This window comes from Dermochelys coriacea, chromosome 9 (assembly GCF_009764565.3).
Source record: "Dermochelys coriacea isolate rDerCor1 chromosome 9, rDerCor1.pri.v4, whole genome shotgun sequence".
Classification (NCBI taxonomy): Eukaryota; Metazoa; Chordata; order Testudines; family Dermochelyidae; genus Dermochelys; species Dermochelys coriacea.
The window spans coordinates 87166511-87393838 of NC_050076.1; the positions used below are offsets into that span (position 1 = coordinate 87166511).

At 42.4% G+C, this 227328-nt stretch overlaps 2 protein-coding genes and 1 long non-coding RNA gene across 8 annotated transcripts; 2 read left to right on the top strand and 1 right to left on the bottom strand.

Moving 5' to 3' along the window:
• Positions 1-677: 677 nt before the first annotated feature.
• GAB3 (GRB2 associated binding protein 3) lies at positions 678-121951 on the bottom strand. Of its 4 annotated transcripts, none has more exons than XM_038415238.2 (11): positions 121705-121951; positions 121207-121402; positions 39988-40291; positions 23190-23406; positions 20156-20631; positions 16671-16726; positions 15038-15293; positions 12408-12489; positions 10420-10522; positions 9028-9141; positions 678-7931 (listed from the first exon to the last, which is right to left on the bottom strand). In XM_038415238.2, exons 2-11 carry the CDS (start codon positions 121276-121278, stop codon positions 7815-7817), a joined length of 1797 nt encoding a protein of 598 aa, XP_038271166.1. In that variant the 5' UTR covers positions 121279-121402; positions 121705-121951; the 3' UTR covers positions 678-7814. The 4 variants fall into 4 exon arrangements, with proteins under 4 accessions (XP_038271166.1, XP_043348514.1, XP_043348513.1 ...); XM_043492579.1 differs by lacking the exon at positions 121705-121951 and adding an exon at positions 41009-41117 and having other exon boundaries at positions 121207-121223; XM_043492578.1 differs by lacking the exons at positions 121207-121402; positions 121705-121951 and adding an exon at positions 49314-49389.
• Positions 121952-151738: 29787 nt separating this feature from the next.
• SMARCA1 (SWI/SNF related, matrix associated, actin dependent regulator of chromatin, subfamily a, member 1) lies at positions 151739-227069 on the top strand. 3 transcript variants are annotated; one of them, XM_038415658.2, is made up of 24 exons: positions 151739-152057; positions 161171-161257; positions 166199-166365; positions 167085-167185; positions 167300-167400; positions 168837-169016; positions 181735-181890; positions 182173-182304; positions 186293-186361; positions 192487-192596; positions 193536-193762; positions 194787-194908; positions 195516-195668; positions 197608-197740; positions 198299-198447; positions 199300-199419; positions 201428-201538; positions 201693-201806; positions 206531-206653; positions 210268-210400; positions 212184-212302; positions 213797-214009; positions 225455-225565; positions 226372-227069. In XM_038415658.2, the coding sequence occupies exons 1-24, from the start codon at positions 151977-151979 to the stop codon at positions 226441-226443; spliced, it is 3084 nt and encodes a 1027-aa protein (XP_038271586.1). In that variant the 5' UTR covers positions 151739-151976; the 3' UTR covers positions 226444-227069. The 3 variants fall into 3 exon arrangements, with proteins under 3 accessions (XP_038271586.1, XP_038271587.1, XP_043347870.1); XM_038415659.2 differs by lacking the exons at positions 151739-152057; positions 161171-161257 and adding an exon at positions 163251-163270; XM_043491935.1 differs by lacking the exons at positions 151739-152057; positions 161171-161257; positions 166199-166365; positions 167085-167185; positions 167300-167400 and adding an exon at positions 171900-172041 and having other exon boundaries at positions 168881-169016.
• LOC122455684 lies at positions 217840-222969 on the top strand. Its single transcript, XR_006274082.1, has 2 exons — positions 217840-222194; positions 222299-222969. It is a non-coding gene; the product is annotated as an uncharacterized LOC122455684 (long non-coding RNA).
• Positions 227070-227328: the final 259 nt, after the last annotated feature.

Genomic DNA, 227328 nt, shown 5'->3' on the forward strand with positions numbered 1-227328 from the left:
TTTTGTGTGTGGAAATCCCATTAAAATCAAACAGGAGTGCTGAGCGTCTATCGATTGCAAGATCAGCCCAAATAATAACCAAATAATAACTTTCTATTTAGGCTGGGATCCAGCAAAGCACATGCTTCACTTTAACTTCAAAGCATTTACAAGCGATTAATTTGTGTGCGCAACACCCCTGTTTGGTCAGTATTATTCACATGTTAAAGGTGCAGAAACTGAGGCTGAGAGGCTATGGCCCAGAGCCTCAAAGGTATTTGGGCACCTAACTCCCACTGAAATCAATAGGAATTAAAGGTGTTTAAGTGCTTAACTCCCACTGATTTCAGTGGGAGTTAGCTGCCTAAATAATGTTGAGAATCTGGGCCAAAGTGACTTACCCACGGTCACCAAGAGAAGTCAGTGCTGGAGCCAGGATTAGACCTAGGACCTACCCACCACCACTTCTGCCTCTCTCTCTCTCCCAACTGACACATCCCAAACCACCCGCAAATGATATTTCTGATCAGTTGTTGCACAAAATCAGTTTGTAGACAGAAGATGCATAAATGGAATTTACCATGAACCTTTCACATGCTAACAGGAAGAAAGAGTGTTTAAGAGAATGAATAGAAAAAGTGGAAGGGGGATATTTCTGTGAGCAGTCTAGATAATCAAAATCACTAAAGATCAAGATTAATTTTATCTTAGTTTATTAGAAAAAAAGGAACACAGTTTAATGTGCAAATATATACAACAAACATCACAATGAAACAGCAGGAAGACAGAGTCGCTCTCCTCTGTTTAATGACTTTTAATCCTTCATACCAGAGATGACTGTTTTAATGCTTTTCCAAAGATTTACATGTACAAAGTGTAATGCTTTGTTTGCACAAGACTTCACTTATTTATTTATTTTTATTTGAACAACAAATACTCTGGCTTTGAAATTGAAAAATGTCTGTTATTTTGGTGACTTTTTTTTTTTAACCTGAGGAATTCTGCAGAACAGGGGAACAAAGAAAAGGCATTGCCCTGCACTTCATTCTGATCACAGCATCTGATGGTCTTTTAATTCCTAAGCCACTGAATTATTTAAAATGAATGCAGTTCCCAAACCCACATCTATTACAGCACTAGCAACAATGAAGAGAGGGAGCTCTACCCCTGGCTGAAGTGAACTGATTGAAAACACTGCTCTTGAGTTAGAAACATGTTGAGATTTTTCAGTTATAATGCAATCATTTCTGCCTCTAATGTAATTAATGCTGTTGCATGTGATGGTGGCCTTAGAAATAAGTGAAAAATATATTTTATCCTTCTGAGCAAAAGAGTCCTGGGGTCCTGCAAATCCTTGCTCAAATAATATAGACTGCAGAATATGGCTTAAGCCCCACACAGGAAAGAATTTAAGCATGTGCTTAATTTTAAGCAAGTACTTAAATCCCTCCCTGCTCAGCAAGGGCCTTAAGCATGTGATTAAGCAGGGGCTCAAGTGCTTTGTTGAATTAGCACCGTATTGTATTGTAGCATACAGGGGATGTCTATGCTGCAGCTGGGAGGTGTGATTCCCAGCAAAGGCAGAATGACTTGTGCTAGCTCAGCTTGAGCCAGCACTCTAAAAATAGCAGCGTGGATGTTGCGGCATGGGCAGCACCTCAGGCTAGCTGCCCAAGTCCAAGCCCATTTGCCCCGGGGTTCTGAGTTCAGATGACTAGCCGGAGCCGCTGTCAGTTTCACACTGCTATTTTAACAAGCTAGCGTGAGTCTGTCTGCCCACACTAATAATCCCACCTCCCAGCTGCAGTGCAGACATACTCACAGAAATTGAGAAACAATAGTTCAAATCTGCAGTCTCTACTGAGGTCAGTGGAAGTTCTGCCTAAGTAAAAACAGCGGGGTTTGGCCCAAATACCTGAATTAAAGAGTTAGAATTGTATGGTCCAGCCTGCTATTCACAGAGGCAGATCAGCTCACGCTAACAAAGATTTACAAATAGGATGGCAGATTCTTCAGAGCACCATGTGGCTGATTAGAAGGGATCCTGCCTCTTTAAGGGATAGCACTCTTAGGCAAAGGAAGTCACCAGGGGAAACAGTTTTCCTTTTTCCGATGAGTAGACATTAATGCTCTCGCTCATAAATCTGCTGTGTCCAATTGCTTGGAAAAATACAACTGATCAACATAACATTCCAACCACGTGGATCTCTCATGAGAAGCACATGGACTAAAACCACTTTGCTTGTTTACTTTTCACTTTGCCATGCTACTGAATTTCATCTGAATGCTCTGTTGAACCAAGCTACATTTATAATTAAACAAAAGTATTGGGGTTGTCTAATGCTCCCCTCTGGCTTAAATAAAAAAAAATACAGTGGTTGGATAAGGCACTGCTGAAGGACATGTGCTGGACCATGCCTTCAGCAGATTCCCCCCAAAAGATAATTTAAAAAGAAACTACAGCCCCAGCTGCTGTTAGCTAGATTGCCCCTCCGAGGGCCACACCTCCCTCTTCATCTGTATTCTTTATTTTTTTAAAATAAATAAATAAAAATAACAAAATAATAAAGAATTAGCCCTCACTTAAGGAAGGATACATTCTGTGCTTCAGTAAGCTGCGGTTTGGCTGATTCCATAACTAGTACTAAAGAAGGATTCTCAGACTAGGTAATGTTTTCAGATGTGTCACTGTTAAAAGCTAAATCCATTTCCAGGTGCTTTTCATTTCCCCCTCTTCTTTGGCTGAGGGTCAGTGATGAGTGTGTTAAAGTAAATATGGGTTCCTGCTTTCACTGTAATATACTTTTTCTCCTGCTGTTAGGTCATAGTGATGCCAAGAGTTCTGATGCCACAATAACACACTGTAATGCCATAGTAATTACAACTACCTAACAGGTGGAATAGCTGATCTACAAGGGGGCGCAGTTGTATTCAGATTGAAACTTTGAACAATAACAGGTTAATACACAAGTGTACTGGAAAATAACGCTGTTATTTGTCACATTGTGGAATTCTCCGTTTGAGTAAGAAGGAAAAACCCAGTTGTTTGCAAAAACACGTTTCATTGTGATCAAGGTGCGGTCAGCATTGCTTTTAACTTTCACCAAAACCCAAACTCAGTTGCTTGCATTTCCCCACATTATACCCACATGTTAATGCCGATGAGAGTTACCAGATATATCAGAGGGAAATGGATTGCTACACTGGATCATGGGGGAAAAAGTTAGTTTCTGGATAAAAAGTGAAGGTTAAAAGCAGCATGGCCTTCAGGGTCAGTGATGCCAGTGGCAGGCAGGAGATACTAGATATAGACACTAGATATAGACCCACACTCAGGGATATTCAGATCCAGGTTTATGGTTGGGGCCCATCTCTCAGAAACACTGACGGAAAAAAGAACAGGAGTACCTGTGGCACCTTAGAGGCTAACTAATTTATTAGAGCATAAGCTTTCATGGGCTTCAGCCCACTTCATCGGATGTATAGAATGGAACATACAGTAAGAAGATACTGTATATATACAAATACAGAGGTGGAAGTTGCCATACAAACTGTAACAGGCTAATTAATTAAGATGAGCTATTATCAGCAGGAGAAAAAAACTTTTGTAGCGATAATCAAGATGGCCCATTTCAACAGTTGACAAGAAGGTGTGAGGATACTTAACATGGGGAAACAGATTCAATATGTGTAATGACCCAGCCACTCCCAGTCTCTATTCAAAAAGTTAATGGTATCTAATTTGCATATTAATTCAAGCTCAGCAGTTTCTTGTTGGAGTCTGTTTTTGAAGCTTTTCTGTTGCAAAATTGCCACCCTTAAGTCTTTTACTGAGTGGCTAGAGAGGTTGAAGTGTTCTCCTACCAGTTTTTGAATGTTATGATTCCTGATGTCAGATTTGTGTCCATTTATTCTTTTGCATAGAGACTGTCCGATTTGGCCAATGTACATGGCAGAGGGGCATTGTTGGCACATGATGGCATATATCACATTGATAGATGTGCAGGTGAACGAGCCCCTGATGGCGTGGCTAATGTGATTAGGTCCTATGATGGTGTCACTTGAATAAATATGTGGACAGAGTTTGCATCGGGCTTTTTTGCAAGGATAGGTTCCTGGGTTAGTGTTTTTGTTGTGTGGTGTGTGGTTGCTGGAGAGTATTTGCTTCAGGTTGGGGGGCTGTTTGTAAGTGAGGACTGGTCTGTCTCTCAAGATCTGTGAGAGTGAGGGATCATTTTTCAGGATAGGTTGTAGATCTTTGATGATGCGTTGGAGAGGTTTTAGTTGCGGGCTGAAGGTGACAGCTAGTGGCGTTCTGTTATTTTCTTTGTTGGGCCTGTCCTGTAGTAGGTGACTTCTGGGTACTCTTGGCTTTGTCAATCTGTTTCTTCACTTCAGCAGGTGGGTATTGTAGTTGTAAGAACGCTTGATAGAGATCTTGTAAGTGTTTGTCTCTGTCTGAGGGATTGGAGCAAATGAGGTTGTATCTTAGAGCTTGGCTGTAGACAATGGATAATGTAGGTGTGGTCTGGATGAAAGCTAGAGGCATGTAGGTAAGTATAGCGGTCAGTAGGTTTCCAGTATAGGGTGGTGTTTATGTGACCATCACTTATTAGCATAGTAGTGTCCAGGAAATGGACTGCTTCTGTGGATTGGTCTAGGCTGAAGTTGATGGTGGGATGGAAGTTTTTTTCTCCTGCTGATAATAGCTCATATTAATTAATGAGCCTCTTACAGTTTGTATAGCAACTTCCACTTTCTCTGTATGTGTATATATCTTCTTACTATATGTTCCATTCTATGCATCTGATGAAGTGAGCTGTAGCCACGAAAGCTTATGCTCTAATAAATTTGTTAGTCTCTAAGGTGCCACAAGTACTCCTGTTCTTTTTTCAGATACAATCTAAGACAGCTGCTACTCTGAAAATTGACAGAGAAGACACTTTCTAGACTCCTCAATGACCCTTCAGTGCATCTGCCAAAGTTTAAATATTTCAAAGAAGTAAGAATAGTGGGGGAAAACATCCCCCTCTATTTTTCTTTAAAACTTTTGACTTTGTATTTTTCTGCTCCAGAGTATTTTTTTACATCATGGAAGAACATATTCCAGTAAAACACAGAATGTTTTTTATTAAAGTTTTACTTTAAAATGACTGAGAAGCTATCTTGCTATCACTAAGCATTTGGGGGCCAGGACAGTGTAATGTAATTTCATTCCCACTTCCAGGGTAGCACCTGGTTTGATTTGTACCTCTCACTGCTCCTAAGCGTGCTGTTCTTTTGCTGTAAAGCTCACCTTGTCTTGTATTTCCTTGTCAGTACTTCAGTATGCACAAAGCACATTCAGCGACTGACCATTTGGATAGCCCAGCGTTTCCCAAGGGATGTACCGTCCGCTGCTTCCCGCAGCCCCCATTGTCCTGAAGTGGCGAACCGCGGCCAGTGGGAGCCGCGATCGGCTGAACCTGCAGAGGCGGCAGGTAAACAAACCAGCCCTGCCCGCTAGGGGCTTTCCCTGAACAAGCGGTGTCCCAAGTTTGGGAAACACTGGCATAGCCCAATAGACACAGGCTGATATCTTGCCTACCTCATCAAAATAAAGGGAATGCTTTTGGGCAGGAAGGCAAACCTCTTTGTCGGGGTGGTACTTCGGATCTGTGCCAGCCTCCACAGAGGTGTGCTCTGTACCACTGAGCACAGGCAGGCTCCCTGAATACTGCCTCTCATGCAGAAAAACTGCATGCAGGATAAAGATGGTTGAAGATTTCCCTCTTTCTAACTTGTTTATCAACAGAAAATTGGTTTTTCAACAAAATTAAAATTTTCACTAGAAGCGTGCTTTCTGCAGAAAATATTGAGCTTTCGTCTATATCTTTCTGGCCAAAATTGGCATTTTTCAGCCAATTTTTTTTGGGGGGGGGGAACAAAAAGTCAACCTTTTCTGCAAAAGGCAGAAACACCCTATTGTCCAATCAGCTCTAATCCATGACACTCGGTGCCTGCAGACCAGGGTGTGTGATTTGCCTCTGAGTCAATAAATGCAGAGGTAAACCCTGTCTTTCTCACTAGCAAAACTGAGCAAACATTCATCACAGAGTCACAAATGTGTTTTGCTCTGATGAAGCAGCAAGAACTGCAAACACTTCAGCTATCTTGAGGTAGGAGAAAATGATGTTTCCATCAACTAAGCTGCCCTCTACTAGCGGTACAGTGAGAATCAGGTAGTCATCGCTTTCAACCTTCCTATGGGCCCAAATGTGTGACAATAATACAAAAGGAGGGATGCATGAAACATAAGACAGAAGCTTGAAAGGACATCAGAGTCATTTCTTTGACATAAACAACATTTTTTTCTAATCCCAGTTTGGTAATTCAGCATTTTTTGGATGTCAATAATTTACAGTAACATAGTGTGATATCAGCAGGTATGAGGAGGAATGTGAGTTTGGATCCAGCATGAAGGAAAATCCTTCATAAAGCTCCTGATTCTGAGGTCCTTGCTCACAGAGTGGTCCCAGTAAAACCAGTGGGATCTCTTGCATAAGTAAAGACTTGAAGACTGAACTCAATGAGATAACTGAAGGGTGCTGCATTTTCTTGATTTGAACTTCCTGTGCACATCTTGAACTAAGGATTTTTAGCAAACTAATAAAGTTAAATACATTATAAAACATACATTTATCTGATCCTGAGATTGTCCCCATAAGAAATACTAAAGGAAATAAGCTTCCTGAATACAGGTCTTCACATCGCTGAAGTGCATTAAGTGGCTGTTTTACAAGGCAGAGTTGCTCGCCTAACAATGCTCCTTCCCTCATTATTACCTGAGTGCCCAACTAATACTGTGTTTCCTAATTACCTATTTTGCTAGGATGAGGCTAACAAAACGCTCGGGTCAATCACCGTTATCAGGAATTTTGTTTGCATTTCTTCTTTTGCAGTTCAGACAAAAACATGCTTGATATTTTGCCAACCTTTCCAAGGCTTGTAGAAACAGGCTCACGCACAGCTTCCTTTTTTTATTTTTTGGCCAGCGAAGAATTGTGTGTCAACAGCTTCCTGTCAGAGGAGCTGCCGTGTTGTGCTGAAGAAAGTCCTCACACCAGAGAGAAAACATCAGGAGCAATTGGACGGAAAAGGTGATGACGTGAACCGCAACAGAAAGAAGAAATTCAATATGATGAACGTCAGTCGGGGTGCTGACTACCACGCATTCCAGTTCCATCAGTGCAAAGACCTATTTATAGTCTCTAACAGTGTCACTCAAAGTCAGACATTATATCTGGGGGAAAAATATTCTCCAAAATTCTGTTTGCTTAAGCACTCTCTCTCTCTCTCTCTCTCTCTCTTAAAAAGTTCTGCTTTTTATTATTTCAGTATTTTAGCCCTTGGTCGATTAGTCATCAACACCTATCGGATACCAGCAGCTATAAGCAGCCTTAGCACCTGCAGTATTTGTAGAATATCAAAAAACAGCCTTAGCAACAAGGAGTTACATAATACAGGGAGAAGGCGGGGTTAAATAGATAAATGCAACATGTAGTGGCATTTGTTACCATTAAATGTATGGCTCCCGCAATCAGGCCATAAAACTGTACCATGTAACTTGCTTGCAAGGGGTGGCAAAGAAGATTAATGTGTTACTTTAATAATCCTATAAACCACTCATTCAACATACTATTTCCAGCTGAACTTGAAGGTTTTCCCTTAAAAATGTGATTCCTCTAGACACCACCAGGTTCTTACACTCTGTCTGCCTTTGAACTCTGCTGTTACAGCTGTTTGGTTAACAATGTTGTTCCAGTGCAAAAAACCAAACCCCAATCCTTCCTCCTTTAAACTTTAGATTGCCTCACATCTGTCCATTCCTGTTTAGTGTTCTGTAGGGCTTGAGTCTTCTGTTCATCTACCTGGACATAGTCTACTCTCTGCTCTTCCGAGAGAAAAGGTTTCTGTAGGACAGAGGAAGAACAATTGTTTTATATTAGAGAGAACATGGATGCTAGTAAAACTGGTTTTGTTTTCTATTCCTCCTTTTCTTTCTTTCCTGGTTATTTCATTTCAGCTTGAAGTTACAGTGACATCAGCTGACAAGAGCATTGCTTTGCCATTTGCTTTACATAGAATTATCCATCTGTCACCTTGTCACTCTGCCCAGCATAGTGAGATATGGAAACGCGCTGTATGGGCTAACTCCATCCCAGAGCAAGGATAAGTATTCTCTTGCCTTTAGTAAGATCCTGCTACACTGATGACCTGCATGAATTTTAACCATAAGAGGGTTTAAATTAAAGGAGGCCTAGAAACCTCAAGTCAATCCCCCCAAATGAATATTAACAAAACTGATGATTGAAATGATGTAAAACAAAAACTCAGCAAACTATCAAGTCTATACACTTTATAGTAAATTTATTTGCTTTTCATTGTATTCTTTCTTTTTCCATCATTGTCTACTTAATTTGTTATTTCTTTGGAGCAGGGATCTTATCTTCAGACTGTGTCTAAAGAATCTAAGACACTTCTGCAATGACATAGATAATATTAATAAATATTTTTGCCTTGTTACAAGATCTCATATCATGTCTTCCTGTGACCCTGCTCATACTCACGTCACAGAAAGTTACTTTGTCATACTCACATCACAGAAAATTACTGCAGATGGGATTTGTGGGAAAATTGGCAGGAAAGTTTTGTGGGAAACTGTCTCTTTTGAGAATGAAAAAAGAGCTTGCAGAATTCCTTCAAGCACCTACAAATTTGCCCATATGTTCTTACTCCTGTACATTCCAGTGGAGCCATTATGCCTAATGTGAATGGAATCACATTAAGGCATGATACTGGTACCACTGTCATAACTTTAATTGTGGTTTTATCACGTTACCAGTATGTTCATGTTGAGCTTGTTATGAATGCAATCAGCTGGAAAAGCATGATGGATTTCATTGTACTGAGGATACTCAGAAGCGAGAATCTCTGTCTGTTTGCCTCCATCAGAGAGACACACCAGGATGTACAAAAAAGGGTGGTATTTGCATAAATGATTCTTACCTTCTGTACAGGGGATGGGGAAGCGGAATTAAAATCCAATGCTAAGTAATCAAGATTGGACTTCCTTGACCATGGGAAAGCACCACTGCATGGAGATGTTGCCTGGCTGTGCTCCTGTTGTGGAATAAGAGAAACTTTTAATGAGTAATTCAAAACCCTTAAATCATGATCCTAAAAGGAAAAAGACCAGACTGTTTAGTATTATTCCTAATCCAGCAGTAAGCAAAGAAAGAGAGCTCTGGCCCCCATCATTTGTATAGTATGTCAAGGGTTGCATGCTTCAACTAATTGCAAGATCCTAACTATGTCTAATTATGTGATTGTACAAAGAAATTCAGGAACTCTGATTTGGGGTAATTACATTAATATGGGCAAAATGGGGCGGGGGTGATTTTCATTCAGGTTTAGCAAAACATCAATAAGGATTTTGTTTTGCAAAACCAAAACCTGGGATAGTTTAACATCTGGATCCCATTTCATCTAAGCCATCAAAGTTCTGGGGGTATGGATAAATGGTTCTGGTTCTGGTTCATCTCTGGCAATTGCGTATCAAAATGGAGAGTCACAGACGATCACAAACATGTTAAAGGTTTTAGCTTTTTGAACAATACAATTGGAGTGTGATTAGGACTAGAGCTGATCTGAGTAGCTATTGTGTAGGTTTAGATCAGCTTCAAGTTTATTCTGGAGCGAGGGGGTAAGATTTCTGTTTGGAGCGGCCAACTGTGTAAACTCTTTGTGCAATCATTCCCAAACTGGAAGTGGAAAGCTGGTCCCTTCGGACTTTAGATTTGGAACCAAATCTGACAGAGCTGGCTCAGATCTAGGCATCCTAGATCAATCCCCATCTGAAATTCGAAGGGGATTAGGTTCTGGCCTATTTCTAGATATGGCCAAAGAATTAATGAAGAAAAGGAAGCCACAATGTTTTTGTTTTATGTAATGGGAAGTAGGGTTAATGCAACTAAGACTTTAATAGGAGTTCTCTTTCTATACAACATTGTGTGAGTTCCTTTAGGAAGTGCACTGAAGATTGTCTGTCATTTCCCAGGAGATTCTGCAGGGGGCCCTTGCAAAAGGTGAAAGGACTTAGTTGTCCTTTGCCTTTAATGAGCTCTCATGTAAATATGCCTGATCCCAGTGATCTCTTGGAACTGCTCGGCAACATTTGTGGGGGGAACAGCTGAGATCTGCACAGCAGAAAAAAGGCTTCCCTTATCTCTTTGTAAATCAGACCCAGTGTCTTTAGTTTAAAACAATTTGATTTTTTTAAAAAAGAGGGCAAAGGACAAACCTGCTGAACATTTTTCTTAGAAAATGAACTTGGGAATTCTCAGGGCATGTGACAGAGCAGAAAAGAGCAAAGGATAGCTGTGTGAAAATGAAGATTACCATTTGAATGTAACTTTCTTCCTCTTCTCCGGAAACGGAATTGGCAAATATTCTTGCTGAATTAATACCGTCTCTATCTGGAGAGATAAAGCTCGTTCGATTGCTAGGAAGAAAAACACAGGAGAGGTTAGTGAAGCATCTAACAGATGCTCTGAAAAGAAGCCAAAGTCTGACATGGCCCATATGGCGAATAAACTCACCCCAATTCTGAAGCCTTAATGGAGTGGCTATCCAAAAATGTTTTTTAGCTATAAAGCATGTTACAGTTACATCAATAACATCTCTGGTGGATTTTCTGGGATTTATCCTGACACTGTAAAAGTTAGCCAGCTATGGCATGACAGAAAGCAGGAGATATCAGAGCAATTCTCCAGCAAGGAACGCAAATGAAGGCAGACATTCATCTGTGTAATATGTGCTGATGGAGCAGTTACTTTGTTGTATGGGTACCATCATTTCTGAGATTGAAATGAATTAATCAGCTACTGTAGCTGCCTGCAAAGCAACTTGGCTGGCTTTGAATGCAATACAAACACGTTATCTGTGCTTTGGAGTTGTCTGCAACTCAGTTCTTTTAAAAGAAAAATTTAGCTGCTAATCTAACTGTCAGAAGCAGTCTGTATAATGTAATTCAAACCTACTGCAAATCATCACTAAATTACTGCATCTTGGCCAATACGGCTAGTTAACCAGAGATTAGCTGTGTACTTCACACAGCATAAACAATTTAATCCAAACAGTTATCCCTTTGGGTTTCACTTTATTTGTTCTGAGCACATTTGGTCATTTAAACTAGTTTGGTTTGTTTAGTATCACAAAACTTGATATTTAGTTCACAATGAATGAACTCCTCAATGCTCCTCTTCCCTGTAGACTTTGTACAGCAGTTGAATGTGTCAGAGTTCATTAACCATGGCATGCTAGCAGGGAAGTTCATGCGGCAGCACTGAATTTGTGGGATTGTCGAATATGCCAAGTACAAAGCACCTCAGGGGTTAGCCAGATTTTAACTGCTAACCTGGAAGCCTGGGGAAGATTCTGATTGCTGGCACCAGATTACCTGGCCCTGACAGACTGTGTCAGCTTCTCCCAGATAGCAAGCCCTTCCTCTGAGTACCTGCCATGTTAGCTAAAAAGGCAGTGTTTGGCATGCCACTGTTAAAGTGCCAGGCACTAAAAGGATCCACACAGGAAGGCTTGTGAGAATTCTCAGCTCACTCAGGTATTTTCAAGGGGAAACTGGCAAAGCCCTTCAAACTTTCCCCATCAGCTCTGAGAACTTACTGTCACCATTCCCCATGCCAGCATGCTTCATCCCACATCACTGCTTTGATCCAGCTAAGAATTCCTGGCTGTGACTCGCTTTGAGGCCCACTGATACTTTGTCATTATTTGGGGAGAGTCATCCGAGGCATTCCCTCCACCCCACAACTGGTTTGCAGTGACACTAAATGAGGAGCAGGAATCAAGTCTCCATTTTGTCATGGCACCACAGAACGTTAGCCCCAGATCATCAGGCCAGCCAGGCCTTTAAATTGGGTTCGTTTTCCCTTTGCCATATTAATCTTCTAGAACAAAGGTGTCTGCTCTCCTCTGGAAAAATATTAGAAGTCATGAGGCCTAACATTATGGCAGCTGTACCAGAGAACAGAGTAGCTCCAGCCTTCTAAAAAGTTACATAAGAATGCTTCACAAGAAACAATTTAGGCTTTGAGATAGTGCTAATTTGCAAGAGATCCAAACCACAGAATTTCTCACAGCACAGTCTGAAGGGAGTGCACTGTGTCTGTCTTTAAAAGGAGCCCTTTTTTTATGGCAGGAAAAGCCTGTAAAATTCTGGAAGGAGTCCCATGGAATTTGCATAGCATGTTTGTTTATAGACTTTACCAACAAACTATTTCTTGCGGAATGTGATAAGTTATTTATAACTCCATTTCACAATGCTTATGCTTCAGGAGGTTTCAATATCGGGTTTCTCATCCACTTACTAAGGCACAGTCCACATCCTGGTCAAGGTAGCGTGTTCCCGGATGGTGGAGAGGTTTCTCAGATCCAGCGGAGGGGGTCGTGCTGCAAATGGGTACAACAGGAATTGTAAAAGCAGGATTTCTTAATGGCTCTAATAATATAAATAAATGGGAGACACCTCCCTCAACTCTGGGGGGGGGGGCAGAAGCCAGGTGGTGGCTCCCCTCCCGCCAGTGTGGCCTTAGTGAAAAAACTGCAGAGAGGAACCAGACAGAAACTTCAGCTGGTAGGGGCTGAAGCAGCCAAAGCAGAAACCTTCAGATGCTCAGAGAACTTTCCACATTTCTGACTGGACCTGCTCTGCCTTGTGCTGAATGGCTGTTTGCTCCAGCTCCCTCAGTCTCTTCACCTCAGCTTCACTCCAGACCTGCCCTTCTTACCCTCTTCTGCCCTGTCCGGTTCCCCTCATCTCACTTCCTTTCCTAGTTAGCTGGTCGCCTCCTAACTAAACTCTCCATTCCACCCGCCAAAAAGTCCTGGAACTAACATACCGTTTGCTGCCATCACATTGTTCACTTTGCTTGTGTGCTCTACCCCTTCACCACCTTGCATCTGTGTTGTGTGGTTAGACAGTAAGCTCTTCAAGCAGTGACAGTCTACTCCTGTGTTTGTACAGTGCTTAGCACAATGAGGCCCTATTCTTGGCTGGCACCTAGGCACTATCGTAACAAATGAGGTTATACAGCCTAGCATTTGTGCGAGATTATATGCAGGAAATCTTGTGGAATAAATAGACCATTTAAATCTGCCCTAAAGTCCTCTGTGGATCCTAAAACGAGCAGCTAAACATGATGGGCAGCTGGAGAGCAGTCTTTCCAGAATGACCATGAACACCGCCTGAACCCTGGTCTGCAAGTGATGCCTCCATAGGGGAGGGGCTACTTCAGTCTCCAGGTCCAGCCAGCCCTTGGCCTGTCTTCTGAGATGGTTGCTGCCCATTGGGGTGCCAAGTGTGGTGGTGCTTTGTGTGATGTGAACATCTCTCCATGGGGAAATGCATTGATGCCAAGTATTTCGTAACACTCCCGCACACTGAGGGAGAGATGGAAGAGTTCCCCATTGGAATTTAGTTTATCCACGGGTGCTAACTCAGGAAGGAGTATAAAATACTTCAGTCCACTCCAGAACATCACACAAATCCTGTGATGTTCCAACAAGGAGGTATAAGACTCGAGTGTGTGCATATTAAACATCTTAATTCAGCTGCGTGAAATAAAAATATCACATATTTTGGAACCCTGTGGCATAGACTGAGGAAGGCTGTGGGAACAGAAATGGATTTTTCCTCTTCTCTTGTCTACTCATGGGCCAAATCCTGCTCATCCTATCATGAAAGCAGGCCCATAAGGATACTCGTGTGAATAAGGCAAGCAGGATTTTGCCCAATACATAAACCACTTGTAGTCTAAGGAGCTTAGGCCCCCAAACTCCCCTCTGGTTCTAACAGGGGATGTGAGCTTGCACTTGCTGATCCAAGGTTGTGGGAATGTGGAAATGGGAAATGCCACTTCCACAGTATGCTCCTCCCTCCACCTCACCCAGTGGAAGCCCCTCTCTATGGGTTCTCTGTTGGTGTTCTGCTCCATTTGTGGGAAGAGGGAGTGAGCCTGTTGGTCTCCACCAGATTCTCCTTCCTCCCCAGCCCACACGGCAAAGGAGTGCAATGCTTTCCCATCAGTGCTGTAGAACTCTCTCCTCCCCAGCCAAGGGTCATTCCAGGGGCAGCTTAATTCCTCCAGGAGCCCCCAGGGAGGTAGAAGGTCCATGGGGCTGTGCAGAGACAGAGGGCTTCTGCGAAGATGGATCTTGTCTCCAGGTGGATCCTCCAGATGTGTGTGAATCACAGAGGATTTGGACGTGGCATGGGGAAAAAACTCTCCCTTTCACCAAACCATTGGAAGGAAATTACTTCTGTCTGCCTCCCCACCTCACCCCGGGAAACTGCGGTCAGGATCCGGAGTTGGGAGTGGGGCTATGAGAGGCCAGGTCCAGGGCTGTGGTTGGGACTGGGGCTGGAGCTATGGTTGGGCCAGGAGCCAGGGGCTGAGGCCAGGTCCCGGAGCAGAGCTGCGGCCAGCCTGGGAGCCAGGAGCCAAGGCCGAGGCCACAGCTGGGGGTGGGGCTGGACCTGGAGTAGAGCTGGGGACAGAGTGAGTCCTGCCGTGTCCCCTTCCTTCCCCCAAAGTGGGGGCACACTCCACAGTTTGGGGGCCACTGGATTAAAGCATATCATTCAGGATGCCCTAAATTTAACACAGCCAACACATAGCAGGTTATTGCACTAGGATCTTTCTCCTAGGATCTTCAGCATCCCAGCAGAGTGAATACCACCTTGGTTCTTTTAAATTCCATGGCACTTTTAATGAGATAAGAGGTTTGCCCAAGTGATCTTGGTCAAAAAAGTTTTCCCCTCAAGGCCATTTTTCCCTCAAGTTCCACCTTCCACCTTCCATCCATGGCTGCATCTGTAATGTGTGAAGTGCCTTGTGATGCCCTGGGATGGTATGTGCCATAGAAACGGAAGTTAGTGGTCAGTGATAGCAATGTACCTTAGCTTTGAATTGCTTACTACGTTGGTATAATTCCTTACATTTCCTACGGGGCTTGAGATCTCGATTCACTGGAGGTGGTTCCAGGTCTGTGGGAAGTTCCGGCAGTGGACCGGAGAGTTTGTCATTGTTGACTACAGGAAAGGTAAAGGTCGCTGAGCTTGGGCTCATGGGAGTGTAGCCATCGGGTGAGCAATCTGATCCTGGGATGGGCGGAGAGGTGCTGGGGTGCATAGGTACGTAACTGTCCTCCGTATTGTCTGATGCTGAAGAGTAGAGTGGGGTGAATCGACACGGCTTCCGAAAGGAGAAGGAAAAGAAAGAGCATTCCAGTCAGCTGAACAACTCCAATAATCAAGCAAGACTGTACACTACTACAAATTAGTCTGAACTAAACCCCACGCTTGAACCCCCCCATCTGAACTTTTGGGGTGGCCTATTTCTGGAATGGCAGGAGTTAAAACTACCAAGACAGACATCCATGCCAACTTTGGAAAAGTTCAGATCTGAACTTGGCAGCTCAGGCCCATGATTGCTGGAAACATGGGCATACATGAATTGTTGGCATAAGCAGGTTCAAATCTACCAACTTCCAAGGAAGAGCACTTGCCTACACCAGCAGCAAATCTGAGCCACAAAATGAAAGGAGGCTTATAATGTAAGGAGCACTTTCACGTGTCCGTCATCTAACGGATAACACCTGGTGAGTTACTCCTTCGCAAAGGTGAAAGCTCTCAGCACAGAGACATATGCACAGGGATTACATTTGATAGCTGAGGATTAACCCCGGCGATTCGTGTCATGCAGGTTAATGCTGGTTGCATATCAAGAGGCATTGACTACACACTGGGTAAGATCAATTTCAAATGTGAGAAAAACATGGTGTCTGTCAAAGACAACGGAACCTGCATCTGGCCTAGCAGCCTAAAGGCAGCAGAGGGCCTTCCCATTTGGGAGAACCCAGTTCTGGCTCTCAGGCTCCCCGGATTGGTGAGGCAGAGGCAGCATGCTCAGCCCTTGGAGGCAGGGAACACCTGGTGGGAACGTCACTGCCTAATGTGTTTTCACAGGAACATTGACCAGCATCAGCTAATTCTCCGCAGTCAAAAACTGAACCACACATTATAGGCCATTTTGAGGGTTGGGACAGTTAACGGGCCCCCAAAAGGAGGTAACCCACATGCCTCCAAAGTGACACAGAAACTTTCAACACATGGGCTCCATTCTCGATTGTGACCTTTCCTTAAAATGGAAATGGACCCTAGGAAACACCCCTTCGTGCAAGGGCCTCTGTGAAGAGCTGACCTTCATGTTCTGCTCTGCTCTGTCTCCAGGCCTGCAGCATAGGGGATGTATGATCGGAGAGAAGAGGTATTCTAGGAGTGTCAGGAGGGGGACTGCCCAGCGTGCTAAGAGGGACCTCGTAAGGGGCTATGAAAAACCTTAGTACCAGGGTACCTGTGAGGCTTCTCTAACTTATAGCAGGGGCTGGACAAGCCTCCACACACTCCAGATTTCGGAGGTGCAAATGTGATATAAAGCCACCTGTGCCCTCCTCTTCCATTCCTGTGCTGAGCACCCGAGAGGAGTAACAGAGCATCAGGTCACAAGACAACTAATGTGATTTAGTCTGTTTTGTGCCAGTGTTTAAATATATGCAAATAGAGTACTTACCAAATTCAAACTAAGCCTCTTATCTCGACTTCTGAGAGAGCTTCCTTCCATGTTGGCTGAAAAAAAATGATTAACCAGTGATTAACAATGTAATAAGCAAAAGGGGAATGGAAGCTGAAGGATACAATTCTGGAGCAAGGCATATGGCATTAAAATAATTATGACTTTCTAAAGCTCATGAAATATCTTGTTAGTCTTCCTGAAATGGGAAAACCTGATGAAATACGAGATCAAAAGTAACTCTCTATAATTCTATGAGTGGGCAACTTATAGTGCTATATTAGTTTTAAGCACATTGAAAAGAAGAAACAGTCAGCACACACCTATAAACCTATTCTGAGTTTTCTCTAATCACATCTAGATAAAGAGTAAGATCCTTGTCTATGGGAAAAGAAGTCAGGAGATTTGAGATTTAATTCCTGTTCTGTCAGCAACTTGTTGTATAACCTTTGGACTTCTCAATATCTCAACTTCCCCATCTGTAAAATGGGGACAATTATACCACAAAGAGGTGCTGGGAAGCTTAATTCATTATTGCTTGTAAAGTGCTCTGAGATCCTCAGACCTAAGGCACTAGGGAAGTACAAATTATTTATAGATGGAATCCATAATAGAATGCACTATGAGAGGAGAAGTATGTGTATGTGTGTTAATGATGAATGATCATAACACACAAGTGGTTTAGAATAAATCCACCTCCCCAACAAGTGAAAAGGTCTCTGTCACAATGCCTGCTAGTGCAAATTTGGCTTATGACACTTACTGTGTTTTCTTTTTTGGTTCTTAATATGTTTTCTTTTCAAAACAGATGTAAAAGAGGTTGTAAAATGTATTCAGTGTTGATCAGCAGCTGGACAGAACTCATGTGATTGTTTCCAGTGCATGGTGGACAGAGGTTGTGTACCTGTGGAGCAGCAGCAGGACTGTGTGGCAGACTCTGTTAGCTTGGTAAGATTTTGCTCTAAATCTATGGCTGTATATTGCCATTTGCTTTTGGGAGTTTGTTCACAGAAAAAAAAGGTAACTCGGAGAGTGGGAGGGCAAATGGCTGCCTCTTTCCACTCAAACCCTTATTTTTCTTCCTATGCTTAAACTGTCCATCCTTTTCCCTTTATAGAAAATATCTATAAATGGAGAAATGGGCCATTTCCCTACTGAGATTTTGTAGAGCTTTTCTCTGGAATATCATAAAAAAATTCCATGAGGGTAAATAGTATGTAATGGAGTATGACACAATCTGCTTGAAGTAGAGTTCTATCCTGTAGTGGAAGTGTTTTTTTTTTTGTAGTGATAACAGTGTAATAGACAATATAAAGATGACAAGATTGAAAGAAACTATCATTGGTACCCAAAATAAACAGCTTTCTAGACAGCTGTTATTAGCTACTTGTACTTTCTTAGTTACACACAGATTTTGTACTTGTATAACTGTGTTGATCAGGGGAGTGATTTTTTACCAAAATAGTTACACTGCTACAAGCTCTAGTGTGCATACCATTTTAGCACTATAAAAGTGCCTTAGACCAGCATAGATTAGTTCCCTGCTCATAAGCTACACCGATATAAAGCATCTTTATACTTGTACAACTGAGTTCACACTGGGGGGTTGTACTGCTTTACCTATATACTGGGATAGTTAAAGCAGTACAGCTTGTATGTGTAGATAAAGCCTTCGAACAGACAACTCACCAGGGGTGTGCTCACCTCACCATCTCAACTGGTGAGAAGCATGTCTCAATTTTGATTCACACTTTTTATATTTTAAAGTCAGAAATAGCTTCAGCTGCAGTTGGGGTACAAAAATAAGAAGCAATGCTTATTAATTCATTGCTGCCCCCTGTCAGGCAAAGATAACCTTGCAGCACGTTCACAGAATATGACATTTTGGCACTTAATCCTCTGAAATGCTCTTCAGTGTAAATTAGAACGGAGAAATATTAACTATCTCCAGCCAGATTGTGTATGTGTGTGAGACACACACCCACACACCCATAAGTACCTAGAACATTTCACAGGCAGCTTTCAGTAATAACTGATTATTAAGAATACTCTTTCCAGCTATGGGTGTTTCTTCTAAAAGCTTCCAAGAATTGCTTGAACACTGATAAACAGGCTGGGCAAAACTCTCCATGCTTTGGCTCTAATAAGAGCTAAATACCCTGGCTCTGCAAAATGCACGAGTGACAGTTTAAACTGCAGAATAAAGGAAGCCAATCAATAATGCTGAATATAAATACCTGTTGTTGCCTCCACTTAGAAAGTTATGGCTCCTGTACAATACATTTGAGTTTCCAACTAGACATTTTATCTGCTTATTCTGTTCTAAGATGCTGCAGAATACAACTGTATTTGTGTCACACTGTACCATGGCTCACACTTTCTTTCTTGTTTTTTTTTCCTTTTCTTTTTAAACAATGTCTTAAGAGCGGGTGAAATTGTCCCGCTCAGCTCCAATGCAGCATAGCATCCTGCTTTATCCCCAGTTTTCCAGGTAGGCTTTATTGAGATGCAGGGACATCAACTGATTCGCTTAATATCACACTGGGCGTCACTGGTTCATCTGGGATTATGTCCCATCGCCAGCTTCTTCCTGTCTTCCAGTCCTTTGCTCTCTACGTGCTAAGAAACATCCTTCTTCCATGGGGCGTACTGCCTGCAGCAGCAGCACCAGCAGAGATACTGCACTTAAAGGGGCACTTAACTCGAGAAAGCCTGAATTTTGACTCATCTAAGGATGAAAAAAATTCCAAGAGCCATGTTAAGTGGAAGTTTGAGCTTGGAATTGACTGACATGTAGGCCTAGTGTGTGTGTGTGTGTGTGTGTGTGTGTGTGTGTGTGTGTGTGTGTGTGTGTGTGTGTGTGTGTGTGTGTGTGTGTGTGTGTGTGTTAAAAATTAACAACAACACACAAACTCACAAATTGTCACATTCGGGGAGATCACAGCTGTCTGTTGACTGGTACTTACCCTGTTAATTCCACATACAGGTGCTGCTGTATGTAGCTGAGGGATACCATTTCTGACCCCATGTTACAATGATACGTGGCATTTATAAATCAGCTGTCAGTAACTGACTGAGCTGCACAGTGGCCCTAGAAGTTGGGGATACTAAGGCATAGAAAAGCCCGAGTTTCAAAAGTTCTCAGCTCCTATTTAGGTACCTGAAGGCAATGGCAAGATTTTCGAAAGAGCTTAGCACCCAGGTCTCAAGCGGAGCTGAAAATCTGGCCACTGCATTCAGGGCTCACCCAGGGTGACTCAGGAGCTCACAGAACCAGGAGGAGAACACATAAGTTTTGCCTCCCACTCCTTCACTCTCATTGGGCAGCACAACCTCTAACCACTGCCACTCAGATCCCACTTCATGCAGAGCAGGACCCTGTGCACACTCACAAAGGTGTTAGCTTGGCTTTAGACACAAGAACCTCTTTAGAGGTGATCGCACTGTCATGGCACAGTAGCTCAGTAGGGGAAGGGAAGAGTTACCTTTCCAGTGCCGCACGTTATCCAAACTGGACAAGGAGATTCTTCTTGGCACCAAGGCAATCTGAGCCCCGCAGATCCCGCCGTGTCCATTCTGAAGAGCCCCATTGGATGGCTCCTCCCCGCTCCGGTCTGAGAAATGGGTTGGTTTGGGTGGCCGGGGTGGTGGCGTGTTAGATAAAATATCCAGTTCGGTTACGCCATAGGGCAGCGCGGCTTGGCTTTTATCAATCTGAAAGGTTGGTGTTAAAGGAGGCCCTGAGAGCGGAGAGGAGGAGGAGACGTCACTGAATGGCCCGCTAGCGTCTATGCTTCTGGGCAGAATCCCATGATTCACTGGCTGGCCCCCATCCTGGTGCACGATGCCATTGCCAGATGGCTGTACGTGAAGGGAGGGTTGAGACTGCAAGGCATCAACAAAAACGTCATCTGATGAGGTCTGCTCCAGGGATCTGTCGGAATTTGACCAGCTGTCACATCTGGATAGAAGACAAAGACCAAATTCTATATCTTCGTTCTACCACTGTTGCAAGTGAACTAGTATGTACTCCAATGAGTTCACACTATATGAGAGGTATACATACATACCCACTGGTCCACCATAACACAACCAACCCAAGGCTTCAACTGCTTCATAAAATTTTCTTTTCTGTGTTTTTAAATTCAAAATCCAGTCTCACCAGATTTAAGTCAGTTCTTGAGACCAGCCTCATGCTTTTCTATCCCACTTTTGAAAATGCATATTGATCATTTAATTTCATTCACCCATTGTAAGCACCCACCATGGAAGTGCTGTGTGTGTTTATCTTTACTCATTATTTCAGAAGCTGTTTTCCACAAAGGGTCCAATCCATCGAGTGGCAGATTCAGCCCAATTCTCTTTTTACAAAGGATGTGGTGCTGTGCAGAGAGGGGGCATTGGACGTAAGGGGGCCATGCAGCGGGCTCACACACTGTGTGGTGTAGAAACCTGATCTGATTGAACTCAGCGTGTGGCAGCATGTTGGGGAAACCAGGGTGGAAACAGAAGATCCATTGCTGTGAGGAATCTCCCTTCCACCTTTATCAGGATAGGGGAGATTGCATGAGGCATTTTGTATAGTCTACCCCAGACATCTTCCTGGCACCTGGACTGGGGTTCTGGGCTTTGGATGTATGCCGAAAGTCTTAAATGATGTTATGTACATGCTCATCAAGGGGACAGAATGCACTTTGGGGGTACAGCTCAGAGTAACCTATGTCATTCACTTTTCCTTCCTATTTATTAAATCCTTGTCCAGCCAGATAACAGTCTATAGTAGCAGCCATGATGCCAGCTAGGGTCTGATCCTGTTCCCACTGAAGTCAATGGGAGTTTTGACCTTTCTGTCAAAGTGACGGGTAGTGTACATGAAAAGGGAAGACAATTCTTGGGTCACATTGCTACTGGAGTTTCAACCTCAACATTGTAGCCAAAGAGGATCTATGCACCCAGACTACAGATAAGTGGCCTCCACAGCATTATTTCAATAAATCAAGCAGCATTTCTTGTTGCAGATGCTCCAACCCAAACCGTGGGAGCTTTCAGGACAGCAAGGGAAGGATTGAGAATATGGTCTTTGGCTAAGGCCTGTGCCACCTTTCACTGCATAGTGGATGCTGATGGCAGAATGATGCTACCTGCCCAAAAGCTCATTATGGGCTAAATCCTGCCCTCTCCTCCATGGGTATGGAAAGGGTCCCCCTGCCAAGAACAGAGGAGGTTCCACTTGGAAGATATGGGGGGCAGGATTAGGGGACTCAGCACAGTGATAATTCTGCAGGGGCTCCTTGCACCCCAGCACACAGAGAGGGTTGGGAGCAGGCTGTGGGCAGCCAATGGATCCCCAGATACAGGGGTCCACCAGGCTTTTAGCATGTGAAGGAGTAACATGCCAGACAACACCACTACTGCTGCCACTCTGAGGCCTGGGGTAGGAGGCCTTCTCCTCCACGGCCCCCAAGGAGAAGCACAGCCGTTAGCGCTTCCTGCAGGACTGGAGATTGGGTATCTATATTTGACATACTATACATAGGAATGATGTCACCCACCTCTGAAGAGCAACCATTTCCAGGGAGACATGCAGTGAGTGTTTAACACCACAAAGCAACAGTGCCCAGCAGTTAGGACCATGTCAATCACAGAGGCAAGTTAGGGGGAAGGAATGTTCTTACCTCACCTGTAGTGTGTCCTGGACGCTGAGGTTAACAACCGAACTCCAGAAAAGTGCCCAGCCCTTTAAAAGCCATTGACCATCAGAACCCCAGTTTTACATCCTGTCTGAGAGATGGCACCTCTAGGAACACCTGGTCCTCTAGCTGCACCCCCCTGGGCCTTGCTTCAGTACAGGCTCCCAGGGGACAGCAAACCCACAGTACCATTTCCTGAAGCCCAGCCCTCCCTAATGCCATGCTGTGGTGTTGGATCCAGAAGGGGCAGAACAAGCTGAGCTTTTCTTGGTTCTTTAAGATTTCACTCAACCATTTAGAGGAAGGTGACAAAGGGACTAAGGACAAGCGTATAGGGGGACTGTCAATTTGCTGGGAATACAAACCCTGGAGCATATTTCTGGATGTGCAGCAGTCCCTGCATGCTGCTCTGAGGATGTAAAAGGGCTGTAACCAGCCCCAAGGGAATTTCTTTGGTGCAACAGAGCACCCGGGGGGTGCAGAGCCAGTGCTAAAGCCCCACTCCTCACTCTCTTGCAGCGCACAAGGGGGATGTTGGGAGGAAAGGGTCATGGCTGGAATATGCTGCACTCCAGCTAGTCTCACCTGCAGAAAGGCCCCTATACAGCTGTGGTAGCCCAGTGTAAGTTAAATCAGCCTCAGGGCTGCTCTAACCTGTGCTTGGGGCTGCACAGGGCCATGGCAACATGAATACGGAAGGCACAAAGGTGGAATAAAGCCCCTTTGCCCCCATCTCTGCCAGTGTCCAGTGCAGGAATGGAGGATGTGGCTCATTGGCAGAGGGACATATCAACTGCAAAATGGCTTTAGAGCACAGCATGCGGTTTACCTGATATGACTGAACTTGCCCGTCTCGCAGTTTGATAGGAAGAGGTAATCAGGGAGGAAGACTGACTCCGACTCACTCCTGGTCTCTTCAGAAGCAGAGGCATCAGTGGTGGCACTGCCTACAGAGGAGGAGGGGTCTGCGACCCTTGAGGTATGGGTGGAGACGGCTGGCGAGGGCTGGAGGGACGAGGTGGTGTGAGACAGGCTCTCCACAGAATCTGCAATGTAATAGGATTGCACCTTGTGATGGGTTTGCACAGCCCTCCTCCCCCGAGCACCCTGTGCACCCACCCATTCCTTAAGAGCACTGGGCAGTCACAGATCACACCAGGTGTTGATACAGACTGGGAACGCTGCTTCCCTACCCCATAAACGGTGTCTGGGGAAGGAGGCCAAGACATTAACTCATGCAAGGTTCTAAGACATGCAGTATTTACTCAGTAAGAGACATTAGGGTCCCAAAAATCAGCAGCCAAAACACTCTTCCCAGAAACACTCTGCATGGACATTCACTAGAAAGAGTGAACAGGACTAGTGAGCAGGGGATTCCAGGCCAGGGCACAGACCCCAACATCTGCGCTGAAAGGCAGCCTTAAAACACATGCATGTTTGTGCCCGTAACAAACGGAATTCAGCAGGTGCCTGCGGCATTTGGAAATCCCCGAGAAAAATGCCATGTCTCTGCTGCTTGGCAGCCTCACTATCATTACCACAGAGGTTCCTGAGCTTGGACCCGGTGCTCCCTGCACAGACCGTACAGAGGAGGAGAGCACTCACGTTCTAACTGTACTGTACATTACAGGTAAGTCACCCCACCCTAATGAGAGATCCTAACAGCCATTTCACAGAATCCATGTGAACGCAGCCAGTCCCTGAAGATCCTTTTTGTTCCAGGGAAGCATTGTCTTAAACTAGAGATTAGATCTGAGGTTTTGTTTTAGGCTAAACTACCCCTGAAACCCTGGGGAGATTTGGATCCAGACTTTCTGGCTTCCCTTCACTCTGAATGGCCTGAACCAGAACCCTAGATCAAAACCTTGCAGAATTACAGAACACAAGGGATCCATCCAAATCTTGTGCCTTGGAGCCATCTCTCCTTGAAATCCTTGAATGCTCCCTTTCTAATAGTCTCAGTTGCTGCACTCCTCTCTCAGGTCAGGAAGAAAACAAATCACTTCCTCTGAGGAAAGCACCTAGATGGAGGAGTTGGTTTTATCAAGTACGTTTTTGAACTTCTCTAGCACAAATAAAGAAGCATGAGACCCATTTGAAATTAATGGAGACAAGAGGAGGTTTTCTTCCCGCTCGCCAAACTCTGAGGATGAAACTAATCTTTACTTTCTGCTTGCAGAATATCCAGATTTGTTGCACTACAGAATTTGTTTGCGGTCTTCTTGTGTCTCTTAATGTTGGACAAAGCCTACATGAGCCAGAGATGTATTGCAATATGATCAATACAGTTAGTGGCTCAGCAACGTAGTCTACTGACACAGCGGAGATATGCTCTTTTTTCCCTGAGCCTCAGGTATTTAGGAAGTGGGGATTACCAGCACAAAACCCGACACTTGCATGTGGCAGTCACCTGAACGTACAACGTGCCCAACGCTCTTTAAAATTTTGTATGGGAAAAATCCTAGGCTCCAAAGGGTTAAAGCCAAGTCTAAATCACTCAGAAATGATAGCTAGAAGTAAATAAAAAAAAGTCACCCTCTACTTTATGAGGACCTACAATTCCCCTAAGACCCTGATAGGGCAGTATTTGCAGTGCAGCACCCCTAGGAAAATGAAAACCTGGCACCCCTACTATGATGATGACTTCTCTTTTCATTGGGTGCTGTGACTTTTTCAGTCTGCCCATGTGATGTGCTTGTGGGCTCCCTGACTGCTCCTCTTATAGAGCCTGATCCTGCACCCATTGAACCCAATAACAAAGCTTGCGTTGGGGTCAATTCTCCCTGTGCTTGAGCTGTACCTGGGGCAGGGGCAGGGACATCAGGGAGACCCTTAGTGGGTGCCCCCTGGCCCCAGCATTAGTTAGGGACTCTTGAGAGACTGGGTGCCACAGGTTGACAAATGCCACACCCCCAATGGCAGGGTTGGTGCGGAAGCAGCTTCCACAAACTTTATACCAGCACTGGATTTCCATCCACCAGGAAAATTTTCAGCATGCTGATTATGGCCAGGATCTGGCCACTTTGTGCAGCACCAAACAGTCAGAACAGAAAGTGTGGCCCTTTGATTTCAAAGGGGCAGGATCAGGGCTAGAGTCTCTCCTTCACACACAGTGTCCTTTGTGTTTTAACCCTTTGGGTACATTTGAAATGGAAGTAAATAGCTTAGTGATCGAAGAAGAATGGAGAACAACATAAAGCCGGGTGTGAACCACAACCTAGATACGGCCCCCATCCTCCCCAAACTTTGGGGGAGTTTCGATCTGAATCTGACTCCCCCAATTTGCAGTTTGGCCCATTTGTAGCTGAGCAGCTTTGGAACAGTCACTGTGAGTTCCCTGTGGAATCTGAACACAATTCCCTAGAGGTTCTGGCATAATTCCTCCTCCCCATCCCAACAGGCTGCTCTAGAAGATCAGATACATGGGAACTGCTGAAAGTATCTGAGAAAAAGCCTGAGAGAAACTACAAAAGCCGCCAAAGAGAGAATTATCCTTTTCCCTATCGGGTTTTGAATGTAATCCAGAAATAAGATTTCATCTGAGTAACTGGTGAGCAATGGAAATCCAAAATTAATTCCGATGATACTGCACTACCCCATTACGGCCACCAGATGGTGTGTATCTTGTTCCACGACCAATTGTTTTCCCTATTAGTGTTACTCTGATGTTATCAGCAGGTATTTACCATCCAGGACAAAGCACGTCTCAAAAAACTTACACATTTCATAAATCAAAGCAGCTGTATTCCACCAAAAACCAAGCAATTGATAAATACAGAACGCCACAAGTATGCTTTCAAGGTCCTAAGTATTGCTACATCAAGAGTCAGTGGTAGCAAGCTTGTCAATTTCTTCAAAGTCCCAATTTCAGGGGCTGCCTGTTAGAAATCCTGAAGACATCTCATTGTCAACAGGCATTAAAAGGTGGGCCAGCTCTTACTTTGTGGGCTAGATCCTGAGGTCCTCACTCAGATTTTACTCAGTCCTTCGCCGGACACAATTCCAACTGACATCAATATTCTTAAAAAGAAAAGGAGTACTTGTTGCACCTTAGAGACTAACAAATTTATTAGAGCATAAGCTTTCGTGAGCTACAGCTCACTTCATCGGATGCATTCCGATGGATGCATGCATCCGATGAAGTGAGCTGTAGCTCACGAAAGCTTATGCTCTAATAAATTTGTTAGTCTCTAAGGTGCCACAAGTACTCCTTTTCTTTTTGCGAATACAGACTAACACGGCTGCTACTATGAAACCTATCAATATTCTTGTGACATATTTGATTAACGCGTAAAACTTTTAATTTTGCATGCGCCTGGAAAGTTGTTGATAGATGCAATGTATAAGTGTAAACAAATCAATAAGTACAGGATAAGGATTTGGCCCTGTATACCTTGATGTTCGATTACCTCCACCCTCCCCTTCACCTCCCCAAACAAACAAACAAAACCCCTGCCATATAACGAGCACAGAAGTACGCTCCCCCCGTGGCAGACTCTGGACCAGTTCCTCAACTGACATAAATGCAGCATAGCTCCACTGACTATCTAGTCTAAGAGTACAAAAACCCATTTAGAGCTGCATTTTGCCAGCCTAATGTGGAGTAATACCATACTCTTGAATTCAGTGAAACTAAGGAAGTGAGGTAATACTCATACTCAATATAAGTAATGCCAGCAAAATCTGGCCCAGAGCAATCAAACAACTACTTATCAATGGCCCCAGTACTGGTACCTTTATATAAAGTTCAGCAACAGAGTTACTGGGGATTTGTGTTTTTCTTTTCAATATTGTGTCTGACAACTATTTCTTCTTGCTGTATTAGGGCCCAATACTATGCACAATTAGGCCCAGATTCAGCAAAGCATTTAAGCATCTGCTTAAATCTATGCCTTTCACATTCACTTGAAATTTAGACACATGCTTAAGTGCTTTCCTGAATTTTGCATCGAATGATTTCACAGCACTGAGGATTACATCTGAAAGTAAGTGTTTCCAGGATCAGGCTCTTAAAGCATATTACATCTGCTGGGTGGTGTTGATGGCCCAAAGCATTACAAACAAGCTAAAGAACTTTTCCAGAAGTTCTACCACCAAGACTCTCTCTAAAGGCTCAAATGGTGAACTGAGCTATTCAGACTTTGAATTCTTAGAGCTATATCCTAAACTATGGCAACTCAAATATATACTGAGCTAATTCTGTGGGAATCTCAGGAAAACGTGTTCATGTCACCATCGGACTGCATCTAAAAACTGCACAACCAGGAGAACAGTGGCTCTCTGGATTATTAATACAAACACAGAATTGACAGGCACTAATTCCATCTGCAATTCACTACCTTCAGCATCAGAGTTATCCCACTGGTAAAGACTCTTAGGTCTGGAGTACACATGGCTGTGCCCTTTCGTAACCTTCGGGCTGTTCTGACATCTGTAGTGAGCTCCCAAGAGACGAGGTCAGCTTTGCGGGCTTTGCTGGTAATAGAATTGGTGTGCATTAAAGTTATACTGCAGCAGCCAGGGAGAATAAATTACGCATGGCCATTTTCTACAGAGAGAATGCAGAGAATAAGCTTTATGCCGTTTTGCCTCTTCCCACCCCACCCCAACAAGACAGCAAGCTGACTCTGCTGCCAAAGTAATTGCTTCATTTAGTGCTAATTGCCCCAAGGGAGAGCTGGGGAGTGGGCAGCGGCATGGTTATGTGTTTTGAATGTAGCACCATCCCGTTTGGATTTGGGCTCTGTATATTAGTAAGAGGTAACAGAGCAGCACCGTTTTGCAGAGGAGTTCATTTGCAACTTAAGTGATGGCAAGGAGTAAAAACCCAACCTCTGCTGTGCAGTAGATCCTGGAGGACTGATCTCTCTGTTGCACCCTTAGTTGGGTGATCGCCCTTCAACGTACATGCATAACTCACCTCAGTGGAGGTTCTTTGTCCTTCATTTGCTGGTTCAAATCCTGTCCAGAGACTGAAAGTCATTACCACCTGATGGCTGTTTGGGGATGAAGGTGAAATGACTTCAGCGTTTCAGGCAGGTGTCCCATCACAGCATTCACCCAGCCGGGTTCCATGTTGACCGTATCAGCAGAAAAGTCAAGGAGATGAAAATACCCTCCCACATCTTGTGGCAATGGACCAGACCATGACATTAAAGAGGCCCTGGGTCATGCTGCCCCAAGGTGAGCTCAGGGAGGGATTAGTCCCTTGGGGCGGGAGTAAGTAAGCACTGCGACAATTCCCCTCGTGCCCACACAAGGACCAGAGCCATCTAGTCCGACGGGGGTAAGCTGGTTGTGCTGCTGCCTATACCATCCCATGCTGGTTGGCGGGGGAAGGGGAGGGCTGTTCTGTGGGGCACCCATTTTGCATGAGCACTAAATTCACATGGAGAAAAAGAAAAAAAAAAGAAAAATAAGGACCACTCCCCCAGAGATGAAACCTACCCCTGCCCTGACACACACACAAAGGGGAGAACAGCCCCTTTGGGGAGGTGTCTTCAACAACAAGGTGTTAGGCTGGAGCCTGAGAGGTTCTGTGTAACCCACTCTTCTTTGTCAATGGAGGTCGTAGGTTCTCAGCCCCACTCAGGAACTGCCCCTGCCTGACTATTCTTTGTTTTAACCAGAGAGAAGCGACTGCTACCACAACAGCTGCATTGCCAAGGCACTTGTCAGAGTTACAAGAACAAACCACACCAGATACAGCGTGAAGCTGAACACCAGACAGATTTATATTTTTCAAGGAAAGGATGGAAGTTCCCAGGCTGAGTCTGCAGTCAAAGCAAGAGCGGGTGGGGCCAGAGGACAGAAGAATCCCATTAGAAATCCACTCATTAACTGTGCACGTTCCCAGCATGGTTCCCCCACTGAGGAGGCTCCTGGTTTGCACCGCTCTCACCGACATCCGCTCAGTGCTTTGCATCTGATGAACTTTGCTTTCCCTCTTGTGCGCTGCCTGTGTCCATTAAGATGCCAGCGCTCACCTCTCTTTCGGCGTTTTGCCTTCCATTTGCCCCTCATTCCAAAGCACAGGCTAGGGGTGTGTTTATTTGTCACCTGTGCTCTTTCCTACTTCCAAGCCCTGAAACAAAAGGGGAATCAAAGAGCAATCATGACAGTACTGACCTTCAGAGGCACTAATTAGCCAGTCCTCATCACACCCTAACGAGTATCATTTCTGCTGCACAGAGGGGAACCTGAGGCAGAGAGGTTACTTGCCCAAGCATTCAGATACTCACAGTCAGAGTTCCTGGCTCCCAGGCCTCTGCTCTCACTGCTCACTTCTCAAGTAGGACTCACTCATTTCACATTTTTCTAGTTACCTGCCACAAATGTCATGTCTCAGCAGCACCCACAATGGAAATGTAGCATACGCTTTATTAGCTGGAATAAAATAATTCCTCCTAATATCCTGATGATCAATCGCTAGCTAAAGGGAGCTGAGGACAAATATAGTTATTCATTAGAAGTCACTTATTCAGCTTGGCCAGCATGATTTCAGAAATCAAAATGTGACATCAGGGATCCCTCAGGGGTCGCTCTCTTATGGAAGCAAGGGGCTTCTTCCTGGATGGCCCATATGGAGGACCTGGGTATCAGCCCTTTGCCCTTGGAAAGGACGATATTAATCCAGCAGATATTTCTGACTGTGGTAGTGCATTTGTTCTGGCTGGCTTTCCACTAGCATTAAGCCTTTTTGTTCAAGCAAAAATGTTCATGCACTTCCATTTCCAGATTGACTCTCTTCTGTGTACTTGGGCTACCCCTCTTTCCCCTATTTGCAGATAATTTACTGTACAATTTCCCCAATAAATTCTAAGCATGACTTCAAAAAGATAGAAAGACTATATCCCCAGACACTTTCCAATAATGGCCCCTTGAGTCATTATTAATTGGCTGTTTTTTTGAAGGAATTGCAGCAGGTCTAAAAGAGGAGTGCATAGCACCTTATGGATCACTTCATGGAGGGTGTTCCATGCATGGAGGGGTGGCCTGGAAGGAGGCACAGAAATGTCTTTATGAGGAGCTAAGAAGGGGGCTGATGAGGCTGGCATCACCTGCATACCAGAGGAGGTGGGGGCAGGGCAATAAGACACAGGAGCACACAAATAGGGAGGTAAAAGTTATGAAGGATAAAATTACACACAAAAAATTTGAATTGTTTTTTTCAGGGGGTCACGGTGGCTTGTCAGCTGGACATGAGTTAATGCAATCCTTGGATGTATAACAGGGAATGTAGAGTAGGAGTACAGAGGTTATTTTACCTCTCTATTTGGCACTAGTGAGATGGTGGCTGGAATACTGTGTCCAGTTCTGGTGCCCACAATTCAAGAAGGATGCTGATAAACTGGAGAAGGTTCAGAGAGACAAACCCCAAGAATGGTCAAAGGATTAGAAAACATGCCTTACAGTGAGAGACTCAAAGAGCTCAGACTATTCAGCTTAGTGAAGAGAAGGTTATGGGGTGACTTGATTACAGTCTGTAAGCACCTGCATGGAGAAATATTTTGAAATACTTTGAGCTGACCTATGCAAGGCAGCAAACCCAGGGATTTCACTTATGGGGTGGGGAGTAACACAGCGATTGCCAGGTGATTGCTTTTGTAAGTAAGGAGCAGAACAATCACACTCAATGTGAAATGTTACCGGGGGCACATGGAGGAATTTGAAGAGAGAATTCAAGATGAAAGGTCTCTCCTGGGCCGAGGAGCTCCCTGCCAAGATGCAGCCTGGAGGCGCTTTTATTGCAGAGTTATAATCTTTGAAAGTACGGCTTGGTAATGGGAAAGCCTAACAACCTTAACCTTAACCTTCCAATATAATGTTAGATTATATTGCAGACAGCTGCAGCGGCACAGGAGCTAGCAAACAGAGCTCTAAACAGGGGAGTTTGAGTGGGAGTTCTGTTGGAGGAGAAGGTAGTTGTACTTGGTTTTGTATTTTTAGTATTTCTGTGTGTGTAGGGGCTTTGTGCTGGGAGAGCAGCTGAGCCCTGATTAGGGGGTGGGGCTTTGTGCTGGGAGAGCAGCTGAGCCCTGATTAGGGGGTGGGGCTTCTGACTAGAGGTCCTATAAAGGTAGCCAGGCAGCGGCACAGACAGCTGCAGTGGCACAGGAGCTAGCAAACAGAGCTCTCAACAGGGGAGTTTGAATTGTGGTGCTTGTTTGGGGTTTGCTTTTGCTGGGGGGGGGGGGGTCTTTTTGGTGTGACTTGGTTAGGTGGGAAGGCGATGACAGATACGGAGGCAGCTGTGGGAGTGACTCCTGTAGTGAAAGACACATTGAGGATGACTGGATGTGGAAGCTGTGGTATGTACATGATCCTGGAGGGGGGAACCGGTAAGAAATTTTCTGCATGAAATGCCATCTGATAGAGCTGATGGAGGAAAAGATACGAGGTTTGGAGATGCAGGTGGAAAGTCTTGTTGAGTTTAGGAAGGGGTTTGAGCAGATGATGGAGCAAAGACATGAGGTATCTGAAGGGAAAAGCTCAGACTCACGGATGGAAGCAGGGCTGGGGAATTTTGAGGGGAGACTGGGTGAGGAAAGTGGTCAGTGGAAACATGTGACTAAAAGAACCAGGCAGAAGAAAAGACGGGCTAGTGAAGGAGAAACAGAGCTTAGGAATAGGTTTGCAGAGTTGGAAAATGAAGAAGGGGCTCAGCAGGTACTTGTTGAAGGTGGAAGGGTAAGGAAGAAGAGAAGAGAGGCTAGTCCTACAGGAAAAGCGGAAGAGTCAAGGGAGACTACACCAAATATGAGCCCCAGGAGGATACAGGATGGGTTGAAGAGGATTATAAGGGAAAATAGGAATGGAAAGAACTTGCAGCCAGAGGGAACAGGGGAGAGACTGGAGAATAGCACTGTCACAAAGAAAAGGCAGGTCTATGTGATAGGGGACTCTTTATTGAGAAGAATAGACAGGCCTGTAACTAGAGCTGATCCAGAGAATAGAAGGGTGTGCTGTCTTCCGGGTGCTAAGATACGGGATGTAGACCTGAGGTTGAAAAGGATCCTAAAGGGAGTGGGAAAGAATCCCCTAATTATCCTTCATGTGGGAACAAATGATACGGCTAGATTCTCGCTGGAAAATATTAAGGGAGACTATGCTAGGCTGGGGAAGACGTTTAAGGAAATTGAGGCTCAGGTGATCTTTAGCGGGATCCTTCATCTTCCTAGAAAAGGGCAACAAAGGTATGACAAGATTATGACTGTCAACAGATGGCTTAGGCAGTGGTGCTATAAGGAGGGCTTTGAGATGTATGGCCACTGGGAGGCATTCACGGACAGAGGACAGTTCTCTAGGGATGGACTTCATCTGAGTAGGGAAGGAAATAGACTTCTAGGATCGAGGCTGGCACAACTGATTAAGAGAGCTTTAAACTAGGAATTAGGGGGAGATGGATGGGAGATGTCCAGGAAATCTCCACGCCAGATTTTAGCATTGAGAGGGAAGAAGACGAAGTAAGAAAGGATACAGCCATGGGTAGGAGAATGTATATAAGGAGCGAGGGCGGTGTGGATACTAGTCTAATAGGTTATGCTGGCTGTAGAATGATTGTGCCTAATAGGGTACAAAATGTGAGCGAGGCCAAACAGCAAAAATTAAAATGTTTGTACACCAATGCGAGGAGCCTAGGTAACAAAATGGAGGAACTAGAGCTACTGGTGCAGGAAGTGAAACCAGATATTATAGGGATAACAGAAACATGGTGGAATAGTAGTCATGACTGGACTACAGGTATTGAAGGGTATGTGCTGTTCAGGAAAGACAGAAACAAAGGTAAAGGTGGTGGAGTAGCATTGTATATCAATGATGAGGTAGAATGTAAAGAAATAAGAAGCGATGCAATGGATAAGACAGAGTCCGTCTGGGCAAAAATTACACTGGGGAAGAAAACTAGTAAAGCCTCTCCTACGATAGTGCTTGGGGTGTGCTATAGACCTCCGGGATCTAATTTGGATATGGATAGAGCCCATTTTAATGTCTTTAATAAAGTAAATACTAATGGAAACTGCGTGATCATGGGAGACTTTAACTTCCCAGATATAGACTGGAGGACCAGTGCTAGTAATAATAATAGGGCTCAGATTTTCCTAGATGCGATAGCTGATGGATTCCTTCATCAAGTAGTTGCTGAACCGACTAGAGGGGATGCCATTTTAGATTTAATTTTGGTGAGTAGCGAGGACCTCATAGAAGAAATGGTTGTAGGGGACAATCTTGGCTCAAGTGATCATGAGCTAATTCAGTTCAAACTAAATGGAAGGATTAACAAAAAATCTGCAACTAGGGTTTTTGATTTCAAAAGGGCTGACTTTCAAAAATTAAGGAAATTAGTTAGGGAAGTGGATTGGACTGAAGAATTTATGGATCTAAAGGTAGAGGAGGCCTGGGATTACTTTAAATCAAAGCTGCAGAAGCTATCGGAAGCCTGTATCCCAAGAAAGGGGAAAAAATTCATAGGCAGGAGTTGTAGACCAAGCTGGATGAGCAAGCATCTTAGAGAGGTGATTAAGAAGAAGCAGAAAGCATACAGGGAGTGGAAGATGGGAGGGATCAGCAAGGAAAGCTACCTAATTGAGGTCAGAACATGTAGGGATAAAGTGAGACAGGCTAAAAGTCGAGTAGAGTTGGACCTTGCAAAGGGAATTAAAACCAATAGTAAAAGGTTCTATAGCCATATAAATGAGAAGAAAACTAAGAAAGAAGAAGTGGGGCCGCTAAACACTGAGGATGGAGTGGAGTTTAAAGATAATCTAGGCATGGCCCAATATCTAAACAAATACTTTGTCTCAGTCTTTAATAAGGCTAAAGAGGATCTTAGGGATAATGGTAGCATGACAAATGGGAATGAGGATATGGAGGCAGATATTACCATATCTGAGGTAGAAGCGAAACTCAAAACAGCTTAATGGGACTAAATCGGGGGGCCCAGATAATCTTCATCCAATAATATTAAAGGAATTGGCACCTGAAATTGCAAGCCCATTAGCAAGAATTTTTAATGAATCTGTAAACTCAGGAGTAGTACCGAATGATTGGAGAATTGCTAATATAGTTCCTATTTTTAAGAAAGGAAAAAAAAGTGATCCGGGTAACTACAGGCCAGTTAGTTTGACATCTGTAGTATGCAAGGTCCTGGAAAAAATTTTGAAGAAGAAATTAGTTAAGGACATTGAAGTCAATGGTAAATGGGACAAAATACAACGTGGTTTTACAAAAGGTAGATCGTGCCAAACCAACCTAATCTCCTTTTTTGAAAAGGTAACAGATTTTTTAGATAAAGGAAATGTAGTGGATCTAATTTACCTAGATTTCAGTAAGGCATTTGATACCGTGCCACATGGGGAATTATTGGTTAAATTGGAGAAGATGGGGATCAATATGAACATCAAAAGGTGGATAAGGAATTGGTTAAAGGGGAGACTGCAACGGGTCCTACTGAAAGGCGAACTGTCAGGTTGGAGGGAGGTTACCAGTGGAGTTCCTCAGGGATTGGTTTTGGGACCAATCTTATTTAATCTTTTTATTCCTGACCTTGGCACAAAAAGTGGGAGTGTGCTAATAAAGTTTGCAGATGATACAAAGCTGGGAGGTATTGCCAATTCGGAGAAGGATCGGGATATTATACAGGAGGATCTGGATGACCTTGTAAACTGGAGTAATAGTAATAGGATGAAATTTAATAGTGAGAAGTGTAAGGTTATGCATTTAGGGATTAATAACAAGAATTTTAGTTATAAGTTGGGGACGCATCAATTAGAAGTAACGGAAAAGGAGAAGGACCTTGGCGTATTGGTTGATCATAGGATGACTATGAGCTGCCAATGTGATATGGCTGTGAAAAAAGCTAATGCGGTTTTGGGATGCATCAGGAGAGGCATTTCCAGTAGGGATAAGGAGGCTTTAGTACCATTATACAAGGCACTGGTGAGACCTCACCTAGAATACTGTGTGCAGTTCTGGTCTCCCATGTTTAAAAAGGATGAATTCAAACTGGAGCAGGTACAGAGAAGGGCTACTAGGATGATCCGAGGAATGGAAAACTTGTCTTATGAAAGGAGACTCAAGGAGCTTGGCTTGTTTAGCCTAACTAAAAGAAGGTTGAGGGGAGATATGATTGCTCTCTATAAATATATCAGAGGGAGAGGAATTATTTAAGCTCAGCACCAATGTGGACACAAGAACAAATGGGTATAAACTGGCCACCAGGAAGTTTGGACTTGAAATCAGACGAAGGTTTTTAACCATCAGAGGAGTGAAGTTTTGGAATAGCCTTCTAAGGGAAGCAGTGGGGGCAAAAGATCTATCTGGTTTTAAGATTCTACTTGATAAGTTTATGGAGGAGATGGTATGATGGGATAATGGGATTTTGGTAAGTAATTGATCTTTAAATATTCAGGGTAAATAGGACTAATCCCCTGAGATGGGATATTAGATGGATGGGATCTGAGTTACCCAGGAAAGAATTTTCTGTAGTATCTGGCTGGTGCATCTTGCCCATATGCTCAGGGTTTAGCTGATCGCCATATTTGGGGTCGGGAAGGAATTTTCCTCCAGGGCAGATTGGAGAGGCCCTGGAGGTTTTTCACCTTCTTCTGTAGCATGGGGCATGGTTGACTTGAGGGAGGCTTCTCTGCTCCTTGAAGTCTTTAAACCATGATTTAAGGACTTCAATAGCTCAGACATGGGTGAGGTTTTTCACAGGAGTGGGTGGGTGAGATTCTGTGGCCTGCGCCGTGCAGGAGGTCAGACTAGATGATCAGAATGGTCCCTTCTGACCTTAGTATCTATGAATCTATATTGCTCCAGTTAACCATCCTTTCAGCATGCATGCCGTATGGGGCGTGTTGTGCTTCTCTGCTGCCTGGTCCCCTCTTCCTCCTCTCTTCTTGCATTGGCTTTTCTGCTCCTTGGTTCCCTTCTTTCCTGGACATGCTGCCCAGCCACGTGGTCCTTTACTCCTCTTGCTTCCCTGGATGTCTTCCTTGTGTAAGCAGCAAGGCTGGCTCCTGCTTGTTTCCATTTGATTTTGCAGTTCTTCTTTGCCTGGCAGCCTGTAAAAGCTGCTGGCAACAAAGATGAGAGCCAGCACCACATGGCCAACCAGCAGTGAATCTATGGGTCAACAGCATGTGCTTTGTGGACCACAGTTTGCAAACACCCGCTGTACAGCAGCAAGTTGGGAATGGATCCTGCCCTTCATGGTGATGGGACTTGATGACCGGATAGGTTTTCTCTGTTCCTATACACTGGTACTAGTGTGCCCTATCCATGTTGTACCAGCACAGGCATCTGTGGCCTATGATAGGGAAACAAGGCTTGTATAATCTGTCTGTTTAGGTTTTTATTCTGTGCCCACCACTGTGGTAATGTCTTAATTATTTCCCTGGCCAACTGTAGGCAGTATAGGCGGAAGTGCTTCCAAGGGAGTTCTGTCCTGTGCTTCTCAGCTATGCCGGGGTGGGAGCAGGCTGTTAAAGAGAGGGAGTAGGGAAATACTGGTGTGGAGTCTTGCATCTCCAGCTGGATTCTGCTAGAGCAGAAAAGGGTGCAAAGCAGAAACACATGGAGGATTGCACAGTTCCTTCTCTAGCTGCCATTTCCTAGTGTAACCAGTAAGTGGCATGGTTTCTTGGGTTACTCAAATGTTGCAGCCTGAACACCCTTGCCTGGTAAAACCTTCCCGACAGCTATGCACACAGGTGCTTCCTGACATCTATTTGGAACTTGCATTTCTCTTCGCTTACTCTTTGCTGTCCCTCTCTGTGTTGACCAAAAACAGCTACTTGTGGTGGGCAGTATAGACCCTATGTAGGGCTCTCAAACTGCAATTCGTTTCTGTCCCGCCTTGGCTGTAGAAATGCCAGATTAGTGGCTCTATAATCGTATGAGCCTGGCTATTAACCCCAACTTTTCTCCATTTGAAGGGGCTAATTCGAAGCACAACAGCGCTGGGCATATGGCTCAGTCACTGAGTAAACCTGCCACTACCCTTTTGCACCCATAATGCACAAAGAATCTGAAATTAGATTTTGGCCTGAGAGTCACAAACAAATGAAAAAGGTACATGGATTAAGAATGATCAGTTAGCTACATAATATTGGCTTGGATATTAATTTTTAATGCACTGAAAAGCTTATTAAAATTTCCCGCAATTGACTTATCTTTGATATGATGATTCACTCCTGGGAATATTTTTACATACAAGACTTCAAGTCATAAAAGCACATGGCATTTCACAGCTCTGTTCTCTTCTTATATTCATGTTTAATGGTAATTGGTTGAAATTTACAGACACTTTGGGGATTTAGGTGCTTCTAGTAAACATGAGTAATCAGAGGCTGTTTAAAAGTTGATGTACAGCCTATGCAACTTATAGACTTGGTGGTAAACTGGACCAGAATATGACCCTGAATCCACCCCTTCCCCAATCTTCATCAGACCACCAGGTGTTTCACAGTAAACCAGGTATGGTCCTAATGACTCTGGAGATAATGACTGCTCTTAAAAGTCTGAATAAGGGGGAAGACTCCGGGCTTGTCTATATTAGAGAAAAGTGCACAGGGGTAACTACAGATTCAGTTATTGAATTAAACAATATGGATGTTTTGAGGCTTTTTTAAACCAATTTAAGAGTGCTCACACAAAGAAGCTGAACCAAATTAATCAGTTTCTAAAGCAATTTAGGCCTTGCATACAAGTATATTGGCATAGTTAGACTAGCAAAACGATCTAGTGAGGACACAGTATTAGTATCAAAGTGCTTATACGGGTTCCCTTGCCATAAATTATATCAGCGTCTAAGGCTAGGTCTACACTACACTTCTGCTGGCATAGCTGTGTCATTCAGGGTTGTGAAGAGACGTTATCTCTGACCAACACAGTCACGCTGGCAGAAGTCCCTAGTGCAGGCGCTAGTTATGTCAATAAAACTTCCAAGGGTACACAAAGCCTTAGACTGGAGCACAAACTGTGAGAAGATAAGGCCTGAACATTGCTTGAGCACTAGCTCTGAAGGTATCCTGACTTCAGGCAAACACTTATACTGCCTTTTTAAAAGGATCACTTCAAATCCCATTGGAGAGGTCCTTTGAGCGAAATACAGCCCAGACCTAGTCAACTGGGCCTCACTGAAACGAACCTTCATCTATCCTGTTCTTTGGTTTTTCATGACTTTACTACTTTGTCTCACAGTAGAAGGATACTTTTTCTCTTTAGCTTCACAGGGACAGCCTTAGCCTCATTTTAGACATTTTGATGAAATTATACATAAAGTAATTACAATAATGCAGTAATTACAACAATTTCAGCAAGGTTAAGAGTTTGTGTCTGAACCATCCTCATATTTCATTCAAGCTCAGGTGAGCGAGTGATTCCAGCCCTCTCAAGGCTCCTAGCTCATGCTGCCTGTGTCTAAGTCCCACTTTGCTACTTGGAGTTATGGCTATACACTGGCACATACCAAACATGACACCAAGTTTCCCTGATGGATTCTAAACTGAATGTGAAAATGACAGCTATCGGGGTTAAAATGGGAACTCTGCCAAAATCTCACTATTCCCTCTCTGAGCATACTAATGAAGAGAAGATTAAACAATGCATGAACTGTAATAGAGGAAATTAAAGCATCCCAGCATGGTCTTCTGTCTCCTTTCAAATATATAAGATTAAAAGTGCTATTATCCCTTTTAATGAGACAAATCTTTCAGTGAGTTCCCCCAGCACCATCTACTTCTGTTGTCGCAATGGCCTTCTTCATGACCATCAGACTGATTTATTTTCTCTGCTTCTTTCAAATCACTGCTGTATCTGCTCCTTGGGAATGTTGGGGAAAATACAGTTTGCATTTATCTGAGGCTGAATGGCTCATTTTAAAAATCAAGTTAATGATACAGGTTCCTGTCTTAATTAATGGCCAGATTCAACCTGTAGTGGCTAATTCTAGGAGCAGCTCCAACAAATTCACTGTAATTAACTATCTTATAGGATCTTCCTATATATGGGTGGAGGCCTTGACAAAATACTTTGTCTTCGTTTTCACCGGCAGGAATATCTTGGATCTAGACACATTCCTACCACACTCCTGGAGCATTTGATTCTCTGCCTCTTTTTTCTGCCTTTTCTTCTCTTTACAAGAGTAAGAGGGCTTTACAGCTTTAGCATTAAGATTTATAGATCACATCTTATAATGCTTGAGACAATGTGAACTTTCTAGGACACTTTCTCTCTCTCTCTCTCTCTGAGATGGGTGACTGATGTTAAGTCAAACTAAATAAATACGGAGCATGTAATGAAATATAAAGTCCCACTGAATAATGTTCAATCAGTATTGTACATAAACAGTATTTTCTTTTATTAAAAAAAAATCTGTTGGTTTATTCAAAAAGGAGTTAGTTCACAGAAATGAGACCAAAACCAATTGGCTATTATATATACCCAGCAGAACTGATATCTTTCATAGTTTTAAACAATCTTTCTAAAATCAAACCAATTACCACAGGTACTATGATGTTTCCCAGCGGAATAAGTCTCCACTCCCCTCTGGCCACTGTGCTGCCTGAGGGAGATTCCAGCTCCAGATTATTTCCACAAAGCTTGAGCCATGATTCCATTCCTACCTGTGCCATCTTCTAAGTGTCCGAAGTTACAGATCTGGCTGATGTTGTGCACCCATAACTGCATTTCCTCCTCCGTTTTGGCCACCAAATAAAAGGAGCGGTAGGTAGTTTTCACGATGAAGACGAAGTTATTCTGGAATTCTTTCTTGATGAAGTTGGGCCCTGAATGCTTCAGCACTTCACACTCGTTAAGGTCTATGATCCGAATGGGTTTCTTGGAATGGTTGTTTCTGTAGTACTCCAGAACGTCTGGGTTCCCACTCATGCGGCCCCTGCGGAGCACAAACCAGCGTTTCCGCCATGCCTGCAGGAGACACAATTGGACACATGTCACAGATGGGGAATTTGTTTTCTGCTTTAGCCTTCAAACTGGTTGTCACATTTTGTCAACAGACATAAATATGCATATTTTCTTTAGATTCTATGTGTATCTTAATCACCAGGCTGAACTGTGACTGGTGATTTGAAATCCATCCCCATAGGGCGCGTCTACTTTAAGAAGAAAGGTGCGTAGTTGTAATTTTAAAATGAGTTTGCAGGGCAAGATAAGCTATAGGCTTCTCCATAGTCTCTACCTCGGTCTAGTACCATATGTTAAAGCTACAAATGGCCTTGTCTTCACTAGGATTTTAGTTGCCACGTTAGCTAACATGAAGTAAGAACACATCTTTTATCTTAGTGAAGACAAGGCATGCCTAGGATTGTATCCTGTGTTAGGCCTGGTCTACACTTGAAGTTTAGGTCAACATAGCTACAGTATTCAGGGGTGGGGAAAAATCTACACCCCTGAGGGATGTAGCTATGCTGACCTAATCCCCAGTATAGATGCGGCTAGGTTGACAAAAGAATGGTTCCCTTGAGCTAGCTACTGTCGCTAGGAGAGGTGGTGTTCCTATAGCAACAACAACAAAAAACTTCCATCACTCTAAACTGTGTCTACACTATGGGGTCATGCCAGGATAATTACGGTGCTGTAGCTATGCTGCTACAGTCCCCATACTGTAGACATGGCCTTACTTACCATGTGTTAGCTAACACCTCGTAGAAAACACCTCTTCTCTTCGTGAAGACAAGGCCATAAGATGAACCCAGCATGTTTCTGTCAGATGGGTTTTTGTGCTAATAAAGAACTGTTAATGAGCTGACAGTTACTTATGCAAATTACGAAGAACAGATCTTGAGGGGGTTGCAGTGCTAAAAAGTTAAACAGATGACTTCAGAAAGCTACAAAATCCTGTATATCACACATAACAGCTTGTTTAACTCTCTCTGCCCAGAACTATAAATTAATAAATATTTATCTCTTTTTGGCCCAAATGATTAATAGCCTGGATTTCACACAGGGTTAAGTAAAGGCACATATAGATTAAGACACCATATGATTTTATAAAGCTGTATGCAGTATTTGGGGTGGGGAGGGGTGGGAAAGAAAGACATCTGTTTTTTCCCTCCATTTCACCAGCTGTTTCAGTTCATATACAGTGCTGTGTTGGTTACAGCTGTCACCAATATACTTACTACAAGACCCAGAAGTGACCCCACTCCATATGTCCCATTCAATGGATAAATATTAAATTAAGAAATTAGGAGCTCTTCACCTACTGAATTTTTATAAAGAATGTGATTGGATAAAATCAAGTCACATGATCAAAAATAAAACAATGCTGTTTGTCTTTGATGGCTGGCCGAGAGAAATAGGACATGTCCCTGTGATGTCACCAACCTTAGAACTGTTTCCTACCTTCACAGAGCGTCTATTACACTGTATAATTATTATTACATTGGCCACCTAAGAACATCTGTTACCACTACCCTGCACACTTAGTCAGTTGGAACTTCACAGTGATAGCAGAGACAAAACTAGATTCCTTTGCTCCAAAAGCATTTGAATGAAAGGAGCATCTTCGCTGGCTGCAAGCAGTGTAGGAGCTATGACCCTTAGATGTGCAATTCTGATTCCACCCACTAGAGAGCAGCAGGGCACACACACTCTTTAGCCAGTTCACTACATCTGCTAAATGGCCATTGGCGTCATAAAATTCAAAAGGGACAGCAAGAAAAACAAAACAACAGAAGAAATGATCTCCTTGCCTGAATCTTACTCAACTCCTGCTTGCAAAATGACTAGACATTATAACACAAAACTGAGCAATTGTCTGTCATTTGAGAAATCTTAGTGTGAACATGATCACACCCGTTTTGTGGTAGGAGACTATTTTTAAGCTGGCAAACAGGTCCTGCATCTCTTGAGACCAAGCAATTGTTTTAGCTGCTATGTAAAAACACTGTAAAATGTTTTAGCTGCTATGTAAAAATCCTCCTTTATGTACCTTAAAAGTCAATACAATTACTACGGTTTTTGCTGATTCTCATATCCAATGGGTACAACGGCCACTAAAATATGGACGAAACCCCCCCCCCCCCATGGCCTACATTACTCAAGAAGGAAATGTAACATGACCCCAAATTAGCTGCCTGACAGTGAAGGCTTTGAAGCTGATTTCTGTTATTCTCATATTTTTTTGATGCAAATAAACTGAGCATGAGGCGTCTCCAGTCCTCTTGGTCAGGACACATCAAAGCTTTGGGAGTCTACCATCAGAGATGCACACGGAATAAATACTCCAATAAAGTATTCATTGACTTGCTTACTTAAAAGCATGTCCATTGAACCAGCAATACCATGACCTACTCCTAAAGTACAAGGCTGTCCAAACCAGGGGCAGAGACTAAAGTAATATGTTAAAGAAGGATTTTGCAAGCCTGAACCATCATTTGTCAGCCTATGTGGAAAAGTGGGTTTTGAGAAGGGACTTGAATGAGGCATGGTGGGCCAGGTCAGGAAGGGGGTGTAGGTGTAGGGTGGACAGCACAAGCATCGGCAATGCAGGCTTCCCCACTCCCCCTTCCCCTCCCCACTGCATACTGCCCACTATGATATATTCTTGATCTTTTGACCTCTAGAAGTCAGAGGGTGATTTGATCTCTTTGCCCATTGGCCCTCCTGTTGCATCTTCCAACCAGGTTATTAGCTAGCATGGTTGTGGTTTTTGCGATGTGGAATCCTGTCCTCTTGAAAATGGACAGAGGCCATCAAGGACCGTTTCTCACAAGGCCTGGAGATTCAATCTCTTTTAAGGACAAATTGTGAAATTTCATACCTTGAAAACAGTATTACGCAAATACAAACACTGTAAAGATTTTGGTTAATGATTAGGTCTGTAAAACAGGACCGGTCCTGACAGCATGTCAAGATTTAAACATCTGTTTCTTTGTTTGTGGACGCAAAAAGAAAAGGAGTACTTAATTTGTTAGTCTCTAAGGTGCCACAAGTACTCCTTTTCTTTTTGCTAATAAATTTGTTTGTGGAGAAACTCAGAGCACCTTCAGGAGAACACCAGCAATTTCTGAAGTGGTGAGGTGTATATTATACCTACTGAATACATACATCTCTCTCCTAACCAACTTCTGGGCTTCTCCACCTATCACGCACAGTTCCTGAGTTGGCAGTTGATCGGACAGACATGTCACTAGCCTCAGTGAAGAAGCATAGTTATATTTTTTTCCCACTCTCTCTTTCAAGCCACGTGCTTTAATGAAAAAAGAATACAGCTATGTAATATTTGCCCTTCTCTCCCAAAGTACCCTATTAATTGCTTTCAAATGCTGGCACTTAGGATATGCCACCTAGCTGTGGATTTTTCTCTAACCTTTTGAAAATACTGTAGAACCTCAGAGTTACAAACACCAGAGTTACGAACTGACTGGCAACCGCACACCTCATTTGGAATTGAAAGTACGCAGTCAGGCAGCAGAGACGACAACAAAAAAAAGCAAATACAAGAAGAAAGGTGGGTAGTTGTAATTTTAACATGAGTTTACAGGGCAAGATAAGCTATAAGCTTCTCCATAGTCTCTACCTCGATCAGTACCATGTGTTAAAGCTACAAATGGCCTTGTCTTCACTAGGATTTTAGTTGCCACGTTAGCTAACATGAAGTAAGAACACATCTTTTATCTTAGTGAAGACAAGGCATGCCTAGTATTTTATCCTGTGTTAGGCCTGGTCTACATTTGAAATTTAGGTCAACATAGCTACAGTATTCAGGGGTGGGAAAAAAATCTAAAAAACACTACTGTTTTAAATGTAAACTACTAAAAAAATAAAGGGAAAGTAGAAAAAAGATTTTACAAGGTAAGAAAACTGTTCGTGCACTTGTTTCATTTAAATTCAGATGTTTGAAAGCAGCATTTTTTTCTTCTGCATAGTTGTATTAAGTCAATGTTCAGTTGTAAACTTTTGACAGAACAACCATAACGTTTTGTTCAGCATTACAAACAACCTCCATTCCCGAAGTGTTCATAACGCTGAGGTTCTACTGTAATTACCGTTTACGTGGGGAAACGCCCAGAAGCTTCAGATGTGTCTGATCTCATTAGAGCCAAGGAATTTATGGACAAAACCCAAGAGAATGCTGTTTCACAATTCAAAAAGTGTGACATTTGCTGAATAACCTAGCAGGGAATAGCCCAATACTCAATAAAATATCATGCTTGTATCATGAACAGTCCATCACAAAACAAAATATATAAGGCTTGATTCTTTGGTATAATTCTGGCTCTAAATGTTCAGCAGATAATTCCTATTGAACTCCCTGCTGGCAAAAACCCAGAGGAAGCACTCCTGTGCCAGCTGCTCTAGGGTAGCTACTCTAGACTGTTCTAACCAATGCTGGAGCTGGGCTGGCACAGAATCAGGGAACTGTAAGCAGCTTCCTCCACCCCCTCCATGCTGAGAATCAAGCACACAATCTGAGACATAACATTCCTAAGGAGTTCAAGGTACAGTGCAGGACAGCCCTATGTCTCAGTTTGTTTAGACTTTATGCTTTGCTGAATCTAAAGTCTGTAGGATCTCAAGCACAATTCCAGAAGCCAGGCTACAGCACAGTATCATCAGCGGGAACAGAATTCTGTACAAAGTATTTCACATCTGCCATTTCAAAACCTTGGGCCAGATTCTCCACTATTGTAAAATGATTGTAACTGCATTGCTTTCACTTTCACACCATTGTGGCCATACAACTTGCTTTATTTTTTTAATTTTTTTTTACAAATATGTGATAAAATTAACATTATTTTTAGCTCTATTATAAAGATTGTGTGTCAGGGAATGCTGGAGGGGAGTGGACAGTTAAGCATGCAAGACTCAACTTCAATGGAGGTCTGGGTGTGCAAGGAACACCAGGTAAAGGCTCAGGGTGAAATGCTGAATTATGTAGGGTGACACAAATGAAAGCAGTCACATACTTAGCAGTAATGTAGATTTCAAGCAGAAGGCTCAGTTTCTCTCTTCACTGCAAAATGTCTCTTAAGAGCACAGATGACTCCAAACCTAGTCATATAATCCACCAGAAATTTACCCTTCCTTACCAAATCTGTAAAGAAAACCGAGCTGAAAGAGAGAGAAAACACTGTAGGGCCTTTGGTTCTTGCTAATCCCAATCCTGACATTCAAAAAGATGACTAAATTTCTAATGTGCTTCAATAGAGCATTTGAAGTAAACAACCATAGCAGAAGGCGGTTTCTACCACTACACAATTTCTTTTTCTCTGTAATCAAATTCTCGGGGCTAATAAGATGCTCGGTGGTTTCTAAAGATAAAAAAAATGAGTAATAGAACATGTGTCAAAAAATGCCACTGCCTTCATCCATGTCAGCAGACATACCCAGTCACATATGTGCTACAGAGCCCACGCAGCGGAGACATCCCTAGATTCCACAGAAACCCATCTAAGATAACTGAAAGACCCATGGAGGTTAGCATCAGGCCCTATAACCCAGACCTGACCAGGAGTCAGGGCCCTATTCCTAGTTCTGGCTCACCATTTTAGCCTGGGGAAGTGGCTGAACTGTTCAGTGCCTCAGTTTACCATCAATAAAGTAAGTCTAAGACCTGCCTCACGTGGGTGATGTGACACTTAAATCATTAGTGATTGTAAAAATACTAGCACTGAGATCCTTAGATAAAGAGCATTACAGTACACCTACCTTCCTTAGTGTTTAGATGGCCTTTATTACCATAGGTATCTGAGCACCTCCCACACTTGAATGTATTTATCCACACAAAACCCCTGCAAAGCAGGGAAGTGCTGTTATCTCCATTCCACAGACCAGGAACAGTCACAGAGAAACTAAATGACTTGCCCAAGGTGCTGAAGTAGGGACTTGAATCCAGGTCTCCTAAATCCTAGGCTAATTCCTAATCACTTGGCCAACCCTCCTCTTTATAAGTGACAGGTGGTGTCATTTATTTTCAACTGACATTGCTACTTTCCAGTTGATACAAGGGCCCACAATATGGCATGTCTCAGACCTCTGGGGAAAGGCAAAGTCAGGCTTTTACTTGTATCCGGGTTTTTATTTGGTTAGTGAGCCTGCTTTTCACCTCTTTTCCCTGTTTAAACTTTCATCATACCACAATATCCTGGTACAGTTAACAGCTACTGTAGAACAGGTTATTTCCATTTTAAAAAGCTTTCTACATTATTATGTCTCTGATCTGCAAAAAATATTTTTACCCTAAAAAGCTTTTGCACATTCAACTATGCTAAATGCATTATGTGCTGAGAGTTTTAAGCGCCCAGGGACTGCATTGCAAAACTCATCTGAAATGGTTACACATTTGCCAATATGTGAATTCATGCAGTTCTATGAGATAAGCAAATCTGGCTGACTTTGTATGCACACTGAAGAAAGCCACACATGCTATCACCTTTATCTGCAAGCAACTACAGAGGTCAAACTTTCTCTGCCTTTTCTTGGGGTGTGTTTACAGATGGTTAAAAGACTCTCCTATTGCAGTGTAACTGGGATCCAGGGATTGTCTGAATTCATTCCTTGCAATCCACTCAAAAAGCTGCTCATCTAGCTACCAGAGTTGCAGGATCGCTTTGAAATAAAGTTGTGACACTGTCTCAGCAACAGTTTCTGTTGCTGCTCCGGTTTGTCAATACAAAACTAGCAAGTGACTGGCATTTTGAGGGGTAGGGCAATGTTGTGAATGCTTATCATGCTGAGCTTCACAGACACTTCAAAAACTAGCAAAACCAGAAGTGGGAGCGTGGACGTGGGGATAGTTTGGTTTCATCCGATCAGAGCCGGTAAAGTTTGGAAAGAGGATTGTTTTGTTTACATGCTCAAAACTAAATACAGTATCAAATCTACAGGGGAGTTTAGCTCAACTCCAGTGGGAGAAGGGCTGGGATCTCTCTAGGAAAGAATTCCCCAGTTTGCATTTGGTTTTGCTATTGTAATGTAGACAGTCTCCAGGAGAAATATTACATTTATTCTGGTGCCTTTCGAAATTGCTGAGGACTTCACTGTATGTTTATATAGCTTCAGAAGTTTGCCATTGTTGGCACTAGAAAGCCATCTTCGTCAGAAAACAACAACTATCAGATAAGTAACAGATTTATAATCATTTTCATCTGTCCTTCACACATGGAATGGTCCATTGCCAATGAAAGGAGAGGTTTTAGAGCAGTGCTGGTCTGATGCCCAGGTGTTGCTGTATGCAACACAAGACATCAGTGTTTTCTGCTTGCCTCTGAGTTTTTAATGTCAAGAATCTCCACAGACACTTCTAAAGGAATACCTCTGTCTTTATTACTACAGTAGCAGTCTTCCATAAATGACTGCTGCTCCCACAGACCAATATCTTCATATATGCCAAATAAGTGGTGTGACGTGTAAAGTTGGTGTGAGCTATAAAAGTCAGGTAAGATAAGCCACAAAGAAAACAATAATGTACAGAAAAACAGCCAGAGCACTAGTAAACAAGGATTATGTATCAACCGAAGAGCATTTTGTTTGGTGAACATATTTTCATTTGTAAATACTCATGTGCAAAATACATACTGGCAGGTAAGCATATATGAGAACACATCCTAGCTATGTGATATAACATTAGCATAAAAGTATGCAGTTCATACTTTCTGTTTTTTAATCACAACCCCTTTCATCCAAAGACCTAAATGGTCTTCATCAGGGTGGATAAAAAACAATGATTAAAAAAAATTTTTTTTAAATATCAGATTTTTTTGATAAAATGCTTTTTGAGAAAAAAACCTATCTAAAAATAGTTTTAATTAAGATACATTATAACTCAAAGATATCTCATGGTTAAATAAGGGTTATAAATTCTAATTCTATAGTATGAGACAATATATTCATGTAATGTTTAAGAAAAGTTTTGTAAATGAGTTCCAATAGTTCATGGATTAGGGACCCAATCTTATCGGGTTCCAGCGGTTTATGTATAGATTATTTAGGTTAATCTTTCTATCTACCCAATGGGACTCAGTGCTCAGTTTAGAAGATACCATCAGAGATGCTTAGTTTTGCAGTTCTCAAACTGTGGATTTGTGTCTCCAGAGATAACATGCTTGTTAACAGCAAAAATGTTTTAAATTAAATAAATAAATGATATATAGAGGTGAGAAATAACAGACCTTAACTCTATTGTCCCTCTGCAAATTTGTGTACACAGAGTCAACCCCTTACCTCTTTCTAAAAGTGCAAAGTTTCAAGAAGTTCAATTAATAGAAGATTGTTGGGGGTGGAATAGATCTGGACAAGGAGAAGTCTGGAGATAAACGTGAGAAGGGCGGGAAAGGGAGCAGAAAAAAAAGTGAAACTGTTTGAGCAGCATATTCCAGAAGTCTTGAGGTCTTTCTGAGTGTAGCCTTCATTGATTTGAGATCTACCATACAATTCTTTCACTTGAAGGGAAAATCTATAACGGCAGCAGGCCGAAAAGAGACCCAGTTTAGGAATATTTTAATGAAGTTCTACTACCTGTGGGTAAGACAGGCATGCGTGCAAAATGCAAACATTACAATAAAGAAATGCAAGGCTTGGTTGCCCGAATGAAACAACATCCTGAGAAGTGTTCCTTCTCAGGAGGAAGCTGCGCTGAAAATGATGAAAGGAACATGTCTGAACATGCAGGATCTTCAGGTTGGTAAACTTTTTTATTTCATGTTTCTTTCTTAAGGACTGCCTGTCTTCCTTCTCGACTATTCTTGAATTCTCATGTTTGAGCAAAAAATACAGTTTTTATTCAATGGTACTATCATTTTAGATGCAGTTGTGATAAAAAATAAATAGCTGAAATAGGTAGATCTTCCTTTTACAATTTCACCCTTAAAGTAGTACTGAGTGTCAGAGAATGCAATGAGTAATACTAAATGAGCAGTATGATAATAATAATTAAATAACTGCATTGACTTATTTTGTTTAGGAGAATCCATCCTCAACATACAGGATTCTGAAGACTATCCACCTTTAAGATCACCATCATTTTCTATAGTTTCAGAGTTGAATGCAAATGATAGTGTTTCAGTCACTTCATGTGTGTCATATAGCCACTGTATATCACCTGTAGCAAAAATAAAAAAAAATCTCCATCATACAGACACAACCATAGATAATCTTGTGATAAGAAGCAGATTACAAAAAGAGATAATCAATGAAAAAATTGCCTGGTTTGTTTATGCAACAAACTCTCCTTTCCGTATGATTGAGAACCCACACTTCATTAACATTGCTCAGTCATTAAGACCAGGATACAGTCCACCCAACAGAGCAGATGTCGCAGGCAAATTGTTGGATAAAGTGTATGAAAGAGAAATTGAGCAGTGTGCAAACGGTCTAGAGGGTGAAATTATTAAACCTGAATCTTGATGGGTGGAACAATGTTCATAATGATCCTGTTTTATGTGCTTGTGTGACAACAGAAGAAGGGAATGTCTTCCTAACAGAAACAATTGATACATCAGCAAATGCACACACAGCAGAATACTTACAGTAGCAGTAAAAGCTATAACAAACTGTGAAAAAAATTTCAAATGTCTAGCATGCAGCTTGGTCACAGACAATGCTGCAAATGTATCCAAGATGAGAAGAGATTTAGAAGAGAGTGAAGAGAATCTGAAGCTAATAACATATGGTTGCAGTGCTCATTTGATGCACCTCCTAGCCAAAGACTTCAGTGTTGCAGAAATAAAGGCTAATGTTGTTGAAATTGCAAAATACTTCCGTAACAACCACTTTGCAGCAGCTGCTCTGAAAAAAAGTGGGAGGAACCAAGCTAACTCTCCCACAAGACGTGCGATGGAACTCAGTAGTGGACTGTTTTGAGCACTAGATCAAGACCTGGCCTAATCTGATGACAGTTTGTGAACAAAATTGTGAAAAAATAGATGGCAAAGTTCTCAACATTGGGCTTAAGAGAAATGCTGAACACATGCTGAGTACCCTGAAGCCTATTTCTGAAGCCTTGAACAAAATGCAGGGAAATAGCTGTTTTATTGCTGACGCTGTTGAAATTTGGAAGGAACTGAGTGAGATCTTAAAAAGAGAAATATGCAATGACAGAATTAAATTACAAGCATTAGAATAACGAATGGGACAATCCCTATCTCAGCTCATTTTCTTGCAAATATTCTCAATACTAGGTACCAGTGTCAAACCTTAATTACTGAAAAAGAGGAGTTGGCTATAACATGGACATCCAGCAATCATCCCTCCATAATGCCAACTATAATAAACTTCAGAGCTAAGGGTGACCCATTCAAGAAATATATGTTTGCTGATGATGTTTCAAAGAAAGTCACAGCAGTGAACTGGTGGAAGTCACTTAAGCACTTGGATTGAGAGACTGTTGAAGTGATAATCTCACTTTTAACAACAGTAGCTTTTTCTGTCGGTGTAGAAAGAAAATAAAACAAAATTTAAATGTCTGTCTGGTGATGTTCTCCTCCTAATACAGCATGGCAAGAAAATCCTCCAAATATTAATGATTAATCTGTTGAATTGGAGATAGTTCATCTCCCAATGACTTCATAAATACCTGCTTCAATTACCTTTGGTAAATAAAATAACCAAACAATCATTCATTTTCTGATATAGCTGTAAAACTAATCTGAAAAGTTTTCAAAATAAATCACTTAAAAATGTATAGTGTGTACCTTCTAAAAGTGAAATCTACGTCTATATCTGAGTTGTGAAGAATATGCGTTAAGGTTATATCAACCAACAAGAATGCACTTTTACGTAGAAATCCATGATTAAATTGAGTCTTCCTGACTCATGATTTAAATCATGATTTAAATCAATTTGATTTAAATCAAATCACCCTGGTCTTCACCACTAAATTAAGACTCTCAGCTCCTCTGTGAGGCAGGGAATTATCTTATTCCTTTTATGGATGAGGAAGCTGACGCAAAGAGAAATTAAGTGACTTGCTCAAGGATGCATACAGGAAGTTTGGGAAACAACTGATGTCTTCTGACTTCCAGTCCCATCCTTCTTGGGAAAGTGATTTGTGTTAATCTATTAGCCTACAACGGACAGGTTCAGAAATGTATTCGTAACAGGCACACAAAAGGGTAAAAGTTCAGCAATGGGTGAAATTTAAAAGAACTGAAAGTTTGCGACAAGTCAACACGTAGAAGTTCCCATATTGAACTAAACTCTGTGAGGCCCATCTGAGCCTCTAGAAATGGCTGGGCTGGAAATCTCACATGAACTGACGTTCTGGTGCAATGTGATCATCCCATCAAGCATCAAACTACAAAGAAAAAATGCAACTTGAAGTGTCGCAGGGCACAAGGGTAATTTTGGAACCCAGGCCACGAACATCCTGCAAGAATGGCTCAGGGAATGTGGAGTGATGGTCAGGATGAGCTAGGAGAGCCCGGGATGGAAAACAAGCCTGAACACAATGGGAAAAATGAACTGAACTAGTTTAAACGCTCCAAAAAGGGGTACGTTTGGGTTCAAGTCAAGATCTGACCAAAGTTTTGGATTTAAATTCACATTAGTTGAGCAGGTTCAAACACTACTAATTACAATACTAAGGGCTTAGTTCTGGCTGCCCTGAATGGCTGCACTAGAGTGCTAGGAAGAATCCCTTCCCCCACCACCTCTTACTGTGCAGTCAATAATGTAGAGGGAATGCTGGGGTATACATAGGGTTGTCAACTTTCTAATCGTACAAAACTGGCCACCCGTGACCTGCCTCGCCCCTTCTCTGAGGCCCCACCCCCCACTCACTCCATCCCCCCTCCCTCTGTTGCTCACTCACCCTCACTGGGCTGGGGCAGGGAGTTGGGGTATGGGAGGGGATGAAGGCTCCGGCTGGGGTTGTGGGCTCTGGGCTGGGGGGCTTGGGGTGCAGGAGGGGGATCCGGGCTGGAGCTGAGGGGTTTGGAGTGTGGGACTGGGCTCAGGGCTGCAGCAGGGGTGCAGAAGGAGGTGTGGGCTCTGGGCTGGGGCTGAGGGGTTTGGAGTGCAAGAGGGGGCTCAGGGCTGGGGCAGGTGTTTGGGGTACGTGAGGGGGTGTAGGAGGAAGTTTGGGTGCAGGATGGGGCTCAGGGCTGGGGTTGGGGTGCAGGCTCCAGGAGGGGGGCTCCGACTTGGGGCAGGGGATTGGGGTGCAGGAAGGGATTTAAGGTGCAGGCTCCAGCCAGGTGGCACTTACCTCAGGCACCTCCCATTCTGCGGTGCAGTGGAGCTAAGGCAGATTCCCTGCCTGCCCTGGCTCTGCGCGACTCCCGGAAGCAGCTGGCCATGTCCAGCTCCAAGATGCAGGGGCAGCCAGGCAGCTACGCATGGTGCGTGCTGCCCGTGCCCGCAGCTCCCATTGACCTTAGTTCCCAGCCAATGGGAGGCGCAGAGCCAGCGCTCGGCGCAGGAGCACTGCGCGGAGCTTCCCTGATTGCCCCAGCGGCTACGGACCACAGGGACATGCTGGCTGCTTCCAGGAGCCGCTCGGACCTTTCAACAGCTTGGTCAGAACCAGCTCACCAGAGCCACCCAGGATCCCTTTTCGACCAGGCAACTCTAGGTGTACAAGGAGTGGTTGCAACTTGACAATGCTGCTCCTGCAGCACTCCAAGCCACAGAAGCAGCATTCTGGGTAGGGGCAGGCTTCGTGTAGTGGGTGTGGCTGCAGAATGGCATGGGGGAGGGGGAGAATCCCAAGTGGACAGTTTGGGGAAGCGTATGTGTAATACTTGGGGGCTGCTGCACTAGCAGTGTTCCTCAGGTACCCACTGTGGCTGAGGCTTCTAAAGTGATGAGACAGCCTTGGTGCAAGTTCACGAGCAGGGCAGCAAACCACGTCCTACGCTTGCTCCCCCATTCAAGACTGACGTTTTCAGTGCTTAAAAAAATAAAGCATGGAAATGCTTTAAAAGGATCATTTTGGGAGAAAATGTTAAGAGGAACTTTACAGCATTTCCTATAAATGATTTTAAAAGAGGAAGTTGAAATTCATATAAAGACAACTTTGAGAGCAACTGATGTCTCTAGCCTATTGAGGATATATACATCAAACTAGTTTCTCCCGCTGCACCAGCCCAGGGAGAGATGGGAGTGGGGGGCCTGGGACTGAGGAAGGAGATCTGCCTATGTAAGGACTTCAGGACTGAGCTGCGAGGAAGTATGCCTGGATTCAAAGGGAATGGGAAGAGACAGTCGGTGTGTCATGTGCTGTTGGAGCAAACTCTTTACAAGACAGAAATTGGGCAGTAGTTAATAAATCATATTCGCTTTCATTGTAAGCGCTTTGTAGCACGGACTGTGTCTTTCTTTCCACTGCATATTATCACACACAGTACCGTGCACGATCAGCTGACACAGAAATCTGAGATGAAAGAGACCAAATCAGCCATCTAGTCCATCCCCCTGCCAGAGCTATTGCTGAGTGATTTCAATCCTGCTGTTGCTTTGCAGCTCCCGTCAGCTCTGCATAATAAATCTCTCTCTAATGCAGCTGCCTGCGTGTGCCTTCTAGTGTGTCTCCTTGCAATATTCTGCAATCAATTTGGTGGTTTCCCCTCCTGCCTATAAGTTTAATTCTTCGCTCCTATTTTTTGATAATTGACTTGCCTACCTAGATCCACCAATTATCTAGCTAGGATCTCACTCTGCGCCCATCTCCACAGCATCGACATACCTAACCCTGTGCATTAGGGTTGGAAAAATTCAACAAAGATCCAATTTAAAGGTGAGAACATCCTTCCTTCAGGAGACAAAGATTCCCTCTGTCTCCATGGCCATGTAATCCCAGCAAACGCAGCCCAGGGAAGGGCAGGAGAAGAAGTGCTTCTTCTGCAATTGCTTCCTTCCTCTTGACAACCAGGCCATGGTCCTAGTGATGAAGGTGAGAGTTCAGCCTATGAGTTAGAGCTAGGTGCAGGGTGGGTGGGGTCCAGGAAACAAGTCAAGGGTCAGTATCAAAGGGGCAGAAGCCAAATACCAGAGCCAGAGGGTCAGCTGGAGTCGCACACCAGAGGCAGAGCCCCGGTCGAAGCCAGAAGGAAGCAGAGGCTGGAAAAGAGCAGGAGCCAGGATTGTAAGCAGCTGGAACAAGGGCTAGAATGAGCAGGAGCAGGGAGAGGAACAAGCAGGAACATGGACTGGAACAAGGGCAAGCACAGATGCAGGCATGGTTTGCACCGAGCAGCCACTGAATGGCTACGTGGGCCAGGCTGGTAAGCAGGACTGCAAACCCAGCAGCCCACTGGTCCTGTGGCCACTCAGAGTTCTAAGGCAGTGCAGCAGGGCTCACGGGATGTCCAGCAGCACGGTTAGGGAGCGGGCCAGCAGCTGTTCCTAGCTGGTCTGGTCCCTGACCAAGGTGGATTTGATTTAAATCAAATTGATTTAAATCACTAGTCAGGAAGACTCAATTTAATCATGGATTTCTACATAAAAGTGCATTCTTGTTGGTTGTTATAACCTTAATACATATTCTTCATAACTCAGATGTAGATATAGGTTTCACTTTTAGAAGGTACACACTATATATATTTTAAGTGATTTATTTTGAAAACTTTTCAGATTAGTTTTACAGCTATATCAAAAAATGAATGATTGTTTGGTTATTTTATTTACCAAAGGTAACTGGAGCAGATATTTATGAAGTCATTGGGAGGTGAACTATCTCCAATTCAACAGAAATAAAAGGAGTACTTGTGGCACCTTAGAGACTAACAAATTTATTTGAGCATAAGCTTTCGTGAGCTACAGCTCACTTCATCGGATGCACTCACGAAAGCTTATGCTCAAATAAATTTGTTAGTCTCTAAGGTGCCACAAGTACTCCTTTTCTTTTTGCGAATACAGACTAACACGGCTGCTACTCTGAAACCTGTCAATTCAACAGATTAATCATTAATATTTGGAGGATTTTCTTGCCATGCTGTATTAGGAGGAGAAGGTCACCAGACAGACATTTAAATTGTTTTATTTTCTTTCTACACCAGCAGAAAAAGCTACTGTTGTTAAAAGTGAGATTATTACTTCAACAGTCTCTCAATCCAAGTGCTTAAGTGACTTCCACCAGTTCACTGGTGTGACTTTCTTTAAAACATCATCAGCAAACATATATTTCTTGAATAGTTCTTATTCACAAACTGGGTCTCTTTTAGGCCTGCTGCCATTATAGGTTTTCCCTTCTAGTGAGAGAATGGTATGGTAGATCTCAAATCAATGAAGGCTACACTCAGAAAGACCTCAAGACTTCTGGAATATGCTGCTCAAACAGTTTCACTTTTGTTTCTACTGCCTGTCCCTCCCTTCTCATATTTAACTCCAGACTTCTCCTTGTTCAGATCTATTCTGCACCCAACAATCTTCTATTAATTGAACTTCTTGAAACTTTGCACTTTTAGAGAGAGGTAAGGGATTGACTCTGTGAACACAAATTTGCAGAGGGACATTAGGGTTGAGGTCTGTTATTTCTCACCTCTACATATCATTTATTTATTTATTTATTTATTTAATTTAAAACATTTTTGCTGTTAACAAGCATGTTATCTCTGGAGACACAAATCCACAGTTTGAGAACTGCAAAACTAAGCATCTCTGATTGTATCTTCTAAACTGAGCACTGAGTCCCACTGGGAAGATAGAAAGATTAACCTAAATAATCTATACAGAAGCCACTGGAACTCCATAAAATTGGGTCCCTAATCCATGAACTATTGGAACTCATTTACAAAAAACTTTTCTTAAACATTACATGAATATATTGTCTCATACTATAGAATCAGAATTTATAATCCCTGTTCCATAATGAGATATCTTTGAGCTATAATGTATCTATCTTTAGATTGGCTTTTTCCTCAAAAAAACAAACAAAAAAAACCCACTTCATCACAAAAATCTAATCTAAATAAAAAAATCCAATTAAAAACATTTTTTTTAAATAATTGATTTTTATCCACCCTGTCCCTGACATTTCTTTAATGAAAGCGCTCAATTCGGGCTCATTATGCGGGCCTATCCTGAGTCCTCTGAAATGTCCTGCAAACCAGAAATTCCAAATTTCAGCTAGCTTTAGTCCCGAGTGCTGGTCCTGGTGAGTGGTCCAGGCACCTCACCAATGTAATAACATATCTCTGAGGGCGCCAGGCTCCCAATAAAACAGCAGTAAAGCCACTTGTGTCTCGCCTTCCATGCCAGGTCCTCAGAAGCTTTTGCCAATGCCAGCTCTAGCTGGGTTACTTTCTGCTTTCATTTCACTAAACGGACTGCGAGCCCTTTCTGTTAGTGAGGCAGCTTCACAAGATACCTGACATTCTGCTACCCTGGTTACCCAGCCTAACTGTCACCGTGTTTACACAACGCAACTGCTGCCAATGCAATCACACCAGCCAAGGTGTGAACTCTCCCTTCCCTCTCCCCACCACTCTGCAGTTAGGTTTTTGATGCTCCGGCTATCACCATCCACCCCAAGGCTAGTGCCCATTTAGGAACAAAGTGCGCGTCAAGTTACAAAGCTAACTTTGCAAAAAAAAAAAAAAAAAAAAAAAAGGAGTACTTGTGGCACCTTAGAGACTAACAAATTTATTTGAGCATAAGCTTTCGTGAGCTACAGCTCACTTCATCAGATGCAGAAGTGCTTATGCTCAAATAAATTTCTTAGTCTCTAAGGTGCCACAAGTACTCCTTTTCTTTTTGCGAATACAGACTAACACGGCTGCTACTCTGAAAGCTAACTTTGTGCTGAGACCACCAAGAATGGTGATGCTCATCTTACTGCAAATGACTGAGCTGTGATCATTTTAGGATAGACTAATGTCTAATCTCATTGCATTGCCATCTGCTGAGAAGTGAATCATTTACTCAGTTTCAATACGATTCTGAAATGACCTTATTTCAGGAAAGCCAGCAGCAATCTTGCTCTGAGGACCTACTAAGTTTCTACCGGCACAGTCAGAGGGGAAATACCTTGTTCCTTTCATGGTGATACACATATATTTAATTGACTGAAAGCATTCGTCTGAAAATTTCCTGCACCACAGTGCGTGATGAATGCATTATAATAAAGCATCTGAGATGACGTCTTCATGAACCAGCAAGATTTTCTCTGTTTCTGTAATGCACAGAAAGAAGCCTATGGTTTGCACAGAAAGAGAAGATTGCCACAAACTGAATAAAACAAGAGCAAAATGTTGCCTGCTTCCCCAAACACATTCCCATCATATATTCCACATCCTAATCCATAATATTTATGGTACTTTATATATACGAACATCTGCAACTGAGTGAGTCACTGCTATTTAATAAACATGCAAATTCTTTGTAAAGCTAATGTTCCTTTGGGCATGCAGGGTCAAAGTCAAAGTGACCTGAAAGCTCTGGAATTTCATTACTTAAAAAGTCCATTGAGAAGATCTCAAATCAAGCTCTTAAAGTAGAAAAAATGTGTTTAGATCTAGATAGATTTTTGTGGGGAGGGCAAATGCAGATGTTTGATTAAATCATCATTTAAGTGTCATTTTAGTCAAGAGTGGGCAAAGAAACAGCAGTCATCACAGTTTTCACAAAATTGTTGATCAGGGACTTTCTTGTAGGGTGTTGCCAGGAAAAGAGACGGTCTCCTTCCTTCTTATGCAAGTATTGCAAGCAGAGATTTCCCATTAGGAACATCCTGGATAACAGAAAGCAGTTCCGGTAACTGCCTCTTTCACTTTGTTTTCAGTTACATCTTAAGACCTTCCTGAAGACAAGCTGTGTCCAGCAAGAGGCTCTCCAGTACATAAAGAATGTGAATGTTATTGGCACAGGGATGGGGTGAAAGTGTCTCCAATCTTTAAAAGGGAGGATATTGACAGGACAGGTGATTCCAGAATAAAATAACTTGCTACAATACAAGGCTCCTATATTGTTGAGCCCAATGCCAGTAAGTTTTATGCCAGGTCTAAATCTGTTTTAACACTGCACAGAATCAGGCCTTGTCCTTTTACAGTATATTCAGTGCTTGCAATATATCATGAGTGCTATCAGAGAGGAGTTTCATTCTTTGGTGGCTTTCAGAGTTAAATGCAAGCCAGCTTCTGATGGTGCAAAACTACTGAACATGGATCCAGTCTCATAAGCCTTTCCAGAAGTAGGCTCATCCAAATCCCTGGGGACGAGACACATAAGTAAGGGATTGCAGGACTAGACCCATTTAACTGTGCTCACTTAACAATGAAGTCCAAATATGGGTCATAAATAAGCAATGCTACTAGTGGTCATCCCAAAGCAGAGTTTCCTTAACCTTCCTGGAGCAATGATGAAATCTTGGAGCTCTTCTGCCAATAAATGCCTGCGAATATCTGAAGGCTCCTTTTAATTCATTTACTGAAAGTGTAAGCATGACTCATTACTAAAAGGTACATGTTTAGTATGTTGGGTCCTATTTATTATAAGTCCAAAGTCTGGGTCCCTATTAAAACTTTCCTAATGGTTGCTGGTCTTTGGAGCTGATCTGGGTTTTTTTTGTTCTGTGCTCATCTTCCAAGCTTCAGTAAAAAAGGTACAAGATAATAACCATATAAAATGACATCTTTCAAGCACAGTCTGGATATTATTTTACTATGACTAATGTAGAGTGGAAACAGATTTAGGTGACAACGTTCTGAGAAAAGTAACAGTGATTGTCTTGATTGAGCATCATTTTAAAAGCAAAGCCTGCAAGGATCTGCAGACTGTCAAAAACTCAGTCTGAGAACAATCAAGCCAACCTTTGTGTGAAATCTGCCGAAGCACAGGGCACATCCATCCTTTTTAAGGCATCACGTGGAATTCCTCTGAGGATGGCAATCTCAATTACTTTAAACTGCTCACTTATTGCAGGCTTGACTAAGGTTTCCTGAAGGCTACAGGATTCTTTTCTTTTTTAATCGGGGTGTAAAGTAGATACTGGTTCAAAAGGCAGATCCCAAAGGCAGGAGAAACAAGCTGAAACAACTGGATACAAGGGAACAGGGTTTAAACCATTTGATGGTCTCCCATCACCCTTGGGCGCATTCCTCTTCTCTTCCCCCCCAATGGAGCACCCTCTTCTCTTTCCTTCCCTTCCAGGGTTTGCAAGCTGAAAAAACTACTTCTCTCTGGTCCTCTCCCAAATTGCACCTTCTGAATGCTGCTGAATTCTCCCAGGCGTCTGAACTTACTGACAGTGAAGACTTACAGGCAAGGCTCTTTATGTGAGGATGTTTACAGATAAGCCAGCTAGCCAAGAGTTTTAGTTCCATTCCCCTTCTCCCATCAACTGCATATGTATGTGTAATATCTAAGATGACATGATTGTAACTTATATATTTAAATATATTCCTATATTTCCTTTCACCCAAAAATCCTAAAGTACTCGACAAATTGTACATGCTGATTACAAGTTACATATGCGGTGACTAGTTCACTCATCACTGAAATGCATCCACCTCTGGGGTGATGATTAACTCCGATGCAAATCAGGCCACTTATTTAAGTGACCAAATATGGATATAGGTGCCTAAAATGCATCCAAATGTGAACACTTTGATCTTCATCTCCATGTGGCTCAGTTTCTCCATCTGTACCATTGGGGATAATTAAACATACCCACCTGTGTAAGGTGGTTTGAGAGCTATGGATGAAAAAACACTAGAAACATGCAAAGGACTAGTGTTCCTATTCTGTTCAGTTAGGATCTCATTCTGTTTGACCTGAAGTTGAAGTTAAAGTAAAACTTCCACTAATTTCAAAGGGGGCTGGACTAGGCCCTTTATGTAAACTGATTAAGAAACAGGAAAATTTATGAAAGAACCAATACATTTTTCCCCTGGTGCTCATGGATTTAGCAGTGTAGCCGTCATTCACAATTGTGCCAGTGACGATTTCTCCTGCAACACCAACAACATTTTTGTAAAATGACATGGGTACATTGGAAATTTCTCCAATTCATTTACAAATGGTTTATTAATTATCAATAAAGCAGTAAGACAATTTAATACTGAATAGAGTATAGGATAATCCCTATTACCTATTAGGGAATCCTTATTAGTCCCATCTCTGAAATTCCTATGGAATCTAAAGTGATTTTTTGGATGTATCCAGAGAGCTTCATAAAAATTGCGGTTACTCTGCTTTGTTTATTCGCCCATGTAATTTAAAAGGGCAACAGCACTGAAATGCACACATCTGGGGACAAATTCTCTGCTGGTGTAATGCAACTCAAGTAAATGGAGAATTAGCTTCTTATTCTGACGGGTTGGGTGGGAAGTGGCTTGTATTAAGGGAACTGAACTTTTGAGAAATTTTGAGTAAGGCTGCTAAACTAATTGCTTTTATGGAAAGACTCCAATGCTGCTTTGCTGAGGAAAAAAGAAACAAAGTGGGGGCTAATGCCCTTTCTTGTAGCATGCAAGCTTACTGTAAATACAGATGTGCAAAGCAGTTAAAGGCTGAAAAGATCTGCAGGTATCTAGAGCCTGTAGATTATGTTGTGTCTCGAACTATCTGGAGTCTCTCTTTTTCCTTTACCTAGAACTGGCCGTTTTCTCAGTACGTTCTACAGAAACAGAACAAATTTTGCTGTTTCACCTTAACTGAGCATGTGGTATGAGGTCAGCAACAGTCATGCAGCCTATCTTTAACTGTCTGAACTCACATGATGCTATAGTTCTGAAGAGAAGGAACATAAACAGGAAATTGGGCAAAGTGACTCTGGTAGCAGGAGCCCCACAATACTGTTAAATAAACCCAACTCTTCAGCAATAGTAACATTTTGTATTTAATTACCAAGGTAACTAGAACAGTGGGAATTCAGAAAAAGCCACAAAGGTCTGTGCTGTGATGGTGATGGCTGATACTAACAATGCTGCTCAACAAGAATGTAAATAAAGGATTGACTGCCAGGATTTCATTTGAGACGTTTTAGGAAGTTCTCACAGCTTGATTCATAGCAGAATAAAAAGATGACAGATCGAATATATTTTCTAAACAAATCTGGATGGTTTTACTCACACCTTACTGCCTTCACTAGTACTACCTGTACAGTAAGGTGAGCAGGATTTGTCACTGTATCCTGTTTCCCACTGAAAATTGCATGGAGAAAGAAAGATTCATCCAAGTGACAAGGGGAAGATATCTATAAATAACTCCTTTGGGAGGTGATCAAATCTGGAAATATTTGTGTTGTTCTGAGATTTCTTCAGGAAGCTTCAACACTCTCCCTGTCATAAATGACTAGGGTGTCCAGGGCGGATTTGTCCTAGAGATTATGCCAAAAAAATGCTGAAAAGAAGAACTAACATTCCCAACATATACACAAAGAAGGGAAGATGGAAATAGTAATATATCATCACTGGGCTCCAATCCAGCGAAGCACTTGAGCATGTGCTTACTGTTAAGCCCCTGAGTAGTCTCGTGGACTACAAATGGGACTCCCTCCCATGCTGAAAAATTATGCAGACACTTAAGTGCTTTGCTGGATTGGGGGCAGAGTAGTCAACACCTTGAAGGACTGAGTCCCATAGGAATACCCAGTCTTACTGGGTGAAATCCTGGCTCCACTGAAGTCAGTGACAAATCTCCCACTGACTTCAATGGGTGCAAGATTTCATCCCTCAGGCCTATAAAAGCGGGATAGAAATCTCATGGGAAGAGGTCTTGTGGTCAGATTCCTGCCACTTCATGCTTCAGGGCAGACTGGGAAGGGAACCCCCCGGATGAAATCCTGGCTAAACTCCACTGGACTTCAGGATTTCACTCCATGTTTTGAACAATTCCAGTACCAGTTGGGATGGGATGCACCCACTGAAGTCTATAGGAGCTCTTCCACTCATGTCAATAGGGCAGACTGTATATAAACTTACTCTCAATGAATATTACCTAACTTCATAAATAGCCCTGTAGATTTCAATGGGGCCACTTGTGGACTAAGATATTAATTGGACCAGGAGTGATTCTTGTGTTTAATCTACAAATATTTGCATCTTGGCCTCAGTTCAAGTTTTGGGAAATGATTACTTTCCCATCTGAACTGGCTTGCACACCTAGGTTGTTATACAGCTATATTGTCTGTACCTGTCTATAGCTTTATAAATAGCTCTGGATGATGTCGATACACCAGTCTATAACATACAGAAGAGCGGTATGCATACACAGAACACTGCATGCTATTTTCCCGAAGTAGTTGTTTTAATTTTGATATGAATTCCTGTCAGCTGAATTTATTCCCCATTCTCTAAAGATTCTAGCCCACAAGTTTACTAATAAGAGGGGTTGTGGAAATAGCAACATTTAAGCCAATACTGGAAAAAGATATGGTGAGCTATCTGGGAAGGCAGTAGGTTTTCATTTATGAGTGGACAGTGCCTGGCACATTGTGGGCACCACCAGGGCACAAGTGATAAATAAATAATTAACACATTTTAAATTTGTAAATATTAGTATTTGCCCTGGAAACCTGATTCTACTATTCATGCTGATCCAATCAGTGAACAGAAACACACCATGTGATTTGTGCATCCAATCAAAACTAACCATCATAGCTCATATTTCAATAATTGAATACTTACAAAAAAACGACATTTGAACAACTTACAGATCAAGACCTATTTGCCAGAATTATTCAGTCAATAATTCTAAGCATGAACTCACCCAAGAAAATACTTAGCTGCTTGCAGGCAATTCACAAACAAAAACAAACAAGACAAAGTGGTGACATTTGTTGAATAAATTATTTGCTCAGATTGCACATACATGTATATTACTGGTATGTATAATACATTCCACATACATATACCACTACTCTATCCACTCTCCCAGGATGGGCCTGAACACTGCGAAACAGTTAAGGGAGTTTGGATTTGGATCTGAACTCCATTGTTGGGCCCATCTGTATTTTGTATATTGGCGTTATTTGAAAAACACTGAAAATCAAGCAATAACAATAGGAACCTCTGAATAGTTGATATACACGACACTACTTAATTCAGAGGACACTACTAGGATAATTACAGAGTTACACTAAGGAATTAAAAAAGCTGTTTTATTCTCATCTCTCTTGTTTTTAACTGGATTTTTACTACTAAGATGTGTTATTTTTCCTTTCTGTATCTGATTAAGTATAGTTTAGTTTTAAGAACTTATTTTTTCTCTTCTTTAAAAGCTACTCAATTATTCTTCCCTGATTTTACATTACATTTACATACAGGAGCTGCATTTCTGGACTTTTTCTTTTTAGAATTACTTTTTGACCTTATTTAGTTTGTGGAAACATGCTGATCATTCATAGGGCTGTCTAGGATAACGCATCAACATTTGTCTTCCTTTTTAATTTCAAAGTATATAAATCTAATACAAAATAAAAACAAAACTCTATATGTCACTTTTGACTGTATGTAATTAACTTATTTTTAAGAATTCCTTGTGAGTTGTTGGTTGTGTGGTTTTTTATTTCTTTTCTTTTTTTCTTTTTCTGCATTATCTGGCTCTTGCAAACAAGCAGCATTCTGAGTGGAAATACAGGTTTAAAAATTCATATTTTCATTCCCTAGATGAAAAAAAACTACTTTCCTTTGAAATCTAGCTACCATTTCTAGCTGCATTCTGCACATGGGTAAAGTCAGCTCAAGCATCTAAGCATTTATTACTTAAACTTCTCATGCTCATGAGATAAGCCTGTGTGAAGTTCCACGCTCTGGTGTGGAGAGGGAACACTGGATGTGAAATTCCACAGACAAGCACTTTGTTTCTCAGCGTATCAATTTCACCCTCTACCTACCCTATACTAGCGCACATGTTAAAAGAGTAAATTGGAATTGGAACTTAGGGCCTGATCCAAAGCCCATGGAAGTCAATGGGAGTCTTTTTGTTGCCATCAGAGGGCTTTGGAATGGATCAGAGAGGACTGAGCTCTTCACTCACACACGTGGTTCACATACAGGTTAAGTTTTTTTTAATAGTGTCTGCTAATATTGGTGTGCATTATGTCTTTTAGTTAGACAATGTGTCACTGACTTGCATACTTTGCATAATGTTGCTTTTAATTTATTGACTGTGACTTATCTAAGGTAATGGAATGTCATAAGACTAAATCAAATACTAACTAGGGTGTATTTGTTGTTTGTTTTAAATTACATTACTCTCAAACTTCCCTTGCTTAACCAAACGATGAAATCACAATGCTCAAAACTATTAAATCATTTCCTCACCATCAGAATATAATGGGTCAGACATGGAAAATAATTAAAATTGGCACATTGCACAGTGAACCTTCTTAGAACTGTGAATTATACATTTCCCTTTATATTTCTGATTTATACAACATTACGCTCCTATCACAATACTATTGTGAGCTAATGTGTCCCTCAATCTATTTCCTTGGAATTCTCAGTTCTTCCCTTCATGGTCTGACTCTTCTAGGCACAGTAAAAATGCAATTTTCTAAACTACAGGCAGACAGGACTGTATTCCCAAACAGGTGTTTTCTCTTTGGCGTTACCTTACGCAACTTGTTCGCATTTTTTAAGGCAGGCTTTTGCCAATGCAGCAGAAGTAAAACTCCATATAAAACTCTACAATTAATAAAACAATTTTTGGGGGAAAATGCTTTGGAAAGAAAAGTTCAGAGACTATAGCTTGACCTGTTGGGAACAAGGGCAATTAAATGAGCTCAGTGATACCTTAAATATATGTAATGTGGGAGAGGAGTAATAGCTCCCTTTACATCATTCCACAAACTGTCACAATGCTAATATTTGAAACAGGGTGAAATTCTCAACTAGTATAAATGGGCATAATTCCACTTAAAGTCAATGGAGCTATGCTGATTTACACCCGTTTTGGATTGGGGTCTTAATCTTTTCTCAGTAATCAGCGTCGATGATAAAAATATGTGTTTGTGGAATGGTTACTTGAGTTCACCTTTACAAAAGTGCTGATAACAAACCAACAGGGTTTTTCCACAATCATTTTCAGAACTGCAGCACTTATTTCTGCTTTTCTGCAACGTCTCTCTCACGATCTACTCCTTCGTCTCGTCTCTGTCCCTTCCCCTTCCTTTCTTTCTCTGAAGTCCACAGTGCCATGGTTTTCACTTTCTGAAGTACACCTGTGACTGAAGTCACAGATTAACTCTAAAGCCTCAAATCCCAGTTGGCTAAGCATTTTCTGGTGGCTTTGCATGTGACTTCTAGTTGGCTTGATCCCAGCCACCTATCTCCCACTGATCCTGTGCATGCACCTGACTAGGAATAGAGCAATGGTGATCACCTGTGGACAGAAATAGAGAGCAATGCTGAACATTTGGTGGACTGGGACTTTTAATAGCATTTATTATTTGTATTGCTGTGGCGCATCGATGCCAGGGCCCCATTGTGCTAGGCACTGTACAAAAAATATAAAAGACAGTTCAGTGTTTTTCAGAGGCAAGTACAGAGAAGTGGGGTGTTGATATGGGGGATGATTTTCTGACCTGCTCTGTCCCCATTGTGTTACACAAACTGTGTACAGGGAGCAGAGACTAATCCGAAACCCCTATCTGAAGTTACCCCTCGTACTGGGGAGAGCTCAGCTGGTGTGATGCTGGAAAATCTGACTATTATGCATCTTCTGGCACAGGGAGTAGGATGGGATAAGCTTGGAAGCTGTTCTGACCTATACGCAGGGCTGGGAGCAGGCAGAGAATAAGGCAGCCATCACCAGCTATCTGTCAAAGCTGTTTACAGACAGAAAACTGGGTTTATTTTTTTGCAGAAAGCGTCTGCTTTTGTTGGTGACACGGTTGTCCTAGAAGTATGTCTAAACCGGCGTTACTTTGAGTGTCTTACTCAAAGGGAAAGTTAATGAGAAGGTTAGGGCCAAACTGAAATCTGAAGGGAAACACGTGGAGCCCCAGCCTAGGAAAGCATCAATGCCACTTCATGAAGGACGGGAGTGGGTGGAACAGGAAAGCTGGCTCAAGAAGGAAAAAAGAGAGAGCAGAATACAGGAGTCAGTGAGCATGTGGAGAGATGACTGGGTTCTTCAGAAGCACCAGAAGACTTTTTCCTTTCATTGGGTCAGTCAGAGAAGCCCATTCCCAAGGGGGTTCAAGGCTCATCAAGGTTAGGAAGAGCTCTATGCAGAAAGGAGACTCCTGCCAAGGGGAGTAAGGCACCAGAAGTTACTGTGATGGCTTCAGTCTGCCTGCTATACAGCTCTGTCCAGCTCCAACGTCAGCGCTTAGGGGTCTTAATATCCTTCCCAACCCTCCCTTTCCATCAGAGCACAATTGTGACCACAGAAACATGGCTGCTTTTCAAAATCAGATCCTCAGTCTTTCTGGTGGGTGGAGTAACTCCAACTCACATAGAGCAAAAATAGGGAGAAGGCAGCTACTTAAACCGTATTAGATTTTTCTGGCATAACAGTTCATTGAAACTTGCATTTTCATATGGATTGTGAGGACATTTAAAAAAATAATGTGATGTGATGTTCACGGATACTAAGGGATTGGGGGTAGTTTGAACGTAATGCCACCAGAATGTCATCCCATTAAAGAAATCCTACAGGACAAGGAATCCAAGGAGCTTTAGAAACCACATTGCAATAGGAGACTTTCCTTATGCAGAATGGCTTGGCTAGCATGCAGGTACTGAAAGGTAAAAACTAAGCATGAGTCATCTTAAGAGAACTAGACTACATACTGCGCTGAGAGGATGGGGATGTGGCTAAGAGCCAATATTAATTTGCTAGGCAAGAAAATATTAGAGTCCTGAGGGACAATGGGCCTCATTGAGCTTGAAGAGATCTGCTTTGGTAATTTGGCTATTATATTTTCTTCTTCACTCTCCCAGGGCTGACTGACTCAGCTTCCATAGTCCATTCTGAGCCCCCACTCACCTTCACTTCCTTTGGGAGCTTGTGACCCACTGGGAACTGGAGTCCAGGCATGTCAGGATGAGAGTGAGCAGAAGGCTGGCAGTCACCAGGACATGATTGCTTGCTACACGCTCCCCTCTGTTCTGCCCTGCATTGCTGCTGCAACTGCTAGGACTGATATTGCTGGCAAAGCTGCAGCCTGGTGTTTTTTGACCTTTTACTCTTCCAGAGATAGAAATGGGATTTGTCTGAGGCTTGGAATAACTTCCTGTGATTGTGCTGGAGAGGGCTAGTCTGACTGGCTAGATAGCTATGTCTGTCGGGCCTGCTTAGGAAAGGAGTGTGTGTGTGACTTTGCTGTGTGACTAACTGGGGAAAGATATAAAAGATCCTGAAGAGGCCACAAGTGTATTAGAGAAAAGTGAGCTGATAGAATTGTACAAGGGCTCAGTTACCCCACCCTGCCATGTTAGGGCAGCAGTGCTTTGCACTGCCTCTGAGCCAGTAATGCAGAACTACTGACAACTCTTAAAACTGACCTCTTGCCTGTATTCTTTATAGCTATTCCTCCGAGGCTCACTTCGACATCCTTTTTGGAGCAGTGAGGGGTATGTGTTTGTGCATGCATGTGTGTGTGAGAATGAGAAAGGGAAAATCTATCCTTTGGGATTCTAGGAGCATATAATTGTTGTATCACCGCCCACACCAGCTCTCCCTTGTTCCCAACTATGGTCAGAGAACGCCAGATAGAAGCTGAGGATCAGGGGAGGCAGGGTTGCTCCATCTGCATCAAACATTTTACAGTGGGGCCTCTATTATTTCCCAGATTTGTCCCACCCACTGAAGATTCCTCCTGCACTACTCTCAAGCAGAAGAGATCTGGGTATGGGTCTGGGAGTCGACAACTCCTTTGTTGTCATTCTAGCTCTGACGCTGATTCTCTGTGTGGCCTGGAGAAAGTCACTTGAACTCTCTGTGCCCAACTGTTACCTCTATAAAATAGGGCTCCTCATATTTACCTGATGGGGGAAGATTAATATCTGAACAACACTTTGAAAGTGCAAAGAGCCATGTACCATTGTTATTATTTGTATTACCATAGTGGCCAGGCATGGCCCAGAACCCCATTGTGCTAGGCGCTGTACAAACACAATAGGCACTGCCCCAAGGAGTGTACCGTCATAAGCATTGCACTGCAAGAGCTAAGTGTTATTAGCAAGAGTTTCTGTCCCTCTCATAGGGAGATTAGTGACAGTCACATATTCCAGCCTGGGAAACCAGATAATGCTCCCTCTGGAGCCCAGGGTACAGCTTTTACCTAACAGCTGCTTAGCTGGACAGTTATCACGGTTTTGGTTTGTTTTTTTTAAAGCATCATCTCTGATACTCTCAGTCATTTGCTGGCACAGTGAATGAGGAACCAAGTGGGGGACTAAATTCTGGATGCTCACTTGTTGGCAGGCAGAGTTGCTGGGAGCCCTTCGTGAAGTGGGGGAGCACATATATTAAATAATGGCTTTTAAAGCAAAGTCTTAGGCTGTATTGTGTCAGATAAATTAGTTTCTAATACTGTCCTGATCAGCAGGCAAATGACTGTGTGCAAGTCATATGTGCTGGCATTTTCCTTGGTGACTCACCCTGCAGACTGACTGATTCTGATAGCCTCAATACAGACAGATCCTTAGTCAGATTTGCCTCTGAATTTAACAATATATCTGTAGAGTTTTGCTCCTTGACACAAGAAGTCAGGATTTTCCCTGTTTTTGCATCCAAAGCTCCTGGCTGCACTAAAAACAACACAATACACTGGGGAAATATGCACATGTCACATTGTGACATTTTTGTGCGATTCTTCTTCATCATTGTGATAGTCTCAAGATTCATTGAGCAAATTCTGTTTCAGCATCAGAAAGTAACACTGTGCTTTTACACTTCTTTTCAAGGGGATCTCAAAGCCCTGTGCAAACAACAGTTTAGAGGTTGGATACAGAGCAAATAGCCACCCCGTATACAAATATATATCACCACAAAGATTTTTGCTGGATCAGATGTTCACAGCAGTAAAATACCCATACCAAGCTTATGTTAAATAACAAAATTATAGACTATCCCAAGACTATCACTCATATAGCATTGCAATTTCAAAACAAACTGGACCTTTTTTGCTACCGGAATCAAATGGATTAAAGCCTTAGCATTGCACAAAGGTCCCAACCTTGCAAAGATTTGGTCAGGTGCCTAATATGCACTGTGAGCAACCCCATTGAAGTCACTGGGGCAAAAGATAATCATCAAAAATACATCTAAAACCATTATTAGGGCTTTGACTGAAGTTTGGAATACGGTACACAGGAAACAATATGGTTCCAACATAGTCTTCACCAAGTGCCATCCCTTTCAAATGCAAGTGTTCCAAACAGTATTGTATGGTGTACAGTTCTAATAATGCAACACTGCTTCCTCCTATGCCCACTCTTTCTCCAGTGGATGAAAACAGCATGTATATGTCACATGTATTTGCAATTTAAAAAAAAATAAGTTGTGGTAAAAGAACCCAAGTGAATCTCCATGCAAAGATTTTTTCGCTGCAAGCCTAGTTACTTATAACCACAAAAATCTTTTGCATGCATCAGTCTTTCTGAGCAGATTAAAACAAAAATAAGAAAAAGAAATTCACTGTAATAGGTTAGAAAAAAATAAAAACAAAATCAGTTGCATCTTTTCTCTTTTCCCCTTCCAGATTTACACACACACACACACACACACACACGCACGCACACACATGCACGCACACACACACGCACATGAATGTTTTCTGGGTAGATTTCCTTTTGGTGCAACTGTATGTTTAGAAATAACCGCCTACGTTTTCAAAATTGACTAATGATTTTGGGGGCTTCTAATTTTCAGACAAAATCAGGCCTTTAAGGTGTCTCAAGCTGAGCATGCAAAACCAAGGAGTCACCCAAAATCACCAGTCACTTTTGAAAATGGAGGCCATTAGTTCTAATAATTCAACAATTATTTGCTTTTGTAATTTGATCTAATTCCAACTCTGGCCACAGAACGGGAAGCTATGCTAATCAAGTATGTTGTGCTATGGTACCTGTAGCTTCACGTTAACAACAAAACTCAAACACAATCTGCAAAATGTATAGAATGCACCACCCAAAGAGCATGTCAGAACCTACAAGAGGAAGTGCAAAGTTCACTGTGACCAATTTTGCTAGCTGAATCACAGAAAAAGCGATGTGAGAAAAGGGTTGTTTTAAGTACAGAATAAAAAACAAACATGAGTCTTTTGATCCTTAAGCCTCAATAGAGTTAATGCTATTTAAAAAATATGATCTTTAAAGCTAAAGGGAATAAATTCAGGATTCAACCACCCAGATAGAAATTGGAAGAGAAACAACTACTCTTTGGTTAAGCAGTTTTCTGTGAGTACCAAAGAAGCCATTTAGCCAGTACATTTGTCATCAAAATGTAGACTTCAATCTCAGACAGTACTTAAGCAAATGCTTAACATTAAGCACATGAGTAGTCAGTCTTCACTGGCAATAGTCATGTGTTTAAAGTTCAACGTGTGCTTATATACCTGTTGGAATTGGGACATTAATGTGTCTGGGCCACAATTTGAGTTCTTTGCTCTGTTTTCATTGTTTGATGTCTGAATGTTTGAGTAAAGATTGAGTGAGAATGTCCTAAGGATCTTAGGATTTAGTTCCAAGCAACTGAATTGCACATATTTGACAGTTCTTCTTAACGTAGAGATAGGATAGGAAGGTTTTCTTTCTGAATGAATGAGCCTAACTCACACTGGTTACTAAACACGATCGAGCACTACTAAGGCAAAAGAGAAAATCCTCTGAAGTAAATTCCAGGAGAAAACATGCACCAGATGGAAATGCATGTGTGAGTGACTTATATATACTGAACTAAAACCTCATGTCCTTATTTAAGACTTGAGTGGGAGTTCGAAAGAGTTGTCTAAAAACGATGGGCCCAATCGATTGCTCCTGTGGGAAGTAGACACCATCAGGGAGGAAAATGTCTGTGAAGGTCTCTTCACAGAGATTTCTCCCAAGATGCTCCAGTGAGGATTGGAATGGGGTTTACCCATCCACAGGACAAGTCATGGATCCAGCCCCAGAGTACGTCTTGGGATCCACATGCATCGAAAGGCACCAGGAGAAGGAAGAGTACCCTGTACGTATGGGGTATGTTTGCCCTCTAAGGACCTTGGGATGTAGCCTACGATACACATTTCAAACTGGAGACCAATGTCGAAGGGGAAGGCTCTCGTCACTCCTACACCAACGCAATCTCTCTTCTGTCTCAAAGGCCACCAGGACTATGACTCATGTCCACAGCCATCACATTATTAACTTTATTCCCGCTAGTTATTTCTGGCATTGGGCAGCCAAAATATTTAGTACTTTCAGTGCAACTATAGAAGTGACAACAACAAACACCAGTGGACTGACCCTGGGTCAGGAGAAAAACAATATCTGAAGAACTCTAATTTTTTTGCCTATCGCGATGTAAGCGAGAGGAGAGTGAATTTAAGCCTCGATGACAATGCTATACATTTACCAGCTACCTGGAAGATGCTTACCAGAGTTAAGGAACATGAGAATACCGGTATTTCCCTATTAGGTAGGCATAGGTGCAGTCCAGCTACTGAAGTTAATGGCCATTCCTCAATGAGAGCAGGAGCGGGCATTTTTTGTATTGTGGACTGTACGTGTGTTATGTATTGATAGCTGTCTCTGTCTCACACATGTTTCTGCGGATACTATGTGTGTTGGCTTTCAGTATCTTAAGTCCTGTGAAAATTTCTGTCCAGTTTCCAGTCTCCCTTGAGTCATACAGTCTTCCACACACCATCTGTAGATGTCATAAGAAGTCAGTGCATAATCAGTTGCAAAAATAAACAGATCCCTGGATTCCAGGAAGGGAGCTCTTCCAGGGGGAGCCACTGTACAGGAAAGTTGATTTTTGATTCCAAAACATTTACTGACATTTCAAACCAAAACCTGTGATTTTGACTTGTCTCTCTGCTTTATGCCAATAGATTTCTACAATTCTTTTCCCTAAAAAGGGTCACAGTTAAAATGTTTCTATGCATTTTTTGGGGGGGAGGGGTTTGATTTATGATATGACAAAGAAAGCAGCTCAGGAGCCAAATACTTCCCAGATATGCAAGTCACAGGCTATAGTGACATGGGAACCATAATAATCACAGCAGCAGAACAAAATTTTGCTGATTTGAATTCCTACAAAATATAAATTACCAGCCTGATTTCCAGAGGTGCTGAGTGCTGTTGCTCCTCTGGTTCAAGTAGACTTGTGGGTGCCCACTATCTCCTAAAATAAGACTCATATACATATTATAAGTCAGAACTAATTAAGAAATTAATCTTATGAAGGAACAATTCCAACTACTGTAAAATATTGAACTAACTACTCAGTGAACTTTTTGCTGCATTACACATTGCTACAGTGGTTCCTTACAGAAGCAATTCTGAAGTATATCTCTACAAAAAATAAAATGGATGGTTATACAGAGGAGAGAGATTGTTGTGATCCATTAATAAGGCACAAGAGAATACTTCCAGCTGGGGGCACAGGACTCTCATAGTGGGGCATGGAGCAGTGACAATCCCAAATGGAGTGGAGCTAATCCCGTGAAGCCTTCCATTTCACCAACATGATAAATTCAATTCAATTTAGCAATTAGTGCCTCAAAGGTTTGGAGCATAAGAGGAAAATATAATGAAGTTGTATTTTTCTTCTGATTTGCACTGAAAAACATCAATGTAAAAGCTGCCTAGAGCCTTTGGACTAGAGCTATCACTACCAGATGGAAATTCCATTTTACAAAGGATTTTGAGATTTGCAATAAAATACAAAATAAAAATGTTTCAAAACAAAAAGTTGTTTCAAAACAAAAAACACGCAAAAAAAATCATTTCAAAAATTCGTTTGACAGTGTCAAAAATATTTTTCCTGGGTTTGTTCCAAAATGAAATTCCAGTGAAATTGATTAGTCTTCCAAAGAACTTTGATTTCAAAAGAACGGCATATTCTGAAGAAACCTAGTTCAAAGTTTCTGTCAGTGACTGAGTCAGGGGTGGTCTTGCCTAATGGTTGGAGCAACAGTTTGCCTGAACAGAAAGCAAAGCCTAGGCTGAAGTCATAGTCAGAAGGCGGAGCCAAGATCCAGAAGCCAAAACATTAACCGGAGTCAAAATCAGGAGGCATAGCTGAGGGTCAGAGCAGGAAGTCAGAAGCCAGGAAGGAGCAGGATGCTGGGACAGGGGCAGGGAGAGACTGGAACTGGAGCAGGAGCAGGAGCAGGAGCAGGAGCCAGGAACTGGACCACGCACAGCTGCAGGCAAGGAGCACACTGAGCAGCCAGTGGATGGCAGCTGATGCTAATGAACTTAAGTATCAACCTGTTGACTCCTACAGCCAACCAGGTAGCTCAAACAAACAATCAGACAACGTCTATCAAGGTCAGCTGCGCTCATTAGGTTAGGAAACTTCAGGCTGGCAGGTGGGTGTCTAAAGGCTCCTCCCCCAGAACTTCAGGCTGGCCCCTGACAGATTCTCTGACTAGCTCTCCTTAGTCTCTCAGGTGCCACAAGTACTCCTTTTCTTTCTACTTAGGAGAGTAACTTAAGACACTCATTGGAAAGTCTTGGCCAGAGGGACTAGCAAAGAAGGCGTTGGTCACTCAACAGTGTGCTGCTCGGCAACTTGTAAAAATGGCCCTTCAGGGAACATTGCCACTTCTGTCTGAAATTTTGTTGTAAATAATTGTTACCTGTAACAACCCCACTGGTGGTAACCGAATGAAACAAGTGAAAAATCATTTTTCTCTCTTTTTGAGTTTGTTTGCTTAGTGTATGGGACAAAACTTTACGCAAAGCTCATTGCCCTGCTTCCCCTGCATAGTCAATTTCCCCTGTTTGTTTGGATGTATCACACAGCAACAGGGGTGAGAACAGCATTTGAAAAAAAAACAATAGGAAATATGTTTGTAAAAGCAAGATTGGCAGGGGAATTCAGGGACGGTCAAAGTACCTGAAACTTCCCTCACTTCAGTTTTCTAAAATGAACTAGATTTTAGGTTGATAGTGTCCCTTTAAAGAACAAAGCTCCGATGGTGCTTTGAATAACAAATGATTTATGTTTTATAGTGGAATAGGCACTTTTCTTATTGTCTCATTTCCAGAGCCCTAACTCATTTTCATACAATTGATATTAGCAGCTCTCTTTCCGGCAAAAACAACAACACAATTACAAAAACTTCTTCCCCCACCCTAATCAACACTCATAGTATTTTTTTTTTAAGGTAAAAACCAATCCCCAACCCCACAGGCACAAGAGATTTATCTGAAAGGAAAGGTTGTACACAGAAAGCACAGGCTGCTTTCCTTTTTTAGGCCTCATGACTTATTTGTTTAAACCACAGAGAAACATTTGCAGGCTACCCATTTCTGGGCAGACGGAAAAAACAAAACAAAAAAGGCAAAAGCAAATATCACCCAACTGTTTACTTGCACGGTTAATTTTAATCTATGTGCCACTTTATTAAAGAGCCCCCCGTAGAAAATAACATTTTGTAAGGACGTAGAGTTATCACAAGATTCCTTTTCAGAGCAATGTGGAAAGAAACCACAGGGCTCCAATTATTAGCTCTTTTTTATTTGAACTTACATCCCACACTTGATACAAATTTAGATGTGAACGCTGAATTCCTCCTACTCTTCTCCTTTCCGTATGACTTTTTCAGTGAAGTGGTTTCTGAGAGTGTGTGTGAAGGATACTGTGTAAAAAATAAAATATATTGTGTGCAACAAATAAAAAAGGGATCAGATGAAGAGCTGCACTCACATGTGGCTGTTAAGTGCTTAAACCCGGCAACTAGAATGGAAAGGAGCACAATATAAAGCAAACATCAATTACTTATGAAAATAATTTAAAAATAATATACATCTAATTTGCCATATTAGCCAGAGAGAAGTGGGTTTATAAAAATTAAATAGTAATGTTAAGGAACCCAACTAATGGATGGGAATATAATTGAGGTAATGATCAGATAGAGCAGTGGTCTCCAAACTTTTTGGCTCACGAACCCCCAGAGTGATTTGCCGCAGATGCGCCACCACCGGAAGAAGACTGGAAGACCTGCCGCAGGCGCTCAACTGCTGGAAAAAGACCGGACGACCTGCCGCAGGCGCGCTGCCAGAGGGGAACACCAGCTGTGGACATGCAGAGCTGCCGCCGAAGGAAAAAAAAAGGCGGAGTGCCGTTCGGCGGTGCTACTACTGCCGCACATCTCCTGGGATCATCTCGCACCCCAGTTTGGAGACCACTGATATAGAGGACTGTGGTATGACTCTGATGGCTTCAAGATACTTTCAATAGAGTCTAAAGGATAGGAAATACACCAATGACCTTGCAGTGAAAAAAGATAAGCAGAATACAATTTAGAAGCAAGACTGGGAGGGGAGACGCTGGTACCATATTTGAAAATAAATTAAATAGCATGGACTGCAATAGGGCCAACATTTTGCTGTATTACAGTTAACCAAGGGAAAAGCAAGAATAATCAGGAACATACAAACAGCAGATCTTCTATGCAAAGGAAGGATCAGCAAGACCATGCAACACCTCAAAGAATGAATTATGAAATTACTTTGGTGGGTTCGCTTTATAGAGAGCCAATGATGTGTCTTAAAATTGAAGGAAATGTAAGAAATACTTAAAGCCAAGTGAAATGTTTGCAGCAAAACTTATAACCAAGTAAACTGCATCTTCTAGGGGAGTTTCAATTCAAGCACAAGAACCCAGTCAAGAAACCATGGGCCACTTATGGCTTTGCACTAAAAACCGTGTGAAATTTGTGGTTTCAAATAGTTTCAATACACAACCAGGTAAAACTCAGCAGTAGTTTTGCTTTGAGTTTAAGCCAGAAACTCAGAGGACTGTGAAGCCCACACAGTGTGGAATTGAAGGAAATATTCACAGAGACACCCTATCTCAACTGAACGATTGTGTTTGGCGGAGCGCTCCACCTAATATGGACAGGTACTCTGATTGGTGCACAGAGAAGGACCTGTAAGTAGAGAACTATCTGATGAGAAGTACCCTGCTGTGAAGAGCTTAAAAGCTAAATAGATGATGCACAAATGAAAACTTGGGATGGGATGGAACACCACAAAGCAGTATGATTGACAATACTCAGCTTTAGATGTCAATACCACATCAAGATTTACTTCCAAGATGTTTAAAAAGAGAAAAAGCAAACAAGATTATTAACAACAATACCACGGATTCCACTACCACCCCAACTCTTGTTGTGTAACGCTTAGTCTACACTACAGCCTATGTCAGCAAAATTTATGACGCTCAGGGGTGTGAATATTCCAACTGTGACAGGTTCCCTGGGGTCCAGCCTGGGACCGTGGGACTGCTGTCTCTCTCTCCAGCCTGGGCTTTCTCTCACAATGCCTTGTTAGTGACCAGCAGCAAGCCCCTCCAGGTGCTGTGATCACTCAGCACAACTGCATGTGGAGCCCCACACCCTCAGCTAGATTGCATGAATGCTCCCAGAGCCACTTATGAATCCCACAGAGAAAGGCACCAGAGCCAAATCCTCCCCAGCTCCTAGCACTGTACCTCAGGAATATACCATCTTGCGCTGCTCAAGATGGGCAATGCAAATTTATTAATTGGTTCACCACTTCATCAGTGGAAAGTGGATACACACCAGCCTTTGCAAACCTGAGCAGTTTTGCCACACACTTCATACAAAGAGAAAAGGAGTACTTGTGGCACCTTAGAGACGAACAAATTTATTAGAGCATAAGCTTTCGTGAGCTACAGCTCACTTCATCGGATGCATTTGGTGGAAAAAACAGAGGAGAGATTTATATACACACACAGAGAACATGAAACAATGGGTTTATCATACACACTGTAAGGAGAGTGATCACTTAAGATAAGACATCACCAGCAGCAGGGGGGGGAAAGGAGGAAAACCTTTCATGGTGACAAGCAAGGTAGGCTAATTCCAGCAGTTAACAAGAATATCAGAGGAACAGTGGGGGGTGGGGTGGGAGGGAGAAATACCATGGGGAAATAGTTTTACTTTGTGTAATGACTCATCCATTCCCAGTCTCTATTCAAGCCTAAGTTAATTGTATCCAGTTTGCAAATTAATTCCAATTCAGCAGTCTCTCGTTGGAGTCTGTTTTTGAAGCTTTTTTGTTGAAGTATAGCCACTCTTAGGCCTGTGATCGAGTGACCAGAGAGATTGAAGTGTTCTCCAACTGGTTTTTGAATGTTATAATTCTTGACGTCTGATTTGTGTCCATTCATTCTTTTACGTAGAGACTGTCCAGTTTGGCCAATGTACATGGCAGAGGGGCATTGCTGGCACATGATGGCATATATCATATTGGTAGATGCGCAGGTGAACGAGCCTCTGATAGTGTGGCTGATGTGATTAGGCCCTATGATGGTATCCCCTGAATAGATATGTGGACAGAGTTGGCAACGGGCTTTGTTGCAAGGATAGGTTCCTGGGTTAGTGGTTCTGTTGTGTGGTGTGTGGTTGCTGGTGAGTATTTGCTTCAGATTGGGGGGCTGTCTGTAAGCAAGGACTGGTCTGTCTCCCAAGATCTGTGAGAGTGATGGGTCGTCCTTCAGGATAGGTTGTAGATCCTTGATGATGCGTTGGAGAGGTTTTAGTTGGGGACTGAAGGTGATGGCTTTCTGTTGTTTTCTTTGTTGGGCCTGTCCTGTAGTAGGTGACTTCTGGGTACTCTTCTGGCTCTGTCAATCTGTTTCTTCACTTCAGCAGATGGGTATTGTAGTTGTAGGAATGCATGATAGAGATCTTGTAGGTGTTTGTCTCTGTCTGAGGGGTTGGAGCAAATGCGGTTATATCGTAGCGCTTGGCTGTAGACAATGGATCGAGTGGTATGATCTGGATGAAAGCTAGAGGCATGTAGGTAGGAATAGCGGTCAGTAGGTTTCCGATATAGGGTGGTGTTTATGTGACCATGGCTTATTAGCACCGTAGTGTCCAGGAAGTGGATGTGTTGTGTGGACTGGTCCAGGCTGAGGTTGATGGTGGGATGGAAATTGTTGAAATCATGGTGGAATTCCTCAAGAGCTTCTTTTCCATGGGTCCAGATGATGAAGATGTCATCAATGTAGCGCAAGTAAAGTAGGGGCATTAGGGGACGAGAGCTGAGGAAGCGTTGTTCTAAGTCAGCCATAAAAATGTTGGCATACTGTGGGGCCATACGGGTACCCATCGCAGTGCCGCTGATTTGAAGGTATACACTGTCACCAAATGTGAAATAGTTATGGGTCAGGACAAAGTCACAATGTTCAGCCACCAGGTTAGCCGTGATAGTTTCGGGGATACTGTTCCTGACGGCTTGTAGTCCATCTTTGTGTGGAATGTTGGTGGACATTCCTACCTACATGCCTCTAGCTTTCATCCAGATCATACCACTCGATCCATTGTCTACAGCCAAGCGCTACGATATAACCGCATTTGCTCCAAATCCCTCAGACAGAGACAAAAACCTACAAGATCTCTATCATGCATTCCTACAACTACAATACCCATCTGCTGAAGTGAAGAAACAGATTGACAGAGCCAGAAGAGTACCCAGAAGTCACCTACTACAGGACAGGCCCAACAAAGAAAACAACAGAAAGCCATCACCTTCAGTCCCCAACTAAAACCTCTCCAACGCATCATCAAGGATCTACAACCTATCCTGAAGGACGACCCATCACTCTCACAGATCTTGGGAGACAGACCAGTCCTTGCTTACAGATAGCCCCTCAATCTGAAGCAAATACTCACCAGCAACCACACAACAGAACCACTAACCCAGGAACCTATCCTTGCAACAAAGCCCGTTGCCAACTCTGTCCACATATCTATTCAGGTGATACCATCATAGGGCCTAATCACATCAGCCACACTATCAGAGGCTCATTCACCTGCGCATCTACCAATGTGATATATGCCATCATGTGCCAGCAATGCCCCTCTGCCATGTACATTGGCCAAACTGGACAGTCTCTACGTAAAAGAATGAATGGACACAAATCAGACGTCAAGAATTATAACATTCAAAAACCAGTTGGAGAACACTTCTATCTCTCTGGTCACTCGATCACAGACCTAAGAGTGGCTATACTTCAACAAAAAAGCTTCAAAAACAGACTCCAACGAGAGACTGCTGAATTGGAATTAATTTGCAAACTGGATACAATTAACTTAGGCTTGAATAGAGACTGGGAATGGATGAGTCATTACACAAAGTAAAACTATTTCCCCATGGTATTTCTCCCTCCCACCCCACCCCCCACTGTTCCTCTGATATTCTTGTTAACTGCTGGAATTAGCCTACCTTGCTTGTCACCATGAAAGGTTTTCCTCCTTTCCCCCCCCTGCTGCTGGTGATGGCTTATCTTAAGTGATCACTCTCCTTACAGTGTGTATGATAAACCCATTGTTTCATGTTCTCTGTGTGTGTGTATATAAATCTCTCCTCTGTTTTTTCCACCAAATGCATCCGATGAAGTGAGCTGTAGCTCACGAAAGCTTATGCTCTAATAAATTTGTTAGTCTCTAAGGTGCCACAGGTACTCCTTTTCTTTTTGCGAATACAGACTAACACGGCTGCTACTCTGAAACACTTCATACAAACTCACTGGTAAAGATAAACAGTTAAACAAATTGATTGACTACAAAAGATAGATTTTAAGTGATATTAAGTGATAGGCAAACAGTTATTAGTTACCAAAATAAAATAAAATATAAGCACGCAGTCTAAACTCTCAACCCTAGTAGACTGGGCAACATCTAAATTAAGCAGTTTTTCTCACCCCACTGGATATTGCAGTTCATAGTACACAGATTTCACCTTTGAAATCTGGGCCAGTCTCCTCTGCTGGAGTCTTAAATCTTCTCAGTGTCCTTGTTGCTTGTAGTATAGGTAGGGGCAGGAGAAAGCGTCCGCATGCTTGGCCTGTGTTCTGTTTTATACTCTCAATCCCATGTGCTTGGGGAGCACAAATCCGGGCATGTTTGGGGGCATTGCTGAGTCTCCAGGCAAGGTTGAGCAATTCCCTTGGTGTGACCTCATGCAGTTGAGTCACTGAATTGTAGCTCCTTTGCTGGATAATGGTTGTTGATGGGTTGTTTGACACCCCGCCCGGATGTTGGTTACTTTCCTTCCTGTTGCCTCTGGAGAGCTAATATCTGGCTGATTCCCCAAATTACAGCATATTTTAGTCACAACCATACAACACATTTCTCATAACTTCATACGCATTAATTATATCCATATATGGAGAGAGAAATGACTTTCAGCAGATCATAACCTTTCCCCTGACATCTTTCAAGGCACGCTTTTTGTGTAAGATCACAATTATATAAAAATGAGGAATATGGGGGTTACAGGATGCTTCTCCCAAGGTACAGAATGTCACACCAACCGCCCCTGAGTGACATAAGTTATACAGATATAAGCGTTTGTGTGCACAGTGCTGGGAGAGCTTCTCTCGCCGACACAGCTTGTGCTGCTCGCAGAGGTGGTTTTTGTATGCCAGCGGGAGAACTCTCTCCAGTCAGCATAGACTCAGAGAGTGTCTTCACCACACGTGCTGCAGTAGTGCAGCTGCATCAGTACATCTGCAGCATGGTTCACATAAACATGGCCTTAAAAGGAACAGTCATAGGGGAGTGGAGTAATTTAAATCAAAATGATTTAACTCGCTGATTTTAATAATGATTTAAATCAGCAAGCAGGAAGCTTTCATTTAAATCATTGATTTTCATCTTGGTTTGCATTTGTACTTTTTAGTTATTTTCCTAAAGAAAGGTTGATTCTCATTAGTTGGTATAATTTCATACTTCTTTTAATAACCAGGAGGAAATATCTATACAAGTTTATTTAAGCAATTATATAGCTAACATACATTTATTCAGATTGTTAATTTTTATTTTTATGTTAGAAAATGGTGAATGACACTTTTCTTATTTACTAAATGATTAATTTTTAACTTTCATTTTGTATAAAGCTGCATTTGGATGGAAACTAGAATTCAATTAAAAATGAACAAAACCAGGATTTTAAAATCAATTATTATTATTTAAATAAAACTACCTCAAATGTGCTGGATACATTAGAAAAAAGTATGTTTATCAATGCCTGTTTTGCATTTAAAACTAACTGATTTATTAAACAAAAGAAGTATTATCATCAGTGGCTAATTAATGGAACTGATAGTTTCTGGTCACCATGTCCTTCAAGATTTTAAAAGTAGTAGGTCTCATCTTTTCTCAACTCATTTTTATTCATAGTTTGGAAAACTTTCCTGCTTTTTCAACTCCCACTCAGTTTCTCAACTTTGAATGAACTAATCATTGCACTGAACTAGTTCAATAAACTGAAATGAAGGAAATATTCGCTGCAGAAGAGGCTACTGCTGTCAAAAGTGGTTTAGAACTTTAACAAACTCTAGTTCCAGATGCTTAGCCAGTGGCTTCCACACACTTAGTGGTTTAAACTTCAGCAGCGAATACGTACTGAATGATATTTTTTACTTAATTTAAATTATTTTAATGGCTGTAGTATAAGGTTAGTTCGTAACATTGTAACAACCTATGTCACTTTTACTTTTAAATAGTTTATTATAAAAAAGAAAACTGAATTAAAGTAATTTAAAAAACCTGATTTCTCTCCACCTTGAGTCAGAGTGCCATTAAACAACTTTTATGTCAGTGGAAGGGGTTAGCAGACATGTTTCAAAAATCCTTGTTTGTCAGCATTGATTTCACTATATCTTTGAAATCCAGATTTGAACTTTATTATGGGACTAGGCTGGCCTTAGAAGGAACAGCAGGGAGAACAAATCTGAAATGCCACTGGCATAACAGTGATCGTTCAAAGTATAACATCTAAAAATAGATGCCAAGAGGAACATATATTCAGGCCGTGTTCCTTATATTTTGTATGTGAGTCAGTTTATATTTGAAAACGGTTTGGGCGCAAACAGTAACATATGTAGCATATTTAGACTGGCCTTGAAATGAGCATGAAGATGGAGAAACATTTTGCCTCCATGGGGCAATCACAGATTCATCTTCACTAAAGAAGAAGTACAGTAGTGACCCTACAATGTCATAAAAAGAAAAGGAGGATTAGTGGCACCTTAGAGACTAACAAATTTATTTGAGCATAAGCTTTCGTGAGCTACAGCTACAGTGGACTGAATGCATCCGATGAAGTGAGCTGTAGCTCACGAAAGCTTATGCTCAAATAAATTTGTTAGTCTCTAAGGTGCCACAAGTACTCCTTTTCTGTTTGCGAATACAGACTAACACGGCTGCTACTCTGAAGCCTACAATGTCATGGCTCTTAAGGCCTTAATATCTCCTTTCATGGTAAAAAGCAGCATGCCAAACGTCCTGACGTGTGCAAGAAACCAATGCAAAGCAATATAGCGAGTCATACTATAGCATTTTATGAGATTCTGCAGAAAAAACACGGACCTGTAAGCCAAACACCATAACACTCAATTATTTATTTATGAAGATTTAAACTAATGCTTGTATCCACCGATCTCCCAGTGCTTCATAACTACAGCAGTGATTATTTAATCCTAAATTTGCATGTGAGAGAGCTATTATTAATTCAATTTTACAGATGGAGTAACTGAGGGAAGCTAAGTGACTTGCCCACGGCCACACAATGAATTTGTGGCAGTTAGGTAAAGGTCTTTTGATACTCACTCCTATGTCTTATCCACAAGGCTATCCATAAGGGTGGAGGGCCAGAGGGAATTGCAAAAAAACATTTCTTTAGAGATGTGAGAGGGCTAGTGAGTGTATAGTTAGGCCCGATTTTCAAAGATATTTAGACACCCAAAGAGTGGAGGGGAGCCTAGTGGGAGGTTCAAAAGCACCCAAGTAGGTTAGGTTTCAGAGTAGCAGCCGTGTTAGCCTGTATTTGCAAAAAGAAAAGGAGTACTTGTGGCACCTTAGAGACTAACAAATTTATTTGAGCATTAGATTAGGTGCCTAATTCCCATTACCACCAATTGGAGTTAGGCACCTAAACGGCTTAGGAACTTCTGAAAATTCCACTAGGCTCCTATCTGCATCTTAGGGCACAAAACTATCTTTGAAAAATCTGGCCCTTAATAACTAAAAATTGATCAGAAAGTTAATCTCAGGAATATTTTCACCAGCATTGCTCAGACGGGCCATCTACAAATCAAATTGGCTAGTAATTGGCAGTGAACTAGCAATGTCATACTCATTGTATCATCTTGGCTCTGCTTTCAAAAGATAAAATATGGATCACTCTCCCCACTCCCCCTGGAAAAAAGACAAGCTCAGACTGTACCTTCCCAATAATTTATTCATGTAATATAATCAACCATGAATCTGAGCTAGCTTGGCAGAGACATGATTCTCTGATTTGCTGTGGCTTTTGCTTGTAAGCATATTTACATAGCTTCTTGCCAGTAATCACTATAGTGATCTCCTGCTTGGAATTTTACCACATAAAGAGTTTTCAGTTTGCTTCTTTCAATCTACATCAAAATATGGAGGGGTTCAGTCACAGAGACCCCCTTGGGACTGTCACCGGATATGCTGAAATTACCTCTGAGCCCATTTTCCATTGCCACCTTGGGACTCCAGAACCCTGCCTTGTTGAGCCAGACACGCTAGCCTGCTGCAACACAGACCCAGGTCTGGTCCACGCACTCTCCTAGAGCTGCAGACTTTAACTAAAAACTGCTCAGCAAGTTACCTCTCTCCAGGACCCAGACACCCAGCTCCCAGTGGAATCCAAACCCCAAATAAATCTGTTTCACTCTGTATAAAGCTTATACAGGGTAAACTCATGAATGGTCCACCCTTTATAACACTGATAGAGGGATATGCACAGCTGTTTGCTCCTCCAGGTATTAATCACTTACACTGGGTTAATTAATAAACAAAAGAGATTTTATTAAGTATAAGAAGTAGGATTTACGTGGTTTCAAGTAATAACAGACAGAACAAAGTAAGTTACCAAGTAAAATAAAACATGCATGCATGTCTAAGCCTAATACATTAAGAAACTGATTACAGGTAAATCTTACCCTCAGAGATGTTCCAATAAGCTTCTTTCACAGACTAGATTCCTTCCTAGCCTGGTCCCAATCCTTTCCCCTGGTACAGTTCTTGTTAGTTCCAGCTCAAGTGGTAACTACGGGATTTCAAATGACTGGCCACCTTTGTTCTGTTACACCCCCTTTTATAGCTTTGGCACAAGGCGAGACTCTTTTGTCTCTCTGGGTCCCCACCACTCCGTCAAAATGGAAAAGCCCCAGGTTTAAGATGGATTCCAGTATCAGGTGACATGATCACATGTCACTGTAAGACCTCATTCTCCATTCTTTCAGGGTTGGCCTGCACATACTCAGGAAGGTTTGCGAGTAAACAGAGCCATTCACAACCAATTGTCCTAGTTAATGGGAGCCATCAAGATTCCAAGCCACCATTAATGGCCCACATTTTGCATAGTTACAATAGGACTTCAGAGTAATACTTCATATGCCTAGCTTCAGATACAAGAACGATACATTCATACAAATAGGATGAACACACTCAGTAGATTATAAGCTTTGTAATGATACCTGACAAGACACCTTTTGCATAAAGCATATTCCAATTACATTATATTTACACTCATAAGCATATTTCCATAAACATATGGAATGCAATGTCACAGGAGGATTTTTTTTTTAAGAGTAAAATTAGTGGCAAAACCACTTACAAGTTTTTTGGTATTTTATTTTAAATTAAATTAAGCGTTAGTGGCTTTTAATGGGAGTTCACCGTTTCAATATCTAACTTCCTGGCCAAAGACAGGCAACCATCTTTCTTGTCTCATAGTCTATAACTAGAGGAACAAATGCAAGAAATGCTTGAAAGTGCTTGCACAAGATCTCCTCTAATTTACTGGAAACAATCCACAAGACATTAAAAAATTACTTGGAGAACATTAACTTGGCAACTTTTAGAGCTTCTGGCCTCATTGATAGTGTGGTCTCGCTTTTTTAAAGAAAAAAACCCCACATACGAGACTATTTAATTCCATGAGTTTGTTATTTATACAGATTGAGGCATATGCATTATAAGAGGACTGAAGGCTAAGGCAGCACTATTACAGTTATGAATGAAAAGGAGGACTTGTGGCACCTTAGAGACTAACAAATTTATTTGAGCATAAGCTTGCGTGAGCTACACTGTGGAAACACTGAATGCATCCGATGAAGTGAACTGTAGCTCACAAAAGCTTATGCTCAAATAAATTTGTTAGTCTCTAAGGTGCCACAAGTCCTCCTTTTCTTTTTTGCGAATACAGACTGTTTTCAGAGTAGCAGCTGTGTTAGTCTGTATTCGCAAAAAGAAAAGGAGTACTTGTGGCACCTTAGAGACTAACAAATTTATTAGAGCATAAGCTTTCGTGAGCTACAGCTCACTTCATCGGATAAATTTGTTAGTCTCTAAGGTGCCACAAGTACTCCTTTTCTTTATCCAATGCATTGCACCAACAGAGAAATATTTAAAACAAAAAACAAAACACATTTCAAGGAGCGTTTTAGCCTGTCAGGGGGCAGGAGAAGAATGTGTCTACTTCACTGGCTTCTTCTTAGTCACCAGATCCTGCACAAACTTATCCCACTAGTATTCAAAACACTCCACGGGATGATTTTATCCTACTTCTCCGATCTCCAGCTACCGCTGCACCTGCTTACTTTGTCTCCTGTCATCTTGGAGCCCAATTCTCCTCTCACTTGAGGCCCCATTAAAGTGAATGGGAGTGTTTCTAGGTAAGACTCTTACACAGTTTGAGCCTGATGCAACTCCACTAGGGCAGATCCTCAGGCCATTTATACCAGCTGATAACCTGCCCCATTGTTTTCTAAAGTAGTTACACCAGTGAGAGGAGAATCAAGCTCTTGGGCTCCCCACTTTTGCCTCTCCATGATCTGATGTGGGGCTATAAGTCACTCTTTGACTTGTGTTGCTCCTCACTGAGCTGTAGCTCACGAAAGCTTATGCTCTAATAAATTTGTTAGTCTCTAAGGTGCCACAAGTACTCCTTTTCTTTTTACCTTTTGACTGACTCTCTAAAGCATTTTTAAACCTAGTGAAAGCTATATACAAATCAAAGCCAAGATAGTGTATAAAATATCACCAGTTGGATGGCTAGCTGCCTGATTTGCATCTGCAAAAACCGAGGCCAAATCTTTGAAAGTTTAGCTCAGAATAGGTTGCATATTTTTCTTCATATTTATACTATGTTCCTCATCATGTACCAGAGCATCTATAACAGAAAACTTGCACTGTGAAACAGCTAGAAAAAAAGTCCAGAGCACTCTATATTCCTACACTACAAGTAACAGGCCAGATTCTGCTATCCATTATGCAGGTGTAAATCTGGAGTGACTCCAATGGAGTTAGGCTTATACTGGAGTGTAAATGAGAACAGAATCTAGAGCAGCAATAAAAACAAAACAGAGCACTCAACAGATATTCCTGTCTGTTCCACTGCTGATGGAGAGTTTTTAAATTGTGACATGCTGCAGACATGGCTCAAAATCACACAATGCTCTGGCTCCTAATTGTATGAGATTAAACTCAGGACAAGGTAAATAACTGACCTATTTGAATCTTACTAAAGAATTCAGAATATAAACTAAAAGATCAGATAAAGAGGATGGTGCAAGAGCATTCAATACTTTAAACCATCAGTACCAAGAATTTTTAAATCAATGTGGTTCTATTGAATGTCAGTACAGGAATTTATCAGAAGTAATATTCAGCCTGATCCAGTTCAAGGGAAGTCAGTGGGGGTTGAATCAGCCCCCTACAGCACTCTTGGAGCATGAGAATGATGTGAAGATGTGAAATTCTCCCCTGTGCAGGTGAGCAAAAGGCCTATCCATCACTTAAGTCCACCTTAAATTTTGTTTGGAGCACTGAAATAATACATAGACTTTTTACGGCCCCTCTGCACAGAGGTGAATTTCACCTCTGCTGTCTGCCACATTCTGGATGTGCAGCATCAAAGGTGAACTGCTCAGGTGCTCTGGAAAACGGTGACAATATAACTGCCAAAACAACCACATTCACAAGCAGCTCAAAACCTTTGTTGCTGCACCGTGGTTTCACCCTGACAATATTGTGTAAATGGCAAGAAGGCTGCATGAGTAAGCCTCAGATGTAGCACAAGGCATGCTCGCCAACGGGCTGATCACGGAGATAAGTAATATTGCCAAGCATTGTTCATAACCTTTAACTTACAAGTAATGGAACCACAAGTGAATCAGTAAAGATCATCGGTAAAGATTTCATATGTTCCTGTGTCTCAAGTCTTTCCTCTCACCATCTGAATTTGCATGGTAGACAAATGAAGCACGGAGGTGTCATTTTGAATTTAGACATACAAATTGACCAAACCCAGAGAATAGAGACTTAACATTATATATTGCCAACCGTGTGACAAGATGTACGGGCTTCCTATTCATCAGTATGAGGAACTTGCATTAGATCCTGTCTGACAATTAAAGAATCAATAGAGACAGGATAAACCAGTTATGCTAACCTAACTTACCTAGTTCGTTTTCTTAACTTGAACTAATATTTTTCCTTAATCTTTGCTTATGAAAGTGCAAAGATCTGTGTGTGCATGGGAGGGGTGAAGCTATGCACACACACGTGCTTCAGAGGTAGAAAATGGTCCTATTAAAAGTCCAAATCCTACTCTCCTTTGTCCTTACTCTCATGAGTTTTCTCTGAATAAAGACTGCAAAATTGGGCCCAAGCAGACAGGCTTTATTTTCTACTAATTAAGCCAATACCATGATGGATGAAACATTACAAATCATATGAAAACTGTTCCAAACTAAAGCAACGGATTATATTTACATGTCAGTCTTAATGAGCACAGGTTACCCTTACTGCAACATCATTTTAGTTGCATGTTTCTGTAGAGTGCAAATTCTGCAAATCTTACTCAAACTGAGTCTCACTTCCTCATTTAAGTAGTCCCATTGAAGAAAATGGAACTACTCATATAAGATTTACTCACATTGAATAAGTGTGTCTTCACTGGAGAAAAGGGTGTGTTTTTACTTCGTGTTAACTAACAAACGGTGATATCCTAGTGAAGACAAAACAGTTTGTAGTTTTCACGTTGCTTGGAGGGGTGGATTAACTACAGCAACAGAAAAACCTCTTCTGTTGCCACAGGAAGCATCTCTGTAGTGCCTATAGTGTAAAACATGGCCTGAACCATAAGTATTCTACATCTCCTATGGATCTAAGGGCCCAGGAAATGGCAGCAGGATTTATTTCAGGCTTAAAGGCCCCATTCCGGAATCCCCATTCCAAGATGTAGTAGAAAGGAATGGAATTGAATGGATAGAAACTGCAAAAACACCAGCTGATGTTTGTTTGCCATTTATTCTGCCTGTGGTCATTTGGCCTTTTCCATGGGGATTGGGGTTGGTAACTCCCATGCTTCCTGCAGCCTAGAGAAGGCTAAGGCTGCAGTTGTGTGAATTTTTAGCTTTAACCACTACAATAACTGAAGGCAGCATGCAAGGTGAAGGAGGCTGGTTGGTGGAAGCCAAAGAAGCAAAACTACAGGCCTAGAAGTGGGATGGAGCTAGGATCATTTACATTAGCTAAGGATCTGCCCCAAAGCATCCAGCCCTCAGGTAAGATCAGAACTTAGTTATGGCCAGATGCTGTGAGGAAAAGAGTTTCTCCAACAAAACTGTGTTCAGTAAGGGGGAATTATTACCTGAATTTATGTAAGAGTCAAGCCACTATTTCTATATAATAATAGACTCCTCCCGGTCCCACTGAATTGATTCTCTAAACCATGGAATCTGCACTATATAGCATGACAAACTGATTGAAAAGCTGAGCAAGCCCTGAAGTTATTGACAGCTGAATGTATCAGATAGTTTAACAGGGGTGTGACAAAGTCACACAGTCACAGCTGTAAGAGAGTCGTCTTATATGTTTCCGGAAAGTGGGCAGGCACAAGCCCACCCATAGCTACAGGCCCCTCCCCCAGCCTAAGTGGAAGAGCTACGGATATGGGAGACAACAACAACAACTGGGACAGGTGTGAGGGTCAAAAATAGGGAACACCAAGCAGAGAACCCCAGACAGTGCCCACTACTCCTCAAAGATGTCAAGGGAGTCAGTGGATGCAGCCCAGATTAACTCTGCCCAGATACGTGAACAGAGAGAGGAATGGAAATAGGCCCCAAAGTCGCAGGGAACCCCTTCAGTCAACATCCTCTCCCTGCTATTATAAATGGGCCAATTTGGCCACCACTAGGAAGAGGCTGACAAGGAGGTCTCGTGACTTCGTGGGGCCATGGATGGGGTGTGCACAGATTAGAAGCTGCAGGGAGAAGTGCAGCCAGAACCATTAGACTAGGTTCAGGAGGAGCCAGAAATGGAAGAGAATGGTAGAAGGCAAGTATGTCAGCCCTAGAATGGTAAAGGTCCTTTCCCCCATGAGTTGAAAAGAGGTAACCTCAAGCCAGCTAGGGACACCTGAGTCCAATTAAGGACTGCCTGTAACCTTTAAAAACCCCTCTCTCATGGGAGGAAAGGAGGAGAGGCAAGCTGCAGCAGGGCAATAGCAGCAGGGAGAAAAGGCTTCTCCAGGGTGGAAGGCTGCTCCCCTCCCTATCAGGGAAGCAACCAAGCTAACTGCCTCTTTGAGGAAGGAGTGGCACCCTGGGGCCTGCATACCTGAGCAGTACCCCAAAGAGGGGACAGGTAAAGATACTCCTTTTTTGTGCGTTATGAATTTGCTTTTTTGATTTGGCTGAAGAATACCCCTTGGGCCTACCCTGAGGCCCACCTTGTAAATATTGAAAAATAAAACCCAACTGAGAAATAAAAACTCTCCAGAGTGGGACTGATTTTCCCCAGCGCCCCTCACCCCACCCATAGCCTGGCGAGGTGGAGGAGGTGCCTTGCCATAGGAATTTCCAAAGAGTGGTGGGATACAGCTATAAAGGTCTTGTGAAGGCCCAGTTAGCTATGTAGCTATCTGATGTCTCACCTCTTTGCCCCACACAGCTAATAGATACTGCAGCCTTATCATACTTGTGGTCTTGAAAACAAATTAGATGCTAAGCACTAGAAGAAAGTAGTCATTACCAGTTCTTTGCTAGAAGTTCAGCAAGTCAACATTCTTGCTGAATAACTGGATCATTAGTGAACGTTTCCCCCTTTCTCTTTCACTGACTCCCTGAAGTGCAGCTCTGGTATTTGCTGACTAATTAAGAGTGCTCCATAGCATGTTCTCCAAAGCAGAGAAGCACAATGCACGGATCAGCATTTTTAATCTGAAGACAAAAAAGTAACACACTTTATTAATCATCGGATAGATGGCAACTTGAAATGAAACGGGTTTTTAAAATGTTAGAGGAATACTTGTAAAAACAAAACAAAACCCAAAACACTCCCCTTGTTCCCTGTCCTCCCCCAGAGACAGGGAATTTCCCCCCATGCACACAATCACTGGTCCTGGTCCTGCTCCCATTGATGTTAATAACAAAAATGCATTTTTCAGTTGAATTCAATGGGAGCAAGATGAAGCCTTTGGATATAGCACTGGGAGACATTTTTCTTGGCTGAAATTTTACATCACTAAAGACTATTCACATGAGTAAAAGGTCACAGGCTGGGATCCTTCATTTGTCTCATACTGGGTGGAGGGAATTATCAGATTGCCTGTAGTGGGACCCGTATATGCAGAGCCGTCCCTTGGGTAGGGCGAATTGGGGCGACCACTCCGGACCCCGCACTTTGGGGGGCACCGTGGGCTGGTGTCATTGGCCGGTGTGGTCGGTCCCAGAATAGACGAATGCGTCACTTCTACCCCGGGTCCCACATCTCTTAGGGACAGCCCTGTGTATATGTTCTGCATTATGAAGCCAGCTCTGAAGTGGTCTCAAACACCTTTTAACTAAACATTTTGGGTGTGTTCCTGCTGTTCTCATGAGGTATGTCTACACTGAAATGCAAGTCCAGGGTTTGAACTCCGGCTCAACCCTAACCCAGGACTTGAACCTAGGGCCACACACAGGCGGAGAGTCTGAGTTTGAGTCACGCTAGGACCCCAGCATTCAAACCCTATTGCTTTGCATTGTAGACACAGTTCCACGGGACTTGAGCTCTGGAGTAACGTCTTCATTTCATTAACACATCCACGGCTGGCCTCTATCAGAGGACTCAGGCTTCTGGGGTTTGGGCTGCGGGGCTATAAAATTGCAGCATAGATGAGCCAGAGCACTGTCTCCAATCCAAGCCCAAATGTTTATGCTGCAATTGTATAATTGCAGCATAAACCCCGCAAGCCTGAGTCAGCTGACAGAGGCCAGCTGTGGATGTTTTAATGCAGTGTAGGCATACCCTAGGAATCCGCCAAAAGCATCCCGCAATCCCAACTTCCATTGTCATCTGGACAGTCAAGTTTGGGGGACAGTCAAGTTTTCCCACTCTGCACCATAAACAAAGGGTTAGAACAGCCACATTTTGGGAGGGCGCTAGGAAGTCTGAGATATGGATGGCTGGAAGTGCCCCCGGACAGTGCACTGTAGATGTTGGAGCCCCAGGCTGAGACTCAGGTTTCAATAATTCCTAACCTGTGGTTACAAATGAGTGTAGACAAACCCAGGGTCCACTAACGTGAGTTCTAAAAACCCTGGGCTTACACTGGCATGCAGACATGCCCATGGAGGCAAAAGTTACATTCAGATCAATGGGAATTTTGACTGAGTGAGGACTGCAGGCCTAGGCCCACTGAGAGAGATTGATATTACCTCAAAATAAGAACAATGCCAAACAAGATCATCTGAACTGAACATGTATCCTACTGTTGACAGTTCTATTTGGCTGTGTACAGCAACAACAGTTTTAGGTTCCTTAAAAGTGACTAGCCTGATTGCTGGACTTATTGAACCATGTAATTTTCCAGATGGTCACCAGTACTTCAAGCTGTGGAAAAAACCACAGTCAGATTGTTGCATTCTAACTATTCCACCTCACAGGTATGTTATGGAAGAAAACCCCATTTTAATTTCATGAGGCATTTCATTATTTCTTATTTAATTGCTTTACTAAGCAATAAAAATGTATGATGTCCTGAGGGTTCATCTTATTTATAATAAAATAATAAATCATAGTAATATATTTTAAAGCACCTTTCTGCTTCCTCTCACTAAAACACTTGTATCAGATGAGGTTTAATTCGCCATTTCCCTAGAACAGAACATTTCACTTCTACTCATAGCCCTGTAGCTTGAAAGACAGTTTGGACAGCATTATATCAACTATTTTTCCCCAGAGTTTAGTGGTTTTTATCTATTGTATATAAAGAACTTGGTTTAGGATGACAGTTAACATTACACCAAATTCTCTGACAAATATTTCCTCCAGAAGCACCAGAATGCACTACTCTCATTGCTTAGCGCCCATCAGCAGTACAACAAACAAATAGCACCATTAGCAGTGTCACTCTCTCACATACTGCTTTATGGAAACCCCGCTATCTGTGGGAGTTCACGGCTCAGGGGATGAATAGGACATTAACTAGCTAGGTAGTTAGTTCAAAGGCAAGCTAGAAAGAAAATGACAGAAAGCAGCTACTACTGGACTATATGAAATGAATTTGGTGGTCATGGTCCAGTTTCCATCAATAAATTTGTTAGTCTCTAAGGTGCCACAAGTACTCCTTTTATTTTTGGTAGGCTAACCCAGGGGAGACATGAAAACTGAACTACCCTCTTGTGAGACGATGAGGCACACTGGCAGGCCAGTGGGAGAAACATGGGTGCCACTGCCAGGCAGGTTGGGGCAACATGGCATCAGATCACCCCTCATACCATTCAGTTAAGCAGGGTTGTAAATCTTTTGTACAAAGCCTCCCTATTTCCCTTAACAGTCTCATATTCTCATGCAATATTCGGATACTAACAACTCATCTGTTAGGCCCTCTGCTGAGCTGTCTGCATTCTAAATTAGGAATGCAATTCTCTGTTTTGCATGCAGTCCTTAAATTTTACACCCTCCCATTTGGAAACCTTCTCCTTCCTGCTTGGCCTGTTATAGCCCCGCCTCTTCAGCTGGGATAGACTCCTGCATCTGCAGCTGCTTTTAGAGCTAGTGCGACAGCTGCTTACTTCACATATTGCCCCGGAGAGGGGACGGGCAGTAAATACACAGACATGGCACACCTTGTTCTGCCCCATCAAATAAGCTCATTGTATCAAGTATACTATGAGAATTCTCCAGCTCGCAGCCGGCATCTGCTTCTGAATTCTCTCTTTCTCAGTCCTCAGCAATAGGTACTGCTGCTGAGTGTGAGTCATACAAAACCCACAATATGCAAAGCAAAAATGGCTACTCTGTGTATAAATTTTGATCCCTCAGTTAGAAAGTGAGAGACTTTCCAAATAGTGACAGTTTGCTCTTTTAAAGAGATTAGTTTCTCTTGGACTGTTCTTCTTTATCACCAGAATCATATCCAAATATAATGGCTTTTGGTGGATATTGTTTGTATAAAGAATGCTGTTCAAAAGACAGATGAATTGTGCTATATTTTCCTTCATTATTGATAGATTCTTAGACATAATTTTTTTTGGTCTTCAGTTTCCACTACAATGCATCACAATTTCTATATCCATTAGTATATTTCACAGTTACACTGAAGACACCAAGAGTTCTGGCCATGGCAGCACATTGGTACTTTCCTTTAGAAGACAGAGCACCCACGGACAATGGAGACAATTTTAAAAGCATATGGGGATGATTTTAAAAACGGATGCCCGTTACTGCAGGTAACTGGACTTTTAGTGTCCAGTCAGCAGTGCTGATTGGATACTGCCAGGTTCCCTTTTTGACCGGATTTTCTGTTTGAAAACTGGACACTGGCAGCCCTAACATAAACCAGTATGCAAGGAGCTCAAAAGTATGTAGATCGGGAGTTTCATAGCATCTGTAGAGACTAGTACTTAAGCAGCATAGTAGTGGTAAAGAAGCCAAATTACACATCTGCATAGATGCCACTATCCACTGCCCATAACTGATGGCATCTTGACAGAACTTTCCAAAGTCAGAATCTTTACAGTCTGTGATATGAGGAACTGTTTTTTGCACATAAACCTGGATAAAGACTCCAGCATGCTGACAACCTTTGCAACACCATTTGTTTGCTACAGAGGGCTGTACATGCCAGCGGGCATAAGCCCAGCACCAGAGGTGTTCCAGAGAACACTCAGCCGAGAATTGCCTGAGGTGAAAATAATTGCAGATCATATTCTCACTTTAGGTGAAGGTGAATGATAGAAAACAACAATATTTTCTACAGCAATTCAGTGACAAGAATGTAAAACATAACCCAGAAAAAATGTGACTCAAGCAGCATGAGGTGAGATACATTGGACATCGGCTCACAGGGGAGGGACTGAAAACAGATCCCAACAAAATCAAGGCAGTCAGAGACAGGCCAGCTCTAGTGGATGTGAGAGGGGGTTCAGCACTTCATAGGAATGACAAATCTTCTGTTCAAGTTCTGTCCACACCTGGCTGCAGCAGAACCCCTACATCAGCTCACAAGGCAGGATGTTGAGTAGGACCGGGCAGGTGCCCAACAGCAAGCATTTGACACACCGAAACAAATGAGAATGGATGCCTATGTCCTGAAGCATGATCAGCCAGGAGAGCCACTAACATGCCAGTATGATACCTCAGAGAAAGGACTGGGTGTAGCTCTTTTGCAAGAGCAGCTGGCTGCTTATGCCAGCAGACCCCTTTCAATGACTGAACAAGGGTATGCCCAAACAGGAAAAAGAGCTTCTGGCCGTGGTATCTGGAGCGGACCGATTCCCTCAGTACATCTATGGTCACCCAGCAATAGTGCAATCAGTCCACAAACCTCAAGAGACAATCATGGCAAAGCCCCTTTTTAGTGCTCCAAAGAGATTGCAGAGCATGTTGATGCACCTCCAGTGCTATCACACAGAGATCAGAAATGGTCCTGGATGATTACTGGTGTTAGCTCATATCTTGAGCAGGGCATACATACCCAGCATCAGCAAGTTGGGGGAAGGGGATCAAGACAGTATAGCATGATAATGGAGTCAATCTCCCAGTTTTAATAGCATAACTGACTGAAATCAAAGAGGCTACAGAAAAGGCAGTCAAGAGAGCAGTCCTAGCAGCTTGGCCAAAAGACAAAAGCCAAGTACCGGTAGGAGCAGAAGCACATTTTCAAATTAAAGATGAGCTGAATGTGCAGGATGGGATCACATTTTGAGAACACAGAGCTGTTATTCTTGCCTTGTTACAGAAGGATGTCATGCAAAAAAATATATGGCTCGCACCTGAACATTGACAGCTGTCTTAAAGGGACGCCAGAGTGTGGTTACTGGCTGGGAATAAATACACAACTCCGGACCTTGACAGAAGAGTGACACCGACTGGTCATGTGATAACCACCAGTAGAAAGTGACTCTGTTACCACATGAGCTGCTCACCTTACTCTGAGAAAAGGTGGGAGTAGGATTATTTACTTTCAGAGAAAAGCAGAACTTGATTACAGACAACTACTACTCAAATTTCTGGGAGGTCAATGCTCTGCCTGATACAAGAAGCAAGTCAATGACTGGCAAACTGAAGGCCCACTTTTCAAACTATGACAGGTTTCAGAGTAGCAGTCGTGTTAGACTGTATCCACAAAAAGAAAAGGAGGACTTGTGGCACCTTAGAGACTAACACATTTATTTGAGCATAAGCTTTCGTGAGCTACAGCTCACTTCATCAGATGCATGCAGTGGAAAATATAGTGGGGAGATTTTATATACACAGAGAACAAGAAACAATGGGTGTTACCATACACACTGTAAGGAGAGTGATCAGGTAAGGTGAGCTATCATCAGCAGGAGAGAAAAAAAAACTTTTGTAGTGATAATCAGCATGGCCTATTTCAAATAGTTGACAAGAACGTGTGAGGAACAGTGGGGAGGGGGGAGAGAAATAAACATGGGGAAATAGTTTTACTTTGTGTAATGACACATTCACTTCCAGTCTTTATTCAAGCCTAATTTAATGGTGTCCAGTTTGCAAATTAATTCCAATTCAGCAGTCTCTCGTTGGAATCTGTTTTTGAAGTTTTTTTGTTGAAGAATTGCAACTTTTAGGTCTGTAATCGAGTGACCAGAGAGATTGAAGTGTTCTCCGACAGGTTTTTGAATGTTACAATTCTTGATGTCAGATTTATGTCCATTTATTCTTTTGCGTAGAGACTGTCCGGTCTGGCCAATGTACATGGCAGAGGTGCACTGCTGGCACATGATGGCATACATCACATTGGTAGATGTGCAGGTGAACAAGCCTCTGATAGTGTGGCTGATGTGATTAGGCCCTATGATGATGTCTCCTGAATAGATATGTGGACACAGTTGGCAACAGGCTTTGTTGCAAAGATAGGTTCCTGGGTTAGTGTTTTTGTTGTGTGGTGTGTGGTTGCTGGCAAGTATTTGCTTCAAGTTGGGGGGCTTTCTGTAAGCAAGGACTTGACCTATTTCCCAAGATCTGTGAGAGTGATGGGTCATCCTTCAGGATAGGTTGTAGATCCTTGTTGATGCGCTGGAGAGGTTTTAGTTGGGAGCTGAAGGTGATGGCTCGTGTCGTTCTGTTATTTTCTTTGTTGGGCCTGTCCTGTAGTAGGTAACTTCTGGATACTCTTCTGTTTTTTTCACTTCAGCAGGTGTGTATCGTAGTTGTAAGAATGCTTGATAGAGATCTTGTAGGTGTTTGTCTCTGTCTGAGGGATTGGAGCAAATGTGGTTGTATCGTAGCTTGGCCGTAGACAATGGATCGTGTGGTGTGGTCTTGATTAATGCTGGAGGCATGTAGGTAAGTATAGCAGTCAGTAGGTTTCCGATATAGGGTGGTGTTTATGTGACCATCGCTTATTAGCACTGTAGTGTCCAGGAAGTGGATCTCTTGTGTGGACTGGTCCAGGCTGAGGTTGATGTTGGGATGGAAATTATTGAAATCATGGTGGAATTCCTCAACAGTTTCTTTTCCATGGGTCCAGATGATGAAGATGTCATCAATGTTGTGCATGTAGAGCAGGGGCATTAGGGGACGAGAGCTGAGGAAGCATTGTTCTAAATCATCCATAAAAATGTTGGCATATTGTGGGGCCATGCGGGTACCCATAGCAGTGCCACTGATTTGAAGGTATACATTGTCCCCAAATGCGAAATAGTTATGGGTGAGGACAAACTCACAAAGTTCAGCCATCAGGTTTGCTGTGACATTATCAGGGATACTGTTCCTGACGGCTTGTAGTCCATCTTTGTGTGGAATGTTGGTGTAGAGGGCTTCTACATCCATAGTGGCTAGAATGGTATTTTTCAGGAAGATCACCAATGGATTGTAGTTTCCTCAGGAAGTCAATGGTATCTCGAAGACAGCTAGGAGTGCTGGTAGCATAGAGCCTGAAAAGGGAGTCTACATAGCCAGACAATCCTGCTGTCAAGGTGCCAATGCCTGAGATGATGGGGCATCCAGGATTTCGAGGTACAGCCACCCACAGAGTAAGGGTGAGGTGGAATCAGCTGTAAAAACCACTAAGCAACTGTTACACAAATTCCTATTCCTTCTGGCTCAGACCCCTTGGTAGTATTTTTGACACACAGCAATACCCCATCACAGGGGTGCCAAAACAATCAGGTGCAAAACCTGATGGGATGAAGGACCAAAACCAGTGAGGTAAGACCCGTTGCAGCCAGAAGGATCAGGACACGGCTGAGAGGAGATGGCCAACAATCAAAGAATGCTGGCACTGGAGAAATATAGGTCAGCCAAGGACCTACCAGCCCTGGGGAGAGGCTGTCCTGTGAGGATACAGCCATTACAGAGACATCAGGAGTGGACTAAAGAAGTCGAGAGTGACATCCAGGTCATATGAAGTGTCCACAAAGAAGGACAAGTGATCCAAAGGAACAGGAAGTGCTTACATATCACAAGACACAACACCCAGAGTGAACCATTGGGGGCCAATCCCAAGGGGAGGGAGGAGATTCCACAGAGAAAAAGTTAACTAAACTTGGAGACAGATGATAGAGAGACAGGGATAAGTCGCTCCTGGCGTAGTTGCCTGGTGAGGAGACTATGGAACCACCTAAGTCTGTGGTAAAGAAGAGACTCCAACTTGGCTACGTACTAGTAACCTCTGGCTGAAGAAACACAGGGTGGGGTTCTGGGCATCAATTTGTTTTAATGTTTATATTTAAAATGTTTGTAAAATAGGGAAGATGTACTGTGATCACTGGAATAGGAATCAGAGGGCCAACATTCTCTGGATTCAGAGTAGCAGCCGTGTTAGTCTATATCCGCAAAAAGAAAAGGAGTACTTAGTCTCTAAGGTGCCAAAAGTACTCCTTTTCTTTTAATGTTCCCTGCAGAGACCGTTATTGAAAAGTCACCAGAACCAAAACTCGGAACGCAGGGAGTCAGATTGGAAGCAGCGCTGCCACAAGGACAGAGCAGCACACAGGGTTTACTAAAGTTCTGCTTGCTCAACTTCTCCTGCATTCAGCTTCACTTTGCCAATGAAACAGATACCAAAACCAATCACTCTTTAAAGAGAAAAAGCTGTAGCTCAATTCTTACAATCAAGTCCATTTTTAACTTATGAAGACAAGTATTAGTGATCATAAACTACAGTCAGAAGCAAGGAACAAGTAGAGCAAATATAAGTATTGCCCACAAATTTTAGTAACGTAAAGATCCCAAAAGGCTAAGACTTGAGGAGACTCTGGCTTATCTGGGTTCTCCTCAGGCTCCTCCTACCATTCTAGTTTCCTCCTCCTCCTACCTTTCAGCATGAGATTACATTTGTTTTTCAGAATATGTTACCTGGATATTGTACATTATTTAAATAAGCATGGGAACCCCATATGAAATCCTTACTAACAAGGACAAAAAGGTATTTTGCAGAGGTGTCTGAACCAATGGGCCCAAACTAAAAACTCCCTGAAACTGGATGCAGTTTGATTCCGGAGCTGAACTTCATGACCCGAGCTAGCACATTGTTATGTTTAATTCTATCAGTTAATGAGAGAAGCTGTCAGCGTTCCTTGAGATCATTGCTTTATTATTTGCAATGGAGACGCTCCCAGTCAGAGTGCTGACTCAGCCAATGCTCAGGCCCTGCCCCTCCATAGCCAGTTGCTGGTGTGGGTGTATCGCTGAAACCTGCCACCTTTTGTCCTGGCACCATGACCATAATGACTCTGCCCTGCTGACAAGTCTATCCAGGATTTTATTTAAGATGACTCCACAATGCCATGTTCCCAAGCACTGTTCACAGCAGCAACTGGAGGTGACAAGCAGCTTGATATATTCTGCCACAAACGGATCCCTGGCACAAGACAGATAGTGGAGTTTGCTTTCATCTACTGCACATTTATTTCTAAGGATGTATGAATTTTTTAAAAATGTGCTCTCTCCAATGACTACATTCTAACTCAAAGCAAATAATGATATTCTCTTAGAGCACTGCTGGTCCCACTGCTGGAACCAGGAAACCTACATGAACTAGGCAAACTAAACCTTGCCCTGGGCTCACGATAAATTCTTGGGAGAAATAAGCTTGACACTGGTCAAATATTTATATAGTTCAGGGCACTATAATGTGTGCAAACTGTCCATAGTTGGGGCTGAGACATGTCGTTTGGATGTGAATTTTCACAAAGTTCAGATCTACAGTTTAGTTCGGTAACTGATTCTCCCTCCTAGCTACTCTCCTAAAAGGATTATGCATAGTTGCAACTTTGAGAAAGCTCTCTCCATTTCCCCACTTCTTTACCTTGCTGCACCTGCTCTTCTGCAGCGTGTTTAAGTCTAACAACCTGAACCTAGAACAAGGTTAGAGAACATGTTAGAGCAGGGGTGGGAAAATTACAGCCCACGGGTCACATCTGGCCCGGGGGACCGTCCTGCTCGGCCCCTGAGCTCCAGGCCGGGGAGGCTAGTCCCACGCTGTCCCCCCTCCACCACAGCCTCAGCGTGGCTTGCGCCTGCCCACTTCCCAGGCTTTCAAATAAACCTGTCCTGCTGCTCTAAGCAGCCTGGTAAGGGTAAGGGGGGAGGGCAGGAGATCCCAAGGGACAGTCAGGGGACAGGGGGTGGTTGGATGGGACAGAGATTTGGGGGGGAGCGGGCAGGAGACAGGGAGGAGGGGGGGTTGGATAGGGGGTTGGGTCATGAGGTTCAGCTGGGGACAGGGAGAAGGGGGGGATAGACAGGAGGTGGGGTCCGGGAGGGGAGAAGGATGGATGTGTCTGGGTCCCAGGTGGCCTGTCGGGGGCAGAGGTATGGATAGGGGTCAGGGCAGTCAAGGGACAGGGAGCAGGGCAGGTTGGATAGGGTGTGGGGTCCCAGGAGGGCGGTTGGGGCTGGGGGTCCTGGGAGGGGGTGGTCAGGGGACAAGGAGCGGGGGGGATTGGATGGGTCAGGGTTCTGAGGGGGTCAGTCAGAGGGCGGGGGCCAGGCTGTTTGGGGAGGCACAGCCTTCCCTACCCGGCCCTCCATACCGTTTTGCAACCCCGATGTGGGCCTTAGGCCAAAAAGTTTTCCCACCCCTGTGTTACAGTGTTTTACAGTTCACAACCCTGACTGTGGTGCCATGTAGTGCCCTAACTCAGTATAAAAATCACACCTTCAATTAAACCAATACAGCTCTGTGTGTAGACCAGACCTTAAACAACAGAGGCCAGTGAGCTTAGTCCGTATCGATCAGTCTCATTCTTCTAGCAGGAAGGTTTGACAAATTATATCATATCAAATGTGTATTTTATATATAAATAGACCAGGGCTATTGGCTCTCATGCAAGATCAGCGGTGCCAAAACAAAGGCGACAGGCATGACAAGGATGCACCATCAAGTAAGCAATACAATCATACAGGCACATGAGACAGTATGCTTTGGGGATACAGGTATTTAACAAGAGTTTTGTGGCTAGATGAGTGTAGTGTAGAAATGTTCAGCAAGTGGGATAATACTTGAGTAACAAATGGGTTTGTAGCCAAAGGGCATTCACCATAAGCAATACCAGGCCTACATTTGCTCCCATTGACACGAATGAAGGCAGGATCAGGCTCAAGAAATGAGATGAAATGACATCAGAACTTCAGCAGTGATAAGTCGTTCATTCTGAAAGCACAAGGTACCCATGACTTGCCTGGTTTAAAGTTTTGCTACAAACTCTAAACTTGCCTCAGCCTCACTGGTTTATTATCTGTTATTTGTATAATACAGGGGTGGGCAACTATGACCCAGGGACCACATGTGGCCCTTCAAATGTTTTAATCTGGCCCTCAAAGTCCTGCCAGGGAGCAGGGGCTGGGGCTTGTCCAGCTCCATCGGCTCCTGGAAGCAGCAGCATGTCCCCCCTCCAGCTCCTATGCAAGGGGGCAGCCAGCGGTCTCCGCACAGTCCCTCTGCCCCAAGCGCCACCCCTGCAGCTCCCACTGGACAGGAACCACGGCCAATGAGAGCTGCAGGGGTGACACCTGTGGACAGGGTGGCATGCGGAGCCCCCTGGCTGCCCCTACACGTAGGACCGAGATGGGGGACGTGCTGCTTCCAGGAGCTGCTTGAGGTAAGCGCCGCCAGCGCTGTCCGGAGTCTGAACCTCTGACCCCCTCCTACGTCCTAACCCCCTTCCCTAACTCTGATCCCCCTTCTGCCCTCTGAGAGCCTGGGCCCCAGCCCAAAGCACCCTCCTGCACTCCCAGCCCCCCCATCTTCAGCCCTACGCCAGAGCCCGCACTGCCAGCTAGAGCCCTCACCCCAACCCCCTGCCCCAGAGCACCTTCCCACATCCCGAACTCTTAATTTCTGGCCCCACCCCAGAGCCCTCACCCCTTCCCACACCCCAACCCCCAATTTCATGAGCATTCATGGCCTGCCATACAATTTCCATACCCAGCTGTGGCCCTTGGGCCAAAAAGTTTGCACACCCCGGTACAATAGTAGCACCAAGGTCCTGTTGTTCTAGGCATTGTACACATAGAGAAAGGGATAGTCCCTGCCATGAAAAGCTTACAGAATGAACAGATAAGGGTAAAGGAAGTAGAATTACCCATTATATGGATGAGAACTGCCACAACGAGAAATTTAGAGGCCAGATTTATAAAGGTATTTAGGCACCTAAAGATGCAGACAGGCAACCAGTGGGATTCATAAAATCATCTAAGCAGGTTAGGTGCCTAACTCCCATTGAAAGTCACTGACAGTTAGGCACCTAACTCACTTTGGCACCTAGTGAGATTTACAAAAGTGCCTCTTGTAAGGCACCTAAATACCTTTGTAAATCTGGCCTTGGGCCACACAGGGAGTCTGTGGCAGAGCCAGAAAGCAAGCCCACATTCATGAATCTCAGTCTGGCACCTTAACCACAGGACCATCCTCCCTTCAAGTCTACGGTATTCATCAATGTTACTGTCCGAGCAAACCAACTTGAGCTGCATTTTTTTGGACAATCCCCCTCCCCAGAGGCTCCTGGGAGGGGCTTATTCTCTGTTTAAGAAGCATGCAAAACTCAGTAATTTTGCCAGAATTTCCTTTGCAGATTTGGACTGGAATCTAAAACAAACAAAACAAAACACACCAAAGTGAACTTTTGGGGCACCAGAGACCCAAAGCCTCTGGGGTTAGCGCATCACCCACTTGTGCCCCAGAAACACTCTGGTGATTTCTTGCAGAGCAGTCTGGGGTGAAGAAGCAGAAGAGGGGGATAGGAAGGAAAAGTAATAAAGATATATATTTTTTCCCCAACCTCACCTCTGACCTGGCTTTCTATTTTTGGCATGGACTAAACTCCCTTTATTTATTTAGCAGCCTACACACTATTACAGTAACATAGCAACAGTATTTTCAGATGTCAGTTTAAAAAAAAAAACCCCAAAACACTCAACATATTTTTCATAAGAAAAGTCTGTTAAAGAATTTCAGTGTAATAACCTTCTAATAATGGTTTCATTTTTCCTTTTAAAAGCCAGGATTACCATGTTTCCAGTTTGGGCAAATACTCAAAGTACAGAGAGCTGCAGATGGAGTCACAACAGAAAAGCCATCGTGGTGACTGTTCCCATAATAAACCTCTTACCTTCCCCCCTCCAATCTTTATTTTACAAAAGTGTGAGGATATTTAGCATGGTTCCAAAGCACAGGAGAGTGATTTTGGGGGGGAGGGAAGGGGGAATAGTTTGCATTAATAATGCAACTTAGTGGAGGAAAAAGTGTTTCCCCCCCCCCACTTTTCAAATATTTGACCATCTATAGTTCCAGAACAATGTGATATAAGAAGCTCATTGTCTCGGAGTAAAATGTTTAAAAGTCTCTGAGAGTTAGATCCACAAAGGGATTTAGGCATCCATCACTTTATGTGCCTAAGCCCAAAATTCAGATCCCCACTTCCACCTCTCAACTGCCTTTAACCCTATATGTCCTAAAATCCCTAGGCATTTCTGCTGATATAAGTCCCCGAAATATCTAAAAATCACCAATGAGCATGTACAGGTCACCTAAATCCTGACACCCACTGTCTAGCTCACACCTAAGTCCCAGTGGGGCCCTCAAACTAGGCAGTCCCCTGCCTATCTCACCTGTAGGGCCTGATCCGATATGCGTTCTCACAGGCTGCCGAACAGATTGTGCCCGGGGCAAAGCTGCTGGAGGGGGTGCCACTGATTTCTTTATAATCTTTAGTCCACAGGTTAGAGCATTCACTACTGATGTAAAAAGAAAAGGAGTACTTGTGGCACCTTAGAGACTAACAAATTTATTAGAGCATAAGCTTTCGTGAGCTACAGCTCACTTCATCGGATGCATTTGGTGGAAAAAACAGAGGAGAGATTTATATACACACACACAGAGAACATGAAACAATGGGTTTATCATACACACTGTAAGGAGAGTGATCACTTAAGATAAGCCATCACCAACAGCAGGGGGGGGAAGGAGGAAAACCTTTCATGGTGACAAGCAGGTAGGCTAATTCCAGCAGTTAACAAGAATATCAGAGGAACAGTGGGGGGTGGGGTGGGAGGGAGAAATACCATGGGGAAATAGTTTTACTTTGTGTAATGACTCATCCATTCCCAGTCTCTATTCAAGCCTAAGTTAATTGTATCCAGTTTGCAAATTAATTCCAATTCAGCAGTCTCTCGTTGGAGTCTGTTTTTGAAGCTTTTTTGTTGAAGTATAGCCACTCTTAGGTCTGTGATCGAGTGACCAGAGAGATTGAAGTGTTCTCCAACTGGTTTTTGAATGTTATAATTCTTGATGTCTGATTTGTGTCCATTCATTCTTTTACGTAGAGACTGTCCAGTTTGGCCAATGTACATGGCAGAGGGGCATTGCTGGCACATGATGGCATATATCACATTGGTAGATGCGCAGGTGAACGAGCCTCTGATAGTGTGGCTGATGTGATTAGGCCCTATGATGGTATCCCCTGAATAGATATGTGGACAGAGTTGGCAACGGGCTTTGTTGCAAGGATAGGTTCCTGGGTTAGTGGTTCTGTTGTGTGGTGTGTGGTTGCTGGTGAGTATTTGCTTCAGATTGGGGGGCTGTCTGTAAGCAAGGACTGGTCTGTCTCCCAAGATCTGAGAGAGCGATGGCTCGTCCTTCAGGATAGGTTGTAGATCCTTGATGATGCGTTGGAGGGGTTTTAGTTGGGGGCTGAAGGTGATGGCTAGTGGCGTTCTGTTGTTTTCTTTGTTGGGCCTGTCCTGTAGTAGGTGACTTCTGGGTACTCTTCTGGCTCTGTCAATCTGTTTCTTCACTTCAGCAGGTGGGTACTGTAGTTGTAGGAATGCATGATAGAGATCTTGTAGGTGTTTGTCTCTGTCTGAGGGGTTGGAGCAAATGCGGTTATATCGTAGCGCTTGGCTGTAGACAATGGATCGAGTGGTATGATCTGGATGAAAGCTAGAGGCATGTAGGTAGGAATAGCGGTCAGTAGGTTTCCGATATAGGGTGGTGTTTATGTGACCATCGCTTATTAGCACCGTAGTGTCCAGGAAGTGGATCTCTTGTGTGGACTGGTCCAGGCTGAGGTTGATGGTGGGATGGAAATTGTTGAAATCATGGTGGAATTCCTCAAGAGCTTCTTTTCCATGGGTCCAGATGATGAAGATGTCATCAATGTAGCGCAAGTAGAGTAGGGGCATTAGGGAACGAGAGCTGAGGAAGCGTTGTTCTAAGTCAGCCATAAAAATGTTGGCATACTGGGGATACCATCATAGGGCCTAATCACATCAGCCACACTATCAGAGGCTCGTTCACCTGCGCATCTACCAATGTGATATATGCCATCATGTGCCAGCAATGCCCCTCTGCCATGTACATTGGCCAAACTGGACAGTCTCTACGTAAAAGAATGAATGGACACAAATCAGACGTCAAGAATTATAACATTCAAAAACCAGTTGGAGAACACTTCAATCTCTCTGGTCACTCGATCACAGACCTAAGAGTGGCTATACTTCAACAAAAAAGCTTCAAAAACAGACTCCAACGAGAGACTGCTGAATTGGAATTAATTTGCAAACTGGATACAATTAACTTAGGCTTGAATAGAGACTGGGAATGGATGAGTCATTACACAAAGTAAAACTATTTCCCCATGGTATTTCTCCCTCCCACCCCACCCCCCACTGTTCCTCTGATATTCTTGTTAACTGCTGGAATTAGCCTACCTGCTTGTCACCATGAAAGGTTTTCCTCCTTCCCCCCCCTGCTGTTGGTGATGGCTTATCTTAAGTGATCACTCTCCTTACAGTGTGTATGATAAACCCATTGTTTCATGTTCTCTGTGTGTGTGTATATAAATCTCTCCTCTGTTTTTTCCACCAAATGCATCCGATGAAGTGAGCTGTAGCTCACGAAAGCTTATGCTCTAATAAATTTGTTAGTCTCTAAGGTGCCACAAGTACTCCTTTTCTTTTTGCGAATACAGACTAACACGGCTGCTACTCTGAAACTACCGATGTAGGATTTGAACACAGGTCTTCCACTTCTGCCTGATTTGGAGCAGGCTTTGGAAGGGCTCAGGAGATTACCCCAAAATATTCTAGAGAGTGTTATCTTTCGGACTCTCCTTTTGAAGCTGTTCCACTGTGCATAAATAATTAAATATTCATTGGGCCAAAGGAAGAGTGAAAATGACTCTAGAGGCAGTAGTTAGGGCACTTACCTGGGAGGTGGGAGGCCCAAGTCTTTAGCCCAATGTAATGGCTTCAACTCGAGAGACTGAGGAAGTCCCACCCCAGAACATCCTATAGCTCAGTAGTTAGGATATTCCCCTGAGAGGTAGGTTCAAATCACTGCTCCAAATCTGGCAGCTGGAGGATCTGAACCCATACTTCCTGGGTGAGTACTCTAACCACTGTGCCAAAGGTTATAGAGCAGGTGCTGCCTCCACCTATGTCTTTTGCAACAAAGGGTTTAGGCATCTGAATCCAGGAGAGGCTGTGAATCCCAAATGGAGAGAGAAGCAGACTGCAGCGTCTAACTCCCTTTAAGGGATGGGGCTTAGGCCATACTGCTCTCCTTGGCATTTCCTATTGGCTAACTTATGTGGTTTTCCGTTCACCTTGATGGTTTTTGTAGAACCTAGCCTTAGGCACCTAGTCGCCAGGGGCATTTTATAGGGAGCTTGGACATCTGACTCATGGCTGTGGATTCAGTGAGGCCACAGTTAGATGTTGCAATGCTGAGCCTAATGCCCTTTGGGGAAATGACCCTAAGTAATTTAAGTGCCAAAGTCCCATTTTCAAAAGGCATTTTGCAGTCTAAATCTCATTGATTTTCAATGAAAGTAAGTTTCTTTAAGTGCTTAAACCGCTTTAAAAAAAGGGACTTTGGCTCCTAAGTCACTTAAGCACTTTTGAAAAGTTTGCCCTAGATTTTAGTGCGAATTCAGACACTTATTATATTAGGCTTTGGTAATTAAAAGCAAAAGTACTTATGGTGCGGAAGCACCTGGTTACTGCAGTCCACATCATTAAATAATATATGGATTAGTAGGATTAATTATGCTATCATGAATTAGGGTATGAGGTCTTGAAAAATTGTCTCTGCTGCCACTGAAAATGTAGTTGCCATCTCAGTGCTTGTTTCTCTGCTCATATCTATTATATTAGCGCACAACCTCTATGAACTCCACGTGGAGTTTGCAGTGGATCCTAGAAATGGTATTTCACACCCTTTATAAATGTTTGGCTTTTGCAGAGTTTATAAATTTGTGATCTCAGGAATAACTAACTCAAGGCCTTTATTAACTCAGTCCCTTTCTCTGAAGAGTTTTGAATGGCTGCAAGTATAAAGATAGCTAGTTCATGACCACTATGAATTGTTGGTTTCTCTTTAGCATGTGTAGCTGGTTCATGAGCTAGATACTCTGCTGAGTTTACAACAGCTATGACTCTAACGGTCCACTTATGACCATTACAAAGTCTGTCCGAAGAGTTTATTTAATCCACAATAACTGAAACATGGGATTCACAGAATTTATGTCTGCCATTTACAGAGTTTATGGTAACCATTGATTTTAGACAATAGATTTTAAAAGTTAATCGTGAGACTTTATAATATTACTTTTAGGGTTCAGGTCAACTCCCATTTAAATTAGGCCCTTGATTAATTCAGTTTTAAATCTGTTCTACTAATGAAAAATATTGTACTGTTTGCAATGTTGTTTTTGCAGTCTTGGTCCCAGGATAATATAGAGCCAAGGTGGGTGAGCTGATATCTTTTATTGGACCAATTTCTGTTGGTGAAAGAAACAAGCTTTCGAGCCATGAAGAGCTCTTCTTCAGATCAGGAAAAGGTATTCAGAGAGCCACAGCTAAATACAAGTAAAACAAATTGTTTAACATAAGTAGTTAACACACTGTCAGCCACCCTGGACGAGGGTGGTCTAAGCTAGTGATTGGAGCAGGTATCAGGCCCCAAAGACTAGGGTCACAGCCAGAATCGGGAGCCATATCTAAGTGTCAAACTGGAGGGCAGAAACTGGATACCAGAGCTGCGGGTGAAGCCGGATAAGCACTCAGGAGCCAAAGCCAAGGTCAAACTGGAGCGCAGGAATGGAGTGAGAATGTTTATCAGTCAAGGAGAGGTTTAAGTCAGGGGCAGGACAGAAGCAAGGCTGTGGGCTAGGCAGGAGCAACAGGAACGAGATAACACAGGGGCAGGCACAGCAGCAGGCAAGAAGATTTAAGACAGCAGCAACTTGCTGCAGGGCCACCCAGAGGATTCAGAGGGCCTGGGGTCTTCGACGGCGGAGCTCCTTCCGCTCTGGGTCTTCGGGGCATGGACCACCCACCGCCGAATTGCCGCTGAAGACTCGGAGTGAAAGAAGCGGTGGTGGGTCCTTCACTCTAGGTGTGTTCGGCAGCACTGAAGGACCCCCCGCCGCCAAAGTGCCGCCGAAAACTCTCATGGGGGCGGGGCCTGGGGCAAATTGCCCCACCCTCTGAGCAGCCCTGCCTTGCTGGCTGCTCAAAGCCAGTCTCCTGGCTCCTGCTGATAATCAGGTGACATGGCCAATCATGCAGCCTGCTGCAGGCCACCTGTACCGATGAGGCTGCCTGGAGATTAGCTCTAAGGAACCATTCAAGGTGAAGTGGTCCATTAACACCAGTCCCAGTGTTTTAATCATTCTTCATCTGGAAGCAGTTCCATACCCCAATCATTTTTGTTGCCCTTCTCTTTACTTTTTCCAACTCTAATATATCTTTTTTGAGCTAGGGGAACCAGATCTGCATGCGGTATTCAAGCCGTGGATGTACCATGGATTTACACAGTGGCATTATAATATTTTGTGTCTTAACTATCCCTGTCCCAATGGTTCCTAACACTGTTAGCTTTTTGGACTGCCACTACACATTGAGCAGATGTTTTCTGAGTACTATCTACGATGAGTCCACGATCTCTGTCTTGAGTGGTAACAGCTAATTTGAACCCCATCTTTCTGTACATATAGTTGGGATTATGTTTTCCAGTGTGCACTACTTTGCATTTACCAACATTGAATCTCATCGGCCATTTTCTTGCCCAGTCACCCAGTTTTGTAAGAGCCCTTTGTAACTCTTTGCAGTTTGCTTTGGACTTAACTGTCGTCACTAATTTTGTATCATCTGCAAACTTGCAACCTCACAGTTTACCTCTTTTTCCGGATCATTTTATGAACAGCATTGGTCCCAGTACAGACCTTCAAGGGGCTCTGCTGTTTACCTCTCCACTGTGAAAACTGACCATTTATTCCTACCCTTTGTTTCCTATCTTTTAACTACCGATCTATGACAGCACCTTCCCTCTTATCCCATAACTGCTCACTTTGATTAAGAGCCTTTGGTGAGGAACCCAGTCAAAGGCTTTCTGAAAATCCAGGTACACTATATCTGCTGGATCACCCTTGTCTGCACATTTGTTGATACCCTCAAAGAATTGTAGCAGATTGGTGAGGCATGATTTCCCTTTACAAAAACCGTGTTGACTCTTCCCCAACATACCGTGTTCAACAATGTGTCTGATAATTCTGTTCTCTACTATATTTTCAACCAATTGGCTTGGTACTGAAGTTTGGCCACGTCTACACTAGCACTTCTGTCAGCAAAACTTAGGTCGTTCAGGGGTGTGAAAAAAACACCCTCCTGAGCAACATACATTTCTCCAGCATAAGTGACAGTGTGCACAGCGCTACATCAGTGGGAGAGCTTCTCCTACTGACATAGCTACTGCCGCTCACTGGAGGTGGTTTAATTATGTCAACAGGAGAGCTCTTTCCCCGTCAGCAGAGAGCAGCTACATGAGAGATCTTACAACGGTGCAGCTGCAGCGGGACAGCTCTGGGCCAGGGGTATGGGCTCTGGGGTTTGGGGTGCAGAATGAGGTTCGGGGGGAGGCCTTGGGTTCGGGCAGGGGATTGGGGCTCGGGTGCGGGCTTACCTCCAGTGGTTCCCGGTCATTGGTGCAGCGGGGCTAAGGCAGGCTCCCTGCATGTCCTGGCTCTGCGCTGCACCCCAGAAGCAGCCAGCAGCAGGCCTGGCTCCTAGGAGGGGGTGCCAGGAATCTCCGCACACTGCCGTCACCACCCTCCCCAGCTCCCATTGGCTGCGGTTCCTGGCCAATGGGAGTGCAGAGCTGGTGCTCGGGCTGGGGGCAGCATGCGGAGCCCTGAGGCCCTCCTGACTAGGAGACAGACCTGCTGGCTGCTTGCGGGGTGCAGCGCGATGCCCCAGGACAGGTAGCCGACCTTAGACCCACAGCACTGCCGACTAGCGGTGCTGACTGGAGCCACCAGGGTCCCTTTTTGATGGGGCGTTAATCCTCAGATTTGTCACCAGAAAAGATTACTGCAGGTGTGGGGATCTTCCTCACATCCTCTGCAGTGAAGATTGATGCAAAGAATTCATTTAGCTTCTCCCCATGGGACGTTTATATCTTGAATGCTCCTTTTATCACCTTTATTATCCAGTGACCCCAATGATTAGAAGCAGGAAACCTGCCAAACAATGTACTCAACTTTTTTTTTTCTGTTAGTTATTGTGTCTTTTACTAGTTGCTCTTCAAATTCTTTTTTGGCCTTCCTAATTATACTTTTACTTGCTTGCCCGAGTTTATGTTCCTTTCTATTTTTCTCAGTAGGATTTGACTTCCAATTTTTAGCAGCTGATTGGTTCCGTGGCCCCAGGACTGGCTACCGATGTGGCTGGTGGATGCTGAGCACCCCCTATTTTTTCCCCATGAGTGCTTGAGCCCTGGAGCACCCCCAGAGTTGGCACTTATTCCCCTATTGTAAGTTCAATGCTACTATGTTGGGTTTCTTTGGTATTCCCCCCCCCCAAGAATGTTAAATTTAATTACATTATGGTTGCAGTTACCAAGTGGTTTGGCTATATTCACCTCTTGGACCACTTAGTGCTCCACTTAGTATTCAATCAAGAATTGTCTCTCCCTTTGTGGGTTCTAGGATTATCTGCTCCAAGAAGGAAGTTCTTCTTTACACAGCACACAGTCAACCTGTGCAACTCCTTGACTGAGGAGGTTGTGAAGGCTAGGACTATAACAGGGTTTAAAAGAGAACTGGATAAATTCATGGAGGTTAAGTCCATTAATGGCTATTGGCCAGGATGGGTAAGGTATGGTGTCCCTAGCCTCTGTTTGTCAGAGGGTGGAGATGGATGGCAGGAGAGAGATCACTTGATCATTACCTGTTAGGTTCACTCCCTCTGGGGCACCTGGCATTGGCTGGATGGATCTTTGATCTGACTCAGTATGGCCATTCTTATGTTCTTAAGAAGCAGTCATTAATGGAGTCTAAAAATTTTATCTCTGCATCCCATCCCAAGGTTTAGTTGAAATCCTCCATTATTCTTGGCTTTTCTGTTTTTTTAGGCTCTTTAATCTCCCTGAGCATTTCACAATCACTGTCACCATCCTGGTTGGGTGGTTAGTACTATATTCCTGCTGCTATACTCTTATTATTCAAGTATGGAATTTCTCTCCATAGAGATTCTATGATACTGTTTGATTTATTTAAGATCCTTACTATATTGACTCTATGCTTTTTTCCACTTCCCCCACCTAGACAACTTATAGTTATTCCTATGTGTTTTGTACCCTGGTATTACGGTGTCCCATTGATCATCATCATTTCACCAAGTATCTAGCAGAGTTACGAATTTAAGCTCCCACATCTTTTGAAAGTATTGTGCAGGTTTCCTTTGAGGATGTGGACTGCGAGGTCAGATATACAGTGATTGTTTTGTGAAAAGTGTTTGCCTATTAACCTGCAGAGGTTTACCTTGCACTTTACCTTGAATGTTCCCTTAGAATATATGTTAACTACATATGCTAAACAATCTTTTCCACCTTATATTTAGCTATAATACTCCGAGTATCTTTCCCACACCCGAAGAAGAGATTTGTGTAGCTTGAAAGCACAAAGAGAAGTATTTTGCTGGATTTCTAGAAGACAAATAATAGCAAAGTAACAAAAATTAAAATATTAAGTGATAAATGTTTAATTCTTTAACAAGGAAGTGAACTTGCATTCATAGATGTAACATCAACATTATTCTTCTGAGTGTTGCCTTCTGCAGGAAGGGAGCCCCAGAAGAACAAGGACCCATGTAGTCTGGACCTTAATCAGGAGCCTAAACTGTAGTTTTTCCTGTAGCGAACTAGACATTCTGTTGCACATTCTGGTAAATTTTAGAATACAGGTTTTTAGTGAATTAAAGCTTCGGTAAATCAGCTATTTCTTATGCTATTTGATACTGAATTGAATTTTACATTGCTTCTGTATTTTCAGTTTTCACGGTGCTTTGGTAATTGCCATGAAAATGCAGAACTGCACTGTATAAGTTGTTGGGAGGGAAGCTGGAGGTAACTGTGATAGTCCAGGGCAGCTGTGGCTGTTGACAGCCAGATTGTTACTGAAAAAACAACGAGGCATCCTTGTGGCACCTTAGCGACTAACATATTTATTTGGGCAGAAGCTTTCGTGGGCTAAAACCCACTTCATCAGATGCATGGAGTAAAAAATACAGTAGGCAGGTATATATATTACCGCACATGAAAAGATGGGAGCGGCCTTACCAAGTAGTGGGGGGAGGGGTGTCAGTGCTAATGGGGCCAATTCAATCAAGGTGGAAGTGGCCTAGTCCCAAATGAATTGGCCCCGTTAGCGCTGACCCCCCACTTCGTAAGGCAACTCCCATCTTTTCATGTGCTGTAATATATATACCTGCCTACTGTATTTTTCACTCCATGCATCTGATGAAGTGGGTTTTAGCCCATGAAAGCTTATGCCAAAATAAATTTGTTAGTCTCTAAGGTGCCACAAGTACTCCTTTTCTTAATGGTTAAGTATATTAGCTTGATGTTCCTGCTAAAATGACCAGCAGGGAATAACTAACAATGTTGACATTACCATTTGCCTTCACAATTCAACTGCCTGTTGACACAAATGAATGGGGAAGCTCACACCTATGAGAGCTATTGTTTCGGCTCTGTCTCTTTGCAGACTCAGGAAGATAACACTGTTCAGTCAGCCTTCAAAATGGTTAAGAGAGCATTTCTCCACCATCAAGGCTAGATTTATTTTTAACTGATAGCTCCAGAGCACAAATAAATATCCCATTAAAAAAAATGGATTGCAGAAGTAAGTTATATACAGAGCCCTGCCTACCCCCTTATATTGTAAAGCAGGGCCCCTACCTTTGAGGCTGCAGGATCTTCTTAACTATATTTCAACCTGATCCTACTTTCAATGGGAACTTTACAACACTTTACCCTTTGCACCTTTAAGGTCCAAATGTTACACAGTGCTGCCAGTTGTCATGATTTTATTGCAACTCTCATGATATTTGTTTTTCTTAAGGCTTCAACTCACAGAGTCATGTGACTATGAGACGCTCAGATCTAATTAAAAAAAAAAAGAGTAAGTTTCTAGCCCTCATGATCATCCTTGTGGAGAAAAGCTTAAAAACATGGACCCCACAGAGGCAAAAGTCAGAAGGCTTATAAAAAAAAGTTAATTCTTGTTAAAAGAATTTCATTACTCTTTTGGGATGTGACTCATGTCTTTTGAACGCTTGGGTTGGTAATACTATAACTTACACCACCCTTAACAATACCTCTCAACCCATGTTATATATTCATTTTCTCTTGATATATATTTGGAAAGCCAGTTGTGTCCTGGTGCAAGTTGGGTGAAACAGAAAACCAACAAAGGCAGATTTTAAAATATAATAAAACAAAAAGTTGAATTAAAGCATTTTATTCAATAGTCAAATAAGATCGAGCAAGTTTACACCATCTGCCTGGATGCACTCTTTTGACATGCAAATTTCATTTCTAATTTAGCAAGTGAGGGTTTGGGGTTTTTTTGCATGATCATATTATTAATTCACTTCCAACACAGATGAAAATCCTCTCTTCTAAAAAACTTTATAAGGGTAAATATGCTACATAATCTCCCTTCCTCCTTAAAACAAAAAGATATAAAACAAATTAGTATACAACAGATTAAAAGTGACAAATGGTCTGAGATGACCAATACAAAATATTTTGCTCTATTGTAATATTTTAAATAATAATAATGGGTATAAGTAACATTGTTAGGTGCCTTACAATTTTCATAGGCTATAACAAAGAATCTACCTCAGGGTCACTACTTTAACAGCTTTTTCCTCTAATGTATGTCTGATTACATCACTAGATTAACTACCAGTAAATTAACATTTCCTTCTCCACTTAAGTTTGTGGAACTCTGCTTTTTTTAAGTCCTTATTTTTAAATTTAAAGACTTGATAACTTCTGTGTTGCTGTTTTGAAAAGAAATCAATAGCTGGACATTCCAGGGCACTGAAAATATGTAGTCAAAGATTAAACAGGGACTTCAGAGCTCCACCCAAATTAATAGTCTGACGGAAATTTTGATATTCAGGGTGCCAAGAACAGCAGTGGTTATTTTTTACAAATTTTTTTCTTAGAATTAATCACCATGTCAGAAGAGTAAGCATTGTATCAAACCACCAAAACATGGTTAAAATAGGATAAAATGATCTAACTCACCAAATTATGAACATTTAATACTAGAGAAGGAAACTCTGCCCTAAAATAACTTCACTGTTATTTGCTCAGAGACATCAACTAGTGCTTTACAACAGAGGAGAATATGGTCCTTGCTCAAAAGTAACTTCCATTGCAACCAGTCTTCACCTGATGCTTATTTTTCTGCCTCCTTCTCAGAAACTAGTAGCCTGATCAGAACACCAGCCAGCCAGACAATAGATTAGGTTTTATATCAACAGATAGAATAGACTACATAGCTGAAGAACACACAGTTTATAGCAAGGAGACAGGCTCTATGACCTCCACATATTACAACAAAGAAACTTCAAAAACAGACTCCAGTGAGAGACTGATGAATTGGAATTAATTTGATGGACACCATTAAATTAGGCTTGAATAAAGACTGGGAGTGGATGTGTCATTACACAACATAAAACTATTTCCCCATGTTTACCTCCCCCCACCCACTGTTCCTCACACATTCTTGTCAACTGCTGGAAATTGCCCACCTTGATTATCACTACAAAAGGGTTTTTTTCTCTCCTGCTGATAATAGCTCACCCTACCTGATCACCTGTGTGTATGGTAACATCCATTGTTTCATGTTCTCTGTGTATATAAAATCACCCTACTGTATTTTCCACTGCATGCATCCGATGAAGTGGGCTATAGCTCACGAAAGCTTATGCTCAAATAAATTTGTTAGTCTCTAAGGTGCCACAAGTCCTCCTTTTCTTTTTATAAGGCCATAGGGTTCTTCTGTTGTCAACAGGAATTAACCTTTCATAAAGTGGTTGAGTCCAATCAGCTCTCTCACCGTGGCAAGTGCAGCTTGTTGACTTCACCAGAGCATAAAGGGTAGGGGGACCAGGGCAAAAATGGAAAGATTCTGCAGGAAATAAGTTGGCTTAGAGAGAAACTTAAGTTGAGGATTCTCTTTTATTATTTTTCAAGAGCTACCAGTAAAGTCAAACCTTACTAATAGGGTTAATTTGACCTGTACCTAGAATGTGCAGACTTTGTTTGGAGCAGGGAGGAAGTGTCTCCTGCTGATATCGACTCAACTACTAGAGAATCAGACAACCTTCTGGATGATCTTTTACATCCCAGCAGCCTCCAGAATTTTTGTGAGATTTGTGTTTCGATTGCTTGAACAAATTATTCCCATAATTAAATTTTTCTTGGTTTCTTCGGAGCTGCTAGCAGCTTCCTTTATGTTCTACTGACAAATACCAGAACTTCAGCAAAAAAAATGGAGAAGTTGTTCAGAGGAAACAGTTAACCATTTTCAGATCTTTTTTAAAGCCTAGCGTTCAGTGTCAAACCATGTATGTGGATCATGAAGCTTCAGATATCTGGAACTGATGTTGTTTACCACAACCTAGCCTAGCCACTGAGCTAAACCATCAAATCTAAAGCAAGCTTCAATTCATGACATTTCTAATACAGAAGCTCCAAGAAGGCTTATGTTGAGAAATGCAAGTCAATCTCTACTTACATGGACTCATTTTATCCTATATTTTCAAGCTCCAGATAAAGAATCTTGATTGTTGGTAGTGTTTGAAATATCCGCTCACCCAAGTCAAGTGGGACCTTGGGCCTGGTGAGGAAGGGGACCTACCCCATCAATTTCTACAGTACTAAAGGTTAAAAACTAAGGGTCAGATTTTCATCTGCTGGTAATCTGTGCACCACTGACTTCAATGGAGCTACTACCCTGATTTACACCAGCTAAGAATCTAGCCTTAAAGTTTACAGTTTTCATGATTTTTGGGGGCGGAGGGGGGAACAAAAAAGTATCTATAGGGCTGGCCTTCTCATCAGAGTGCTCCTGAAGCTCACTGGCACAGCTCTGGATCCTCCTCTTTTGTGTCTTTTTTGGCTAGTAGTAAATCTGGTAAATTTCACGCCCTGACTGACAATACCTCCTCTCTCTTCTAGGCCATGAAACAGTTTTGTTATTTTTTTCAACAATGAGAGATTGGTGGTTGTTCCCAGCTATAACTACAACACTAAGGATACCAAAAAGCTCCGTGTTGTTCAGGGTTCATATTGCGTAACTGATTGTAGGTGAAACATCCCTGCCTGCTCTTCCTTTCTGAACGGTCATTGCCTTATCTACAAGTAGCGAGAGTCGACTTTGGCTGCAAAGATGCACACTTAGGCCTTGTCTGCAGTGCCATTTTACAGCACTGGGGTGTGAAAAGACACCCCCCTGAGCGATGCAAGTTTCAGCGCTGTAAAATGGCAGTGTAGATAGTGCACCAGCGCTAGTAGCTACTCCCCTCAGGGGGATGGATTTTTACAGTGCTGGGACAGATCTCTCCCAGCGCTGGTGCCACAACTACACAGCCAAGCAGCGCTTTAACGTTGGTAATAAAGACATACTCATAGTTTATTCTACAATAAGTGCTCCTTCCTGTGAGATGTTAAAAGCTTAACTGAATTTGCTGACTTGGTGGTGTTTATTAAGTGCAAATAGGGGGGATAAGAGCACCCCAACAAGAGATCTAAATATCCAGGGCCCATTCTCTGAACAAGCACAGATAATCCTGTTTCATCCGGTAAGTAACCCTGGGCCCATTCAAGTCAATGACAAAAATCCTGTTGACTTCAATTGGGTCAAGATTTCACCCAAAGTGTTGAAATATCAAAATTTAAAATATATTGAGTCTGATATTTAGAATTTTTAGTCTAGGAAACTATGGTCCCCACGTACTGTATAATCACTGCTTTCACAGTTACATCCCCAGCATCTTCCCACCCTCACCAAACCCTGCACCAGCACCTTACAGAACCTTCCCCCAAAACCTACATAGATTAAACCAATGAGAAAAACCTACAGTGGAACACAGGGGGGAAATGAGAGCTCAGCAGTTTGCAGGTCACATTTATGGGACAAAGAGCTGCAGCAAACACCAAATAGTCTCCAGGGAGATTCCTTGCACAGTTGAGCCTTTAGATAGGCTGATGAAAGATTAATGTTTCATGATAAGAGAGCAGTACAATACTGTATAGGACATTAGAATACTGTTAAAATATTTCCTTATACAAAAATCAAGTGTCCTGTGCTTCTAATGAATTCTCTGCATTTAGCATTAGCCTGTTTTTACAGAAAGTTACATGTTGGTAATTAATCTCATGTTCATTTCCTGCACATGTAAGACAGCACCCTTTGTTAGGGAATGATAAGACACTTCTAAGAATAGTAATACTAAGAGTGTCAGCTTTGTGAGACATTACAGGAAAAATACAGACTCCAACACCTGCTTTTCAGTTTTCACAGGCTTCAAAATAATTTTATCCTTATTTACTGCCAAATTCGGACTTTGTTTATGCTCACAAAACCTAATTGAGTTCACAGGGTACAAGTGTGAGGCCATGTCTACGCTACGGGAGCTACAGTGGCACAGCTACAGTGCTGTAGCTAGGTCGCTGTAGCTGCCATCCAGTCCTACAGCAACTGAAAGGGGTTTTCTGCCATTGCAGGAACTCCATCTCCCTGAGTGATGGTAGCTAGGTCTAGCTGTGTTTACATGGGATTAGGTCGGCATAGCTACAGCACTCAGGGGTGTGAGATTCATACCTTTGAACGCCATAGATACTTTGACCTAACTTTTAAATACAAACCCCTGGCCTCAGTGAAGGCAGGCTTTCACCTTTAGGTCCCAATCCTGCAAAGACATACAGTGTGTAACATTAAGCATACATGTAAGTAGTCCCAGTGACTTCAATGCGTAACATTAAGCACCTGTAAGCCTTCACCGTGTCAGTACACTAATGTGTAAGTTTGAAACTGAGGGTCTATTTCCTTCCCCTCAACATACCTTTGCTCCTTATCCCACTGAAATCACTGAGAATTTCCCAATGTCTGCAATGGATACAGGATTAGGAACAACTTGTGTGTGTAAGAGGGAGGGTAGCTGATCCTACATGGTACTCTCATCCTATACTCAGATCAGTATAAACTGGGAGCAACACCAAAGAATTCAGCTCAGTTACTCTAGTGTAAAACTGGGGTGAATGAGTGGCACATCAGACCCATGTGTTTACAATTTGCACATAATTTTTAAAATCTGTGAAAGATTCAGTATCAAAATATACATTCTGACAACTGGGCACAAAGAGGGGTGCAAATCTTTTGGATTAGTGTATGGCTTCTGTCCACAAATCACAGCCTACAGCATTCTGCAGTAAACAGTTTATACTTATACCTACAGAGGTCAATTTAAATTAGTCACTCTTTTAGCAGAGTTTTTTTGTCTTTATATCAGAAAATTGTGGTGATGAAACCAGAACAGACAAAAATAATCTTCTAAGTGTTTTGAGATCTATGTATGAAAAATGCTATAACTACGTATTATTATTATTATTATTACTATTACAAAACTTACTTTACCATTCAGATTCCACCACCCACACTGTAAGCACAGGGATAAAAGAAAAGATGTTAATCTTTGCTGTACTTAGAGCAGATTTGCTTCTGCTTTACTGTGAACAAGGCAGTAGTTTATCCCATTGACCAGAAAACAAACATTAATCAAGAGAGATCTAGCTAATCTAATGGCTCAGGTTTGAGGAATAATGTAGACTCAATTCCACTGGGGTTTGTAGTGCAAAATCTAGGGACAGCTTTTGCAGATTGCAGCTAGTTTTGTGAGCTGATCGACTATTATCGTGACTGTATAATGGGGGCTTTCAACTCCCAGCTTTGTCATATTCTGTTTTCTCTTCCTTGCCTTTTTATGAATATTGAGTCATAAAAACCAGTTTCACTGACAGAGTTTCTAATGCTACCAGCTGGATGAATCAGTGGCTTATACACCTCTGCAAAAGAGTCTTAGTGTGCTATTTATTACAGAAAATACTACAAAAACCACTAGATTTTCCTATTTATATGCTGCTCTCTCAAGACAGACTTCATGGGTTATTTTAGTTAGAAAATGTTAACCGAACAAAGCAAATATCCAGCCATTTAAATGCACTATCATGGTGTGAGAGGTGAAACTGATGCTTAGAATAAGTTTGATGTCAATCTTATCATCAGTAAATTACTTCTTTTCTAAAAGCAAACAAAAGAAGTCCATTGCAAAAGAGCTGTGATTTTATTCTTCATAAGACAGAGTGGTTCCCGATATTACTAGAAAAAAAGCTAGCATCAGCAATCCAGAAAAAAAATGCTGATAAACCCACGCAAATATGACAAATGATGTAAGCCATGTAAATGGCTACAAAATTATGATAGAAACATATGGTGGCATCCTTCTAGTCTAGGGAAATGCTCTAGGGCAAGATAGAGGAAAAGTGAACTACTTAAGTGAACATCACACAGTTCCAAAAAGACTGAACAAAAACATGCCTGAATAAGGATTTTCATAAAAGTGCATGCAAAATGGTCCAGATGGGTTTAAGTTTAGTGCTATTCCAAGCAATTTTTTTTTTAAAGGTCATTTATTTCTGCCTGGAATGCCTTCCTTTGCAGCCCTGCAGTGATACAGTTTCCTATGTTTGTACACACACCCTTCTTTTGCAGAAAAACAGGCAGACAGATAGAAAATGAAACAAGGGGGGCCCGTTGCTCAGAATGCCCTTGCTGCTATCCAGGCTTGGAAATCCTGCTTTGTTTTGTTCAGTCCATTTTACCTTTTGACCATTTGAAACTTTATAGCAAGGCATCTCCTGGCACTTCTTTTTGACAGGCAAAAAGTGTAGCTGGGTAAATGCGACTGGAATGTTAATTTGGTAAACATAAATATCCCAGGCATTGGCATTATCAAGTGTCATTGCCATTACATAGCGTCTTAGCAAAGCATGCCACCCTAATTCAAGCAAGGAGTTAAAAACCTTGGGCCAGGAGGTTCTTCTCAGCTTCTGAACAAGATACCCCTGAGTGACTGTTACAAAACTGTTATAGTTATGGCAACATTAACTGAAACTGAGATGTGGTTTGAACCTAAATTGTATGTTATGCAACAGAGCTTAAGTATTCTGACCTTGTGAGCCTCAAAGGTTCCTTTACAAAGGCGCAAAAATATTACTGAAAATTAAATTGCTTAATAAGCGGATCGGTATTTCTCTTACTGTTTTGGTTCCGACAAAAGCGTATATCCCTGACACATTTCAAAGCAAGAGTTAGACACGGAGCAGATGCAAAAATGCTCTTGGATGGAACAATATCGGGAGAGTCGCTGTACTTACATATCTCTTCAGCTTCTTCTCGGGGGGCGATTTAATGAGCCAGCCAGTGCAAACAACGTCCCCCGAGCTCATCTTCCCCCCCTCTCAAAGAGAAGAGACCCAGAATCCAGTGTGTGCGCCTTTGTGTGTATTGTTCCTTCCCAGCCAATTTGAAACTAGCAGCAATCGGCTTCCTTCAGCTGTGTTTCCAATGCTGCTACAGCGCAAGGAGGAAGTCACAACATTGATCACGGACACAGGCGGCTCCCCCCCCCCCTCCCACGGGAAACACAATGCAACACACAGAGCACGTGACGGGGCCGAGCGGCCAGGGATAAACAAAAACAAGCGTGTGCAAAATACCCACACCCGCCCTGCTCCTGACACGCCGCCGGTTATTCTCGCTCGCCCACGCCCACGCCCACGCCCTGGGGCAATAGTGTCCCTTCGCTCTAATCACCCCGGAGCAGGCGGCTCGCGACTGGGCTAGGCAGGGCGCCCGCGCGCGCGCGCACACACACGCGGGGAAGCCGGTGCGAGCCGCCAGCACAACGTTCGGAGAAGGAACCTGCGGCGGCTCCGGCCGGGGGCGCGGCTCCGGAACTCGCTGCATTGGTCCGCGCGCCAAGCGGGGTGCGTGGGCTTGGTGCAGAGCAACCACCGTCTGCCTGCCAAACCGCCGGGCACCGGAGCGGGAGCGCTGGCAGCCCGCCTTGCAACGAGCTGCCAGCAACGCGGGCTGCAAACCACCGCCCGCAGCCTGGACGTGTCCCACGGGGCCGGGGCTCCGTCTCTCTTCGCCTGCCGCCAAGGGGCCGCGCTCCAGGCTCCGCTGCGGGAGTGGAAATGAAACAGTCATCTGTCCGTTTAAGAGCGGCCATCCCCGGAGCCTCTGTGGGCTTCCCCTATCAAATTAACTGGCCTGACCAGCTTCTCTAGCGGACTTCAGCCTAGGGGCTGGAACCAGGGGTGCTGCTGTACCCCCTGGCTTGGAGTGGTTTCCATCATATGCAAGGTTTACAGTCCAGTTCAGTGGCTCTCAGCACCCCCCGCTATAAAAATTGTTCCAACACCCCTGAGCTTCAGGAGTCTTCTGCTCTTCCCTGCTACAAAGGTTCCCAAGGGCAGCGGGTTTCAAATTTTTCAAGCTGCGTACCCCTTTCCAAATAAAGCTGTCTACCGTGTACCTCCATCTGGTCGTAACAGGCATGATTAGATTACCAAGTCTTGCAAAATAAAATGTGTTGTCCCTCGGTACAGCATTTTTCTCGTGTACCCCTGGCGAGAACTTGAATATCTCCAGGGGTATGCATACCCCAGTTTGAAAAAAAAAACCACTGCCCTGGGAGTATATTCACCCACATACACTCCCATGCGTTTGGCTATGGTGGGAAAGAGAGGAAGGGTCTGTGCACCCTGCCTTGAAAGTGATCAGATGCTGGCTTAGTCTGAGCTCCTCTGGAAGCTCTCATCACTGCAAAGCCCATCCAGTTGGCAGCAATTTGTCCCCAGCTTTCAGGCTCTTGGTTCTGGGTTTTGTGAGCAGAACTGACCCAGGGGCGTGTGGCAAGTCATAGATGACATGTTTTCATTACAGCTCGGTATTTGTAAATGATGACCAGAGGAGACTGCTAGGAACAGCTGAACAAGTGAAGGTGAGGTGGAAGGTGAGAATCTTTTAAAGGAGGCAAACCCCTTTTTGATGGATTTGCCAACACGTGATCTGAATGTAGGGCGTGAATCTGACACAATGGAGGAAGAAGTGAGACGTGCAGTCCAGATTTTGAAGAACAGTAAGGCAGCAGGACCTGATGAAATGACGGCACACCTGGTGAAAGTCTTAGGCAAGGGAGGCATAAAATGAATGAGCAGAGTGATTAAGGCCACATGGCAAGACAAGAGAATTCCTGAAGACAAGTTCAAGTCTATGTTGGTCCCAATGCATAAGAAGGAATACCTAAAAAAGGGAACCACCCATGAATGTAGAAACTATGGAGGGATAAAGCTAGTGTCACATGGAATGAATATATTGCAAGATATCTTAGATGCTAGGAGTGGGAGAATGGTAAAAGTCCTCCTTGAACAAGAACATTTTAGCTTTAGGAAAGGACAAGAAACCACAGATGTAATGTTTGTAATTCAGAAAGTGGTAGACAAACGGCTGGAGTGCCAACAGGATAGCTTCTGGGCTTTTCCAGCCCCGGAAAAGACATACAACAACGTGGATAGAAGGATGCTGATGCCAGTGCTGAGGAAGTACAAAGCGTCTGAGAATGTAATAACTATGGTGACTGCACTATATAGATCACTTAATAGAGTGATCCAAATATATTATGGAATTACAAGCATCTTTGAAGTCAAAGTCCGACTGCATCAAGGGTCAGCCTTCAGTCCGCTGCCGTTTATCATGCTGACGGACTACATCAGTAGGAAGGTCCCAATGGGAAAAGGTGGGAAGCTGCTATATGCAGGTCACAGCGTGACACTTCCCGGGGTTCCCAGGGTTGTAATGCACCTTTCTACTGCCTACCCTTAGTGTGAGCAAGCCTTGTCTGTGCCCACCAGGTGTCAGCTCTCCAAATACAGGAAACATAAGCACTCCTTTTTCAGCCTACGCAGGCTCTTCAGTCCTTTATCAAGGCTCTGCAGGCTGATCATAGGTGCACTCCTACCGTGGAGGACTCCAAGCCTCCCCCTGGCGTGTCCAGCCCCTTTTCCACTGGACACTCACAGAATTCATAGATCTGCTACTCCAGACATACACACCAGCCTATCAGTTTTACCTCAGGATCACAGCTCCACTCAACTCCCAGCACCTAGATTGGTTTATAGGGAAAACAAGATAACGTTTATTTAACTAAGAGCAGCAATTGCAGAAGCAAATAGAATTACTGGAAACAAATGGTTACATATAAAATAAAATCACAACACGCTTTCTAGAGCCTAAACTTACCTAGCTAGACATTCTCCTATCTTAAAAAGAATGATTCACCCAAAGGGGTGATTAGAGTTTAACTGCCTTACAGAGTTCCTCACTTAGGTGGTTAAGATTTTCTGCAGAGTAGAATGCAAATGGTTTGCATTAGTAAGTGGTTGAGGCTAGTGCCTGCAACACACGTTCTCGATTTACTCGCTGCTTCCCTATGCAGAATAATTTTGCTGGCCATGATTTTGAAGCTATGATGACAATGGAGTAGAAGGCTCCCTTTCCTTCCATTACAGCAGTGGCATAGTCCTGTAAGTAGTTGGTGATCTTGGCGGATAGATTCCAAACAGGTTTACACCAACCACATTCTAGTCTACTGCCTATCCACTTCATTCAGTATAGTTCATTTGTGAACCCCATTGATCTTTCCAGTCAGTTCAGGAGAGAGGCTTTCTCAGGGACAGGGCATTGGTGGCTATGGTCACTGGGAAATTATAGTGTTTATGAGCAAGTAGAAGCATTGTATGTGGGTAGTCGGCCTGTCTAAAGTGTACTGAAAACATGTGGGATGAAGCAGATCTTGGCTGAACCAGCTTTGTTGCTTCCTTTGCCCGGTAGAGGAAAAGGAAGGCCATAATCTTTGCCTGGATGAGTGTCCGTTGCTGTGTCCACACCCAGACTAAATGTCAGGTGCAGAGTGTGTCTAACTGAATATGTGGGACTGAAGATGGTTTGCATGAATTCCATGGTTTTCATACAGGGGAGGAGTTTGGAAATTATGGCATCCTTGTATTGTCTACATGGAGGCTGCAGTCATCAGGAACATAGAACCTGTGGGATTTTAGCACTTCGCTGCTCCATTAGTTTCTCCAGAAGTCTGCCAGGTCTTTGTCTGGAAATCTCTAAACCACTGAAAGCTCTAGATATTTTGTCTTTAGTCTCCAACCACATTGATGCATTCAGAAATTTTGGTCATGTCTCTGTGTGCTTTTACATCCCTCTTACACTTTGAAGTATTTTGAGTATCTTGTTTGTGGATACAGGGCCAAACCCTACTTGCCTTACCATAGTAGTAGTCTCACTGAGTTTAGTTAAATATCAGAGGGGTAGCCATATATAGTCTGGATCTGTAAAAGCAGCAAAGACACCTTATAGACTAACAGACCTATTGGAGCATAAGCTTTCGTGGGTGAATGACCACTTCATCAGATGCATGTAGTGGAAATTTCCAGAGGCAGGTATGAATATGCAAGCAAGAATCAGGCTAGGGATAAGGAGGTTAGTTCAATCAGGGAAGATGAAGCCCTCTTCTAGCAGTTGAGGTGTGAACACCAAGGGAGGAGAAACTGCTTTTCTAGCTGGCTAGCCATTCACAGTCTTTGTTTAATCCTGAGCGGATGGTGTCAAATTTGCAAATGAACTGAAGCTCAGCAGTTTCTCTTTGAAGTCTGGTCCAGAAGTTTTTTTGCTGCAGGATGGCTACCTTTAAATCTACCTTTAAATTGTATGTCCAGGGAGGCTGAAGTGTTCTCCTGCAGGTTTTTGTATATTGCCATTCGTAATATCTGATTTGTGCCAATTTATACTTTTACGTAGGGACTGTCCAGTTTGGCCAATGTACATAGCAGAGGGGCATTTCTGGCACATGATGGCGTCTATTACATTGGTGGACATGCAGGTGAATGAACCGGTGATGGTGTGGCTGATCTGGTTAGGTCCAGTGATGGTGTTGCTGGTGTAGATATGTGGGCAGAGTTCGTATCGAGGTTTGTTGCATGGATTGGTTCCTGAGTTAGAGTTACTATGGTGCGGTGTGTAGTTGCTGGTGAGAATATGCTTCAGTTTGGCGGGTTGTCTGTGGGTGAGGACTGGCCTGCCTCCCAAGGTCTGTGAAAGTGAGGGATCATTGTCCAGGATGGGTTGTAGATAACTGATGATGCGTTGGAGAGGTTTTAGCTGAGGACTGTATGTGATGGCCAGTGGAGTTCTGTTGGTTTCTTTCTTGGGCTTGTCTTGCAGCAGGGGGCTTCTAGGTACACATCTGGCTCTGTTGATCGGTTTCCTTATTTCCTCATGTGGGTATCGTAGTTTTGAGAATGCTTGGTGAAGATCTTGTAGGTGTTGGTCTCTGTCTGAGGGGTTGGAGCAAATGTGGTTGTACCTCAGCGCTTGGCTGTAGACAATGGATCATATGATATGTCCGGGATGGAAGCTGGAGGCATGAAGATAGGCATAGCGGTTGGTGGGTTTTTGGTATAGGGTGGTGTTAATGTGACCGTCATTTATTTGCACCATGCTGTCTAGGAAGTGGACCTCCCAGCCTACATTGGTCCAGGCTGAAGTTGATGGTGGGATGGAAGCTATTGAAATCGTGGTGGAATTCTTCCAGGGTTTCCTTCCCATGGGTCCAGATGATGAAGAAGTCATCAATGTAGTATAGGTAGAGAAGGGGCATGAGTGGACGAGAGCTTAGGAAGCGTTGTTCCATGTCAGCCATAAAAATGTTTGCATATTGTGGGGCCATGTGGGTGCCCACAGCGGTGCCACTGGTCTGGAGGTATATATTGTCACCAAATTTGAAATAATTGTGCGTGAGGATAAAGTCACAGAGCTCAGCAACCAGTTGTGCTGTGGCATCATCAGGGATACTGTTCCTGACAGCTTGTATTCCATCTGTGTGTGGGATGTTTGTGTAGAGAGCCTCTATATACATGGTGGCTAGGATGGTATTTTCTGGAAGATCACCAATGCATTGTAGTTTTCTCAGGAAATCAGTGGTGTCACAGAGATAGCTGGGAGTGCTGGTGGTGTAGGGTCTGAGTAGAGAGTCCACATATCCGGACAGTCCTTCAGTGAGAGAGTCAATGCCCGAGATGATGGGGTGTCCAGGATTTGGGGGTTTGTGGATCTTGGGTAATAGATAGAATAACCCCAGTTGGGGCTCTAAGGGTATGTTGATTTGTTCCTGTGTTAGTGTAGTGAGTGTCTTGAGTAGATGGTGCAGTTTCTTAGTGTATTCCTCAGTGGTATCTGAGGAAAGTGGCGTGTAGAATTTGGTATCGGAGAGTTGTCTGGCAGCCTCCTTTTGGTAGTCAGACCTGTTCATGATGACAACAGCACCTCCTTTATCAGCCTCTTTGATTATAATGTCAGGGGTTATTTCTGAGGCTGTGGAAGGCATTGTGTTCTGCACGACTTAGGTTATGAGGCAAGCGATGTTGTTTTTCCACAATTTCTGCCTGTGCATGTCGGCGGAAGAATCCTATGTATAGGTCCAGACTGTCATTTTGACCCTCAGGAGGAGTCCATGTGGAGTTCTTTTTCTTGTGCTGTTGGTGGGAGAGTATCTGTGTATCAGTGTGCTGTTCAGTGTTATCTTGAAAGTATTCTTTGAGTTGGAGATGGCGAAAGTAGGCTTCCAGATCACTGCAGAACTGTATCATGTTTGTGGGCGTAGTGGGGCAGAAAGAGAGTCCCCGAGATAGGACAGACTCTTCTGCCGGGCTAAGTGCATAGCTGGATAGATTGACAATATTGCTGGGTGAGTTAGGGGTACCACTGTTTTGGTCCCATGTGGCAGGTAGGATTTTAGACAGCTTACAGTCCTTTTTCCTTTGTAGAGAGGTGATGTGTGTAATGTAGATCTCCTGTCTTATTTTAGTAAAGTCCGTTAGTATGGAAGGTTGGTTATTTATGAGAGTCTCCAGGTTGGAGAGCTCTTTTTTGATGTTTTCCTGTTTGCTGTATAGGATGCTGATCAGGTGGTTCCTCAGTTTCTTTGATAGTCTGTAGCATACTCTCTCACTATGGTCTGTGCAGTATATAGATATTAATGGATTTTTCACCTTCAGTCCATTTGGTATGATGTCCATCCGTTTGCATTTGGAAAGGAAGATGATATCTGTCTGTACTTGTGAAAGTTTCTTCATGAGGATGATGGATTTCCATTCCATACGGCTCAATGCAGGGCCTTGCATGATGTCAAGTATCAGAGGGGTAGCCGTGTCAGTCTGGATCTGTAAAAGTGGCAAAGACTCCTGTGGCACCTTACAGATGAACAGACGTATTGGAACATAAGCTTCCGTGGGTGAATGCCCGCTTCCTTGGATGCATGTCATAAGGCATAGTTATATTTATCCATGTAGGTGTGTAATGTGCGTGGTGGTGGGTATGTATGCAGGGAATTCAGCAATACTAGAGACCGCATCAAGGGACAATCCTTAATAAACTTCTTCAGAAATTCCCATGCAGAACATTTTTGTTCAGTCTCAAGTTAATGCAGCATTTCTACTGATGGCAGACTTCTCAAATGTGACATAGTAGCCTAAGTCTTAAGGGGAGGAAACACAAGAAAATAGGTCAAGGCTAAAACAAACCTAAAACCACAGCACAATTATGGTGTTAAAGTTCGCAAAAAGAAAAGGAGTACTTGTGGCACCTTAGAGACTAACAAATTTATTAGAGCATAAGCTTTCGTGAGCTACAGCTCACTATACAGTTTCTTACAACCCAGCCATGGCTTAAGCTCCTAAATCACTTAGGTGTTTTTGAGAATTTTGCCCTAAGAAACTAGTATTTGCTAGTGCCTTGCTAGTTGCTTGAAGTGAGTTTCAGTATCATTCATCAGTGGTACAATGGCCAATTTTTTTTAAACCACAATGATTTGCAGCAAGGGTGAAGTCCCTATAGCTGTTCAGTTATTCTGAAAGGGGAGGGGAGGGAAACAAGCCTCATTTCAACTAAAATACCTAAACAGTCTCCAGAAACATTATGTAAGCCTCGTTCTTGGAATCTACTAATGTGTAGGAAGGTGTGTGGAGGCGCCAATAGATTAAAGAAGAGTTAGGGTTTGTTTTGGTTTCTTGTTTTGTTTTTTTAAAGAAAAAACAAATTCATCCTAGCTAGCAAATCCATGTTTGCAACAGAGAGAGAATAGTGAGTGATGCTTTGACTCAAGGTGGGAAACATTTTGCTGCTACCCTTGGAAGGAGAGTTAGTCTGGTTTTAATAAATGTTTAAATGACTAATAGATTACTTCTCTTTTATCAGATGCAATAAATCAGAATATTAAGAGAGCCTGTTTTATAGATGTGGCCAGCCACCACACCACTCTGAGAAAACTGGGCCAAAACTATGCATATGATTTTAAGAACATCTTTCTGTATTTTTGCTGACACTAGCCAGGATGAAAATGTGTCCTGTGCATGCAGGTTTCCTTTGAATTTTTGGTCTCAAGTTTATACATATGACTAAGTTCACTCAAGGGTGAAGTTTTACCTTACCTCACTTTTCCTGCTCCAAAGGAATCATACAGGAAGCTCGGGCCCATTAGGCCTTTGTCATAGGGCTTTTTTCCTCTTGTAGAGAAGTCAATAACTGAGTCAGAAGGTTTTCAGTGCTGTTGGTGTTTTGGTCACTAACTTGAGTGGGGACTACTAGATCTCACTAAATTGATTTACTGTAAATAGTACAATAACTCTTAATGTCATGGATATATTGTTTGGAGTAATGCTTCTTCAGCAGTGTTTCACAGCATTACTTTATTTTTACTTTTATGAAATGCATCCAGTATCAAGGTCTGAACCCATGAGCATTGTTTTGAAGATGCTGACACCCACAGAACAAGACTCTTACCCAATTCCCCTTTCCACCAGTCACAGGCCTGAGAAAAAGAAACCACAATGGTCTGAAGAGTACCCTGACAGGAATCAGACCCTGACGGGGTGCCGTCAGACGTGGAGGGGAAGAAATGAATGCCTGTTGAAGGGCCCTGTGACAGAACATCCTTCCCAAAGCTCCTAGACATTCAAATCTGTGGACTTGTTTGCACAGATGGCTCAGTTGATCTCAGCTGCAGTAGGATTGCACAGATGTGGTCTCTCAGGTGACAATATAGGACTCCATAGATCAATTTCTAACCCCTAGAACTGCACCAATGAGCAAATAGGAAACCAGTGCTATTTTGAGAAAACTAATTCAGCTCAGACCTTACTACAATTATTCTTATCTTTAACCCTACCTGAGTCTCATAAATAACAGGCAAAGTCAGATTTGGCTCCTGTATCTGGAGTAGGAAAGCAGGCTGAACCACCTTAGACATTCTCTCAATTCATGCTACATAGAGCAAGTCTGGAGAGCCATGTGAGTCATTCAGTCAGATTAGTTACGTAAACAAAGTCAAGGGCTTTACCCATGATTTAATCGTGGATGGAGGATACCTTATTAGTCACCCCAGCCCTATATTTTACATGAACAGATTCCCTGTCACAGACACCCACAGATTCAGAGAAAAGATCCATGGGGAGATTGTCTAAAACCAGGGCTCTAGCTGATAAGTGGCTTGAAGGGTTTAGGAAGACAGGGCATGTGCCTATCACAACAAAAATGTGAGAAACCCAGCTGATATGAACATTTTTCCTCCCGCAGCCTCAACTGCATCTTTCCATTGTCCTCCTCCTCCTTAACCTTCTTCATCTCCACAAACTGCGGCATTGCTGTGTTATTCCAGTCTCTTAACTGACTAGGAAAGGACACAATGACCATAGCTGAGTGTCCAAAGCAGGTACATTTCCCTAAAGGTCAGTTATCAAAAATAAATACATAAATAAAATCCTATTTGGCAACATCTAGAAGTCGTGTAGAGAATAAAGTGTTTTACAATAGCCATAATGTATCTGACATATTCCATGTGCACAAATCTAAACTGAGCTGTATTGGAACAATTTTTGAAGTGTCTAATTACAAAGCTGCATCCTTGTTTAATTACTAACCCCCCTCACTGGATAGAGGTAGGGAGGTATGCAGAAGACAGCCAGTGCCATGCCTTTTTTGCTCATCTGGTGACTGATCCTTGTTTACATAAGGAGCTGGTGCCATACTTACTCAGCAAAAGGTAACATGCTTCTGCAGCATTCCCACAGCAAGCAGAAAAACCCGGTCTCACAAAAAAGAAATGATATACTATACATGTTCCAGCTGTTCCTGACAGTCACCACTCTAATCCCTCCTACAGACTAAATACTTCCCTTCTTTTCCATTTGAATGAGGAAAGTTAGAGGGGTTGTTGTCAGACCCTGTGCCTCCTACTTCCTTGTAGTAGTACACCCCAGCCTTAGGAATCAGGTTTGTTAAAGGAAAGCATGCCGATTAAGAGCAGCAGGATTTATTCATTGCATAAACTGGAGTTTAACCCCTGTCTACTGGTGAGCACGGCAACAGCATATGTTTGCACCTCTCTGATGGGTTAGTGGGTGCATTCCTGAATGCACAAGGCCGGTGAGGGAAGCATCCAGTCATTCTGTGCCAACGGCAGTGGAGACAAATGGCCAGCTACCTGCTTTTGAAAGACGGAGCCACTGTAAAAATAAAAGATTAAAGCAGACACTTGAACTTATGTCCCCATTGTGTTTGTGCTGAGAGAAACATGTCAAGTTGGTGAGTAGCCTGTGGGTGGTGTCCATTGTTGACACAGACAAGGAAGAATCTCACTTTGCCAAAAGCTGGCTCATGCTATAATACAAAGGCATGATTTTGTCAGTTCCCCACCCCCAGCTCACAGAAGTGGGAAAGCCAGAACTATGCACTTAAATACCACTGACCCTCTGGAGAATAGCAGCAGGTCTCCCAGGTCAGACTTCCCGTTGGGAACAGAAATTTGTGACAAAGTTGGCATTTCTTCATGTAATCGGTTTATTTTCAGATGCGTGAATCCTGTTTTCTGAAGCAGGGGTGGTAACAAACAGCGCACAGGCAACCCCCTTTGATAAAAATCTCCGACCCTGCACTTCTGTCCTGTCCCAAGAGATGGCTCTGTCTCCTCCCGCTCCCCCAGGGCTCCTCAAGCCAGAAACTGTCTGCTTCTGCTTCTCTCCAGTTCTGATTCATGGCAACAGCTTAAACACACATGGAAACAGCCCCTCCCCTCTGCTGTAGCTGTACGGCTGGCCAGGAGAACCTGGGCCTCTAGCCTTAGAACAGTCCCTTAGGTTCCCTCTGTACTGTATGTGTTTGTATGGACTTGCCACTTTCTGTGGGGAGTTTTGCTCTGGAGTGACTATGTCAATGACCCTTAATGGGCAGCTATTACCCGCTTTTATAGCAATACTGTGGTGATGGGGACCCGAGGAGGTTTTTTATTAAAACTCTTCTTTGACTTGCCTTATTTTTCTTTCAGGTTTAGACATTAGATCCAAGGCTGGTTATGTCCCTCTAGATGGTAGATGGCAAGGGTGGTCTCAGTACAGTTTTCAGGGATCCACCAATAAACCATCACAGCTGGATTTAAAGGAGTACTTGTGGCACCTTAGAGACTAACACATTTATTTGAGCATAAGCTTTCGTGAGCTACAGCTCACACCTTTGTCAGCAAAAGTACATTAGAGAAAGGAAAGAGATTAAGTAGGCCATGGACAATGAACTGTTTCACCAGTTCAGAGACATCACCAGGAGCATCAGGCTCCTTTCATCATTATTCATCAGCCCAAAAATTGCCTCAAACTTCAGTTTAAGTTTCTTATGCAAATATGAGACTTTTTATTAAAGAAAAAATAACCAGAGAAGTTATAGAGTAGCAGCTGTGTCTGTCCCCCAATGAAACATTTGCTGTGCTTTGCTGGATGGGGGGTGCTGCATGTATTTATAGGGCAGCAGCATTTGTTAAAATGATTGGGAGCATCCTGAGTTTAACCTACATGCATTATACACTGTGCAACAAGTGCTACAAAACAGAGGATCACCCCCATAATACTGTTACGTTGGGGGTTGGAGAAACCTTGTTGAAGCTGGCAGGCTTAACAGCCATTGTCCAGTCAGGCTAATTGAGGGAGTAATTAAAGGCCCCTTTGTTTAGAGATAGTTGAAACAATGGGAGACACCACATAAAACAATGACCACAGGTAAAGCTGCTCAGAAATCTGACTTTGTGGGAAGAGAGGTTTCTCAGTAGGCTGAATGGAAATATGGGGAGGGAAACTGATTTTGATTGCAGCCATGTGTGTATGAGAGAAAGGGCAGTTACATCACAGAAGTAGACAGAGAAGGAGCAAAGCCCCAAAGGATAGGACTACACAGCCAAAGAAAAACAGCCAACTTGGCTTGTGGGGCTCGGGCTCAGGCTGCAGGGTGGGAGGGTCCCAGAACTCGGGCTGCGGCTGGAGCCAGGAAGTCTACATAGCAGTGAAACAGCCTTCCCCACAGCCCAAGCCCCACAAGCCTGAGTAAGGTGGCAAATGTCAGCTGTGGGTATTTCTTTGATGTGTGGACATACCCAGAAACTGCCAGAGAAGCTGAGAAAAAGCCTAGAGAGAAATATTTGGGTAGAGTGAAAGCTGAAAGAGCCTTAGAAATGTGAGCAAAGAAACTGTTTCCTGCTGTTTGACTTCTCCTGTGTTTAGGGAACTATGAGTTTGTATATTTTGTATATAGATTCATAGATACTAAGGTCAGAAGGGACCATTCTGATCATCTAGTCCGACCTCCTGCACAGCGCAGGCCACAGAATCTCACCCACCCACTCCTATGAAAAACCTCACCCATGTCTGAGCTATTGAAGTCCTTAAATCATGGTTCAAAGACTTCAAGGAGCAGAGAAGCCTCCCTCAAGTCAACCATGCCCCATGCTACAGAGGAAGGCGAAAAATAAAGTATTGCATCTAAGAAATAACTGACTCCATCATCAATTTCTCCTCTGAATGGAAACAACCTGCAAGACCCCCAAAATTAGCTAAATGTTTGGGTCAGAACGAGGGTAACAGTTGTGATAAACCCAGGACGAACAGCTACAAAGGGGGCGGGGGGAGTAATCAGTCCCAGAAGGTTAAAAGGCCCCTCCCTATCCACTGAGGAGAGGTAACCACAGGTTAATACGGTTCAGCTGAAAAGGGGTTGCTACAGAACCAATTAGGTTCAGCTGATTCCAACTGCTTGAGACCTTTTTAAACCCTCCCCTGTGAGGAAAGAGGGGGAAGGAGAGAAGCTGCTAGTAGGCTGGGTGTAGTAAGATACTGAACCTTTCTAGGAAGCAGAGTAGCAGCCGTGTTGGTCTGTATTTGCAAAAAGAGAAGGAGTACTTATGGTACCTTAGAGACTAACAAATTTATTTGAGCATAAGCTTTTGTGAGCTATAGCTCACTTCATTGGTCTGATGAAGCCGTAGCTCACGAAAGCTTATGCTCAAATAAATTTGTTAGTCTGTAAGGTGCCCCAAGTACTCCTTCTCTTCCCAGAAAGGGAGGCTGTATTCCCTCCCCAGAAGGGAAGGGAAAGGAAAATGGATACAAGGGACTGAGTGAGGAAAGGTCTAGCCTGACCGTGTGCCACCTAGAAGGACTGCCTTGCCCAAACCCATTTTTCCAAGGCTAAAAAGAACTGGGTCTGCTGAGGTGAACAAGGTACTTTGCCATACGGTCTATTAATACAAGCAATAGATGCTAGAGAAGAGATCTAAGCAAGTGGTCAGATCATAACTTACAGCTACAGAAGGAAACTCCAAATCCTTATCTGGTGTTGTTCATGACAGCAGGATTTCTAGTCTAGTCATCTTCCAGAACTGTTGTTTCTGGTCTCCCAGCCCCCTGGCATAAAGGTCAATTATTGTTCTCCAGATTTTTTGTAAGGGAAGGTTTTCATGCAAATCTTTATGTATTTTGGCAATACCTTGGAGCTATAATTTCATTGACCTTTTTCTATCTGGCTCTAGGCCTGAGATTGCTTGGAGACTGCAACAATAGATCTCCCTCTGCATCCTATTGGGTCCTCAGCTGCTTTGAGACAAAGAGAGCTTCCTGTGTCTTTATATATTCCTATGGAGTTGGTGACCATTTCTTTTGGATATAATCTATGTCTGTGTTATCTTTGGACTAGACTTTGGCAATGCACGCTGCTTGAAGTGACCATTAGAAGCCCCTCAGTATGTCTTCACTGCAATTGGCCTGGGCTCTTACCCAGGTTTTGCCTCTAATTCCCCACCCATCCACACAATAGTTCTTAGCCTGAGCTGAAAGTCCACTAACTCTGGTATCTGGCACACAGGTATACTGTAGGTTAGAACCCAAGTTCCACTTTCATTTGAAGTGGTAACCCACCCCCATTGCACTGAGGATGCAGGCTAAATCACTTGAGTGTTGATAGTCCTCAAGGCCTTTACACAATTCCTTTATGTTCCCAGAAGGACAGATAAGTTCTCCACAAATCACTGGGAAAGAATCATAGAGCAGCTCGGGTTACTGACGCACAAAAAAGTGCAGGCTATGGTCCCAGAAGTCCAGTGACACATGGGGGAATAAGTATCGGAGGGGTGAAGAAGTGGGTTTTTTACCCACAAAAGCTTATGCCCAAATAAATCTGTTAGTCTTTAAGGTGCCACCGGATTCCTCATCGTTTACATGTGGGAATGCAGCACCAGTGAAGACACAGTAACTCTGGTAGTGCTTTGCAGTGTGCCTACTCATCAGGGTACTGATCATCTGGAATAGTGCTGTAGTGAAGATAGACCCTCAGAAATCACCTGCTTTTTACAGAAAGTAGTGGTCCATTTACATAGCAGTAGTTGCTCCTGTTTTGTTCCCAGATGCTATCCAAAGTGTTAGTTTTGATCTATCAACCTACTTATATTTATACTATATTTATAAGCCTTCTCATGGTTTAACTCCAGAGCGAGAGCCCTGGAACCGATAGTCCCTAGTTTTGTACAGATAGGTGTTGGGCCACAGCTTTCAGTGGAAGGCCTCTTGACTCTGGAATTTGCTTACCTCTTGGTCCAAAACCTAAGGGCTTGTCTTCATGTACAATGTTACAGCGGCGTGCCATTGTAGTGCTTCAGTGAAGACACTTCTATGCTGACGGAGAGCTTCTCCTATTGGCATAGTTAATCCACCCCACTGAGAGGCGGAAGCTATGTCAGTGGAAGAAGCTCTCTTACCGACATAGTGCTGTCTACAGGGGATGTACGATGGGGTGTTCACTCCATACGTGCCTGAAAGGGTTAATGAAAACAAAGAGGGCTAATTAACCCAACAGGCCTCAGCTGAGAGGAATCAGGTGGCTAAGTAATCCCCTGACTGAGGAGAAACAAGGTAGGTTGGGGCTATTAAGGCAGGAAGTGGGCATCAGTCACTCCCTGGGGAGATGGGGAAGGAGGGTTTGGAGCTGGTACACTCAGACAAAGGAATGACCAAGAGTTGTCGGAAGCAGTCCAGAAAAAGAGCAGTGAATGGGCCTGGGTTCCCTTCCTAGCCACTGAATAAGTAGCAGCTGAGGCAGTGAATAGGAAGTCTGCCTAAGAAGAAAGGACTTTGATATACCCTGGAAGGGGGGAATGCTGAGTGATCTGGCCAGAGTGCTGAGTCACGAAGAAGATGCTGCAGTTCCTGGAGTCAGAGAGGGGCTGCAGAACAGAGAGAGGGAGATGAAGTGACGGTGCTGCTTCCAGGCATTGCTCTGATGAGCTAATCCCCAGAGTGGCCAGGAGGAGGTGCCAGACTGGCAATGAGTGGAGCACCCTTTGGGGGTTAGGTCAGTTAGCTGGACCGATGAAGTTGTGCTGTAGCACGTCTGGTGCAGAGGCACACTCTCCCGTTAGCTTAATTATTCCATCTCGGTGAGAAGCAGAAGCTATGTAAACGGGACAGCGTCTCCTGCCAACATGGTGCAGGTGTGAAAGTTGTGTTGCTCGGTGGAGAGAGGAGGCTTTTTCACATCCCTGAGCGACAAATTATTTTGATTTAGGCAGTAATGTAGATGTGCCCTGAGTGATGACTGCAGTACTAGTTCATTTGCAGTCTATTTAGGTAAGCAATCTTTTCAGCAAGCTCTGGAGCTCAGCAGTTAAAACAGAGGTGAAGTATTACAAATCACCACCACAAAGGCAGCTATAAGAGGGTTTACTCTGATATTAAGAAATGGATGTCATTCTTAGCATAAATCTGGGAGTTTTATATTTAGGACCAAGTAAATAGATGATAGTATGACACTGCTATCTAGTGGCAATTGAAAGAAATACAATTCAGTGGCGGACTTTAGATAATATAGCAATGTGATAGAAAACTATGATGACCTAATCTGTTTCTGGTGATACATATTAGCAAGCTGATGAAGGCCAATATGTCTGAACTTGGGAAGTTAAAACCACTTATTTTTGGTGCCTGTTTGAGGAAGGAGTTGAGCATCCACAGCTCCTGGACTTCTAAGGATGCTGCAGATGCTTAGCAATGCCTCAAATCAGAACTGTTTTGGATGTCTAAAGTGGAGTTAGGTGCCTAATTTGGGGGTCCAAAGTTTGAAAATGTTGGCCCTAATGTACAGTTTTGCCAAAAATATTTTTTTGTGGTATATACTATGCATGAGCAGAGTTAATGCATGGATTAAGATAGGATATGTGTAAGCTGCTGGGGAGTGGACAGCCTATCTAATGGGTGGAGTAGGACCTTGCCTAGTACTTATGGGGGCAATTCAATGTAATGGTGGGAATAGATCCAGGAGTCAGGTATTGGGCTGAGGGTAAAGCCAGAGTCATCATGGAGGAGCCTGTAGTGGAATGCTAATCTGTATTATACTGTTCAGCCACGTGGTGGCACTGTGCATAAGAAGTACATGACAGAGCCAAGCCAAAGATCAGAACCAGAGACAGAACTGGGAACACCACGCCAAAGGGTAAGCCAGAGCCAGGGTCAAGGAATCGAGCAAATGGTCAGAACCAAAGTCAGAATCAGGAGCCGGGCAGGGTGCAAAGACTAGACTGGTGTAGACAGGAGTCAAGGCTGGAACGGAACTGGAAGCAGGCTGGAGCAAGGGGCTGGAAGCCGGATCAGGGCAAGCATAGCTGCAGGCGTGGTATGCACTGGGGAGCCGCTGTGGATGCAAGGCGCAAGTAGTAGACTGCTGGCCCTTTTGCCCAATCAGGAGGCACAGCCATTTGGAGAAGGCACATTGGGCCCAGCTGAGCTTGCTGGGTTGCTTAGCAATGAGGCTGGGAGCTAGCTGTGCTCCTGACAATACAAACTACTGTTCACGTTCAATCAGAAGTTCATTTTGTGGCACTGGACTTCTCAACAGAGCATTGCTCCAGAGCCTTACTGGCGGAAGGGCCTCCTCAAATGTCATATCTGCTTCTGACTAGTAGAGGTCTGGTACAGGCCTCTGCTGGGCTAACTCAGGTTAGTCCATAGAAAGAACACGGGATCCCCTGCTGTCTCCAGAGTCCATGAGGAGGCACAGAACAGGGATACCGGCTTCTACAGAGCTAGCTCAGATCAGTCCCACAGAGAGTAGAGAACTCTTCACAGGCCCCATGCGTCTAGTCTTTCTCTCCCTCATTTAGAGAGGAATCTGATCTGGTGTTAGCAGCCTGTAGAGGGTGCATCTTTGTGAGTTGGTGGTATCAGGTGGGAATGGGTTCAGAGGTGGGATGTTTCTGACGAGGAACTGTCTGGGGTAAGAAGTGGAGGGATTCTCGGCTTGGGGGCAGGGATACAGGGGTGTTTGAAAGGGTAGGTATTAAACAGGAAAAGGTAGGGAGATGAGGTTACTTGGGGTGGTGGTGGTTCTGAGCTGGGATAGGAATAGATGGGGCTGAGTGTGTGTGTGTGTGGGGGGGAGGAGAATGATACTGACAGAGCTAGATGGGATGGGGAGAGGGTGGGACTCGGTACAGGAATAACAGAGGGACAGTGACCATTTTCTCCTACCCTTTTTCTTTATTATAAAGTGTTCATTTAAAATCACCTCTTTGTTTCCACTTCCTGACTAGTCTTCCTTTCCCCCCCAACCCCAGGAAAATGCTTCCCTCTGACAAAACCCAACTAGAATTCCAGTTTTTACACTTAAAAGGTATGATCAGCCTGCAGGGAGGAAATCTTTCTAGTTGCAGCTCCACCACTTAGTTTGGGCATCAGCTGCCACTGGGTGGATGGGAAGGTGTGTATGGCATTTTTTCACATTCTGTGTGCGTGTGAGATAAAATCTTCCTACTGTATTTTCCACTGCATGCACCCGATGAAGTGGGGTTTAGCCCACGAAAGCTTATGCTCAAATAAATTTGTTAGTCTCTAAGGTGCCACAAGTAATACTCATTCTTTTCACCAGAAGTAGTTTCTTGGAGTCTTCCCTTTTCCCATCACATCCATCCACTCACAATCCTAGCTATCAGCATTGTGATTCCATTGTGCATTTTAGATAAGGGTGGTCTTCTGAAGGATTTATTTAAAAAACTGTATGTCTGAAGATTCAAGCATTTAAGGCTAAAGATGATTGTGCCTCTAACAATCTATGCAAGGATTTTTTAGAGATGTGATTTTTATAATCTTCACCAACTCACTAATGACATATTTTAAACTAAGGCCCTGTAGACTAACATGTTCTGAGTAAATATTACAGTAATGTGTAACTATTTTTGTCAGTAAATTCAGAAACTGACAGTATATACTTGGGGGTTGGCAAATGCTTGTTAAATGGTTTCATTGCCACTTGAATGGCTCTTTAACTGTTTCAATGTTGGGCTAATAGGCCTAGTGGGCTGGAAGGGCTTTTTCACTTAAGTTACTAGATTCCCTCCGGAGTAAGAGCACCAGGCTGCAGCAGCCAGCTGTGGCGGGAGCTTGCAGGAAGGGTCAGAACAGGAATAGGAAGGGTGGACACTAAGACCCAGTGGTGCCCCACGCAGCCTTGTATGCTGCCTATGCCTAAGGACGGCCCTGTATATGTGGCCTCCATCTGCTGATGTGACCTGAGATCCAAGGTGTGCTGCCTGCCTGGAGCCCGCATCTGAGATGCCACAGAAACGTTCTTGAGGCTCACCTATCCCTCTGACCACTACCCCACGGTGCTCAACCATGTTGGTATTCAGGATACTGTCGGATATTACCCTGAGCAGATCCGTAGTGACCACAGGGCACTAAGAGCAAGGGTGAAGGAGTTGGGGGCATGGGCAGCGTTCTCATCCATCCTGCTGTTTTGAGGGTAGGGACTCGGGTAGGAACAGACACGTCCTGGAGGTAAAGGAGAGCTTTGACTTCCTTAACTATGAGATGAAGGAGGACTGCTGGGAAGAGATGGGGTCCACCTGATCAAGAAGGGGAACAGCATCTTGGGACACTGACTCACCAACCTAGTGAGGAGGGCTTTAACTGAGGTTCGAAAGGGGCAGGTGACAAAAAACCACAGGTAAGGATTAAAAAAAGACCTTATGAGAGGGCTAGATGTTGTGGCAGGAGGAGGGAATGGAAAATTACAGTAGGGTCTTAGGATATGAGACAGAAAACAGTGGGGGAATCCGCTTAACATAGATGTCTATGCACAACTACAAGGAGTATGGGGAATAAATAGGAAGAACTGGGAGTATTAGTACATAAACTAAATTATGACTTAAGTGGCATTATAACTTGATGGGATAAAAGAAAAGGAGTACTTGTGGCACCTTAGAGACTAACAAATTTATTAGAGCATAAGCTTTCGTGAGCTACAGCTCACTTCATCGGATGCATTTGGTGGAAAAAACTTGATGGGATAAATCTCATGACTGGAATATTGGTTTAGAGGAGTAGAACTTGTTCAGGAAGGACAAGGGAGGAGATCTTACATTATACATCAAGAATATACACACTTTTTCTGAGGTCCAGAAGGAGATGTGAGCCAGACCAATTGAAAGTCTTTGCATTAAGATAAAAGGGGAAACAACAGGGGTGGTGTCATGGTAGTGTTTGTGTATTTACATATGTATGAGTAGGGTCAATCAACAGTCCCTGTCTATGCTGTATTCTGAACATCCTAGAATTTAAATAAATTGTAAACATGGGATATCTCAGTATTCATCTCTCTTTGAAATGTACTGTGAATGGTGGAGGAACAAGCAGATTGCCTTATGTTAATTCTGTAGCTAAGTACTGGTGATGGATCTCCTTCAAAGTCATCCTAATTACTTTTTGTTCCCGGAGGAACAAAGAGGACATGAAATTGTATAAAAGATCCTTGGGTCCTGATTCTGTCATCTCAGATCTGCTTGAGGCTTCACACAGGGGAAGCTTAGGCCATAAGGATTGAGATCCCAGTCCTAAACTGGAACACCCTGCAATGACATTGGACTATAACCTATGAACTATTTCTGAAAGAACTCTTTGCAACTCTCTATGAATCTGAATCTTAAGAATTTAACTCATGTCTGTAGGTATATTGATCTTTTAACCATACCCTTTTGTTTTTTAATAAATATTAGTTTAGTTAATAAGAATTGGCTGTAGCATGTATTTGAGTAAGATCTGGAATATTCAGTAATTTGGGGAATGTGTCCGATCCTTTGGGATTGGTATAACCTTTTCTTTTTATATGATGAAATAAGATTTTCAGAAATCATCATATTTGATTTAGGTACCTGGATGGAGGCCTGAGGCTGGATCACTTTAAGGAAACTATGTTAGGACTTCTGAGTAACCAGTAAGGTAGTAAAGAAGCTGTTTTATGCTGGCATGGTAAATCTAAGTATTGGAATATCCACCAGCTTTATGGGGATTGTGTGCCCCATTCTTTGCAGTTCACCCTAACTGAGTGACCACAAATGACCCACATTAGGACCCCGGTCACAGATTACTGTAGACCACCAAATTAGGTGGAAGAGTTGGATAGGTATTTCTAAACTAATAACAGAAATATCCAAAACACAAGATGTAGTTCCAGTAGGGGATTCTAATTACCCAGACATCTGTTGGAAAAGTAATACAGCAAAACACAATCTCCAATAAGTTCTTTGAATGTATTGGAGACAACTTCTTATTTCAGAAGGTGGCGGAAGTAACCGGAGACAGCCATTTTAGACTTGATTCTGACTAATGGAAGAACTGGTGGTGAATTTGAAGGTTGAGGGCAATGTGGGTAAAAGTGACCTGGAAATGATGATTTAATGATCCTAAGGAAAGGAAGGAATGAGGGCAGCAGAATAAAGATAAAAGAAAAGGGGTACTTGTGGCACCTTAGAGACTAACAAATTTATTTGAGCATAAGCTTTTGTGAGCTACAGCTCACTTCATCGGATGCATTCAGTGGAAAATACAATGGGGAGATTTATATACATAGAGAACATGAAACAATGGGTGTTACCATACACACTGTAAGGAGAGTGATCACTTAAGGTGAGCTGTTACCAGCAGGAGAGCTGGGGGGGGGGGGAGGGGGAACCTTTTGTAGTGATAATCAAGGTGGGCCATTTCCAGCAGTTGACAAGAATGTCTGAGGAACAGTGCGGGGTGTGGGTGGAATAAACATGGGGAAATAGTTTTACTTTGTGTAATGACACATCCACTCCCAGTCTCTATTCAAGCCTAAGTTAATTGTATCCAGTTTGCAAATTAATTCCAATTCAGCAGTCTGTTGGAGTCTGTTTTTGAAGCTTTTTGTTGAAGAATAGCCACTTTTAGGTCTGTAATCGAGTGACCAAAGAGATTGAAGTGTTCTCCAACTGGTTTTTGAATGTTGTACTTCTTGATGTCTGATTTGTGTCCATTTATTCTTTTACGTAGAGACTGTCCAGTTTAACCAATGTACAAGGCAGAGGGGCATTGCTGGCACATGATAACATATATCATATTGACAGATGTGCAGGTGAATGAGCCTCTGATAGTGTGGTTGATGTGATTAGGCCCTATGATGGTGTCCCCTGAATAGATATGTGGACATAGTTGGCAACGGGCTTTGTTGCAAGGATAGGTTCCTGGGTTTGTGGTTGTGTTGTGTGGTTACTGGTGAGTGGTCTGTAAGCAAGGACTGGCCTGTCTCCCAAGATCTGTGAGAGTGATGGGTCGTCCTTCAGGATAGGTTGTAGATCCTTGATGATGCGTTGGAGAGATTTTAGTTGGGGGCTGAAGGTGATGGCTAGTGGCGTTCTGTTTTCTTTGTTGGGCCTGTCCTGTAGTAGGTGACTTCTGGGTACTCTTCTGACTCTGTCAATCTGTTTCTTCACTTCAGCAGGTGGGTATTGTAGTTGTAAGAATGCTTGATAGAGATCTTGTAGCTGTTTGTCTCTGTATGAGGAGTTGGAGCAAATGCGGTTGTATCGTAGAGCTTGGCTGTAGCCAATGGATCGTGTGGTGTGGTCTGGACGAAAGCTGGAGGCATGTAGGTAAGTATAGCGGTCAGTAGGTTTCCGGTATAGGGTGCTGTTTATGTGACCATCGCTTATTAGCACTGTAGTGTCCAGGAAGTGGATCTCTTGTATGGACTGGTCCAGGCTGAGGTTGATGGTGGGATGGAAATTGTTGAAATCATGGTGGAATTCCTCAAGGGCTTCTTTTCCATGGGTCCAGATGATGAAGATGTCATCAATGTAGCGCAAGTAGAGTAGGGGCATTAGGGGACGAGAGCTGAGGAAGAGTTGTTCTAAGTCAGCCATAAAAATGTTGGCATACTGTGGGGCCATGCGGTAACCCATAGCAGTGCTGCTGATTTGAAGGTATACATTGTCCCCAAATGTGAAATAGTTATGGGTGAGGACAAAGTCACAAAGTTCAGCTACCAGGTTTGCCCTGACATTATTGGGGATATTGTTCCTGACTGCTTGTAGTCCATCTTTGTGTGGAATGTTGGTGTAGAGGGCTTCTACATCCATAGTGGCCAGGATGATGTTTTTAGGAAGATCACCGATGGATTGTAGTTTCCTCAGGAAGTCAGTGGTGTCTCAAAGATAGCTGGGAGTGCTGGTAGCATAGGGCCTGAGCAGGGAATCTACAGAGCCAGATAATCCTGCTGTCAGGGTGCCAATGCCTGAGATGATGGGGCATCCAGGATTTCCAGGTTTATGGATCTTGGGTAGCAGATAGAATACCCCAGGTCGGGGTTCCAGGGGTGTGTCTGTGTGGATTTGTTCTTGTGCTTTTTCAGGGAGTTTCTTGAGCAAATGCTGTAGTTTCTTTTGGTAACCCTCAGTGGGATCAGAGAGCAATGGCTTGTAGAAAGTGGTGTTGGAGAGCTGCCTAGTAGCTTCTTGTTCATATTCTGACCTATTCATGATGACAACAGCATCTCCTTTGTCAGCCTTTCTGATTATGATGTCAGAGTTGTTTCTGAGCTGTTTTCTGCACGGCTGAGGTTATGGGGCAAGTGATGCTGCTTTTCCACAATTTCAGCCCATGCACGTCGGTGGAAGCACTCTGTGTAGAAGTCCAGTCTGTTTCGACCTTCAGGAGGAGTCAACCCAGAATCCTTCTTTTTGTAGTCTTGGTAGGACGGTCTCTGTGGGTTAGTATGTTGTTCAGAGGTGTGTTGGAAATATTCCTTGAGTCGGAGATGTCTAAAATAGGGGGATTCTAGGTCACCACAGAACTGTATCATGTTCGAGGAGGGGCAGAAGGAGAGGTCTCGAGATAGAACAGATTCTTCAGCTGGGCTAAGAGTATAGTTGGATAGATTAACAATATTGTTGGGTGGGTTAAGGGAACCACTGTTGTGGCCCCTTGTGGCATGTAGTAGTTTAGAATCCTTTTTCTTTTGTAGAGAAGCAAATGTGTGTGGTAAATGGCTTATCTAGTTTTTCTAAAGTCCAGCCACAAGGAAGTTTGTGTGGAAGGTTGGTTTTTTTATGAGTATCCAGTTTTGAGAGCTCATTCTTAATCTTTCTCTGTTTACTGTAGAGAATGTTGATCAGTTGGTTCCACAGTTTCTTTGACAGCCTGTGGCACAAGCTGTCAGCATAGTCTGTGTGGTATGTAGATTGTAATGGATACAATTAACTTAGGCTTGAATAGAGACTGGGAGTGGATGGGTCATTACACAAAGTAAAACTATTTCCCCATGTTTATTCCCCCACCCAACTGTTCCTCAGACGTTCTTGTCAATTGCTGGAAATGGCCCACCTTGATTATCACTACAAAAGGCTTTTTTCCCCCCTGGCTCTCCTGCTGGTAATAGCTCACCTTAAGTGATCGCTCTCCTTACAGTGGTTATGGTAACACCCATTGTTTCATGTTCTCTAGGTATATAAATCTCCCCACTGTATTTTCCACTGAATGCATCCGATGAAGTGAGCTGTAGCTCACAAAAGCTTATGCTCAAATAAATTTGTTAGTCTCTAAGGTGCCACAAGTACTCCTTTTCTTTTTGTGAATACAGACTAACACGGCTGCTACTCTGAAACCTGTCAGAATAAAGATAATGGACTTTAAAAAAGCAGACTTAACAAACTCTGAGAACTGGGAGGAAAAGTCCCATGGGAAGAAAATTTAATGGGAAAAAAGAAGTTAAGGAGTCAATACTAAAGGCACAACTGCAAGCTATCCCAATGCAAAGGAAAGATAGGAAGAATAGTAAGAGACTAATCTGGCTCCATTAGGAGCTCTTTAATGACCTGAAAATCATAAAGGAATCCTACAAAAAGTGGACAAATTGCTAAAGATGAGCACAAAAGGACAGCACAAGCATGTAGGAACAAGGCTATAAAAGGCAGTAAGAAGAGGGTCTATAAATACGTTGGGATCAAGAGAAAGATGAAGGAAAGTATGGTCCTCTACTAAGTGGGGAAGGAGAGCTAATAATGGATGACATCAAGAAGGCTGAGGTGTTTTAATGCCTATTTTGTTTCAGTCTTCATTTAAAAGGTTAATTGTGACCAGATACTCAGCACAATTAATATTAGTAAACAAGGGTGAAGGAACACAAGCTATAATAGAGAAAGAACACTTAAAGAATAGTTAGATGTATTCAAATCAGCAGGGCTGGATGAAGTTCATCTAAGGGTACTTAAGAAACTAGTTGGAGCAATCTTGGAACTGTTCGCAATTACCTTTGGTCCCAGAGGACTGAAGAAGGGTAAACATAGTAGCTGTCTACAAAAAGGGAAACAAAGAGGGCCCGGGGAATTATAGACCAGTTAGCATAACTTCAACAGCTGGAAAGATACTGGAATAAATTATTGAACAATAAATTTGTAAGCACCTAGAGGATAATAGGGTAATAAGTAATAACCCACATGGATTTCTCAAGAACAAATCCTGCAAAACCAACCTAATTTCCTTCTTTGATCATGTTACTGCCTAGTGGATGGGGAGAAGTTGTAGATGTGATATATCTTGAGTTTACAGTTGGCAACATATCTATTCAAGGGACACCATCATAGGGCCTAATCACATCAGCCACGCTATCGGAGGCTCATTCACCTGCACATCTACCAATGTGATGTATGCCATCATGTGCCAGCAATGCCCCTCTGCCATGTACATTGGCCAGACCAGACAGTCTCTACGCAAAAGAATAAATGGACATAAATCTGACATCAAGAATTGTAACATTCAAAAACCAGTCGGAGAACACTTCAATCTCTCTGGTCACTCGATTACAGACCTAAAAGTTGCAATTCTTCAACAAAAAAACTTCAGAAACAGACTCCAACGAGAGACTGCTGAATTGGAATTAATTTGCAAACTGGATACAATTAATTTAGGCTTGAATAGAGACTGGGAGTGGATGTGTCATTATACAAAGTAAAACTATTTCCCCTCCTACTGTTCTTGTAAAGTGCTGGAAATGGCCCACCTTAATTATTCCCGCCTCCCTCCCCCACCCCCCTGTTCTCCTGCTGGTAATAGCTCACCTTTCCTGATCACTCTTGCTACAGTCTGTATGGTAACACCCATTGTTTCATGTTCTCTGTGTATTTAAAATCTCCCCACTATATTTTCCACTGTATGCATCTTACAAAGTGAGCTGTAGCTCACGAAAGCTTATACTTTAATAAATTTGTTAGTCTCTAGGGTGCCACAAATACTCCTTTTCTTTTTACATTTGGCACAGTTCCACATGACATTCTCGTAAGCAAACTAGGGAAATGTGGTCTAGATGAAATTAGCAGAAGATGGATGCATAACTGGTTGAAAGATAAGAATTCAAAACTACCTTGACAAACCGGAGAACTGTTCTGAAATCAATAAAATGAAACTCAATAAAAACAAAAACTACTACACTTCGGAAAGAAAAATCAAATGCATAACTACACAATCAAGAACATCTGGCTTGACGTTAGTACTGCAGAAAAGGATTTGGGGGTTACAGTGGATAACATGATGCAGTTGTGAAAAACGCTAATATCGTTCTGGGATGTATTAACAAGAATGTCATATGTAAGACACAGTAAGTAACTGTCCTACTCTACTCAGCAATAATGTGGTTTCAGCTGGAATACTGTGTCCAGTTGTGAGCATCACACTTTAGGAAAGATGTAAACAAACTGGAGAGAGTCCAGAGGAGAGCTACAGAAATGACAAAAGGTTTAGAAAACCTGGAAAGGCTCAAACCAAAAAAAAAAAAAGGGGAGGGGGGGCATGTTTAGTCTTGAGAAAAGAAGATTGAAGCAGGACCTGATAACAGATTCCAAATATGTTAAGGGCTGTTATAAAGAGGGTGGTGATCAATTGTTTTCTAAATCCACGGAAGGTAAGACAAGAAATACTGGGCTTATTCTGTAGCAGGGAAGATTTAAATTAGATGCGGGGGGCGGGGGACTTTCTAACTATAAGGATAGTTATGCACTGGAATAGCCTTCCAAGGGAGGCTGTGAAATCCCCTGCCGTTGGAGGCTGTTAAGAAGAAGTTAGACAAACACCTGTCAGGAATGGTGTAGGTTTACTTGGTCCTACCTCAGCACAGGGGGCTGGACTACATGACATCTCAAGGTCTCTTCCGGTCCTACATTTTTAAGATTCTCTGATTAATTTATCTACACAACAACATTGTGATATTAGGTGGCATTATTATCCTCATTTTACAGATGGGGAATTGAGGCACAGAGAGATGAACATTTTAAAAAGAAAAATATGAATGATAACTGGGAACTGTTTAAGAAAACTTTACTGGATGCCTAAAAAGCCACAATTTCACAATTGAGAAAGACGGCTACACTGGTTAATAAGCTGACTCAGGGGGAAGTGAAAGCAACTAATAACAGACAAAAAGAAAAGGAGTACTTGTGGCACCTTAGAGACTAACAAATTTATTAGAGCATAAGCTTTCGTGAGCTACAGCTCACTTCATCGGATGACAGACAGACACACACACACACAAAATAAATGGAAAAAAGAGAAATTTGATTGCTGTGAGTATAAATTAGAAGCTAGAAACTATAGAAACTTGAAACAAAAGTACACAAGGAGAAATCTGTGGCCAGCAGAATTAAGGACAAGAAGAAAGGATTTTTAAGTATATCAGTAACAAAGGGAATCCTGACTATGATATTGGCCCACTGTTAGAAGGTATCTGAAATGGAAAAATTTCAATAATAGGACAAAAGTGTTCTATAAATATTTCTGTTCTGTTTGGGGAAAAAGCCAGAAGATGTATTTATATCTGATGATGAAGTAATTTCCATTACAAGAGTCACTCAGGAGGATGTTAAACATCAGCTATTAAAGGGAAATATTTTAAAATTAGCAGGAAAGGATAACTTGTATTCAAGATTTTTAAAAGAGCTCTCTGGATCATTAATGCTTATTATCAGTAAGTCTTAGAACACTGGAAATTCCAGAGAACTGGAAGAAAACTAATGTTGTGCGACTATTTAAAAAGGAAAAGTGTACTTGTGGCACCTTAGAAACTAACAAATTTATTTGAGCATAAGCTTTCGTGAGCTACTGAATGCATCCGATGAAGTGAGCTGTAGCACTTTAGAACTTTATAGAACTTTCCAGCTTCTGCAACAGGTAAGGTAGGAGTCTTACAGATAACAGGTTTCAGTGGTAGCCATGTTAGTCTGTATCAGCAAAAAAAGAGAGGAGTCCTTGTGGCACCTTAGAGACTGACAAATTTATGCCCAAATAATTGCGTTAGTCTCTAAGGTGCCACAAGGACTCCTCTTTTCTTTTTTTTCTTTTAAACAGATAACAGCCTCTTTCACTATACAGCCCCAGTTAATTCCTTGAGCACTATTTATTCTGTGCACTTAAGGCTAGGATCCTATGGAAAAATAATGATCATTTAATAACTAAAAGCTGTATCATAATGCATATCCAAAAGAGCTGTATTAAGGTTGCATAGGCAACCTTAAATCTAGCAGTTCCTAACTTTTGAGTGCTTAACTTTGCAGCCTTTAGTGTAGGTTTTTTAATGTTATTTCCAAAATAAATGATATACAGAAATTCTCTGGGTTTCAGAGTAGCAGCCGTGTTCGTCTGTATTCACAAAAAGCAAAGGAGGACTTGTGGCACCTTAGAGACTAACAAATTTATTTGAGCCTAAGCTTTCGTGAGCTACAGCTCACTTCATCGGATGCATTCTGTGGTGTGGAACTAACACCCAATGGGGGTTATCAACATGGTTCAGTTCTACCACTTGAGCTAACAGAGTAACTGGGAACAGATCAGGCCCTAGAAGGTGAGGAGATGGCCACTTTGCCAGATATATGCTGGAGTGGAGTTGGCGAAACAAAAAAAAAAAAGGTTTCAGAGTAGCAGCCGTGTTAGTCTGTATTCGCAAAAAGAAAAGGAGTACTTGTGGCACCTTAGAGACTAACAAATTTATTAGAGCATAAGCTTTCGTGAGCTACAGCTCACTTCATCGGATGCATTTGGTGGAAAAAACAGAGGAGAGATTTATATACACACACACAGAGAACATGAAACAATGGGTTTATCATACACACTGTAAGGAGAAAATTTGTTAGTCTCTAAGGTGCCACAAGTACTCCTTTTCTTTTTACTGTAAGGAGAGTGATCACTTAAGATAAGCCATCACCAACAGCAGGGGGGGGAAGGAGGAAAACCTTTCATGGTGACAAGCAGGTAGGCTAATTCCAGCAGTTAACAAGAATATCAGAGGAACAGTGGGGGGTGGGGTGGGAGGGAGAAATACCATGGGGAAATAGTTTTACTTTGTGTAATGACTCATCCATTCCCAGTCTCTATTCAAGCCTAAGTTAATTGTATCCAGTTTGCAAATTAATTCCAATTCAGCAGTCTCTCGTTGGAGTCTGTTTTTGAAGCTTTTTTGTTGAAGTATAGCCACTCTTAGGTCTGTGATCGAGTGACCAGAGAGATTGAAGTGTTCTCCAACTGGTTTTTGAATGTTATAATTCTTGACGTCTGATTTGTGTCCATTCATTCTTTTACGTAGAGACTGTCCAGTTTGGCCAATGTACATGGCAGAGGGGCATTGCTGGCACATGATGGCATATATCACATTGGTAGATGCACAGGTGAACGAGCCTCTGATGGTGTGGCTGATGTGATTAGGCCCTATGATGGTATCCCCTGAATAGATATGTGGACAGAGTTGGCAACGGGCTTTGTTGCAAGGATAGGTTCCTGGGTTAGTGGTTCTGTTGTGTGGTGTGTGGTTGCTGGTGAGTATTTGCTTCAGATTGGGGGGCTGTCTGTAAGCAAGGACTGGTCTGTCTCCCAAGATCTGAGAGAGCGATGGCTCGTCCTTCAGGATAGGTTGTAGATCCTTGATGATGCGTTGGAGAGGTTTTAGTTGGGGGCTGAAGGTGATGGCTAGTGGCGTTCTGTTGTTTTCTTTGTTGGGCCTGTCCTGTAGTAGGTGACTTCTGGGTACTCTTCTGGCTCTGTCAATCTGTTTCTTCACTTCAGCAGGTGGGTATTGTTGTTGTAGGAATGCATGATAGAGATCTTGTAGGTGTTTGTCTCTGTCTGAGGGGTTGGAGCAAATGCGGTTATATCGTAGCGCTTGGCTGTAGACAATGGATCGAGTGGTATGATCTGGATGAAAGCTAGAGGCATGTAGGTAGGAATAGCGGTCAGTAGGTTTCCGATATAGGGTGGTGTTTATGTGACCATCGCTTATTAGCACCGTAGTGTCCAGGAAGTGGATCTCTTGTGTGGACTGGTCCAGGCTGAGGTTGATGGTGGGATGGAAATTGTTGAAATCAAAAAAAAAAGCAGCTGGAGCGGGCAAAGCCGCAGTATCGGGACGAAGGGCCTCCTGACTGTGCATCGGTCGGGAGGCGGGACAAAGAACTAAAAATCGGGACAGTCCTGATTTTGTCGAGACGTCTGGTCACCCTAATGCTACTGGCAAATGAACGGGGAGACAGAGGAGTCCCGGGGTCTAGTTCAGGTTCTGTAGGGGAAGGTGCCCGCAGGGCTATAGGCCCTTCCGCCCCCATCCCACTCCCCTTGTCCTCGCCCTGGCTCCTTGCTGCCAGCACGAGCGGCCCAGCCTCCTTGCTCTGCGTTCCCGGGTCCCGCTTCCCGCAGCAGGCGGCTCAGCGGCAGGGACACGCCCGCTCAGCCCGCGCGCTCCCAGGCAGGAGCCCGCTCGGGTCACGCAGCGGCCCGCACAGCCGGGTCCGCCCAGCAGAGGTGAGAGAGGATGGCGCATGCGCGGGGGCAGGTAGCCGGGAGACTTGCCCGACGGCAGCGGCTCCCGGCGGAGGGTCAGAGCTGGCCCCAAACCGGGTGACTCACCGTGAGGAGGCACATCCCACCCACCAGAACCCCCCCGCCCCGCCCCGCTCGAGCGCGCCAACAAAGCCGGGGCAAGGTTGCTCTTTGGCGGGGACACGACGGATCTCCCCCCACGCTCCTTTTCAGACAGGCCAGGGCGGGCTAGCGGGACCTGCTCCTCCCGCTCCCCAGTCCCGGGCTCGGTTCCGCCCCTCCCCCCCCTTCGCTTTAGTTCCTCCCTTCTGCGCCCCTCAGCCCGCAGGGCGCAGCAGGTGAGAGCCCCGGCTTGCGCGAGCGTCACTGCGCCCCCTCAGCACGGCCGCGCATGCCCAGTAGGGGTCCATTAGCCGGATTCCCTTTCCCGGGCTCTGCGCCGCTCTCGCAGAGCCGCTACCTCGGAAATCTCGCGAGCTTTGCTGGGAGCGGGAGAAGGGGGCGGGGCCGTGCGGTGTTTTGGGGGCGGCGGCCCCCCCCCCCCCACCCCGAGCCGGTCCCGACGCAAGATGGACCCCGGCCCCGCCAGCTCGGACGGCGAGGAGCCCTCTACCTCCGCTGCCTCCTCGCGGGAGCCCGGCGCCGAGGAGGTACCGCCTGGGGGCGCGGGCGTCAGAGTCCTCGGGGAGGGGGCGCCCGAGCCCCGCTCCTCCGCCAGCCCCCCCCTCCCGATACCCGGCCCGCCCGCTACAGCCCCCAGACCCCTCTGCCCCTGGCCCCTCTCTCCCCCCTCCCGCCCGGCTGCAGACCCCTCCCGCTCTGCCCCCCCCAGCCTCCCTGTAACCCGAGTCCATCTCCAGATCAGCTGCCTTCCGCCTCCCCCGCCCGTACCCAGCCCTGGCCGTGCCCCAGCCCATCTGCATCTCTCAGCCCCATCCAGAGATCCCCCACCCATCTACATGTCTCCTCCCCGGTACTGCCTGTCCCCAGCTCAGCTACACACCAGCCTGTCCGTACCCCCCCCCCGTGCCCCCAGCCCTGGCCGTGCCCCAGCCCATCTGCATCCCCCACCCCCATCCAGAGATCCCCCACCCATCTACATGTCTCCTCCCCGGTACTGCCTGTCCCCAGCTCAGCTACACACCAGCCTGTCCGTACCCCCCCCCGTGCCCCCAGCCCTGGCCGTGCCCCAGCCCATCTGCATCCCCCACCCCCATCCAGAGATCCCCCACCCATCTACATGTCTCCTCCCCGGTACTGCCTGTCCCCAGCTCAGCTACACACCAGCCTGTCCGTACCCCCCCCCCCCCCCCCGTGCCCCCAGCCCTGGCCGTGCCCCAGCCCATCTGCATCCCCCACCCCCATCCAGAGATCCCCCACCCATCTACATGTCTCCTCCCCGGTACTGCCTGTCCCCAGCTCAGCTACACACCAGCCTGTCCGTACCCCCCCCCCCCCCGTGCCCTGGCCTGGCCGTGCCCCAGCCCATCTGTATCTCTCATCCCCATCCAGAGATCCTCCCACCCATCTACGTTCCTCCTTCCCAGTACTGCCTGTCCCCAGCCCAGCTACACACCAGCTTGTCCATACCCCACTGTGCCCCCAGCCCTGGCCATGCCTCAGCCCATCTGTATCTCTCATCCCCATCCAGAGATCCCCCCCACCCATCTACTCTCCTCCTCCCCGGTACTGCCTGTTCCCAGCCCAGCTACACGCTAGCTTGTCCGTACCCCACTGTGCCCCCAGCCCTGGCTATGCCCCAGCCCATCTGCATCCCTCAGTCCCATCCAGAGATTCCCCCACCCATCCACACTTCCCCCCGGTACTGCCTGTCCCCAGCCCATCTGCATCCCTCAGCCCCATCCAAATATCCCCCACCCATCTGCACTCCTTCTACCCGGTTTACTGCCTGTCCCCAGCCCATCTACCACTCAGCAGCCCCATCTACACACCAACCTGTCTGTTCCCCCCTCTCCTCCCGCCCCCATGCCAGCAGCCCTGGCTGTGCCCCCAGCCTGTCTGTATCCCTCAGCTCCATCCAGATATCCCCACCCCCCATCTACCCATCTCCCCAATACTGCCAGCCCTATCGACTCCCTGTTCAGAGCTCCTCTATAACCTGGCAGCCGCATCTACACCCCAGCCTGTCCATACTCCACTGTACTACCAGCCCTGGTTGTACCCCTAGTCTATCTGCACCCTTGTACCTTCATCCCTATCCATAACCCACCCCCTACAGCCCACCCGTACCTCCAGCATATTTGCTCACCCTGCCAACCACCTCTGTACCCTCCCACCCAGCCCATCTGTTACCCCTGCACACGGTCCGTCAGCCCCTTCTGTATCTCCCTGTGCACAGTCCATCTATGCACCCTTACAGCCCCTCTCTGTCAGCCTTCCCCTTGGGTACTACCTTCCCTGCTTTAAAGCTGGGTGAAGAGCTGCAGTTGGAGAGGCGGCCTGTTTGCCCATGCGGGAGGGGAGCAGTAGCAGGTAGTTAGGGTGCTGTGTGGCATAATGAAAAGCTGGACATTTGGAGAGTGGGTGGGTTGTGGTTGGGAGAGTGAACCACACCTTTGGGTTTAATTGGAGGTGCTCAATGATAGCACCAAGGTGTGAGGGAGAAGGGACCTAGCTGGCCCCACCTGATGGGGAGCAGGTTACCTCTGTGCAGAGCCATTTAGCTAAACTTGTGTAAACAGTTAGTGCTAGGGATGAGGGGAGCTTTGAGCCGTTTGGAATACGCTTCCCACTCCCCTTCAAAAATGTATGATACTTCAATCCACCCCCACTAACTGCTTAATGTATCTGGCTAGGGATAGGGGGTGGATTGCCAGTGGCTAAATGCTGTTTGGAGGGGTGATAATAATATCTGACTGGCGGGAGTTTGTTTGCTGATGTCATGGTGCTTTCAGGTTTTTCTGTTGTTTCTTCCACTCAGAGCTGCTCTTTTCTGCACATATAGTTTAAATTGTTTCCATGATCCAAAGCAAGATGCTGAAGAGAGCATGTGTGACTGTGTCTCTCCTCTTCCCTTCAGTTTTCTGAAGAGATACTAAGCCAGGACTCTTGAGAGATCATTAGGAATGTCAAAAGTGACATTTTCAGGTGTCACTGGAAAACAAGATTTAGTCATAAGTATGAATCCCTTCAAAAGTCTTTTAGGATTACCCCTGAAGGGCCAAATCTCTGTTCCACTGAATGGTAGCTGTTTTGATTTCATTGTGACCAGAATTTAGATCCAAATGATGAAATTTCACCTCTAGATATATTGGGTGAAAGAATTAGGCTGATGGAGAGAAGTGAAAAAACATGATGATGTAGTATTTAGTTGTCTGTGAACTGTGCAATATGTAGTAACATTTAAGACTAAGGAACAGTAAAGGAGTTAGAAGTGTGAGCAAGAATTACCTACAGGGTACATACATACAATTTGTGCTATAAAGTTTTCCATCTGTCAACTGGCAAAAAAAAAAAAAAAAACCTGACACAATGCCTAGACAAAACAGGATAAGTTGACATATGCTAGTAAGTGGATTAAATATTGTGTTAGCATTGTGTATACGTCAGAAGGTCACACGTTTCTAACAAAAGGAAAGCTGGTTGCTACTATTTAATAGTACTAGTTCAGCTGGAATCATGAATAGCTGAGAAATTCAAAGCTACATCTCATACAGATTTCACTTTAGCAATGTGCCCCCAGGGTCAGATTGCAATTCAGATGCACAAGCGACATTATACAATGCACAGGTACATGTTAGTGTTTGGAAATCCTAGATAATGATGTAGTTTGTCATTAAGCTGTTTACACCTTGTGTTACTTTAATGCTTTGTTGTAAACAGCCAATTAAATGCTTATATTAATTTGATACAGTTTTCATTAGTTACTTGGAATAGATTTTTTTTCTCTACCTAGATGGATGTTCTTTACATATGTACATACAAAAGCTTAACATAGGTAAGTAAAAAAACAAAAAAAGCAGCAGTGCTTCTTACTCCCACCCATTGCGTGGCCAGACATATGACTGATTCAGTTTAGGATGCACCGTTGCACTTTTCCCATTAGCTGGAATGCCTTCCCATAGCCTAAAGTTAGCATCTTCACTTTATTAGTGAGCAGAGATTGTCAGAGAAAATGTTTTGGATCCCTGGGGTTACTCAAGCTATACTGTTAACATTATTACATACTTTGATAGTCCTCCATGTTATGGGATGCTTAAACTGCATAGGCTTTGACTATATTCTCTAAGGCAGTGTTTCTTAAGCTATTTACCATTGTAGCCTGCATATGCAGCTCTCTGTGTATTATGTAGGCCGCGTGCACACAATATATATAGGTTTCAGAGTAGCAGCCGTGTTAGTCTGTATTCGCAAAAAGAAAAGCAGTACTTGTGGCACCTTAGAGACTAACAAATTTAATAGAGCATAAGCTGTAGTGCATCCAATGAAGTGAGCTGTAGCTCACGAAAGCTTATGCTCTAATAAATTTATTAGTCTCTAAGGTGCCACAAGTACTGCTTTTCTTTTTACAATATATATACTACCTGAATGTCCCTGAGGATGGCACGTGGGCCGCAGCTGTGTGCTGATTGGGCTGCAAGTGGTTGAGAACCACTGCTCTAAGGCTAGTCTACAAGACAAAGCTTACTCTATGCTATACAGCAAACCCTCTGTGTAGAAGGTGCTTGTATTGGCATTCTTTTTCTGCTATAGCTTATACCAGTTCCCTGAATGAACAGCACTTGTTTGCTGATATAATTGTCTACATTAGGACTTCTGCTGGTATAGAAATGTTTGTGGTTTTTTTTTTTAAATAAATCAAAGCTGTAATCTACATTACTGTCACAACAAAAGTTTCTGTGAAGACCTGTAAGAATACATTCTATACTTAAGAATATACGCTTATGTGTTTAAGTGACTGATTAGGGTATGTGCTTTTGCTTGGTGGTATAAGAGGAAGTGTTTTTACTTGTATTCCAGTAAAATAGCAAAATACAAACTTGTATAACTCTTAATGTTACCCAGAGGTGAGTACAAACGTGATTCTCACCTCCACTCTCCATTGGCCTCCACAAACAAGGAGCTTTATCGTTATGAGAGGTATAGCACTCTCTGCCCCCTTTTAAGCTTCCAGGGAGGGAAAGGGTGTTGGAATATTAGCAGGTACTTGTCCCATGAGTCTGCTTGAGTTCTCTATCTTCCATATCAGCTTCTGGAAGGCATAATGTGCTGTGCACTTGTTTCCCAAATTACAGTCCTTATATGTTCTCCCCATTATTTCTGGTCTGTCACATTTGCAACCCCCTGCTCTTGTTTTGAAGCCTACTTTCACTGTTGCCCATAAGGATTCAAAGGACACTGAAATGAGTTTGGCAAATTTCACTCTCATGGTGGAAAAGTTATTAGAAGCAGCAGAGGCAGGTACTGGAGCCATCTGTCTTCAGATTTGGGAAGGCAATATTGCATTAGTTTTCATTTGTGGGGTTCTCTTTTACAGGCATAAAGGCTATAAGCTATTTCTAACAAAGATCTTGAATTCTTCAGAATTCTTCCCTTTCCAGGAGAAGTATCCTACTCACTGCAGGTAGATAGACAAGTCACTTGTATTTACCCATTTCATTTGTTCCTAGAAGAATTGCAGGAAGCATCTGACATTTGATGCTGTCATTTTCACTTTTGTCTGTTAGAAGGAGTGCTCGTCTTCTGTAACAAGAAGATTGTATCCAATATTAGCGTTGACAGTGGTCTTCTCACCAAAGTAGAGTTGAGTAATGTTGTATTTACACTTTGTGTTAATAATAATAATTTCTATTTTAATTTCCTTTTCCTTAAGTGAGCTGCCATGATGTTCAACTGAGTTTTCTACTGAGTTATCTTTTTCTTTCTGAGGCCCACGCCCAACATGCTATAAAAACTGCACGGGCCACCTGGGCCACAATAACTGGTTTTCTGCATATAAAAGCCAGGGCCCACATTTGGGGGCAGCAAGCACGGCAGTTGCTTGAGGCCCCATGCCACATGGGCTCCTGCAAAGCCACATTGCTCAGGCTGCACCTTCAGCCCTGCATGGCGGGGCTCAGGGCCCTGGGCTTCAGCCCCTTGTGGTGGGGCTTTAGCTTTTTACCCTGGGCCCCAGCGAATCTAATGCTGGCCCTGCTTGGCGGCCCCCCTCAAACCTGCTCACAGCCTCCCAGAGGGCCCTAGGTCCCTGGTTGAGAACCACTGATCTACGAGATTTAAAAAAAACCTTAGGTCTTTTACGGTAGATAAGTATTTAAGGCTACTCATCTGTAACACATTTATCTGGGCCTTGCAGCGCAGAAGTCAAGTGTTAGTATTATGAAGCAGCATTTAAACTCTTCCTTAACCACACTCTACACATACTTAGGGCATTCTGCATTCATGGGATTTTTTGTAAATTTAGTAAAACAATAATATACCCTCCTAAGTACTGTAGCTGAGATACTGAACTCAACTATAATGAAGCAAGGCAGAGCAGTCAGTCCTACATTCATGCCCAAACTGAAAGACATCCTCTAGCATAAGTATTATGATTCTTGGATTTGTGTCCCTAAAAACAGGTGGGCGTGTTTAGCTAACTAAGCTTTTTCAAGAGCTGAATAAATTACCAAGCTACCTCAAAAGCAAGTGAAAATGGCTCATTGAGTTCAATGTTTCATCTCACAGATTTCAGTATTAAATTGGTTCTATTTACAAGTTTGTGTTTTTTTTAAATGTCGGCATAGTTTTGTCTAGTTTTAATACCTGAACCTATAAGAATGGCTATACAAGATCTGACCAGTGGTCCATCTAGCCCAGTAACCTGTCTTCCGACAGTGGCCAATGACAGGTGCTTCAGAGGGAATGAACAGAACAAGCAATCATTGAGTGATCCATCCCTTGTTGTCCACTCCCAGCTTCTGGCAAACGGAGGCTAGGGACACTAAGAGCATCTCAGTCTTTTAAATCTCTCTTCATATAGAAGCTGTTCTATACCCCTAATCATTTTTGTTGCCCTTCTCTGTACCTTTCCCAATTCCAGTATGTCATCTTTTGAGAAAAGGTAACCAGATATGCACTCAGTACTCAAGATGTGGGTTTACCATGGATTTATATAGAGCAGGGGTGGGAAAACTTTGTGGCCTGAGGGCCACATCTAGGTATGGAAATTGTATGGTGGGCCATGAATGTTCATGAAATTATGGGTTAGGATGTGGGAGGGGGTTCCATGCTCGTGAGGGGGGGAGGCGGATGAGGGCTCTGGCTGAGGGTGCAGGCTCTGGGCTGGGGATGAGGGGTTTGGGGTGCAGGAGGGTACTCCGGAATAGGATCGAGGGGTTCAGAGGGCGAGAGTGGAATCAGGGCTGGGGCAGGGGTTTGGGATGTGGGAGGAGGTCAGGGGTGCAGACTCTAGGTGATGCTTACCTCAAGCAGCTCCTGGAAGCAGTGCCATGTCCCCCCTCCAGCTCCTACATGGAGGTGTGGCCAGGCGGTTCCGCATGCTGCCTTGTCTGCCACCCTTGCAGCTCCCATTGGCTGTGGTTCCCAGCCAATGGGAGCTGAGGGATCGGGGCCTGGGGCGGGGGGCAGTGTGCTAAGCCCCCCCACTCCTCCCCAGCTGCCCCTCTGCCTAGGAGCCGGAGCCAAGGGGAGATATGCCACTCTTCCGGGAGCCGCACGGAAAGCCCTTAACCCTGCTCCCAGTCTGGAGTGCCGGAGCGGGGCAAGCCTATGGTCCTGCACCCCAGCGGAAGCTCGAGGGCTGGATTAAAAGGCCCAGAAGTGGCCAGTGGGCATAGTTTGCCCACCCCGATGTAGAGGCATAATGATAGTCTGTCTATTACTGATCCCTTTCCTAATGGTTCCTAACATTCTGTTAGCTTTTTTTGGCTGCTGCTGCTGCACATTGAGTGGATGTTTTTCAGAGACATGTCCACAATGAGTCCAAGATCTTTCTTGAGTGGAACAGCTAATTTAGAGCCCGTCATATTGTTTGTATAGTTGGGATTATGTTTTCCAATATTCGTTACTTTGCATTTATCAACATTGAATTTCATCTGCCATTTTGTTGCCCAGTCACCCTGGTTTTGTGAGATCCCTTTGTAACTCTTCAGAGACAGCTTTGGACTTAACTATAGTGATTAGTTTTGTATCTTCTAGAAATTTTGCCACCTCACTGTTTATCCCTTTTTCCAGATCATTTAAGAATAAGTTGAACAGCACTGGTCCCAGTACAGTTTCTTGGAGGACATCATTGTTTACCTCTTTCCATTCTGAAAACTGACCATTTAGTCCTATCCTTTGTTTCCTATGTTTTAACCAGTTACCAATCCATGAGAGGACCTTTCCTCTTACCCCATGACAGCTTACTTTGCTTAAGAGCTTTTGGTAAGGGACCTTGTCCAAGGCTTTCTGAAAGTCCAAGCCACTGAATCACCCTTGTCCACATGTTTTTGACCCCCCTCAAAAGCTCTAATAGATTGGTGAGGCATGATTTCCTTTTACAAAAGCTGTGTTGACTCTTCCCCAATAAATTGTGTTCATCCATGCATCTGATAATTCTGTCCGTTAGTATTTTTTCAACCAATTTGTCAGGTACTGAAGTTGGGCTTACTGGTCTGTAATTGCCGGGATCACCTTGGGAGCCTTTTTTAAAAAAACAATAAACCTTCAGATATATTGTTTAACATTTATATTGCAATAGTGCTTTAAGGCCAGTCAGGTCAGGACTCCATTGTGCTAAGAGCTGTACAACGTATGGGTAATGGGATCACTGTGCGTGGAGGACATATAGCATCAAGTATGAATATCTTAGATAACTTTTTTAAAAGCCTTTTTTTAAGCAATTATTTGAAATGATGCACGCCCTTTCAAAAGCACCTTTTCTAATTTTAAGACATCAAAAAGGCTAGTACTTAAACTTTTTTTTGCAGGCGAGCCTTACGTTTCAGGAGCAAAAGACTTTATTTTTAAAACGATTACATTCAATTGGAAAAAACCTGCCAGATAAGATTTCTTGTATCTTTTTGAATAATAGGTTGAAAGTCCATACTAGTTCCTAAACCTGCAGTCTTTACTCGGGCAAAACTCTCATTGAAGTTAGTAGAAGTTTTGTGTATGTAAAGATTGTCCAGTATTTTTGTGAATATCTACAAATTGTGTAAAGCATGAAAATGAGCCGTTGCGATCACCATGTCTTAAAAGATTTGCCCTGAATTACAGACTTCTTTTCTTTCTGGGTGTGTTCCATGGAAGGAGATCTATGAAATTTAATCTGTGTTTCTTGATATGTATGGTGGAGAGAAGTTAAGCCTTTATCTCAGACCTTGCACTGTTCTCTTAGGTGGGTAGAGAGGAGATCAGGGTCCAGCTGCCAAAAATGTAAATAGTTAGGAATTTTATATTTAGGAACAGGCTGACAATTTTGTAAGTCATGGCCTTTCCTATGGGTAAACAAACCTCCCACTCCCAGGATGAATTGAGGGATTATTTGTGAGGCGATACATAGGAAGTGATAAGGTTAATCTGAGGTTTTTATTTGGCTATTTCTTCATGGATTTCAGCCCTGATTAGGGTGAGATGGTACATTTTCTTTCAGTGCTTATTTTCCATTTTGTTTGGTATGTGGGTGATCTGATTTTTTTTTTTTTTTTTTTAAACAAAGAATTCGGATACTGTTTTTGAAGTTTGCACACTTTTTTTCAATTTGGCTTCAGTAGCTCACTGTATTGATATTAATAAATGTTTAAAATTTGAATTTCAGAAAAATGATCCTCCATTTCAACTCAAACTTCCTCCCAAGGCATCTAGACCTGAAAAAGAAATTGATCCAGAATATGAAGAGAAGATGGTAAGCGTGGTTTCATAGCACAACAGATGGCTAACTTTTTGTTTGACTGAGCTGAGTAGAGACAATGGGAGGAAACAAGAAATTGCAGACAGGATGTCAATGGGAGGGAAGGAAAATGGAATTGGAATAACAATATTAATTAAATACAATTCTTGATCTCGAAGTACATCTCTATGTGCAGGAGAATTTTCAAAGCTGAGAGATAGTGAATCATGAAACTGACTTGTTTGCCGAGGGTTGAGGTATACACTTTGAAAGCCTAAGTGGATGGGGTTTAACTTTCCACAAATCTATCCAAGATATTGTCCTCTCTGTATACTTTGTTTAGTCCTATGTACGTGGAGATGTATGCAGCCCTTAGGGTTTTTTGAAAGAAAGCTGGGATACGTGAGATTGCAGCCAGTGTGTGTTGTCATCTAGGGAGACGCATGGGCATAGCTCACCCACACGGATATGAACATCCAGAATCTAACAAGGGCACGTGGAGGATGGACAGGACAAATTAAGTGCTTGGCAAGCTTTTAAACTAGGTCCAGAATCTAAAATGCACATGACAAAGGGGAGTTAGGTTTGGGAGAGAGAGAAAAAAGATATTAGTAGCATATATAATTTTTTTTGGTTTTTGGGTGTGGCCTGAGTCTGTGCAAGAATTTTGTACAGATTTCAGAATGCAAAGGAAATAACTTCATAGCTCTGCGTTCTTTATACACATTGAGAGTTTTCACTTCTTAAATGGGAGAAAAACAAGAAGCTGGTGTTTGTACGCTATGTCTCTGAAAACACCACAGAATCCTAAATTGAGCACCCTCCACAACATAACACTGCAAACTATGATCCATCAGGTCAGGCTTAAGGAATGGAGAATGCTGGACAAGAAAATAGAGCTAGCTAAGGGAGAAACCCATAGCAGAACACACAAGGCCCACTCTTGAATGTCACTCACAGGGTCAGATTTTGGTGGATGCCAGTGACCAATGGCCTGCTACATTTTCATTAATGCTCTTCTAGAGAATGGTGGAATCTGACGGAAATGCCAGATTAGATAGGAACAGGGACAGAGATCCACTGCCAGAGAGGCTTAAGGAAATGATTGCTTGGCTGAGTGAATACTTCATTTTAGGTGCTAAGCACAGGTCAATGGTTAGAAAGAAAATCAATGCGCTATGGTAATACAAATAACTGATCCCAAAAAGTAGCACCTGTGTTTTGCAAGGATATGTAGTTTGGATCCAGTCTTCCCTAAATAGTACCCTTCTGCTGCTTGGAAGCAGAGAGGGTATATGCATCAAATAGCCTGCATTTTCAACAGTCAGGCAATAAAGCAATGGAAGTGTGATATTATTTTCCAGGGTTCACCCCTTAATATCTCTAACCTGTAAAACTGTTGGCTATAAATCAGGTGTGGCTGGCTTTGTTTCCAGTCAGCAGCATCATCTGTCAGTCTGATTTAGACCTCCTGACTCTGGATTGCTTTATTTTCCTCTCCTCTGTCGGCGGTGTTATCTGAGTTCATTGGAGGTTCATTTGGCCCCTCAGACAAGGGTACTCCACTGGAGGTGGTAGTATGGTGCAGCTTACTTCCCTGTGCCTGTCTGACCAGCTCTTCTGGTTAGTGTTAGGCTGAACAGGCATAGCCATGGCCCTGTCTCGTTTCCTGTCCCCCTCCTCCCCCCCTTGGGGCACCATGTTACAGCTCCCCCAAAGACAATAGGGAGGAAGCAGTCTCAGATCCTTGAACCCAGGCAGGCATTCTGATTGGCTTTTATGTAGGCTGCACGAGTTGGGGAGGAGTATGCTTGTATCGTCCTCCCCGTGTAGGAGGCAGGCAGAATCTAGCCCTTAGTAATATATTTTCTCATCTCTACTTAGGCAATGTTTTCAGGCATGTTAGAAGTTTATACCTCTATTTACTCACAGGACAGGCATGAGCAGCAATAATACAAGTTTATCTACATCATCCCCACAGAGAGTCCCAACCCTGTTCTGGAGAGACCACCTCTAGAGGTTGAGATGGTAATATAATCTCTGTTCAGTTTTTAGCTTGCTCCGGTTGCCAAGTATGCAGTTTCCCAGCCCAGCTGGGCTTTTTCTAACTGACAGTTTCAGGTTATTTTTGCAGCTGTGAGTTGCGGTATTTTGGGCTATTTCGCTGCCCTGCTGCTGCTGGCCACACCCGCTGTCAGTGTCTCACTTGCACTGTCTCATTTTCAGGATGCACAGAAGATGCTGCTGCTGTTGCCCCTTAGTCCCTCAGCCCCGCTGCCCTGCTCCTCTCCGCTGCCATCTGCTCTGCAGTTGTGTTGTGCTGCCCTGTTCTCTGAGACTGTCAACAAGGAGGCCAAGAGTTGTTATAGTTATAAAAGGCAGCTGATCCCTTTTGTTACCAGCTGTCATAAATATAAAGGGAAGGGTAACCATCTTTCTGTATACAGAATTGTAAAATCCCTCCTGGCCAGAGGCAAAACCCTTTCACCTGTAAAGGGTTAAGAAGCTAAGATAACCTTGCTGGCACCTGACCAAAATGACCAATGAGAAGACAAGTTACTTTCAAAGCTGGGGGAACAAAGGGTCTTGCTGTCTGTGTGTTGCTTTTGCTGGGAGCAGATCACGAATGCTCTTCAGAACTCCTGTAAAAAGTTAGTAAGCAATCTAGCTAGAAATGTGTTAGATTTCCTTTTGTTTAAATGGCTGGTAAATAAGCTGTGCTGAATGGAATGTATATTCCTGTTTTTGTCTCTTTTTTTGTAACTTAAGGTTTTGCATGGAGGGATTCTCTATGTTTTTGAATCTGATTACCCTGTAAGGTATTTACCATCCTGATTTTACCGAGGTGATTCTTCTACTTTTTCTTTAATTAAAATTCTTCTTTTAAGATCCTGATTGCTTTTTCATTGTTCTTAAGATCCAAGGGTTTGGGTCTGTGCTCACCTATGCAAATTGGTGAGGATTTTTATCAAGCCTTCCCCAGGAAAGAGGGTGTAGGGCTTGAGGAGGATATTTTGGGGGGGAGATGTTTCCAAGTTGGCGCTTCCCCTGTTCTTTGTGTAACACTTTGGTGGTGGCAGCTTTTAACCTAAGCTGGTAAGAATAAGCTTAGGGGGTCTTTCATGCAGGTCCCCACATCTGTACCCTAGAGTTCAGAGTGGGGAAGGAACCTTGACACCAGCTCATTTTTCCAAAGCCACCAAGGGTACGTCCACACAGCCCACAGTAGCAAGCCTCCCAGCCTGGATCCATTGGGTTAGTGGGCTCTTGCTATTGGTCTAAAAACAGCTGAGATGAGGGTGAACCACTTGGACTGCACCTTGAAGTTGTGGCTTGGGCTAGAGCTCGGGCCCTGAAGCCTAGGCAGGGTTTTGATCTTGAAGCCTGAGCTTCACTCCAAGCCTTGACTTCACTAACTGCACGGCTATTTTTAGACGCTCTTGTGAGCCCCACAAACCCAAGTCTATTGACCCTTGCTGGGAGGCTTGTTGCCCCAGGCTGTGTAGGCATATCCCAAATGTCCAAGTTAATATCACTGCTGACCTGCGCTGGATTTGAAGCAGCAAATACTCTGAATCCCATTTCTCATCCTCTGAGTTGTCCAGCCTCCCACAAATGTGATGTTTCATTGAATTGGGGAGAGGAGAATGGAAGCATACATTTGGGGTCAGTACATTTATATGCCTTTTGTGTGTCATGTACTGTTTATGGAACATATCTCTTCAGAAAGAAATCATAAAGTGAGTAAGAGAAACTGTAGGAACAAACAACTAAAAACCTGAACTTGATTATTTTATTTGTTGGGAACGAATACTTGTGGATAGTTATAAAGTAGTGTTCTTGCTATTTGTACATAGTTCATGCAGTGCAGAATAATATTGTATGTGGTTTTTATATATAACCTCTTTTAAAAAAAATAAATAAATAGAGTAAACCATATGTATATGAAAACTGCTAAAATTGTGTAGGCCAGCAATAATGAAGACCTTTATCAAAAACAATTCAGTAGCTATAAATTCAAGGGGAAATAATAACTGACTATAATGGTATCTGTATTGAGTTTTTTAGAAAGACTTGTTTTTATGTGATGGTTAAACTGTGCTTGCCATCAAGATTTGAAGAGTTTGCGTGAAACTTGTATTGCCCTCCTGTGGCAAAAAGGGAGTATCAGCATCTTTTCAGCTTCATTTGTGAATATTGCTATCTTGCCACTGATAGACTGCTGCTGTTTGCATCTAACAGATACCCAGCTCTTCTTTAGAGAAATCTTCTGTAGTTTACGTATTGCTTAAGAAAGTTATGATACTAATTTGTTTTTACTTTAGTATTTGAAACAAACACACATTGAGAGGTTAAAGGATTTCACAATGAAACTGTTTTAAGTTACGTAATATTTCATAAGATTTTGTAAACACTGTTTAAGAACTGACAGGAAAATAGCATGGTGTTAGTTGCTGTCTTCTTTAAAAACTGTTATAACTGTTATTTATAGTCTATTAAATACAGTGTAGCAGGTGTGACTCACGGACTTAAGAAACATTTAGAGCCTGAGCCTGCTCCAACTGAAGTCCAACAGAAAAATTCATTCACTTCAGTGGGAGCAGGATTGTGTATTAGTTGCTTTAGTTTTTGAAACAGCAGCATATTACTAGTGAATGCAAACACTTCTCAGGTGGAATCTTGACCACAATAACTTAAATGGGGAGTTTTGCCATTGACTTGAGGGGGGGGGCCAGGATTTCATCCCTCGCTGTAAATAAATAAATAATTAAATGAAAAAGTAATTTTTTGTCACTCATTTGTAACATTTGTATGGAGTTCTCCTGCAAAGTTTGCCTGCTCAGATTGCTCTGCAGGATTAGTATTGAGGTATGTAAGTTGCTTGTTTTAACATAAATAAAATTATTGTTGATGGGGAAAAGATGCACATTTCTTCTTTTTTGTTTTGTAACTTAGAAAACAGATCGGGCAAAAAGATTTGAATTTCTCCTGAAGCAGACGGAACTTTTTGCACATTTTATTCAGCCTGCAGCACAGAAATCTCCAACATCACCATTGAAAGTCAAATTGGGACGACCACGGATAAAGAAAGATGAAAAACAGAGTTTACTTTCAGCTGGGGAGTATGTTTTTGTATCTCTATTCTTATGTCAAAGTTCAAAGCTTTTATTTTTCAAACAAAGTATGTATTTTTATTATCTGTCAAATTGCAGTTGAAAAATTATGGCTTAAGTATGCCAGAACTCCTTGAAAAAGTAATATTGTAGTACTAAACAGGTGAAAGTGTGTGTGAGAGAGAGAGACTTTTCCCCCTGATTAGGGTTTTTTTTTATGAGAGGCACTTTAAATATTATTTTTGGAAGTTATTTTTAAAAATTGGAATCATTTTTAGAAGTCATCCAAGCAAATATTTCTGGAATTGAACATGCAGCTGAAACTTTTCACTTATACTTCTGAATGGCATACTGATCAATGGTATACTGATCAAGTGGCAGATTGTGTGGCCATAGTCCGTGTGTACCTGATGCCCCTCTGCCCCACTCCCTGCACAGCCACCTGCAGAATTTTTGCTTCCTCCTTGCACAGTACAACCATTGCTGAGGAGGAAAGGGCTGGATTTTAGCATAAATAATTCAGAGCTGGAATGGATATCTGGGAATAATTACTTAATGGTAAACTGGTTCTGTGGAAGAGCAGGTGATAGAATATAGATTAGCTGGATCAACAATGATTTCTATCCTAATTTACTGTTTTCTCAAAAATGTAGTCGGGGTATATTCCATTAGCTCTGTTGAAAAGCTTTAGAATCCAAACTCACTTGCAAACTTTCTTCCTTTTTCAGTTATCGTCACAGACGCACCGAGCAAGAGGAAGATGAAGAGCTGCTGTCTGAGAGTCGAAAAACATCTAATGTGTGTGTTCGATTTGAGGAGTCGCCTTCATGTGAGTATCCATGTTGGAAGTTTTCTATTTATTCTGATTGATTTAAGTAAGATCTCATAAGTAGATCACAATAAAATAAAAAAATTTCTAGTTAGAGGAATCTTATATTTGCAGATGTGAAAGGAGGAACGCTAAGAGATTACCAGGTTAGAGGGTTGAACTGGATGATCTCCTTGTATGAGAATGGTGTTAATGGAATTCTGGCAGATGAAATGGTAAGCCGCAAGCTTTTGGAATTTATGTAAAGTAATCATTCTATTTTGATCTTTTTTGTGTACATATGTGACCTTCATCAGCCCAGCGACTTTCTTCGTGGGTTTAAATTGCATGCTCTCTGCACTATTTTACTCTAACAGGAAGAAATACATGGAATGATAAACTTATTGAAGCAGGATATCGCTTTGTACCCTTTTGACTAGTTATTGCATATATAGTTGTACGCTCATGCCTATTTTGGAGCATAACACGTGCATAGTTGACGTGGGTTCTTATTCTATATATAGTTAATATGGTATGTCTTAAAAAATGAAAATGTGAATTATTCTCTCATGATGCTTTCCAGAAAGAAAATGCCATACAGGATTTGTTAGCTAACTTAGGATTCTGCTGTTGCTGCTAAATAAATAAATCTTTTTTTTCTCTGCATTTGGCATTTCTGATGCTCTATTTCAGTATTGAAAAACTGTTGTGCTTGGTGTATTTTATTTTGTGAAATGGAATTAACTTTTTTTTATACTATATCTTTTAAAAAAAACAAGTACTCATTGAAGTTGTCAATTTCTAGGAAAACGTTTAATACCGCAAAAGTCTATGTATAATATAGGGCCAAATCCAGCTCACTTTAATCACATGAATGTCCCTATTAGCTGAGTTTCTCCTGTGATTAGGGCAAACAGGATCTGGGCCGTAATATGCCTGTTTTGGTTCTTGCTTCATTTTGGATATTGACTACAGTGGCAAACATTTTTCCTGGATAGGTTCTCTTGGAGTTTGCCATCTGTCCCAGTGATCTGCTTTCCCATTAACAAGTGCATAAGTTACTAAAGTTAGCATTACACATGTGGATAGAAGAAAGAATAGATTTCTCTGGTGATCTGACTCCCATTAAAGACTTTCTATTGACTTAAATGGCAATCGTTTTGAGCCGTAGGAGAGAGGATATGTTATGTTCTAGCTTCAGCAAAAGAGGTCACTTTTTACTCTTTCCACCCTTTATATGGTTAATGCACCCTTTTTGTGTAAGTAAAAAAATCAAAATAGATGCAGTTTCATTAACGGTGAAATAATAATTTTTTGTGTAATTCAAACGAGATGCATAATATTATAGGGACTTAAATTTTTTATTAAACTTTGCTCTGAGCCGTCCTGTAATTTAACATTGAAGTCCCTATAATTCATTTATATACAGTAGAACTTTCTTATAGTAAAACTATTTTTTTCTTTGCACAAAATGGCTGTATTCAGAATTGTAATTTGGATATTGTAATACATTGAAGCAGCATGGGTTTTAATTAATCTCCATTGTAGACTTGCACTGTATGCATTTCACTAAAAGCAGTTTCAGCAGCAGCATTAAATAGCTGGAAAATAGTTTTGATGTCCTTAATGTTATGATGACACTTCATTTTAATTTTTTTCTTTGCTAATGTAGGGTCTTGGTAAAACTTTGCAAACAATAGCATTGCTAGGCTATCTGAAGCATTACCGAAACATTCCTGGACCACACATGGTCCTGGTTCCAAAATCAACTTTACACAATTGGATGAACGAATTTAAACGCTGGGTTCCATCTTTACGTGCGGTTTGTCTTATTGGAGACAAGGATGCCAGAGTAAGTGAACAACTGAAAGGTATTATGCTTTGCATGTCAGAAACTGGTGTTCCAGGAAATACAGTTGTTTGAAGTAGTTTCCTTGGCTGGTGAAAAAATACTATAGCTTTTAACCATCTTATTATGGGGAGGTGTTTAGACGCTATGCCCTTATAGGAAATGCTAAAGTAGAATAACAGACAGATTTAACTGTAAAGAAATTGATGAACAATGTACCCCACTTGCCAAACTCCTTCCTCTGTTGATTTCACCTTTCTCTGGTGACTGCTGCACTTCTGTATTCCCTTTTTCCCTTCAGCTGATTATATTCTTTACTTCTCAGCCTTGTTGTCACCTTCCCTTTGTTTCCTTTCTCTAATGGTTGCTCTTCCCACCTTTTCTAGCTTCCATTATTCCTTGATCCTAATTGTAATGGGATGATGATAAGAGGAAAACTTTGGCTAATAAAGATGAAAAGATGTCTTATTTCTGTTTGACTGGTACCCAACACATGGTGATGGACACAATAGAAATATTTAGATTGTAGAATCTCTGAAGGGAACTGGTGGAAGAGCCATTATTTGTGTAATTTAAAACTATACTGGACAGAGTGAATTGGGTGAATTATAACAGCAGCACTCTGCTGTAGTTAAGATTAAGAGCTTGCTTACTGTTTAAAAGACAAGTGCTCTAAAATCCATGTGCTGACTTAGTTTGTCTTGAAATTCACTGTGCTTTGTGGAGCGTGGCTTAGTTAATGCTCCAAATTTGGGGACATTTGGGGACATTGAGGTGTTCACAAGATAGAATCACTCTTAAAAACTACCATTTTAAAAAATTGTCTAGTTCTTCTAATTTGTGCACAGACAGATACCTGGGGCTCAAGCTATGGGTTTCCAGGCAGTCTGTCACCACAGTGCCTACAGGTATGTCTGCACTTCAGTGTAACCCTGTGCTGTAGCCGGGCTCAAGCCTAACTCTCCTTGTGTCTACACTGCAATTGCACTAACCCAGGGCTTTGACCCAGGATCCCAGGAACCTGAAGGGCTAGAGGTCTGAGCTTGAGTTAAGCAGGGACCCAGGGTTTGAGCCTCTATTGCTTTGTATATAGGCACAGCCCTGCTTGGTTCACTTCCTGAGTCATCTGGAAGTATCTTACAATTCCAAGTGACCGCTTTTAGTCCTTTCTGTCCGAATAATCTTCAGTCCACTCTGTTGAAAAGGGAAGTCTGTTTCCCCCCCACCCCCCTTTGCAAACTGCAGCAGCTCGGGTCAGCCCATTCTCTTTTGAGCTCTGATCTGCGAGCACACACTCGGAGCCTCCTGGGTTTGTAATGGAGAGCGAACCATGAAATATCATAAAATTATAATAAAAAAAAAAATGTTGTGTGTTTGGTCACTCTTGATTTTTGAACTCCCTCTGTCCATCCTCAGGATGTGTGCATGTGACAGTTAGCGTTACCCACTCGCCCACATGTACTGAAGAAGGGCAATATTTTAAAATGCTCTAAAATCTACATGCAGACTCTGATTTTACTTTAGTATTTTCAAAGAAACTAACATTAGTTAACCAGAGTGAAAATGAAAGACGGGGAAGTAATTGGGATAATGTAATCATTCTGAGCGAGACCCAAGAAAAACAAGTTGCTTGCAGTGTTGTAGCTGTACTGGTCCCAGGGTATGAGAGACACAAGGTGGGTGAGATAATAGCTTTTAATGGATCAGCTTCTGCTGGTGGAAAAGCTCTGCATCTCGAAAGCTTCTTTTCCATCAACAGAGGTGGGTCCATTAAAAGCTATTACTTTACTCTGAGAGACAAGGTGGATGAGGTAAGTCCTGGATCACTTGTTCCAGAGAGATCCTGATACACAGCCCCCTAACGAGCTGTTCATAATACTTCCATAGTCTTGTAAGTTGGTTTTTTTTTTTTTTTTTTTTCTGGTTCGGAGCCTGAGGATTATGGGGAGTTGAAGCTGTGGAGGTGCTGTTGAAGTGGTGCAGGGGATGTACGGTTTGGCAGCCTGCAGAATGGAGGGTTTACGTCATTGCTGACCCTTGGTCCTTAGGGGTGTGCTCTGGCACAGCTACTGAGGATCCAGGACATCACCAGACAACGACCCTTCGCAACCATTGTGCTTATGACAGAGCTTTGATAAAGAACTGGATTTCTAAAAAAGGAGATTTTGTGTGTGGTTTTTTTTAAGGTCCCTTGATAAATAGAGATTGTCCTCAAAAAAGGACCCTTGATCTCTGAAAGCTCAGAAGCAGTGACAAAGTAGATCCATAATGGGGGAACTTAAGCACTTTCTCCTATAGTGACATACTTAATGGGAAGGGAAGTGGAGCCACCTGGTCCCTCCCCCGCAGTTCCTCCTCTACGGCTCCCCTTTTCTCCATTGCATTCCAACTGGCAAATTAACCTAGAAATCATCATTTTCTTTATGCTGCATCCAGCAGTGGAGAAAGGGGCATCACTCTCACCCTTCCCCTGATGCCATTGCCTCTAGAGAAAAAGGAGAGGCCAAAGCTGTTCAGAAAAGAGAGGAGTTTAGATCTGGGTATTGGGGTATCTCCCAACCCTTCACACATTCATATCGCCTATTTCTGTCCGTCCCCGCCCTGCAAAACGTGACCCACAATGATTAGACTGGAATGGGGAGCTGAGAATAAGCATGTTGAGTGCATGGCGTGTGATTGGTACTGAGATGGAATGGGGGGCTGAGAACAGGCATGCTTGAATGTGCTCCAAGCGTGCACTGCTAAGACCAGAGTCCGGACTCGGGAGCTGAGAATAGGCGAACTCTGTGCATGGCACAGACCCACAAATGCTGAAACTGTGGGAAAGGGGTGAGAATACCCACTCATGAATTGGAGCAATTCATATCTCTAAAACTATTGTTGCAGGTTGTATTCACTTCTGTGGGAAGTTCTTGCTCAGCTGAGAATGTTTCACGGAATGGAAGGGCTGTTTCATATGTCTCTCTGCCTCCTGTGTTGCGGGGGCATGTGGACAGCCCCTTCCCCATACATTAGGCCCAGATTTGGGGTAGGCACTCTGCATCTTCATTTCTGGGCTCCTTCCCGCCTCCATTTGCTGCAGGCACTCTTCACAGCCTCGCCACCATACCACCTCCCCATCACCCCTCCAAGCTTACCAGGGACCTAGAACGGTGATCAGGAGGGCAGAGCATTTGTGTGTTTAGGTGTGGGGGTCTTGGAATGGGGTGCTCAGAACAGCAGGAGGTGTGGGGAGCGATGGATATGATGGAGGAGTTGGAGCAGCATCCGAGTAATGCTAGGAGAATCTGAGAAGTTGCGGGGACGTGGGGAGTCGTAGTACAGCGTGTGTGATGGTTGGGGGGAGTGTTGTAGCAGCACAAGGTAGAGTGGGGTGCGAAGGAGGGGGTCCGAATTCATCGGTGATGGGTGGGGGGGGCGGCTGCATGTGTGCCCTCCCATAGCTATTCCTCCTTTCAAAAAAAAAGTCCAATGGATTCATGCTAATGTCCCTGCACTGTACCTTCATCCTTTCCCTAGCTCTTTAACCAGCAGATCCCATGTGGACATCTGACTCTGAGGGGAAGAGGGCTGAGGAGGAAGAACTGAGCTAAGCTGGAGATGAGATGAGACGATGCAGGGGCAGTGAAGGAACTATCATGCAGCCAGTACATTCTGTGGCAGGACTAATGGTGGCCAAGGAGCCAAAAACAGTAGAGGGAGGAGAATTATGGGTGGGCAGGGGCTGCTGAGAAATTAAATGTCCCAAAGTTTCACTAATGCAGTGTTAAGGTTGCCCAGTGGTGCCTGGTGCTCTTCCAGAATATGGAGTGTGCCTAACTTAATTCTCTGAAAGCCTGGAAATAAAAAGATAAGGTACATTCCATCTCTGCAGTGCAACCTCTTTGAGCAGTGCCCCAACATGCCACTAACACACATGCTAGCACTCCTACCTTTACAAATGTCACGGAAAACCTTGGGAATAGAGCACATGAGCACTGCAGGACAAAGTTTGCTATGCTTGTGGCACCTTAGAGACTAACAAATTTATTTGAGCATAAGCTTTCGTGAGCTACAGCTCCCTTCATCGGATGCATTTGGTGGAAAATATAGAGGGGAGATTGGTATACACACACAGAGAACATGAAACAATGGGTTTATCATACACACTGTAAGGAGAGTGATCACTTAAGATAAGCCATCACCAGCAGTGGGGGGGGGGGGGAAGGAGGAAAACCTTTCATGGTGACAAGCAAGGTAGGCTATTTCCAGCTGTTAACAAGAACGTGAGGAACAGTGGGGGGTGGGGTGGGGGGGATAAATAACATGGGGAAATAGTTTTACTTTGTGTAATGACTCATCCATTCCCAGTCTCTATTCAAGCCTAAGTTAATTGTATCCAGTTTGCAAATTAATTCCAATTCAGCAGTCTCTCATTGGAGTCTGTTTTTGAAGTTTTTTTGTTGAAGGATAGCCACCCTCAGGTCTGTAATCGAGTGACCGGATTGAAGTGTTGAAGTGTTCTCTGACTGGTTTTTGAATGTTATAATTCTTGATGTCTGATTTTGTGTCCATTTAGTCTTTTACGTTGAGACTGTCCAGTTTGGCCAATGTACCTGGCAGAGGGGCATTGCTGGCACATGATGGCATATATCACATTGGTAGATGCGCAGGTGAACGAGCCTCCGATAGCGTGGCTGATGTGATTAGGCCCTATGATGGTGTCCCCTGAATAGATATGTGGACACAGTTGGCAACGGGCTTCGTTGCAAGGATAGGTTCCTGGGTTAGTGGTTCTGTTGCATGGTGTGTGGTTGCTGGTGAGTATTTGCTTCAGGTTGGGGGGCTGTCTGTAAGCAAGGACTGGCCTGTCTCCCAAGATCTGTGAGAGTGATGGGTCGTCCTTCAGGATAGGTTGTAGATCCTTGATGATGCGTTGGAGAGGTTTTAGTTGGGGACTGAAGGTGATGGCTAGTGGCGTTCTGTTATTTTCTTTGTTGGGCCTGTCCTGTAGTAGGTGACTTCTGGGTATTCTTCTGGCTCTTTCAATCTGTTTCTTCACTTCAGCAGGTGCGTATTGTAGCTGTAAGAATGCATGATAGAGATCTTGTAGGTGTTTGTCTCTGTATGAGGAGTTGGAGCAAATGCGGTTGTATCGTAGAGCTTGGCTGTAGACGATGGATTGTGTGGTATGATCTGGATGAAAGCCAGAGGCATGTAGGTAGGAATAGCGGTCAGTAGGTTTCTGATATAGGGTGGTGTTTGTGACCATCGCTTATTAGCACCGTAGTGTCCAGGAAGTGGATGTGTTGTGTGGACTGGTCCAGGCTGAGGTTGATGGTGGGATGGAAATTGTTGAAATCATGGTGGAATTCCTCAAGGGCTTCTTTTCCATGGGTCCAGATGATGGTGTCATCAATGTAGCGCAAGTAGAGTAGGGGCATTAGGGGACGAGAGCTGAGGAAGTGTTGTTCTAAGTCAGCCATAAAAATGTTGGCATACTGTGGGGCCATGCGGGTACCCATCGCAGTGCCGCTGATGTGAAGGTATACATTGTCCCCAAATGTGAAATAGTTATGGGTGAGGATAAAGTCACAAAGTTCAGCCACCAGGTTAGCTGTGACATTATCGGGGATACTGTTCCTGACGGCTTGTAGCCCATCTTTGTGTGGAATGTTGGTGTAGAGGGCTTCTACATCCATAGTGGCTAGGATGGTGTTTTTAGGAAGATCACCAATGGATTGTAGTTTTTCTCAGGAAGTCAGTGGTATCTCAAAGATAGCTGGGAGTGCTGGTAACGTAGGGCCTGAGGAGGGAGCCTACATAGCCAGACAATCCTGCTGTCAGGGTGCCAATGCCTGAGATGATGGGGCGTCCAGGATTTCCAGGTTTATGGATCTTGGGTAGCAGATAGAATACCCCAGGTCCTGGCTCCAGGGGTGTGTCTGTGCGGATTTGTTCTTGTGCTTTTTCAGGGAGTTGCTTGAGCAAATGCTGTAGTTTCTTTTGGTAACTCTCAGTGGGATCAGAGAGCAATGGCTTGTAGAAAGTGGTGTTGGAGAGCTGCCTAGTAGCCTCTTGTTCATACTCCGACCTATTCATGATGACGACAGCACCTCCTTTGTCAGCCTTTTTGATTATGATGTCAGAGTTGTTTCTTAGGCTGTGGATGGCATTGTGTTCTGCATGGCTGAAGTTATGGGGCAAGTGATGCTGCTTTTCCACAATTTCAGCCCATGCAGTCGGCGGAAGCACTCTATGTAGAAGTCCAGTCTGCTGTTTCGACCTTCAGGAGGAGTCCACCCAGAATCCTTCTCTTTGTAGTGTTGGTAGGAAGGTCTCTGTGGGTTAATATGTTGGTCAGAGGTGTGTTGGAAATATTCCTTGAGTCGGAGATGTCGAAAATAGGATTCTAGGTCACTACAGAATGTATCATGTTCGTGGGGGTGGAGGGGCAAAAGGAGAGGCCCTGAGATAGGACAGATTCTTCTGCTGGGCTAAGAGTATAGTTGGAAAGATTAACAATATTGCTGGGTGGCTTACGGGAACCACTGTTGTGGCCCCTTGTGGCATGTAGTAGTTTAGATAGCTTAGTGTCCTTTTTCTTTTGTAGAGAAGCAAAGTGTGTGTTGTAAATGGCTTGTCTAGTTTTTCTAAAGTCCAGCCACGAGGAAGTTTGTGTGGAAGGTTGGTTCTTTATGAGAGTATCCAGTTTTGAGAGCTCATTCTTAATCTTTCCCTGTTTGCTGTAGAGGATGTTGATCAGGTGGTTCCGCAGTTTCTTTGAGAGTGTGTGGCACAAGCTGTCAGCATAGTCTGTGTGGTATGTAGATTGTAATGGATTTTTTGCCTTCAGTCCTTTTGGTATGATGTCCATCTGTTTGCATTTGGAGAGGAAGATGTCTGTCCGTATCTGTACGAGTTTTTTCATGAAGTTGACAGATTTCCATTCTATACGGCTAAATTCAGTGCCTTGCATAATGACAGGTTTCAGAGTAGCAGCCGTGTTAGTCTGTATTCGCAAAAAGAAAAGGAGTACTTGTGGCACCTTAGAGACTAACAAATTTATTTGAGCATAAGCTTTTGTGAGCTACAGCTCACTTCATCGGATGCATTTGGTGGAAAATACAGAGGGGAGATAGATATACACACACAGAGAACATGAAACAGTCTCTACATAAAAGAATAAATGGACACAAATCAGATGTCAAGAATTATAACATTCAAAAACCAGTTGGAGAACACTTCCATCTCTCTGGTCACTCGATCACAGACCTAAGAGTGGCTATCCTTCAACAAAAAAGCTTCAAAAACAGACTCCAACGAGAGACTGCTGAATTGGAATTAATTTGCAAACTGGATACAATTAACTTCGGCTTGAATAGAGACTGGGAATGGATGAGTCATTACACAAAGTAAAACTATTTCCCCATGTTATTTCTCTCCCCCCCCCCACCCCACTGTTCCTCAGATATTCTTGTTAACAGCTGGAAATAGCCTACCTTGCTTGTCACCATGAAAGGTTTTCCTCCTTTCCCCCCCTGCTGCTGGTGATGGCTTATCTTAAGTGATCACTCTCCTTACAGTTTCAGAGTATAGAATCATAGAATCATAGAATATCAGGGTTGGAAGGGACCCCAGAAGGTCATCTAGTCCAACCCCCTGCTCAAAGCAGGACCAAGTCCCAGTTAAATCATCCTAGCCAGGGCTTTGTCAAGCCTGACCTTAAAAACCTCTAAGGAAGGAGATTCTACCACCTCCCTAGGTAACGCATTCCAGTGTTTCACCACCCTCTTAGTGAAAAAGTTTTTCCTAATATCCAATCTAAACCTCCCCCATTGCAACTTGAGACCATTACTCCTCGTTCTGTCATCTGCTACCATTGAGAACAGTCTAGAGCCATCCTCTTTGAAACCCCCTTTCAGGTAGTTGAAAGCAGCTATCAAATCCCCCCTCATTCTTCTCTTCTGCAGACTAAACAATCCCAGCTCCCTCAGCCTCTCCTCATAAGTCATGTGCTCTAGACCCCTAATCATTTTTGTTGCCCTTCGCTGTACTCTTTCCAATTTATCCACATCCTTCTTGTAGTGTGGGGCCCAAAACTGGACACAGTACTCCAGATGAGGCCTCACCAGTGTCGAATAGAGGGGAACGATAACGTCCCTCGATCTGCTCGCTATGCCCCTACTTATACATCCCAAAATGCCATTGGCCTTCTTGGCAACAAGGGCACACTGCTGACTCATATCCAGCTTCTCGTCCACTGTCACCCCTAGGTCCTTTTCCGCAGAACTGCTGCCGAGCCATTCGGTCCCTAGTCTGTAGCGGTGCATTGGATTCTTCCATCCTAAGTGCAGGACCCTGCACTTATCCTTATTGAACCTCATTAGATTTCTTTTGGCCCAATCTTCCAATTTGTCTAGGTCCTTCTGTATCCTATCCCTCCCCTCCAGCGTATCTACCACTCCTTCCAGTTTAGTATCATCCGCAAATTTGCTGAGAGTGCAATCCACACCATCCTCCAGATCATTTATGAAGATATTGAACAAAACGGGCCCCAGGACCGACCCCTGGGGCACTCCACTTGACACCGGCTGCCAACTAGACATGGAGCAGCAGCCGTGTTAGTCTGTATTCGCAAAAAGAAAAGGACTTGGAGACCTTAGAGACTAACAAATTTATTAGATGCATCCGATGAAGTGAGCTGTAGCTCACAGAAGCTTATGCTCTAATAAATGTGTTAGTCTCTAAGGTGCCACAAGTACTCCTTTTCTTTTTGCGAATACAGACTAACACGGCTGCTACTCTGGAACATTTGCTATGCTTGACATTAGACAGAAGCTGCCTACACTCCAATACTGAGTCTACTCCACACAAACTACTCCATGCTTTACAATATTACTACCATTTTGCTGTTGTCCTGCAGATTGCTTTTGAGACGGTGTTTTCATTTTGCCTTGCCTTCACTTAACTCTGGCTAAGCCCTGGAGACCATTGTATGCTACCAGACTGCTGGCAGCCTCCATGACAAGAAGACCCTGTGTACCTCTGCAGATATAACCTCCAAAATTCAATGGGGCATGGTGTCTTAAGGTACACATGTGTCTCTTGTCATGAACCAGTCACAGCTTTGCATATTAGCTCCAACCCAATCGCTCCACCACTAAATGCAGCGACAGCAAATGCAGGTGGAATGTGTGCAGACAGTGCCGTAATTCACATCTCTAGAACATAACACAAACGCAGCACATGTTTAGTCCTTCCTAATGTCTATGTATTATAGATTTTAAGAATACAGGGGACTGTTAGGTCTTCTAGTCTGACCTTATTAACACAGGCCATAGAATTTCATCCAGCTCTTTCTGTATTTAGTCTAATAATTTTAGATTAAAGCAGATCTTCCAGAAAGGCATCCAGTCCTGATCTGAAGACTGTGTGAGAGAGAGAGAGAGAGAGAGAGAGAGAGAGAGAGAGAGAGAATCCCCATTTCTCTTGGCAATATGTTAATCTTTGCACGCTATAATGGAACCGTAGCTATTGCCAGCCCTCAAGTGTGTGTATGGGAGCAGGGGGTACAGTTAAAGCTGCAGGTAGCTAAGGTTGTATTGCAGGGTGTCATGTATCTTAATGGTGTGTGTCCTGGTTTACATATGTGTTGCTTTACTCTCTTTATTTCCTGGTTTTCAGGGGTTTAAGTTTAGCTTCCACATTCTAGAAATGCACAAGGCATTACTGGGCAACCTTAGCTCTACATTAACCCAATATTTGAGCATTTAATATACAGCATTGTAGAAAACACTCCTTCACGTGTCACTGAAGGGGATGTCTAATTTAACTATTTCACTGCTGATCACTTAACAGGACATATTTATTTTAAAAATATATAGTTATGCTTAAGACTAAACACCCACTTAAGGTGAATGGGGACAATTTATGCCTTTCATCTCAACTCCAGCTGCTGATCAGTTTATGAAACATAAAGATTGGAAGCCTTTGTTGTTTGACTTGAATTAGTGTAATTCCAAAAAGAAAAGGAGTACTTGTGGCACCTTAGAGACTAACAAATTTATTAGAGCATAAGCTTTCGTGAGCTACAGCTCACTTCATCGGATGCATTTGGTGGAAAAAACAGAGGAGAGATTTATATACACACACACAGAGAACATGAAACAATGGGTTTATCATACACACTGTAAGGAGAGTGATCACTTAAGATAAGCCATCACCAACAGCAGGGGGGGGAAGGAGGAAAACCTTTCATGGTGACAAGCAGGTAGGCTAATTCCAGCAGTTAACAAGAATATCAGAGGAACAGTGGGGGGTGGGGTGGGAGGGAGAAATACCATGGGGAAATAGTTTTACTTTGTGTAATGACTCATCCATTCCCAGTCTCTATTCAAGCCTAAGTTAATTGTATCCAGTTTGCAAATTAATTCCAATTCAGCAGTCTCTCGTTGGAGTCTGTTTTTGAAGCTTTTTTGTTGAAGTATAGCCACTCTTAGGTCTGTGATCGAGTGACCAGAGAGATTGAAGTGTTCTCCAACTGGTTTTTGAATGTTATAATTCTTGACGTCTGATTTGTGTCCATTCATTCTTTTACGTAGAGACTGTCCAGTTTGGCCAATGTACATGGCAGAGGGGCATTGCTGGCACATGATGGCATATATCACATTGGTAGATGCACAGGTGAACGAGCCTCTGATGGTGTGGCTGATGTGATTAGGCCCTATGATGGTATCCCCTGAATAGATATGTGGACAGAGTTGGCAACGGGCTTTGTTGCAAGGATAGGTTCCTGGGTTAGTGGTTCTGTTGTGTGGTGTGTGGTTGCTGGTGAGTATTTGCTTCAGATTGGGGGGCTGTCTGTAAGCAAGGACTGGTCTGTCTCCCAAGATCTGAGAGAGCGATGGCTCGTCCTTCAGGATAGGTTGTAGATCCTTGATGATGCGTTGGAGGGGTTTTAGTTGGGGGCTGAAGGTGATGGCTAGTGGCGTTCTGTTGTTTTCTTTGTTGGGCCTGTCCTGTAGTAGGTGACTTCTGGGTACTCTTCTGGCTCTGTCAATCTGTTTCTTCACTTCAGCAGGTGGGTACTGTAGTTGTAGGAATGCATGATAGAGATCTTGTAGGTGTTTGTCTCTGTCTGAGGGGTTGGAGCAAATGCGGTTATATCGTAGCGCTTTCCACCATGATTTCAACAATTTCCATCCCACCATCAACCTCAGCCTGGACCAGTCCACACAAGAGATCCACTTCCTGGACACTACGGTGCTAATAAGCGATGGTCACATAAACACCACCCTATATCGGAAACCTACTGACCGCTATTCCTACCTACATGCCTCTAGCTTTCATCCAGATCATACCACTCGATCCATTGTCTACAGCCAAGCGCTACGATATAACCGCATTTGCTCCAACCCCTCAGACAGAGACAAACACCTACAAGATCTCTATCATGCATTCCTACAACTACAGTACCCACCTGCTGAAGTGAAGAAACAGATTGACAGAGCCAGAAGAGTACCCAGAAGTCACCTACTACAGGACAGGCCCAACAAAGAAAACAACAGAACGCCACTAGCCATCACCTTCAGCCCCCAACTAAAACCCCTCCAACGCATCATCAAGGATCTACAACCTATCCTGAAGGACGAGCCATCGCTCTCTCAGATCTTGGGAGACAGACCAGTCCTTGCTTACAGACAGCCCCCCAATCTGAAGCAAATACTCACCAGCAACCACACACCACACAACAGAACCACTAACCCAGGAACCTATCCTTGCAACAAAGCCCGTTGCCAACTCTGTCCACATATCTATTCAGGGGATACCATCATAGGGCCTAATCACATCAGCCACACCATCAGAGGCTCGTTCACCTGTGCATCTACCAATGTGATATATGCCATCATGTGCCAGCAATGCCCCTCTGCCATGTACATTGGCCAAACTGGACAGTCTCTACGTAAAAGAATGAATGGACACAAATCAGACGTCAAGAATTATAACATTCAAAAACCAGTTGGAGAACACTTCAATCTCTCTGGTCACTCGATCACAGACCTAAGAGTGGCTATACTTCAACAAAAAGCTTCAAAAACAGACTCCAACGAGAGACTGCTGAATTGGAATTAATTTGCAAACTGGATACAATTAACTTAGGCTTGAATAGAGACTGGGAATGGATGAGTCATTACACAAAGTAAAACTATTTCCCCATGGTATTTCTCCCTCCCACCCCACCCCCCACTGTTCCTCTGATATTCTTGTTAACTGCTGGAATTAGCCTACCTGCTTGTCACCATGAAAGGTTTTCCTCCTTCCCCCCCCTGCTGTTGGTGATGGCTTATCTTAAGTGATCACTCTCCTTACAGTGTGTATGATAAACCCATTGTTTCATGTTCTCTGTGTGTGTGTATATAAATCTCTCCTCTGTTTTTTCCACCAAATGCATCCGATGAAGTGAGCTGTAGCTCACGAAAGCTTATGCTCTAATAAATTTGTTAGTCTCTAAGGTGCCACAAGTACTCCTTTTCTTTTTGCGAATACAGACTAACACGGCTGCTACTCTGAAAAGTGTAATTCCAGGTATTCTTTTTCATATGTGCTTAATCTTTTATTTTTTTAACTCGTTAATCTTTTGTTTCAATAATATTGGCAGACATAAGTGGCAGAGAGCTCCAAATAAATTATGACCATTGTTGTTACTTAATATCTATTAATTAATATTATTTTACATTAGGCTGCTTTTATCCGTGATGTTATGATGCCTGGAGAGTGGGATGTTTGCGTTACCTCATATGAAATGGTAATTAAGGAGAAATCTGTTTTCAAAAAGTTTAACTGGAGATACTTGGTGATAGATGAAGCCCACAGAATAAAGAATGAAAAATCTAAGGTAAACATCAATTTCAGTATTTTTGTAACCTTTGCTTGAGCATTTTGTAGCAAAATATTTTTAGATTTTAAATGTTAGATTATATTTTAGTCATTCAAATACTTCCTGAAGGTCATTTTTTGAAAATAATAGTTTGATCTTTTGGGGCTTGAATTTCAGACGTACTGAGCACATGGTGCTCTCAATGACTTCAGTTGAAGTGATGGGTTTTCAGGATTTTTGAAAATCTGTCCCTTTGTGTTTAAGCCACAGATAACAAATGGTGTTTGTTATTTTTCCTAGCTCTCTGAGATTGTACGTGAGTTCAAGACAACAAATAGGTTACTGCTGACAGGAACTCCTTTACAGAACAACCTCCATGAACTGTGGGCATTACTCAACTTTCTTTTACCTGATGTCTTCAATTCTGCAGATGTAAGCTGGGGCCTGATATATATTTTTTGCTAGCGTAATTCTGATGATATATTCTGCAAAGAGGATGGATTACCCAGTGGTTAGAGTGGCCTTGGACTTGAGATGCGCAGATTCAATCCTTCATTTTATCACAGGCTTCCTGTGTAACCATGGGCAAATCTTAGGGCTTGTCTACACTACCTTCTGGATCGGCCGGCAGCGATCAATCCAGTGGGAAGTCAATTTATCACGTCTAGTATAGACGCGATAAATCGATCACTGAGTGCTCTTCTGTAGAGTCCGGTACTCCATCAGGATGAGAAGTGCAAGTGGAGTTGACGGGAGAGCGTCTGCTGTCAACTTACCGCAGTGAATTCACTGCGGTAAGTAGATTTAAGTACATGGACTTCAGCTACAATATTCACGTAGCTGAAGTCGTGTATCTTAGATCAACCCTGCATGGTAGTGTAGACAAGCCCTCAGGCTTTTTGTGTCTCAGTTTTCTAATTCCCAGCGGTGTTGAGAAGATAAATACATTAAAGGTTACGAGGTGCTCAGACACTATGGTAGTGGGTGCAATATAAATATAAGATAAATATTTTTAAAAATCATGGATACGGTGTGTCTCTACTACCTATCATTTTAATTCTGGGTAGAGCCAGTTGAAATTCTTCCTTGCAGAAAGGTTTCATATGGTAAAATACAGTTCCCTCTTTATTCTTAGAGGGAACAGACTGAATTTTTCATGCCAGTTTAATACTGTCAAAATCCACATTTTGGTAGTTCATTTGCAAACTGAGGGCCCAATTCCGCAAATGGTCAGCTTTTGGCTAGACTAGGATTTAAAGGTGTGATGTTGATTAACACATGTGAACCAGCACATTTTAAAACTGCCTTGTCTACACTAGACTTCTAAGACATTTCAGGTAGCATGTGTTAGTGAACACCTTTAAATCCTAGCCCAGACAAGGCTTTAGGGACTGTTTTCCTAAGATTTTGCTTCTTGTGCAACACTTGCACCTGTGCAAAGTGGGTGTAAAATGCTGCTAAATTGAAGTGGATAAACTTAAACTGATTTAATCCTTACTTATATCACTGTTAGTTATAAATGTGAGTTAAACCAAGTTGTGAGTCTACGCTGAACATATAATTTGCACAGTAAACTTTATGCTTTTTCACTTAGAATTTACGCTTTTTCCTTTCACCACCTCTTCCCTTTGCTTTTTTTCTGTCACTCTACTCATCTTGTTGCTTTGATTCAGTTACTTCCATTCTTCTTGCTTCATGTCTCTATCTGATTTCACTTTTTATGGTCCCATTTCCTTGTCTCTCCCCCTGCTTTTCATTATGCAACCTGACTTGATGCACTATGATAGGCACTCAGATATTACAGTGGTAGGCCTAGTATAAAATCCAGGAGGGAACAGAGTAGGCATTTCTGTTAAAAAGAGGTTCTGTATTTTACCAGTGAAGTTATTCAATTGGCTTGAAAGTTTATGGATGCTGTTAAACTTGCTGAGAACAATGGCCTGTGTCTTCTCTCACTGGTGTAACTCCATTGACTTCATTTTTACATCACGGTGAGAGAATGTCAACCATAATGTAATGAGATTTAACACCCTTGTAGGGAAAAAATGCTAAAGGGAACACCCTCCCCTCCCCCCAGTAGCATTGAACTTCAAAAAGGGGAAGCTGGTTAAACGGAAATTTAAAAGACCATCACAAGGGCGAAATGTCTGCAAACTGTGAGGAGACTATTTAAGAACATTATAATGAAGGCTCAAATTTAAACGTATACCCCAAATAAAAAAACAGTAAGAGGACCCAAAAAATGCCATCATGGCTAAACAGCAGAGTAAAACAGATGATGAGAGCCAAAATGCATTTTTAAAAATAGGAAGTCAAATCGTAATGCGGAAAATAGAAAGGAACATAAACTCTGGAAAACCAAGTGTAAAAGTATAATTAGGCAGGCCAAAACAGAATTGGAAGAGCAACTAGCAAAAGACACAAACTAACAGCAAATTTCGTTTTAAGTACGTTATCAGCAGGAAGCTTGCCAAACAGTCAATGGGGCCACTGGACAATTGAGATGCTAAAGGAGCACTCAAGAAAGACAAGGCTGTTACGGAGAAGCTAAATGAATTCTTGCATCAGTCATTGCTGCAAAGGATGTGAGGGAGATCTCCATACCTGAGCCATTCTTTTAAGGTTACAAATCTGAGGAACTGTCCCAGATTGAGGTGTCAATAGAGGCAGTCTTGGAACAAACTGATAAATGTAACAGTAATATGTCACCAGTATTGGATGATATTCACCCAACGGTTCTGAAGGAACTCAAATATGAAATTGCAGAACTACTAACTGTGTTATTTAATCTACTACTTAAATCTGACTCTGTAACATAACTGGAGGGTAGCTAGTGTTATGCCAATTTAAAAAAAAAAAAAAAAGAAAGTCTCCAGAGGTGATCCTGGCAATTACAGGCCAGTAAGCCTAACTTCAGTACCTGACAAACTGGTTGAAACAATACTAAAGAACTGAATTTTTGGACGCTTAGATGAACATGATATATTGGGGAAGAGTCAACACAGCTTTTGTGAAGGAAAATCATACCTTGTCAATGTATTAGAATTCTTTGAAGTAGTAAACAAGCATGTAGACAAAGATGATCCAGTGGATGTAGTATACTTGGACTTTCAGAAAGCCTTTGACAAGGTCCCTTACCAAAAGATCTTAATCGAAGTAAGTAGTCATGGAATAAGAGGGAAAGTTCTGTTATCAATTTGTAATTGGTTAAAAGATGGGGGCGGGAGAGATAGGACTAAATAGTCAGCTTTCACAAGGGAAAGAGGTAAATAGCAAGATCTCCCAGGGATCTGTAGTAGGACCAGTGCTGTTCAACATATTCATAAAATGATCTGGAAAAAGGGGTGAACTGTGATGTGGCCAAACTTGTGGATGATATAAAATTACTCGAGATAGTTAAGTCCAAAGTTGACTGAGAAGAGTTACAAAGGAATATTACAAAACTGGGTGACTGGGCAAGAAAATGGCAGACGAAATTCAATATTGATAAATGCAAAGTAATGCACATTGGAAAACCATATTCCCGACTATATGTACAAAATGATGAGATCCAAATTAGCTGGTACCACTCAAGACAGATCTTGGAGTCTTCATGGATACTTCCCTGAAAACATCTGTTCAATGTACAGCTGCAGTCAAAAAAGCTAACAATGTTAGGAACCTTTGAGAAAGGGATAGATAATAAAACAGAAAATATAATACCACTATATAAATTCATGATATGTCCACACCTTGAATACTGCATGCAGTTCTAATGGACTTACCTCACAAAAGATACTAAAATTGGAAAAGGTGCAGAGAAGGGCAACAAAAATTATTAGGGGCATGGAACAGCTTTCATGTAAGGAGATTTGCTTAAAAAGAGATGGGGGGGAGGGTATAGTAGAGGTCTATAAAATCATGAATGACATGGAGAAAATGAATAGGGAAGTGTGGTGTTTGGACCTTCATGTAACTCAAGAACCAGGTGTCACCCAATGAAATTAATAGGCAGCAGGTTTAAAGCGAACATAAGGAAATACTTCTTCACGCAACACATAGTCAATCTGTGGAACTTGTGGCCATGGGATGTTGTGAAAGCCAAAAACCTAACTGGGTTAAAAAAAAAAATTGGATAAGTTCATGGACGATAGGTCCATCAATGACTATAAGCTAAGCTGGTCAGGGATGTGACCCCAGACTCTGGGTATCCCAAAACCTTCAACTGCTAGGAACTAGGACTAGACGACAGGAGATGGATTGCTGAAATTGTCCTTGTCCCTTGCTCAGTCTCTGAAGCATCTTGTCACTGTCAGAGAGAGGATACTGGTCTATATGGACTATTGGTCTGACCAAGTATGGCTGTTCTTATGTTCACGTGTGTCTTATTGAAAGTAAAGATGAAATTGTACATGCTAACAATAATTTGTTTTTCCTACAGGACTTTGACTCATGGTTTGATACTAAAAATTGTCTTGGTGATCAAAAACTTGTAGAAAGACTTCATGCAGTAAGTAATAGCAGCGATGGTAATATATTATTGCTACAAAATAGCTTTAAAACAAAAGTCTAATTCTTGTCTCTTATTTCTCCTCAAATTGCTATAAAATGCATTGTGGTAAACGTATATAAATATTTGAATTCTCATTAATTTTAGAATTGGCATATATTTATATTGTTTTTACAGAAGAATCTGCCATAATATATGTCAAATATATATCAGCATTTCTGTTAGTTTTTCCAAATTTTTATCTTTTATAACGCTACTGTTTGCAATAGAAACATCAAAGCTTATTAATCCATAAATAAACTAAGAATTGCAAGGAGTTTTGAAACTATTAGTCATGTTGAATTACTGATGTGCTGCATTGACACTGGGGTGAAGTCAAGACAGAATTTCAGTTTTATCTGTGAATATCCCTTTTATTGTAGTTTGTTTAGAATCAAGATTTTAATCATTTTCTTTAGTGTATTAATAAAGGATGTCAAAAGAAGGAAGAACTCACAACCAGGGTTTTGGAGTGGAGCCTGGAGCTGGAGTGCGGAGCACAGCTCCAAAGCCCTGTTCATAACACTTCTATTGTTGAAATTCTATAGTAAGAAATCTTGCTGTTCAGCTTTAATACAGTTATAATGGTATTTTTATTTGATTAGATCTGAGTAACTAGATGTTTAAAAACCCATGGCTCAGATTGCTGAAAGAAGGGTCATCCGCTCAAAGACCTTATGCTTCTTCACTGGCTCAGGGCCTTGGTGCCCCTCCCTCTTCTCCCCACTCTGATGTTGGAGCTGAGTTACCAAAGACTCACCCTGATTACAGTTGACACAAATGTCTGTAAGGGAGGCTCTGGAGGAGGGGGAAATAATATAACCTGAGGACTCTTTTGGGAGCCAAAATGAGGAGGACCGTGTTCATCTTCTCTCATCTCTGTCCTTGTCCTCATCACACCCATTCTTCTCCCTGACCTGTCCAGTTCCCGCTCTGTCTCTAAATGTAGACCTTGAATCCAGAGAGAGGCAGCGTCTGTAGTGTTGATCTGAGGGGACGATCTGAACTGATACGTTAGGAAGCATAAATTCCAGTGCAATGCCTGGGCTGTAGTAACTTGTGTATTTCTGATTTAGAATAGCGTATTTTTGGATGTGCCTATTTCGTTGAAAAGAGAAGCCCCTCATTACATTTTATGCACTCCTTAGATTCGTAATTCCGAATAAAGTAGAACCTCACCAGTTAGCACTAGTGAAGGGAACCAGCAGAATAAATTAGTCACATCAGCATGCCTGTGAATGTTGGAGTGATCACTGTGGGGTAACATTCACTACATGGGCCAGTCTACACTTGGCCCTGTCCCTCTCATTGACTAAGCCATGAGAAATGCTACTTAAATTGCTGCTATTCTTTCTCCTGCCTGTAGCTACATGGATGGATGTGGGGCCAGATTCCGTCTGTGGCTTTGGGAGTAAAGAGGTACTATCTAACTGAGGCCATGTCTACGCTACAAAAGTACTCCGATTTTACGGAAGTCGACTTTTGGGAACAGATTGTATAAAGTCAAGAGCATGCGTCTACATGAAGCACATTAATTCGGTGGTGTGTGTCCACAGTACTGTGGCAAGCATCAACATTCCGAGCGGTGCACTGTAGGTAGCTATCCCACAGTTCCCGCTGCCCACTGGAATTCTGGGCTGAGCTCCCAGTCCCTGATGGGGCCAAAAATTTGTCGCGGGTGGTTATGGGTAAATGTCGTCAGTCAACCCTCCCTCTCTTCGTGAAAGCAACAGCAGACAATTATTTTGCGCCCTTTTCCCTGGATTGCCCAAGCAGACGCCATAGCACAGCAAGCCTGGAGACCGTTCAGCTCACCGTAGCAGTTATGACCATTGTAAACCCCTCGTGCATTATCGTGCAGTTTATGCAGAACCAGCACCTGAAAAACCAGGCAAGGAGGCGACGGAAGCGCGGTGATGAGGATATGAACACAGATTTCTCTAAAACCGCGGTCCCCAGCAATTTGGAGATCATGGTGTTACTGGGGCAGGTCCATGCGGTGGAATGCCGATTCTGGGCCAGGGAAACAAGCACAGAATGGTGGGACCCACATAGTGTTGCAGGTTTGGGATGATTCCCAGTGGCTCCGAAACTTTCGCATGCATAAGGGCACTTTTATGGAACTTTGACTTGCTTTCCTCTGCACTGAAGCACAAGAATACCAAGATGAGAGCAGCCCTCACAATTCACAAGCGAGTGGCAATAGCCCTGTGGAAGCTTGCAACGCCAGACAGCTACCGGTCAGTCGGTAATCAATTTGGAGTGGGAAAATCTACTGTGGGGGTTGCTGTGATGCAAGTAGCCAATGCAATCATTGAACTGCTGCTGTCAAAGGTAGTGATTCTGGGAAATGTGCAGGTCGTAGTGGATGGCTTTGCTGCAATGGGATTCTCTAACTGTGGTGGTGCTATAGACGGAACGCATATCCCTATCTTGGGACCGGACCGCCAGGGCAGCCAGTACATAAATTGCAAGGGGTACTTTTCAATAGTGCTGAAAGCACTGGTGGATCACAAGGGACGTTTCACCAACGTCAACGTGGGATGGCCGGGAAAGGTTCATGACGCTCGCGTCTTCAGGAACTCTGGTCTGTTTAAACAGCTGCAGGAAGGGATTTACTTCCCAGAGCAGAAAATAACTGTTGGGGATGTTGAAATGCCTATATTTATTCTTGGGGACCCAGTCTACTCCTTAATGCCCTGGCTCATGAAGCCGTACACAGGCACCGTGGACAGTAGTAAGGAGCTGTTCAACTATAGGCTGAGTAAGTGCAGAATGGTGGTAGTGTGCGTTTAAAGGGTCGCTGGCATAGTTTACTGACTCCCTCAGACCTCAGAGAAACCAATATTCCCATTGTTATTGCTGCTTGCTGTGTGCTCCACAATCTCTGTGAGAGTAAAGGGGAGACGTTTTTGGCGGGATGGGAGGTTGATGCAAATCGCCTGGCCGCTGATTACACGCAGCCAGACACCAGGGCGGTTAGAAGAGCACAGCAGGAAGCGCTGCGCATCAGAGAAGCTTTGAAAACCTGTTTCATGACTGGCCAGGGTACTGTGTGACACTGCTGTTTGTTTCTCCTTGATGAAAACCCACCCCCTTGGTTGCCTCTAAATTCTCTGTAAGCCACCTGTCCTCCCCCCTTTGATCACAGCTTGCTTGCAAAGGAAACAAAGTCACTATCTTTTAGAAAACATGTATTCTTTATTAATCGATTATAAAAATAGGGAGATAACTCACAAAGTAGCCCAGGTGGGGTGTGGGAGGAGGGTAGGAGGGAAGGAAAAGGCCACTTTAAAACTTCTTGAATGACAGCCTTCTGTTGCTTGGGCTGTCCACTGGAGTGGAATGGTTGGTGCCTGGAGCCTCCCTGCATTCTTGGGCATCTGTGAGGAGGCTATGGAACTTGGGGAGGAGGGAGGGCGGTTAAACAGGGACTGCAGCCTGAACCTCTACCAGACGCCGGAGCACGTCCGTTTAATCCTGCTATAGCCCCAGCGTTGTCTCATGCCTCCTCCGATCTTCCTGCCGCCACCTCTCCTCGTGTTCATTGGCTACTTTCCTGTACTCTGCTATTGTCCCTCCACACATTCTGCTGAGCTCTGTCAGTGCCAGGCGACTGCATGAGCTCAGAGAACATTTCACTGCACGTGCGGTTTTTTTCGCCGCCTTATCTGAGAGAGCCTTTGGGACGGAGGAGGGAGGCTTGAAACGTTTGCAGGTGCTGGAGGAAAAAAAGACATTTTACAGAACAATGGCTATACTCCTTCATGGTGAACAAAACTATTCACATTACATAGCGCATGTGATTTTGGTACAAGGTCGCATTTTGCATCTTACCTTGAGTGCCTGCGGCTTTGGTGTTTAGAGATCACACACGCAGTGCCGGGCAACAGAATTCGGCTTGCAGGCGGCCATGGTAAGCCATAGTCTTTTGGCTTCTGCCACCTTCCTAACAGCAGTGCCCTCCTCTCCCATATCAAGCAAAGCACGTTGAGTTGGCCATTTAGTGCTGCGGTTTTCCTGTTAACGTGCAGCAGCAGAAACCAAAGTAACCCCCCCCCCCTCCAATTCTCTGGGATGATCGCTTTACTCCTCCCACCGCGTGGCTGGTATCAGGGAAGATCCCTGCTAGCCAAACGCGAACAGCTCAGTGCCAATGCTCCCCCCTTCCCCCCATGGCTAACTGCAGGGAGGATTTCTTTTCAGCCACAGGCAAACAGCCCAGTAGGAACGGCCACCTCTGAATGTCCCCTTAATTAAGTTCCCCTATTTCAATCAGGTTACCATGAACCATATCACTCTCCTCAGGATAACACAGAGAGATAAAGAACGGATGTGGCTTGAATGCCAGCAAACACCAGGACCATATGCTGCCAGGCTTTGTCATGCAATGATACCGGATTATTTGCTACTAGCATGGCTTGGTAGTGTGTCCTACCATGGAGGACGGAATAAGGCTGCTCTTCCCAGAAACCACCTGCAAAGGCTTTTAGAGTACCTCCAGGAGAGCTTCATGAAGATGTCCCTGGAGGATTTCCGCTCCATTCCCAGACACATTAACAGACTTTTCCAGTATCTGTACTGGTCACAAATGCATCCCAAGTCCTCAGGGCTACTTAATAACTAAAAACGCTTGCTTTTATAACATGTATTATATTTAAAAAGGTACATTCACCAGAGGTCCCTTCTCCAGCTTCGTTGGCTTGGGAGGGTATTTCAGTCAGGGTGATAAAAAGATCCTGGCTGTCGGGGAGAACGGTGTGCTGTGTGCTCTTCTCAAGCTTGTCATCCTCCTCCTCGTCTTCCCTGTCCGCAAAATCCTCAGGCATGACGGAGAGTACCCCATCATCGGAGTCCACAGATAGAGTGGGATAGTGGTGGCGGCCCCCCATAGAATTGCATGCAGCTCAGCGTAGAAGCAGCATGTCTGGGGCTCTGTCCTGGAGTGTCCATTTGATTCTTTGGTTTTCTGGTACGCTTGTCTGAGCTACTTTGTTTCATGCAGCACTGTGTTGCGTCCCTGCTGTAGCCTCTGTACCTCATGGTCTTGGAGATTTTTTTTTTTTTTTTTTTTTTTTTTTTTTTTTGAAATGTTTTGGCATTTCCTCTTTTGGAATGTAGTTCTGATAGCATGGATTCCTCTTCCCATACAGCGATCAGATCCAGTACCTCCCGTTCGGTCTATACTGGAGCTCTTTTTCGCTTCTGGGACTGCATGGTCACCTGTGCTGATGAGCTCGCCTGGCCAAACAGAAAAAGAGATTCAAAAGTTCCAGGGAATTTTCCTGTACACCTGACCAGTGCATCAGAGTTCAGAGCACTGTCCATAGCGGTCACACGCACTATGGGATAGCTCCCAAAGGCCAATACCTTCGAATTGCGTCCACATTAACCCTAATTCGAAACGGCGATGTCGATTTCAGCTTTAATCCCCTTGTTGGGGAGGGGTACCAAAATCGGTTTTAAGAGCCCTTTATGTTGAAAAAAATGGCTTCGTTGTGTGGATGGGTGCAGGGTTAATTCGATTTAACGCTGCTCAATCTGACGTAAACTCGTAGTGTAGACCAGGCCTAACAACTTGATTCAGAGAGGCCTATAGAAATGACTTTGATGAAGCTCTCTCTTCTGCTCAACAGCATTTCTTAAGACAGTTATTACCTGTGCTTCTATACTTTTTGTGGTGATTAAGTTATCTCTGAAGATATAGGAGGGATGGTTCCTATTGTGCTTATCTGTGGAGAGATAGGACAGTCATCTGCTCCACATCAGCTGGCCTAAATGTCATAGGGAGCATATAGGTGGCAGCTTTCTGAATAAGTATCTCTGGGAAACTCTACAGCAGCCTTTCTAAAGTCCTTCCCACTCCCTGCATGAACTTAGCTAGCTGTTAGAACCCAGTGGACAGCTTAATTTTTTTACTCAGGCGGAGGCTGCATCAGAGCTGGTCTGATGGGATCACTGTGGGAGCAATAGGAGTTGCTCAGAATTTGAGCTGAGCAAATGCTGCAGGATCAAGCCAATTAATCTCCCATTTGAAGCAGTCTTGTATTTATAAATAGTTTGCACAGATATCTTTTATTTTGTAGGTTTTGAAGCCTTTTTTGTTACGTCGTATAAAAGCTGAAGTAGAAAAGAGCTTGCCACCGAAAAAGGAAGTAAAGATTTACCTTGGGCTCAGTAAAATGCAGAGAGAATGGTGAGTTATTTACATTAATGTAAAATTGCTCTAAATTATAACTAATACTAGAATACTTTATATTAGGCTCAGTATATTTTTCTTTTATTTTTTGTAGCCATGTCTCTGACCGGTATGGTCAGCATATAAAGGGACTTGATAAATTAGAAAAGCACATTTCCACCAGAAATGTTTATATCTGCTAGTTAAAAAAAGAACTAGAAAAAAATTTTTTTTCTCTATTTTTGTCAAGGTGTTTTTTTTTTTTTTTTTTAAACTTGTGCATTTAATAAAGTGTGTCTAGTCTCACTCTTTTGCTGATACACCAGTGGGACTATCTTAATTATGTGCTAACATGCTGACTTGATTCTCCTGCACTGCTTTTAGGGGCAGCTTACATTAATGTTTTTCCCCAGTACCTGCCAAAAGTGTATTTACAGTAACAGGAGTAGAACTAGATCTAAAATAGAATAATGATGCAATTGTGCAGAGGGGTGAAATGGAGAAAGGATTTTAGTTGTTTTTTTTTTTTTTTAAAGAAGTTTTTCATCCATTTCTTTTTATGTAGCTTTCAAACATAGTGATGGGAAAACCAGAATTTCTCAGGATCAGACCCAGTGGTCCATCTAATCCAAAAGCTGACAGACAGTGGCCTTAACTGGATGCCTCAGAAGAAATGCAAGAAACCTCCTGGCTAATAATTATGGAATAACCTGTTTGTATGGGAAACTTTTTTTAGTCAGATGTTGACTTGCATACTGGAGCATAAGAATTTATGTCCCTTCTAATTTTTGTCAAATCCTACATAATGTAACAGTGGATGTTTTCATTATCCAGCTTAAAAAAACAAATGAACAAAAAAGCGTAGCAACCCCAGGACATTTTAGAGATTTACTTGTGTTTTAAATGTGCACAAACTAGATGCTGTAAACTTCTTATTTATTGCCTGTAAAACTTCAGGTATACAAGGATCCTGATGAAAGATATTGACATTCTAAATTCTGCTGGGAAAATGGATAAGATGCGGCTGTTGAATATTTTGATGCAGTTGCGAAAGTGCTGCAACCATCCATATCTATTTGATGGTGCTGAACCTGGACCTCCTTATACTACTGACATGCATCTTGTCAATAACAGTGGTAAAATGGTAGCTCTGGATAAACTGCTAGCAAAACTCAAAGAACAGGGTGAGTGGAAGCTATAGGACAATAGCTGTATGAATAGTATTAATAACAAATAAAATGGCCCAGTTAAAAATCATTCCCACTTACAAAGTCGTATTTGTTACAAACTAAAGGGGTTTTGTGGAGGTTTCTAAGTGGCAGGCAAGGCATAGAGGAAGGGAGAACTTCATAGTCAGAAAATGATGAAGAGGGAAAGAAATGAAAAGAGTTAAGAAAAATAAGAGTGGAATAGGAAGCCATGAAGAGATGAGAAGGGGATATGTCAGGAGAGACCAGACTTTCTGACCACCTGTCAGGTTAATGTTTGATATTGCTTGTAGGCCAATAGGCTTCCATGGGAGTTGACAAGAATTGGAGGGCCAGAGTGCTGGTGTTTGTGGTTACATAGACTGGCTGGAGCCATAGTAGGCTTGAATAAATTTCTATATATTAGATTTTGTTCAAGCTCCAAACATATTGGGTCTCTTCCACTGCTTTTACATATATTGACAATGGAATTTTGTGTGCTGTTATGCTGTATGTTTTTGCCGCCTGATATTTTTCTGATTAAAAAACGTCACTTAACTGATGGAATGTCAGTACAATATGTGGGGCAGAGAATGTAGAATTTAATGGATCTTAAATTTGATAGAAGCCCTATTTAAAAAAAACCCAACAAACCTTAAATTCACCACAGTGCATACATGGGAGGGACTAGTGATCTCCATCTTTTGAAAATGGTTCTTGTATGGGGATCTAGTGTTTCTGTTAGTCTTTTATTTCTTCAGTTGCTATCCAGATACTGTTGTATAAATAGTAAAAATGACCCTTATTGAAAAAATTGCATAATAGGAGTTTAAAATCAATTACTGAATAATAAACTTAGGAAAAAAAAAGAGAATAAACTGATCATCAGTTAGGGAGGAATATTATGTAAACCTGGTACTGTGTGTCACATTAATTCTTTCTGCGCACTTAACCTATTCTTGTTTGGTTCTGTGATAAGATTTATATTAAAATTACTTTGTTTTCTGTACCAATCTGTCAGGCTCCAGAGTTCTCATTTTTAGTCAGATGACCCGCTTACTGGATATTTTGGAGGATTATTGCATGTGGCGTGGTTATGAGTACTGCCGACTAGATGGACAGACGCCTCATGAAGAAAGAGAGGTGAGAGATGTGTTAGCAAGGACTGCTTCGTTATTTAAGCTGGTTATTTAGAGTTGGGCAAACCCTGTCATTGGATACCTGCATTCGACTTGAAAGTAAAGTCTCTAGATTTGCTTAAGGACAAACGTAAGGTCTGCTACAGTACTATTAACTCTTTTTTGGAAAATCTGAGGCAATATTAATATACTCTGAATATGTTTAACTTTTAGAAAAATAGAAAAGTGGGCTGAAAATGAATAGGTAACCTGATGTACATACTTACAATAATTGGTTGGGAATGTAGGTCAAAATCCTATAATTTTACAGTATGTAGTCGGCTATTGTGGCTGTGCAGAGCCCTGCTGACTTTTCGGGCTCCATCTGTGTGTAGTGGTGTGCTTGTCTATTGTAAATTGCAAGGTCAGGGCCACAGTGTAGGACTTGTGGGGCTTTACTTTTTTATGATGATGAAACATTTCATTATATTGACTGAGAAATTATTTGGCTTGCCTATGCAAACCTGGCCTTTTAAAGTTGTTGGTATAGTATATGGACACCAAAGAAAGTCACTAATAAAATCACTTCTTCGAGGATTCTGCTATCTTAATGAGTTTCTATTTTCTTTTAGGAAGCAATAGACACCTTTAATGCTCCCAACAGTAGCAAATTCATTTTTATGCTCAGTACCAGGGCAGGAGGTCTGGGGATTAATCTGGCAACTGCTGATGTGGTTATTCTCTATGATTCAGACTGGAATCCGCAAGTGGATCTGCAAGCTATGGTGAGTAATCTTTTAATGCATCTCAAGGTCACTCTCTTCCCCCTTCCCCCCCCCAGTTATCCATATAAAATAATACATATGATAGAACTCAAAGGCTTATGAAGGAATATAGTGGTAGTACTTTTCCAGCGTTACAGATTTGTTAAAGTGGATTAAAGGGAGGATGGGGGGGAAGAAAAGCAAGGTCCATGTTGAGTTATGCCATTTTCAAGTACCTATTAACAAAAGGGAGGGGGAACCCTTAAATCCTGTTTCTGGTTCGAAAGTGCAGTTTTGGAAAAAAAAATCTCCTGTAAAAATGGCTGTTTGCAGAGTTTTCCACTTTAGTATTTATAGATAATTCCAAAAAGTGTGCAGTTTGATAAAAATGTTGTTGTAACCTGAATTATGGAAGAAATGGCAAATTCCTTGCCCCCCAAAAATACCCATCTAAGAAAAAATACTGAAATTGTATCTCATAAATTACTTTCCTCACCATAGTACAGCAGTATTGTTTTGCCACACAAACACTGACAATAGTCATTCCAGTAAATGCAAAATTCAATGACTGTAAAAACACTTCTCCATAAAGGATGAAAGGCATATACAATTTTAGGGGCAGATTGGCTTCGAGCCACATCAGAAGAGGCTTAGCCAGAATTCTGACTTGTGTTCTAGGAAAATCACGTGCTGGACCAACATCTCTGCCACCTTTTTACAGGGTGCAGTGAAGCATTTACCTCTGTTCTAGGACAGCACGGCCTCTTTTTGGCCTTCCTGGGAACGTAGTACTATAGGTGCACTAGGCTAGGGTAGTTCCTCTATTGCCCAGTTGGGTTGTGTCCCACCCCTGTATAGGGACACAGAGATATCCAGGAATAATCTTATCATTGGAAAAAAGATCAAGCCTGATCTTAAAAAAAGTTATCCTCTTTTGGGTGATATATTACAACCAAGACCTCTAGTTTGGTTCACATGGAAGTTAAAGATCGTATAGTGCTACCTATATGATTTTGTTTTGGTGTCCTTAATCTTTTTCACTGTGTTGTTGTGAAGCATGTTGACTACTACATTGTGCTGCAGATGTAGGCTAAATTTCTGTGGTGCAATGTGTGCATAGTTTGTGAGATATTCTGAGATTTTTTTTTTTTAGGAAGAAGGCTGCTATATTAGTATTATGCAGGACAGCATAAGAGCTGGAGATGGAGGCATTAAAAAGAATCAAATGTAAAATATTACAATGGAACATAGAATTATTGTGTTAGTCTATTGTAGGTATTTGTAAGTTCTTTAATCACTCTATTTAACCACAAGTAGAAAAACCATGTCTAAATCTCTCTGGTGTTGGGAGTTGGGATTTGCCACTTTTCTCTTGTATTGTATGATGCTCTAATTTATTATTTATTACAACCCTTTTCTGCATCTGGGGCCTGACCCTAAAAAAATATTGAACAGCTCCCAGTATCAGGAATTTAGTGTAACACAATCCAGAATTCTTGTACCAATGACTTATGGACCTCTAGAAAGCAGTTTTTTTTTAAAATCGAACAGAAGAACAAATTCCTTCATATTTGTTTTCTTGTCATATTTGTTTGTGGTGTGTAAATTTTCTATATTGAATCACCACAATATTTGCTAGATTAGTTACAATACAATACTCAGTTACACTGATTGAAATCAGAATTACTCTGGATTTACGTTCATTTGCTCTAGATTTATACTGGTGTATCTGAGATCCGTCAGAATCTTTCCCAGTATGTATAAATATTACAGTAATAGTGATTTAAAAAAATCAGTTGTGTAGACATAATACTTATTCAGTAGTAAGTAGGAAGCCTAGAAAATAGTCCAGAATAATTCAAAGTTGGACAGTTTCTTCTGAGGCTTGTGCTAAGATATTTCAGCCAAATTGCTGCTATGTTTCTGTTCCCTAAGAGGTTTTTATTTTATTCTTTGTTAGGATCGTGCGCACCGTATTGGTCAAAAGAAGCCAGTTCGTGTATTCCGACTTATCACCGACAATACTGTTGAAGACAGGATTGTAGAAAGAGCTGAGATAAAACTGAGATTGGACTCTATAGTTATACAGCAAGGTATCAAATACTGTATACACATCCGAGGACAGAATTTGGTTCATTCACTTTGCACAGAGTTCACCATACAAAGTGCAAGGCACTGAAGAATCAGGCCCGATGTCTGTAATAGTGGAATATTAATTGAACCTAAAATAGCAAGCATTCATTTAAAGGCCTGATTCTTCACTTCTTACTCAGATGGAGCTTTCTTTGACATTAATGGGAGTTTTGCCTGAGTAAAGAGTACAGGACAGAGCACCGACTCCTAAGAAACTGAATTAGTAAAAGCAAAGTAGCTATTAAATGGTGCTTCTCTGAATATGTATGCTATAAAAAAAGATGTGTTCCATGACAGTTACAGTTCAGTAGGTACTGTATTTATTTACATTTCTGTAATATATTGAACTGTAAATTGCATTGCAATTTCAGTGAAGCTCGGGTGCGACTCCCCTGTCCTTCCTGTGTTGCTAAATGGAAGCTGATCCTCACTAGATTGAAAGAGCGTTTCAGGTTGGGCTTGGCATGGGAAAGGTTGAGCATTTTGGTTTAAAGCATTCAATGTATTTCTAATGCTAGGAAGACTCATAGATCAGCAGTCTAATAAACTAGCAAAAGATGAAATGCTGCAGATGATCCGGCATGGAGCCACACATGTTTTTGCTTCCAAGGACAGTGAACTGACAGAGGAAGATATTACCACTATTTTAGAAAGAGGTGAAAAGAAGGTAAGAGCATAGTTTCATTTGGAATTTGGAACATAATTGTAAAAGAAAAGAGTTAGGAATCACCAAACCTGTTTAAATTGTAAATCTTGTTTTGTTGCTCATCCACACAAAAAAAAAAATCTGACAAAATTTGAATTTATTGAACTAGCAGCTATCTGCCGCTTCTCTATATAATAGGAAACATCTTGGAAGGGAAAAAGCTATAGGTCTGTTTAGTTGTGCTCTCATTTCCTGCTTCTCAGTAAGTTACCTGAATATGTTACAATCTAATATTTCATAAGGTTTTTTTTAAGCTCTCCCAAAAGCAGCAGTTATTTTTTTTTCAAGTCCAAAAAAATTAATAAAATGTTAGTCTTAGCACTGTTGTTTCATTAAATAAGCTTTTAGAAGTGTGTATTGTTAAACTGTTGATCCGAAATCCTATGACAGTTTTTTAATAGATGTAAGCTTTTTGAAACTATATATGGCAATAGGTAGGTTAGTGGGCTAATGAACAACCTTTTCAGCTCAGAAGAGTTGTACATAAATTTTGTTGAAATTATTTGGTACCAGCATAATGTATAGGAGATGTTGGGGCACATCATAACAGCATACTAAACTTAGCTTAATAGGAAGTCTCAGTGCACGAGAGCAAAGGACTGGAATAAAAAGTGTGCTTCAGATCCTAATGAGGGAGATGGGTACTTCTACTCATGAAAGATGAGTACTAATATGCATGAAAGTAAAAAAGAAGGGAGAAAACTTAACTGAGTGGTGCTGATTTTTTTTTTTTTTTTAAGAAACTTAATACAGAATTTAAAGTATCTCCGATGTGTTGATAAAGCTAACTTTTATCTCTGTGCCTTATTTTAGACAGCTGAAATGAATGAACGTTTGCAAAAAATGGGAGAGAGCTCTTTAAGGAACTTCACTATGGACACAGAGATGAGTTTATACAACTTTGAAGGTGAAGATTATAGAGAAAAACAAAAGGTGACTTTGTTTTCTTATACATGTAGCAATGTGTTTACTTTAATTACAATTGTGATGAGTGAATCAGATTTTCACAAGCATAAAAACATTTCATTAGGAATGCCATAGCTGTAAATAAGAGGCTAGGAATTCACTTAAAAATTTTTACTTCACTCTTCTAAAATTTTGCTTTATCTATGGTACTATTAAAAATAAAAAAATTCATCAGGTTCATCTATCAAAAAAACTTACTCTTTACAAACATCCATTGCAGAAGATGAAAGCTGCTATTGCCCAAATCTTGTAGTTCTGACTGAGGCAAAATTTCTATTATGCCTCATTCTTCTTGGAAGTCTTTGGAGTTGCATTGGTTTTATTCCTGTGTAACTGAGATTAAAAATTACATCCATTGACTTCAAAAGAATATGGGCCAGATTCTCCCTGACATTAGGGTGGTTTTGCACCACTCCAGTGGTGTATAGGTTTCCGGCAACTGCTTACCTGGCTACAGGAGGATCACCCCAGGATAAGGGTATTGTCCAGTGGTGTGTGGAGCTGCCATAGCAGCTCTGATGCCACTTCCCTCCTTGTGGCTGGTGACCAAAGTTTTCCCTGCACCTCCACAATCCCCATCTGTTGTTAACAGCCTCTTGGGCATCCAGTGCAGGTTGGGGATGAGACTGAGGTGGCTTTGCACCACCTTTGTGCCCCCTTACCGAATTTTGTTGAGTGCTTCTTAGCAGGAACCAAAAATAAGGGCCCTTGACTTATTTAAATTATGCTCCAAAGCAAATATATTTTTATAGCAAGGCAGTTTCTTCCCATGGTTGAATGTCATATATTTGTCACCTTAAGCTTCCTTGCTTACCTTCAAATCCAAACAGTGGGGGTGGGGGAAACCATTTTGGAAATCTTTTCAGCATTATATTTTCCTCCTGATAATATCTTCTATTCTGTATTGGAACAAGGCAGCTCAACCAGTACTAATTGTAGTATTGATCTTGTTGAACCTGTTTGTATGATTACGGTTAATTCACCATTGTCAAATTCATTTGTTACCAAAACTGGTGATTACTGAAGAGCTTGGCGATGATAACTATTTGGAGATATACACTAACAAATTCTTGAATGCAGCCTGAGGCTCTGGTACTGCAAAGATATCGGTATGATTAGAATCTTGCCTTCTCACAGAGCTTCATTGACATTGGTGGAGCTTTGTAAAAATGCAGGAGTCTATCCAGGCAGATGTCATTGAAGGTTCAGAGCCTAAAATGGTAATTAATATTTCAGATCTCTTTGAAGCTGTGTTGACAACTTTTTGAAAATATGTGAGAAAAATGAACTTTGCTAATATAAGGTTCTGTCGTGCTCTCAGTTGAATATGCAGTGGGGATAAATAACAATGTCTGCTGGAAAGTCCATTAAACCTCACAGGGAGGGGAGCAAAGCCAGCACAACATTGTCACCTCTCTTCTCTGTGTTCTGTGGTGTATCAAACAATATTGGGTGGAGTTGAGCTGTAGCCTTAGTATATGGCATTATCCCCTGGATATCTGTGGTGTTTCTGGCCGATTTCCATTCAATAGCTACTACTGCTTAGAATATAGCATGTGCATGAGTAATGCTGCTAGAGGTAAGAGTAGGCCCAGAAGTAGGGCATCTGTACAGCCCTCCATGTAGATTTTCTAGCATGTCTTGGCAGAGGTAGTGGTGGAATAAAGGGCCACATCCCTTGTCTTCTCCACATGGCTACTTACCTATTCTGCCCCACCTCCATACCCCTGTGAGATCCTCTTTGTATGTTTGTTTAAAATACTTTCATCAGAATTTGTCTCTTAGTGATGAACCTTGTAGTAGCATGAATTCTGTTGAACCATAAGCTTTAACTAATGCTCACAATAGAAATACTTTTCGTCTGTTTGTGGACACTATCTTAATTAGTTCAACCCAAACTGACTAATTGCTTTTTTGTGATTTCAGGAAGATATTTGGAGTTATTTAAACTGTTTCGTTTTTTGTTTGGGTGTAGCTGAGTATGATGGAATGGATAGAGCCTCCAAAACGAGAGCGCAAAGCGAACTATGCAGTGGATGCATATTTTAGAGAAGCCCTGCGTGTTAGTGAACCAAAAGTTCCCAAGGTAAAAGAATATCGATTTTTAATCTGTACCACTCTTTTCAACTTATAGTAAAATCAATATATGTTTTACAGAGTAAAATGTTGCTATTGTCTGGACAATGGCAACTGAAAGTAATAGAAAATTGCGTAACAGTAATATATATGTATTTTTAAAGGCTCCACGACCCCCCAAACAGCCAAACATTCAAGATTTCCAGTTTTTTCCACCACGATTGTTTGAGCTTCTGGAAAAAGAAATTCTTTATTATCGCAAGACTATAGGCTATAAGGTAATAATGACTTTCCTTTTATTTCAAATGAATGAAATATATTTAGCACCAGTGTATCCAGATTTGTTGTAATAGTGGGAATTGCTAAATTTTTAAGGCAAATGAAAGTACTAAAGTCATGTTAATAGATAATTTAGAGGCTTTCTAGCAATCTTGTATTTGTGTTGACTTGCTGTAGGTTTGATTACTCAGTATTTTCTTGGATCTCTTGTGATGTGGAGTTAACAAGATCCAGGAAACGTAACCAAGAGAACAGTCTCATGTTTTACAAAAAAAAACAAAAGCAAAAAAAAAAACCCCACCCAATCCCACTTTATTAATACTAAGAAAAGACTAAAACAGACACCAACAATGTTGGTTCCCCTAATTGAGCCCTAACAACTGGATTCATGCCTAATGCAGGACTTTCACCTCCCCTATTCAGCTGCTGAATTCTCTTCTCTTGCACTAACTAGTTTATACTGATGTGACTCCGTTGACTTCAGTGGAGTTACTCTTTTATTTACACAGGTATAACTTAGTGCAGAAATCAGGCCAGTTGTGACAAAATGAGACACACAGGAAAGAGATTTGTCCAGAAAAAGATGTAGTCGGAACATGAAATTATGAAGTGATCTAAAAATGTAATGCAGGAGAAGTCAGAAGATGGGATTACATGGCAGCAAATATGATGTTGACATGACAAAGGCAAAATGATGTAGTATGCCAAAATTTGGTTTAATTAAAAAATGTTTGAAGGGGAAGCTACTTAGGAGCAAAAAGTATGGAGGAAAATGTAGGACTACTGTTCAATAAGGAGTGAGCATAATTAGAAGAGGAAAAGGTAATTTCCCAATGCATGTGCTTAACACTTTCAGCAAAAAAAATAAAAGAAGCATGAGGCTTGGTGATATACATATGAACTAGAATATCAACTAGAGGCAGGTAAAAGAACACATAGGTAACTTAAATATATTTAAATCAATAGGACTAGATTAAATTCATCTGAGTTCCTAAAGGAAGGAGGTGATACCACAGCCATTGGCAATCATTTTTGAGAATCATGGAGAACAGGTGAAAGGCAAATGTAGTAACAGTTATTAAAGAAAAATGATGCTCCAGGAAAATACAAAGACTTAAAGGAGTTGTGTATATTAACCTTAACACTGGTAATGTACTAAAATTTGCCCTAACATTCCACTTGCAAGGTAAAGAGGGCCTATAATATTGTATCTCCCCTGAGTATGATTTAGAAAAGGGAATACAATGGGAGTCTCCTCTAGAGTTTAAATAAAATTAAAAATACATTAGGTGGCAGAGATTGTAAACTCTTTTTAGGGCAGCCACCATGTCATCTCGTTGTTGTGAAGTACCTACCACAGTTACACACAGTGTAAAATAAATAGCAATAATGAAAGTATTTTTATTTACTATTGACAAAGAGCAGTTTGCGGAGTTCTTAGCTAAAATGAGCCTAGCAATTTTAACAAATTAGAAACTTCCTAACCATGTGCTCATTTATATAGTCACCTTCAATTGCATTGTAGGTAAATATCAGCGCATCTTTTCAGTTTACTAAGCCTGATTGATGTCTCTCAAGATTAGTGGACCTCACGGTTTGAGAGACGCTAACCGCCTGGAGCACAATGGTATAACTATAGTGTTGGTTGCTTGAATGGGAGGGAAACGCATTGTCAGCTTTCTCTATTTAATAATAGACCTCACTGGAACAGGTCAGCGAAGATAGGTTTAGTCCTTTATCCTGTCTTCAAATTTAGCAGCCTATGTTGGACTCTTTAGAGTAAGGTGAGAGAACTACCAGCATGCACTTCAATTTGCCATTTGTGCAGTACTGTAATATGCCATAGCAAGAAATGTCTTGCTGACTTCAGCTGGTTATTATCTTACCATATGCCCAGAAGTATGAGAATGATGCAGTTTGTAATTTTGTCATAGCTTGTGCAACTGTTCTTTGTTATATGTAAGTGCAATCACATTTTGACTCTTACAATGCTGTAGTTGAATAATGTCCTATAGAAGTGGCTTTTAAATATTTATGTATTCTGTGTAATTAAAAAAAAAAATTTGCCTTTGTCCATTCAACTTGATTGCCTTTAATGTCATAGTTCTACTTTGAATTATAGGAGAGGTCAGAAAGGAGTGGCCCATTTGCTTAGTATGCCATTCTTAATTTAAGACATCTTTATCATATCTCCTCTTAAATTTTCTTTCAATTTCTTATTCCTTTGTTCTTTTGATATAATAAAACTCTGATGTGGGAATTCAGTGGGCAGAATTATTAATTTGCTTATGGGATTTTCTGTGATGCTCAGCACTACAGTGTTCGAGTGCTTCAAGGATAATCAAGCATTTACCTCTGTGACACCTTGCCTTGCATCACAAAGGAACTCTGTGGTAAAAGCAGGGATAGAATCCAGTTCTCCAGGGCAGCATTCAACTTCCTCAGCCATGAGACTGTCCTTTCTCTCCCTGTAATATTCTCTCTCTGCCCCTACACACCCTCCATCTTCTACAACCAAACTTGTTGCAGCCCAGAGCTGCAATTGTAGGGAAAGCCCTGCTTAGCCAAGAGCTGGGGCATGCCCAGGGTAAATGAATCTTTGGGGAATTCAGCTACTAATATATACAAATGAGCGTGTGCAAATTGTAGTTTTTTCAAAGGCTTATAATTTTGGCCAGGTTTTCATGGGGACAGCAAAAAAAGCACATCCTTGACACAAAGCCCACCTGCCAAACTTCAAGTCCCTGGTCCAGAGTATGTGGACACTAGAGCTTTTCAAAGACAAGGTCACCAGAATTTCACACAGCTAAAATGTGGGTGGTTTGGGGTTTTTTTTTTGTTAGCCTTGTTCTGAAAAGCAGCAGTTTTGTTTGAAGTTTTCCCCCAAAATTGTAGCCCGGGGAAGCCTCCTGGCATGGAGGATTTGAACATGAATGGTTAAGTTTGGCGAAGTTATAAGCAACAGAAAATAGGGTCTTATAATGGAAGTGTTTGGCAGGCTTAATATGAGGCGGTACTTGGCTTAGCTTGATCGTCATTATGGGGTGCCCTTTTGATGATGTAGAGATGGCATAATTGCTCATATGCCACAACCTTCTGCCTAGATGTTAGATCAGAAAAAAGTTCATATTCAATCGCAACAAACTCTAGCAGTTATGGTTCAACTTAAAAACAACAAAAGAGAAAATTCTTAGCTAAGGCTTAAATTTAATTCTTTATTTATCCCTTTGTGTCTTGCCATCACAGAATATGTGGTATGCAAGATCACTACTGGGCACTGTTCTTTACAGTTGGAATTTAGCAGTGAGGGAAGGGCCCAGAACAAAGTTCTCTGTGTCCTAGATCTCCAGCAGTACCCTGTGCAGGAAAGACACGGGTAGAGTGGCTGCAGAGGAGATGTGAAAGATCTTCCTTGTGTTAGGAAGGAGATTTTGTGCTGGCTTCAGATGCACTGAGGCACACTGGAGTGTTGCAGTGCGACGGGAACAAGCCCCTGAGTCCACATGTGTGGATCCAATAGGTGGGAACTTTTTAACAGGTAGGCAGGGTAGTAGATGCTGTTCCACCACATAGGCATGTTTTAAGAACTTCATCTGCATGCATGTGGAACTCCTTTTTGATGCTGATGAGTATGAAGGGAAGAAACTCTTGCTTGCATGTTCAACACTCACATTCAGATCAGATTTCAAATCTGATGTGCTTCAGAATGTAATACACAGTTCAGAGGTCACAAAATTCAAAACTTGCTGCAGTCTGGGCAGGGACATAAAAAGATACCTGCTTTGCTCTACCTAATGCTGTAATCTTCTATCTTTAAATCAGCAAAACTTCTTTTTGTAAATAGGGTGCAGTATACATTTATATTGCGTATAGCTCTGTTATACACAGTGGGGCAGACACGCAGCTGGTTAACATTGTCATAGTTCCACTGACTTGAAATGAAGTGTGATAATTTACACCAGCTAAGAGCTGTGCCTTTCATTGTTTGTAGTTCACGCCCAAGGTGTGCTTGGCACAGGACCTGGCACTGTGCAAAGCAGACCTAATATTTTCCAGGATCAGGCCCTCTTGTGTGAGAGGGATGAGCAATAACGTTTTTTTTTTAAAACACTTGTCTCTTAGGCACCAATAGGGGGGAAAAATAAGGTTTAAATTGTTCTATTCACAGTGGAAAGATAATACTTATAAAAGTCATTGTCTGCTTTAGTGCCTAATCACTGGAGAAATATACCTTTATCATTTTTATGGGCTCTAACAGCACTTATCATAGAGAAGAATTGCTTCACCCTTAAGGAACTTAATTAACTGAGATCCTTTGGTTGCTTACCAGTCAGGTTTAACTTTACACTTCAATGAAACAAGAGCCTGGAAGCCAAGAAAAAGCAAATGTCAATGAATGACTTATGATTTGATATATACACCTTGCCTGAAAGGATAATATTTTCAACCTCAACATTTCTGTAAACTGTAAATCCAGCTGGAAAAAAAAAATGTTCCAGTAGCTATGTGGCATTTTTAAAACTTTTTTTTCTACCAGTATATCAAGGTGTCAGAAACATTTCCTTTTGTAACAAATGCTCAGTGGTGAGGACTGCATCAATCCTGTCAAACTTAACTTGTGTTTATAGAGTAAATTGTAAAGTGAGATTGATATGAGTATGTATAGTACTCTTAATAACACTGTTCTTTTACTCCTTGCTCATCCTTTTATTGCTGATCTTAGGTTCCTAGGAATCCTGACCTCCCAAATGCAGCTCAGGTACAAAAAGAGGAACAAAAGAAGATTGATGAGTCTGCACCTCATACTCCAGAAGAAACTGAAGAAAAAGAAAAGCTACTCACACAAGTAAAACGATAAAAGTAGCTGAAGTATTTAGTTTCATAGCGTTCCATCAAAAGATGACTATTAAAATATACATGGAAGACTGCAGTATGCTTATAAAAATGGCAGTTCACATTTTTCTTCAGTATTGTATACAGTAAAACAAAACTATAAAAGGTTATGAAATTAAAAAAAACAATACATGCACAAAATGTTTAGGTGTAATGAAAAATACCCCTCCAGTCTAAATGCAGTGATGCTTTAAACTAAAGACATTTAGACGGTGCTTTGCTTTATCCAGCCATCTTGGCAGTTGTATTTGACTAGAAATTCATCAAGTTTGGGAGAGAGAAAGGAGACTAAAGACTCAAGAAAGGAAACCAAATCCACAGAATAGAGAAGGAGAGAGAGGATAAGAGAAAAAGGGTAAAGAGTGAGGAGAAAGAGTCCAAACTGATCATCCAATTAAGCAATGTAACGACATTTTTAGCACGTTTTATATTTCTTTTAAACAAGTAATACACTTCCAAAGTGCGTGTAATGTATATCTGCCAGGTTTCAGAGTAGCAGCCGTGTTAGTCTGTATTCGCAAAAAGAAAAGGAGTACTTGTGGCACCTTAGAGACTAACAAATTTATTTGAGCATAAGCTTTCATGAGCTACAGCTCGCTTCGTCGGATGCATTGCTGTAGCTCACAAAAGCTTATGCTCAAATAAATTTGTTAGTCTCTAAGGTGCCACAAGTACTCCTTTTGTTTTAATGTATGTCTGTAATTCCAACTTGGGTTTCTGGTGGTATAAATAAAATCAGAATCCTTTGATATTGTAGCTTCACCATACATCAGCTTTTGTGTCCCTATCAGGCGCCAAATCTGCCTTACTCAGTGCCTCTTTAGCTCTTACTGTAGCAAAGGTGTCATTAAAATGTGTTTAGCTTTGCTTGATTAAATACCAGGAAAGTGCTTCATGAATTCAGTGCACAGGTTTCTAGCTTTTAATCTGTTTGGTGTATGTATGCAGTAGTGATGCCATGAGTTAATATCTGAGTTGCAGCACGATCTACAATGTCTTTAGATACTTTCTAATTTCTGCACAGGACTAAATACCATGGAATTTTTATGTGACCTCTCTTAGAATCAGGGAGAAGCCTGTGTTTTGGAAAAGATGGCCCTTGGTTCTCTTTCCTAAGATTTCTTGATGTAGTCCTATATTAAGGTCAGAAGGGACCATTCTGATGATCTAGTTGACTTCCTACATAACACAAGCTATAGGACTTCCATGAATTAATTACTGTTTAAAGCCCTGTAGCTGAGCTTGAATTAGAACATATTTTATATTAAATCATCCGATCTTGATTTTAAAATGTTCAGTGATTGAGAATCCACCACAACCCTTGGAAGTTGTTCCAATGGTTAACTACCCTCACTAGTGTGTGTTAAAAAAAAAAAAAAAAGTGTGTGTGTGTGTGTGTGTGTATATATATATATATAAAAAAAAAAAAAAATTGCACTTTATTTCTAGTCTGCATTTGTCTAGCCATTGAATCTTGTTATACTTTTTGTCTGCTAGAAAGAAGACCTGTTGATCAAATTTCTGTTTCCCCCATTATGTATTTACTACTTAAAACCTCAAATGTGTGTGAAGGGGCTGTGTTTGAGTTAGGGGCTCTAGCTGTCGTCTCCCATGGTTATTTCATTCTCAGATTTAATTTTGCCTGTGATACATTATGTATTAAATGAAGGCCATCCTGGTTGCCTGATTCACGTCAGTGCTGTTGATGAAATCAGTGGAACTATTTGTGTGAGTAAAAGAAGCTAGATTTGGCCCATAGAGAATAACTTATGTTATCCACTTCAGTTTTTGTTTTTATTATTTTATTTATTTATTTTTACAATATATTTTTTTCTTCATTACATTTAAGGTAGGAAGTGTAACATTCTTTTTAAAAGTATATAATAGACTAAGTTTAGTTAACATATTTGAACCATGCTGTTATACAGATACTATGATATATACCATTTCTGAAAATACTGCACTCTGATCTTTGATCACAATCCCACAAACTGTGAGGTGTATTTTCCCCAAGTTTTTTGGGTCCTCAGGTCTCAGTGGATTCTCCTATCCAGCTGCCATTCTCTTAAATATCTGCAAGTGATACCACAACTTATATAGTGGATGCATTCCCAGTCCTGCAGGTTTCCAGTATGTTTCTACCCTACCCACTCTTACCAAAGATATTTTTTAAAAAGTCACACAGGACAGGCAAATGTTACCACATGGCCAGAATAAGACGTGATCTAAAATCTCATTCATCTTGACCAAATGTCAGTTGATAGGTTTGGCTTCTGCAGGTACCTGACACTGTCCCTGGATGAGACCAATTCCCTAATATCTGAATGCTGGTCTTGATGATTTGTCATATTAACAATAAATTTTTGAGGAGGAGAGTTTGACTGAAAGAGTAGTTGTTTTATAATCTAGAAACCTTTCCTCTGTAGAGAAATGAACATATTGTACCAAAGGTGCTGCAGTCTAATGGACAGAGAAACAATGCTGCTTTAGTTGCTTGCAGTGGGTAGATGTGTTTGGTCCCAGGATATTAGAGAGACAAGGTGGGAAAGGTAATATCTTTTATTATTTATCTTTTACCTTTTTTTAGAAAAGATTTGCAAGGTTTTTTGTTTACTACTCACTTCATCAGGTACAGCAGGGTAAAAACTTATGCCTCTGCTGATGTAGCCATCAGTATTAGCTTCACTGATTAAAAAAGAATCCTGTATTGTGATCATAGGATTTTTTTTATATAGATCCATTAAGTTGTAGGCTGAGCCTGTTCACTTGAAGAATCCACTATTTATTCATTTATTTATTTATTTTTTCTTCTGACTGGTATTTCTCTGGTTAAACAAGTGCAGTGCAGTACAAACCACCCTTCAGACTTCTGAGGTTTTTTGCTTATTCTTGGTTCTTTTTGTTACCCCTGTCCTAAAACCAATGCATCATCTTTGATGATGATCTTGTGCACTGTATCTCATTTAGCTGTTTTTATAGTTTTGGTTCCATTTCTACAATGCATAACTGGCTTGCTGTTTTGGAAACTCTCCATAACACTGTCATTTGATTGCATCGTGTCAGAACAGAGATCTTTTCTTGGTACAGTTCTGCTTCCATCCAGATGTATCTTATTCATAGTTTGTAAGTATTCTAAATAAGTGCTATTGCATTTGGGGTTTGGTTGGTTAGGTGACTTTCAAGGGCACCAGGACTGGTGCTCCCCAAACTCCTATCATTTTATTTGTTGCTCATGCCTGTTGAAGTGTGAGCTAAATGAAAATCCATTAGGATGTGGATTGAGCTTGTTTCTTTGGAGAAATACCATTTTCAGGTAAAAAAAAAAAAATTGTTCTTACTGATGCATGAGGGGTTATGCTCAAAAACTCACTAGAGATCTTTGACTGAGTAATAAACTCTGGATAATTGAAGTTTATGGAAATCCTGAAAGACCATTAACCACTATAATTATGTGACACTGTACTGAAGCATTAACAATTGGAGCAAATGGTACATTCTAAGAGAGAAGTTCTAGCAAAATATTTCCACCTGTACTTGATAGTGACGTGTCTATCTCTCTGCTTGCAGGGTTTTACAAACTGGAATAAAAGAGACTTTAATCAGTTTATTAAAGCTAATGAGAAATATGGACGTGATGATATAGATAATATTGCCCGTGAGGTGGAAGGAAAGTCACCAGAGGAAGTCATAGAGTATTCAGGTTTGTTAAATTCAAGTACATCTTTTCACAATCATATCTATATAACAATTCTGTTTTATCATATGACTTTTGGAATTACAAGGTTCGGAGCTTGGAAGAATGTGAAAGGTTAAAAGAATGTGTTCCCTCTTAGAAAACGTGAAGTCCTGGGGTGGATTATGCTGTGAGAGCACCTTTATGTATTCTTATTCTGCACTAGCGGATTTTTAGATCATGACTTGCTTCATCTAAATTTGACAGTGTCATTGTACAAAGGGCTGACTTGTTTATTTTTCAGTGTGGGATTCCCGTTTTCTTGGCAGTGATTACAGAGCTGACATTGCCTACTGTTGCACATACTAGACAGCCAAATACAAAGGCTGTTCTGTTGAAGCAAATGAAATTGTGCCCATTTACTTCAAGGTTGAATTTGGCCCACAGGAAATTTTCAACATTGGTGTAAGCAAAGTAGGTGCACATGTCAGAACTGGATGAAACAAACCAAAAAGAACAGATTATTTAATATTACTCAGCCCATACAATACACACAAATAAAACCAAACTATGATGCAAATATTTAATGATCAAAAATGCCCATATTATGAAAGCTCAAAATAATCTGAGGGCCAGATCCATCCTTCGTGTAAGTCTCTTGAAATCACTGGGTTACACCAGGGATGAATTTAACACGCATAGTTCCACATCTCAGTCCAGTCCAATACTAATACAGATGGATGTGATTTCTTTTTTTATTCTATTCTGGGATTTTTGCTGGTTTTACATCCTGATCCTGTGAAGAAACATGTTTTATTTTGTGTAAAGTTAAGCACATGCACAATTCTTTGCAGGATTGGGGCCGTAACTTAGAGTAGCTTTCTGGACTTGTATATAGTAGCCATTTAATAACAATAAATATTTGTGGTATTAACATCAGAACGTGAGTGAATATGCAGTAGAAATAAGTAAACTGAGCGCTTTGAGGAAAATGCAGCTCAGTGAAATTTTTCCTCAAAATGTCAATATCACATAAATTGATGTACGAAATCAGGCTCTCAGCTTGTGGTGAAGTACACAGTAGTTTTTGACTTTATTTCCTTGAGCATCCCTCCATTCTATTTCACCAGGCAACCTCTCCTAACATCTTACATTTTAGTGTTCTTCCTGTAGTCAAAGAAGTTTGGACCCAAGTCTCTCCAGCGCTTATTTAAATTTTTTTGGGTTGGCGGATATCACTTAGATCAGTGCTACTCAAAGTGGTGGTCCGCAGAGCCATCGTCTGCCATTCTGCGTGTACATTGGAAAAAAAAAAATTGCCAGTCCCCCACATCAGATAGCTTGAGAAGCACTCCAAGAGGACTCCAAGAATGAATTGGTATGACTCTGCTGACCTAAGACAGAGGACAAGTGAAAGACCAAAAATTGGTTCCTTCACATGGTGGACTGTTGCACTGACACTAGATTACCAGCCTTGACTTGTCTCCCCTATTGTTGATGTAATATGTACTCCCTTACATATACAAAGTTGTGCAGGATTTTATCCATACAGACCTCATTAAAGTAAACAAACTGAAGTCAGTATAATTTGAGTTATTTGTAGTTCACCTCTAAAGATACTGATAAACATGAATGTGTCTTAATTTGTTTTTCACATAGCCTAGTGAAATAGTGTTTGGTAAATGTTCAAATGTCACAGAACAGAAAATCTGCATTGTTTAATATTAAACTGTTTTGCTACAGAATTCTTCATCCAAACAAGGACATAATGACAAGATTATTTTACAGATTGAATATTTTGTTCCTTTAGCCGTTTTTTGGGAACGTTGCAATGAACTGCAGGACATTGAGAGGATTATGGCTCAGATTGAACGAGGAGAGGCAAGAATCCAGCGAAGGATCAGTATCAAGAAAGCTCTGGATGCCAAAGTAACAGTTGCAATTTTTGTTCTTTAATTAGTCTTACCATTAATTTTCTAGTACTAAGTTCTGCCTGCCGTTAACGTTGGATGAAGTGTCTTTCAATTCCCTTTTAGAAAGAAAATAGTTTGGTAGCATTGGTATTTTCCACACCAAAGTTGGATAGTTTTCAGTGGGAGAAGAAGTGATCCCTGTGTATAGTTTGAATAGTGGTTAAAATTTATAAACCCTTTTGATTGAAAAGCAGAATGAAAATATAAAATATTGTTTGTCATAAACAACTCGTACTGCTTGTAACAATGAAGTGGTAAAGCCTTAATTTAGTGGCTTCAGAGAAGCAGCCGTGTTAGTCTGTATTCGCAAAAAGAAAAGGAGTACTTGTGGCACCTTAGAGACTAACAAATTTATTTGAGCATAAGCTTTCGTGAGCTACAGCTCACTTCATTGGATGCATTTGGTGGAAAATACAGTGGGGAGATTTTTATACACACGCACACGCGCACACACACACACACACCATGGGTTTTATCATACAATGGGTTTTATCATACACACTGTAGGGAGAATGATCGCTTAAGGTGAGCTATTACCAGCAGGAAGGGGGCTGGGGAGGAGGAAAACCTTTTGTGGTGATAATCAAGGTGGGCCATTTCCAGCAGTTAACAAGAACGTCTGAGGAAAAGTGGGGGGTGTGGTGGGGGGGAGAAATAACATGGGGAAATAGTTTCACTTTATGTAATGACCCATCCACTCCCAGTCTCTATTCAAGCCTAAGTTAATTGTATCCAGTTTGCAAATTAATTCCAATTCAGCAGTCTCTCGTTGGAGTCTGTTTTTGAAGGTTTTTTGTTGAAGGATGGCCACTCTCAGGTCTGTAATGGAGTGACCGGAGAGATTGAAGTGTTCTCCAACTGGTTTTTGAATGTTATAATTCTTGACGTCTGATTTGTGTCCATTTATTCTTTTATGTAGAGACTGTCCAGTTTGACCAATGTACATGGCAGAGGGGCATTGCTGGCACATGATGGCATATATCACATTGGTAGATGCGCAGGTGAACGAGCCTCTGATAGTGTGGCTGATGTGATTAGGCCCTATGATGGTATCCCCTGAATAGATATGTGGACAGAGTTGGCAACGGGCTTTGTTGCAAGGATAGGTTCCTGGGTTAGTGGTTCTGTTGTGTGGTGTGTGGTTGCTGGTGAGTATTTGCTTCAGATTGGGGGGCTGTCTGTAAGCAAGGACTGGCCTGTCTCCCAAGATCTGTGAGAGTGATGGGTCGTCCTTCAGGATAGGTTGTAGATCCTTAATGATGCGTTGGAGAGGTTTTAGTTGGGGGCTGAAGGTGATGGCTAGTGGCGTTCTGTTATTTTCTTTGTTGGGCCTGTCCTGTAATAGGTGACTTCTGGGTACTCTTCTGGCTCTGTCAATCTGTTTCTTCACTTTTTCCTTAATTTAGTGTTGTACATCCACCAATAAGTCTTATTTTTGTTTTGCATTCAGATTGCAAGGTATAAAGCCCCTTTTCATCAGCTGCGTATTCAGTATGGAACAAACAAAGGCAAGAACTACACAGAAGAAGAAGATAGATTCTTGATATGCATGTTACACAAGATGGGCTTTGACAAAGAAAATGTCTATGAAGAACTAAGGCAGTGTGTGCGCAATGCTCCCCAGTTCAGATTTGACTGGTTTATCAAATCTAGAACTGCTATGGTATGTACAAGCATCAATTACATGAAGCTTAGATTTTGTAGATAATGTTTTATGTTTCTTTAAGCAGAATTATGTGGAATTTGGATCTGTACCAGAAGACTGGAGTGTGGGAAACAATTAGGTATGGTCATTTTGGTCTATGTTCTCATCACAAGTTCCTAGCATAAGATGGGGTGCCTTTTTCTCAGCACAGCTAAACAGTGCTTTACAATGAAATTGAAACAAACAGATTACAAAACCTGGCAAGTCTGAGTCTCATGTCAGCCAAAGAGCTTAATGCAAAGATAGACTGCCCTTACAAATCTGTTGTTTGCTCACTCCACATTAAAAATAAATAATCCAAACAGTGTGTCTGTAACTGGTCTTAAATTGAATCACTTTTCAGATTTAGCTGACAGGCTATCAAAAGATGAAGATAATTTGATTACACATAAAATAACATTTTATTTTTTTGTTAATAATACTTTCTCTTGTATTTGTATTTCAGGACTAAAATGAGAAGTCTAGTAGCTGAGTGTTTCTACAAAAAAACAGTTATTGTGGCAGGTGACTTAGTGTATGTTATAGTAGGTAAAACTTAAAATTAAAGAAGGATTCTCCAGTATAATGTAGTCATTTTTAAAAAGTCATGAGACTTTACCTAGATCATATTACAGTAGACTAGCTTGTGAACACTTGGATTATAAATAAAACACAGTACCAATTTGACTAAGGTATCAGTCAAATTAATACCCTGCATTTCAGCTGCATTCTTTCTTCAGTCTGGATAATATAGCCATTCTAATTGAATTTATCCACTGACTGACTAGTAGCAATGTTAGGGGAAAACTTGCTGAGTACAAATAATAAAATATCTATCAACCTCAGAGTAGGACAGTATAGTCTTTTTGTGCATCTGTAGTCTCAGTCCTGCAGTCTTCACTTAGGCACAACTAGCAATGACTTTAGTGAGAGGTTTACCTGAGTAAACATTGCAGGACAGCACCCAATATAAAGAAAATACATAAAATGATTTTAGTGAAAAAGTGTTTGTTACAAAGATGAGGTCACAACTTTTAACATAATTTTCATCTCATTTTAGTTGTTTGCAAAAAGAGCTTGGGAAGTTTTGACACAACAGTTCCTTTGTAACAGGCCATATTGTCCTTGGCACTAGTGTAGTTGGTTAGTTGGAGGGAGGGAGAAGTAAGCGATCATTGGTGTCTATCCCCCCTTCTATGTCCCTTTGAATTGAACAACCTCTTTCTCCCCGCCCCCTACATGCATGGCCATCATACACTGTTGTCCAAAGCAGGTCAGTGACTAGATGCTACAAGATGGCCAGAAGAGGTAGGTACTGTTCCATACGCAAACTTGGATATTTCTTTTTTTTTTTTTTTTGCCTGTTCTAGTGATTGGAGACCCAGCTTCCCTTGTTCATGCAGCACCATTAGGGTTTATTTATTTATAAAATATAAGACTTTGAACATCGCCCCCCAAAAATGAGCAGCATGTTTCAGTAGGAAAAAGGCCATAAATGCCCCCTGACTACTCCCACAGCTGCTTATAATTACACAGCAAAGATGGTCTGGTTGACATATCAACTACCAGCACATTTCCTATCCAGGTATTCCCCATCCCCTCCACCTTGCCCCTTGATTACCTTCCAAATCTGCCCTTATTAATTAGTAGAAGATACCATTTTTACTAACTTAAATTTCCTTTTCAGGTAGTATTGGATTTTAAAACTATAAACATACAGGGTCACATCTATGGTATCTAATTTATTCAGCTAAGTTATTTCTAAGTGCCTGTTAATCTCCTGTGGGTAAATTTTATCAGGATAAAGCATGAGGTCAGAACGTCACAGGTTTTATTATTATAGTTGTTGTTCTCCTCCTCAAGGGGATAGGAGTAAGTGGCCACACAAGGGGGTGGAAATGTGGTGAGTGGTATCGGTTAGAAATTGAGAGGCCCAAAATGTAGTGAATATTTTGGTTTAAGTAGTCTTTTTCAAACTTAGTCTATTAAAATTAGTTTATTTATTAAACTGATTATTCTACTATTATAATACTTACAGGCTATAAAGGAGTAGTAACAATACATTGTGAACACAGATGAAAATCAGAGATAATGTTTGGGCTGCAAGCCCCCTTCCAGATAAAGACAATTCATAATTTCTAATATTTTTAAACTAAACCTTTTAAGAGGTAATTATTATTTCTAACGTTTATTACTTTCATTTTTCTTAATCTCTCAAAACTCTGTCAGACTCATGATATACTTAGGCTTTCATTAGTGATGTAGTTTCTGTTTGCATATGAAAATCCTGATTTTTTGTTGAAGTGTTGTTGTTGTTTGTTTTTATTTTGCATTTTATAGCCAAACTTGTGTAAAATAGGGTAGGCAAGGCAGTTTAATTCTGAAAGGGACTTGTTATATATCAGTCAAAGAAAAACTTCACTGTATGTTACCAGCCACTAGATGTCCCTTGAATTCCATATAAATAGCCTAATTTTCCTCCATCTTCTCTTTCCTATTCATTTCCTTCAGAAAACAAATATAAATTCTGCTGCATTTCTTTATTCCCAAAGCAGATGGCCTACCCAGGTTAAGATCACAAACAGAGTAAGAGCTTCTGTAAAACAATAGTTTTTCTTAACTGCACAAAGACTTATTTAAGTGTACCAGATTAGTAATTATTATCTTCCTCTTTATTTTATTTGTGTTCGTGCTTCAGGAATGGACAATACCATGACCTAGTGAATCATAGTTATTCTCACCAAGCCATAATTTGTGCCTGTTCTCTGAATCTCTTTTTCTGCATTTCTCCATAGGAAGAACTCTCTGCCAGTCCAAGACCTTTGGACTGACAGAGCGCCCATTTTCTGTAAATATTGACGATAGTCCAGACTTGTCCACACATTTTCTGGCTTCACTATGCCCTTTTACTCTCATGATAGATTCTCTATCTTCAGTGGTGCAAACAGTGATGGTTCAGTGCTCCTCCTTTCTCTATTGCAATCCTAGGTTTTGTAGCTATGACAAGAACAAACAAAATTCTTTCCAAGCTGGACAAGAAGTATCAAACGACCTTGAAAGAAATGAGCAACGGGCAGTAGAGCCCTTCCCTCAAGACTTGACTCGCTGTAAGAAAAATACATGGATTATTCCATATTAGAGCGCTTGAGGTTGAAGACAACATTCATGATGGATGTTCTAGTTTCTAGTAGAAGCATCTAATATCCCGACAGAAGCTTATTTGCATGGACCAATCGGATTCTCCCATCAGCAATTTCTAAGGCCGCATCTACATTACAAACTTTGGTCAATGCAAGTTACGTTGGCATAAAGCTGTTGCAGTTAGTATAACTCTTTTGCACCTGCATACTTGATTCCTTGTGTTGGCACTGCCTATACTCACCAGGAGTGCTATATTGATGCACTGTGCAGTGCACCATGAGTAAGTATCCCAGTATTCAATGCGCCATCGTCCAGCGCACTGTCTTTTGCGAAGTTTTGGCGACATATAGTGGGGGAGAAATGAGTCACGCAGGGAGTGACTGGGAGCAAGGGGTTAACTTCCATGAGTGCAACTGTGTCCATCCCATAATATCTCAAAAAGAAAAGGAGTACTTGTGGCAACTTAGAGACTAACATTTATTTGAGCATAAGCTTTCATGAGCTACAGCTCACTTCATCGGATAAAGATGAAGTGCATCCGATGAAGTGAGCTGTAGCTCATGAAAGCTTATGCTCAAATAAATGTTAGTCTCTAAGGTGCCACAAGTACTCCTTTTCTTTTTGCGAATACAGACTAACACGGCTGCTACTCTGAAACCAGTCATAATGTCATCTATATCCCATAATTTTCATGCCTTTTTAAAAAAAATTCCGAATGGTCTTCTTCGCTGTCAGAAACATGGAGCCTGCACAGCTTGGTACTATTGTCATAAGCATTGCAAACACAGGACGCACGGTCCTCCAGTATTTGAAAAGGCATAAGAAGAACTGAATCAGTGGGGAACATGAGGATTTCTTGGAGGACAGATTGCTGTGGGACATAGTGGGAGTCAGTTCAAGGTTGGTTGGTGGGATTCACTGAGCAGCTGCAGATGGAGTGCTGCTTCTGGGCCTGAGAAAGGAGCGCTGACTGGTGGAAACATATTGTGATGCAGGCTTGAGATGACGAGCAGTGTCTGCAGAACTTTCAGATGCGGAAGGCTACATTCCTGGATCTATCCGTCTGAGCTCACCATGTCCGTCCAGTGCAGCGACACCAAGATGAGAGCTGCACTGACAGTGGAGAAGCCAGTGACAATTGTACAGTGAAAACGTGCAACACCAGGTTGCCACCGGTCAGTGGGAAATCAATTTGGAGTTGAATATTCCACTGCTGGGACCATTGCCATGCAAGTGTGTCTCCTGCTATGCAGGACTATGACTCAGCAATGTGCAGGACTTAGTGGATGGATTTGCAGTAGAGGGGAACCTGAATTGTGGTGGAGCAATAGATGGCATACATATCCCTATTTTGGCATCAGACAACCTTGCCACGAAGTGCATCAACAGAAAGGGCTACTTTTCTATGGTTATGCAGGAATTGGAACACTGGGGACACTTCACCAACATTGGTGTTGGCTGGTCAGGGACACTCTCTCATCTTTAAGAACAGAGGAATGTTCAGTAAGCTACAAGCAGAGACTTTGTTTCATGACTGATGGATTAATATTGGTGATGTTGAAGTGAACCTGGGGGACCCCTGCTCCCCTGGCTCATGAAGCTGTACACCAGACACCTAAAAGGCACCAAGGAAAGATTCAGCTACCCTCTTACCAGAGGCAGAATCACAGTTAAATTTGCTTTTTGGTAGATTGAAGGGATGCTGGTGGTGTTTATGCACAAGACTGGATCTCAGTGGGGGGGAAAAATCCCAATAGTTGTAGTTGCCTGTTAAAATATCCCAGAAGCAAAGGGGGAAAAGCTGCTGCTGGAGTGGAGATGGAGTGGCTGTCTACTGAGTTTGAAAAGCCAGACACAAGGGCTATTAGAAGCACTAACACAGAGCTATCTGTCTCAGGTAGGCTTTGAAAGAGCACTTTAACAGTGAGCCACAGTAATGTATTCTGATGGACTGTGCTCTACCTGGCCCAGCTATTTTGGGGCCTGTTAGGAATTTGTGTGGTGCTATGTATGAATATAACACTGTCAATGCACCTATTAATTTTGTGTTTGCTATACACTTATGATTATTACAGTGTCATTGATCCTATGAGTTATCACACTATATATTAAGGAGTCAATGGGTGCTTTCAAAACTGCTAGGCATCCTGTAGCATATGTTGTGAATTCATAAAGATGAATTATTTTCCAAATAATAGAATTTTATTCAGTAACAAAATGAGCACAAAGAAAAATCTCTGCAGTTTAAAAATTTAATAAATAAATAGAACAGAACTTAACAAGGGGAAAACTCTTATGTACATTTTACATACACACACAGAACCTGTGGTTTTCATAGGTCAGTGTATTACTTCTGGGGAAATTCTGTGCCAAAAACTTTTAAAATTCTGCATATTTTATTTGTAAGAATAACACAATATAATCACACCAGTTTCCATTATTTTGGTAATTTTATTTCAAAATACTCTGTCAGCAAGTAGGTCTGTAACAACACCGACAACAAAAAAGATTCAGGAAATGTGTTTTGACAGATTCCTTACATCTTAATTCAGAAGTTTAAGTAATAATTCATTTAAACTACAGTACAGAAACATATTTCCCACACCCCTCAGAAGCAGTGCAAAGGCTTGGGGGACTCGGGTAATGGAGGAGCTGAGGGAGAGGGAATTAATTGCTGGGAAGGAGACTGGATGTGAACTTGGAGGGTTTTTGGGTGGGAAAGGCATGGAACAGGTTTTTTGGTTTGATTTTTTTTTTTGGTATGGTTTTTTGAGTGTGTGGGAGGGGAAGGGGTTGTTAGAGAGTCTCCCCCATGCAGATCCTGCCTGACCCCTAGCCTCTCTCATTTAGTCAGGCATATCTGCCCCTGTCCCCATGTGTCCCTGCACCACCCTGTCTTCATGTGGCTGTGTCCCCCACTCAGCCACCCTCCTGTCCCCATCCCCATGTGTTCCTGTGCCCTCACTTGGCCACCTGCCCCCAGTAGCTGAGAGGGCAGCAGCTTATACCCTCCATTCTGTCCTTCCCACAGAGATGCCTCCACAGGGCCTGTTGGGTAGCCCAAAGATAGCACATAACAAAGAACAGGTGGTCAGAAGATTTTTCTTCTGATTGCATGAATTCTGCTGGTTTTTTTGACACATCTTTCTATTCAGATATTTAATTCCCCCCTCCCCCCCATAGCCTTTATATACGAACAGTTTATATTAAGTAAATGTTTGTGTTTAAGATGCCCACAAAGTAGAAGTGATTAAATGGTAACAATTTAATGTTGGCAGCTCCATAGAATGTCACTCTTTTCATTGTAGTATCAAAGAGGGTAGTAGTCCAAATGAAGTGATTTCCCCTTGGGATTATGAACATTGCTTTGAAGTATCCCACTTCAGTGCAGTTCTTAGCAGGAGCTTGATTCAGTGTCTGACGTTGAGGTTGTACCGTCTGTTAAAGTCAGGTTGAGGCACACAAATGTGGTATGCAGTTCCTTTGCCCTTTGTCATTCACCTGACCCTGACTTTCATAGAGAAGTTATTCAGACCTTCTGTCACTCAGACTTAGGCAGTCTTAGTGTCTAGGATTTTCAGTGCACAGGAAACATAATGTGGAGTCTTTAATCTCTTTGAATAAGTCTCCCAAGTTTACTGATATTTTCTGTGCTTGTTGTATTGAAGCTTTATGACTACTGATAGATATAGAAAGGGGGATATATTAATAGTGACTAGACCATCTACTAGAAACATCAGTTCAATAAATAGTACTCAGTCGAAGCATAGTTGCATGCACTGAAGGTGTCAGTCTTTTTAAGTTTCCTATTGTCTGTACACGTTAAAAGATTATTTAGCTGCCTTTTCTAGGTAGACTCAAGAAACTGCAAAAGAGGATGTGAAAGAAAAAGTACTATAGGTGGTCCAAGCCCCTTCCCAAATGCTTATCTTCATGTATTTCCTACTTGATGATGGAATTTGTTTAATAAAAGCCATGTGAACAGGTCTGCAGGTACTCCAGTTAGTTCTCCATATGAGAGCAGTAAAGCAATGTAGTATCATGGCATACTTTTAAAAATAACTCAAAATACTTACACAGATACTGCATTGCAGAAAGATTCCCAGATTGGTAGATCTGTTTTGTGTACATTATTTAAAAGATGAGGATCCAGTTCTTTTCCCATTTTTCTTACTTTCTATTATTTAAAAATTGTGAATGAATGTAATGCCCTCAAAATGAGGGATTCATCATGCTGGTTTGAGGCAGGCATAGAATGGGCAGGACTGTGCAGAATTACCCATAGCTAATATTCCCACTCCCCAGATATACCATAGCATTGCAATTCTACTCCTGTGCCAGTCATGTAAAATCTAGTGGTTTAGTGATAGGAACATCCAGAGATTTGACTAATAAACTTTCACTCTTGATCTAAGTTCAGACTTGAATCCAGGTCCTCAGATTTGAAGGCTTAGTGGACTAATGTACAGTGCCCTGTAGCTCCTTTGCTTTTTCTTAATATTTTTTATCTGTATGTGATATTGAATATTGCCATGTTATCTATTTTATTCATCTAAGTTATTGAGAAACTATTTTGTATTATTTTAATGATAAAATGTTTTGTGATCATTTCCCACTTTTAAAATTGTCTTTTACTGGGTTTCATAATGTCATTGGTGGTGGTGCATTTTTTTCATTCATATTATAGATTCAGGCTTTAGTCAGATATAAAGCCAAAAAGTCCTTTTTTTATAAAGACATCTTTTTAGTTCTATAGTCTCCAAGAGTGTGAATCAGTGGAGGCTATATGAATCATAGGGAAATTGACATTATCTTTATTATTATTGACATTATTATTATAGTTGGGAATTGTATGATGGTATTATCCTCCCACCCTCATGTCCCTTGAGAGCTGGATTGTTTTCCTATGTTTAGAATAGTTAGCACAATAATCTGCCGCTTCTTTTCAAGTGTGTAAGCCACTGGAGGTAATTTGCCATTGCTGTATATGAGGACTTTGAGAAATTACTAGTTTCTGCAGGAGGTAATGAGATTCCTCTCCCCCACTCCACCAAATTATTGATAAACAGATGAATAAGAAGAAAATACTCTCTGGTCACAAGCAGTAACTACTTTTGGTGCACACAGGATCCAGTCACTGCTCCTCTGTGAGGAATGAAAGCTGACCAGCAGCACTCTTCTTTGGAGAATCTTTTTGCTTCAGAAGATACCTCCAAGTACAGAGAACCTTCCTCCACCAGAAAAATAGGAGGGTTGTTACAAATTGCTCAATCTGAAATGGCCATCTATTGGATACAGAACGCCTTGGGAAGTGCAGGGAGCCAGGACTCTGCTGCCAAGGCTAAAATGGGGGGTTTCCCTCCCTTTTTCATAAATCAGCAGCTTCCCACAAACTTCTGACAGTATCCACAGGAAAAAGAGAAAACCCTCAGTGTTACCACAGATATGCTCAAATGTTGTTGGCCTCTCTTCTGCCATCTGACAGTATCCCTTGTTGCTCTGCATCTGGAGCTGGCAAGCTACCTCAACAAGATCGTCAGTGAAGCCATTTTCTTTGCAGTTGCTATTTGCCTCGGCCCCCTTCTACTCAGCCTAACCACAGAAGTTGGTTCCCCTATAGACACAGGAAGGACAAAAAATGCTGTTGTTCACCATGGGAAATGCCCTGTTCTTATGTTAAGAATCTTGACAGGCTTCCTTCTCCCTTTCCACAGAGTGGCTGCCTTCAGGAACTCTGTTCTGAACGTTGGTTATCAGGCTCCCATTCAGGGAGGCAGATTTCCTGATGATGAAATGAAGAAAACCCAAAAGTAAATATTAAAACTAAAAGCAAAGCCAAGCAAGACTCCCAAACTGGAAGACTTTTAGGCTGTGTCAGAAGATCATATATAATTTTTTAAATCTAAGTTTTGTGGGTCTATGTATTACAATAATTATTAATTGGGCTGGAAAGATCTTTGGGAGGCCTGTATTCCAGCACATACAAACTTCTGATTGTCCCTTACCCCACTTATTCATTGGGGACAGAATGACCTCCCTCATCCTACCTTTATTATTATTATTATTATTTGAGTGGGAAATCGAGACATCAGGCAAATAGATTATTTCATCTTTAGTATAGAATTTCTCTCTCCTCTGTGAAGCTTAAGAAATGTTTTCACTTTATCTGTCGGATTCTCCCTCGTCCCCCACAAATGCAATAAACAAGAGCATCCAGCTCCTCCGAGAAAGTGTAGACAGGTATTTCTTGTCTATTTTTAGTGCCAAACCATTCAAGAGGCTTCAGGGCAGTCTTACATCTCAAATGGCTAAACTGCCTTTAGAAGAACAAACAATTCCATTTAGAATAGTTTGAGTCTGAGTAGCAGCTATAAAAAAGGGAGCTTTTTTTAGCATCTGTAGGTCTTCTAGACGCATCTCCATATACCCTGCCTCATATTTTTTTTTTTTGTGTGTTTGATAGTTCTGATCAACAGCCAATCCATTTTTGCACATGGACCATCCTTTCAGTCTGGCTACAGCTCTGCGAATTTAAAGATTCTAACCAAAGTAGCAGCTACCATCCATAAGGATTCAAGAGGTTCATGATCTGTTATATTTAAATAATTAGCTAGTAAAATCCAAATCTCTGATGAAAACCCAGATTGAGTCTCAGTGTGTGCTCTCTGGGTTTACTTTGCAGCGTCTCATAAATCTTCACGTGAGTGCTGTAGATCTATCTGGAATTTGCAAAAAAAGAAAAGGAGTACTTGTGGCACCTTAGAGACTAACAAATTTATTTGAGCATAAGCTTTCGTGAGCTACAGCTCACTTCATCGGATGCATTCGTTAGCCTCTAAGGTGCCACAAGTACTCCTTTTCTTTTTTGCGAATACAGACTAACATGGCTGCTACTCTGATATCTGGAATTTGTCCATCTGGGAGCTCAGTTCAGTACTGGAGAAGGCTATGTGCATTGTCTACAGAAAGCTTTAGAAAATTTGCAATAACAATCAGAACGTTCTTTGACAGGCGATTAAATCAGATAAATCCTTTAGCTATTTGGCTTAATTGCTCCTTTTGCTAAATTTTTTACATTGGTCCTAGCTTAGTGAATCTTTGCTTTTTCTCTCCATTTTCACACTGAAACCAAAACTTGGCTCTGCAGGAGAACCTAGCTTTCCATTCCCTGGAATGCCAGAAAATCTCTGGTGTGAGTCCTCCTCACTTCCTCAAGGAAGTTTCACTAACAGATCACAATTTGACCTTTTAATCCCAGTATTTTTTGTATGGGGAACCCCCATGAACCAGATGCCTGCTTAGGACAAGGGGCCAAAGAGAAATAAACACTTTGATCTGTAAAATGGGAATAGTAATGCTTTGCTTTGGCTATTTAGACTGTAATCTCTTGCCATAACAGCTTCTTCCTTACTTCACTTAACTAGCTGGCTTCCTGTCTCTTACCATGTCACCTCACCTTCAAAAACCTACATACATAATTCCCTCATTCCTGCATCTTTCAGCTCATGTCATGTTTTTCATCAGTTTGGAACAGTCTCTCGCTTCCTATCTTGGAAGCGCCCAATCAAATGTTTCTTCATATCCCTCCTTGGAACCATTTCTGTCATGAACCCTTCATTTCTTGCTCCTCTTACCAGAAATCTCTGTGCTGTTATAAATGAAGTCCTGTTTCTTGTCTTCTATTTACCTCCTCTGTTTTAAACTGTAAGTCCTTTAGAGCAGGGGACACAGTATCATATATATTTATGGCATTACATAAACTTTTTAATAATAATCAATTAGTACTCATGCTCAGATATTCTACCACTGGCTTAAATCAGTAAATTTTTTTCATTTCATAACCCCTTGTGCTAATGTTTACAGAGCATCGTACTGCTGATATGGGAACACATTGCAAGAAACTGCCAAATTCATGTATGTGAGACGTATAGGGAGACATTACTTTGGTATCTATAGAAATACTGTTCAAATCGCAACCATGACTGGCACATTTTGCTGTATCAAGAAGCTTTTAAATAAATGATAAAGGGCCAGGTTATCAAAATTGCTCACTCCCATTAAGGCACTTAAATGAAGTGGCCAGATGTTCAAGAATGCTCAGGACCCTGCAACTCCCATAGTTCTTGATGGGACCTGAGCACTTCGGATAATCTGGTTCATATTGTTGGAATCAAGCACCTTTGAAAATGTCTCAGGATGTTTTGAAATCCTTAGTGACTTTCAGTGTATATAGTGATGCAGTCTCTGCTGCAGAATTTAATGTTTGATTATTACCCTTCTTAGGAATTCCAAAGACGCTGCAATACTCTCATATCATTGATAGAAAAAGAAAATATGGAAATTGAGGAAAAAGAGAGAGCTGAAAAGAAGAAAAAGGGAACAAAAGTTCCAGCGGTAAATTTATCAGCATTTACTTACCTCTTAATGGGGCATGATTCAAAAGTTATTGATTTGTATAGCTAAAATGAAGTGCAAAATAAGGTAACTGTAACCTCAGATTTCTTTAAAACAAAACTGTTAGTTTGCTGAGAAAGAGGTTATGTGGATATCATAGGTGTTCATCTGTGTCTCCCTGGAAGTGTGGGTAATAACTCTTGAAGATCAGAACTTCAGGTCTTTGATTTCCTTTAAAGGGTTTCCATATAGGTAGCATAGAGATACCTCTCTTCTGAGTGCGATGCATTCCTTGAGGAAAATATTCCCCCTTCAGACACCCCAACAAGATGTAAGTGGATAGTGTTACATAAGCTTTAATGTCACATTGTTATCCAGTCTCTAAAATACTAATTACTGGAGGGAGATACTTGATATTTAATGAATTAAATAGTTCTTCAGATGAATTAAATAGAACAAGCAAAGCCACATTCACAAACCAGGGGCCTAATCCTGCTACCCTTATTCATGATGTGTAATATCGAACCAATAACACTTTGTGGAGTACTGCTCATCATGAAAAAGTGTGGCCCTTTGTGCTTATTTTAACTTTAACTTTTTCAGGGGGTTCTCTTTTGCCCTCTATTGTGCACTATGAATATGAATGGTTGAAATATACGTTGCATAGTAAATTAGAGCCTCTATCTTTGGACTGAATAGTCATGTCATATTCTAGATTTTAATATATTCACAGTACATTTGACAATATGTGCTTATATTTTTTCAACGTTTGAAAAACAATAAGCTGTTTGTTTTTATTTCTTTAGTCACAGAAAAGAAAAGCAGATTCAGCAACAGAGAGTTCTGGGAAGAAGGATGCTAAAAAAGTGAAGTCATAAAGTGGAGAAACTGAATGCTAAATATAAAACTGCCACTTTTTCTTTTTATCTACAAATGTTAATTGCCAGCTTCTGTGTGTTCATGGTACTCTCAGAAAAATCTCATGGTTTAATTTTTGCAAATTTTGTATATTACACAATGCCTTTCTTTAATTAAATAATGTGTAGCTTTATATTTTATGCATTCCAGTATGTTAGTGCTGTGGTTTTCAATCTGTGGTCTGCAGCCCCTTGGGGTCTCCAGACCAAGGGGTCCTTGAAAGGTTGTCGTTATCATAGAACAGAGTTTTTCAACCTGTGGTCCATGGACCTCGGGGGGAGGAGGGGTACACAGACTAAAATTTCCAAAAGGGTCCACACCTCCATTTGAAATTTTTTAGGGGTCCGCAAATGAAAAAGGTTGAAAATCACTGCTTTAGTGTATCGTATTTTGTGAATTACATGTCTTCAGCAAAATTCACTCAGTTCTTGTTCTTTGAAGCTCGTGCTGAGGTTTTAGCTTTTATATGTTTTATATGCTGCTGCTTTAAAAGAAAACCTAGATTCTATAGCTGTATTGTTGTTTCATACTTCAAATTTATATGGCTGTGGGAAAACAAATTGAATTAAAGTGATTTGAGGAGAAATATACTCTTACCTTTTTTTTGTTTTGCATTGTGTATCCGCTCTACCTGCTCTGTAGTATGTGAACATAAGCATAATAACAGATACTTGTCAGCCAGATTCTTGTTTCTAGAGTATTAGGATAGGATCAAGAGCAGGAAAAATTATAAAAACTAGCATCTATGCTTGCTGTCAACATTACATTTAAATTGTCTAAAATATTTAGGAGGGAAGATATCGCAGAAAAATATGTGGAAAAAATATTTTTCTGTGCGCTCGGGC

Excerpts from the sequence above, each read along its gene's own strand:
- GAB3 (XM_038415238.2), bottom strand. The coding sequence starts at position 121,278 with ATGAGCTCGGGGGACGTTGTTTGCACTGGCTGGCTCATTAAATCGCCC. Across the intron at positions 12,490-15,037 it reads TCTCAAGCCCCGTAGGAAAT|CACGACCCCCTCCGCTGGAT; the intron begins GTAAGGAATTAT and ends ACCCATTTGCAG. Across the intron at positions 7,932-9,027 it reads CCCCATCCCCTGTACAGAAG|AAACCTTTTCTCTCGGAAGA; the intron begins GTAAGAATCATT and ends TCTGTCCTACAG.
- SMARCA1 (XM_038415658.2), top strand. The coding sequence starts at position 151,977 with ATGGACCCCGGCCCCGCCAGCTCGGACGGCGAGGAGCCCTCTACCTCC. Across the intron at positions 167,401-168,836 it reads GAATTCTGGCAGATGAAATG|GGTCTTGGTAAAACTTTGCA; the intron begins GTAAGCCGCAAG and ends TTGCTAATGTAG. Across the intron at positions 197,741-198,298 it reads CTCTATAGTTATACAGCAAG|GAAGACTCATAGATCAGCAG; the intron begins GTATCAAATACT and ends TTCTAATGCTAG.